Source organism: Solea solea, chromosome 7 (genome assembly GCF_958295425.1).
Source record: "Solea solea chromosome 7, fSolSol10.1, whole genome shotgun sequence".
Lineage (NCBI taxonomy): Eukaryota > Metazoa > Chordata > Actinopteri > Pleuronectiformes > Soleidae > Solea > Solea solea.
Genome location: NC_081140.1, coordinates 29,141,147 through 29,388,187, shown reverse-complemented (window position 1 = coordinate 29,388,187; position 247,041 = coordinate 29,141,147). Strand labels below are relative to the sequence as shown.

Genomic DNA, 247,041 nt, shown 5'->3' with positions numbered 1-247,041 from the left:
ATCCTCTTTATTTACCTCTGTTTGATCAAATGATTCGGCTTCAGATACGAAATTAACCTCACACTTAAAAACAAAACTTTAATATAATAGAAAAAGTCACAAGTAAAAGTTTACAGCCACTGTGACAACGTCACCTTCACACAAACTCTTTACATGTTTATTACGAGAAGAAGAGTGATCATGAGATCATCTGTGACCTTGAACCCTGTTACAGGGGTTCAGGGTCACAGATGCTGGGAATTCAACTCAAAAATTTAAAGATGAAACCTAAATAAAACATATAAGAAAATACTTTTATCTGCTACAAATACAGACTAACCACCTTGATTTACCTAAACCCAAGACCTGACATCAATGCAACATTTGACAAGGCCCAAAGCTACCATTAGCAGGCTAACATGTCATTAAAATGGCAAACTGCTAACATTAGCAGGCTAACATGTTAATAAAATAACAAACTGCTAACATGTCAATAGAATAGTAAACTACTAACATTAGCAGGCTAACATGTCAATAAAATAGCAAACTGTTAACATTAGCAGGCTAACATGTCAATACAATAGTAAACAGCTAACATTAGCAGGCTAACACGTCAATAAAATAGTAAACTATACTTACATTAGCAGGCTGACATATCAATAAAATTGTAAACTATACTAACATTAGCAGGCAAACATGTCAATACAATAGTAAACTACTAACATTAACAGGCTAACATGTCAATAAAATAGCAAACTGTTAACATTAGCAGGCTAACATGTCAATACAATAGTAAACAGCTAACATGAGCAGGCTATCAAGTCAATAAAATAGTAAACAGCTAACATTAGCAGGCTAACAAGTCAATAAAATAGTAAATAGCTAAAATTAGCAGGCTAACTAAACAGACTTGTTTTGTTTTTTAGTTTTTCCTGTTTTTATCTTTTATATTGCTGATATTTTAAGTAATGTTTATGTTATAGACTGTTATGCACAGTATGTATGTACTATACGTATATTGAATGGAATAGATATTTGTGAATTGGTACAAAGACCTTTTTGTTTGTAATGAATAAATATATGTATGTATATCACATCATACATATATCATGTCATAATGTCATATTATATCATGTGACTGATATCACATCCGTGTGTAAACACAGTTTTATTCTAAATCAATAAGTTTCTCTGTCTTTCACTTCAAAGTTATTTATTGTCCAGAAAAAGTCGCTGCTCAAACCTGTGAGACGTTACAGAGGTCACACTGAATTCCACTGACAGTGAAGTCCACACTGTTGACACCTGACCCCGCCCACCACCGTCCTCATGTCCCACTGCAGCCGTGGACTCTGTCCCTCTGTCTCCACGCTCCTCTGCTCATCCCTAAAATTAATTCATCCGCACATCTCTGTCCTCGCAGCAGCACATTAACCCCGAGCACAGGAGGCATCCTGCCGGAAAAGAAAGGAACTCATCAGTTTGACCTTTTCCACCTCAGACCTTCTCTCTGCTGCTTTCCCACCCTCACACGTTCATCTCCTCACTCTCTCACTCCTGCTCCGTCCACACACTGTAACACAGACCATGTGTTCATACACAACTCAGTCATCTGCACTGAAACCAGCTCGCAGCACAGGAGATTAAGAGATTATAAGATTATTTTAGAGTGTCAGGGTGATCTTATTTATTCATTCTTCTGTACGGGATCATTATAGTTTCATTTCTTCCCGACATTATTCTTAACGCTGGTGGAAAATAATTTTTATTAAAAGTCTTTATTGAATTTGATGAGTTTCAGGTCATTTTGACCTCATTTAAGTCACAGAGTCACGACTTCTTCTGTTTCTACAGTCGATGAAAAGACAAAATAAATGTTCAATGGAAACAATCTCAGCTCAGTTCATTTGTGAGCGGGACTCATTTCACAGGGTCAGAGGTCAGGAGGTCACGCCACACTGGCTGCTCTCTGGACGACACACACACACACACACTGTAATTGAAGCCATTATCTGTTCCCAAAGAGCAGTCACTCATGAAGGGACAGTTTGTAGATGGAGACATGGACACTGCACAGTTCATGACCACCACGTCCACCACGTCCACCTAAACCACCACGTCCACCTAATCCACCACGTCCACCACGTCCACCTAAACCACCACGTCCACCTAATCCACCACGTCCACCACGTCCCATATCCGTGTCCCCTACCTGCTGAACGAATTCCTCAGCCTGGACATGACCCCTGTCTCTGTCTCTGTCTCTCACACACACACACACACACACACACAGTGCTGACCTCTGTCTTGTCTTCAAACAAACCTTGAGTGAGACTCAGAGACAAACATCCAAACAAAAAGAGTCACTTTTATAACAGCTTTAAATTTTTGTCAAGATAATCGGAACCTCACTCACCTGTGTGTGTGTGTGTGTCTTTGAGGATAAGAGAGAAAAAACATCTTTAAAGGTTTAAATGATTTTACGTTTTTCAATGACAATGATTTATATCAATAAAGTGTTGGTTTCTTAAAGGTCTTTTGTGTCCACAGTGACCTCTAATGGTGAGACTGCAGATTGCAACAAACAGACCAGAAAATATCAACAAAAGTCATCAAGTTGTTCGTCAGCTGACGACGTGACAGAAAGGTTTGTTTCTTTCTTTAAACGTGTTTTTATTTCACTGAAGGAGATGGAAAATGAAACAAGTGTAATGGAAACTGCTGCAATAATAGATAAGTTTGAACGTACTCTCATCAGACCGTGAATAAAATACATAAATGCACATTTTCTTTGACCAAATCTTACAACACATTTCATTTATTATCTATTTGCAGATGCACATGTTTAAAAGTTTTAAATGACTGTGTTATAAACCCTTAAATAATACATGTACTAATACCTTAATTAACCCTGAATTACATGATTAAATGTGTAGTTAACATTAATCAACAGTTAGAAAACGCTTATTACAGCGTGAACTAACTGTTGATTAGCTGAATTCAGATGAATGAATGAATAAAATTAAATTTTAACACTTTGTTAAGATTTAGAAAATGAAACAAAGTAACTCATAATGTTGATAAATGTTGTGTTTTTGTATTTTTTATCTATTTGTGTCAGTGCTTATTAGTATTTTGTATTAAACTCACTTCTCAAATCATTATTATTACAAATAAGGGTCATTAATAATAATTATACTTAAGTAATTCTTATTCAGTAACAGTTAACAGTTATTAATTAACACAGATTAAACACTTAACATTTAATCTGTGTTCATCTATACAAGTGTGTGTGTGTTGCTGCAGTCTCTCTCTCTGTCTCTCTCTCTGTCTCTGTCTCTCTGTCTCTCTCTCAGTCTCTCTCTCTGTCTCTCTCTGTCTCTCTCTCTGTCTCTCTCTCTGTCTCTCTCTCTGTCTCTCTCTCAGTCTCTCTCTCTGTCTCTGTCTCTCTGTCTCTCTCTCAGTCTCTCTCTCTGTCTCTCTCTCTGTCTCTCTCTCTGTCTCTCTCTCTGTCTCTCTCTCTGTCTCTCTCTCTCTGTCTCTCTCTCTCTGTCTCTCTGTCTCTCTCTCGGTCTCTCTCTCTCTCTCTGTCTCTCTGTCTCTCTCTCAGTCTCTCTCTCTGTCTCTCTGTCTCTCTCTCTGTCTCTCAGTCTCTCTCTCAGTCTCTCTCTCTCTCTCTGTCTCTCTGTCTGTCTCTCTGTCTCTCTCTCTGTCTCTCTGTCTGTCTCTCTGTCTGTCTCTCTCTGTCTCTCTCTCAGTCTCTCTCTCTGTCTCTCTCTCTCTGTCTCACTGTCTCTTGTAAAGCCTGGTCCTCTGCGTGTTTATAACTGTGTTGCTCAACATGTCCCCATCACATGTCTGCAGAGCCGGGATGTGACGACAGATAAGAGCAGACTTTTCATTCAGGTCCACGAGGCCACAGACGGACATGAGCAACGTCGTTAATCCCAATAATCTGCTCATTTAGAGACTCGCGCTTGTGCCTCATCGTGTTTCGGTGAGAGACAGAGAGACGACAGTCGTCCGTCCGTCCGTCTCTGGACCATGTCCTCGTTTTCAAACAGCTTTTATGAATCAAGTGTTTATGATGAGCTGATTACCTTATCCTTGACAGCAGCAACGCCGCCGCCGTAAAGCTGCGGGATTATGAGGTGACGACCGTAAAGGGTTCGGCTCAGATAAGGTTCTCTGTGGGACGGAGGGACACAAAGCGAGACACAGAGAGACACAGAGAGACACAGAGAGACAGGGTTTGATCATCAGATTAAACAGGAAACACATTCTCGCGTTCTCTCACTTTACTTTGATTTCAACGTTAAATCGTAGAGGAAAAGAAAACCGTTGTGTTTCCATGAGATCGTAAAAATATCGTAGCCCATGAAAGGCGGCAGCTCCGACCTTTGACCTGCTCCCGCTTTAGTCATGCAGGATGTTTGCTGAGACTGAACGTTACGTACTTTGTTGTGAGTGAGAATGTTGTTTTTATCGCAGCAGGAAGAATCACTGATGCCTCTCTGTCAGGAAGCTAAATGGAACTCAGCCGCCGCCAGTGATTTTCCTACAGTGACCTGACAAGATGGCCGCATTCAAAATGAAACAGAAATCAGTCAGACTACGACACTGTGTCACCTGACATGTTTACATTCTGTAATCTGGATCAGATCCACATGAAACCTAGTCTGATAGTAGAGTCTGGTCCTGTACACACAGTCACATGAGTATTTTTTACACTTTTGCCCATTTTAAGTGAGCGGGATGTGACCGGACATGTGTGTGTGTGTGAGTGTGTGACTCTTTCACTCTTTCACTCACTTCCTGGTGACTTGAGTCATTCAGGTGAAACCATCAGAACAAACTGCTCTCAGGTTCAGCAGAGCTGAGCTGAGTCCATCACTGGATCAGCCCGCCCACTCATTAATAACCCCGCCCACTCATTAATGACCCCAGTCACCTGCCAATGTCCTGCCACAACAAGGACACACACACACACACACACACACATAAATCAGCTGATTTTTTCATCTCAGGTTCAGTTTCATCACTAACTAGTGACTAATAATACTAATGAGGTTTAAACTTTGTTTCCATGGCAACAGGTCCACAGTAATATGAAGCCAACCTAACCCAGGTCATTCACTCAACGAAAACTTTAGTTTTGAGCAAAAAAGAACATACATACATGTACACACACACGCACACACGCACACACACACACACACACAGATCTACAAATGTTACAAACAAACAAACAGCTGAGATGAATGAACTGTGTCAGAGTTTTGGTAAATGTGGTGCTGGCGCCTCCATGTGGCTTGTGTATGCACAAACAGCAATTTACAAAACGATGACAATTATATGAATACAATTTCAAGGAGGAATAAAATAAATAAATAAATAAAATGGTTAAATCAAACTTTAAAAGTGAGTCCTCACTGGACTTTGTAACAAATGTTGTAACTGTAACGTTTTAGTATTTTAATTTAGGAGAGCATTTTAAATACATACATAAAATAATAATATTTTTTTTTAATTTTAATTTTTAAAACTGAACTGATTTTGTTTTTAGAATATTTAGTTTTTCAGTTTATAACATCAATGTTTCCATGAGAGACTTCACAAAGGCAAAAGTCTCCCTCTAGTGGTTAAAATGTGAAAATGTAGTAAATAATAAGCACAAGTCACAAGACAGACCAACGCATTTACTGTTCCCTGTCTGCTGTTCTCATACATACATACTAACCTATGACCTTTTTTGTCAAAATTTGGACAACATACTCAAGTATTACTTTTTTGTAAAAACTTGGACTAGATACTAAAGTATGACTTTTTTGTCACAATTTGGACTACATACTTTAGTATGACTTTTTGTCAAAATTTGGACCACATACTTTAGTATGACTTTTTGTCAAAATTTTGACCACATACTTTAGTATGACTTTTTGTCAAAATTTGGACCACATGCTTTAGTATGACTTTTTGTCAAAATTTTGACCACATACTTTAGTATGACTTTTTGTCAAAATTTGGACCACATGCTTTAGTATGACTTTTTGTCAAAATTTGGACCACATACTAACCTATGACTTTTTTGTAAAAATTTGGACCACATACTTTAGTATGACTTTTTTGTAAAAATTTGGACCACATACTTTAGTATGACTTTTTGTCAAAATTTGGACCACATGCTTTAGTATGACTTTTTGTCAAAATTTGGACCACATACTAACCTATGACTTTTTTGTAAAAATTTGGACCCCATACTTTAGTATGACTTTTTTGTAAAAATTTGGACCACATACTTTAGTATGACTTTTTGTCAAAATTTGGACCACATACTTTAGTATGACTTTTTGTCAAAATTTGGACCACATACTTAAGTATGACTTTTTGTAAAAAATGTGGACCAAATACTAACCTATGACTTTTTTTGTCAAAATTTGGACCACATCTTTAGTATGACTTGTTGTAAAAATTTGGACCACATACTTTAGTATGACTTTTTGTAAAAAATTTGGACCACTGTTACGACTGTCGTCGTTATGTTGCTGTCGAAGTGCTGTGTGTGTGCTTTGTGTGTGCCCTGTGTTTTTTCTGTCAATCTCCTAGGAAAATTGCTGTGTGTCCTAGCCGTGCCAGGATTGGTGGACTGGTTTTGGGCCCTGCCGCTTGATTGGCTGCACTTGATTACCACCTGGTACATAAGGAGCCAAGATGGTGGACGACGAGGGGGCAAAAGAGCAGCATGGCAGATGGCAGCACACACACTTCCTCATCCTCCTCTTCTCCCAACCGGCCACACTTCCACCATAGTTTTGTCTTTTTGTATAGTTTAGTAGTTTTGCAAACAGTAGGGGTGGACTGCCATTTTTGTTAAAGCGTTTTCTCCTGTTTAAGTAGGTAGGGAGGTAAGTTCCTGTCATTTGGTTTGGTTCGGGTTGCTTAGGTAAGATTTATTGTTTTCTAGACAGGGACCTTTTTGTTTGTTATTTTGGCCTTAGTCCACCCTGAAGCCTAGACCTCAGTTCAACCATTTTGTAGTAATTTATCCTACTTTTGTAAATAAATCATTCTTTTTGTGAATACAACGCTAAAAATCGTTTGTGGTCACTTGGGACTTGGGGAAGATGAGGCCTTATCATGTTATGTCCCAGGCCCCCTAGACTGGGGCATAACACCACATACTAAAGTATGAATTTTTGTCAAAATTTGGACCACATACTAACCTATGACTTTTTTGTCAAAATTTGAACGACATACTAACCTTTGACTTTTTTGTCAAAATTTGGACCACATACTAAAGTATGACTTTTTGTCAAAATTTGGACCACATACTAACTGATGACTTTTTGGTCAAAATTTGGACGACATACTAAAGTATGACTTTTTTGTAAAAATTTGGAACATATACTAAAGTATGACTTTTTTGTCACAATTTGGAGCACCTACTAAAGTATTACTTTTTGTCAAAATTTGGACCACATACTAACCTATGACTTTTTTGTAAAAATTTGGACCACATACTAACCTATGACTTTTTTGTCAAAATTTGGACCACATACTAAAGTATGACTTTTTTTGTCACAATTTGGACCACATACTTTAGTATGACTTTGTTAAAATTTGGACCAAATACTTTAGTATGACATTTTGTCAAAATTTGGACCACATACTAAAGTATGACTTTTTGTCAAAATTTGGACCACATACTAACTGATGACTTTTTGGTCAAAATTTGGACGACATACTAAAGTATGACTTTTTTGTAAAAATTTGGAACATATACTAAAGTATGACTTTTTGTCACAATTTGGAGCACATACTAAAGTATTACTTTTTGTCAAAATTTGGACCACATACTAACCTATGACTTTTTTGTAAAAATTTGGACCACATACTAACCTATGACTTTTTTGTCAAAATTTGGACCACATACTAAAGTATGACTTTTTTTGTCACAATTTGGACCACATACTTTAGTATGACTTTGTTAAAATTTGGACCAAATACTTTAGTATGACATTTTGTCAAAATTTGGACCACATACTAAAGTATGACTTTTTGTCAAAATTTGGAGCACATACTAAAGTATGACTTTTTGTCACAATTTGGACCACATACAGTACTTTAGTATGACTTTTGTCAAAATTTGGAGCACATACTAAAGTATGACTTTTTGTCAAAATTTGGACCACATACCAAAGTATGACTTTTTTGTCAAAATGTGGAACACATACTAAAATATGACTTTATTGTCACAATTTGGACCACATACTTTAGTATGACTTTTTGTCAAAATTTGGAGCACATACTAACCTATGACTTTTTTGTCAAAACTTGGACCACATACTAACTATTACTTTTGTCAAAATTTGGACCACATACTAAAGTATGAATTTTTGTCAAAATTTGGACCACATACTAACCTATGACTTTTTTGTCAAAAGTTGGACCACATACTAAAGTATGACTTTCTTGTCAAAATTTGGACCACATACTTACCTATGACTTTTTTTGTCAAAATTTAGACCACATACTTTAGTATGACTTTTGTTAAAATTTGGAGCACATACTAAAGTATGACTTTTTTGTCAAAATTTGGACCACATAAGTATGACTTTTTTGTCAAAATTTGGACCACATACTTGAGTATGACTTTTGTCAAAATTTGGACGACATACTATACTATGACTTTTTTGTCACATTTTGGACAACATACTAAAGTATGAGTTTTTTTTGTCACATTTTGGACGACATACCATACTATGACTTTTTTATCACATTTTGGACGACATACTATACTATGACTTTTTTGTCATATATCGTGTTTTATAACAAAAAAATAATTGAAAGTTACGTTTTCTAGTTGGCCGAGTGGTCTATGACACTACCTTTTGGGTGCTAGCCTCCCCAAAGGGACACCGGTTCGAATCCCACCCCTGACTGTAACTAATATATTTTTAGGTGATTTTGGACGACATACTATACTATGACTTTTTTGTCACATTTTGGACAACATAATATACTATGATGATTTCGTCAAATTTTGGACAACATACTATATACTATGACTTTTTCGTCAACTTTTGGACGACATACTATACTATGACTTTTTTGTCAAATTTTGGACGACATACTATACTATGACTTTTATCACATTTTGGACGACATACTTTACTAGGATGTTTTCGTCAAATTTTGGACGACACTATTATATGACTTTTTCGTCAAATTTTGGACGACATACTATACTATGACTTTTTTATCACATTTTGGACGACATACTATACTATGACTTTTTTGTCACATTTTGGACAACATACTAAAGTATGAGTTTTTGTCACATTTTGGACGACATACTATACTATGACTTTTTTGTCAAATTTTGGACGACATACTATACTATGACTTTTTTTGTCAAATTTTGGACGACATACTATACTATGACTTTTTTGTCACATTTTGGAAGACATACATTACTATGACTTTTTTTTCAAATTTTAGACGACATACTATATTATGACTTTTTTGTCAAATTTTGGTCGACATACTATACTATGACTTTTTTATCACATTTTGGACGACATACTATACTATGACTTTTTTGTGAAATTTTGGACGACATACTATACTATGAGTTTTTTGTCACATTTTGGACAACATACTAAAGTATGAGTTTTTTGTCACATTTTGGACGACAAACTATACTATGACTTTTTTGTCAAATTTTGGATGACATACTACTATGACTTTTTTGTCAAATTTTGGACGACATACTATACTATGACTTTTTTATCACGTTTTGGACGACATACTATACTATGATGATTTCGTTAAATTTTGGACGACATACTACTTACTATGACTTTTTCGTCAACTTTTGGACGACATACTATACTATGACTTTTGTCAAATTTTGGACAACATACTGTACTATGACTTTTTTATCACGTTTTGGACGACATACATTACTATGACTTTTTTGTCACATTTTGGACGACATACTATACTATGACTTTTTTGTCACATTTTGGACAACATACTAAAGTATTAGTTTTTTGTCACATTTTGGACGACATACTATACTATGACTTTTTTGTCACATTTTGGACCACATACTAAAGTATGAGTTTTTTGTCACATTTTGGACAACATACTATAAACTATGACTTTTTTGTCAAATTTTGGACGACATACTATACTATGACTTTTTTGTCAAATTTTGGAAGACATACTATGACTTTTTTGTCAAATTTTGGACGACATACTATACTATGACTTTTTTATCACATTTTGGACGACATACTATACTATGATGATTTCGTCAAAATTTGGACGACATACTATACTATGACTTTTTTGTCAAATTTTGGACTACATATTATACTATGAGTTTTTTGTCACATTTTGGACGACATACTATACTATGACTTTTTTATCACATTTTGGACGACATACTATACTAGGGTGTTTTCGTCAAATTTTGGACGACATACTATTATATGACTTTTTCGTCAACTTTTGGACGACATACTATACTATGACTTTTTTATCACATTTTGGACGACATACTATACTATGACTTTTTTATCACATTTTGGACGACATACTATACTATGACTATTTTGTCACATTTTGGACGACTTACTATACTATGACTTTTTTGTCACATTTTGGACGACATACTATACTATGACTTTTTTGTCAAATTTTGGACGACATACTATACTATGACTTTTTTATCACATTTTGGACGACATACTATACTAGGATGTTTTCGTCAAATTTTGGACGACATACTATTATATGACTTTTTCGTCAAATTTTGGACGACATACTATACTATGACTTTTTTGTCACATTTTGGACGACATACTATACTATGACTTTTTTGTCACATTTTGGACAACATACTAAAGTATGAGTTTTTTGTCACATTTTGGACGACATACTATACTATGATGATTTCGTCAAATTTTTGACGACATACTATATACTATGACTTTTTCGTCAACTTTTGGACGACATACTATATTATGACTTTTTTGTCACATTTTGGACGACATACTATACTATGACTTTTTTGTCAACTTTTGGACGACATACTATACTATGACTTTTTTGTCACATTTTGTACGACATACTATACTATGACTTTTTTGTCAAATTTTGGACGACATACTATACTATGACTTTTTTGTCACATTTTGGACCACATACTATACTATGACTTTTTTGTCAAATTTTGGACGACATACTATACTATGACTTTTTTATCACATTTTGGACGACATACTATACTAGGATGTTTTCGTCAAATTTTGGACGACATACTTTTATGACTTTTTCGTCAACTTTTGGACGACATACTATACTATGACTTTTTTGTCACATTTTGGACGACATACTATACCATGAGTTTTTTGTCACATTTTGGACGACATACTATACTATGACTTTTTTGTCAAATTTTGGACGACATACTATACTATGACTTTTTTATCACATTTTGGACGACATACTATACTAGGATGTTTTCGTCAAATTTTGGACGACATACTATACTATGACTTTTTTATCACATTTTGGACGACATACTATACTATGACTTTTTTGTCAAATTTTGGACGACATAATATACTATGACTTTTTTGTCAAATTTTGGACGACATACTATACTATGACTTTTTTTGTCAAATTTTGGACGACATACTATACTATGACTTTTTTGTCACATTTTGGACAACATACTGAAGTATGAGTTTTTTGTCACATTTTGGACAACATACTGAAGTATGAGTTTTTTGTCACATTTTGGACGACATACTATACTATGATGATTTCGTCAAATTTTTGACGACATACTATATACTATGACTTTTTCGTCAACTTTTGGACGACATACTATATTATGACTTTTTTGTCACATTTTGGACGACATACTATACTATGACTTTTTTGTCAAATTTTGGACGACATACTATACTATGACTTTTTTGTCAAATTTTGGACGACATACTATACTATGACTTTTTTGTCACATTTTGGACCACATACTATACTATGACTTTTTTGTCACATTTTGGACCACATACTATACTATGACTTTTTTATCACATTTTGGACGACATACTATACTATGACTTTTTTGTCAAATTTTGGACGACATACTATACTATGACTTTTTTGTCAAATTTTGGACGACATACTATACTATGACTTTTTTGTCACATTTTGGACCACATACTATACTATGACTTTTTTGTCAAATTTTGGACCACATACTATACTATGACTTTTTTATCACATTTTGGACGACATACTATACTAGGATGTTTTCGTCAAATTTTGGACGACATACTATTATATGACTTTTTCGTCAACTTTTGGACGACATACTATACTATGACTTTTTTGTCAAATTTTGGACGACATACTATACTATGACTTTTTTGTCACATTTTGGACGACATACTATACTATGACTTTTTTGTCAAATTTTGGACGACATACTATACTATGACTTTTTTATCACATTTTGGACGACATACTATACTAGGATGTTTTCGTCAAATTTTGGACGACATACTATTATATGACTTTTTCGTCAAATTTTGGACGACATACTATACTATGACTTTTTTATCACATTTTGGACGACATACTATACTAGGATGTTTTCGTCAAATTTTGGACGACATACTATTATATGACTTTTTCGTCAAATTTTGGACGACATACTATACTATGACTTTTTTATCACATTTTGGACGACATACTATACTTTGACTTTTTTGTCAAATTTTGGACGACATACTGTACTATGACTTTTTTATCACATTTTGGACGACTTACTATACTATGACTTTTTTATCACATTTTGGACGACATACTATACTATGACTTTTTTGTCATATATCGTGTTTCTAACAAAAAAATAATTGAAACTTACTTTTTCTAGTTGGCCGAGTGGTTTATGACACTACCCTTTGGGTGCTACTCTCCCCAAAGGGACACCGGTTCGAATCCCACCCCTGACTGTAACTAATATATTTTTAGGTGTTTTCGGACGACATACTATACTATGACTTTTTTGTCACATTTTGGACGACATACATTACTATTACTTTTTTATCAGATTTTGGACAACATACTATATACTATGACTTTTTCGTCAACTTTTGGACGACATACTATACTATGACTTTTTTTGTCAAATTTTGGACGACATACTGTACTATGACTTTTTTATCACATTTTGGACGACATACTATACTATGACTTTTTTGTCACATTTTGGACGACTTACTATACTATGACTTTTTTATCACATTTTGGACGACATACTATACTATGACTTTTTTGTCATATATCGTGTTTCTAACAAAAAAATAATTGAAACTTACTTTTTCTAGTTGGCCGAGTGGTCTATGACACTACCCTTTGGGTGCTATTCTCCCCAAAGGGACACCGGTTCGAATCCCACCCCTGACTGTAACTAATATATTTTTAGGTGTTTTCGGACGACATACTATACTATGACTTTTTTGTCACATTTTGGACGACATACTTTACTATGACTTTTTTTTATCAGATTTTGGACGACATACTATACTATGACTTTTTTGTCACATTTTGGACGACATACATTACTATTACTTTTTTATCAGATTTTGGACGACATACTAAACTATGAGTTTTTTGTCAAATTTTTTGACGACATACTAAACTATGAGTTTTTTGTCATATTTTGGACGACATACTTTTTTGTCAAATTTTGGATGACATACTATACTATGACTTTTTCGTCAACTTTTGGACAACATACTTTACTATGACTTTTTTGTCAACTTTTGGACGACATACTATACTATGACTTTTTTGTCACATTTTGGACGACATACATTACTATGACTTTTTTATCAGATTTTGGACAACATACTCAAGTATGAGTTTTTCGTCAACTTTTGGACGACTTACTATACTATGACTTTTTTATCACATTTTGGACGACATACTATACTATGACTTTTTTATCACATTTTGGACGACATACTATACTATGACTTTTTTGTGAAATTTTGGACGACATACTATACTATGACTTTTTTGTCACATTTTGGACGACATACTATACTATGACTTTTTTATCACATTTTGGACGACATACTATACTATGGCTTTTTTGTCACATTTTGGACGACATACTATATTATGACTTTTTTGTCACATTTTGGACAACATACTAAAGTATTAGTTTTTTGTCACATTTTGGACAACATACTAAAGTATGAGTTTTTTGTCACATTTTGGACGACATACTATACTATGAGTTTTTTGTCAAATTTTGGATGACATACTACTATGACTTTTTTGTCAAATTTTGGACGACATACTATACTATGACTTTTTTATCACGTTTTGGACGACATACTATACTATGATGATTTCGTCAAATTTTGGACGACATACTACTTACTATGACTTTTTCGTCAACTTTTGGACGACATACTATATTATGACTTTTTTGTCACATTTTGGACCACATACTAAAGTATGACTTTTATGTCAAATTTGGACGACATACTGTACTATGACTTTTTTGTCACATTTTGGACGACATACATTACTATGACTTTTTTGTCACATTTTGGATGACATACTATACTATGATGTTTTCGTCAAATTTTGGACGACATACTATACTATGACTTTTTTGTCACATTTTTGACGACATGCTATACTATGACTTTTTTGTCACATTTTGGACAACATACTAAATTATTACTTTTTTGTCACATTTTGGACGACATACTATACTATGACTTTTTTGTCACATTTTGGACCACATACTAAAAGTATGAGTTTTTTGTCACATTTTGGACGACATACTATACAATGACTTTTTTGTCAAATTTTGGACGACATACTGTACTATGACTTTTTTGTCAAATTTTGGACGACATACTATACTATGACTTTTTTGTCAAATTTTGGACGACATAATATACTATGACTTTTTTGTCACATTTTGGACGACATACTATACTATGATGATTTCGTCAAATTTTGGATGACATACTATATTATGACTTTTTTATCACATTTTGGACGACATACTATACTATGATGATTTCGTCAAATTTTGGACGACATACTATATACTATGACTTTTTCGTCAACTTTTGGACGACATACTATACTATGACTTTTTTGTCACATTTTGGACGACATACTATACTATGACTTTTTTGTCAAATTTTGGACGACATACTATACTATGACTTTTTTGTCAAATTTTGGACTACATACTACACTATGACTTTTTTGTCACATTTTGGACGACATACTATACTATGACTTTTTTGTCAAATTTTGGACGACATACTATACTATGACTTTTTTATCACATTTTGGACGACATACTATACTAGGATGTCTTCGTCAAATTTTGGACGACATACTATACTATGACTTTTTTATCACATTTTGGACGACATACTATACTATGACTTTTTTGTCAAGTTTTGGACGACATACTATACTATGACTTTTTTATCACATTTTGGACGACATACTATACTATGACTTTTTTTAGTCACATTTTGGACGACATACTATACTATGACTTTTTTGTCAAATTTTGGACGACTTACTATACTATGACTTTTTTATCACATTTTGGACGACATACTACACTATGATGATTTCGTCAACTTTTGGACGACATACTATACTATGACTTTTTTATCACATTTTGGACGACATACTATACTATGACTTTTTTGTCACATTTTGAACAACATACTAAAGTATGAGTTTTTTGTCACATTTTGGACGACATACTATACTATGACTTTTTTGTCAAATTTTGGACGACATACTATACTATGACTTTTTTATCACATTTTGGACGACATACTACACTATGACTTTTTCGTCAACTTTTGGACGACATACTATACTATGACTTTTTTATCACATTTTGGACGACATACTATACTAGGATGTTTTCGTCAAATTTTGGACAACATATTATTATATGACTTTTTCGTCAAATTTTGGACGACATACTATACTATGACTTTTTTGTCACATTTTGGACGACTTACTATACTATGACTTTTTTGTCACATTTTGGACGACATACTATACTATGACTTTTTTATCAAATTTTGGACGACATACTATACTATGACTTTTTTGTCACATTTTGGACGACATACTATACTATGACTTTTTTGTCATATATCGTGTTTCTAACAAAAATATAATTGGAAGTTACTTTTTCTAGTTGGCCGAGTGGTCTATGACACTACCTTTTGGGTGCTAGCCTCCCCAAAGGGACACCGGTTCGAATCCCACCCCTGACTGTAACTAATATATTTTTAGGTGATTTTGGACGACATACTATACCATGACTTTTTTGTCACATTTTGGACGACATACTATACCATGACTTTTTTGTCACATTTTGGACGACATACTTTACTATGACTTTTTTATCAAATTTTGGACGACATACTATACTATGACTTTTTTGTCACATTTTGGACGACATACTATACTATGATGTTTTCGTCAAATTTTGGACGACATACTGTACTATGACTTTTTTATCACATTTTGGACGACATACTATACTATGATGATTTCGTCAAATTTTGGAAGACATACTATACTATGACTTTTTTATCACATTTTGGACGACATACTATACTATGACTTTTTTATCACATTTTGGACGACATACTATACTATGACTTTTTTGTCACATTTTGGACGACATACTATACTATGACTTTTTTGTCACATTTTGGACGACATACATTACTATGACTTTTTTATCAGATTTTGGATGACATACTATATTATGACTTTTTTGTCAAAATTTGGACCACACACTAAAGTATGACTTTTTTGTCAAAATTTGGACCACATACTAACCTATGACTTTTTTGTAAAAATTTGGACCACATACTTTAGTATGACTGTTTTGTCAAAATTTGGACCACATACTAAAGTATGACTTTTTTGTCACAATTTGGACCACATACTTTAGTATGACTTTTTGTCATAATTTGGACCACATACTTTAGCATGACATTTTTGTCAAAATTTGGACCACATACTAACCTATGACTTTTTTGTCAAAATTTGGACCACATACTAAAATTTGACTTTTTTAATCAAAATTTGGACCACATACTAACCTATGACGTTTTTGTCAAAATTTGGACCACATACTAAAGTTTGACTTTTTTGTCAAAATTTGGAGCACATACTAAAGTATGACTTTTTGTCACAATTTGGACCACATACTTTAGTATGACTTTTTGTCAAAATTTGGAGCACATACTAAAGTATGACTTTTTTAATCAAAATTTGGACCACATACTTAAGTATGACGTTTTTGTCAAAATTTGGACCACATACTAAAGTATGACTTTTTTGTCAAAATTTGGACCACATTCTAAAGTATGACTTTTTTTGTCACAATTTGGACCACATACTTTAGTATGACTTTTTGTCAAAATTTGGACCACATACTTTAGTATGACTTTTTGTCAAAATTTGGAGCACATACTAAAGTATGACTTTTTTAATCAAAATTTGGACCACATACTAAAGTATGACTTTTTGTCACATTTTGGACGACATACTATACTATGACTTTTTTGTCATATATCGTGTTTCTAAAAAAAAAATAATTGGAAGTTACTTTTTCTAGTTTGCCGAGTGGTCTATGACACTACCTTTTGGGTGCTAGCCTCCCCAAAGGGACACCGGTTCGAATCCCACCCCTGACTGTAACTAATATATTTTTAGGTGATTTTGGACGACATACTATACCATGACTTTTTTGTCACATTTTGGACGACATACTATACCATGACTTTTTTGTCACATTTTGGACGACATACTTTACTATGACTTTTTTATCAAATTTTGGACGACATACTATACTATGACTTTTTTGTCACATTTTGGACGACATACTTTACTATGACTTTTTTATCACATTTTGGACGACATACTATACTATGATGATTTCGTCAAATTTTGGAAGACATACTATACTATGACTTTTTTATCACATTTTGGACGACATACTATACTATGACTTTTTTGTCACATTTTGGACGACATACTATACTATGACTTTTTTGTCACATTTTGGACGACATACATTACTATGACTTTTTTATCAGATTTTGGATGACATACTATATTATGACTTTTTTGTCAAAATTTGGACCACACACTAAAGTATGACTTTTTTGTCAAAATTTGGACCACATACTCAAGTATGACTGTTTTGTCAAAATTTGGACCACATACTAAAGTATGACTTTTTTGTCACAATTTGGACCACATACTTTAGTATGACTTTTTGTCAAAATTTGGACCACATACTAACCTATGACTTTTTTGTCAAAATTTGGACCACATACTAAAATTTGACTTTTTTAATCAAAATTTGGACCACATACTAACCTATGACATTTTGGTCAAAATTTGGACCACATACTTAAGTATGACTTTTTTGTCAAAATTTGGAGCACATACTAAAGTATGACTTTTTGTCACAATTTGGACCACATACTTTAGTATGACTTTTTGTCACAATTTGGACCACATACTTTAGTATGACTTTTTGTCAAAATTTGGAGCACATACTAAAGTATGACTTTTTTAATCAAAATTTGGACCACATACTTAAGTATGACGTTTTTGTCAAAATTTGGACCACATTCTAAAGTATGACTTTTTTTGTCACAATTTGGACCACATACTTTAGTATGACTTTTTGTCAAAATTTGGAGCACATACTAAAGTATGACTTTTTTAATCAAAATTTGGACCACATACTAAAGTATGACTTTTTGTCACATTTTGGACGACATACTATACTATGACTTTTTTGTCATATATCGTGTTTCTAACAAAAAAATAATTGGAAGTTACTTTTTCTAGTTGGCCGAGTGGTCTATGACACTACCTTTTGGGTGCTAGCCTCCCCAAAGGGACACCGGTTCGAATCCCACCCCTGACTGTAACTAATATATTTTTAGGTGATTTTGGACGACATACTATACCATGACTTTTTTGTCACATTTTGGACGACATACTATACCATGACTTTTTTGTCACATTTTGGACGACATACTTTACTATGACTTTTTTATCAAATTTTGGACGACATACTATACTATGACTTTTTTGTCACATTTTGGACGACATACTATACTATGATGTTTTCGTCAAATTTTGGACGACGGGTTAACGACTAAAAAAGTCATAGTATAGTAAGTCGTCCAAAATGTGACAAAAAAAAAGTCATAGTAAAGTATGTCGTCCAAAATGTGACAAAAAAGTCATAGTATAGTATGTCGTCCAAAATTTGACAAAAAAGTCATGGTATAGTATGTCGTCCAAAGTGTAACAAAAAAGTCATTGTATAGTATGTCGTCCAAAGTGTGACAAAAAACTCATAGTATAGTATGTCGTCCAAAGTGTAACAAAAAAGTCATAGTATAGTATGTCGTCCAAAGTGTAACAAAAAAGTCATTGTATAGTATGTCGTCCAAAGTGTGACAAAAAAGTCATAGTATAGTATGTCGTCCAAAGTGTAACAAAAAAGTCATAGTATAGTATGTCATCCAAAATGTGACAAAAAAGTCATAGTATAGTTTGTCGTCCAATATGTGACAAAAAAATCATAGTATAGTATGTCGTCCAAAGTGTAACAAAAAGTCATAGTATAGTATGTCATCCAAAATGTGACAAAAAAGTCATAGTATAGTTTGTCGTCCAATATGTGACAAAAAAGTCATAGTATAGTATGTCGTCCAAAGTGTGACAAAAAAGTCATAGTATAGTATGTCGTCCAAAGTGTGACAATAAAGTCATAGTATAGTTTGTTGTCCAAAATTTGACAAAAAAGTCATAGTATAGTATGTCGTCCAAAATGTGACAAAAAAGTCATAGTATAGTAAGTCGTCCAAAATGTGACAAAAAAGTCATAGTATAGTATGTCGTCCAAAATGAGACAAAAAAGTCATAGTATAGTATGTCGTCCAAAATGAGACAAAAAAGTCATAGTATAGTTTGTCGTCCAATATGTGACAAAAAAGTCATAGTATAGTATGTCGTCCAAAGTGTAACAAAAAGTCATAGTATAGTATGTCATCCAAAATGTGACAAAAAAGTCATAGTATAGTTTGTCGTCCAATATGTGACAAAAAAGTCATAGTATAGTATGTCGTCCAAAGTGTGACAAAAAAGTCATAGTATAGTATGTCGTCCAAAGTGTGACAAAAAAGTCATAGTATAGTATGTCGTCCAAAATGAGACAAAAAAGTCATAGTATAGTATGTCGTCCAAAATGAGACAAAAAAGTCATAGTATAGTATGTCGTCCAAAAGTTGATAAAAAAGTCATAGTATAGTATGTCGTCCAAAAGTTGACGAAAAAGTCATAGTATAGTATGTCGTCCAAAATGAGACAAAAAAGTCATAGTATAGTATGTCGTCCAAAAGTTGATAAAAAAGTCATAGTATAGTATGTCGTCCAATATGTGACAAAAGTCATAGTATAGTATGTCGACCAATATGTGACAAAAAAGTCATAGTATAGTATGTCGTCCAAAATGAGACAAAAAAGTCATAGTATAGTATGTCGTCCAAAATGAGACAAAAAAGTCATAGTATAGTATGTCGTCCAAAAGTTGATAAAAAAGTCATAGTATAGTATGTCGTCCAAAAGTTGATAAAAAAGTCATAGTATAGTATGTCGTCCAAAAGTTGACGAAAAAGTCATAGTATAGTATGTCGTCCAAAATGAGACAAAAAAGTCATAGTATAGTATGTTGTCCAAAAGTTGATAAAAAAGTCATAGTATAGTATGTCGTCCAATATGTGACAAAAGTCATAGTATAGTATGTCGACCAATATGTGGACCACATACCATAAATGTTACTTTTCTGTTTCCCTCAGATAATAACAGCTGTGTATTTGCTGTGTTTGGATCAAGTGCGATTTCCTGTGAATATCTGAAGAATTCAGCTCTGGTCTTTGGTTCTGGTTCTGTCGGTGAAACATCTACTTCAGTCACAGCCAGTGAGATGTTTGTCCACCTCTTGGTCAGGACATCCTGCAGTTGACCTCTGACCTTTGCCACAGCCGCTGTCACGTCCTCAAAGCGCTCAGAGGTCTCTGACTCGTCTCACCTCGGTTTCCTGCTTGGATCTGATCTTCTGCGTCACTTGAGAGCTTCTTCTCTGCAGGAGACGCATCATCTCAGTGTCAGTGTCCTTCACGGCTTTATCAGCAGAGAGAGTGAGCGTCTTCCTCTCCTGTTGAAGCACCTTCACGTCTCTGTCTCTGTCCTGGAGTCTCTACTGGACTTCTTCTGGACTCAGACCCAGCTCCATCTGCTGCAGCCGAGACCGCGTCGTGGTCTTTATGTTTGTCCACTCACCTCAGTCTGTCTCCACAGTTTATTCATTCATTCATTCGTCCTTTAAACATTTTTACTTTCTCAGTCTGGTGTTTCTGATGATTTCAGGAGAAAGAGGTGAGATATTTATGAGAAAAACTATATATACATTTACAATATATAAAATAATGACCGGTCTCAGATTTATGATTTCTTTAAAAACTCAAAATGATGACTTTTAATCTTAATATAGTGATTTATGCCAAAGAAAAGTTTGAGATAAATCATTAAATCATAGTTTTCCCAGAGAAAATGCAGCGACAAAAATAAAAAATAAGTCAACAATGAATCTTTTTTATTATTATTATTATTATTGTTATTTGATGGAGTTGATGTGATTTTGGTTGTGCAGCGTCTGTTTTTCTAATGAAGTGCAATTACAGTTGAGAGCAACGACAGGCACATGTTTAAATGTGCAAGAGCAGGAAAACAGCAGGAAAATAAGCAGAAAAACAGCAGAAAGTCAGCAGATAAATCAGCAGGAAAACAGCAGAAAAATCAGCAGAAATACAGCAGAAAAATCAGCAGAAAATAAGCAGGAAAAACAGCAGAAAAATCAGCAGGAAATCAGCAGAAAAACAGCAAGAAAATAAGCACAAAATCAGCAGGCAAACAGCAGAAAAATCAGCAGGAAAAACAGCAGAAAATTGCAGGAAAATCAGAAGGAAAACAGTAGAGAAATCAGCAGGAAAAACAGCAGAGAAATTGCAAGAAAATCTACATGTTCATGTTCATGCCAGAGGAAAATATAAACTACTGTAATAACTCAAGTCTCACTGATGATGAAGATGATGATGATGATGTTACTCAATAAAAAAACAACAACAACAAAGCAGTCTGAAATAAACAATGTAAAAAATTACAGCACGTTAATTAACGCTGTTATAAGCTTTTACTCACAGTTAATGAAGCATTTATTAACGTTGTTCAGGTTAGTTAACTTTAATTATTCTGTAAAGCTGCTGTTATTGTCGGTAAATAACTCTTAATTAACGGTTACTTAAGGCTTAAGTAACTGTTAACTAACATTTATTAAAGGTTTCTGTGTCTGTAAAGAACAACACTTTCAGTTTCAGTGACAACTTAACTAAAATCATTACTTAAGCATAATTTACCCTTTATTACTGCTCCTCGTGACGCTGTTTGTAAAGTGTAAAACGTAAATCCCTTAACTGTGAGTAATAAGCACAACTTAACCGTTATTGTGATCCTTGTAAACAAATTTGGAACATTAATAAAGGTTAGTTAGTGGTTATTATTGGTTAACTGTGCTCATGTAAGGCTTATTTAAGGGAATTATTTTGTATTTGTGAAACAAAACATGACTCACTTTACAATAAGGGCAACAAAGGAGCATTAATAAAGGTTAATAAATGTTAAACGTATAAACCGTAAGTTGAATAACGTATGAATGAATGACCTTAATAACATGATTAAATGTTGAGTTAAAACATGAATTGACAGTTAGTTAACGCTTATTACTGCGTGAACTAACAGTTAATTACTGTATTTAAGTGACACTTAATGTATAATAGACACAAAATAATCTTTACTTCACTATAATGAAGCATTTATTAGACTTAATCGTGACCCTTGTGAACACATTATTAGTATCTGTGTTGTTGGAACATTAACAAAGGCTTTTAAATGGTTAATTATGCTCATGTAAGGATTATTTAGCACAAACTCTATTGTATTTGTGAAACAATGCATGACTCACTTTACAATAACAGTCACTAAGGAGCATTAATAAAGGTTAATAAATGCTTCATTATAGTTAAGTAACACTTATTCAGTGACAATAAACAGTTATTACTGGGTTAACTTAGGTTATCAGTAGCTTTATTAATGTTTAAAAGTTGATTATTTCCTTTAATAACCTGATTAAATGTTATTTAAGAGTTAAAACATTCATTAACAGTAAGTAAATGCTTATTACAGCATTAACTAACAGTTAGTTAACAGTTAGTTAACGTAGCCGTTGCTAAAGACTGATGATGTTTCTACGACGCTGTTTCACGACAAACAGATTCAAATTAAATCAAAGATGATTTTCCTGCGCGATGACACAGATTATTTTGAATTAAAACCTCCGTTCTCTTTATTTGCTTTGTTTTCCTTCGTCACAGTGAAAATTTAAAGCGCTGGGAAAATGTCGCCGTGCGTCGCCGTGACAACGTTTTCTGGAAGCGGCCGCTGAAAAAATTCACGTCCGTTTGGGGAATGAATTCCGTTAAAGTCGCACAACGTCAACGATTAAGTGAATCAAGCGTTTGTCTTCAGTGTGATTCTACACGTCCACCAGCAGGTGGAGCCTCTCCTTTCATCTCTACAATCACGAGCCTCGTTTTTAATCTTTAACAGCATCGATAACAAAAGTCAAAGTGAAATAAATGAAGGAGTTGAGTCAAACTTAGGTCACAGAGAGAATAATAAACAGAGTAAAGTCCATGCAGCTGAGCTCGGCTCCGCGTGCATCGTTATGTTTGTCGTTATTAGAGAATGATTGACGTCGGCCACCGCTGCGTTTCACCGCTCGCACTCAGCGAGGAAACTAAAGAACTCTCGTCAGCGACCAATCACGGCGCTCTCAGCCAGACTTGAAGAGCAGGATGGCCACCTGACCCAGGTAGAAGTAAATAAAGTGCTTGGTCTCATGAGTGACGTAGCTGCCAAAGTTCCTGCCCACGATGCAGTGCCAGGTGGGATTATACTTCTTATCAAACTCCTGAAGAAAGAGAGAAGAAAAGAGAGGAAAATCAGTGTCAAGTGGGATTATACCTCTGAAGAAAGAGAGAGAAAATCAGTGTCAAGTGGGATTATACTTCTGAAGAAAGAGAGAGAAAATCAGTGTCAAGTGGGATTATACATCTGAAGAAAGAGAGGGAAAATCAGTGTCGAGTGGGATTATACATCTGAAGAAAGAGAGGGAAAATCAGTGTCGAGTGGGATTATACATCTGAAGAAAGAGAGAGAAAGTCAGTGTCAAGTGGGATTATACATCTGAAGAAAGAGAGGGAAAATCAGTGTCAAGTGGGATTATACATCTGAAGAAAGAGAGAGAAAGTCAGTGTCAAGTGGGATTATACTTCTGAAGAAAGAGAGGGAAAATCAGGGTCAAGTGGGATTATACTTCTGAAGAAAGAGAGGGAAAATCAGTGTCAAGTGGGATTATACTTCTGAAGAAAGAGAGGGAAAATCAGGGTCAAGTGGGATTATACATCTGAAGAAAGAGAAAGTCAGTGTCAAGTGGGATTATACTTCTGAAGAAAGAGAGGGAAAATCAGTGTCAAGTGGGATTATACATCTGAAGAAAGAGAGGGAAAATCAGTGTCAAGTGGGATTAAACATCTGAAGAAAGAGAGAGAAAATCAGTGTCAAGAGGGATTATACTTCTTATCAAACTCCTGAAAAAAGAGAGAAGAAGAGAGGGAAAATCATCCATTCATAGATTAACATGAGTGAATGTCTGAGTGGGTGAGTTTAAGATGTTTTTTTAAAAGTGGAGAAATATTAGATTTTTCCTTTCAGAAAAATTATTTCTCAAAAACAAACAAACAAAATTCAGAGAGAAAAAAAATATTTTGTAAAACACCTTTAAAAGTTTTAGTAAATGTTTTTGTTTTTTTCTTCATTAAATATCAAATTTCCAAAATTCCCTGAACTAAAGTTTCTGGAAATATTCTTGGAATTTTCTGCATCTTTGCAACTTTAATTGATTCTGATTGAAAGTCTGTTATTTTCTTCTGTGTCATTCTGAGGACGAATGAGAGACAAAGACAGAGACAGAGACACGCGTGTCCTCGTCTGCTCCTCTCACCTTCTTGATGTACGCTGCGATGTCCTTCTCGATGTTGTATTTCTCCATGGCCTGTGTGGCACAGTCCACGGCGTCCTGCTGCATGTCCTCAGACATGTCTGCGTTCTTGATCACGGCTTTCCTGTCCGTCATGGTTCAGGAGGACGAAGACGAGGATGAAGAGGAGAAAGAGGAGGAGGACACCTGCTGAGGAAGAGTGACAAATGTTTACTCATAACATTCTGCACTGAAAATAAATGCTGACCAACGTTTTCACAACTTTCTGTGAGAGGACAAACCTGGTGATGAATCGTCGAGAAATCAATATGTCAATATGTTTTAATATTTAATAAATAACAGCAGAGATTGTGATGATAATAATAAAATAATAATAATAACAACAATAATAAGAGATACATGAGTGTAAATCTACACCGACCACATGATGACTTCTGTCTGTGAAACTCAATACAGCTGGAGTTCAATTACTTTCTAATAAAAGAAGCTGCAGCTTCAGCAGAAGAAAGAAAAGAAAGAAGAAGAAGAAGAAGAAGAAGAAAGAGAAGAAGAAGAAGAAGAAGACATGATCATCATCACAATGTTCATGTGTAAGAAGAGATTAAAATAAATGAAGACAAACAGTAAAAAAATCCTCTCAGAACGATGCTGATCATCAAATTCATCGTGGTGAGTTTTCATGAACTTAAACACACACACAGGCCTAGTGATTTTCCTCGAGGAGCCACAAGGGGGAGCTGTGTCTTTCCAGAGTCATTCGAGAACGTCGTGATTGTTTTGTACGTTTATGTTTTCACTCAAACTCTTTGTAACATTAGTCATGTTATTATGTATAACAACAAATCATTTTATAACATTATAAAACAACATTATTGTAACTAAACACATTTAGTTCAGACATTTATGGAACATTACATCGCTTTCCTGTCGTATTAGTAACATGTTTAAGTAACATTACAATAAATAAAAGTTTGTGCCACGATAAAACGTCACATTATTTTATAATTCTCAGGTTTCAAAGCTTCATTTTTAATAATGTTAGAAACATGTTTTGTTACATAATAACATTTGGTAACGTATAGTAAGTTTATTATTAACTCTTAAGTTTGTTTGTAGCATCAGACGTGTTTTTGTGACATTTATGTAAACAAATCAGTTTTTATAACATTTTAATGTTTTCTTTCAGTATTTTTTTATGTTAGCAACATGTTTACTAATGTTATAATTTTCTGTAACATATTTTCATATCTCTTGTAACGTAACTAACATGGTTTTTGGAACGTTGTCATTTTGTGAAATCTAGTTTAAAAAAAAGTTTAACACATTTTATTAAGAAAGAAATGTTTTTGTAACATGTTTTAACGTTTAATAAAGTCAAGTTTTCTGTAACATTAATAAATTCTTTAATTTATAGTCTCGTCAGTAACAGTTTTGACGCATTAAAAACACATTTTTATAACATTTGAATATTTTTGTTGAGATTAACGAAGTAAACATTTTTGTTTACTAATGTCATGACGTTCTGTAACAGTTTAGTATTTCCTGTAACATAAGTGACGGGTTTTTTGTAACATTACATAACTCAGTCACATGAGTTATGTTTGTGTAACATTGTTACTAACAAATACCAACAGATTAATGTAGATTACAGCCTAATCTGTGTCTGTTGTTTAAAAGCAGCTGTGTGTGTGTGTGTGTGTGTGTGTGTGTGGTCCAGTCCTCGCGATAACACCGTGGATCGCAGTGATGATAGTGACATGACACATTTGTATCGTCCCGTGTGTTTTTTCATGTGTGACTCACCGCGGTTTGTCTCGAGCCTGACGATGGTTCAGATGTTTCCTCTGAGGATGAAGAGGATGGTGATGAAGGTGATGAAGAAGAAGGTTTGTCTCTGATCTTCTGCTGAGAAGAAGATGAAGATCTTCAGTGTCTCTCTGCTGCCTGTGTGTGTGTGTGTGTGTGTGTGTGTGCGTGGATGATGATGCTCGCTCTCTCTCTCTCTCTCTCTCTCTCTCTCCGCCTCTCTCTCCTCATCATTGGTTGATCTTCAGCCTCCTCCTGCTTTTTCTCCTGCTTCTGTCTGCCTGCATCTTATTTCATCCCATAATGCATCAGTCTCACACACACACACACACACACAGAATCATTATGATGTTTATTTTCTATTTAAAGCGCTTTATCTTCTCATTATTGTTGATTTTATTTTATGACTTTTTATTCATTAATTAAAACCTGAGGTTGGAGTTTTGCACAAACTTTAAATATTTTGACCCAAATCACAATGTAAACATTGTGATGTCATCACATTTTGTGACATTTTTAATAACATTTCTGTGATATTTTTAATGGGTAAACCAGACATTTAATGTTTGATTAATTAATTAAAAAATATCTTCAACGACCCTTCGGTCTCTTGTGATAACTGATTTATTTACCATTGACATGTTTTTTATCAGTTTGTTTTAAATCACAATAAATACATGAAGCAACAATGACGTGAAGTGACTGCAAACTATTAATTATTTACCTCATTAATAGGAAATTATGTTCCATCAATCCATCAATTTTCTGTTTGATGCATAAATCATTTTTGGTAAAATGCATTTCCTAAACCTCAGTGAAGTCCTCAAATGTTTTACTTCAAATATTCAGCATATAAATCTAGATTATCATCCGAGGACAGAATAAAAAGAACCATTTTTCAATTGAAGACGAAAAATCTGAACTAAAAACAAGTTGAGTTCAACATCGAGATCAATATCTGACAAGAATGAGTTAAATCTTCTGTTAATTTCTTGTTTATTTCCTCAAATCTGCAACTTTTTGGTCCATAAAAAGTCACATTTCATACAGAACGTGAATAATTTAGAGATAGATCAACTTTTCAGAAGGTTAAAAGAAAACAAACTTCAGTGTCTTTGTTTTACATTTGTTTTATTGAAAATGCTAAAAGAAAAAAAGGAGATTAAGCAAAATAGAAACATACAAACTACTTCCCAAATCAAACCCGCATTAATTTAATTCATTCCTTCATACCAGGCATCTACGACTCCATCCTGTGATCCAACTTCCTGGTCCTGAGTTTCCTCTTTCTTGTAAAATAAAAGTATAAATCACTGAAAAACGTTAAAGTGAGGCAGGGGGAGGGGCCTAATAGAGAGGAAAAAAAAAATATGTTGCTCTGGGACTCCGCCTTATTTAGTTCTGAAATCAATGCTCATTTTGATCCTGGAAAACTGATCCCGTTCCGAGCTTCCATCCTTGCCTAATCCCTTCCCTAATCGATCCACTCATCCAGCTCCAGGATTGGGATCCACTGAGACACTCCTCCAATCAAAACCTTGAAATACCAGGAAGAAAATCAGAGGCAGACCGTTAGAATAAAATGTCAAAATGTTTGGGCCTAATTGCTATTTTTCCAATTTGAGCAAAAAAAAGAAAAAGAGAGAAAGATAAGAAGCCACAGAAACTCATGAGAAAGTCATCGACCCCTTTTACCACAAAGTCATTTTTCTTTTCTTTCTTTTTTTGGTTACATTTACTCTTACATCACAACGCTGCCGAGTCGCAGGTTTAACACTTTCATACACACGTGTGACAGTTCATTATGACATGCATGAATATGGCAACCAATCAAAACGTTGAATTTATGATGGAATATGAAGCGTACCATTGCCTCTGACTGATTGATCCTCAATTAGATGTCCTATCCTGACCATACAAATGAAATGTGCTCCACAATGGTTTTATTCCAAATCACTTTAATCCTTCTCTTCAGATGTCTAAAGGAAGACACAAGGGTAAAATACAGTTAAGCATCCAGCTTCCCATCCAGACTGATCCACCCCACATTATCCAACCAACCAACCAACAACAGACGAGTGTTTTTAAAAAAGAAAACAAAAAAAACAACAAAAGTCATTTTCATACTCAAAAGCACAGAGTTTCACAAACTCGGCGTTTTTGACGGTCGGCGCAGCGAGAATCTCTACCGCTGCAAAAGGTGGGAGGAAACAGGAAGGAGGAGACAAGAGGACGAAGCGGCTACAGAGAGGGTGAGGAGAGAGGATACATCTACATACCAAGATCGTCCACAACGACATCGGGACATGAAATGGAAAAAAAAAATTAAAAATCAACATCTGGACAAACTCATAAGGAGGTAAAAACAGGGAGGAGGGGGGGAGGAGGAGGAGGAGGAGGAGGAACACATCAAAACATGGGTCAGGAAGTTTTAGGATCGGGAGCGAGAGCGGCTGTGACGAGGCGAGTAGCGTGGCGATCCTCTGCCGCGGCCTCGGGAATTGCTGCGGCTGCGGCTGGCGCTGCGACTCCGGCTCCTGCTCCGGCTGCCACGGCTGCGGGAGCGTGATCGTCCGTAACTCGGGCTGCGGGGACCGTCTAATTTCACACGAATGTAAGCAGTCTCTCCCTGGCGGACACAACAAGAGAACTTGACATTCAAAAGACAACATCCCGGCTTCTTTTCCGTGGTTCAAATATCGTAAAAAGAAAAAAAAAATGAACGGATGGAGGAGATGAGGGCCAGGTGTGCTGGGAGGACATGTGACCTGTGACCTGTGACCTGTACTCACCTGGACACAGCAAAGACACATTATCCCTGAGACTACATCACATCAGTAACACATACCTCGTGCGAGCGGAATTTGGTGTTGTCCAGCTTTCGAACGGCATAGGTCATGTCTTCTTTGCGCACAAATTCTACAACCCCGGTTCCGTCTCTGAAAACGTCGGCGTAGCACACGTCACCTGCCTCACGCATGTGGTCCTTCAGGTCCTGCCAGCTGCCGCTCTGAGGAAGACCTGACACACACACACACACAGTGACAGACAGACAGACAGAGAGACAGACACACAGACAGAGAGAGAGAGAGACACACACAAACACAGACAGACAGACAAATACTTAATTATACTAAACACACCTCGTCTTTAAGAGTAAAATTACTATTACAGATTAATATCACTGCAACAATTATCAAGTTTGGCAAATGCTGGTGAAAATTCTTCATCTTCAGGACCAGAGGAAATTACTCAAGTAAAAGTACTGTTACTTTAAGATAATAATTACTTTGAGCACATCTTTACATACTCAAAAACACAGGTTTACACACACACACACACACACACTCATTCTTTAGGTCACTGAGCTTTGATCCTTCACAATAAATAAAAATGAATATTAAACTGTGAACGTCAGACCATTTAAATGTATTAAATTCATGTGTTCATACACTCATGATGCAAAAACAGGAGAGAACACAGAGATCTACAGCTGCACGTACAGTTTAACTTAGAGAAGCTGCCGTCGTGATTGATTGACACGTATCACACGTCAATAAATGATGGACCACGACCTGGATTCAGGAGCCATAACTGAGTAATGATTGACAGATGTGAACATTGGGATGAGTTTGAATGAGGAGCAGAAACACAGAGGACGACGACCAGGCTGATAAACAGAGAACATGTGTGTCAGTGTGAAACCGAAATATCTGACCAATGCTGATTATTACAATCATCTGATCAACCAACAACCACAAACCTGGTTTGCAGGAGTGGAATTCCTCCTGCAAGTTTAAGTGTTTCCTTAAACTTTTTAATGAGACTTATATTTAAGTGAAAGCAAATCTGTGCATAACATTTCTAACTCTAATTACAGCTGATCAATGAATCCCAACAAACGTCCTCTGTGTCCTCGTCTTAGAGAAGGACTGCTCCATGTGAACGTCTCTGAATCTCAACCAAACACTGTTGTTTGACAGCTGGACTGAACTGAATCACCATGACTGACTTTTTATCAGCTTCTGATCAACATTAGTGACAAAGTAACACTCGTTTCTTCTTCATCTGCTTCATCACTCATCTTCTGCTCGTTAGTCTGTAATGTTTGTGATTCATGTAAAATATACACACAAACACTGTCACTGAGCTCCACTGTTCATTTGTTTATGATGCATTTGTCATCTCACCAAATATAAATGCAGTAATGATTTATGTGTTAAACACATTCTACGGTCAGGGCTACAGATCCCAGCTGATCTTCTGTCCCCCATTCTTTCCTTTCACCCCAACCTGTCGAGGCAGATGCTGTTTTGTTGTTGTGATTGTTGCTGTTGCTCAGAGGGACAATTGAGGTGTGTTTGTTTACAACATTGCTTCTCACAGCACCCTCTGCTGGACAACCTGTTTATCACTTTAAAATGTCTGTTGGCAATTGTAGGCTGGATATTTTAAACTCACTCACAACTGTGGTGTAGAGTGACACGGTGTGGTTATATTAAATAAAAAGTACATCATATAGATCAATTCTACATGTAAACAACATTTTTAATGTTGCAGAGAGATTCTAATTTAATACAATTTGCAGTATTTTTCTGTGAAAATCTCCTTCATAACCAAACAAACTGAAAGACCTCAAAATGAATCAACATCTCCTAGAAAGTGATCACATCAGGACCATGGGAATGAGAATAAGTTCACTTTCACTAAGTCCTGGACCAGTTTCAATGAGGAAGACTCAGGTAAACCTCTTCAAAATCAAAGCAAACAATCCTAACTTACATTATAAAACAAACAGCAGCAGCAGCAGCAGCAGCAGCGGTAGTGAAGTTCAGTCTCCAGCAGTAAGAAATCCTTTCACCTACCTGACACAATGACCCTGTACTCGGAGCGTCTGGACGGGGGACCGTATCTCCCTCTGGGGGCTCCACCGATCCCTCCATACCCGCCGCCGCCTCTGGAGCCTCTGCCGCTGCGAGGGAACTCCACCCGCAGCCTGTATCCATCATAGTCGTAACCGTCCCGTCCATAGACCGCATCATCTGCGTCCCTGTTCCACAAACACAGCGGCTTCGTCATTAACCGGCCCGGGCTTCACTAAGCGACACAGACGCTGATGTTAGTCTCCATCTCCGTTACTGCAAACACGTTATTACACGTTATTACACTTCATTACACGGAACAATGCAACCCCAAGCTGTGAGCACGAGAATCCCACACGCGCAGACTGAACACTGCATTGATTACAGATGACGGTTGTGAGCGTTCACGAAACGCTCCTCACCTTCACCACAGAAACAAAGCCAGGACCGAGCAACGTGCTCGTTTATTACACTGAAGACGAGCTTTTAAACAAAACAACACAAATAAAACCCTGTTTATAAATGTTTAGTTTGTGTAATAAACATTTAAAACACAGAATATAAATGAAGACAGTGCTGCACAGACTCCAGGACTTAGTCCGAACCCGCTCGCCGGGGACAGTGTTAGCACGCGCTGGACGTTAGCTTTAACCATAGCTCCACACACACACACACACACACACACAACAATAGCGCTGCTAGCGGCCCGAGAAGCTAACGGTTAACCCCGCGTTTGGCTCCAGTACCTCGGGTCCTCGAACTCGATGAAGGCGAAGGGCGGCCCTCCTCTCCGGTTCTTCAGGTCGATGTCCCGGATCGTTCCGTACTTGTAGAACACGTCCTCCACGTCTTTCGTGCGGATATCAGGCGGGAGGTTCCCCACGTAGATGCGGCAGTCGTTGTTCCCAGCGGGGCCTCGCACTACACCCGACATTTCTGTTAAAAAACGGTTCCGAACGGTTACGCGCTGCGGTCACACCGAGACTGAGAGCGGCCGGAAACTAACGCACCAACGTGATCGCTTAACGTGATGCGTGTTTCTGTGGAACTGTGGAAATTATCTGAGTGTACACACAGATATTCTGACGGAAGGTGTCACGGCGGTGGGGTCGGCGCGGGACGCGTTTGTCGCTCGTGTTTTTCGGGAACCGCGCTTCTTCTTCACCGAGGTTCATGAAAACCGGAAACACCGCGGCCGCTGCGACACATCCGCGGCGCGAACTAGACCCGCAGTTTATCACAGAGCGACGGTTTTCTTTGAAGATTTCAGCAAATGTGTGTTTGAATAGTGCGTTTTTAACTCTATATGTTCAGTTTTATATATTTGAATTACTGTCATATTTAATGCTTGAATCCATACATAATCGCAGAAGTGAATACAATATAAAACAGAATTCAACAAAATAAAACCAAAATAAGTTAAAATTATAATACTTTGAAGGTCATAATAATGAATAAAAATATATTTACCTAGAAGATTTTATACAGAAAATGCAGAAAGCTCTTAATAATACAACATAGAAGAAGACGAATTATGAAATTATGACAATACTTTTTAGGATTTACATCAGGGGTCAGCAGTGAGCCAAACATGTTAACATGTTAACATGTTAAAATAAAAAAAAATAAAACATCTTGACTTTGCCACAGACCCTGAATTCTGCATGACTTTGTTTTTGTAAAGTAAGTAAAGCAAACAAAGATCAGTTTCACGTCACAGAGCAAACAAAGTCATAGACTGAAGTTCAAGGCTTATGTTTCCTCTGCTCTGTGTTCTCTACACACACACACACACGTTATCTTCATCATCAGCATCAGCATCAGCATCATTCTATAGTTTAACTAAAACACATCTGTATTTTATCTGTTTGTCATGTAACACATTACGAGGATTAATAACTGTGATCAGGCAGGTTTTCAGTTTAGTTTCTGCTCTGAGAGTCGTCTGAAAACTAAACAAATAAAAGAGATAATTTTTTCCCTCAGAATTAAAGTCACACAACTGTAACATATATATATATATATATATATATATACACTGTGTATATATATATAATATATATACACACATATATAATATATATATGTTATTACACATGTTATATATATGTATATATACCATTGACATCAGTGATTGAAGTGGGTCAGTACTGTCTAGTAAATGTCCACATCTTAACTTTATTATTCGGTATTATAAAGTTTTTATATTTATTGTTAAACAAGAACATTAACCTCTGGGAAGAGTTGTGGGGAAAAAAAACTCACTAATGTTTAGTTTTATTCACTGATTTATTTCCATGTTTGTGTCGTGAAGGAACAACATAACCACAGAACCAAGTTTTTAGTTATTTTAATATGGAATAAATATTTAAATGAATCTTCTGGTATGTTTTATTGACTGAAAATGTTCATAATTTAGTGTTGAATGATTTAGTAAAACTGACAGACTTACATACGCCTCATACAGGTAAGAGATTAACACAGATTAACATCATAAAACACAAAACACAACATCATCTTCTTCAGACTCTGCATGAACGCTGTTTTATTGTGTGAAAACACACACACACACACACACACACACACACAGCTGTATTACATTGTTGTTGCTTTACATTTGTTTTTCTGCCTGAGGATAAATACCATAAATATTATAACACATAAATATGAGCCTGAAGTCAATTCTGTTGCTTTCATTCTAATTAAATGTGAGGTCAATGTTAAATAAACAGTTAAACAAAAACACTCTCAAATCCAGAGAAACGGAGCGAGATTCTAACGTTATCATTATTATTATTATTATTATTATTATTATTATTATGATGTCATTATAATCATGAACACAAACTAGTGTTGCTGTTATATTTATCCTGCTGTTATAAATGTACTTATAGTATGTGGGAATATTAGTATTTGTGATAGTGAGAATTAAACGCAGGATTTTAAAGCTTTATTTGTGACATTACTGAAATACATGCATTAATAATAAGCCTAAAATATTCTGAAGAAAAGACACTCATGTCACATATACATCACTGTGAGTGTTCACTATTCTAAAATACTGCGTATTAATATCTAAAGTAAAGTGTGACGTTTTTTAATTTAGTGTTAATGTAAATGTAATTCAGTAAGTATGATAGGATCCATAGATTCTCGGGTTAGTTTCTCCACAGTTGTCAGCGCCCGAGTATTTACCCTGACAGGCCAGACTGTTCACCTGAGGACAGCAAACAAACAAACAAACAAACAAACGAACAAAGATTAGTAAAGAAACTGTTGTTAAACTGTCGTGTCATTAAAAAACTAATTTTTTTTTAAGAAAACCTGATTTTTCTTTTTGTTTTGCATTTTAATCCATAATGCTATTTTTTGGCTTTTACATAATATTTACCATTAAAAAACATTTTATTACATTATTTCAGCTATATAAAACTACACTCTCAGCACCATAATTGCAAAAAATGTCCTCTACCTTAAACTGTGATTAAACTCTAAATTAACATTTTTTTATTTTATTTTATTTAAGCAACATCAAAAATGTATTTTTAGCATTTTAATCCTTCCAATGATACATCATTACGTTACATCATTTTTAATGTTTCATAAAACACAAAATATGCAACAATTTCCATCTAAAAAAACAGCATGATGAGGTTTCCTTTAAAGTGATAACATAACTGGTATGTCACTGTTTACAACCAACATTGATTATTTATTTTTTGCATTATTTTTTACGTGTCACGAAAAAAAGCTACACTCTCAGCACCTTAGGTGCAAAAATGTCCCATCTGTAAAAACTGCAAATAAACAACTTTTATTTTTCCTTTTCATTTAATTAAATCATTGGCACCATTTTCAATAAAGGCCTCCATTTGCCATGAAATACTGTCACCTGCTGGATTACCAGCAGAATTTAATTTATCTCAAACTAAGAAAAATTGGTCAATTAGATGTTGAATGGAAAAAAAAAATATACATACATATGTGTATATATATATGTATATGTATATGTATGTATTTTTTATTTTCCATTTAACATCTAATTGACCAATTGTTTTATGTATATGTATGTATGTATATGTATATATATGTGTACAATTTTATAATGTGTTTCACTGGGTGCATCTTATGTACTTAAGGTAAAGAATGGAACAATTTCTTTGAGCAACAGAAGTAAAAAAAATTAAATATCCCAAAAATCCAAGCAAATTGAATACCACAGTCGAAATGACCCCAAAATAAAATATGACAAAGTGTAAACAGTGAGAGTTCAGGTAAAAGTTGACGTAAATTTACACTCACCTCCGCTCTCTTGATAAACTGCTCAGTGGCACTTTTCTCGTTCTCCTTGTGTCCTCTCCACGCTCGCAGCGCCGACGCCTGCAGCGCTCGACCGAACGAGAAGCTGAGGATCCAGGGTTTGGACAGAGGGCAGTTGTTGATGGCGTTGAGGTGAACGGTGGCTTCTTCTTCACTCTGACCTCCAGAGAGAAAGGTCACGCCTGCAGAGAGAAGACACACTCATATATTACTCCATTCCTGGTGTGTGGTTTTCTTCTCTCACCTGTGACAGCAGGGGGAACAGTGCGGCGCAGGGCGGTGACAGTCGCCATAGCGACCTCCTCTGGGCTGTACTTGGTGGAGCAGCTGTGTCCTGGTGTCACCATGTTAGGTTTGAGGAGAGTTCCCTCCAGGTAGACGTGGTGGTCCGACATGGCCTTGTAGACTGCAGCCAGAACCTGTGATCCAGAAGCAGAACCTGTGAGTTCCCACACACACACACACACACACACACACACACAAACACACTCTAAAAACAAAGAGAAGAACCTTCTCAGTGATGTACTGGCAGCGTCTCAGGTCATGATCTCCGTCAGGAAGAATCTCCGGCTCGATGATGGGAACTATTCCATGCTGATGGAGACAGAACAAACAGGAGAGTTTGAACGTGGGATGATTAAACTGCTCAGATTCTGAATCCAGATCAACAAACTCTGTTCACTGAGCCACAAATTATACATCCAACATGTTTTATCGTCTATTTTCCTCTAAATGTGAACATTACTTACAAAAGTGACATCACGTTCTGTTGAAGAAGAGCTGAAACTAGTGATCGAGATCATTTAACTCCTCAGGAAATCACTGTAAAAGCAGCCTTACTAGAAAAAAGACAAATATTCTTACACCGATTTACAATTCTTCAAACTAGCTCGTAAATCTCTACTTTTCTAACAACCGTAATATTATTTAAAACATTTTAACTTTGTGTTAAATTCACAACAAGTAAAAATGTGTGCGTGCAAATATAAGAAATCCTCGGGTATAAAGTCTTAAATTAAGCTTCATCAGGACTCAACAAACAACCTTGTGGTGACCTCTGACCTGCTGACAGGTGTTTATGTTAGAGGTGTGGTGACCTCTGACCTGCTGACAGGTGTTTATGTTCGAGGTGTGGTGACCTCTGACCTGCTGACAGGTGTTTATGTTAGAGGTGTGGTGACCTCTGACCTGCTGACAGGTGTTTATGTTAGAGGTGTGGTGACCTCTGACCTGCTGACAGGTGTTTATGTTAGAGGGGTGGTGACCTCTGACCTGCTGACAGATGCTGCAGTATCGTGCGAGGACGTTGGCGTTTTCGTTGATGGCCAGTTTAGACGGATTAGTGTCACTGATTCTCAGAACACAACGCCACTTAGCAAACGACGCTCCGTCTTTTCTGTACTGAACACAGCGCTCGGATAATCCATCCAGACCTGCAACACAACAACAACCACTGTCATTGTTCATGTGTATAAATGTAGATTTCATGTGTATAAATGTATATTTCCTGTGTATAAATGTATATTTCCTGTGTATAAATGTAGATTTCATGCGTATAAATGTAGATTTCCTGTGTATAAATGTAGATTTCATGTGTATAAATGTATATTTCCTGTGTATAAATGTAGATTTCATGCGTATAAATGTAGATTTCATGTGTATAAATGTAGATTTCATGTGTATAAATGTAGATTTCCTATGTATAAATGTAGATTTCCTGTGTATAAATGTAGATTTCCTGTGTATAAATGTAAATTTCCTGTGTATAAATGTAATTTCCTGTGTATAAATGTAGATTTCATGTGTATAAATGTAATTTCCTGTGTATAAATGTAGATTTCCTGTGTATAAATGTAGATTTCCTGTGTATAAATGTAGATTTCATGTGTATAAAACACGTAAACAAAGCGTTTTCGTTCCTGATGTTTTTGTGCTTTAGAGAAAGTGGATGAGTTTAAATGACTGACTGCCAAATAATGAGCTGTTATCTATGTCCACCAATATATTGACTGCCAAATAATGAGCCATTCTGTACATCCACCAATATACTGACTGCCAAATAATTACCTGTTATCTACATCCACCAACAGACCAACTGCCAAATAATGAGCTGTTCTGTACATCCACCAATACACTGACTGCCAAATAATGAGCTGTTATCTACAGCCACCAACGATGTGATGTTTTCTCGTCTTATGTAAAGTAAATATTATGACTTCATGAATTTAGAGGATCCACACGTGTCCGACTGATGTGGTTTGGTTTGTTTTTGTCACTTTCTGTCCCAGATTAAACAGAGACGGTTCATAACAGAACGCTGTAGTTTAGTTCTGACCTTGTGTGGTTGATTCTCCACAGGTTCCCGGCAGAGGAACCACACCTTTATCAACCTGAAACATCACAGACGTGAACAGTGTTAACTCATCATCTACAGCAGGCCGGTGGTGTCTGACTCGGTCTGAAGCAGCCGCACCTTCACTCCCACCAGAATCCCCTTGTCCCGGATCATCTTGACGAAGGGAACGCCGTGATCCGTGTGCTGGTACAGAGTCTCGTGGAAGAAGATGACGCCGCCGATGCAGCTGTTGATGCGATCATCGGCGCTGAAGAGAATCTGACGGAACTGTCGGCGGTTCTCCTCCGAGTTCTCCACCCCGACCTGGGCCAGACGCTTGGCCATGCTGCCTGCGCCGCAGACAAGGTCAAAGGTCAACAGACGGAGTTATAAAAACAAAGAAGTAAATTATGGAGAAAGTCTTTTCATTTCTGTGTAATCTGATCATTTGGAGGATTAAGAGAATATTTATGAAGAGAAACGGACCGACAGACTCGTCTGCAGCGAGGATTCCTCTCCCCGGAGAAACGATACGCAGAGCAGTTTCATGCAAATCTCTCTTCTGCGTCTCGGAGAGCGCGGGAAACTGCTGCGACATCTTCACTCTGACACAAAACAACACAAAACAACACAAACAAACACATGAAGTGGTTCCCAAACACTGGGTCCAGACCCACACATGGATTGTGGGGAATTTTTTTATTTGAGAATTTTATTTATTAATAGATTAATTTTACATCATAAATATGTTTAGAATGTAAACTACTCATCGTTCATTATCAAAACAAACACTTTTACTTTGAAATGATGTGAATTATCATCATAAACTTTATTATTTCCATGTCTTTTTCTCAAAAAGTTGGACCTTTTTTTCCACTTGAGCGCCCCCTACTGGCCAAACCAGACACTCAGATTGAGTCCAATCAACAATGGGGGTTTGGGACCACAGCCCAACCCTCTGATTACAAGCCCGATTCCCTTCCACTAATCCATAGGTGTGCACTAAGATGTGGTTGTATAGTCGTAATAAATATAGTCTTTTTTTAATACTGAGATGACTTTTAAATAGATAACATAAAGTGAATGAAAGGGTGAAAACAGATAAATGAGTCATGTAAAAACTTAAAATGGACTGAACAGACAGCTGTTACTATGGCGACAGACGTGATGCAGATGTGACTGATGAAAGAGATTTTCTTCTTACCTGAATCACAAACGTCTCGTCTCGTCTGACGTGATGAAGTGACTGAGACTCGTTGTCTCATCAGCTCTGGTTTGTAGTCATGTGTCCACGCCTGTGGGCGGAGCTTCCACCATTCCACGCCTACATCTGCCCTAAATCACAAAATCTTGATGAGTCATTGTTCTAATTTTAAAATATAGTTCGTGATTGTTGATCTTGATGTTTTTGTCTTTTTTTTTTACACAAATGAAGGGTTTGTTTTTTTGCCCTAATTCTTCCAGAGACTTTTCACCTCAACAATAATCTCAATCTCAATAATAACATTATTTAATATAATTATAAGATTTGATCATTTAAGAAAGAAATAAGATAACAAGAGATATGATATAAAAGTTAAGATATGCAAATCAACACAATATAAAAGTATATGTACGTTTGTTTAAGATACTATAAAAACATTAAGATATAAGAGAAAAAAAGATAAATACTTTCAACTTTCAGACAAAATACAAAGTTCACAAAGACCAAGAAAATGAATGAACTCTTATATAATGATTATTATTATTATTTAAACTATTACCACTGAATTCATTTAAACAGGTTTCATGTGTTTTTAACCCTTAAGGAGTTTAATTTAACTTAAACTGGTTTAATTCTAATCTGAATTATTGTCCCATGAACTCTTTCAGTGTAACTTTACATTCAGTATAAATGTGAAGGTGATTATTGACATAAACACAGTGGTGAACAGTTTACAGAGAAAATTCATCTGATAAATAATAAATGTTTCCAACAGAAAAACCTTTCTTTTCTTTTTTTTAACCAACCTGGTTTTAGCTTTAAAATAAAATCCTATTTTTATTCTAATTAGTAAAGAACGAGCCCTGAGGAAAGTTTCCAGTCTCCTGAGAATTTTCCTCTTCAGCCGTGAATTCTCCCGAGTCTTTGAGTCTCGGAGCAGTTTTTAATCAGAATAATCTCACAAACACAGATTATTCTGATGATATATCATCAGAATAATCTCTCATCTATAACACAGATTATTTCTCATGTTCTGGTTTTAAAAGTGATCATTTTCACTTAAAAATAAACAAAACATTTATGTCAGGGTTTCCTGAACCTTTGATTTCCATCAATTCTTCCTTAAATATAAAACTTAAAAACTTAAATGTGAAATAAGAGATAAAAGATATAAGAGATAAAGTAAGATCATAATAAAAAAAGATAGTAATAATAAAAATAAAAAAAGGTGATGATTTAAGATATTTAGGTATATTTAAGATAAAAAGATAAGAGATAATATCATATTTTAAGATAAAATTTTAAATATAAGAGATTTAGGAGAGAATTTGAGATACAAGACAAAATATAAGTTAAGACTAGATATGATCATTTAAGATAAGATATATAAATATGACAATAAAGGGATAATTTGCATTTTTAAAACATTTTCTCGTATCTCCTTTTTCATCTGTTTTCCAGACATTTAATTCACACTTTGTGCATGAATTCATCCTTAAAATGAACACTTAAAAACCCGAGTAGTTGTTTAAAGAAAAACAGATGAAAATCAGTTTTACTTTTTGTCGTCATGTTCAGACTGAGAGAGGACGCTGGTGTTTGAGGACATTCCTGTCGTCTCTATTGTGGGTCAGTATGTCTCTGAGACGAGATGTGGGTCACTGGACTGTCTGTCTCACACACACACACACACACACACACACAGACGGTGGACCTGCTGAAGACAAAGGCCTGAGCAGGAATTCAGTGTCAGGACGACGACGATGACGATGATGAAGATGACGATTAAGAGCTGTCTCAGCAGGGACACGTGTTTGGTGTCCACCGAGACGTCGTCTCCTCATTAAAAACACTTAATGAAGAGACTGTGTGGTCTATTAAAGTCAGTCCTCGGTGGTTTGTCCTGGTGGATGTGGGTCAAAGTCAGAGAGGATTTAAAGCTGCAGTACGTAACTCCTGAAAACAGAGCGTTTGTGTGTATACAGCAGCAGAGCAGAGGCGGGCGGAGACAGTCACAAACTTCATTTCTCTTTTATTTGTGAATTTGTAAACGTGCAGACACAGAAATGACTTAAACATTTAAGAGTTTAGTGTTTGTGTATAATCATTTTAAAATCTAATTTATTTAGTTTTCATATCACGTGTGTGCATACACACATTTACTCACAGGATTACATCTGATAAATGTAAATACTAATATCTAAATAATCCTGTTAGATTAACTGTCCTCATGTCCTCCTTCAGAACATCCATCAACTTTATTAAGTCTTACTAAAATAAAGTCCTAATATTACGAGAATAAAGTTGATATATTACTGATATAAAGTCTTAATATTATGAGAATGAAGTCTTAATATTATTAAAATAAAGTCCTAATATTACGAGAAAAAAAAAGATGAAATATTACTGATATTAAGTCTTAATATTATGAGAATGAAGTTGAAATATTACTGATATAAAGTCTTAATATTATGAGAATGAAGTCGTTTATTACTAAAACAAAGTGGTAATTTTATGACCCTGAACACTCACTTCAATAATCTTGAAACCCTGAATCTCTTCACTTTATCTTCAATTTAATCTCAGGTTAATAATCTACCTGTGGTCTACTCCTGCCCCGCCCCCCACGACAACAACAAGAACTAAACAAATGTTGTGTTAAAAACGTTGACAGTGTTTCCATACGTGATAAACAGACCTCTGCTGCCTCCTTCTCACTGATTCATGCTTTCATATCATCTGGCCTGGATTATTGCAAGTCTGTAGGTTGGATTAGGCCAATCGGCTGTTCAATGACTCCGGCTCATCCACAACTCTGCTGCTGCTGCTGCTGCTCACCTTTTAACAGGAAACAGAACAGAGAGCACATCACAGCTGTGTTAATCCTCCCTTTACGGACTTAAAAATTTTATTTTGACCTCTGTGAACTCCTTCGTCTTCTTCACCCTTCATCCTGAGCTCTTTAACCATTGAAATTAAATTTGTTTATCATGTTTTTATCATTATTTCACAGTTGTACTTACCCTGGCTGCTGACTTGATTTGAGGAAAAAAAAGACAAACAAACGCTCCTGTGTGAGAGACTTAAAGACTTTTATTGACAGATAGAACAGAGCCACACACACACACACACACACACACACACAGTGAAATGTTTTTAAACCCGTGAGTGAAATAAGACACGTTAGCAACGCAGTCGTAGCAGAAATCCAACGAAAAAAAACACCAACAACAACCGCGTTTACAAAAATATCAAAATACTTTGCATAAAAAGTGCTTCAGTGTTAAAATTACAAAACACACACACACACACACAGGATCTACGATGAAGCGGCGACACTCGTTTGTTTTCACACAGTTTTTCTGCTGCTGTTTATCGATATTAACTGTCTATTAATGGTTTATTATCATTTATTATCATTTATTGCACTGACACAAGTGTTCAAAAGACGCAGACAGACAAATATGACGCGTCCTTTCAAAATAAAGGCCTTCCTGTCTGAGACAGTCATACAGCCTCAAACCAAAGCTTCACTGGATAAAACATACAAGTATATATTCATTAATAGAATTTCAAAATCTCGTCTTATTTTACTTATTTATGTATTTTTTTTTTTACAGCTGATAAGGTTAAAGGTGCAATTTGTGTGTTTCTACTGTGGCGGCAGTCGTTATTGTTGTTGTTGTTCCTGGTCCAGCAGGAAACAGTTGCCCTCAATTTGCTTCACTCTGACAGAAGCAGGTTACTTCCTGTTAATCCTAATCTTCTTCATTCAGAGCAGCCTGAGTTTGAAATGATTTTTAATGGCACACAAATAATAAGAGAAGATAAAAATAATGGTGGATTTGGTCAAAATGGCACCACGGTGATTCTGGTGCTATAAAAAAAAACAAAAACTCAAACACCAGGAGACAAAAATAAAAATAAAAAACCTCCGTGATGTTTGTTTAAATTCAGCAGGTTCAACGATTTATAATCTTCATTTTCTCTCTTTTCACTTTCAGTTCAGTGATTTTCTGTACGGGAAAGTACGGAAAAGGATTAGGGCCACATGTGGAAAAAAAATAAATAAACAGCATGAATTCTGAGATTAAAGTCAAAGTAAGTAGAATTCTGAGATTAAAATCAGTCAGAAATTTGAGATTTAAATCAGAATTCTGAGATTAAAGTCAGAAATTTGGACTTCTGAGATTAAAGTCGGAATCCTGAAATTAAAGTCAGAAAATTGGTGTTCTGAGATTAAAGTGAAAAAGTCAGAATTCCGAGATTAAGGTCACAAAATTGTAATCCTGAGATTAAAGTCAGAATTCTGAGATTAAAGTGAGAAAGTAAATAGAATTCTGAGATTACAGTCACAAAGTCAGAAATTTACCATTAAAGTCAGAAAATCGGAATTCTGATATTAAAGTCAGAATTCTGACTTTAATCTCAGAATTCATGCAGATTTTCACATGTGGCTCTAATCCTCTTGCGTAGAACAGTATTTAGTGAAAAAAGAAAAATAACTCAGTATCACTTTAATTACATGAAAAATTTCATGTAATAAAAAGATGGTTTTTTTGTTTTTTTTTTACCTTATAACAAGATATTTGTGAACAATTTAAACAGAAACTGTTTGTTATCACTGCTGAGATTCTATTTAAAAAAGACTGTGGTCTCAACAGCTGGACTTCACAAAAGCACGGTCACATGATCTGCATCACCATGATTACACGTCTATGTGGTGTATTACAGTAAAGACGTGTGTTTTTTTCAAGCCAGGTAAACAAACAATAACAATATTTAGACAGTTTTAATTATTAGTTTTTATCTTACTTATATTTAATCAGAATCTCAGCAGTAAGATTTCCTCTAAAACAACTGAGCTCATTATAATGGGAAATATTTCACCTTATTTTACAATAATTTTGTTTCTTTTTCGATTGTGATACATTTGTATATCAAGACCTGTTATAACGTGAAATATTTCACGTTATTATGACATTTATCACATAACATGAACATTTTTAATGTTATGAGATAATTTGTAGTTGCTCACGAAACGTGAAAAACATTTCGTTATAGAGTCGAAAAAATGATTTACATTACCAGAAGTCTGTTTGTCAAATGAATGTGTCAATATCTCGTTAAAGGGTGAAAAACATTTCGTTTTTATATGAAACCTTTCATGTTTTGATCATTTACAGTTTCCTTTAATAAAGGTTCGTAATAATCATAATAATAATAATGTAGAAATACAAAAACTATGAGATTTATGAGATGATTTTGTTTGTTATAACATGACGACTGTGTATGTCATTAATGTGTTAATATCTCATTATAAGGTGAAAAACATCTTGTTTTAACGTGAAACTTTCACGTCATGAGATCCTTTAAAGTTCCCTTTGGTAAAGGTTTGTTGTTTTAAGGTGAAACTTCAGTAAGGGTCCAGTTTGTGAAGTGTGCAGTGAGAGTTTTGTGGTTTCACTTGCGTCGACTGAAGATACTTTTCTTGCTGGAGCTCTTGTCTGAGCTGCTCAGGCCGATGAGGAGTCGAGCTTTCTCGTCTTCCTCCTGCTGCTGCAGACCGTTGTCCGACTTCCCCTCGGACACTTTGCCCCGGACGTCGGAGCCTGCGGCCGGCTTCAGACGCAGCTTCTCTTTAATCATCTGAGCGACGGCGAGCAGAAGAAAGACAAAAGTCCTCAGTAAATAAAGTAAATGACTTGAGAGCTTGTTTTTAGAAGTTTAAAAGAGTGTGTACCTGTGCTACCAGTGCTTTCCTGCTGTCTCTTTTCACCGCCATGGCAAAGTCCAGCCAAGTCCACGTGTTGTTATGATACTCCAGACACGGCAGCACCAGGTTCAGGTCTTTCCAGTCCACACTGCTCTTTTCTCCCTGAAAGAAAAACACTCTCATATTTAATTCAGACACAAAGTTAATTTAAGCTTAAATGATATCAGATTAATCACTGCTGCAATAACTACCACACTTACTTCTTCAGCTACGCACTTAGCATGGGTGGTGCAGCAGTGAAAGCGGTCCCCACTCAAACACGGCTCGGTGTAGAGTTAATTAAGTGTTTATTAAGTGTTAATTAACTGACCTTATAGCTGACGCACAGCGGCACCTGAGGGATCTTGATGTAGATGAAGGAGTTGTTCATCGCTGCTCTTTCCTTCATCTTATCAATGTCATCAACAGGATGCTGGTGGGAACAGAATGACATGGTTTTATTTTGAAGAAAGAATACAAAATAAAAGCCCTAATCTACAATAGCTAGGACATCATTGAAATGTTCTTATTTACTAGTGATTTACTTATGACAAGAAACTAATGTGTGATAAGACAAGTGAACAGTGGGTTTATCGATAAAAAAAATTATAATTGTAACTCTGTAAACTGTCAAACTGATTCAGAGATTATTAAAATAGTTGGACATTAGTTTAGTAAGCGATTCATAATCTATTAATTCATTAATTGTTTCATCCAGAGCATGGATCCCTGGGTCGAAACTAAACTTAAAATATGTTGAATTCAAATGGTGTTTTTAAATGACTTGGACATATAATGAGTAAAAATAAGTGATAAATAATAAAAGTAAATGACCTTGTGTTTGTGTTTACACAGAGCAGTTCCAGCCTCCTGTGTTACTGTCAGATCAGATTCAGTTTAATTCTCTCGGGGCAGAAAAATGCGGGCCGAGCCACTCTCTAGTTTCAGCCCTACTCTGTCATGTCAAGCATCTCTAACCTGGATCCAGATTTAAGATTATTTTAAAACCTTCATTAACCTTTTAAACCTTTAACACATGAGTGTAATGACACTGTGGGCGACCCAGAGACTTCGGTGGAGGAACTACTAAAGTGCATTTTGCTACTAAAACAATACAGTTATGTGTAAACTACCTCCGGAGGTTTCCTGAACGACCTCCTGACCCCGGCGGTGCGGTTCAGTCCCTGGGTGACACCTTTGCTGGGGCCCATGGCGCCGATGGTGTCCTCTGACGACTGCCGAGGCTTGACAGGAATACCTACGACACAGATCGCAGCAGCAGCAGCAGCAGCAGCATTAACTTCAGCATCATCACTGTGGCCTCAGAGTGACTCTGCACCTGACACCTCACACTCCCTCTGAGTCTCTCATTAACCCAGGTCACAGTGATGAGAGAGAGAGGACACAATACTGTATAATTTAACACACACACTCTCACTTATATATACACTTCTATTTGAAAGTGACACGGCAGTATGAAGATGACTCAGCATAAATTCAGTCTCCTCTGGTCTGCTTCTGTTTTCCTCTTATGTTTTATTCTTCTTCTATTATTTCTGGGTCAAAGGTCAGGAGGGGGAACATGTGCAGAGTGTTTAAACAAAATGTGAAACCATATCAACACTATCTAAGAGTGTGAGACATAGATTGAGTCAGACTAATAGAGTTAGTTAGTTATTTATCACCATCATATAAACACACTGGCTCTCATTAACTCACCAGTGGTGACTAATCTGAACTTGTCCTCTTCATCAGTGACCTCCTCCTCCTCAACGTTTCTTCCAGGGAAGAAAAATCCCATCATCCTTTTGAAGAACTGATACATGAGCTGGATGGTGAGAGGAACCACGTTCACCTGAGGATTCAAACAAACAAACAAACAAACAAACAGAGCTCTTTTGTTATTTAAATCATCTAAAAATCACGTTCAAGTGTCAAATTCCTCACCTCAAAGTGTTCCTTCACAGAGATTCCACCCACTGGGGGGCGCACTTTACTGAAGATTCTCAGAGCAAACTGACGTCCAGACTGACATATTCTCTGAGGACGGAGAACGACCTGTAAAAAAAACCCACAAAACTTTATTTAAACTTCAGAAACATCACAGCTCCAGCTCAAGACCAGTGATTCCAAAAGTTTGAACTGGGACACCCTAGTGGCTCCTGGAGGTACTGCAGGTGGATCATTGAAAATTCATAGATCAAATATTTTTGTGTAATTAAGTTTCACATAATCAAAATTAAATTATGATCAATTTTAGAAGTTATTTTAAAGTTATTTTTTCCAAATAGCTACATTCATGGACAATTTATGAAAAAGTAATTCATGTAATTTTGTTCCCTGATTTAAAATGAAAATGTTATTTTCTCTCTGTGAAATAAATGATGTGTATAGAAATACGGCATCTCCACTGAAGAGGATTAGAGCCACAGGTTAAATCAAGTAAAGAAAATAAATATAAAAGTCATAATTCTGGCTTATTTCTCTAAAACATTACTGAGATTTAAGTCAGAATTAAGAATTTTTCCCTCTGAATTCTGTCTGTTCTTTTCTTAAAATTTCAAGATTAAAGTCAGAATTTAGTTGTTTTTTTTTCTCAGAAATTTTAATTGGAATCTTTGAATTCTGACCTTAATCTTGAAATTTTAAAAGAAAAAAGTTAGAACTTTGACTAATCGCTAAATTATGTTTCCATAAAAATGTGGTCCTAATCCTCTTCCGTAGGATCCACCAGTCTTTATGTTGATGAAAAGTATAAAAGGAATTTAAATGTTGAATGTCTGTGGGGTTTGGGAACTCAACAGTCAACGCATGAGTGACGTATGAACAGAAGGGAAGTGAAATACAGTGAAGTTGTGAGTGGATTTTCTCGTAAATCCTCATTTTTCATGTACATCATTGAATCGTTGAGTCTTCATGCAACAGTGAACATGAAACTCTGATCATCAGGACGAACAAGATGAGGTCAAAACACACACACACACGTCACAGCTGTGTTTTATTGTATCAACAGTGTTTACATACCCTCACACGCTGCAGAGGAAACCAGAGTCATAAATATGAGTAATTCACACACACACACACACACACACACACACACACACACACACACACAGACACTCTGCCAATAAATCTATATAATTATTTTCAGTTTTTTCTACTGGCAGAGGGTCGGTTCTTTAATATAACACACATTTGTCAAAAAATCATGGATGTGTGTGTTGTTTGCTTTAATGAAAGCTCAGTCACCACATGTGAATGATGTGAGGGGGTCAGTGTTTACCTTGTAGGCAGCGTTGGGCAGCAGGTTGTTCATGGAGAACCAGCCGAGCTCTAAAAGATGCTCGGCCGTGTCGTCAGACTTGTTCAGCTGCAGAGACACAGAGTTCACAGAGAGAGTTCACAGAGTCATTTATAACATCCACTCAACAATAACGTCACCGTGTCTAAAGTTGTCCGTTTTCCCTCAAACTGTTCTTGAAATAGAAAACGCCAGAAAAGCCGAGAGAAACAGATTCATTCTGAAAGACGACAGAGAAACCAACTGAGACCCAGGTACAATTGTGCTGTGTTTCCATCATCATGGTACAGCAAGGTTTGGATCAGTAAAGTCCTGGTTCAGGCTTGTGTTTCACCTCAGAACAGAACCTTTACTTTAAGAAGTTTGAAAACAAATAAACAGAAAGATTCTGAGTCAAACCGTTGATCCCTAACCTCCAGCGTGACTCCGCAGCCTCACGTGTGTGCACTCACTTTGCTGTACATGAACCTCTGCAGCTCCAGCTCAGCGATGCCCAGCTGTCCATCCTCTTCAGTCAAACACCAGCGAGCCTGAGCAAAGTAGATCTCTGTCCTCCTCGCCACACTCACGTCCTCCGGGGGTTTACGCAGCTCCAGCTTGTTTGCTCGCTGCAGCTGGAAGTCTTTGAAACACCTGAAGAAGAAGAAGAACATATGTTACTGTTAATACCTGGCTGTGTATGAGACCTGTGTGTGTGTGTGTAAGTGAGACCTGATGAGGATGTTGAGCTCTTCACTCTTCATCTGCATGTCATTCTTCTCCTGGTTCAGCTGGTTCTGTAGTTGTGTGTTGATCTCCACCAGTTCATCACCGCTCAGTTCCTCAGGCTGTGCCTGAAGACAAAGACAAGTTCATTTCACTGATTGTTATCTCTGCTAAGGAGGTTGTGATTCTAACACAGTTACTCAAAACATTAACTCATTTGGATGAAATGTTCTAAGGGTGTGGTTTGTGGTCCAAGGAAGACATGATGTCAGTTCAGTGGCGATTCAAATGACAGCAGTGACTTAGGGGGTTAAATATTCAGTGTTCTGTGTGGCTCACCCTGATGTTGGAGTAAATCTGCTTCTCGAGGCGTCTAATCTGAGCGAGGTGCTGCCTCACCGCCTCCTGCAGATGCAGAATGCTGCTGCGCTGCTCCTCTGGGTTACTGGAAATCTCCAGCTGGAAACGCACTCGCTGTTTTTTCTCACTGTGCTCCTGGACACCACAAAAAAACAACAACAACACATACACACAATAAGCAAAGATGGAGCCTGACTCAGGACGTGGAGATCTTGTGTAAAATGAGCTCCGGCCTACTTTGCGTCTGGGCTCCACGTGTAACAGCAGGTTGTTGACGATGTCCAGGATCATCTCGTACTGAACAGGGTTTGTGGAAATCTCCAGGTCATAGTGAATGAGGGTGAAAGTGTCCACAGCCCCTGCAGAGGAAAAAGAACACAAGAATGTTCATGAGTAGCAACCAAGTGGAGATTAAAATCCTAATCCCCTGTGCAATATTGCATTCTCATTAAAGTTTTCCCTTTGACAAATAACAGACACTCTTTCTTGACTTAGAGCAGATTTCAGACATACAGTATCGTCTGTAGGGAAGCCAGTTTTTCATAAAAAGTGCCCTTAAGTTCTATAATGAGTCATACCAGCCTGCTTCTTCAGCAGGTCTTCTTTCTCGTGGTTATTCCTCAGCTCTGGTGGTTTGATCTGTGTGGCCAGCTCCGGGTTAATGTCGTGACTGTAACTGATGTAGTGCATCTTGCAGCTACAGCGGGAGATGATTCGCTGGACCTGCTGAGTCTCGTTCACTTGAGCTGGCTGGTTCCAGTCTGCGGTGAAGGGAGGAAAAATGAATCAAAGCGCAGATTAGTGCTGAAATATATACATTTTGATGATACTTCACGTATTTATCAACATTTATCAGTGAACCACACCTGTGGTGGTGCTAACCATCCCTCCCACAGCCTGGCCGCTCTCCATCAGCTCCAGCACTGAGTCCAGGTTACGCTGACGGTGTTCCTCGATGTTTTTCACCTAAAGATAAAATAATATACAATTAGGAGCAGATTTAAAGAAGTAACAGCAAGACAGAAAAATTATAAGTGACTTACTATCATCAAGCAGATGCTAACAAACTATTCTTCATTTGAAATTGATTGTTATTGTATCTTTACTCAATGATATATATAATTGTGATTTTCTGTGACGAGTAAAAGTAGCGAAAGTGGACATCCGCCATGAGCTATTATTTTCATCTACCAAGAGACTGACTGCCAAATAATGAGCTATTCTATACATCCACCAAGAGACTGATTGCCAAATAATGAGCTATTCTATACATCTACCAACAGACTGATTGCCAAATAATGAGCTATTCTATACATCCACCAAGAGACTGATTGCCAAATAATGAGCTATTCTATACATCCACCAAGAGACTGATTGCCAAATAATGAGCTATTCTATACATCCACCAAGAGATTACCTGTCAAATAATGAGATGTTCTCTATATCCACCAACAGACTGAACACCAGATGGTGGGATACTCTATACATCTGCGAAGACACTGACTGACTGCTAACAAACACCAACTGACTACCTGCCAAATAATGAGCTATTTTATATATCAATCAATGGACTGACTGCCAAATAATGAACTGTTCCATACATCCACCAAGAGCCTGACTGCAAAATAATGAGCTGTTATCTATATCCCCCAAAGACTGTTTCACACATCCGCATCCAACAGAATGAACGTGGAACGGAGAGCTTTTCTATGCATCCATGAAGAGACTGACTGCCAAATAATGAGCTATTCCATACATCCACCAACAGACAAAGTTGTTCTTTAAATCCAGCATCAGACTGACTGCCAAATAATGAACTGTTACCTCAGGTGTGTAAAGTCACACTGACACCAGGTGAAGAAGTGAACAAACCTCCAGCCACAGCTGTCTGTCCTCCTGCTCAGACGGGTTGGGCTCCATGGTGGCAAAGTACTGCATGCCGTCCAGCAGACAGGTCCAGGTGGTCTTCTGCTTCAGGGTGTCGTTGTACCAGGCGGGGTGGTGCTCACACTGCAGCAGCTGAGCCTTCGCTGCGGACACCAACACACAGCCTGCCGTCTCTGTGCCGCGCAGCATCATCTGAGTCAGACAACAGGAGGGAAACATTTTATTTACAAGGAGAAAAAATAGTTTTTGATAAAAATAGGTTTCATCAACCTAATCTTGAGACTGTGTCATAAATGTGAATTTCACAGTAGCAGAACATGTGATGATAATAACAATAATAATACTAATACTAATACTAATAATAATAATAATAATAATAATAATAATAATAATGTTAAAAAAAGGGAGGGTTAAGGAAATATGAAGACAAACAAAATAACAAGACAAGAAACAAAGGGGAAAAAAAGGTTTAAATAAAGGGTCATAATCGAGGATTAAATAAATAAAAATAAATTAAAAGGTCACATGATTGCCAGTGTATAAAAATTTAATTTTAAAAGAAGTGATAACTTCATTTTAGTATGGGCTAGAAAGTTTGTGTACTTGTACTTTGACTTTTTTGTAACTTGCTTAGAGAGTATGGAGGTAAATTGGCATTCTTGATGTAAGCTACATGTTTACAAGAGGAAACAAATGGCTTTGTGACAAACATTCAACTGTGGAAACTACAGGCTAAAGATAGCGTTGTTGTCATTCGAAGGCAGTGTCGATTGCTCTAAGGCAGCAAGCTCAGCTTCATCTCAAATGTCAGTGGTTTCAATCTGTTGCTTGTCTTTCCATCTTCTTCTGCTCACTGTGAGCATGTCTCATAGCAGTGATTCACCTCCACCATCTCTCTGGATCTGTGGGGATCTGGTGAAATGTTCTCCTGTTAGCCTCCTACTAACAGTCTCCCACTGTTTTGACACAATATCTATCCACGGTCTTCACTTTTATGATGAAAACAGCCAAATAAGACACGAGTTGTCTGACATATTGTCTGATTTATGTGTTGTCTAGTATATAAACATCTATAGAGGTGAACAGCGTCACTTCCTGCTCTGCTGCATAATACTGGATCACCATGGGATGAGTGAGGTCACGTGGTGAACATGTTGTGTTCCGAGCAAATAAACCAATAAAAAGAACACCGACCTGACAGTTGACTAACTCGATAAACCAGTTGCGGTTGTAGACGTCGTCAGTCTGACAGGCTGCGATGCCACACAGCTGATCACTGACACCATAGTCTTCCTCTGAAAACACCACAAACTTGTCTGTTTCCTCGATGAGTTTCTGGAGCATCGATGTTCCTACAGAATAAAAAAATAAAAGGTTAGTTAACGACTCGGCTGTTGCCTCAGTCATAAAAAGCTTCTTCCTCACCTTCACTGTGACTCTTTTCTGCTCGATTAACGGTGGGCGTCACAGGTGTGGTGGGAGCCGTGGTGGGAGAGTAGTTGGAGGGAGAGCGTTTGATCTTCTTGGTCTGCAGCTGCGTGTCGATCTTCAGACCCTTCAGAGCTTCAGTGGACAGATTTCTCTTCAGCACCGAGGCCTTTTTGTAACCGTCGTACAGCCCAAAGGCTATGTTCCTGTTGGTGGTCGTCCACGAAGCCCGCAGGTCCACCAGCCGCAGTTTGTGAGTGTACGAGGCGTTACACTCGTCCTTCAGATTCACCTCCTGTCAGGAGAATCTTTATTATTAATAAATGCACACAGAGAAGAGAGCGGGTTTAATCATGAGGGAGCCATCTTTGTTCTTTTACCTCCTCCGTGCGGTTGCTCTGACGCTGGTAGCTCAGAGACGACAGGCTGAGCAGGTGAGTCTTCTTCACCTGAGCGTTGATCTGGTGGTCGGCCGTCTCATCCCAGGTGGAGGCCATGAGGTGGACGGTCACCCGTGAGAGCTCGCTGATCATCTGAGTCACATTCCATTCAGAGATCAACCTCCTCATCACAGTGCCAGCTGAGAACACACACACACACACACACACACACACACACACACAGACAAATCTCTGTTTCAGTCTAATCTGAGACTTCTGTAAATGTTGATATGTTGCTTTTGCTGAATCGTCTCGTGCTTCACCTTGAGGAATAAGTCTCTGGGCCCCTCGAGTGAACACATTGCCTTTGTTGCATTCCACCTGGATCCCTCTCTGCTGAGCAAAGGAGGCCCAATAATGCACCTGAAAGACACGCAATAAATACAAAGGTTTCAAAATCAGTGGGAAACTAGGGCAGCGCCTAAATTTTATTTTTGTAATCGAGTAACCTGTTGATTATTTTGGTCTATAAAATGTCAGAAAATGTTGAAAATCTTCACATTTAATAAGCTAAAAAATTGGGGAAAGCTGGTTTAATAATAATAATAATAAAAAAAACAGTTGAACCAATTAAGCAATGAATAAAATAAGTCAAACAAAGACAAATCAATTCATTGTTGAAGAACCTATTGTTAATAACTGAGGAAAGTATTCACATTTAAGAAGCTGAAAAATCTGAAGACTTGTTTAAGTTAGTTAAAGAAATACTCAAACTGATTAATCAATTATAAAATTAGTTGACAATTAATTCAGTAATAAATTAATAACTGATTATTCATTGCAGCCCTGAGAGGACAGTAAACTCACAACAGTAGACCACACAACGCAAAAAGTTAGCCTGGAGCCCTGATACTGTATACATATATAAGTGACAGCAAATGCTGGTTCTATGGTAAACACATGAGGCTGCAGTTCAGTGTTCTACTGGAGAAGGAAGTCTACAGAGACACTTGCCTGTAGTTGAGGGAAAGCGGCCGTGTACGACATCTGTTTGTAGTGCTGACTCAGCTTCCTTCGCACCGGCTTCAGGCTGTGGAAGAGCTTTCCTCTGCAGATCGGACGCGACACGCTCGTCCACGTGGCCCAGAAGTTCTGCATCCAGCGCAGAGTGCTGCTGTACAGCAGGATTCTGGGCTGACACGGTTCTGCAGCGATACAACACACAACTCTCTTATTCTCAAACAGAGAGGGCATTTGACAAAGACGTACAGTATCTAACTAGCTAATAAAACTGTAGTTTTTCAGGTTAAATTGAAGCTTAAGACTTTAAAATGATCTACTACTTTAGAGTAAGACATGTACCCATTTAAATGTTATAAACTCAGAATGCCTGTGAATGTACTTCCATTCTGAGGTCCAGGCCTTAAATTCATACTTTTAATTTCTCAACATTTTACTGACAAATTTTCCAATTCAATTTGGCATGGATGCAGTTTTCCTAATAATCCAGCAGGGGGCAGTGTTGTATTGTAAACGGCCAATAGAAGCCTGTACTGACTCTAATGATCGGGTTTAAAATATGAATTTACTGAAAGTGAAAAATGTATAGTTTATAGAGATGGGACATTTTTGCACTTAAGTTGCAGAGTGTGTAGTTTTTCTTTAATAAAATACCATTAAAAAAACAACATAAAAACATTAAAAAAAACATTTTTCTCTAAATCAGTGACACATCCCAGGCCGTGTTATTCCTCCAAATATATTATATGAAAAATATTGTATATTTTGCATTTTAAACACCAAAAACTGTGGAATTATATTTAAAAATTTTAATTTTAATTTTAAGGGTTAAAATTCCAAAAATGAAGATTGATTATCATTGTGTTGTGTAGCTGTTTTACAGGGGGTACATTTCTTTGCAGTTGGTTATTTTAAAAGTTGCATAAAGGTTTATGAAATTGATTTTACTTTTGTCCTCGCATAATGTTCAACAACTGAACAAAAAAGCCTTGTATTATTTCTTATATATAAAACCTTCATGAACGTACCTATGCCAGGGTGCTGGTTCAGGTCCATGGTGATGGAGAGGTTCAGGTTCTCCGAGCGAAAGGCTCTGTAGGAGTCGTGAGCTTGTCCTGAAGTCACGTCTGCGACGTTGTCTGCAGAGCAGACCATGACTGCGTGGTGGTCATGGGGGTTGCCATGGCAAAGCCACTGGAGGTCAAGGGTCATGCACAGGTTGGGCAGACGCAGGAAACAGATATCATCATATCTGGTATGGAAAACAAAGGGATTTTATCACCGGCCAGTTCTCTATTAAAAAAGAATGAAATGTGATTTAATAATCAGTTTCCTCCTCTTACTTTGATGCTGTCCTGACGTTAACGTCCAGGTCTCCTTTAAAAACAAAGTGTCCAGGGTTCCAGTTAAAGTTCAGCTTACTCCACTCCCAGTGCAGGTTCTCTGTTGTGTTGTAAGGGTCCTGCAAAAAAGGTGTCGTAAACAATCTGCAAAAAATCAACTGGAGGTTAAGAGGAAGGTCAGGGTTTCACCTCTGTGGCTAGTTGATGAAGGTTGGCCTGATCGATGTCCATCTCCCAGTGTCCGTGCAGCAGAAGACGACTCTTGTCCCACCAAGCTAGAAGTGGAGAGGGATCAGCGGTGGGTTTGGTCAGGAGGTCGACGGACTGACCGATCAGAGTCCAGGCGGGGTCCCAACATGGCCCCCACACGATGGTGTAGAGAGAGATGTTAGCTGGAAAAAGCATTAAACAACAACAATGATGTGCAGAAAACAAACACTAAACTATTAACACCTTTGGTTTTCCTACTCTGACAATACATTGAATTGAATAAAACTGAAAATACTCTAATGGATGTTCCAGAACTTTCCAAGTTCCAGCTCCAACATGTATCATTTCAAAACTAGATACATATATACACTAGTTTAGGAGTTGAGTTACTAAACACACACAAACCTCATATCCACACAGGACGGTGGCGAACTGGAGCAAATGTTGCGGCTATAACTCACATTTGAAATCATAGTAGAACTTGAGTGGTGGTATATTCCTGAGGACTGTCACGTCTCCCCACGGTGGACCGAGTGGGACGATCTCCTTCCGCAGAGCTCTCGTCTGTCCGTCCTGCTCTGTCCCGATCAGACGCCCGGACAGCTCCCAGTCCCGGATCTCAAACAGGTAGCGAGGGTAGTCTCGAATTCTCACTGACACAGACAAACGACAGTGACACGGTTTTAATATTAATCAATTCTTCAACCTTTAACATGAAATTTGAATAAAAACGCTCTTCTCTTGTTATTTATCTGGACATTTGGTAACAGATTCTAAATCAGCAGTAAAAGACTTCACGTTGTCGTCAGCTCTCATTGAAATGAAATGGAAAAGATGCCAGTGAAGCCACAGAAGTGAACTTTGCAATTACTTAATAATATCGGTGACCATTAAAATGAACTTCAGATAATCTGCTAAATGCCTTATATTAGCCCGCATAGGCCGATAATTGGTTGAGCCCTACTATAAGATCTTAAACTTACCCAAAAATGCAGCCAGTTTAAACTTGACTGCACGGCACCACTGGACCACCAGGGGGAGTCCTTCTCTGGGGAAGGGACTGATCTCGTCAATGTCCCTCAGTTGCTCTCTCACCCTGTCAGGTCCATGCAGAGACTCATCGGCCAGAGCGACGAGCTCCAGGTCCGACACCGTCCAGGTGAGCAGAGACTTCCTCATGGGCGTGTTGGCGTAGAGGCGGCGCGAGCGCTGGATGTAGATCTCGATGTGCTTCTTCTCCAGTGAACTGTACAGCTCCTCGATCTTCCTGGCGGGCAGGAGTTCCCCGTGCTGCTTGCGCAGGTCTGCCACCTTCTTGTCCAGAAGCAGCAGACGCTTGGCGCTCTCCTTGTTCTCGTCCTTCATCAGCTCGTAGTTGTCGCGCAGCTTGATCTCAAAGACGTCGTCCAGGAAGACGAAGGAGAACTGGCTGATTTTGAAGACCACGTCTGGAGGGAGGCGCTGGACTGTGGGTGTGTGGCTCGGAGAGCGATGGAGTGTCTTCAGCCACTTCTGCACACTGATGGCCTTGTCAAAGGTGTTGGAGAAGTTGTACTGGTAGGGGAACTCGACAGACATGGAGGGACAGGTGAGAATCCAGACGTGGTTGTGAGGAGCGGTGAGGAAAGGGAAAGCGTCTCTGTGCAGCTGCATCTCAGCCAGATCAGCGTGAGCCTCCACATCCAGACTCTTAAAGGTGACGATGTCGTTGCCGTCAAAGTTGAAGACCAGCGACGGGGAGCGTATGTGCATGGAACCAGCATGCTTGGAGACGGAGAGGCCTTCCGTGTGCAGGAGAATAAAGTTCTGCTCGCTGACGTGGGCGGTCAGGCGAGTGGAGCCCAGTTCGACGCGCACACACAGAACGCGACTCTGACCCGTCACACCTTCACTCTGCACGGCTCCGACTGGACTGTCCGCTCCTCCGTCTCCACGGAGCATCTGCCAACACGCCTGAGCTTCACTCATGTGCTGATACAGCACCATGTGGTCTGGAGGCGTCCATTCGACGATCAGCTTGTCTTCACTTTGAACCTGAACCAAACATGGAAACACAAAACAGGATTATTGACACAGCAATTACTGAATGATTCAACAAACAAACCAAACACAGAGGTTAGAGACGTGGTTACCTGTAAGGTGTGAGTGGTGAGGTGGTAAGAGAAGGCTATGTTGGTGAGTTTGAGCACAGGGTTGGGTGTTTGCGAGGCAGGGCAGCATGTTTCCATGTTGTCTGCGAGAACTTTGACCACAGACAAACTCAAACCCTGCAGAGACACAGAGGAGCTCTCTGCAGAGCTCATCACTCCCACAGTGTCCATCCTCAAAGACACAGCGCCTACAAATCATCAAATAAATCAAATTAATATTTCTGTAAGTCTGAGCGATATGTCTTATAAATAATCTGTGTTTTTGTTGAGTCTATATCCTGATATAGGAGATATATGTGGATATAGAGCTGCACACAGGCTGTTTCTCTGGACTCATCAAGAGTGACAATACAAATACACTCATTTAATATAATCTACTGTTGATGGTCTGTATTACATGATGTTAAAATACACACCTTTCATTTTAGAGAATACCTGCTTTATTTCTTAAATGCTTTTTAATGTTAAGTAAGTAAAATAAATTAGGTTTGTTCCTCCTTTACTCCTTCAGAAGTAAAATAAGGAATAAAAACACAATATTAGCAGCAGATAAAACATATACCTTAACATGAAATATAAACATGACGTAGTATGTGCTGATTAAGTGATACTATGACAAAAATATGAGTGAAATATAATGGAATAATAAATACAACGTAAAGTATGTACAGAAAAACAGTTAAAGTGACTGTTTCAATGTAATTCAGCTGTCAAAGCCATTTACCCAAGCAATGAGGGTAATTATGTGTGTACGTAAATAATCATTTGCTGTAAGTCTGAAACTGTAAATCCACAAGGTCAATTGAGAAAATGTGTGTGAAAACAGTGTAAATAGGATCAATCCAACACTGTCTCACCTGCCAGATTAGAGAGTGTGAACACGTTAACCTCCTCCAGACAACAGTCCACTTTAAACAGCAGGTGAGGCTGTGACGACGGGATGTTCTGTGCGCTGTCATCAGCAGTGGGAGTCACTGCTGCTACGTGTGACTGCTGTGGTTCAGTCGGTCCAGGGACACAGAGGAGGGACAGCAGACGAGACAGACACAGAGAACATGTCTCTGAAAGCTCCACCTGAAGCCCCTTCAGACGCGACTCCACACTCAGACTGGGAGGGTGGCCACTGAACTCCAGGCGAGGTCGGTTGAAACTACCCTGCAGGGGGGAGAGGAGAAACGAGGTCAGTTTTCTTTTACTAATTTGGGGTAAGAAAGTGTATGAAAATCAAAGCAAATTGAAATATACAGAAAACAAAAGTGATGTGTAGCTCTGCAGATAAATATATGTATTTCTGTCACGTTTATCCTGAACAAAACAATTCAATTTATTATTGCAATTATTGTAAAAAAATACACCTTAAAAGAGCATTTTTCCTTTCAGTAGAAGTGCACAAATACAGACATTTTCTGAATGCTTACACACACACACACACAGAGGAATACATTTTGTAATGTAGAATGAAATATGTCATTAGGCTCAGAATTATTTAACTTCCCATGATCAACATAACCACCTTTTTGTATTGCAAAGTACTGAATAATCGTACATTGTCCCTCATTTATACGTAAGTAAAGATGTAGATTTGAAGAGCCTGGTTCCTCATAGTTCTTTGTTTCTTACCTGAAGAGTGAGAGTGTCTAAGATGAGAGCTTCTCCCCACACATGTTTTCCAGGAGGGTGTGGAGCTTGTTGGATGTGAGAGCCTTGACCGACTCTCCACCAGAAGTTGTCCAGGCACAGCGACGCACGCTGGTGGACGTTCTGGGACTCTGGACTCTCTGCTTCATCCTTGATGTCGGGGAGATGCTGCAGTTCTACAGACATGGACGGACAAGGATGTTCATCCATTCAGAATAAAAGTCATCAGTGGAAAACTGGCAGTAAGTTAAGTAACACTATGACTTTCAAATGATGGTGATGTTTAGATCCGTGTGCCGCTTCAGGTTCCGTGAGATTGATTACATTCTAAATCACAAGATCCCAATTTGATTTGATTCAGTATGATTCATTTATGTTTCAGTTTCAAAACCAATTTTGCCTGGTTATGAAAACAAAGTCAGCTAATTGTACAGACTTTGTATCTCTCTCGGTCACATCAGTGTTTAGTAAACGCAGCAGCAGGACACTGTGAGCAGGGAAAACAAAGGAACCTTCTGAAAATTCACAATAAACCTAATAAAAAAAGGTCAGAACAGAGGAAAAGAAACTCAATAAGAAAAAACAAATTCATATAGAAAGGTTTCTTTTACAGTGTGAGAGACGCGCAGTACCTGCACTGGCAGACAGGAAGCCCAGAGCGAACGGCGTCGTGTCTCCCAGCTGGACGGACACGTTGACGTTGGACACAGAGGACGTGATCATGACAGGAGCGTCCAGGTGAGGGAGGCGCCTGAGGAAGAGGAGGGTGGGCAAATAATCTAATGGACTACCACCAACAACACAAGATTATGGAAAAACAAATAATACAGAATGAGGGATTAGGACACACACACACAAATGGATTAGAAAGATGAGGAAGCAGAAAAGATGTTACAATGTTAGTTACTTTGCAGAGAGAGATTAAAGCAAAGTGGTGACAAAGTACCAGGAATGATAGATGTCCTGATCACAAACTTGATTATCTGCTGATAAATTCATTTTAGCTGGAACTAACGATTATATTCTCAATTGATTCATTTCTCTTGTTTGGTCCATAAAATGTCAATCAGTGTTTGTGAAACCTGGAAATAATGATGTTCTCAAATGTCTTGTTTTGTCTACAAACCAAAATGATTCAGTTTGAATGATTTCTTTGTTTTATGGAGCAAAGAAACAAGAAAACATTCACATTTAAGAAGCTGAAAAATGACAGAAACACTCAAAGTGAATACCAAAATAATTGATAATTAATTTAATAATCAATTAATCATTATAGCCCTAAATAAATCAATCTTAACCTTTGAGTTGTGCGTTTGCAACTTGCCTCTTTTTATGTGCTGCCTTCCTGTGGATGAGCTGTTCCCATGGAAATAGATTCAGCCAATGAGAGAACTCCTGGTGGCGGTAGTGGATGATGCAAGTGCTGACTGTGAATGACCCTGCAATGTCAATCGATGTCACCTGAATTTAAAAATAAGGACACATAGGTCAAACATTAGCAGTCCCGGAGTCAGAGACAGTGTTGGTGTGGAGCGTCTCCACCACCTGCAGTGACGTCTTCAGACTGTTCACACACAGGATTCTTTGTCTACTCTGAGACAGAAGAAGTCCATCTGTCAGTTAGAGGAAAAACAAACAGACAAGAACATGTTAATGACATCGTTTTCCTGCGTCCATCTCTCTCTGAATCTGTGAAGTCTGATGTCCACTGACCCTCTAAACGTAGCTCCAGGCTGCTCTGAGGAAAACTCAGCTGAGGAGTGAAGTTCTTCAGATGAAGCTGCTCGTCGCCACGTCCATAAGAGACCCTCAGAGACTTCAGAGTCCAGTTCAGGTGTCTGCACAGACACAGATAAAAGGTTTAACGCCATGTGTCATTACAGAAGGCAAACAGGTGGTAAAACGCTGACTCACCTTTTCTGGCTGTGCATGGACAGGATTACATTAGTGTTATCAAATTCCACACTGATGTTGTGGGGAATGAGCTGATGAAAGCGTTCCACAGCCTCAGTCTGGATGAACTCAGTTCTTTCATTGTCTGAAAGAAAACAGCATAGATCTCTGATATCTGATATCTGCACTATGACTCTTACTTTAGCTCCACACCGTTCATCCTGAGCTGTCCCTCCAATAATCCTGATATAATCTAGTATCTTGGTGGATGTCAAGAATAAGTCATTATTTGGCAGTCAGTCCGTAGGTGGATATAGAGAATAGCTTGTTATTTGGCGGTCAGTATGTCGGTGGATAAAGATAACAGATCATTATTTGGCAGTCAGTCTGTAGGTGGATATAGAGAATAGCTCGTTATCTGGCAGTCAGTCCGTAGTTGGATATAGAGAATAGCTCGTTATTTGGCGGTCAATATGTCGGTGGATAAAGATAACAGATCATTATTTGGCAGTCAGTCTGTAGGTGGATATAGAGAATAGCTCGTTATCTGGCAGTCAGTCTGTTGGTGGATCTAGAGAATGGCCCAATATTTGGCAGTCAGTCTGCTGGTGGATACAGATAACAGTTCATTATTTGGCAGTCAGTCTGTTGGTGGATACAGATAACAGTTCATTATTTGGCAGTCAGTCTGATGGTGAATACAGATAACAGATTATTATTTGGCTGTGAGTCCATTGGTGGATGTAGAGAATGGCTCATTATTTGGCAGTCAGTCTGTTGGTGGATACAGACGACAGATCACTATTTTGCAAGCAGTCCACCCTGCCTGCAATCTCTTCTTCATCTATCTTGTGCACTGTCTTTGCTGTGGATGGTTGACTCCAGGTAATGTGACAATTACGAGTAAAAGGGAACTAATAATAATTCAATAATCCTTAGACAAATCACAGATTATGCCCTGCTTTTGCTCACCACTTGCTTCGTGATCAGTCTTTGATGGAGAAGCAGGAAGCAGCACGTTGCTGAGGAAGAGGCCTTCGTGCAGCTCTGCGATCAGCGTCCTCACACTCAGGGACAGAGAACCTGGTTGCATGTCAGGCAGACTCACGTCTCCAGACAGCAGCAGACTCAGGGCCACTTCAGCCAAACAGATGTCCTACAGCAAAGAACGTGTTAGTCACACACCTTCGACCACAACCTTCTAATGTCAGTGGCAACAACAGAACTCACCATCTGGCTGTTTTTGAGAACTTTACTGCTCAGCTGCCCCACAGAGAAGTCCCACGCTAACCTGCAAAAAATGTTATTCAGGAACTGTGAAGCCATGTTCCCTTTTCTGATAAATATCTCAAAATTAAAATAAGTCAGTCAGGAAAATGTATTTAGATGCATTTACCTTTTGCCCTGGTGGTCGAGTAACAGGGTGATGCCTGCGATAGTCATGTGCCATAGAGACTCCGACAGAGCCAGGTTCACCACCATTACGTTGATGGAACTGATGTGAAAGGACAGCATCTGAGGACACAAAGACAGAACATTTACATGCCGCCTATAAAGGAGCTGGACAACACGCTGACCTACAGCGGAGCTCCTTACTTGTGATAGAAAGCGTAACTTGGTGGGGCTGATTGAAATCTTCCACGGCTTTTTCTCATGGCTCTTCTTCACCAGAGGGCTCAGTGGTGCCTGCAGGTCAAACCTGACTCTGGTTTCACCCACACATAACGCCAAGTATCTCCTGAAAAACACAAAACACACAAGGAATTATGCTAAAAACCTGCATTTATAGCTTGTTTTGCTGCAGGATTTTATCCAAAAACCATAAACCAGAGCAAACTCCCATTTTGAACAGTCATGATTTGTGATTTAACCAGCACTGCATAGCCAGACTTCTAGAATCAGGCTCCTACTGGATGATACCAGCTGTCAATCACACTGTGTCTTTTCATATCGTCCATTTTCCTTAAAATGTGAACATAATTTACAAAACAGACATCATGTTCTAATCAAGAAGAGCTGATACTCTAGTGATTCTTAGATTCCTAGTCTTCTAAGAAAAATGTTTAAATCAAATGATTTAAGGATTCACTCTATGTCCATATTTATATGCAGTTAATGTCACAAAAACAACACAACTTACGGCAGATCCTGGTTCAGAAGTTTACTTGAAATCCATATTCTGTCAATTTCCTGTCATTAAGAGAGCTACAGTTATAATTCACATAGAAAATGTTACAGATGAATTTATGAATTTATAATGACCTGTTACTTGTTTATTAACATTACTTTATTAACAATATTCATAATTGTTACGATATTGACCACGCTGCTAGTGTTTTCACTAATCAGTAAAGTAACAGGAACAAACAGAAGATCTGTTTCAAGATGCATTCAAGAAACCTCAAAACTTTCAACAATTCTTTTGTTTTGTAGCCTTTTAAAATATAATGAATAGTCAAAGTAACTGGTGGACTTAAATAAAAAAAAAAACTAAAAATAAATAAATAAATAATAGTAATCAAATACTCATATCCATCCTTAAGTTTTAGTAGTTAGCCTAAAATAAATACATGTACAGACACTGACTGTAGAACATCTCTGCATTGTTGACTGACAGTTTATGGGAGATTATCAGGCTGGATTCATGAAAACCAGAAAGTGACCGTGCATATTGTGAATTATAGTTTGAACTTGAACTTTATGTCCCTCGTTAGAAATAATATCTCATTTCAAATAAAGAAGTGACAGCCCTTGCCCTCATGCATGAGCTCAGGATATAAAAGTCGTGTAAACACGGTGTCTCTTACCAGAGTATGCTGTGGGTGAAACTGGATACTAACTCCTTGGACAGAAAACAAGCCCACTGATTTGATCTTTAGATCAGCGTTCAGTGCAGTGTGGAAGAAGCGCACAGCCAGCGTGCATATGAGCCACCTGACAAGACCGGGACAAATGGACACATCTTAGATTTTTCACAAAGTTCAGATCAGGTTAAAACAAACTCACAACCACGCAACACACAAAACTCTCACCTGAAAATGAGACATAACAACACAATCCCAAGTAGCAGGATGAGAAGGAAGGAAAACAGCAGGAGAGACATTGTGTCCCAAGGTGTTCACGACCAAATCCTGGACATGGATCTGGCTGCTCCGTGATCAGCTGCTGTCAAAACAGGAAGAGATGCAACGGTTCTGTTTTAATTCTGTCCTGAACAAAAACAACCAAATGATATACACACAAACAAGACTTCTAACATCGTTTAAAGAGGGAATTAAAATTAATAATGAATGCCAGAGAACAGGAAAAAAAAACTGCATAAAAACATCAAACATACTTCACACATTCATTGTTTAACTTTTTTCTTTTCTCTTGAGGACGTTGTGGAAATGTGCTGCTCCATTTCTTTCATTGAAACAAAAAGCTGGGATTTGTTTGTTTGTTAGTTTCTGGAATTTGGCAAAACAAACATAATCCGATTCACAATAAAAGGAAATATCATCTGAGGATATTATCCTATAATCCTATAGTCCATTATAGGATTACAGGACATCAAGATGGATTATCCTCCTATAATCCTTCCTATAGTTCTATAATCATAACAGCTGCATGTAATATTATTTATGTATTGGTGGTCAGGTGAAATACTGTTAACAGTAAACTGATTTGCACCTTTCCACAGATTACATTTATTTATTTATTTATTGAGAATTGTTGTTATCAATATTATTTTATAATAATTAGCCCAATAAAATGCTGCTGTAAGGAGCAAAAATGACATTTGCACATATGTACATATTGTGAATATTCTAACTGCTATTTTATGTCTATCGAGTTTTAATGATATTTTTCTTCATTACTCATTATTGTACAGTAAGAGATTTACTTTGAATGTATGCTGCTTTAATCTTTATAGATCCCGAGCCTTTTAAACGTTTTATTTCTTGTTTCCAATGTTTGTTGTGCATCAAAACACCAAAGCAGATTCCTTGGATGTAACTGATTCAGGACAGTTCTAATAATAACTTAGTAACATGTTAAGAGCAGAAGTGACATCAACAACTAGTGAGAATTCAACTTCTGCTTTCAGAGATGAGATTTGTGGAGCCGTTCATTTCAAAGAGCCGTTCAAAAGACTGGCTGATTTTTATATTTATTTTTTTAATTTATTTATTTTTAAGCGCTCATGTTACCCGGGAAATAATCACTGGGAGGAATGATAGGGTAAGAATTGGATCAGAATCATGTATTCTGAATTAATCAACCACTCATGTAAACAACTACATGAGCAGTAATACGTTGGTGGCTCCAAGCACAGCAAACATGAAAGATAGAGACGAAAGTGCGCAGATGTGACCTGCGTGGTTCCAGTACGTTAAATAAATGTTTAAACCCAGGGTTTTACACCTGGGTAAAGTCACATGTCTGATGCAGTAAACACGTCAGTACCTCTAGTTATCACTTTAGCGCTAGTTGAATTTTGAGTATGTTTTCGCTTCAAATGAGGACAGAAGAGTTGTCTGAGTTAACAGAGTTGTTTTCGTAGTTACGTCTATGTCCTTATGATGCATGTGGAGACGTCCTGTGCTTTGCTATATGCTCATAACATAGTTTACACACTCCCACAGCAGGGTGGGGTCGAGTTCTGGTGATGTGTTGCCCAATTCAGCAGTTGCCGTGGTTACCATTAGTTAGCAGCAGTGACACACCAACTAACATTGTTGTATTTGATATGGCGACACACAGGATGTAACGCTGTAGTCTGTGGCTGGAAATGTTTGCAGAAGTAAAGGGAGGTGATGTATAAAGGGGATGACTTTGATCTGAACTTTCATTGGATCTTGATGTGGAAACACATGTTAATACCAGGTGTTAAAAGGAATTCCAACACCAGGTGTAAAGGGGGCCTGTGTGAAACAGAAAATAAAAAATAGCTCACAATTGCGACTCGATTCACATGTTCATGTTAAAGAGTCGGTCAATAGATTCGGTTCGTCCGTGAACGTCTCTCCCGCACACACACACACACACTTCACACTCAGGTGCTTCTGCCTACGTGTCCTCATTAACTCACCATTAACAACTAACTACTATCGCTGTAACTAAACGAGGCAACATTAGCAAAACAAACTCCTGTTGTGTCTGTGTGAATGACAGCAGCTAGCCCCACACAGCTAATGATGCTAATTAAGTACAGAGTAGCAACAACATAGACAGGAAACAACACGTAGCTCAACTTTGTTCCTCCACAGCGTACAAACACTTTTAAATAAACCAGCACACCATTCACTAACCCGTGACTAGTTCAAACGAGTTGCTAACGTTACACCAAACTAACCACACGCGAAACGGTTAAAAGTGCCGCCGCGTCACTCGTACGAACACACAAATCCGTGCTAGCACTGTCTCATGCTAACGCTACAGCTAACGGGTCGTTGACAGCCAGAACCATAGCATGCTAACTTAGCCGCTTATTTTCCCACGGGCTGTAGTGTAGCATGCTAACACTGTAAAAAACACACTTAGCTGTTATTTTTGGTGGCAGCAGCTTATTCAGACACGGTTACTGTCAAAGACGCTTACCCGGACATGTCCCCACTTTTACGGCAATGAGTTTTCGCTGCTCGGCATCTTTGCAGACTCTGCTGGGGCAGCTGCTGCAGACAGGTATCCTGTTAGCCTGCTAGCCTGTTAGCTCGTTAGCTCCCTCTCTCTCCTCCTCAGCTGCTCCCTCTCTCACACACACACTCCCTGAAATGACAGAGCGAAGTTGGAACTCTTCCAGGAAGAAAAACACACTTAAAACATTAATTTTTAACTTTGCTTTCAAACATGAGAGAAGTTCAAACATTTGGACGCAATCACGAGGTTTTTCCAACTCATTATGACCAGACCAGAGTAGAGGAAAAATAACCTTTTGAGTCAATTAGTGAGTTACATTTATAATTAAAATGAGCTGTCAAAGAGTAAAACTCGTTATTAAGATCCTCAATAAAGGAATTTGGACATAATGATAGATTACACTGCACTGTCTGTGGTGATATTGACTTGATAAAATATAAAATAATTTGAAACAAAAGATCTACAGATGTAGAAAATAACACACCTGTGTGTATTTTAACACTTGGAATTTATTGTCATATATTGTCGTTATACAGGTACAACAACATTTAGACTGCTCTCTTTTCAAAGATAATCACAAATTATTGTAGTGGTTTCACCTTTTCCTCAGTAATAGATTATTATTATTATTACTATTGTCTGTATTATTATTATTATTATTACTACTGTGTATTTATTTTGAAGATATAAGTTTAATATAGGATAGAACAAGATAAGCTTCTGCAGCATCCTCGTCAGCTCAGATAGAATTGCCACTGTGTATTAGAAATGTACTCATTAAGTATTTTTATAATTATGTTACATTGTTGTTTTGTTAATTTCGGTTTTCTTTTTCCTGCCCAATTAACTTATTTTTTAATATAGCTTTTATTCTTGTTCGAAATTAAGGATGAACCTTAAACCATTATCACTTATTTTAATATTCAGAGCTGTGGACGGCACATAATGTTGTGTATTAAATACATTTGAATAAAATGGAATCATAAAAGACATTACGTTGTTTTAGGAACAGGTAAAAACACAAAACTATGCAATCATCAGAGAAAATATTCCAGTTTTATTTCAAACAGAGGAGTGACATTCAAGTGTTTTTCACTTACATGACTGAAGTATTGCAGCTGCATGAAAGTCTTAGACCCTTAAACACTACAGATACACAGTTAGTATCAATGTTACAGTCAAGACATTTATTATATTAGTTTAAATAGAGCATTTTTGTTAAGAATTGTTTTTAAATCACATTCAAACTGAACTACCTGGTCAGTGCAACAACAGCAGTTAAATACTGTATTGTTTTTTGATTGAGGGAATGTTTATTTTACCAAAGTGAAAAATGCAGTTAATGCAACAGAATCTCATGGATCTCACTCTTTGAGTCTGAGGACACTGAAGCTGACAATGACATGAACAGAAGAGCCTTGTGACGCAGCATCATCTTCATCATCATCATCATCATCATCGTAATATGAGCCAGCGAGACGAGAGAGAAAGTGACGAAGCATCATCATCTCATGCAGCAGCTTTCTGTCTGTTGTGTTTGGCAAACCACTCATCACTTTTATCTTCAGCCATAGCCTGAAGAAAAAAACAAGAATAAAAGCACAAGGTGGAATATTCCTCTTCACACGTTATTTATGTTCGAAAATGGTGTCTAAAAAGGAGGAGGAGTAAAGAATTATGGAGTCCATAATTCTGTCTTTGGTTTGTGAACTCACTCACAGACGTCTTTGTCCTGAAAATGATGTGAAAACACACAGAAAAACTCTGATACTTTATTTAAAATTCATCCTAAAGATGAAGAAATAAAGAAGAGCGGACTCCAGCTGTGAGGCTGCAGTACCACTGACAGACACAGAGGGAGACAGAGAGCAGGACAGTTTTTGTTGTTAACTTGACACCTAAAATATGTGGAAATGTCTGGTGTTTTGATACCAGAGTTAATATTCTGTACAAACACAGATGAACAGAGACATTCATGGACTAAAGTTTATAAAGACAGAAGACAAACCTTGTCCAGTAAGTCATTTCCTTTAGGGTCCACCACAGACAGCTGTCCAAACGCTTCATCTCCCACAAAACAAATCTCATGATCGTCCTAAAAACAACATTAGACATTTGTATTCAAACTCCCTTCACAGCAGCAGAAGCATTTTCTTATTTTTTAATTAATAAGCTTACTTATTAATAAATAATAATAATAATAATAATAATAAAAAACTTACTGGATCAGCTAAGATAACCACCTCTACAGTGGCTTTTCCAGGTGTGTCCAGGCTGACTAATGGAGTGAGGATTTTCTGATTTTCTTTTTTCATCAAGGCTTCGATGTCAGGCAGCTGAGGAAGGTAAAGAACATACGGGATATTTATGGTAGAGATTATAATATAAGAATCACACGATGAGTGAGGAAAGTGCAGTTAGATTACTGCGTGAGGAAGGAGCTCATACATCTGTGTGTGTGTGTGTCCAGGTATTACTAATGTTATACCCCACTAGTTGTGGGGACCTAAAGTGGGGACTTTTCCTCTTCCTTAAGGGAACAAAAAGCAAAGTTTTCATTTTAAATTTTAAGGTGAGTGTTTTTCTTAATAATTAAAACAAGTTCCTGTGATTTTTCAGCTTCTTAAATGTGAATATTTTCAGGTTTTTTTTTAAAATGACAGTAACAGAATCAGAAACCTCATCATGTATCATCTGCATAAAAACTGACCTTTCAATAATATCCTGCCCCAAAATACAACACATAAACCTGCACATAGTTAATTTAACTGTTTTGATTACAGATTAACCTTTTTTTATTAATTAAAACAGATTTGTGTTATTTTTCAGCTTCTTAAATGTGAATATTTTCTAGTTTCACAAACGAAGAAATCATTCAAACTGAATCATTTGTCTGAAACAAGACATTTGAGAACATCATTATTTCCAGGTTTGACAAACACTGATCGATATTTTCTGACATTTTGTGAAGAAAAACATGAATACATTATTGGAAAAAGTAACTGACAGGTTAATCAATACTGAAAACAATCATTAGTTGCAGTGATTTGTTTTAATTACTTGCTCTCGTGGGCATGAAAATGCGATTCTTCCAAACGCTGTTCCATGATCCACTGTTCCACCGATGTCTTGAAGCTCCAGTTTACACTGCACAAATATTTAAAAATGTAAACACATGAAGAAAATGAACACATGAACATCAACTATAATGAACATATTAACCGATTGTTTAGTGAACAAACTAAAAACGAAGCAGGAAGTGACGCAGCTTTGATCGCGGACTCACTTGAGTGTCGGTGAAAGCCATGAGGACCGTTTTCTTCTCCTCGTTCTTCTTCATCACCTTCATTCCCAGAAGTGTTGTCCAGTAACGTGTTGACCTCTGAAGATCTGACACTCCCAGACAAACCTTCTGCACAGGGTCTGCAAACACATCATCAATCATTACTATTGTTACATTTACACTAAAGCTGCAAACAGGGATGATGAAACTGAACATATGACATAAATAAAGCATTAAGCAAAGAGTTAAATGTCCATCTGAAGGTTATTGACAATAAATGTGAGCATATTATTTATACGTCCATAATTAGGTGCCCATATAAATAACGCTGCATACTGTACAGTTATATAAATAAATGAATGCAAAGGCAGGACACAAACAACAAAGTGTAAATCTAAACCTCACTCAACAACTCTTCAATTATTTTGATTATATTTGTACAATTATATGATTAAATAAAGTGTGAATTCCACATGACTTCACATTTTCATTTCCTCGACACTTGACGACTCTTAAAATGCAAGAAATAAATGAAGATATAAGAGAAAAATACAAAGCGTGTAAACAGTTAAATACATTAAATAAGAAACTCTGCTAATTCTCTGTCAGATTGTAATTTTCACCAAACACCAAGATGATGATGATATAAATAAATAATCAGAGTGGACACAGACACCAGTCAGTGCTCAGGACCTAATAATATTGTCATATATACTACTGTATAGTGTGTATGAATTATAGAGCAGCCGTGCTGAGCCCTGCTCACCGTGTGTTGGCTGCTCTTTGTCGATGAGGTAGAAGTCGTAACCTCCTGGAGCTTTGGTCACATACAGAGCTTCTGCCACTTCAGTGAGCGGCCATCCCAGTCGTTTAGCGTTGCTGACGGCTGCACTGGACTGCAGAGTGAGGCCCTGCAGCAGACACACGGACACAATATCAGACTTTTTACTGACATCTGATTCATCAGGAGAGCTCGAGTCGATTCACTGATACCTGCAGAGGTCATTTTGGTCTCTTCTGTCGTGAATTCAACATCATATTTTTCAAACTCCTGTCGCAGCAGAGATATATTTTCTTCACTCACCAAAAAATAATAGCAGTAGGTGGCGCCAGCATGGAAGTCAAGGAATCATCTTGTTCAGCTACTGTTTTAATCATTATTCATATCATATTGTTGTTTTCTGATAATATATTACTATAGTGCATCATTATCCACTTTATCTGTTTTCAAGTCTCATGTCACATTATTGTTACCTCACCCCACAAAGTGGCTCTGTGTGTCTGTCTGTATGTGTTTCCGCACTTGCACTTGCCAATATGACCAACAGAGGGCGACAGCTTGTTGCGTGAATGGGGTGAAGTCTGCCATCTCTGATTGCCTTGTTGCTGTTGATGTTGATAACCTACTGTGTGTGTAGTTCAGAGCTGCAACTAACTGTTGATTATTTTCTCAATTACATAAAATGTTGAAAACTGTGTTTGTGATGTCGGGCTATGTAAATAAAATGGTTCAAGGTTTGTCAAACCTGGAAATGATGATGTTCTCAAATGTCTTGTTTTTGTCCACAGTTTTAATCATTTCTATGTTTTATGAGCAAAGAAACCAGAAAATGTTCATATTTAAGAAACTGAAAAATCACACAAACTGAGTTTTTTGGTTGGTTTTACAGACAATAGTAAGTTTCGGCGTGTATATTCCATTTAATCAGAAGACATAATGAACTTCATACATACATATATATATATATATATATGTATATATATATATATATATATATATATATATATATATATATAATATTATATATATATATATATATATATTTTTTTTTTTAAACACCCAAAATAATTGATAATTAATTAAAAAATTGATTCATTGTCGCAGCTCTGAAGAACATCAGATCAATTGCACTACAAAAGACACTAAACAAGAACAATATATATATGTCAGTATCGGTTATCAGCCCAAGGATTTATCAACATATCGACAAAGTCTCCAGTATCATGCAAACCTATACTATTGCTTTGTATTTATGATTTATTACATATTATTTGCCAAAAAAAAAAAATCAAATATAGTAGCTTTAACTCACCAAAAAGTCGTTGCCGAGCTGATATTCTCCAACTCCATAATTGTAGGTGAGTTCAGCAACAAAATGATCTTCTTCTGCTCCAAATCCAACCATGGTTTTACTCCACCTGCCATCGTAAGGTCTGTGTGTGGAGACACGAGCAGATGATCAGTGGTCACAACATTCAAAACATCTGTGACCAAAGTCCACGCGCTCTCATATTCACCCGTTACACGTCGCTTTACAGCCTTCTTCAAACTCTTCATGACGTAAAATCTACACAAAACACAGACGGAAAACATCACACGGACATTTAAAGTAGTTTGTCTCACACGAATCGTGATAAATGTTCAGTTAAAACTGTCAAAGTCATTCAAAATAAGAGCAGAGAAAAACACCTTCATGCCCAGAACGTCTCTGTAAAAGCGCGCTGTTTTGTTTCTGTCGCCAACTTTGAAAACAAAATGCAGAGCTCGTCTGGAACTCATTTTATTTACAATATTATTAATATTTATCGAAATATTACGAAGACAAACACACACGGATCAAATGCAGCGTGCGATTGAGCGTCCTGCCTGATCGGCTTTTCTGTCGTCGATTGGTGAAGAAGTAAAATACCAATGACGCCTTTACAAATGTACTGCTCTTTACTTCGTTGCGCTGAAAACGTAACCTGTAAAAATCAGAACAAAAACTATTAAAGTGTCTTTATATCGAAACGTATAAGCGAAACGACTTAATTAAAGATATAAAGTAAAAGAAAAACGAAGCTCTACACCCCTGGTCATTGAGAACAATGGTACCGTCCGAACTACACTTTTTGAATAAAACTTTGTTTGATTGTACACCCGTGACAAAACAAGGGAGAACACTCAGAAACAGACACAAGACAAATTAATACACAAACAAAATAAATCTAAAGACAAACAAATAAATAAAAAAATAAGGTATAATGGGATAGAAACATGCTCTTGTGTAGTAAACTGATTTTTCTGCCAGATGTCCTCCAGTCCTATAGGTGGCAGTAATGCGTCTTTTCCAAACGCAGCAGCAGCAACAACAACAGCGGACGTAGAAGAGGAAAGTGAAGCGGACAGATGGCGGCGCACATGAGGAGCGTGTTTTGTCTCTTGTCCAGAGGACACGGTGGTTTTGTCTCGCGGAGCTGCAGGACAGTGACGGTGACACCGAGCAGGTTTGTCCGAGGTCTGAGGCGGAAACCGGTCAAAGTTCTGTTTCCTGACGAGGAGCTGGACACGAAGAAGAACAAGAAAACACCACCACCATCATCATCATCATCATCATCAGGAGGAGGACATCAATTTAAAGTTCACTCAGAACATGTCTCAGTGAAGGACATGAAGGACAAACTTGCTCACGTCTCTGTCTCTCAGGACCCGCTCAATGGACTTCACTTTGAGACATCTTCTCCTGGAGACAAACGATTGGCGTAAGTGACAGTGACGTCACAGCTGACGTCATATCAAAACAACCTTAAATATCATTCTAGTCTCTGTCAGCAACATTTGAGTTATTTTTCCTTCGTGTGTTTGCAGAAGTGATGACATTTACGAGGTTTGAAGCTAACACACTGTAGGTCAAGGGTGTCAAACTCATGGCTTGTGGACCACATGTGGCCACTTCATATCACCGAGTTATGAGTTATTTCTGTATGTTTCACTTTGTTATTGTGAACTATAAATTATTCCATGTAAAAAAAACACAAATATCTGTTACCATGATATCATGATAGACTCTTTTTTTTTTTTCATGACTGCCCCCTGCTGACCACACTACATGCTCAGTGTCCCCTCGGGTCTTTTTATTTTGCCGTAGACCTCCTAAAGGTGATGAAATGTACAAGGTTTGTTGAATGCATCTTGTAGCTGCTCCTGTAGCTCAACACTGTATTATTTTCATTCATGTTGTGGAGTTTAGAATATTTGAATCTTCAAACAATAACAATCCTGTCCAACTACGACCAACTCTGCCGTCTCTGTCCCCCCGCGTGTCCTCTTGCAGGAGGTTAGCGAGCGTGGCTCGTTCAAGGACGTTCCGTGAGCAGCAGAATAAAATCCTCCTGGAAGGTCGACGTTTGATCTGCGACGCTCTGGACGCCGGCGCAAACCCACAGATGATCTTCTTCAGCTCGGTGGATCGACTCAGAGAGCTGCCCGTGGACAAGCTGAGGAGAGCCACGCTGGTCAAAGTCAAGTTTGAGGACATCAAGATCTGGTCTGACCTCGTGACCCCACAGGGAGTGATCGGTGAGAGGCATAGGTTTTTGTTTCTGGTTGATGAAGAAGAGGCGGGAAAAAAATTCTCTGCGTTACTGACTTCTCTTTTTCCTTTGCAGCCATATTCTCTCGTCCAGATCCGTCGCGGTTAAAGTTCGTAAATACAGGTCACTCTGTGCCGCTGACCCTGATCTGTGACAATGTCCGAGACCCAGGAAACCTGGGGACGATGCTGCGATGTGCTGCTGCTGCTGGATGTCACGATGTCCTGCTCAGTAAAGGTGAGAGACCGTAGAAATGTTTTTTTATAAAATTAGTAACGGTATCCGTTTTCTTGTAAAACCTTAACCTGAATTTTAAAGTAATTAAGCATATTTGCTAATATATCGTTATTTGTTATTATTCTGTTCAGGATAATCATGATATGAAATTTCCTTATCGTTTTTAACAAAATGCAACCGATATGTCCCGCCCATTTTAGTCACTCCTCAGTTCAAAGCTCCGCCCCCAAAAATAGTTTTTGTAAAGTTTTTTTGTCAGGTAAATGTTTTTTGAAACATTCATAACACTACCTACCTCAAATGTACTTATGTTTATGTTAATAAATCAACTAATTGACCGCATATTCTTTCACTACTGTGGAATATTTTGGTCAATATAATCAGAAATGTTCGTCTACTCCTCACTCTGACATAATTCTGATGCTTTTTCTGCTTCTAACGTCTTTATTTTTCCAGGCTGCGTCGACGCGTGGGAGCCTAAAGTTCTTCGCGCAGCGATGGGAGCTCATTTCCGTCTTCCCATCTACACGAGCCTGGACTGGACCAACATAGAAGATCACCTCCCTAAACCTGTGAGTGTCCACGTGGCGGACAGCAGCTGTGTCCCTGACACACGCAGACAGACACACGAGCCACAGGTTCACGTGTCTCACAAACCCAAAGCAGGAGACCACGGCTGGGTGAGCACGAGGCGGAGTCTCAGAGACGTGAGCTACGAAGAACACGACTCTGACTCTGACTCTGAGGACGAAGGACTGTCTCTGCCCAGACTGGACACCAGGCTGTACCATGAGACCTGGGCTCAGAGAGCCACTGCTCTGGTGATCGGTGGTGAGACACACGGTCTCAGCGTGGAATCTGTCCAGCTGGCAAAGGAGACGGGCGGTCACAGACTCTTTATTCCTGTCGTCCCTGGCGTGGACAGCTTGAATTCGGCCATGGCAGCCAGTGTCCTGTTGTTCGAGGGCAGGAAGCAGCTATTGAAACTCAGGCAAACATCTGGAAGAGAGTGGAAATCTAAAGCTGAGGCAAAGTCTCGGTGATGTTTCCTCTCAGTGTCACTTTGATTCCTCCTGGTCTTCATTTGTCTGTGAAACAAACTCAATAAAATACACATCAAAATCATTTTCTTATAAATGATGTTATTTTATGTCTCACAGAGGACGACTGATGGAGACACAGATCTTTAATGAAACTCTCACTGAATAATAATACATCACTTTATGTCTTTCAATGACATTAAAAAGTCACTTTTACGTGATTTTGAATAAATTTATACTGACCTTATTCCTTATTCTATTTAAAGCTACAGTGGATTTTCTTACATTTGTATTTTCTTACATTATTGTAGTACTTAATATTTTCTTCTGTTTTATTAGCTGATTGTGCTAGCTAAGCATCTATGTATCTATCCTAGCAAACTAGCATATATTTATCTATGCTAGCAAACTAACATCTATTTATCTATTCTAGCAAACTAGCATCTATTTATATATCCTAGCAAACTAGCATATATTTATCTATCCTAGCAAACTAGCATATATTTATTTATTCTAGCAAACTAGCATCTATTTATCTATTCTAGCAAGCTAGCATCTATTAATCTATCCTAGCAAAATAGCATCTATTTATCTATTCTAGCAAACTAGCATCTATTTATCTATTCTAGCAAACTAGCATCTATTTATATATCCTAGCAAACTAGCAAATATTTATCTATCCTAGCAAACTAGCATATATTTATCTATTCTAGCAAACTAGCATCTATTAATCTATCCTAGCAAAATAGCATCTATTTATCTATCCTAGCAAACTAGCATATATTTATTTATTCTAGCAAACTAGCATCTATTTATCTATTCTAGCAAACTAGCATATATTTATCTATCCTAGCAAACTAGCATATATTTATCTATTCTAGCAAACTAGCATCTATTAATCTATCCTAGCAAAATAGCATCTATTTATCTATCCTAGCAAACTAGCATATATTTATTTATTCTAGCAAACTAGCATCTATTTATCTATTCTAGCAAACTAGCATCTATTTATATATCCTAGCAAACTAGCATATATTTATCTATCCTAGCAAACTAGCATATATTTATCTATCCTAGCAAACTAGCATATATTTATCTATTCTAGCAAACTAGTCTCTATTTATCTATGCAAGCAAACTAGCATATATTTATCTATGCTAGCAAACTAGCATCTATTAATCTATCCTAGCAAAATAGCATCTATTTATCTATTCTAGCAAACTAGCATCTATTTATCTATGCTAGCTAGTAAACTAGCCTCTATATATCAACTAGCTAACCAACAGGCTATGTATCTATGCTAGCTAGCAAACTAGCATCTATATATTTCTCTACTGTATGTGTAAGCTATATATATGCTAACTAGTAATTATCTATGCTGACTACCATAACATCTATCTCTGATAGCTAACTAAATTATCTGTCTATCAGCTAACTAGTTAACTATTTAACCTAGTAAGCTAACTATCTAGTCTGTCTTAGAGTTGCTGATTTCCCGATAAGAAAATAAGGAACATAAATAAATAAAATCCCATTCTGTCCTCAGACTGTTTTACACACATTAAAGTGGATTTTTTTTCAATCACAAATAACATTAAAGTGGTGGAGGTGAGGTCAGGAGTTCAGACAACGTTAAAGTTTATTTTTAAACGCCTAGAATACACGGTCAAATCAGTAAGAGGTGAAATAAAGTGAGGATCAGCCGCTCAGCAGAGTAAGTTAAGTTTCCCTTTAACTTTCTGCTCTCTGTTGTTACTTAAATGAATTCATGATCATAAACATTAGAAAACAGAATTCATCAGCAGAAGTTCTTTGACATTTGTTCAGAATAAAGACTCTGAATTGTGTGTGAACTTGTTCACCACTGCTCCACCTCTAAACACTTCTGATGAATGTGTTCATTAAATCCTTATGTTGTGTTTATTTGACACAGGAGGAAACTTTATTGACACAAGTTGACAGGAACAGAAGTTTGTGCTCACCAGTGAATTTTTAATTGGATGTGAGAAGAAACAGAACAAAAGGATTTTTACATTCAACACTTTCTCGACGCCATCGTCTGTTTGTTTGTGTGTTTGTGTGTTTGTGTCCTCGCGAGAAAAAAACACCAAAAACAACAACGATCTTTTCATCAGAGGACGTTCACAGAAAATCCTCCTGATGATTCTTGAGATGAGAAGCACCGAGAACGAGTGGCGACACACACTCACACACACACACACACACACACACACGTTCTGTTAAAGAGAATAAAACGTGATCTTTGCTCTGGTTCGTGAACCTTTAACACTTTTAATTAACTCTGTTTTTAACGGCTAACGGCTACATGTGACCGAGGTTCAGCACGTGTGCACTAACGTTTACGCGTGAATTACAGCTTTAAAAAAAACAAAAGAAACAAAACACAAAGAAAAAGAAAGAAAAACGACGAGGATCTCGCAGACGAAACACGCAGAGAAAAAGAAGCCGATGACGGTGTGAAGGATAGGTCCAAGGTGTCATTAAAAATGCTATCGAGTGAAAACAAAAGCAGAATCTTCATATAATATATATATTAATTACTGTCGGGACTGAAGTCAATGCAAGGCACCACAGGAGAGAGAGAGAGAGAGAGAAACGCTAAAATGTCTGTAAAAAGTCTCTCTGAGAGGGAGGAGACAGAGAGACGGCAAGGTGGGCGGAGCAAAGGGGGCGTGACAGTGACGACGAGGATGATGATGATGATGGTGGAGTCCCAGGTTTAAACATGTCCCGTGTCTTTAAATGGGCTCTGGTTTGAGCTTCTCGGCCAGGAAGTCGTTGACGAACAGCTCCACCACGGCCGGCGTGATCTCCTCCACGTCGCGGACGTACTTAGCTCGCGCCGACATGTCGAGGATGGTGAGCAGAGGAGCCGCCTCGGGGAGGTTCGTGTAGTCGCGCAGCGAGTCGCTCATGTCGTCCTGTCACGTGACAAAAACACAACACACACATGGTCACATGGTTCACAGGAGGAAACGGCACTAATGGAGGGGTTTTTTGTATTTACAACTCCAAGTAACGCTGCGTTCCATTAACATCGGAACTTGTACGGCGGAGCTGGGAGTGATGTCACCTCCACGTTTGTGATGTTTTCTGAGCTGCTGTTAGCAACATCAGTCCAGAACAACGTTTATGTGCAACTTTGTTTTATTATTTAAACATTTACACACACACACACACACACACAGCAACACATCTGTGGGTCCCGACCCAGTGTTTGGGAACCGCTGCTCTGAATGACACGTGTGTTTCTCTTCAGCTCAGATTTAGTTTAGTTTACTTTAGATTAGTTTACTTAGGTTTATTTTACTTAAGTTGAATTTAGTTTATTTTAGCTTAGTTTAGATTAGATGAGTTTATTTTAGCTTAGTTTAGATTAGATTAGTTTATTTTAGCTTAGCTTAGATTAGTTTAGTTGAAGAATGAGGACAACGCCCTTCACTTGATGGAATGAGCTCATGAATGCAGAAGATTTAATAATGTGCAGCTTTTTAAAGAGAAAACTCTGAACACACACATACACACACACACACACACACACACACACGGACAGACAGAGAGTCAGGGAGCAGAGAAACTGGAGTGTAGTGACACATCCTGCTGTGTGTAAAGACGGGGAGGAAACAGGTGGAAGGTCCAACATCATCATCTTCTGTGTGTGTGTGTGTGTGTGTGTGTGTGTGTGTGTGTGTGTGTGTGTGTGTGTGTGTGTGTGTCAGAGACAGAGTTCACAGGAGTTAAAAATAGTTTCGCTGACGTTCTTCACACGTGTGAAACTTTCACTCCGTTTAAAACTCCAGTTAAAAACATTTACATTTAAACGTGACTGTAATTTAGATTATATTGACGTCACTGCATTTTCCACAGTTTTCTGTAAATCTGGTGATAAGAAACTTACATTTACACCATTTATTTATTTATTTAAATTCAGCATCAACAACTTTACATACGTGACATATAATCTGCTGTTGTGTTGTTTTATAGATTATTTACTGAAAACATGACGATGACAGAAAAGCAGAAAAATACCAAACACTCAATCTGTGTTTTATGATTTAGTGTTGGATTATAATTTATAATTATGACATTTTTTGCTTCAGGCCAGAATGTTTTTGTTGTACAAACTGTGTGTGTGTGTGTGTGTGTGTCTGAATTCTTCTCCTCACAAACACACAGTTATTTTCTCTTTTTCTTGAAGCCAAACAGATTAAACGTATTTTTATTGTTGATTATTAAACGTGTTCAGTTTCCATCGTGACCTGATTTGCCCTCACAGCTCTGCTCCTCCTCCTCTACTCCTCCTCTGCTCCTCTGCTCCTCTCGCTCAGAGACTGAACAACACTTTCATATGGAAGAGATTATTCTGACGAGAAATGGCCAGAGGGGGGCGCTGCAACAAAGAGTGGCTGGGAATTATGTTAGTGACTGATTTGTGAGCCAGTGAGACTTTTGTCAGCTCCAGGTTTATTCCTGTAATCTGGAAATAATCTGCTGAGATTATAACCTGTTTAAGAATAAGCAGCTCTGCCTCCGTGGTGTCTTTTGTGTGTAATAACGTGAGACTTTTGCTGGTTTCTGCTTTTACATGATAAAAAAAAACTTTACATTTAAAGTTCAAATCTATGAAAAGTGAAGTGAATCAAAGCAGCGGCTGTTTCCTACATGAAGTCCGTGACCTCTGACCTCTGACCTCTGTGTTAAAGCGGATGAGTTGTTGCAGAGAACGAGTGAAACGCTGCTGGATTCTGAGGATGATCCTGGATCATCACAGACGATAACAACTGACCTCTCCAGCCACAAAGAACAGCAGCGGCGTCTCCTCCTCCTTGGCTTTGTACTTGGCCATGAGCTTCTCTGCTATTGGCTGAATCAGCTCCTTGGCCGGGTCCAGTTCTCTCTCCTCTTCAGCATCTGGACATGTTTAAATGATGAGAAGACACCTGTTAGACAGACTGAAGCTTGTGAACCACTCACACTCTCCCACACCAAACCCCATAGAGAAAAGCAGTGATTTTAGCTGGCGGGGACACAGGAGCTGCTGGTCCTCTGCTGGTCTTCTGCTGCCTCGTGTGGTCACTTTGTGTCACTGAGGTCAATCTGAGCAAAGGATTTTTAATGCCGAATTCACCAAAATAAGACATTTGAACTGAGTGATGGAGGCAGCAGTGGATCAACAACTCCTGTGTGCTGTGATGTTAAAATCACTCCTTTTCTCTATGGGCTTTGGTGTGGGAGAGTGAGTGCTTTACAAACTTCAGTTAACAGTGAGATAAAGACGTGAACGTGTCCTTAAGACATCGTAGACTTAAACTGATGTAGATTTTATAAGCTGAGTCTTTTGTTAAGTGACTAAAGTCCTCGTGTCCTCGCTGACAGACTTGTTTTCATCTCCTGAATTCACATGTAAACAATAAACATGCTGTAAACAAAGAGCTGAGGAGGAATGTTTCCCTGGAGTCTGACATTAAACCCACAAATGCCGCCTCAGCACGTCCACTCACCCACAAACAGGACCAGGCAGGGCCCCTCGTGCAGCTGCGCGGCGTTGGACTCGCTCAGCTCCAGCACGGGTCGAGGATGCCAGGGGAAGAGCAGGCACTCCGGGTCGTTCAGGACCTCCACGCGACCCTGCCGGGTGATCACGTGACCCTCCGCGTCCAGCAGGATCAGTGTGGGGATACCTGGGGGAGGACGGTGAGAGAGGAAGACAAAGGGAGGAGGGGTGAGGAAACGGGGAACAGTGTGGGAGGTGGGTGAGGTCATTTCCCTTCATTATGACGCACACTCTTCACTCTCCCACTGAGATTCTCTTTGTTTCACGGACGATTCTCTGCTCTGTCGGCTCCTCCTGCTCATTCACACGTGACCTTTGACCCCCTTTGTTTTACATTATAGAGCAGGTTTTTAAAAAGGCTGCTGGTTATCAAGTGTGCCGTCATTCCCATGAACCAGTCTGAGACCCAGACACGTGTCCATCAGCGAGGACTGAAGGAAAAACAGAGTTTAAACACTTCACAAAAGACTCGTCTGATAAAATCTACGTCAGTTTAAGTCTACGATGTCTACGTCACATGATCCCGACTTTATCTCACTGTCAGACAGACTTTTCCAACAGGAAACTCAAGTTTGTGAACCACTCACTCTCCCACACCAAACCCCGTAGAGAAAATCAGTGATTTTAGCTGGTGGGGACACAGGAGCTGCTGGTCCTCTGCTGCCTCGTGTGGTCACTTTGTGTCACTGAGGTCAATCCGAACAAAGGATTTTTTATGCCGAATTCACCAAAATAAGACATTTGAACTTAGTGATGGAGGCAGCAGTAGATCAACAACTCCTGTGTGCTGTGATGTTAAAATCCCTGGTTTTCTCTATGGGCTTTGGTGTGGGAGAGTGAGTGCTTTACAGACTTCAGTTAACACAAGGAAAAGTCTGTGTAACAGTGAGATAAAGACGTGAACGTGTGTTTAAAACATCGTAGACTCAAACTGACCTAGATTATTTTTTTTTGACCGTGATGTCATCGTTGCTCGACTTCAGGCATGTGTGAAAAGAAAACACAGGCTTCACAAATAGACACTGGGGAAGATGAAAGTCCAAGAAAAAGACATGAAATGAAATGTCGTCTCACTCTGAAGGTTTTTGTTTGCACTGCAGAGACATAAAAAACCATGGAGGAGCAAACACATGAGCTCATGACTCACTGTGAGGTGAAGTCATTTACTCTGCAGGAGGAGGAGGAGGAGGAGGAGAAGAGGACGAGGAGGAAGAGAGGAGGAGAGGACAAGGAGGAGGAGGAGGAGGGTGAGTGTTGACTCGTACTCTGTGCATTCCTCACATTCTTTGCAGGAAGAGGCCGAGAGCCAGCGCTCACTGACTTCATCATCTGCACACACACACACACACATGCGCGTGCGCAAGCATACACACACACACACACACACACACAGAGACAGGGTCAGTAATCAGAGGGACAGATGGACAGATGGACAGAGGGACAGAGGGACTGGGCGTCAGTAAACGTGATAATTGTCCCACATTCTTCAGTGTTTCTGTTCTGCTCGACTCAGACTTATTATAATGTACTTTTATCTATCATTTGATATGAATAAATATCAGGATGTAAATCAAATGAATATTTCTGTAAGTCTGTGTGATTTATCTTTATAAATAATCTGTGTATATTATATGACAATACACTGTAAAATATACTGTAAAACACACTGTAAATATACTGTAAAATACACTGTCATTACACGTAAATATATTTGTAAATATACACTGTAATTACACTGTAAAAACCTTGTAAAATACACTGTAAACATACTGTAAAATACACTGTAAATACATTAAATTAAAGGACGTGACTTTGATTTTAATATTTAGACATGTTGCTGCTCTGTATGTGTGAGTAAAACAGCAGGCAGGTCAGGGGTCAGCAAGTAAATCTGGTCAAGGTTAATAACAATATATAAAATGTTATCTTCAACAGGCAAATATTGTACAAATTTAAGACATGTATTGGTTTAAAACATGTTTTTGCTTGGGTCGTAAACTGCTCTTTGACTCAGTCCATCGTCTTTCAGAATAAAAGCCTCTGAATTCTGCACAACGTTGTCATTTTTGTGAAGAAAAGCAAATAATTTAAACAATAAATCATATTTTTGGATTTGTCTACTGGGCCAGATATTAATGCTGGCGGGCCAGTTTTGGTCCACAAGCCTCCAGTTGGTGACCGCTGTTGTGCTAGCCACGTTTGTGTCCATGGTTTTATTCCGTTTTACCCGGGCGTGGGCGTCGCTCCCAGCATTAGTCTCCTCCCTCATCACCCTCTTGTCCAATCAGAGCAAGTTTCACTGTCACAGACCCCTCCCCCTTTTATAAAAACTGCAGCTGTCTCTTTTTGTCGTCTCCTGACACTCAGTGAGCGACTGAAAGTCTCGTCTCACTGAGAAACTCAGTGTCACATGTCAACTACCAGGCCACGCCCCCACGTCTCTGTCTCTCTGCCCACTTCTTTGGCATTTTTCAAAAATCAAGCACTGAGCAGAGTTTAGGTCAGAGGAGGAGGTTTAGTGAGAAACAGCGTGAACATAGAGAGACTGTGACGTACCTTGAATCCCGTAGAGTCTGTTGAGTCGTGACCTGCGAGCTTCGTCTGAATATGGGATGGCCAACCACGGCATCTCACTGAAATACTGCTGAAACGACTCCTCTGACCTGCAGATACCACACATGATTCTCTGTTACGGCTGTCATTAACTGACAACTTTAAAGTCCTTTTAGGGGCCTAAGACCTTGTTTTAGGGTTAGGTTAAGTGTATGTGTGTGTGTGTGTGTGTGTGTGTGTGTCAGTAAATCTCACCTGTCAGCGCTGACGAACACAATCTCAAATTTATGACCCGACTCTTTGATGATTCGATATGATTCCACCAAGACCCGAGTGAGACTGCGACACGGAGGACACTGAGGGGGGAGACAGAGAGAGAGAGACAGAGAGACAGAGAGAGACCAGTAAAGACAATTAAATGTTATTTCATGATTTCTTCATTCATATAAAAACACATGAGTAAATGTGTGTTTGCAGTTTCCGTAGATGAGCCGGCGGTCCACGGGCCAATCACAGCCCTCGGGCAGATTTGAACCGTTAACTTCAGGAGCTCGGTGTGGACGAGAGTCCAGTGTCAGGACAAGAAGGTAAAAACATGAAGACGTCTCAGAGTTTGTCCTCGCTGTCGTCCACACTCACCCAGTGAGCAGAGAAATACACTCCCACATAGTGTCCATCCAGAGAACTGCTGTCTGTCGTCTGTCTGTTGTTCCTGAGCAGCGGCCCCGACACAACCTCTGCAAACGGCTTTGGACCCCAGGGAAACTCCAGACCTGTCCACAGAGGACAGACAGAGGACACACAGGGGACACAGACAGATGTATTTAGAGCAGATGTTTCCTCCCAACGTCCTTTGATGATTTATGATCATTGTTGATATTTGGATTTGAGACAATTTAAAACATGTCTGAGTAAAAAAAGTCTTGTATTGTCTGCGTCTCTGGTCTGAAGCTGGACATCATCAGCCTGAGTGAGTGAAAACATCACGAGACGCATCGTGTCCTCATTACTGACGTCTTTTTGGTTTTAATCCAAGTGTCAGAAATCCTCTCCTTCACTTCTTTCACTCTCGTTCTTTTCTCTTCTCATCATCACAGTTCAGTTCTACAGTAACATTAACGCATTTGAATGAAAAAAGATCAGTTTTATCATAAATTACATGTTTTAATGACGTGTGTGTGTGTGTGTGTGTGAACACTGTTGAGTCACATCTTTGCTGCAGACGTTAAAGTTCACTTTAACTTTAACTGTTTTGTAAAAACTGTCTACACTAACAAACCGTCCACACTAAGAAACTGTCTACACTAACAAACCGTCCACACTAAGAAACTGTCCACACTAACAAACTGTCTACACTAAGAAACTGTCCACACTAACAAACCGTCCACACTAAGAAACTGTCTACACTAACAAACCGTCCACACTAAGAAACTGTCTACACTAACAAACCGTCCACACTAAGAAACTGTCTACACTAACAAACTGTCCACACTAACAAACCGTCCACACTAAGAAACTGTCTACACTAACAAACCGTCCACACTAAGAAACTGTCCACACTAACAAACTGTCTACACTAAGAAACTGTCCACACCAACAAACCGTCCACACTAAGAAACTGTCCACACTAACAAACTGTCTACACTAACAAACCGTCCACACTAAGAAACTGTCCACACAAACAAACTGTCCACACTAACAAACTGTCTACACTAGCAAACTGTCCACACTAACAAACTGTCTACACTAACAAACTGTCCACACTAACAAACTGTCTACACTAACAAACTGTCCACACTAACAAACTGTCCACACTAAAAAACTGTCCGCACTAAGAAACTGTCCGCACTAAGAAACTGTCCACACTAAGAAACTGTCCACACTAACAAACGTCCACACTAAGAAACTGTCTACACTAACAAACCATCCACACTAACAAACTGTCCACACTAAAAAACTGTCTACACCAACAAACTGTCCACACTAACAAACTGTCCACACTAAAAAACTGTCTACACTAACAAACTGTCTACACTAACAAACCGTCCACACTAAGAAACTGTCCACACTAACAAACTGTCTACACTAACAAACCGTCCACACTAAGAAACTGTCCACACAAACAAACTGTCTACACTAGCAAACCGTCCACACTAACAAACTGTCCACACTAACAAACTGTCTACACTAACAAACTGTCCACATTAACAAACTGTCTACACTAACAAACTGTCCACACTAACAAACTGTCCACACTAAAAAACTGTCCGCACTAAGAAACTGTCTGCACTAAGAAACTGTCCACACTAAGAAAGTGTCTACACTAACAAACTGTCCACACTAACAAACGTCCACACTAAGAAACTGTCTACACTAAAAAACCATCCACACTAACAAACTGTCCACACTAAAAAACTGTCTACACTAACAAACTGTCCACACTAACAAACTGTCCACACTAAAAAACTGTCTACACTAACAAACTGTCTACACTAACAAACGGTCTACACTAACAAACCATCCACACTAACAAACTGTCCACACTAAAAAACTGTCTACACTAACAAACTGTCCACACTAACAAACTGTCCACACTAAAAAACTGTCTACACTAACAAACTGTCCACACTAACAAACTGTCTACACTAACAAACCGTCCACACTAACAAACCGTCCGCACTAACAAACAAAAATATAAACTATTTTTCTTTCCTCTTCATCTTCACATGAACAACAACATGTTTCCCCCAAAAATGACTATCGTGAGTATAAAGACGTGAAAGAAGAAATGAAAGCGTTTTCAGCTGCAGAGAAATGAAACATGTTGATTCTTGTTGATTCTGCGTCTTCACTTCAAAGAGCAGAAATGACAGGTTTTTACACATGAAACTCAGACATGTGATGATAATTATAGCAACAAACACCAAATAAAGTCAGTCCAAATAGTTTTGGTCACATGATGATGATGATATTTCAGTGAAGTAATGATAAATCACTGCGTGAGCAGCTGTAAACACTGATATTTAACACTAAGCTTATTTGAACTCATTCTACTGTTTTATATTAAACTAATGCAGATTTACAGTCTGCTTAACCAGGACTGTAATCCTAGACCTGGTTTTCTTTATCTTCTGGTCCCTTTGTTCTGTTCTGGTTCCTTAAACCCTGGTTCTATCTGTTGTGGTTCAGGATTAGGGTCAGGGTACGACCTCTCACCTTTGGGATCATCTCTGACCACCAGCAGACCGTTTCGACAAACCACCTTCCCTGTAGCCGCGTCCACAAACACCAGAGATGGAATACTGGTGATCTTGTACTTGTTCCACAGCTTCATCTGCAGAGACAAGAAGAAGAAGAAGAAGAAGAAGAAGAAGATTTAAAATCAAAACCACAGACTTCAGAGCTGACGTTACTGTCGAGGCGAGGGTTAATACGCCAAAAGAGAACAAACGTCTGAATCCTTCACTGCTGCTGAACACGATGGATGGAGAGGTTTTTGGATTTATGGTTTCAGGTTTTCATGGGTTTCTTAAAATGACTTTTAAACACCTGAATGACAACAATAAAAAATACAGCTCTGTAAAGTCAGAGAAGTCCCTTTACAGCCATGAACTCAGGTGATTTATGGAGAGAAGTTCTTCACAACAGTGAGAAGATCAAACTGTTACAGCCGCTTTTTATCCAACACCAGAGGAAACACACGAGTCTTATAAAGAGCAGCCATCAAATCTAATCCTGTTCCAGAAACTCAGCAGCAGAAGAAGAAGGAGGAGGAGGAGGAGGAGGAGGAGGAGGAGGAGGAGGAGGAGGAGGAGAATCTCTCATGAAACCATGTTGGAAAATTCATGAGTAGAGGAAATGTGAGAAAGTCACTGACGCCAAACTAAATCTTTTATATTCATGAAGCCATAAATGACTTTGCAGGGAGTTGTGCATTAAAAAAAGAGATAAATAATGTACACGTTCACTCTGCTCTCACATGAATCCATGAATACATGAATCCCTGCAGTACAAAGACAAACACTCCAGCACCAGTGAAACATAATATCTACGACTGTTGAGTCAAAGAAAGTCAACAGTGTTTGCTTTTCACTGGAAAAACCTTTGCTGCACCTGAACTAAGTCTCACTCTGTCACTCTGTCACTCTGTCACAATGTGACTCTGTTACTGTTTTAAAAGTTGAAATAATAGAATAACAACAGTTTGGAATGAGAGAAAACATTGAGGAGTAAAAACATGATGAAAAAATATTTTAAATGAATGTATTTCCATATTTTCTTTGACTAATGTTCAAACGACCTGCATAGCGACGCATCTGTGACCACAAGGTGGCAGCGTCTCTCCCTTATTCTGACTGAACACTGGTTTTAATGAACCAAACGTGGATTTTTGCATTTTTGTGATTTCCAAATGGAAAAGAAAACCACGAAAAATTCGCAAAAACATAAAAAAATGACAAAAAAATGCTTCCTTAAAACAAAAAAAAGACGAATATAAAAACAAATAAATGTATTTGCATACTTGTCTAATGCTCTTATTAGTTAATTCTTATTAACTTAATTCTCTATTAGTAATACATCTGTTACCACCAGGGGGCAGTAGGTTGCATGTATGTTTGCAGAAGTGCTGAAATTTACAAGGTTCATTGAAAGCATCTCACGTGTACTGGAGTGTGTGTTCATGTTGAATTTCCCTCTGATAAAATGATATCTGATGTGTGTGTGTGTGTGTGTCCAGGCATTACTAATGTTGTGGGGACCTAAACCTGTTCACAATCAAGTCCCCATAACGTAAATTACTACATTTTAATGTGAAGATATGTTTTAAGGTTAGGGTTAGGATTAGGATTAGGCCAGTAGTAATTGTGGTTAAGGTAAGAGTAAGTCTACAGGAAATGAATGTAAGTCAATGCAATGTCCCCTCAAGTCATGAACGTCGAACATGTGTGTGTGCGTGGGAGTGTGTGAGTGAGTGAGTGTGTGTGTGTGTGAGTGTGTGTGTGTGTGTGTGATCCTGCAGCTTTAAAAAAAGACGACGATGTTAGGAGGAGACAGTTGGAGACAAAACAGATGTTATTTGATATGATTTCACATGTGTGGTGTAAAAGTTCACGTTCCTGCTGTGATGCAGTAGCTGTGATTGACCACAGAGGGCAGTAGATACACTGACTGAGAGAGAGAGAGAGAATAAATGAGTGCGAAAGAGAGAGAGAATAAAAGAGAGAGAGAGAGAGAGAGAATAAATGAGTGAGAAAGAGAGAGAGAATAAAAGAGTGAGAGAGAGAGAGAGAGAGGGGGGGAGGTGTGAGTGTGGGTGTGTTCCCTCCTCCAGTCTTGTGTAGAGACACAAAAGCAGCTGCAAGAGTGAATGAATGAATGAATGAACGAATGAATGCAGACTCTAAATCCAGACGTGGACGCAGACACAAGTTTTTATGTCGTAAAGAAAACAACGTAAAACAGCAGGGGGGGCTATAACACACTCGCTGCCCCGAAGTCTACACTCACAGAGGTCAGAGGTCAGGACAGCAGGGGGTGCAGCCTTCATTCCTGGAGGTGTTTATATATCTGTGTGTGTGTGTGTGTGTGTGTGTGTGTGTGTGTGTGTGTGTCTGTGTGTGTATTCTGAATCAGTTGTTGTTTATTTCTGTTTTTTCAGCTTCTTAAATGTGAATATTTTCAGATTTCTTCTTTGCTCCATAAAAACAAAGAAATCATTCAAACTCAATCATGTTGGTTTGTGGACTGATGGATGGATGGTGGATGGATGGATGGATGGATGGATGGATGGATTAACTGAGTAAATAAGCATCAGCTGTAATCTGGCAGCATGACTTCACTGAGTGATAATGGTTTAATCTGCTGATTTATGATCACAGATGATTTCACAGGTCGCTGTAACTCACACCTACAACTATCACTGTCTGTGTTTCATCAAGTTAGGACATGCAGAGACACAGAGACACAGAGAGACAGACAGAGAGAGAGACACAGAGACACAGAGAGACAGAGAGAGAGAGAGAGAGACAGCAGCATTAGCATTAGCATTAGCACGAGCAGCAGTTTTGTGGTTGACCTCAGCGTGACCTTCCACAGGCATCTGAACAGTGATGAAGACAAACACACGACTTGGAAAGACTGGAGCATTTTTGCAGTTCAGCGTGTGAGTGAGAGCCAAGGGTTTGTCTTCAGGTCGTCACACGTTCACAAACATCAACGTTATTATTATTATTATTTACATTTTTCCTCCTCTGTGGATTTAAACATGACCTTTGTTTGACCCCGCACTGAACTCCTCCTCCTCCTCCTCCTCCTCCTCTTCCACTCAACACATTCATATTTATGAAAGTTCACCACTTCATTCACTGAAGCCTGAGTGTGTTTATGGAAAAACAGAAAAATGTCTGTTCAGTGACAGAAATATGAAAAAATAAGTCACATAATTAAAAATTTTCCTTAAATTAAAGAAGTTTTGCTCCTGAGTTGAAGGAAACATTTCTCAGTTCTATACATAGTGAACTAAGGTCCTCTTGGTCTCCCATGATGCCGCGCTGCTTCCTAAAGTCACCAAACTTGGACCTCGTTGCGTTGGTTTGTTTTTATGAAGTCTCGGCCTCGGAGGTCAGCGTGATCTTCAGATTGAGATTATATGCGAGTCTGAATGAGTCACTGCTGCCGTCAACGAGAGGAGATTCAGGGATTAAACAGAGGATGAGGCAAGAAGTGAAGTTACAGCAGAGAGGAGGAGGAACAAGAGGAGTCCAGATGTTCAGTCCTGGTCCAAACAGATGTGACTTTGAAAGAACACGCGACAGAAGGAAACAGGTTAAAGACTGGATTAAAAGTGAAATGTGGAGACGGAGAAAAGGACAAATCCACTGACACAGACTGTGACTGGGTTTCACATAAATAGATACATGTGCGTATAATGTGGATATTTTACAGTCATAAAGTATCTGGAGTTTTATGAGTCAGATTTAGACGGATTTATTCCCTTTAATGCACAAAAGCACGTTTTAAAACGTTCCTGTTCAATCTGAGGTTTGATCGGAATAGTTAACAACATACGTATGTAATAATCCACACACAGAGAGAACTTTAGGTTAAGGAATGAACCCTGGTTCTCCGAAACAGCGGTGAGATGGGGTTGAAATGTGGACCTGGAGTAAATCTGTGGGGGTCAGAGGTTACATACTGGAGCTTTAAATGCAGATTAAAAGCTTGGGGACATTTATGTGCGACACTGTGTTTATAACTGAAGAACACAGAGTCTCACGAGACAGAACTAAAAACAGAGAAATCAGAGAAGAAGATTAAAGAGGACGGAGAAATAAAAGTCATAAAAAAACACTCTGGTCTTAAATATGCCACTGATGTGTTTTTAAAAACTCACAAACTGAACCAAGTCAAATCCATCATTTACTGGATGTTTTGTTCAAAAGTAGAAACTGCAAAAGCAAACAAAGTGACAATAAATGATGGACAGTCCCTGATGGACAGTATATTATGTTACAGTTATTTTCTTGTTACTGTTGCTGAAACAACAACAACATCCATGACTCGTCTGTTATTTCGGTCGTTGGTTCGTCAGTTTTCTATGATGTGGAATATTTTCTGCTTTCTTTGCTCCACAAAAACAAAGAAATCATTCAAACTCAATCATTTTGTGTTTGTGGACAAAACAAGACGTTTGAAAACATCATCATTTCCAGAGTTTGATCAACATTTTCTGACCAAACGACGAAGTGAGTGTAAGTATAAATTGACAGATTAACAGATTATGAATATAATTAGTTGCAGTGATTCTCAAAGGATGGGTGTCTAAAAAAGTGGTAAAAAACCTGATATAAAGGAAATGTTGATATATGTTTCTTCTTTTAGTCTCTATGACACTGTACACTGTTATATATTTGTATTTATAGAGGAACTAAAGAATTCTAACTGGAGAGCAGTAAATCTTTTTTTTATATAAAAAACTAAAGTAATAAAAGTAAAAAAGAAAGATGTTTGTTTCGTGGATTTTATTCTAATCTCCTCAGCAGACGGACTGGGCTCAGTGAACATCACATCATATTCCTACTTTTCTCTTTAAGAGTTTGAGATGTTTCAAAGTTCCTTTGTAATCTTTGGAAAAACAAAAAAAAAAGGACCTCACGCTCCATTTAGAATCTGTCCCGAGGAATTTGATCACATGATGTTCAGCAAACGCAGCGAGTGAATTCTGGAGCTCGACCAGCGTTTGTGTTTGAAAATGAAAACCAAATGTCAGAGACAGAGAGAAGGAAATGTGTTTGGTCGCTTTCTTACACAACAAGCATTAAATCACAGTTGGGGAGCGAGTTGTCCCTGAACGCACCACGACACAGAGCCCGCTCTGAACTCAGAGAACACGGGCGATGAAACGCTGATAAGTGACAGACTGTGAGTCTTTAACAGGCTTCAGATAAGAAATCTGTCTCAAAACACCAGCTTTCTTCTCCAAACTGTCTCCATGACGACTCGTACGACACAAAAACACCACAAGAGCTCATTTAGTCAACAATGTAGCCACTGTCAGAGACTGCGATCCCGCACTCACTTCATTATGGATTGATTAGTACATTTTTGGTCGTGTCTGTAAAGCTCCAGACGTCACATGACCGCCATATCTGAACGCCCCCTGGTGGAGAGGACATTAGCCCGAAGTATCCTGACATTAACTTCTCTTCATCTTTACTCCAGACTCACTGACAGATTAAAGAGTCTGGAGAGAAACAAGGTGCAGACGAGCTCTTGGTTAATCTAGACCCGAGTCCATGATCAGAATCCGGTGCCTGTGTTTGTTCCCATCGCTCCGTCTTCTTCTACTGTTAGCCCGTTAGCTTGTCTCCAACAACATCTGTCAAACTGTTTCCCGGGAATCAAACCCACAACCTTCGTTGAAGGACGACTCGCTCTACCACTGAGCTGCTGTCGCCATCATTAAAAGGTTGGGAAAATTCTGCAAAGTTGTTTGGGGACCCAAAAAAAAACTACTGTGACCCATCTGTGGGTCCCAAAACCAGACTTTGGGAACCACTTTTTTAGAGAACTGTCACTAGAAAAATGTAGATAAATAAACTGCTAAACCAGCAGTGGTCGTTGACAGCACGTCACGTAGAAGTGGCGCTAACATAGTAGTCCCTGTAATCTCTTAATCCCGAGTGTTGACTGATAATCCCAGTCAATAAACCAGGAGTTATTGTATGACAGGAGTCACTTTACACGGAGAGGCTGATACAGTTTAGAAAAGCACACGTGAAACTCAAGGAAACGTCCACAAGGACAAGAAGTGGGTTAGCGTCATGTGACAGGAGGCTAATTTTAGCACAGAGGAGTTCTTCAGTGTCGTTTGATGATTCATAAAGTGGTGAAACAAGGAAACACAAGAGGACACACCAGAGGACACACCAGAGGAAACACCAGAGGAAACAAACAGGAACGTGACAGGTGAGCGAGCAGAGAGAGAGTCAGTGTTTGTTTTCAGGGTCACTTCAGTAGAGCTCAGGGTCAAAGTTCAATCCTTTAACAGCTCAGCTGGAACAGCGTGACCTTCACGTCAACCGTTCAAACATAAACTCAGCCATGAAACAATATGTCATCACCGTTAAAAGAACATTTTTTTAGATTCAACATAAATAGACAGATTATTTAGTCCTAAAATACAAACATAATGAAAACGTCTTATTGTGATGGATTAAAATATGCTGGAACTTCCCGTCCCTCCACACACCCTCGCACTCCTCCTGACACAAGTGTTTGAGTTTTAAACAGAAACAACATATTAATACAAAGATCCTCAGTAGTTTCCTGTCTCACTGACCTGAGGGCTTTTTATCACTGGGACTTTGTTTGAAACACATCTGTAAAGTCTCTCAGAGGAGAAACAGCCAGATGTGAAGCTGGAAACAGGGATTTAAACCTGAGCCAGGAAAGAAATCATTAGACTCTGGTGCAGAGCTGGATCAGGGCAACGCTTTCGCCAGTTTCTCAGGACGTCATTTAATTTGGTGAAAGAAAATGTCGTTGGCAGCGGTTTTCGCCTTCCTCTGAAAGTGATTTCCATTCATTGAGGTTAAAGAGGAGACATGAAGCTTCTCATGCTTCAGCAGGATCACAGACGCAGAGTGTTCACCAGCTCGCTCTGTAATCCTGCTCCACCAGATCTGAGACCTCCTGCAGATCCACACCACGTCTCAGCTGCGCTCTGGTTTCAGCAGATCGTGACAGGATGATGTAACGCTCCGACACCCAACACGTGTGTGTTATTATCACGCGCCGTAGCTTTTTACCGCTGAAATGTTTGAGTGGTCGTAGAGAGACAAACTGAAAGACCTTTTTCTTGCTGGAAATATGATTCACACATGAAGTGAGAGTTATTGTCAGTTCTAAAAGTCTGTAATTGAATTAGGGGGAAAAAAAGTGTCTCATTCTTCCTGGAACAAACTACAGCATTGTCTGAAAGTGAAACATCTGCTTTTAAAATGTTTTTAAATGAATTGGAGGCAAAAACATGATATCATTTATCACACTCTGTATATTTTCAGTAGTGTGCTGTTCATGCTTGAGTGTTTAAATTCTATGAACTGCTGTCTGGTTATTATAATAATAATAATAATGATAGTAATACTAATAGCCACAGTTTGAACTTTCAGTCACAGACAATAAACTTTAATAATTAGTGGTGTAGCAGGTGTCAGAGGTTCACCTTTTGTCTGTAAAATAAAGTATAAAAGTGACATGATTTTTAGAAAGTGTCCCGGCTTTTTTGGACATGGAGTTTGTAACTCAGTAGTTTTTAGGACAAACATAAAGCAAATGACCACTAATGAGGAAACGTGAATACAACATCATCCTGGGCTGGTTTATAAAACACTGTCCAGGGAAAAGTGATGAATGTTTTCCATAAACACAGAGGACGACGAGGACGAGGAGGACGACAAGGACGAGGAAGACATTTGGAGAGAGAGAGAAGCAGAGCTGCAGATTTTAAATGCAGTCGAGTTCAGTATGAAAACATTAAACTGAAGAATTCATTACTTCAATAAAAACAAAGCTTTCATTAATGTGTCATGACTGAGCACAAGCAGAGGTTATTAAAGTGCTAAAGCTAATTATATAATAATACATTAACAAACAATGACAAAGAGGAAAATCTAATAATATTTTTATTTAAATAAACTGCAAATTGTAACATGAACTGCAATATAATCATGTTTAAATCAAGTTTAGATAGACATATGCTAGTTAGCATCGATATGTAGATAGTTAGGTGTCAGTTAGCATAGATATGTAGCTAGTTAGGTGCTAGTTAGCTTGGATATGTAGATAGTTAGGTGGGAGATAGCCTAGATATATAGATAGTTAAGCGGTAGTTAGCTTAGATATGTAGATAGTTAGGTGGGAGTTAGCTTAGATATATAGATAGTTAAGTGGTAGTTAGCTTAGATATGTAGATAGTCAGGTGTTAATTAGCTTAGATATGTTGATAGTTAGCTTAGATATGTAGCTAGTTAGGTGTTAATTAGCTTAGATATGTAAATAGTTAGGTGATAGTTAGCTTAGATATGTAGCTAGTTAGGTGTTAATTAGCTTAGATATGTAAATAGTTAGGGGATAGTTAGCTTAGATATGTAGCTAGTTAGGTGTTAATTAGCTTAGATATGTAAATAGTTAGGCGATAGTTAGCTTAGATATGTAGATAGTTAGGTGTTAATTAGCTTAGATATGTAAATAGTTAGGGGATAGTTAGCTTAGATATGTAGATAGTTAGGTGTTAATTAGCTTAGATATGTAGATAGTTAAGTGTTAATTAGCTTAGATATGTAAATAGTTAGGTGATAGTTAGCTTAGATATGTAGCTAGTTAGGTGTTAATTAGCTTAGATATGTAAATAGTTAGGCGATAGTTAGCTTAGATATGTAGATAGTTAGGTGTTAATTAGCTTAGATATGTAAATAGTTAGGGGATAGTTAGCTTAGATATGTAGATAGTTAGGTGTTAATTAGCTTAGATATGTAGATAGTTAAGTGTTAATTATCTTAGATATGTAAATAGTTAGGTGATAGTTAGCTTAGATATGTAGCTAGTTAGGTGTTAATTAGCTTAGATATGTAAATAGTTAGGTGATAGTTAGCTTAGATATGTAGATAGTTAGGTGTTAATTAGCTTAGATATGTAAATAGTTAGGGGATAGTTAGCTTAGATATGTAGATAGTTAGGTGTTAATTAGCTTAGATATGTAAATAGTTAGGGGATAGTTAGCTTAGATATGTAGATAGTTAGGTGTTAATTAGCTTAGATATATAGATAGTTAAGTGGTAGTTAGCTTAGATATGTAGATAGTTAGGTGTTAGTTAGCTTAGATATTTAGATAGATATATAATAGATAGATTCTAGTTAGCTTAGAAATGCAAATATATCTATAATAGATAGATGCTAGTTAGCTTAGAAATGCAAATATATCTATAATAGATAGATGCTAGTTAGCTTAGATATGTAAATATATATAGATAGATGCTAGTTAGCTTAGATATGTAAACAGACTGGTTTGAATTGATTGATTATCTTCATGTGGACTCAAAGACAATCAAAGACACTGATCCTCTGAAGCAGACGTGAACAGCACTGAAAGAGAAAGATCACGCGTGATCCTGACGGCTCGGCTCAGCCGGGCTCGAGCTTCACGTGGAGACAAAGAGGACACACATGGTCGAGCTTCAGCTCCGTCTCCGTCTGTGGTCGACTGGAATGTTCACTGGGTTTATAAATAACAGGCAGAAACAAAAGACGCTGCTGTTCTTTCACACACACACACACACGTATATATGAGAGCTGGTGACTGCCACAGTCTCACCACGGCCATTAACACCAGCACCACACACACTCTGTCCCTCTCTCTGTGTGTGTGTGTGTATTATTGTATTAGTTTGACCTTTTCTGTCATAAACACTGACCTTGTCAGGACCAGTCATCCTCATGGAGACCAAAACCTGGTCCCAATGAGGCAGAACCTCATTTCTGAGGAACTGGCTGAGTGAGTATAGGACTAAGATTTGAATTGTTGTTAGGTTAAGTTTAGGGTTAGTTATTAACTGGTTAAGGTTTTGTTTAGTCTGTGTTAATGAATGTAAGTCAATGCAGAGTCCTGAGAAGAACAGCTACACAAACCGGTGTGTATGTGTCTTGCCCAAGGACACTTTGGCATGTAGACTAGCAGAGCTGGGAATCAAACCCTCACTCTTCCAGTTAAAAGTCAACTAGCTCTACCGCTGAGCTACTGTCGCACCTCAATGCAGATAAGTAGATAGATGGAAAAGAAAGATGCTAGTTATCTTAGAGCGGTACAAAGAAAGATGCTTAACAGACTAAACAGATTTTAATTTCATTGAACAGTTTCTTTATATTCAGACAAACAGGTTTGACGTCTCTGCTCTGATTACAGGTGTATGTTTTAAATCTACGTGTTTAAACACGCGTTTCCACCGACCAACAGGTAGCTGTGAAATCACACATTCAGGTACAAATATCCAGCATCGCTCACTATCAGCTCAAACTTGTGTGTGTGTGTGTGTGTGTAAAGCATATAAAGGTGTTTTCTTTGTGTCTGCGTGCAGCACAAGTGTTCACCGTCTGCTCCACAGCTGATAGAGAATCACTTCACGCTGTGACAGCCTTCATCTCTGCTCTGCTGGCTCTGCCGTCTCTGCTGGCTGCCGTGCAGCAGGAGGCGGCGGCTGCTGCTGCTGCTGCTGCTGCTGCTGCTGCTGCTGCTGCTGCCGCCTAAGCTTCATCCGGATAAAAATCAGGCTCAGGTTTTTATCTCCCGCTCCCCTCGTCACCTCATCACTCCTCCATCCCTCCCTCTGTTCTCTAAATGAAGCCAGTGTGACGACATGTGCTGAGAGGCAGACGGTGAAAAGGTGATTCAGCCTCACGTTAAGCAGTCACTGTGTTTCAAGCGCTGCAACCTCGATCATCCTCAACTATTATGAGAGAGGATTCATCAGTTTGAGTGTTTTTAAAATAATTAAAAGACGTTTCTCTGATTTTCCGACAAAACAATGACTCAGTTAATCGAGAAAATAATCGATAGTTACTGCGTTTAAATGCACAGTATGTGATTTCTGTTTGAATGATTTCTCTGAGCAAAGAAACCAGAAAATATTCACATTTAAGAAGCTGAAAAAATCACAGAAACTGGTTTTAATGATACAAAAAACAATGAATCTAATGATAAAATGAGTTAACAATGGATTCATAATCGCACTCATTAACGTAACCCTCAACATTTTAATTAATACCTAATAATCAGATGATTATTAATTATTCACCTATATTTACACATTTTGTGTCCTAGTTAAGTTTAGTTAAGTTTAAGACCTGATTTATGTATTAAATATTAGAGGTGGAAAATATAGATTTCTGTTTAAACTCATGTACGTGCACAACTGAGTGTCGTCATGTTTACACATGTGACTGCGGAAATGTTACATACTGTGTCTTTAAAGGCGTCTCTCTGACACACAGTAGAGACGGAAAAGTGAGGGCTGGACAAACACGTGATGTCCTCTGTCCTCTGGAAAATGAGAGTGAAGTTTCTGATTCTCGTCTCCACAGTGATTCATCAGTGACGCAGTTTTCTCTCAAAAATACCACAAAAGAAAAACACATCATGTGAAATGTCTGTTTTCTCTGGACATGAAACAAGGTTACACACACACACACACACACACACACACACACACAGTGAAGTCACCATGCTGATGTTTTATTTCTCCATGACAATGAGAGTCGAGATCCGAGCATTTATTATTATATATCTATAAAAACATCTGTTAAATAATCACTCTATGATCTTTTTACCATATCATGCAGCTGAAATGTGAACGTTCAACCACATTAAACAAAAGTGACACTGGAAGAGTTTCTCTTTTCTGTCAATATCGTTACGATGAATTCATTCATTCATTGTCTACCACTCTATCCACCACGTGAGGGTCACAGGTCACTGCAGTCAATCCCAGCTGACACAGGGTGAGAGGCGGGGACACAGGGTGAGAGGTGGGGACACAGGGTGAGAGGTGGGGACACAGAGACACTTCACGTCCAATTAACCTGTGCATGTTTCTGGACTGACGGAGGAAACTGGAGAACCTTGTTCTGACCGGGTCACCAGTGCCGGCCCAAGACTTTACAGGGTCCTAAGCTGAATTTGATTCACCACCTCAGAGTAACCAGTGATTAACTATAAATGATACAACTGTAACACAATAAATTGAAATAATCATAGTTGTGTTATTTATGTTTATGTCAGACTACGACAATAATTCACTTTTCTCAGTTAGTCTGACTAAAATGGAGCTCATCGTCATGACCTCAGTCAATATTCTGTTGTGGGTTTATAATGAAATGATCTTGTCTCTGTAACTATTTGAACTGTCTGTGCTGCTGTCTGGACCAGGACCAGGACTGCCTGGAAGAAGAGATCTGGTATCTCAATGGGATCTTCCTGGATAAATAAATAAATAAAAAAAGATTTCTTTAATGTGTTAAAAGTTCTGTTTTTTTTCCACTCTCATGTCTAATTTACCTGATCAGCTCAGATCTCTTAAGTCTGCAGGTCACTTACTCAGGTCTTTTTGCTACAAGGCAACAGCATTGTTCGCTGCTGCCTCCTTTAAAAAGAACGTTTTACACAACTTTTCAAAGCACTTGTTGCTTTAACACACACACACACACACACACACACACACACACACACACACAGACACAGACCGGATCTAATTAATACTGTTCCACATTAACAGGATTGAATGAAGCGACAGATTCTCCTGCTGCTGCAGCCTCTGACTGACACTCGGTGAAATGCATACGAACAGGAAGTGGACAGAGTGAATACACACACACACACGTCCTGGACACACACACACGTCCTGGACACACACACACGTCCTGTCGGACACAAGCGAAACCGACGTCAAGCTTTGTGTTTGTGCCTCTGGGCGGAGAAACATGCCGTTACAGTCTCACAATAAAGAGAGGAAAGGAAATAAGAGGGGAGGAGAGGAGAGAAGCTCTGGGTCTTTCTGTGGCCTGAGGCAGAACCTGTAGTGTCAGTGTAATTACAGGTTTTGATCCACTTCACTCATCTGGATTGAGATTAATATTCTCGGTGTTTGCCTGCAGCCATTTTGTTGTCTCCAGGATCAGTGCAAACTAGTGCAGCTCATATTTCTGCTGCTTCTGCTGCCAAAGACCAGAGCACGAAGCTGTGGTTCTGTCAAACATACAGAAGGACGTGTGAAGACCTACAGAGACGACTGTAGGACGTGTGAAGACCTACAGAGACGACTGTAGGACGTGTGAAGACGACTGTAGGACGTGTGAAGACCTACAGAGACGACTGTAGGACGTGTGAAGACCTACAGAGACGACTGTAGGACGTGTGAAGACGACTGTAGGACGTGTGAAGACCTACAGAGACGACTGTAGGACGTGTGAAAACGACTGTAGGACGTGTGAAGACCTACAGAGACGACTGTAGGACGTGTGAAGACCTACAGAGACGACTGTAGGACGTGTGAAGACCTACAGAGACGACTGTAGGACGTGTGAAGACGACTGTAGGACGTGTGAAGACCTACAGAGACGACTGTAGGACGTGTCAAGACCTACAGAGACGACTGTAGGACGTGTGAAGACCTACAGAGACGACTGTAGGACGTGTGAAGACCTACAGAGACGACTGTAGGACGTGTGAAGACGACTGTAGGACGTGTGAAGACCTACAGAGATGACTGTGAGGATCTGTGAAGACGACTGTAGGACGTGTGAAGACCTACAGAGACGACTGTGAGGATCTGTGAAGACCTACAGAGACGACTGTAGGACGTGTGAAGACGACTGTAGGACGTGTGAAGACCTACAGAGACGACTGTAGGACGTGTGAAGACCTACAGAGACGACTGTAGGACGTGTGAAGACCTACAGAGACGACTGTAGGACGTGTGAAGACGATTGTAGGACGTGTGAAGACCTACAGAGACGACTGTGAGGATCTGTGAAGACCTACAGAGACGACTGTAGGATGTGTGAAGACGACTGTAGGACGTGTGAAGACTGTAGGACGTGTGAAGACGACTGTAGGACGTGTGAAGACGACTGTAGGACGTGTGAAGACCTACAGAGACGACTGTAGGACGTGTGAAGACTGTAGGACGTGTGAAGACCTACAGAGGTGACTGTAGGACGTGTGAAGACTGTAGGACGTGTGAAGACCTACAGAGGTGACTGTAGGACGTGTGAAGACCTAGCTCCACTAGTCTACATGCTGATGTGTCCTAGGGCGAGACACCTAACCCCACGTTGCTCCTGATGGATGTGTGAGTGAACGGCTGTGAATGGGTGAATGGTCATCAACACTATATTAATACAAACCATTGAAATTGGTCTATTGTGATTCTGTGATTCCATCGATTTAAAAGTGATTCATTGTTTAATTGTGAGAACCTGAATTCAGCATGAAATCATTTGTGTTTTATTTTGAAAAGATCTGAAGAGTCTGAAGACACTCGACGTGAGAGTGAAGAGACACGAGGACTTCATACAAACACAGAGTTCATGTGTTCATCTGCTCGCTCTCTCTCTCTCTGTGTGTTTATGTGCTCGCTCACTTTTGTTGAGACAACAGAACAAACGGTGAAGACGCCAGCGTCCATGACTCTGACCGCAGTCACCAGCTCAGATAATATTTATAATCTGTGACAGATTATTCTTTTACACACACACACACACACACACACTCTGCTCTGAGCCGCTGCACGTCAGTGAGGTTTACGGCCCTGAAACTTTCCCCCTGTTGTTTCATTGACTTCTCTATACATCACAGCACACGCTGTAAAACAGCTGGACTCCAAACCACTGCTGCTGCTGCTGTTACTGCTGCTGCTGCTGCTGTTACTGCTGCTGCTGCTGTTACTGCTGCCATTACTGCTGCTGCTGCTGCTGCTGCTGCTACGACAACAACAACAACAAGGACGAGACACATGAAGGAGACAAGTAACCAGGTCCTGACTTTAAAAACCTGCATGAATCCACTCAAAAACAAACACATTCATATAATTTTTTTAATAAATTAATAAATATTAACATTCATTTATTGTCTATCATTGTCTTTATCCTCCACACGAGGGTCGCTGGTGCTAATCCCAGCAGACATAGGGCGATCGGCCGGGTCACAGGTCACCAGTCCATCACAGGGACAAACAACCATTCACTCTCATCTCTAATTTACCTAATCCTAATCCCCAAATCTGCATGTTTTTGGACTGTGGAGGAAACTGGAGAACCTGGAGTAAACACACACACACACACACACACACACACACACACACACACACACACACCGTGTGCGCCGTTCTAATGTGGCTTTGTCGAAGTTTGTGAACAAACTGAGGCAGAAATAATCTGCTTCATTTAAGTTTAATCTGCAGCAGACAGAGACGACGTGGAGCAGCTACAGTTTGTCTCTTTGTTTCTGATCTGAAAAGAAAAAGCTGCTCATTTCCCAGTCGACTACAATGTGTCCACTTGTGTCGTCTGGGTGGTCCAGTCCAGTCCAGTCCAGTGCAGTGCGGTCCACTCCAGTTAGTCCAGTTAGTCCAGAGAGCGGCCTGGACCGGTTCTGTCCTCTCTCTTGCTGACAATGCCATCATTTCCTTTTCTCTATTTTTAATGAGCTCACAAACAAACACGGTGAACTGCTTTAGTGTTTCCATGAGGAGATGAAGTCAGCCGTTTTCAAACATCATCATCATCACAACAACACACACACACACACACACATACACACACACTGGACTGAACCCAGCGGAGCAGAACCCTCAGCTCGGTCCATAATAATCAGAATAACAGGGAACAGAATCAGAACTCGCACTTCACTTATACTCGACTGCAGCTGCAGACATGTGAGCGGTGATTCACTGATTCACATCTTAATGACTGGCTGAAGTAATTGTCCAAGATTGTTCCATTAGAAGCCACAGGGCTGGTTCCCGTGGCAACGCAGATCTGCAGCCTCCGAGTCAAACGGAGGACTTTCAGCAGATTTAAAGAAATGATTAGACCACGCAGATCAGAGGGTTCTCAACAGGGGGTCACCTACTGCAGACCCCCCCCCCTGAACTAACTACTTAAATGTCTTTAAATACACATTAACATGAATCCAACATTCATTCACTCATCTTCTAACGCTGAGATAGACAGAGAGGTGTGGTCACACCGTGCGTCCACTGTCTCACTGTCTCATCCCCAGATCTGCATGTTTTTGGACACACACACATGCGCACACACACACACACACACACACACAAAAAAGCCAGATTTGATCATATGAAGATTCCCGGAGGTCAAAGGTCACTTCAGACCTTATTTTTACAGTAAACTTTACATACAAATGTTTCATCATCATTTATTTTCATTGTCAGAATTATCATTTTTAAATGAGAATGAAACCAAATCTAAGAAAAAACATTTGAATGAATCGATGATCAAAATAGTTGACGATTCATTTAGTGATTGATGAATTATCGATTCATCCAGTAATTGTTTCCACTCTAAAAGAATGGATGGATGAATGATGAGGATGTTATGGTTCTTCTTTCTGTGACCACTTGACTTTATAGTTAATGTCAAATAAAATAAATAATAAATGGCCCGTCACTCTTATATATTTACACATTTAGCTTTAAAATACATTCAGCTTGTATGAATAGATCATGTTAACTTTAAAATGAAAACATGAATACATGAACCTGTCTAATGAACGCGTCATAACATAAAAACTATTTTATATAATAAACTGTAAATAACCTGAAGAACGTTGAAGAAAATATATTTAAAAATCACATTTAAATACGAGTAGAAAATAATGATCAGTGTTTGAATGATTTCTTTGTTTTTATGGAGCAAAGAAAGCAGAAAATATTCACATTTAAGCTGAAGCTGAAAAATCAAACAAACTGGGTTTAATTATTTAAAAAAAACACTCAAACTGATAATAAAAATAGTTCAGTTTCTCGATTCATGGATTATTATTTATTTCAGCTCAACTTTAAGAGCTCTGGAAGATAAATGTTTAACCTTTGACCTCGTCTGAGAGTTTGTACACAGGAGAAGAGACGTCTGTCTAACACGTCATAGATCAGTGAAAACACAAAAACATCTGTGTCTCCTTTCCTTCCTTCCTTCCCTCCCTCCTCCTTCCTCAGGGAAATCCTGACATCTCTCTTCGAGGAGAAGGATTTGATTTGATTCATTCCAAACAGCTGCTTCATCGCCGCAGCGACGAGGACGAGGACGAGGACGAGGACAGAGCTGAGCTTCAGAGCGGAGGACATGTGTCCTCTGAAGAGTGGGCGGAGCAGTGATTACAGATCTGTGGTTCAGCTCCACTACACACCAGTGTTTCACCGAGGTTTGCTTTGTGTGTTTTTGTGTTTCCATCAGGATTTGTCCCCAAATAACCGGAGTAATGGTACGGTCCAGGTGGAGCCGCAGCCACGCCCACAGTCTGTCCTCATACAGACACAAACTGACGTCGACGTCGTGTATATCTAACGATTATTAGATTATTAATCTGTTTCTTATAATAAGAACAAAATTATCTGATGTTTCAGCTTCTTAAATGTGAATATTTTCTCTTTTCTTTTGCTTCATAAAAACAAAGAAACTCAATGATTTTGTGTTTGTGGACAAAAACATTTACAGGGTTGAAAAACACTGATCAACATTATAGGATTACTGGGTTAAACTGACAGATTCATTGATGTTGGAAATAATCACAACTTTCAGTTTCTGAGATTTTAAATTCATCTGACCTTGACCTTAATGACTCACTTCATTAATGACTCATTTCATTAATGACTCACTTCATTAATGACTCACTTCATTAATGACTCACTTCATGAATGACTCAATTCATTAATGACTCATTTCATTAATGACTCACTTCATTAATGACTCACTTCTACAACAAAAGCAGCTTAAAAGCCTGTTAGCGTCGCAGATTAACGCGCTGTAACTGTGATTAACCGCTAGTTATCTGACGTTTGAAGAGGTTTGTGTGTGTGTGTGTGTGTGTGTGTGTGTGTGTCCAACAGTTGGCACAGGACACAGAACAAGAGCTGTGGTCGACTTCAGAAGCGAGCGGTGGATCAGTGGTGCACAGCGGCCGCTGCCAAAGCCTGAAACTGAACGCCAGACTATCCCCCCCTCACCCCCTCACCCTCTCACCCTCCCCCTCTCTCCCGCTGCCACCGCCACCCGAGCTGCGCTGCTCCCCAGCGCCACGGCCTTGATCTACAATTACCTCTGTCACTTTGGGTTCCACTGAAGAGAAGAGGCCGTTTAATGCTTGAAGAGGATGAATGAGTGAATAATTACATTCTAAATCAGGCTGAAATAATGTACTCAACAACACACACACACACACACACACACTGTCAAAGTTAACGTGATAATCACACGTTACAGAAAACTCCTTTTAAAGCCTCTAATTGTTTCTGATGCAAATTAACGCACACACACATACACACACACACACATATACACAGTGCCCTTCTGTGAAGTTAGTTTCAAGTTGGATATTGCACACTGACACAGACTCAGATAAAGCAGCATCTGCTTTTGTCAAACTAACTTCACCAAACTTCTATGTAAACACAGAATTCTGTCAGAGAAAAAATTCTCTGAAGAAAGAAAACAAACACAAACTGAGACAAAGGAGAACAAATAACAACAACGTCAACACAAATAAACATAAACAGAGAGAGACACACACAGGAGCAGCTACAGGATGCATTCATGGACCCTTGTAAACGTCACTATTTATGAAAGGTACAGAGCAAGATGAGTTTAGAAGAAGCAGCTTAATGACGCATTCAAGGACCCTCGTAAATCCCATCACTTCTGCAAACACACTTGCTGCTGCCACCTTGTGGTACGAGAAAAACTACCAATTAATTAGGTCACTGCAGAACTTTGAAAATCTACTTTTTTATCGTATAAAATAATTTAGTTTAGCATGTTTTTGTTTTGGTCTCTCTCCATTTCAAGAGAGAATTTGGATTATTTAATGTCACATTTAGGTCAGTGTGTTTATATGTTTACCATTTTATATTTTCAGCACATTTATTTTTAGCGTGCAGAGACCGATATATTTTCAAATGTAGCCATTTTATGAAACATATTTGCAAATTTCGCCCCCGTTGACGGACAAATGAAGGATTATCTTATCTTATAAAACATACTTGTTCAGTCCCACGTTGATAAGAATATTAACAACATTTAGAATTGAAAAAACTAACTGAAGTTTATTCTTCTGATGTCTTTTAGTGATTTTACTGTATATTACTTTTCTATTTATCCATCTACTTGTTTATTTGTGTGTCTGTTTTTTATATGTGTTCTATAAATAAAGAGGATTGTTTAGGATAAAGAGTAAGAAGATGAATGTTTGATCTGTGGTGAACGATGATGAATGTATGAACAACGACCTGTCTTTAGCGTTAAAAACCAGCAGAAACAAATCAAATCGTTTGATATAGAATATTAATGTCGACACTGTGTGATCCACCGTTTGACTTCCTGTGAGCAGCAGCTTTGCAGTTTAAACGCGCAGCAGGTGACGACATGAGTGGCTGGTGTTGAAACGCAGTGAGAGGATGAACGAGGGGCGGGCGCTCGATCCGCGGCGACAGGAAATGAGCAGGAGGCGAGGGTTAGAGAGGATTATGAAGAGGCCGCTGACGAGGGGCCGCTTTTGTTCACGCCTGAGAAAAGAGTGAGTGCAGGAACACACACACACACACACACACACAGAGAGAGAGACATGAATGAGGGGAAACTGTGAGGTTTTAATGAACTCTCTTCTGTCATAAACGGTGAAATGAGTGAATGTGCGGAGCTTAAAAACGAGGCTCATGTTTGAGGGAAACTGACTGTTTAACATTTTGACCAGAGCGGTTTCTCGTTGGAGACTTTCCAGAGTTTGAGTTTGAGTTGAGACTGAGGATGTTCCACTGAAGTTACACACAAACCACCGCTTCTGTAAATGCAATTATATGGAAACAAATAATATGAGCTGCTATTAAAGCTGAAGAGAAGCATCTCTGTTATTATTACACCATGACTGCGTTTCCCTCCACAGGTTTACATCTTTGGTGGCGATGGATCAGACACGATGAGTCGTGGCGTGAGGTCGCGCGCGGTCCTCGTCTTTTGTCTTATGCTAAAAAACAGAGGCGTGAAACGCGCGGTAGATGCCGTCTTTTAAAGTCTCCAGAAGCACAATTGTGTCATCTGACGAAAACAATCTTATCTTTCAACTCAAAGGTTGTGGGTTTGATTCCCCGGCTCCGCTCGTCTACATGCTGATGTGTCTCTGCTCGAGTTTATCTCTGCATTCACACGCTCTGTGTGTCAAAATAAAGAGAATTAAGTTTCACTGTCACTGTGTCAGAGTACATGCAGAAGGAACCCTGTATAAAAAAGCTTTTTTTCCTAAATAAGTCCAGTTAATTTACTTTATTTATTTATTTATTTAATATACTTAAAATCTTTAAAAATATATAAAAACTGAAGGCTAGAGTATAGAGTTTATAGTCTGTCTATAAGTTAAAGGAAAAAAGGATAAAAGAAATAAAAGACGCTCTGTACGATATTTACTGTAAGTTTTACCACAGTCATGTTCTCAGAGTTGACAGATATTAAGTGAGGAATAAGAATCTTCTCCTGCTAAATGTAAGTTGACAGTAGCTTTTAAGGCTCAAACATTTATGTAACAGCAGAATAAAACATGACCTACATGTGAAAGAGCTGTTTGTGCTTCTGCTGCTCAAAGAAAGAACAACAACTCCAGCGAATGGAGAAAAAGCCCTGAAGAGACTTTGATCAGGACGAAGAAGTGGAAGGAAACCTGACCCAGATTCTCTTTTGTCAGGGTGGGAAGAGGACACTGCTGCGCGGGGCGGAGCCTATCATAAACACGGGGGGAACGTCCAAACACCCTCAGGTCCACCATAAATCCTCAGAGTGGGTCCTGTCCACACTCGAGTGTCAGGTCCCGCTCTGTGTCACAGCCACGGACCAATAAAGTTTGAACACTATTTACTTTTCAAGACGACGACACAGTCCAGAAAAATCACCGCCGGCTGTTTCTACGCCTCCGCGCGCTGAGGAAGACGATTCCTGAAGCTGCTTCACGTTCCTTTGAAACACTGTGAACGGCAGAGGAAACAGCTGCAGCGTGTGTGTGTGTCTGTGTGTGTCTGTGTGTGTGTGTCTCTGTGTGTGCTGCAGTCATTATTTCAGTCCTCGTGTCTGGTTCCTCCCACAGCTGCTCACACTTCACTGCTGGCAAACACACGGGCAGGAGCTGCGTCTGCAATCTCATCTGTGACGAGGGAATAAATAATCCTGTCCACGCACACGTTCTCAAAGACGTCCACGTTCTCAAAGATGTCCACGTTTTCACAGACATCCACATTCTCTCAAAGACGTCCACATTCTCAAAGACGTCCACGTTTTCACAGACATCCACATTCTCTCAAAGACGTCCACGTTCTCAAAGACATCCACTTTCTCACAGACATCCATATTCTTATAGATGTCCACGTTTTCACAGACATCCACATTCTCTCAAAGACGTCCACGTTCTTAAAGACGTCCACGTTCTCAAAGACGTCCACATTCTTAAAGATGTCCACGTTTTCACAGACATCCACATTCTCTCAAAGACGTCCACGTTCTCAAAGACGTCCACGTTTTCACAGACATCCATATTCTTATAGATGTCCACGTTTTCACAGACATCCACATTCTCTCAAAGACGTCCACATTCTCAAAGACGTCCATGTTTTCACAGACATCCATATTCTTAAAGATGTCCACGTTTTCACAGACATCCACATTCTCTCAAAGACGTCCATGTTCTCAAAGACGTTCACGTTCTCACAGACGTCCACATTCTCAAAGACGTCCACGTTCTCACAGACATCCATGTTCTTAAAGATGTCCACGTTCTCTCAAAGACGTCCACGTTCTTAAAGACGTCCATGTCCACGTTCTTAAAGACGTCCACATTCTCAAAGACGTCCACATTCTCAAAGACGTCAGCGTTCTTAAAGACGTCCATGTCCACGTTCAGATTAAGATAAGTGGATATGAGACATGTTTGAGCTGTTTATTTCTTTGTTGAAGGAGAAGAATATTTGTCTGAGAATTATGTCTTAGAAATAACTTGAAATGACTTGGTTAAAAATGATTGTATTGGACTGATATCAGTATCAGTATCGGTCCAAATGAATGGATCAGATATCGGTCAGATAACAATGTTAAAATCAACTGTAACATAGTTAATGAAACTTTTGTCTCCTTTAATGGGTCAAGTTGATTTTATTTTGTTTTCCAAAATGTTTGTAACTTTAGAGACCAAACCCACAGTGTATGTCTGTGTGTGTGTCTGTGTGTCTGTGTGTGTGTGTGTGTGTGTGAGTGAAAAAGCTTTTGTTTTCTAAAATATCTCTTAATTTAACCCCAAAAACCAGCAGCATATTTTCCTGCCGCACCAAAGTAAACAAAGTAAAAGACAAATAAAGAGTGTTCTGTTGTGTGTGTGTGTGTGTGTGTGTGTGTGTGTGTGTGTGTGTGTGTGTGTCTTCATGACGACAGCGCAAGGAAATCAAAGCAGCCGAGGAAATAATGTGAGGAATTTCACATTGGAAAATCGTGACATGAATCAAACGTCTGACGTAGATCACTGAAAAACAACCGAAAGAAAGAAAGAAAGAAAGAAACAAAGAAAGAAACTGCGTGCAGCTTTATATCCACATATATCTCCTATAACACCCAGATTTATATTAATCTGTGGATTATTTTCTTGATTGATCAGTTACTTTAGTGATTATAACGATTTGCTTTATATTGTGATGTGAATCAATATCAAAGATTGCAATAAAATGTGTTTCCATATCTCACAGCCCATAAAAGTGACGGTAAAGAGGAAAAACGTGTGTGTGTGTTTTTCTAATTCAAACTTTCTTTAAATATCTTTAGCAGCACGGGATCTTCATTTTAAAGACTTGGACTACAGAAGATTCTCTGGTCACGCTCCAGAAATCCTAACATATAATTATCTCATAATCTGGAGCAAAGTGTGATTACTGAGGCGAAACAAAAAACCTGGAAACGCACGGACCACAAACGACAGATCTGTTATCTCCATTCATGAACTCTCACAAACCACTGGGCTCTGATTTCCAACGGAAACATTCAGAGCTCTGAGGCCACGTCACAGACTGGACTCGGCTCCACTTTCACTTTCTGATGATTGGATCGAGGAAAAACATGAATAAGCAGCAGCAGCAGCAGAAGCAGAAAGATCGCACTGGTTATTTCTCCTCTGAGTCTTCTCTTCTAACGTGTGGAAAAAAGCTGCTGGATATTAAACCATTCCGCTCTCATGCAGTAATTACAGCAGTAATTACAGTATACATGACTGACATGACTCCGCCCCTCTGACAGCTCTCCACTCCTCTGACATGACCCCGCCCCTCTGACATGTCTCCGCCCCTCTGACAGGTCAGGACCCGCCTCTGTTCCCTCAGGTTCACATGATTGTTCACAAACAGAAGCTTCTTCTTCTTTTATGAAAACACGTGTGAGAGTTGAATAACTCATGTGAACTGTGAACACCTGGAGAACCAGAGATGAAGTGATGATGAAGGGGTGAAGCTCCTCTTCACAGGAAGCTCTTATCATAGTCTTCACACTTCAAATATTCACCACCATAATCTCAGGAAGTCCATGATCAGCTGATTTTAGCTTTAAAATATTAAATCATTGCATATCGACAAACTCACCTGATACGACTAAAAACAGTCGCTGAATAAACTGCGACCTGCTTGACTTTGATGATAGCGCCCTCTACAGCTAATATTAGCATAGCAATAGCAACAAAAGTAAATATTTTGAGCCCAGTTCTTAGAAATAAAAAGACTTTTAATCACATGGGAAAATGAGCAGCACCTGTGTAACCAATAATAATCTGTGGTGTAAATGCTAACCAGCTGAAAACCACATTAATATTTATAATCCAGTCTAACTAACAGAACAACAGCATACATCAATATGTGAGCAACACTGCAGCTCCATCATGATCGTTATTATTATTATTATTATTATCATCATCATCTCACCCACAGGTGACCTTCAGTTATAACACACAAATGTATTCCACAGAGTCATGTGACCACACACGCACACAAGCACACACACGGGTTTGTGCAGCCTTCATAGTGAGGACAGTCAAAACCAGGTCTTAATCCTAAAAACCTTTTAAAGAAGCGAAGACCAGACAAACGTCCTCACTCCCTTACGTTTAGAAGTTATTTGGTCCTCACAAAGATAACCATACAAGAACACACATACACACACACACAAACAGGTTTGTGCTGCTGTACTTCTCAGGACTCTGCACAAAGCCTTATCACTAACCTTAACCATAACCAGTTAATGACTAACCCTAATCTTAACCTTAACCAATAACCACAATTCAACTCTTACTCCTAAACTTTACTTAGTTCAACAGAAACAAAAGGTTCTGCCTCATTAGGACCAGGTTTTGGTCTCCATGAGGATGACTGGTCCTGACAAGGTCAGTGTTTATGACTAAAGAGGGAACATAATCCTTAATCTAACCACACAACTTAATGTCTTTGCATTATGAGGACATGATTTTTGTCTCCATAATGAGGTCCTCACGACATGAGGAATACCTGAAACACAGATTATCCATATAATTATGAATGATCAGATTAATAATCAAAAACAGAAACCTTAACCTCCCTGGAACCTGAACCTGGAGAATATTCCATGTGACTTTTCAGGATATTAGAACACAACATTTTTAAATCAGATACAGAATCCTGAGAATCCACACACACACAGACACGCACACGAAAAAGAAGAGATTTGTGGTTCAAGTGTGACCTCTGACCTCTGATCTTATTAGACACCTGATATCTGCTAAACTGCCTCGTTATACTCAGATTAACAGTTTAGCACAGACTGTAAAAGCAAAAGTAAGGATTGACTTTCACTAATCTGGATTAAATGAGGTCAGCAAACTCAAAACACCACCCGGAAAATATTTTATACAACAATAAATTTTGTCTTTAAACAAAAGAGAAAAAAAGATTATTATTAATTATTATTATTATTATTATTATTATTATTATTGTTATTATTATTATTAATAATTAATCAGCCAATTGGTATAAATTCAAATATAAATTTTTTGTGATATATAGTGATGTGATACTGTACTGATTCTTTGATAAACAGTATTAGAAAAAGATCAGCCTCAGGTATTTGGCCAGTTTATTCTCTCGCCTCCTCCTTCCACCTCTTCTCACTCCAGATGACGCCGATATTTTTATGATACGATCTGTTAAAAAGACTTAAAAATCCTGAAAACATGCATGAATCTCCAACATTCAGCAAAGGAAATGTCTAAAATGTCAATGTTTAACAGAGGAGTCTATTTAGAGACAAATATAACTTTTGCTAAAAATGATAATGTCACAATATTTTAGTCACGATATTTAAGTCACGACATTGTCACGATATTTAAGTCACGATATTATCACAATGTGTAAGTCACGACATTATCACGATACTTAAGCCTCGATACGATATTATCACGATATATAAGTCACATATTATCACGATATTTAAGTCTCAATACGATATAATCAAGATATTTAAGTCACAATACGATATTATCACGATATTTATGTCACAGTATCCATGTCATGCTACGATATGAATCAACTGATTCTCATGATTCAGTTTCACTAGTTTGTGTTTGTGTCGCGGAGAAAACCACGACATGGCAGTTTCGCGCAGCCGTGATGTGATGACTCCTCCCACATTGAGGAGGAGCTATGAAGTCATGGAAAACAACATGACTGACTGATACCAAAACTGTATAATGGAAAAGCAGCATGAGATAAAACCCTGATCTGCACATGTATAAGTGAGTGAGTGAGTGAGTGAGTGAGTGAGTGAGTGAGTGAGTGAGTGAGTGAGTGAATGAGTGAGTGAATGAGTGAGTGAGCAGGTCAGTAGAGCTGCTGGTGACCGACTTCACGCTGTGACACGAGTCTCTTTGTACGGTGAGATTCCTCTCAGACAGAAGCAAACGCTGCAGGAGCATTCACACTTGGATGAGCATCCATCCGCTCCTGGGCGTTGGTCAGGGAGGGAGAGGTTATTGTCCGGTGGGAAACTCCGGCGAGAAATGCTCATAATGCGATGAATAAATTTACATCAAATCAGCACAAACAGGGATAAAGGTTTCCACGGCAGTGTCAGCTCTAACAATGAGAGCGTGGAACTGTGAGTGGGGACGGGGCCAAAGCTCACATCCATCATTATCTTTTTCATTTAGCTGAGGAAATATAATCAGGGGCGATGATGAGGGGGGAAAACTGAGCAATCACAAAAAGCCAACATTCAATCTCAGCCAGATAACAAAGGGAAGACGAGAGCCGGCTCTGGATGACAGGATGCCCTCGGGGCGGTTCTGCTGATATTATGTTGGAGAGGAGAGGAGAGGAGAGCTGCTGCTGCGTGTGTGTGTGTGTGTGTGTGCGGCAATTACACACCGGAGGATGGACTGGGGGGAGGAGGGAGAGGAGGGAGGGGGAGGAGGGGGGGGGGAGGGTCCAGGCACAACAACCCGACCTTGACGAGAAAAGTAGGAACAGGAGGCTCGAGCAGCAACAGCAAGAAAACTGGAGGCAGACTGATTTATCATATTTAGCCGATGAATCTCTGATAAGACATTGAAACCATGTTTAAAACATGTTTCTGCTGAGTGGAACGGTTAGGATTATTATTATTATTATTATTATTACGTATTATTGTGTGTAATAGAATAGAACCAAATAACCAGTATAATAATCTTTGGCGTCGTTCCTTTAAGGGTAAAATGCTACGGTCCACGACAGAAAAGTGATGGATGGAGGCTGTGATTCCGGTCCGGTACAGTCATTGTAGAGCATTTATGAACATGTAAAGCTTTATACTTTATAATTATGCCAAGCCATTTCAAAGACATCATTCTCCAACTGTGTCACAAATAGAAAATATTCACACGTAAGAAGGAGGAAGATCCATTTAGTAATGGATTAATAGTTGATTAATCAATTCTTATTCCACGTGTTCTTCTCTTTTCCATTTCTGGTGTCTTTTTTATTAAGGCAGTGAGAGGAAGGAGGTGATCGAGTGATTCTGCTTTGTTCATTCTTCGAACTAACGTTATTCTATCATCCACCATCGATCAACCAATCCCAAACCATGGAGGATTTAAGGAATAACAACCGTGTTCCTATTTTCCGAGGAAAAGAAACTTGGCCTTAGCTGTTTTTTTCCCCCTCCGTCATCAACTGAATGGAGGCGAAACTCTGGGACAATTTGACGGATAAGTATGTGACAATCTGGGGCTGGTCTGGGAAAACTGTACGTAAGGCGAATAAATCATCTGCTGTTCCCATTCTGAGCTGCTGCTGCTGCTGCTGCTGCTGCTGCTGCTGACACTGTGGTGAACACATTATCCGCGTCCATTATCTTTAACGTCACTCCGCTTTGGAAAGTCCTGATTAAAAAAACCACAGAGGTTCCGTGCGTGAGCTGGAGAACATGACGAGGACAAAGAGGGAAAAGTCAAATCCCAGAGAGTGCTTTCACACACACACACACACACACACAGCCTTTGTATGTTGTCGTTTCACAGGTAGATAACGGAAGTTTAAGGAGATTAAATGTTGCGAGAAACATTACACGACTGTTTCCCCAGCGCTCACTTGGGGAAACTTAAGCCTCTGAACTTCACCTTCATTGTCGTCACTCTTAATATAACAAATCTCCTTGTGAAGAGGACACAATGTGTCGTGAGTGAAGACAGTAACACAAGCCCGGTGGTGTGAGATGGAGCAGTTGGCAGTGCCCGCACACACACACACACACACACACCCTGTGGCCCTGAACAGCTTCAGAGGAGCAGGTGTCTCACACATTCTTTATATAAGCTCTTGTCAAACACGGTGGAGAGCAACAAGGCCTCACAGCTGCAGGACAATGGAGTCACTGCAGCGCTCGTTTGAATGAACTGAATAAAAGCGTCACTGACACTAAAACCTGACTTTTAGAACACAAGGAAACATGTGAGTGCAACTAAAACACCCAGATAACACGAGTGGAAGTCGAATAACGAGGATCATTTTCTCGTTAACTTCCTCTGGGGCTTCCGTAGTTCAGATAAGATCCCGGGAGTTGGGACATTGGACGTAAGTTCCTGAAGTTATACTTTTGCTGTTATTTACAACAACAAGGTCAGCCATCTTATTTATATTCTTGATTTTTATCCTGTAAGAGGGAGTTTTGTTCAAATCCCACAAAATCAAAAAGCAAATGTTTGGGGTTTTTTTAAAAAAAGAAATAAAAATGCATCAAATTGTAAATCGAGTTTGGTTTTGAGTTTTGAGAAATAAAAATGGAAATAGAAGTATTTTGATTCATACAATAGTGTTGGTCAGTAACTGGTTACTGAATTTTTTTCCTTTATTGTATAATTTATTATTAATTTATATTTTATCCGACCAGAAACAAATTGGCTTAAGTGATCAGTCATCAGCTGGCCGGATTTCTAAAAAGCTCATATCGGTCATTTCATGTACAGTAAGCTTAAAAAAATGTCATATTGGTAAGTTCAGAGATGACATGAAAGAGTTGGAATGTTACGTGCTACCATTAAAGGTTTAGCACAATCACAAACACTCCATTCAATAAATCACTTCATTTAATTGGACAACTCTTTCTTGTCCACGCTTGTTTCTACGAGCGTCAAGCTTCAAAAATGTAGATCAGTGTTTCGCAAACATCAACATGATGATGTTCTCAAATGTTTTTATTTTTTAATGAAGAAAAGCAGAAAATATTAACAACTAAGAAGCTGGAATTCGCTTTAAAACAATCAAACCATTAAACGACAGTCAAAGACGTTGGGGATTCATTAAGTAAAAGATCCACTGCTGTTGATGGTGTTGGACCACACTGTGTGAGTGAACACAGCAAAGAAGAAAAATGACACAGAGCCACAGAAACCGACCACTGACAGATGAAGAGGAGAGAGGTTAAATATTTCAGCCACTTTTCAAGACACTTGTGTTGTCACGGAGTGAAGACGCACAGAGTGGCCCTCACTTTTCAGCAGATCACTGACACGTCGATGAAAGGCCTCTTTAGTTCCTCTCTGAAGCTGAAGCTCCTCTCTGCTCTCGTACCCTCTGGCTGTGAGCCGACTGAGCGGCCGCCCTGCCTCTGGAGAACAGCTACACGACACGACTGCCAACCGCCAACAGTCAGGACGCTGATTTAATCCTAACTATCTGACAGACCCTGGTTATTAAAGCAGAACCGTGCAGGATTTTCATTTAACTCTCGTGTGCCCGACCTCGTCACTGACAGGATTTGTCATGTGTTCGTCTCATTACCGTAACTCCTACACGGTTTGTGATAACTACAAATCTCAAAAACTATGGACTGGTGATCTGTCCAGGGTGTCACCCGCCTTTGTTAAAATATCAGATCTGCCTGCAGTCTGATCATAGTCCGATCATAGTCTGATTATAGTCTGATCATAGTCTGACCATAGTCTGATCATAGTCTTATTATAGTCTGATTATAGTCTGATCATAGTCTGAATATAGTCTGATCGTAGTCTGATCATAGTCCGATCATAGTCTTATTATAGTCTGATCATAGTCTGATCTTCCGATCATAGTCTGATCATAGTCTGATTATAGTCCGATCATAGTCCGATTATAGTCTGATCATAGTCCGATTATAGTCTGATTATAGTCTGATCATAGTCTGATCATAGTCTTATTATAGTCTGATTATAGTCTGATCATAGTCTGATCATAGTCCGATCATAGTCCGATCAGAGTCCGATCAGAGTCCGATCATAGTCTTATTATAGTCTGATTATAGTCTGATCATAGTCCAATCGTCCGATCGTCCGATCATAGTCTGATTATAGTCTGATCATAGTCCGATCATAGTCTGATCATAGTCTGATCATAGTCTGATTATAGTCTGATCTAACATAAACTGTCAGGGAGTTCCAGCAGACAGCTGGTCATTCCTGAAATGACTGAACATGAGCTGTATGTGCAAGAATCCCTGACTAAACACAACAGAGGATAATTAGATTTTGTTTTATGTTCTGACTTCTGGGTTTTTAGAAGCCTAACAGAAGACAAAGCCAAGAAAAATAATTAGAGACTGCTGACAGTTTTTAAAAACTGTAAAAACAGAAAGCATTTATGCGCCTGTTACAGGCACACGTGTCACTATTATATAGTAACAAATAAAAAAAATGACAAACTACAGCACAGGAAATATCTAGGTCAGGGTCATTGGCACAAAGATGTAAGGCCCAATTATGCTTCTTATTCTTTGTACGAGCGATTTCACCTTTTTATCTGTATTTAATCAAAGACTTTTTCCCCTTCTTGAACCAACAACAACATTTCCTGCAACAGGAAGTCCTGGTTAGAAAAGACAAAGAGGACAGAGAGATAACCGAGACAGAGGAGGACAGAGCAGGACAGAGCAGGACGTCCTGAGGTGGGCGGGCCCTCAGGCTCTGAAAGACACGATTCAAGGAAAATTGCATCTTTCATCAGAAGACGAGCTGTTCAAAAAGATCTGGAGAGGAGTTAAGACGGTCGGACACTGGGTTTCCACAGACACGCGTCAATATCAGATCCCTCTTTATTCTGTCTTCATAAATCTGGATCAGGACCCACACATGGATCAGACGAGGGTTTATTGGGGTCAGCAAATATATGAGCAGAATTCTTTCCAGCCTTTTATATGTGATTTATATCTACAGTTCACCTCTGAGCCACATGAGGGGGCACATTCATTTCCCTCCACAGTCACAGTTTCTGCCACGATAAGTCTTCAGTGAGACACGAGACATGAACCGACCCCTGCTTTTATAATGAAACCGTACATTTGATGCTAAAGAACAGACTGCAGTTAAAGTTAGAGTAACTATCACCTGTGAACTCAGCTAGCACGAGGACGGACGTGAACCAACCGCTGCTTTTGTTAATAAAACACAAAACGTAAAAGTTACAGAACATACGGCAGCTCTACGTAGCCCAGCTAGCATTTAGGAGCAATATTAGCATGAGGATGGAAGTGAACTGACCCCTGGTTTTTTTCATGAAAATCAAAAAATAAAAGTTACCAAAAAAAGCAGCTCAAGTTAGCCAAAGCACATAAGCTAGCATGAGGATAGGCATGAAATAATCCCGACTTGTTCATAAAACAAAACATTTTGACGGACTGCCAATTAACTTAAACTTAACTTAAACTACCACCTGGGATTTAAGCTAGAACGAGGACAGACTTGAACCGACTCCAAATTTATTATAAAAACACTAACATTAAAGAACGGACTGCAGCTAAATTTAGCCAAACCTGTGTTACACCTGTGACATAAACTAGGTAAAGGATGGACATAAACCAAACCCCTGCTTTAGAACCGACCCCTGAAAACACTAAAGTCAAAACAATCTGCAGCTAAAATTAGACAAAAAGTAAGTCCTTTTAAAAGTATGATAAACATGAGTTTTAATGTCAACTGTAGATCAAAGTTAAAAAGACTTAAAAATCCTGAAAACATGTGTTCATCTCCAACATTTAGCAAAGCAAATGTGTAAAATATCAATATTGAACAGAGGACTCCGGTGGATTTAGAGACAGCTCTGCTGAAAGCCGACCGTCGTGACCACGTTCACTGGTATTTCATTCTGACAACTCATCTGAACTAATGATTCACATTCACCCAAAACAACTGATTTACAAGTCACTCGTGTTTGTGTCGCAGAGAAAACCACGACACGTCAGCGATATGACTCCGCCTACTTTGAGGAGGAGCTATGAAGTCATGGAAAAATCGACTGAATTGACTGAACCCAACAATCACTAAATCCTCCTGAATAAACATTATTCTCTCCTCCTCTGTTACTCAGATCCAATTTTAGCAGCAGCTGAATTCACACTTCCTGCTCAATTAGAGTCACATGACACATGTCATCATTAGCAAAAAAAATGGAAAATTGTGTATATTTGTAACTGCATTGTGTTTCACTAAGAATCATAAATCCCCAGACAATGAGCAAGCAATTAAAGCAACAATACACAAACTGTGAATTTAAAATGATGGTTAACAATGTGAGGCAGGACACTTTATATCCACTTCTCTGGAGATAATCATGTGGACACGAGACAGAGAGGCTGCCGCGTGAATGAATGAATGAATGAATGTACAGGTCATGACTGTACCACTGTAATAACATCCATAAATCAGGACTTAATTAGTGGTTGATGAGGGTTTTCCCACATGGATCCATAATCCAGTGTCTGTGGCTGCACCACAGCTGCTCACACACACACACACACACACACACACACACCGATTGTTATGGCTTCGTTATAATGGTGTGAGAGAACAGGTCAAAGGTCGACGTCTGCCGAGCGCAGACACGCGACTGCGTTCGCTCTCTGCAGAAAACAGACAACACGCGAGTGATGAGACGCTGACGCCGGTTATTTTCCACAAGCGGTCAGAAGACAATGATGCTGCACCATGTGTGTGTGTGTGTGTGTGTGTGCCGACTCAGACAACAACAGAACCCCCCCCCACACACTCAAACACACATTCTCCTGAAACCCCGAGCATTGATTCACAGTCACGCCTGGACCTCATTATGAGCTGGAACACAAATCATCGCTGGCAATCGAAGAGAATTTACAAGGAAATGAATGAGTCCATGAAGCCTCAGCGACACAGAAGAGAAGTTATGAAGCACAACTAATAAATAATAACCGACAAATACAGACGTGGTAAATATAAAACCACGAAAAACATTTTAAAATCTCATTTTCCACATGAACAAGACGTAAAATTTATTAATTTTCTTATCTTATTAAAATATCTTTCTAAATAATCACAACATAATTTTTTAACCACGTGCCCCATCTGTGGGCTGGGACCCACAGATGGGTCACGGGGGAGATTTTTAGGGTCCCGAAACAAATTTGGATCATTTTTTACAACCTTTTATAACAGATTTGTGTTTATTTTATTTATTGTTTATATAAAATGCATAGGATGAAGTTTTTATATAATTTACCAAAACATATCCAGGAAATGATTTGTTATTAGTTGATATATTATCCATAATATAAAGATTGTATTTGCCACAGAATATTCTGTTAATACATTAGTTTTAGTTTATCACATAAAATCATTTATCCACATGATGAGATGTATTTCTGTATGAGTCAGACTGAGTTCAGGAGTAAAAGGAAAATTCAAACATTTATTTTAAATCCTAACTTATCAATATAACAAAAAATAAAAAATACATAGGACATTAAATGTCAGTCTTAAAAGTTTATGCAACTTACAAATTAAATCTTGTGTTCCTTAATTTAAGAATAATGGGCTAATAAATAAAGATATTTAAAATAAAGATGAATGAACAAGGATCAGGGTGAGATTCAGGCTACACATGAAATAATATGGATAGAACATACTAAAATATTATTATCATCATTATTATTATTACGAACCAAAGCAGTCAGTGGAACGCGAGCGTGCAAAAACAAGAGTTTATCTTTAACACAGCTGAGTGTGTTTTTGTTTGTTTTGGTCGATGTGGGAGTTTTTGTGTCGCCGGTCTAAACAATCTAAATAAAATCTTATGAAATATTTAAAAAATAAAGACACGAGTGTCATCCTGATTTACAGCAGGTTCTCACACACACACACACACAACCTCTGCAGAGACAAATATTTCATTCATGAATGAACTGTTGTTTAAAGGCAAAAAATATAAAAACATTTAAAAACCTCAAAATACTGACATCCACAAAACCACAGATATTCAGTGAAATGTCAGTGGAACAAAGAAACCAGGAGAACGAGCTGGTGTGATCTTTTACAAACCAGTTCAATGACTGTCAAATTAGTAGCTGACTAAGATAAGATCAACTTAATTGTCCCAAAGGAAATTTAGTATTTGATAACTGACCAACAAATCGTGACCCTTAAAATAATTTGATTTAAATCTCATCACCAGCATTGTTTCCTTATTTAAAAAAAGGTCCAGTGAATGAAATGTAAGTGAAATTATTTTCATTATACAGGAAGTGAAAATAAAAAATATTTTTGTAAGTTTATAATCCCATGAACGTATAATTTGTTGTTTTTCATGAATCTTTTACATTTATGTTAGTTGCATGTACAGCTGAACTATTTTAAACACAAATGGTATTTTTTACGTCATTATTTTCATTTTCATTTGAGAAACATTTAAATGACGACTGTGTGATATTTGTGCAGATCTCTTCAGTCTGTAGATCAAGACAATAACTCACTAAAATCAGATTTTTGACCGTAACATTTGTTGCGTCTCCTACGATTTGAAAATCGAGATTTCAGCAGCAGGGTCAGCTCTACAGAGGCGGCCATTTTGGACCTCCATGTTTTTACAGTAGCCCACAGTGGACAAACTAAACGTGTACGTTTTGAAGCTAACTCAAGGCTAAGTTCAACAACTCTTGGACGAGAAGAGTGAGGTTCAACTTCAACATTAAAGTTTACACACTGTCCCTTTAATATGTGTGTGTTTGTTGTTTTCTGTCCTACATTTCACTCCGCGATAATTATCGATATCGACTGACGTGAAACTTTTTTTTTTTTTTTTTTTTTTTTTTAACCGCACTAACGGTTTCCTCAAATCAGAGGCACCAAATCCAAACCCGTCAAAGAAGGCACCACGGAGGCTAGGAGCGGCCCTGCTTAACAAGAAAATGTCATGTATTTACTGTTAAAGCATATGGAGTCATGTTTAACACTGTTGGGGCCCCTGTGTGGCCCCCGAGCAGCCGCTTCTGTGTGGGATTACAGGACTAATGAGGGGATAAACACATCTTCATCATCATCAGCCTCTTACCTTTTTGTGTCTGTCTTTGAAAGGTAACGCGGGCCACGGCATCTCGTGCAGAAAGTCCTGCCAGTGTTTCTGGTCCTGGTCTGAGGACACGAAGACGATCTCCAGCTTGTCCTTGTGCTCGGAGCTCTTCTTGAACCTGCTGTAGAACTCACACAGGCTGCCGTTGAACTGCTTACACGGCGCGTTCAGGCTGCAGCCGAAGAACAGCCCGACCAGCGACAGCCTGGCGCCCAGAGACTGCACGTCCACCTCGGCTTTCTCGCTGTCGACGAGCCGCTCCCCGAGCAGAGTCTCCAGAAAGTCCGACATGGCAGCGACGAGAGGACGACGCGACGCGACGACTCACCGACACGACACCGAGCGACAGAGCGACGAAGCTGAGCGACTCACCGCTCCCTTCACTTCCTCCACCTCCACCGCGAAGACCTCGCTCAACTACAGCCGTGGAGTGTGTGTGTGTGAGCGGAGGCTTTCACCGCCGTGTACCTCCTCCTCCTCCTCCTCCTCCTCCTCCCTGTGTGTGTATGTGTGTGTGTGTGTGTGCAGGAATGTTGGCAGCATGGACGTCATGTAAAACTGCGGCCGTTAGCGGTCGAAACGGGCACTGCAGTCCAAATTTAAATCAGAGCTGTCAACGATTGCAGATGGAAGTCCGAATACCCAAGTTCCTACTTAAACAGGAATGCCCCCTCAAGTCGTATTTTTTTCAACTTGGAAAAACTTCACTGACTCATAAATAGCTTTCCAAGATGGCCGACACTAGCATCACAAGTAAAAAACGCTTGTTTATTATGTTATGGTTAATTTCACGTCAGTCTTTACCTTAAGTTTGTGAACATGTTGCTACATTGTTTGTGTTTGCAAAATAACATGTAAAACATCGTTATTGACTGCTATTGCTAACATATGTTTGCTTGCTGTTTTTTTCAATCTTTTCCAACTTTTCAGCTGTTTTAGTTTTTCCATGTTGCTATGCATGTTTATATTGACTGCTATTGCTAACATAGGCTAACTCGGGCTAGCCTGAGATACGTTTTTATATGTTATTTTTTGCAATGTTTTCTTTCAACTTCTTAACTATTTTAGGGTTTTTTGTGAACATGTTGCTAAGCTATTTGCTTCCGCAAAATACCGTGTAGAGCATTTTTATTGCACAACATTGGCTAACTAGGGCTAGTTTGAGGTATGTTTAAGTGTTGTTGTTTTGTCTCGTTTTCCGACTTCTCAACTGTTTGAGGTTTTCTTGTGAAAGTATGAACGTGTTGCTACACTGGTCATACTGTTGTTCGTGCTAACATTGGCTAGCCCCAAGTTTGCCAACTTCTCAAAAGAAGCGCGGTAAACTCGGCGGTATCGTCACTCCCAGTTGCAACGTAAATGGAACTCACAATTATTTGTTTCACAGTATATCAGTCGTACGTCACAGTGCTGTTTTATTTTTGTTGCTACAATGTTTGTGGCTAACAGTGGCTAAATACAATCGTGAAAAAAAAAGTCACGCATAAAAATAAATTCATTTAGAAAATATCTATAGTCGATGGCCACGGCTGCCTCTACAGACGCGTCGATTAAGCGCTACTTCAGAACCAGCTATAATAATAAGGACATTCTCTCTCTTTTGGCTCATAAACAGGGTGTGGTGATAAGTTTTAGGACACTGAAGAGACTGTGTCGGAAACTTGGTTTGTTCAGGAGGATAAACCATACAAACTTGTTGGAGGTGGCCGCATTTATACAAAATGAAATAGCTGGAGGCAGGTGCAGGGGCATCTGCGTGCGATACAGAGAGGGTATGTTGTATCACACGATACAATAAAGGCAACTGATCAATGTTTAATAAGCTTTATTATAAAACCAACATTTCAAAAGATAAAGCTGGGTGTAAAAAAAAAAAAAAAACACTGTTCTTATGAATGTGCTGCCACCTAGTGTCCACAGGAGGAAAGTAAATCTGCTGCAACTGTAGTTCATAGTAATCCAAAAGTTACTTGCACATTTACTACTTTAAACACACTTTCAGGTATTTATAATGAACTTGTTAGTGTTTATTTGATATTTGTACTTTACTACAGTACAGAAAAAATTCATTTTACAACTTAAACTATAAATGACTGGGATAATAAACAAGTGTTTTTCACTGTGTTGTTCTTTGTTCCGTTTGCTTGTGTTGAATAAAAATAAATCACAAAATGTAATAAATTCAGAAGAAAACAAACATCACTTTGAGGAAACAACACAGTAATAAATAAGTATTTTCTGATTTTTGTTTCTGCTGCATAAACAACTTTTTCTACTTTAACAGCAGCATTTATAGCAAAGGTTTCATCATTTCAATTATTAAACAAACAGTTCAACATCAAAGGTCACTTTTATTCATTTATAGAGCGAAACATGACAAAAACAATATATAGTTGTTGTGTTTAACGTGAGGCGACATGTTCATGAACTTATGAATTTATCTGCACACAAACGACAGAAAACGACAGAAATCTGCTAATTAAATCCGTGAATCAACAGCTCATTCTTTTCATTTGATGCTCATTCTTTTCCGTTGCACTTTCTATGGCCGTTTATTGTTTGTTATATGATACGTTATTGTTATTATGATATTGTTGGGATGAAAAGTGTGGATTTTTCTGACCTAAGTAAAGTCAACAATCAGCTGCAACCTGGTTTTCTTGGAAACAAGTGTCAAAGACAGGGGCCGTCAACAACAGGAGATTTATGAAGGTGTGCTGGCATTTCAGAGACACTACACTGTTATTATGGTAAATATATTAACAAATATTCTGAATAAAAATCAAAGAAAGTATGGAAAAACCAAGTATTTCCTTGGTAACTGCCAAAGGTTATCAAAAAGTTTATTTTTTTCTAAATACATGTTGTAGTATAATCTACAGGAGACTAATGTGAAGCCATTTCAGAGACACTACACTGTTATTATGGTGACTATATGAACTAATATTCTGAATAAAATTATGAAGAACTATGTTTTGTTCCACATAGATGTTAAAGTATAACCTACAGGAGATAAATGCAGTCTATAGGGATTTTATAGACTCTACAGTAGTGACGATATTAGCAAATATCCTGAATAAAAGCAGACAAAAAGTACAAAGAAGGATGTTTTTGTCCTCGAATATATGTTGTGGCATAACCTACAGGAGATAAATATGTCTATGGTCATTCTAGTGGCACTACACTGAATTATGGTGATGACATTGACTAATATTCTGAATAAAAAAACGCAGAAAGATGTGAAAAAACTAAATAAATGATATATTTATGGTATATAATCTACAGGATGATAATTAAAGAGGTTGTAGTTGATTGTTTGACTTTACTTAAAATCCACCACATGTGTCACAAACAATAACAATAACCCAGGTTATTGATTCATGATCACATGATTGTTTTATTTAATAATCATGAGTGGCTCTGAGTTACAGTGGGAGAGATGAAGGTGGTGAATGCTTATGAAGTGGTTACTGTTAAACAGAGGAGAAATGACGATGATGATGATGATGATGATGATGATGATGATGAAGGGTTAGGGTTAGCAGCAGGAGACTTCAGTCCTCAGTGAACATCATCTTCACCAGGTCTGGTTTGAGACATTCGTCCTCCACCAACTTCTGAGGCTGAAACAGAGACAACTCATCATCATCATCATCATCATCATCATCATAACTGCAGCATAAAATAATATTCACCATTAAATAATTAAATATTGCCTCTGTATTTCATCTCATCTAATTCCAAATAATATAATATATCATATAATATTCTGCTATTCTTTTCAGCTTGTTCTACTTTACAGTAAATATATATATATATATATATATATATTGTGTCCGGTAATATTTTACAATACAGAACATATATCTGCTAAATATAAGATTTATAGCATGTCATATTAACTGTTATTTTGATAAACAGGTTTTTCTGTTAATACCATATTATAATATGGTATTTTTATTATAATAAAAAAAAATTTTTTTTATTATAATACCATATATTAAATATAATATACTATAGTTTATACATAGAATATAATGAACAATAATAATAATAATAATGTCTCTGTTATAATGCTAATAACATAATAGATCTACTGTTTGCTGTTATTTCTTATTTTATTTCTTATGTTTTATATGTTTATGTATTATATTATATTATATAATATCATATTATATTTTATATGCTGCCATGGGGAACCTTGTGGGGGATTAATAAAGTTCTAATGTAATAGAATCTAATGTAATCTGATGTAATCTGATGTGATCTTCTTACAGTGCCGTATCTCAGGAGCGTGGGGACACCGCTCAACTTCAGATTCTTCTTAAAGTCGTTGCTTGGATTTTTCCAACTGAAACAACAACAACAAGACGACACAATGAAGCAGCTGAATATTTGATACAATAAAAGCTAAATAAATTAAAAACACAGAGAATCGTCTGTCAGTCACGTCTGTGCATAAATCATCAGCTCAAATGTGAAGAATCCTGATCTTTATGTGATCTTGAATGATTCTTCTCATAATCTGTCGATTCTTTTTATACATTTGATGCAGAAGAGGTTGTCGTGAGTGAGTAGAAACAAGTGTTGCAGCAACAACGTGACACACACACACACGTTCTCTGAGAAAACACTGCAGTAAAGACGAGTAAATCACTGACTAAGCTCTTTCTCCCACTTGACAGTAGATGAAGACGGAACCTTCAGGGAGATGAGCCATTTCTGCTCGAACCACTGGTTCAGCTGAGAGAGGAAAACAACACAGGCACAGGTCAAGATGTAAATAACAATAATAATGATAGTACTACATACATGTATTTATTATGCACTTTACATTCAAATAAATGTCAAAGTGCTACAGGAATAAAAAGTCACGTTAAAAAAGGCTATAAAACCAGGTTTAAAAAAATAAAATGACAAAAACATACAAAATCATGCATGTGTCACGAGCCACATTTTAAAAATCAGAAATTTACCATAAACCGGCATAATCGTACATATTAAAGAATAAATAACAATTTTTTCATTTATGTCCCTTTACATTTTACATGTAAATAGTAAAAGAACTAAAAATCTGAGGTAAAAATATAAAAAGATTAAGTTCATTGTGTCTTTCACACACATGAAAACTAAAAAAGTATAATAATATAAATACATTATGACAGAGACGACTTAGTCTCATCTTAAAGTGTATTTAACAGAATATTAACTATCAGTGTTATTAAACCTCCTTTATAATAAAATAAAACAGACAAAGTGAATAGATAGAAAATAATTGATTGATTAATTGATTATTGACAATAATTATTATGTTGTACCTCTTATATTTAGAAACTGATGTCATTCTTTAGTTTTTATTAGTATTAGCTAAATTAATATAGTTGAGTTTGCTATTAGTATTTTATCATTTATTCTATTTATCATGACATTCGTATGTTTATTAGTATTTAGTTTAGTTAATACAGTTTTATTAGAAATTTATTTTTATTTCTTCAGTCATTGAAATATGAATTACTATCCAATTGAGTTGGTGTAGTTCTAGTAGTTATTATTGGTTAATGCATGAATCTTTGCAGTATTTACAAGTACTATGCTGTTTATACATATACATATACATATTCAAGGAATCGTGATAAAATCTGAGCAGAATCTGAACTTAATACACAAATTATGAAATTTAAAAAAATCAAAACCATATTAGCACAGAGATAGTTCAACTAGGTGACACATGAACACGTTTTATTTAAACAACACTAAGAATTTAAATAGAAACATGTAAAAGACATCTATAATCTTATGTAATAATAACAATATTTATTATAATAATAATAATGATGATGAGTGCTGTACCTTTGACACAGTCCGGACACCAGCTCTTTCCTTCGGCGTCTTTATCACCAGAGAAATAAACAAAAACATCTTTTCCTTTCCTTTCAGACACAGCGCGGCAGAATTCATCGTAGCCGCGAACGTTCACTTGTTCATAATGCGTCATGTTTTCAACACAGTTCACGAGAAGAAGGCGTTAAAGTCAAAGAAAAGGCAGAGAGTGTTAGTGTTTAAAGAGTCAGAGAGATGAGTCAACTGAACCTGGTAGAAATACTCCACACTCACCGCGTGCACTTCCGGTCTGAGCAAAGGTTCTTAAAGCGACAGTACACCCGCCTTTAACGCTCCAAAACTGTCACGACAAAGTACTTCATAAAAATCAAAACATGACACAAAAGAATATTTATATTCAGTGGTACACATTAATACAACACTAGTTTTAGACTTCGCACTTTTGAATACGTTTGAACTCTTCGTCTTTCCGACCGTGCTGCGTTCAAGCGGTGGTGGTAGAGTGGGAAACGAACGGTAAAAAAAAGTACACGGACCCCCGAGTATCAACTTGAGTTGAGAAGCTGGATCAACGTGTTTTAAATTAAAATCAATTAAAAAAATCAATGTCTTTATTTTAAGTCGGATCGGTCATGTCAGAGAGTTAATATTCTAACATTATAGTTTATTTTCCGCTCGTAGTTTAAGTTTTAACAAGGTCACGTGAACGCATCCGGTAAACTACTTCCGATGGGTTCCGGTTGTTGTTGTCATGGCGGTTGTTCAAATTATCGTCAGTTAAACTCGAACATTTCTTTTTAAAAATTGACATTTTGGGACATTTTAAAACAACGTTAACAACACTAAGTTAAACTTTGAAGCGTAATTAAACCAGGAAATGTCGTTTAAAGTTGGGGAGGAAACGGTGGGACGTTTATTTGGATCAACTTGATGTTTGTATACTTAAAGCCCGGCTAGCTTGTGCTAATTGCTAAGTTCAGTCAGTCTGAGAGAAAGTGGTGTTTATTTTATTGAATTGTTTACTCGCTTCTTACATGTAAATATCGCGCTTTCCACAAGTCAACTATTTTCTTCTTTCCATTGAAAGTGAATGGAGAGCGCACATCAAAGACTGGAACATATTATTTCTCTTATCAAAGACAACGGTGGGAGAAGTGACTGCAATTGTCCGACGAAAATACACATGTTATAGTTGTATATGTTGTAATTATCAGGAGGAGATAAGTTAGTGTTTGTTTTTATAGCGTAATGTGCGCAAAGGTCAAAAGTCCTACGATTTACTCAAATCAACAGAGTCAAAGGAAAGACTGGTTTGTTTTAGAACCCAAACACAATGAGGTCATCACCGGAAACTACCACTACAATAAGGTAAACAATGTTTCTATCCCTCTTCTTCTTCTTGCAAGTTTTTCTTCCCAAAATCAACATTTATTGGTCTGTGTCACCAACCACTGCTGTGGACGAAAATGTTATAAATATTGTTAATATTAGATATTCAAATTTAAAACATGTATGTAAACGTTTGGATGATATAGCAATGTCTTAGTGTGTTTAGCAGCATTTATTTATCAACATCATTAATCATTTTCCTAAAGCATAAATAATAATAATAGCCCACGCTCAATATATAGAAATGTCAAAAATTTAAACTCACCTAGATTAGTGAGCCACACCGATTCATCTGTCCACCTCTACATTTGATTGTTGACAACATCAGGGTATTTAGGGCTCATTTATTCAGCCTGAAAATGATCTAAAAGTCTATTCAATGTGTCTTTAAAGATTTAAACCAAAAGTTATTAAGCATAAGTATCTATGCTATTAATGTCATGAGTTGTAAAAGTCACACATGATAGGTTATATATAGGGCTGCAACTAATGATTATATTCATAATCAATGAAGGTGAGAGTTTTGATTTTGGTTCATAAAATGTATAAAAGTATTGATCAGTGTTTCTTGTGGAAATGATGATGTTCTCAAATGTCCTGTTTTTGTCCAGAAACCAAAATGTTTTAATGATTTCTTTGTTTATATGGAGCAAAGAAAGCAGAAAATATTCACATTTAAGAAGCTGGAAAATCACAGAAACATTTATTAAACGAGTTGATGATTAATCTACTAACAGCTCTATTGTCTTCATGACTGTTCCGCTGGTGTCCTCACTCAGCTGTTGTTCAGTGACTCCATGCCTCCGTGCGTCATCAACCGTGCCACCCGTGTCCACCCACCGGTGCCCATCATGATCGAGAAGCTGCTGCCGCTGTCGGAGGAGCGTGACAACGTGGCCAGCAGGAGGAGCTCCATCAGTTTTACCGCTCTCTCTGAAGAGTCGCTGCAGGCAGCCATTTTCCTCGCCAAGAGAGATGTGAGACGGAGACACAAGGAGTCGCTGGTCAGATCACCCGCTAAACCCTCTGACGACGCCTCTGTGTGTGGAACAAGTGATGCAGAGCTGCTGGAGGTAAATAACCTTCATATCCAGCGAGGTATCGCCTCATGGTTTTTTTTAGTCTCTGACCCAGATTTGGACTGTTTCTTTCTGCAGGAGCTCGCAGCCACTCCGAGCAAAGCAAAGTTAAAGACGTCCAGTCCGAAAGAGAAAACATCCCGTCCTGCAAAGCAAGCACCACAGAGGCGTCCCCTGCATCCAACGCCAAGGTTCAGACAGTCCCCTCCATGCAAAGACACAGGTCCATGTCCACTGGACAGAGACCACCAGACTCCTCTGAACCAGGAAATCTACAAACTCCAGTTTGAGCTACAACGTTATATTCAGAAAGTGGAAGAGATGACCAACAGAGGTGAGGTTATACGCTTGTTTTACTGTGGTTCATGTGTTAAAGCTGCAGCATGTTACATTTGTTGATTGTTGTTGTTATTCTCTGCCTATGTTTGTGAAGAGAAACATTGTTTATTTGCTGCGGCTTTCATTTAAACTATCAGATCCAAGTGGTAACCAGGTCCCACAAAAATCCAAACTCCTGTTTTGAAGCCTCCAGATTTGGACAAATGTCAACACAGCAGCATCATTGGACTTTACCAGCTGTCAATCACACTGCTGTCCACTTGTGTGTCCTACTTTATTGTCTGTTTTCCCACGTGACAACTGTCCCCAAAATCACAGCTACATATAATTTAATATAAATAAGTGGCCGGTGCAGTGCAGACCCAGTGATTTACAAGACGACGATGCGTGAATAGATGAAATAGAAGCATGGTGAATGCTGAAGGTGCGGTCTTGGTTTAACAGTCCGATCGATGGTCACAGGGATTTAAAGTGTTTCATGTTTGTGGGTGGAGCTAAGAAAAACTCCGACCTGAAGGCGATATTTTACCATGTGATGTCAATGATACTTTTGACCACATGCTCTTTTTTTTACTGGACTTTAATAGTTTTGGTTTTGTTTTATGTCTTTTTAAGCTCTTTCTGTGCTTTATTGTTTTCTTTTGCTAAACAATGTTTATTGCTATGTTTTGTGTGATTGTTTTTGTGAACCACGGGAAGCTTGAATTTCCTCAAGGAGATGAACAAAGTATCTAGCTGTCTGTCTGTCTCTCAACAGTCGGGGAAACGGAGGAGCTGCTGGATCCACAAGAAGAAAAAAAGTTGGAGTTGCGACGAGAAAAGCAGACGGCTCGTTCTGCACGAATGATCTACGTTCTCCAACAACAGGTTTTTAAATCTCAGGCATCATTTCAAAGTGACTTTATTGTATAAAGCACCTTTCATACAAATCAGTGCAACTCAAAGTGCTATTTAAAGTGGTTATATTTGACACGCCGTATATACACAGTATTGTTGTAGTGCACATGTGTCAAACTGGTGGGCCGGGGGCCACATGTGGCCCTCCAATCAATTACATGCGGCCTGCCCACCACTGTGCAAGGTGATGGAATAGAGACAGAATATAAGACTAAATGTATTTAATAAATGTATTATAATAAGACATTCGGTTGTAATCATGATTACAACCGAATGTCTTAAAATTCTTTGCCGGCAAATACCTTTAGTCTTATGTCTCTATCACATTTATTAAATGTATTACACTCAACATGAAATTACATTTATTTAAGCTGTTTTAATCACAATTATCCTCGTCATTATTTGCTAAATTTTCAATTTAATTCTCCGTTTTTGTGCATCATAAATATGTTTTTATTGTGAATCATTTTATATCAAAACAAGCACTTTTACTTTGCAATTCTGTCTAATATCATAATGAATATCTTATATTAACCACCGGCTACTAAATAGTTGTTTTTTCCACTTTTTTTCCTCTATGTCGGCCCCCGCTTGACCAGACTAGATGGTCATTGGCCCCCAGGTCATTTGAGTTTGACACCCCTGTATGTAGTGTGTATAAACACGGTCCTGTGGTCTTGTCATTGAAAAGGTGAAGGAGATACAAGAAGAGATGGAGAAGCTAAGAGGAAAAACATGGCACACCAAAAAGGTCAGCATTTAGCAGCCGGTCTGACTCTACTGCTCTACTGTTAGTTTTATAAACCTCTGTGATAACACTGTTTCACCCTGAAGTCTTTGTCTCAGTCCACTGCAGTGAACAGACTGGCAGCCGCTCACCGGGGGACACTCCGAGTCCTTCAAGATCTCATCCAGCAGCTTTCAGATCCGTCTCTCAGGAAGATGCCTCCTCACCACAAAGAGCTGAACCAGCTGATTCACCAGCTGTGTTTGTGCTCAGCGAAGGTGGACGTGGCCGAAGGTTCGGCCGTGCCCGAGACGACCGTCGACATCCTGCAGAAGCTACAGGTGAATATGAGACCACTGTATTTATCAAAGCAGTAATACTTACAATATCATTACTCTTTAGATACATAAAATGGATGGATAGATAGATAGATAGATAGATAGATCCCCAACGGGGTTTCTTTAGTAAAAGATTTTGCATCTTAAATACATTTTCATTGTGAACTATATGTCGTTCCATATCAAAACAGACGATGGAATAACGTGATATGATTGAATAGTTGCTTTCTTTCACTGACCAGACTGGAGGCTCAGTCACCTCTGCTGTAGGATTATTTTTTTTAGCAATAAGAGCAGGGCTGAAAAGGTTTGGCTTGTGATACATTTTTACTCACACGATCCACCATATGTATCTTATCTTCAACATTTCAGTTACTTTAAAGTTCCATTTTAAACATGAACCAGGGATGAAGAATTTGTTTGGTTACTCAAAGAAGACAAAGTTTAAATTTAGGCGGCAGTTCAGAAGTGAAGTAAAGACGTCGACCTCTAATCCCGACATCCACTGTATTCGTGTTTTTTTCATGAATATCAATATTATTTTTAATCAAATGTAATTTGTAATCTAAGTGTCTTCTCGCTCTTTGCTCTCTTCTTCTTCTTCATCTCAGACTCTGGGTTCTGCTCTGCGTAAACAAGAGACTCGTGAACGAGTGCAGGCTCAAACGTGCCCTCCACACAGGAAGTCTCCTCATCGCAGCGTGTCGCCCACTAGTGTCCTCAAGGGTCCCAGCGCCTCTAATGTTCGAGGACCTCGGAAGCCTGTAAACCCCAGGAGAGGTGTCCGTGGTGAGTGGATCAGTGAGCAGGTCTTTAAAAAAAGTGCTTTTATCTTTTGGTTTTATTGGAAAGATGAACATCTATTAAAACTGGCTCATCTATGTAGTAGAAATGTGAAATAATATTTGAAGCAAGTGCAGAAAAATGTAATTTAGGCTCATGTAGATGAACGACAACAACTCCCAGCATGCACTGCGCTCGCTGCCCCGTGAGAGAGTCTGGCTGTCTCAAGCTTCGAAGCAGACAGCGCGAGTTGTGTAAACAAACAAACAAACAAATCCCCGCGAGGAATTAAATATATAAAAAATATAAAAACACAAAACAAAAGTGCTCTCCGCCGCTTCTAGTTTTCACCTAAATGAAAACTAGCCTAAACCCTAAAACTAACCCTAACCCTCGCAGCCATATCAGTTTGAAAATTACATTCGATCATTATCTGGGAATGAAGTCTCGTCCCCCTATGGGTGAGTCTAAGAAGTGCGGAACTGCTATTCTAACAATACAAAGCCACATGCAAATCGGTGAAGTACCCCTTTAAGTCTTAAATGAATTTCATTTACATTTCTGGACGTAGCCTGAACCGTGTGGATGCTTTTTGATGACACTTGGTCTCCATAGTTGACGGTAAATCACTCCTCCTGTGTGGTTTGTGTGGTTTGTGGCCTCCCACTGTGTTTAAATGGCTGCTCTCAGGCTGAAATCTGATAAAGAACAAGTGATAAAAAAACAACAACACAGGAAGTGAAGTGTGTGAGTGCGGCCTTCACTCTCCTGCTGTGTTGACTCCCGCTGGCTGTGATTGGCCTGAGAGGCGTCCTCCTGTGGAAGAGCTGACACAGACCCCCTCGAGGAGCGCACGTCACCGTGGTAACGGGCATCCTTTGTTGTATGTACTCCAAAGCCCGAGCCTCTTGCGCTCCAGTCAGCGGGGATTCAAGTGGCTAACAAGAGCGTCGGCTAATTAGAGGTGTTATGTTAATGTGCCGCGTTTGAACTCAACAGCGTTTAATTAGAGTGAAACGTGTTAATGCTGCTATTTTTTTAATTTATTGCCAACTATTTTGTATCTCATGCTTTTATTTATTTATTTACACAATGACTCACGTTTATGCACTGATTCACTTATCTGTTTAATTTGATCTGCCGCTGTTTATGTTTTTTTAATTTTCTTTCACCTCCTGTTTTTAGAATAATTAGTACATTCGTGTTTTTCCCTCCCGGCTGTTTGTGAGTTCCATGATCGCGTTTCCTCACTTCCTTCTCTTCCTCACTTATATCGTAATACACAATAGCAGCCGTAAGTCGTGTGAGTTTATGGTTATAGCACTTATAGTTGTATTACCTTGTATGATAAGTGCTTTATAATTAAATATAATTGCTTGGTTATCAAAAGTCAATCAATAACTGTGACTATTGGTAATATATTAAAAAGACACAAGGTGGCAGCAGCAGCAAGCACTTAATCAGTGGACTTTATGTGAGTGTTTGCAGAAGTGATGAAATTGACGAGGTTTCTTGAATGCATCTTGAAGCTGCCACTCTTAACCTGAACACGCTGCACAGTCATTCCTAAACAGATTTGTAAAGTGAACGTTATCTTTGGAAAAAGAAAGAAGAAAGAAAAACTCACTCATTGAACATTTTCTGACAATTCTACAGCCATAAAATCTTAAATACATAAATCCTGGCGACCTGAACGTCATGATGGTCATAAGAGGGTTAAATGAAAGGTTCTGTGTGTTGTGTGTCAGTAGGAAGGAGAATGACCTCACAGAAAACTAAAGCCGCTCCTCAGCAGCTCATGAACAGAAGAGAAGTGCTGAGGTGTGGTGTGGAGAAGCTGGTCCACCAGAGAGGACGACCTCAGACTAACACCACGTCCAGAAGAGGACCTCACTCTGACAGAGCGAGGGACGACGTCATCACAAAGGTCAGCTCTCACTTAAATATGTTCAAAGTTCCAGTGCGTAGAGTTTAGATTGGATCTTTGAGCAGAAAATGACACTTTCATTCATTCATTCATTCATTGTCATTAGAGACGGCTTGATTCACCTTTTCATGTTCAGTGTCACAGCCTTGACTGTCACGTCATCTGTTCATCTGTCTGAACTTTACTTTACTGTAATCGCACAAGAATATGCAACAAAAGTATTCAACGTCATCTCTCACACAATCGAAATCTTAAAAAACAAACTCGGAGAAACAAACGGCTTTGCACTAAAAAGGACATTTCAACTGCTCTTATTTCATTCATTCATTCATTCATTCATTCATTCATTCATCTATTCAGTCATTTCCGCTTGAAATGAACACTTTTTATTTCAAACAAAGCCTTCTCTCTTATTAGATGTAAAAGTTTTAAACATGGTCAGTGAACGTTCTTTAATGTGACCTGTGAAAATGTGTGAGGTGAGAACTGTGATGATGAACTTTGAACTGCAGAGGGCAGCGTTGCACCTCTGAGTTTGCAGCCAAAAACAAAACAAGAGGGAAAAAGTGATGATCTTGAATTTGACCTTGTCAAAGACACACGAACCATGCAACTGAATCAAGAGGTTAATAGATTATTATAGATATAGAGATTATATGATAACTGGCAATTTTAAATAATTGGCATTGGCAAATTATTAGTAATTAATCAACCAATTATGCATTTTTGTTCTGAGAAACTTGATAAATGTTGCTCACTCACTAAAACTTTAATTTTTTCATCCAAAATGACCTGTTTTGTGTATTTAATATCTAGTTTATACATGTACTGTATACAGTGTCAGACATCACATGAAGATTGGAGACAAGTTGTTGAAGTAAAGTTGTAAAGTTATATTTTTTGTATTATTTATTACCACTGAGCAGTTATATTTTTATCAGATGGAGGAAAGAACGAAAATCAGCATCAACTGTCGGCCAAAGACGATGATTTAAGGTTTAAACTACATTTGTGTCAGAGGTGAAAGACCACTGAACATGTATTCTGTGGCGTGTCATCACAGCGCAGCGGTCAGGCAGGAGGTGCAGGTTTCCAGCAGCCGACCGTGTCGTCTCAGCTCCGAGTGAACGAACCTCCACAAAAAGAGAACCCGGTGCCGTGGATCCCGACGTCTCCTCACTCTCCTCCTGCACAGAGGTGAGTCGTCTCTCTGTCTCTGTACGACACATTTTTACTGTTTACTCGTCGTAATTATCATGTCATTCTATAAATCGCTCAGGAAAATTGTCAAGATAAAACATGTTTCTAAATCAGTCGATAAATCATGATAAATATCATGATAACATTCAGATGATTTGACTGATTTCTGCTCTGGAGTGAAAGGTGAAGAAACGGCCTGTATGGTTGACTCTGTTTTGTCAGGAGGTCTCCACAGAGACACAGACCAGAGCCCCGGTGTCTCTTCTCTCCAGTGAAGCCCTCAGAGAACACGGCGAAGACCAAAGAGCCACTGCTGAGCTCAGAGAAGGAGAAACAAGCCCAGAACGAAGCAGTCAGGTACAACCACACCTCACACACACAGGCTTTTATCTGCTTCTATATTTAACACGAGCAGGGCTGTTGTCCTGGAAATGCCTCTCGTTCACTCAAATGAATTGCTCACAACTGGTCAGAGCCCACCGTCGTGTGATTCTGAAGAAAGAACTACATTCTTTCTCTGTCTTTTTCCCCCAAATATGAGATTATCTTTTTTTGCAAATGAACAAAACTCTAAAAAGGAAAATAAATGACCATTGTAATCACTGCTAACCTCTGTGTTAGACCCCACTCACTGTGAGAGCTACAGGCCATATTCTGATTAACACTAATTCTAACGTAAAAAATGAAACTATGTGCCGGCTCGAGAGAAGTCATTTCTCTTTCATGAGTGATTAATATTTTCTGTTTTCACTGATTATCTCGGCACCTAGTTAAGTATTCCACTCACATCTGTGTTTAATCAAATCTTAATGACTACAATTGTACTTTCCACTTAATCAGCGGCAGACAGCTTGACTTTAGAGATGAGGATTTAGTTTCATCATTTGTGTGAAATCTTTTAACCCGGCTTATGTTTTGTTTTTTGTTTGATGATCACTGGCTCGGTGCAGGAACGCCTGGCTGGACAAGATGACGATGCAGAGACTGAAGGATCTCAACCAGCTGAGTAAAGAAGAGGCAGAACGCATACACAGATTAAGGTACCGTTATCAAAGAATGTTTCTGCTTTACATTCACACACACATTTCAAACTAATCCCCACAAAACTGACAAATTCAGGACGGACCGGGAGATTTAAGATTTAAGTGATTTGATCACACAGGATAAATAGTTGTGTGTGTAAACCGGTGTTCCATACATCCACCTGCAAAATAATGAGCTGTTCTGAACATTATCAAACAGACATCAAAGAGACTGCCTGCAAAATAATGAGCTGTTCTGAACATTACCAAACAGACATCAAAGAGACTGCCTGCAAAATAATGAGCTGTTCTGAACATTACCAAACAGACATCAAAGAGACTGCCTGCAAAATAATGAGCTGTTCTTTAAATCCTGCATCAGGTTGACTGTCAAATAATGAGCTGTTCTGAACATTACCAAACAGACATCAAAGAGACTGCCTGCAAAATAATGAGCTGTTCTGAACATTACCAAACAGACATCAAAGAGACTGCCTGCAAAATAATGAGCTGTTCTTTAAATCCTGCATCAGGTTGACTGCCAAATAATGAGCTGTTCTGAACATTACCAAACAGACATCAAAGAGACCGCCTGCAAAATAATGAGCTGTTCTGAACATTACCAAACAGACATCCAAGTGACTGCTTGCAAAATAATGAGCTGTTCTGAACATTACCAAACAGACATCAAAGAGACTGCCTGCAAAATAATGAGCTGTTCTTTAAATCCTGCATCAGGTTGACTGCCAAATAATGAGCTGTTCTCTATATCCACCAACAGACTGACTGCCATACAATCGGTTTTTCTATACATTCACAGACTGCTAAATTATGAGCTATTCCATACACCCACCAAGACACTGCCTGCAAAATAATGAACTGTTATTTAAATCCACCAACATACTGCCAAATAATGAGCTGTTATCTATGACCACCAACAGACTGACTGCCAAATAGTGAAGTCGTTTTTTTTTTTAGTTTTTTTTAACATAAACACATAAACCATAACAAACTGTTTGTGAAAATGCAGCATTTGTTTAGGGACCCCAAAAAAGTCTGTGGGAGCCATCTGTGGGTCCCGACCCAGGGTTTAGGAATCACCATTTAAAGAAAACGGACTCTTAGCCTTTTTCTTTGGTCTTCAGTTGCAAACATGTGACTATGTTTATCATATCATTTCGCGTGTTTTTTGAGTCACATTTGGCCTGAAAATGATCATGTTGTGATTATTAATCATCAAACAAGTGTCTAAGCAGCAAAAAACCTATTATAGATTAAGCTACATTCAAATCCATGCGTGTCACTCAGAGTGCAAGTTTTTTCAGTGCATTTCTTAATAACACGGAGTGTAAAAATGTCATTTATTTTGTGATTTAAATTGGACGTGTCAGCCTCAGACTGTCTCCTGAGACAGTGTGTGATGTGGGTGTGTTTTGATTCGACAGGTCTGAAGCGATTTCGCCAACTCAGTGGGCTGAGAGAGCCGAGCAGGAGGCCAGAGACAGGATTCAGCCTCTTCTGGACCAAGCTCAGGTGAATAAAAATCACCCAAAGACCGAAAACCAAACATGACACACATGCTGCCAGAGTTTCTTTTGGAGGAAGTGGGAGTGAAGGATGATTGCTTTGGTTGAATGAATTTGTTTTTGTCTGTAAACGTCAGCAGATTGGCCAGAACAGGATCAGCTCCTCACTGAGACATCGTCACACGGTCAGACAATTATTCTCTGCACAAAACTTTACTCTTTTCTGTTGAATAAAGTTTGATTTTCATAACATTAAAGGTCCAGCGTGGAACATTCAGGCGGGTTCATTGGCATACATATGTAGTCACTTTAATGTTGTCGTCACACAGACCACAGAGCAGCTCAGTGAGGACCAGAGTGAGGACAGAGCTCAGGCAGCGTGGGCAGCAGACACACGCCTGCAAGCTCCTCCCACCCTGGAGACCATGCTGCTTCGTATGGAGCAGATCCAGGTGAGAGCTGCCGCACACACACACACACACACACACACTAACTAAAGGTCACTGTGGAGCTGCAAAGGTCACCAGAGATGGCTTTGGTATTTATAGAGAGCTGTTATGACAGCAGCGAGTTTGGTGTTGCTTCCTGATGTTGTTCAATATTGACAGGTGGGAAATGTGTTTATAAAAGCTGTGTGTTTGTGTGTGTGCGTGTGTGTGTGTGTGTGTGTGTGTGTGTGTGTGTGTGCAGAGGGATCAGGAGGAAGTGAGGAGACGCTTTGCTTCCATCACGTACTCAGACCCTCTTTACTGGGACCAACCAGGAGGAGGAGCAGGTAAAACTACTAAACTAAACCAGATCACTCAGAGAGCACAGACCTGCATCAAGACTTAACCCTCTTATGAGCATAGAGATATTTATTTAAGATTTTATGGCTGTAGAATTGTCAAAAAAAATCTTCAATGAGGGAGTTCTTCTTTCCATATCTGGCCGTTATTCAAGCGTTTAGGAATCACAGGCTGGTGAATCTCCTCTGTGATTGAACGCTCTTTCTGCTAATCTCAGCTGACACAGGGCGAAGGGCAGGGTTTTGAATTTTCTAGATATCACAGACAGTCCAGGAGTTACGGTAATGAGAAGTATGGCGACGACACAGCGGTCACAGAAGCGTTAAAAGTGCTAAACATTTTCTTTCATACAAAAAGCTTATTGGCTTAGTGACTATAATAAAACATGCTTTTGGTTGTTTATAGCAAGTGAAATAGTTTACCACAGCTGCAAGGTGTAGATGTAAAACATTAAAAAATAACCTTAAAGGTGCTTGAATTTGACCCTGGAAAAGGCGTCTGAAGCTTTGTGCTGCAGCAGACATTTAGACATTCATCTCCTGTAGATGGAGACATTGTCACAGCTGATAAGACCAGGTGAACACTTGTCATTCTGAACGTGTGCTCTTCTCTCTTTATTCCATCCGTCTGTCCATCTGTCCCCTCTGTCCTCCACACACACACTCACTGCTCTTCTCAGGAGACCAGCGTCGAGCTGTGAGCTCCACTCCAGCGTCGCCTCAGCCCATCAGACTGACCAGGCCTGTGCTGACGCAAAGCTCTGCTGCTGAGATTGTCCTGGAGAAGCCAGTGGAGACTGGGTGGGTCACTTTTACTCCTTTAACTCTCACATCATTCCTCTGAAGACTCGGTCAGGGTTTGATGTTTCCAGCCGTCACCTCCTCACACTGAAGTCCTGATTAACACACCACTCTTCCCTCTCCTGTCAAACACCTTTAGAAGTTTCTAATGTCGTGGTCAGTGTCATATTTTGTCGCGATCGGTCGCCACAGTTTATCAACAACTTCATCAAATCCGTTCATGAGCATAACAAAGTAAAAGCACGTCAATCGTTCATACAGAGCAACACAACTAAAACACCATCACCCATCCCAACCAGCACATAAACATGAAGAAATGTGAAACATGAAACACAAATGAAGGGGTGAGGTAACAGTCAGCCACGAGGGAATACAAGACATGTAAAAGAAAAAGGAATATGTGAATATCACAGATAGAAAATGAAGTAGATGAACGAATAGCGGTGATACTGTGAACAAAAGAATGGATAAATGAAGAAAATAAAGTTAAAAACAAACAAAAAGTAACTTTAGACTGTTTGAGAGCAGTGGTCAGAACACGAGCAGCTGAGTTCTGCTCTGATCTTCTTAGTGAAGACGTGAGTCGTCTGACGTACTGTCTGGTTTTATATGCAGTATTTTTAAGTCTTTTTATCTTTGAGCCCACGGTTCGGTTTTTCTTTTTTGTACATTTAGGCAAAGAAAAACATTTGAAATGTTCACAGTGTGGTTGTATTTTGTATAAAAAAATACTTCCAGTGTGAATACATCTTTCACGATACACTGTACATTCTGTCTTTAGTGGCTTTACTTGAACTGTGTATGAAATTGAAACTCTGCTAATCTCCTCGAATCCTCGGCTCTGCACAGCTTTAGTTATTTCTTTGTCTGAGTCACAGAAAAGTCTGGGTGACGTTCATGTCAGACGTGTTACTGTGAGCAGACCCGTGTTAAACACTGTTTACAGAGGATCTGAGTTTTATTGACGAGCGTCGCTCCCTCGCCGACGCGGCCGGCGCTAATGGAGCCACACAGTGGATTTAAAAGATGACGACGCAGCCTCCAACGTTTGACTTCCTCCTCCACTGACACTGACGCTGTATTGTTTGGCTTCCGTTTCGTTTCAGTGGCCCCCCCCCCTAACGTTGTGTGACAGCGAGTGCTGCGTTCATGAACGTGGGGAAAAAAAGATGTCCGTAAAAACACAGTTCTGCACACAATCCAATCCGTGCAGAATCCATATAAACACATTTAATGTACCGAAAAAATGCGGTTTACGCCCCAAACTGAGCCGTGGCTTGTGTATTGAAGGGTTTGGGTTTGCTCCCCAACCAAGTACTGTCCCTGATGGAAAAGCTAAACAAGTGGAGCTGGTTGTGTAATGTCTGCCTGTGGTTTTTCAGTGGAACTGAGATCAAAAACATCAGAATCCACAGGAGGTCATTTACTCATGACCATAACAACCACAGATCCAGCCGCAGTTAGAATATTCTCCCCGTCGATTGCACACTTTCTGTTTTCCTTCTGCGTGACGCACCGCTGGCCTGAAATCGCTCTTTAGGCATATTCCGTCCGACACCGCTCACTCTGTGGTTACTGTTCCCAGGGCAGAGTCTATTTCTGACTCTGGCGTCAGAACCGCCACAGAGAGTAAAGTCTTGTGCTGCCCAGAAGCTTTGGCTGCAGCTGCTTTACGGCTTCAAGTAATGAGCGTCGCGGAAGGAGGAGAAATCAGAGCGGAAGGACTGGAGAGACACGACAGCAGGACGCTGCTCCTGACAGACTCACGCAGTCTCCATTAGCAAATTAAAATCACTCGCCTCAGGTCCACTTATTTCTTTCCCAGTGGTGTCCAAACGTGCGTCGTCTTAATATTGGCAGTCATTTGCTCCTCTGACACTTCCGGAATCAAAGGAGGATGAAACTATACAAGTTTCTCCTCTTTACACGTTATATATGTTAGGAAATAGTGACTGAAAACGTGAGAAAGGAAAAGGAGAAACAGTAAGAAAATGGTTTCTCTCCCGTTCAGGATCTTTTATTTGTGTCTAAAAATATGACTCAGTGGAGTCATAGTAATCATAACTCCTCCTCGAACGCTGTAACCACATAAAAATCCTCGGTTACTGTTCACGGTTCACCTGCTCCTTCACCCCTGTCTTTGGTTTGTGATGATGTAAAAACACACAGAAACACTCTGTATTTAAACAAATTCATCCTAAAGATGAAGAAATACAGTCGAGAAATGAGAGCAGAGTCCTGCTGTGAGGCTGCACTACCACTGACAGACACAGAGGGAGACAGAGAGCAGGACTGTAGCCAATTTTACATGATTTTAAACCAATTTTTTAAAACGTTTATCAACCTTTTTTTTAAATCATTTAAATTTGTCAACTTTAATCCCAATGACTTGCTTCTCAAAAGAGTCTTTTATTTATGTATTATTCATTGTAGGAGCACATGTAGCAGCACCTTTCAAAATAAAGTTACATCGTGATGTGCAAGAAACACTGAGAGGGAAACAAGCAAAGAGTTTAAAAAGTTTAAAGTTGCAACTCATCTGTATTCATTAACGGTGCCTTCCATTTACAGTTTAAGTCAGCAGTTTCATGTCCCAAAAAAAAGGAAAAAACATGGACGCAAACGTATGAAATGTGAATATTTCTTTGCTCCGTAAACAAAGAAATAATTCAAACTGAATCATTTTGTTCTTGTGGACAAAAACAAGACATTTGAGAATGTCAACATTTCCAGAGTTTGACAAACACCGATCAATATTTTCTGTCATTTTACAAACCAAACAAGTGAATCAACGAATTGAGAAAATAATCGGCAGATGAATCGAAGATGAAAATACTCGTTAGTTACAGCCCTACCGTCGATAACAACAATATTGCTCACACAAACAGCGTAGCAACATGAACAGGGATAAAAATGTAACAGATTTACTGTGAAACAAATGAGACAAAAATGCAAGTAGAGTATTTTTACTGTTCCGACATTCCAGTTTAAACTTTCAACTAATACTGGAGCGCAGCATAATTATTAATGTAGAACACACGGTTATACAGTATGTGTGTGGAACTGTTGAATAATCTGTTTGAGACAAAGTCTGCGTCTGAAGAAGCGGTCGATGTTTGTCAGAGACTTGGAGCCACAGTCCCAGTAATGACTGTTAGTTTGTATGTTTGTTGATAAAGTGAGCAGCAGGGACAGTGAGAGAGTGGGAGGCTTCGCTGTCTGTCTGACTGTCTGACTGTCTGACTCACACACGCTCTCTGTTTCCCACCACATGCTATAAAAAGACAGATTGTTAAAAAAGATTGTCAGAGCACCAACTTTGTTTCTATTCATGACACGGTTACGTATTTAAAAAAAAAAAAAAAACACCCGTAAAAGTTTTACTGTACACACACTGTCATTATATAATGTTGATGTAATTAATTAATTGTCCTTTTTTTTTTAGATAATTTGATGAAGAAACATTGATTGTGGAACTAACAATTATTTTCATAACTGACGAATCTAGGGCTGATATTATTATAATTAGGTCAATATAAGATCGATGTGGTGACACGAGACAGGAAATGAATGGTCTTAGATTTTGGATATCGTCATGATAAAGTATCTGTGATGACGGCTCATTATTTGGCATTAAGTCTGTTGGTGGATATGTAGAATAGCTCATTATTTGGCAGTATGTCTGTCCATGTGTAAAGAGATTAGCCCATTATTTGGCAGACAGTCTGCTGGTGGATTTGTAGAATAACTCATTATTTGGCAGTATGTCTGTCCATTGATAAAGAGAGCAGCTCATTATTTGGCAGTCAGTTTGCTGGTGGATATAGAGAATGGCTCATTATTTTGCAGTGTAAAACACACCAGTCTTTAGAGGAGATGCAACATAACTGAGAATTATGTAACAGCTGATCAAAGTGGCATCAGTTTCTCTGTTGTGGAGGTAAAAGAAGCTCATGATGTAGTTTGTGTTTGCGTTGCTGTGTTAATCCTCGGTGAAGGGGGATGTGGAAGACGAAGAAGAGCTCATCGTGTGTGTTGTTTCTGTGCTGATTAGTTGTTTACGACCTACATTTTCCAGCCCACAGAGACACATCAGTCTGTGTCATCAAGAGAGCACACACACACCTACACATGAAAACACACTTGATGAAAACAGTGCGACAGTGCAACAAATTACAGAGGCAGATATTTGTCCTATAAATAAAGTAGCTCTTGTTTTATTGCCTGCAGCTGTTCAGGCTGTTGTTTTCTCTGTCTGCACTTTCCTTTTGTACGGTGACTTAAAAAAACCCCAAAAAAAACAGGACAACAAGGGTATTTGCTGTTGTTGTAAATTATTACCGTGGTCTGTCCTGTTTCCAAAACATCCTCTGTCATTATTTACCTTGTCCGTCTCTGTGTCTGAGCTCGTGTCAAACCAGCTCCGACACAAAAGAGCGACAGATTTCAATCTGTGGACAAACTCAGCTGAGCAGCAGATATGATTTATGTTTCCATGGTGAGGAGGCCAAACGCAGAGCCCGCCCCCCCCTGCACTGACAAACCCACCTCAGCTCCATCAAGCAAATCAATGTTGAAAAAAAGTTAATAAAGATGAAAGCCCACTCAAAGCCACTTCTTCACAATCTCCCCGCTGTACTGTGACACTCAGGACCATTTTTAAAACAAGCTGAGACCTGAGATGCTCAGGCAAATCCACACTGCTGACGTTTCCTTCTTCTTCTGTGGACTTCTCCCTTCTCCCTTTAGGGGGCGCCACAGCGGTTCATCTGCCTCCATCATGTCCTCTTCTGTTACACCAACTGTCCTCATGTCCTCCTTTATGACATCCATGGACTCGCTCTTTGGTTTCCTCCTGCCCAGCCCCTCCAACTTAAATATCTCATTATTTGGTAGGCAATCCGTTGGCGGATATAGAGAACAATTTATTATTTGGCTGTCAGTTTGCCAAATAGTGAGCTGTTTTAAAGATTCAAAGTGTATTTTAGTTAGTCTGGTGGTGGATGTCTATAGCTAATAGCTCATTGTTTAGCAGGTAGTCTCTTAGTGGGTGTATAGAATAGCTCTTTATTTGGCGGCTAGTCTGGTGGTGGATGTCTCTAATAGCCCATTATTTGGCAGTCAATTGGTATTGTTATTCATTGAATAGCTCATTATTCAGCAGTCAATCTGTTTGGTTATGTCTATTTTTTGCAGGATTGTGGTTGTCTAGAACAGCTCACTATGTGGCAGTCAGTTTGTTTGTGAATGTTTAAAAGGGCTCACTATGTGGCAGTCAGTTTGTTAAAAGGACTCGGATTAAAGTTTCACCTCTCATCCAAGAGGCTTCTTCCCTTCATGTTGCAGAATGAACCATAGATTTTTCTTATTGTGGTAGAAATGACACGCTGTGCATTTAAACATCAGTATAGAAGGGTTCCATGTGAACACAACAGGAGTTGTTTCTTGTGTTAAAGTGTTTGATGAAGGATTTTGTGGCAGTTTTATCACATATTCTTTCTTCAAAGATAAAAATGCAAGATTATTGTTGCCCTCTGAGAACATCCATTGTGGTAAAATGTCAGAAATGAAAGGTTTGTGCTGAGAAAAGAGGGCCTCTGTGCGTTTGTGCAGGTGTTATTCTAAATATAAATAGGTGATTACCACAATGCTTTGTTGTTGCCTTTGCGACATTTGCCCCGCGCTGCCCATCAGAGAGCCAATCGACCCACTTTGAAGTGGCGGCAGAGAGGACTGTGCTGGTACGTCGATATTTATGGAAACCCCACGGTTTTGCTGCTGCCACAGTCCAAACAAAGACGGGTTCAGCCGAGGCCGGGGAGCACAATAAGAGAGGCTCTTTAGGAAGTGGTCAACACTAAATATAGCACCGACGGCGCGACTGCATGAGCCGGGCTGATTTCTCTGAGCCAGAGAGGATTGTAAATCCTGACCACGGCAGTGCCCAGCTGAGCCCCGAATCAATCTGAGCAAAGGGCCGCCAGGTCTCGGAGCACTGCTCCGAGACCTCTTCTTCTAAATTCATATTTCAATAGCCGGCACAGCGCTGCACTCTTTTCAAGCCCCTTAATCAATGAACAGCTTTCTTTTCCTCTTGTCCACAGCTGCAGCCTTCAGTGGCACTTTAGTCTCTTCACACTGTGCTGCTCAACTCACCTGAACAATCCAACCTTCATTTCAAATTACAAACAAAGCATTAGTTATGTTTGTTTCTGAATAACTGTGTTTTCATTCATAACAGTCTGCACAATCTATCGATCTATCTATCGATCTATCTATCTATCTATCTATCTATCTATCTATGCTCACAAATTAGTGTCTATCTATGCTAACAAGAAAACTAGCATCTATCTGTCTTCCCATCTATTTATCAATGCTAGCTATGCTAACAAATTAGCATCTAACTGTCTAATTATCTGTGTTAGCTAGGAAACTAGCATCTGTTAGTCAATGCTAGCTAGCACTGACTTTGTTAGTGTTTGAGTATAAGGAGGAAATGTTAAGTTGTTTTTAAATGTCTTGGTTAATATTTTGATGTCGTGTCTTAATCCTCATCATTGTTCATGAACGAAACAGAATCCTGACTTTTATTTAAATTGTCGTGTATAGTACACAGTGTATGTCTGAAAAATGGCAATTAAGAGATTTGTTTGTGTTTGTGTTGAAACAGTTTTGTGTGTGAGGACAGTCAGACTGAAGCTGGTGACGAGCATCTTCATCATCTTCATCATCAGAGGAACACTGCAGTGTTTCCAGGTCCAGTGCAGAGAAACAGACAGACCGTCTTATCAGTGCCAGGCGGCATGCTGGGAAATATCCTGAAATACAGACGCGAGTATGACGCCTACCTGCACGTCGTCGCTCACGAGGATGTCGGCAGCTTCAACCCCTGGACCACAGCGAACAGGTAAAAACACCCAGTGTCCACACTTTTATAAACCACTGAGTTTGTCCAGTCAGAAGGTCAGCTTCTTAAATGTGAATATTTTCTACTTTCTGTCATTTTCAGCTTCTTAAATGTGAATATTTTCTACTTTCTGTCATTTTTCAGCTTCTAAAATGTGAATATTTTCTACTTTCTGTCATTGTTCAGCTTCTTAAATGTGAATATTTTCTGGTTTCTGTCATTTTTCAGCTTCTTAAATGTGAATATTTTCTGGTTTCTGTCATTTTTCAGCTTCTTAAATGTGAATATTTTCTGGTTTCTGTCATTTTTCAGCTTCTTAAATGTGAATATTTTCTAGTTTCTGTCATTTTTCAGCTTCTTAAATGTGAATATTTTCTACTTTCTGTCATTTTTCAACTTCTTAATGTGAATATTTTCTGGTTTCTGTAATTTTTCAGCTTCTTAAATGTGAATATTTTCTGGTTTCTGTCATTTTTCAGCTTCTTAAATGTGAATATTTTCTGGTTTCTTTGCTCCATAAAAACAAAGAAATGATTCAAACTGAATCATTTTGTGTTAGTGTAGAAACCCAGTTAAATGTTGTGTCGTTGTGATTGTTGTGTCGTTGTGATTAAACCCCTGTACGATGTTTTTCGCTCTCATGTCGTCACAGTCTGGCTGAGGATTTCCTCTCTGAGGCTCTGGACGACGTCGCAGCAGAGTTCCAGGACGTGGTGGAGGATTACGCCGAGGCCGTCTTCACCTCCGAGTTCCTCCAGCCGACGCAGTCTCGTCCTCATCCTGCTGCTGCAGCTGCTGTGTTCAGCCACTAGGGGACAGACTTTATTACAGTTTTATTTATTATTTTATTTATTTCAGTATTATCTTTCAGTTTTTTCTTTGATCACAGGAGCGTCCGTCTGTGAATCAGGTCGTTCATCTTGATTTACACACAGAAAACTCCAGGGAAGAACATACAGAACATGCAGAAGATCAGGTGCATTTAAAAGCACCACAACAGAATAAAAGGTTTAATATTCACAGAATGAGCCCATGTCAAACATGACAGTGACAACAACTGCTCGTGAGTTTGTTGTAAAGTTTGTTTAATTTTACGTTACTTTAGTTCAAGGGCCTACTGGTCAGGTGACTTCTGCTGCGCTCACACGGCTCAGAAGCAGCGACAAACAAACAAAGTCAACGCTCAGACGTGAGCACGCGTGGATTTCATGTTTGTCAGGCGCTGAGAATATTTCAAATATCGCGTTGTGTTTTTTTTTTTGCATCATTTGCTCGAGTTGAACATTTTTAACTTCACATGACGTGATCTCAGTGTCCGGTCACGATGATCCCCGTGATTTATCTACAGGAATAACATCAGTGTACGACGTTCTCCACGTGAAACATGCGCTTTCACGGTTTGACCACAGTGTGAAGAACAAGAGGAAAGAAAAGACGAACGTGACGATGTATGAACGCAGAATCACTTTAAGACAAAAGTCGTTTGCACACGGACGTAAAAATACAGACAAAAGTGCGGAGAATTCTGCTGTAAATTATGATTTTCTCCAACAGTCCAACAAACAGAAGAGTTTTTAGGGTTTTTTTTAACAGACGTGACCACGTGACCGTCGTCTGGATGAGAAATGATTTATCACTGAACGAGTCGCTTCATGTGACATGATGTTTAAAATCAACTCAAACCTGACTTTATTTCATTTGACTGTAAATCATTTTTACAGTTTGTTTTTTAATGTTGTGTTAAATGAAGCATCAGTCACACACACACACACACTCTTATATATATATATATATATGTGTGTGTGTGTGTGTGTGTGTTATTGAGATTCCTGTGGGAATATTGTTGTCGTTTTAGATAAAAACCATCACCACGTCATCACAGAGGATTATCAGATTACTGCTCTGCCTCCAGCTCGCTGTAAATCTCTGAGGATTATTTACACTTTGTGTTTTCACGCTGGAATATGGAATTAAATGAATTTCATACGCTCGCTCTCTCCCTCTCCCTCTCTCTGTCTGTCTCTGTGTCGCTGTCTCTCTCTCTCTGTGTCTGTCTCTCTGTGAGCAGCAATGGAAATCCTTCAGGCTCAGATCACGACTTTAATCGATTGTGTTTTTATTGATGTAAATAAAAGTGTGTGAACACAGAAACTCTTTAATGTAGTTTATTATCATGTGATCAGAAAGAATCAAACACATTCATTCATTCATTCATTCATTAATTCATTCATTCACCTTCCCACTTCAGGTTCATAAAAGGTAATAATTGGAGTCTCTTTTTTAAACTGAATCATGAGTGACCTGCAGCTGCTGCACATCCACAGTTTCCTCACCAGCGCCCTCTATTGACAAATCTCATTAATCTACTTCAGTTTCCCATGACAGTCCTGGCTCCACTCGACTCCATCAGTGATCAGTGAACCTGTTTTTTTATTTTTTTTTACTTCCTGCTCTGACGACATTCAGCTGATACTAAACTGTGACATCATCAGTCTGCCGGCCTCTGATTGGTCAGAGAGTGTCGTCACCGAAGAGTCATGACAGGGTGTTTCAAAAAGTATTAAAAGTTGATCAATCAATTTTGGGAAAATGAAGGTAAAAAAGATAAACTTAAAAAGTCTTAATCGCTATTTCATCACGTCGTCTTGGGGCCGCGCGTCCATGTGACGTTACGTATGTCACGTTGTGACAGTGAACAAGCTCCTCCTCCTGTCGCGAAATAATATCCGAAAACGCACGAAATAAGCTCCAAGATCGTCAGACATGGGAAAATGTAAGTTTTCTGCGGCGACTGAAACATGCTGCTAAGAACAAGCGCGAGGCTTTTTGTATATATTGCAGAAAGCGTAGCCTCGATGGGCCTCAGCGCTGTTCGAGCTTTGTTCCTTGTATTGTTGTGTTCTACAGATTTAATTGCAAACTAAAACGGTTTTGTTGCTGATTACAGCTTGAAGTGGCGAAATGGTCTGAAAATGTTTCGAGAAGCTCTTGAAAAAGTCTTAAAAAGGTCTTGAAATGAACTTCAGGATTCCTGCATGAGCGTGACGTCACAGGCAACAATGTCCAGCTGAAGATCAAAGTGAAAAAGACTTAAAAAAAATCCTGGAAACATTAACGTTCATGTGCAGCATTGATCAAACGTGTTTTCACAGAAGAGTGAACTGATGATTCACTTTCACCCAAAACAACTGCTTTACAAGTCACTCGTTTGTGTTTGTGTCGCGGAGAAAACCACAGTGATATGATGACTCCGCCCACTTTGATGGAGGAGGAGCTATGAAGTCACAGAAAACAAACTAAATTGTGTAGAGTCGAGTCGAGCCGGGACTGTGTCGTGGAAAAGCGCTCTCACACACGAGGCCCCGTCAAGACATCAGGGGTGGATGACGTCGCCTTTAAAGACATCCCATAATAACCGGTGATATTTGAAGGACCCGTGTTAAAATCACTGTTTGTCTTTGTTTATGTTTGTTTTTGTTTTTGAGTTTGAGAAAAAAAAAAACGTCCCTGCAAAGTTAAAGTTAAATCTGCGTCAAAGAAGGAGAAGAAGAAGAACGTCAGGCTGAGGAATCGTAGAATAAATCATCCTATTTTTCAGCTGAATGAAGTTTAATTTCCTCTCTCACGAGTCACTGAATCATTTTCTCAGACAAAACACAAACACAAACACACACCTGAGGTCCTTCTGTGAGTTTTCTTTTATTTCCACTCTGCGACTTTAACGACTCCCACACACCTCACAGACTCCCACAGACCTCACAGACTCCCACAGACCTCACAGACTCCCACATACCTCACAGACTCCCACACACCTCACAGACTCCCACAGACCTCACAGACTCCCACAGACCTCACACACCTCACAGACTCCCACAGACCTCACAGACTCCCACAGACCTCACAGACTCTCACAGACCTCACAGACTCCCACAGACCTCACAGACTCCCACAGACCTCACAGACTCCCACAGACCTCACAGACCTCACAGACCTCACAGACCTCACAGACTCCCACAGACCTCACAGACTCTCACAGACCTCACAGACTCCCACAGACCTCACAGACCTCACAGACCTCACAGACTCCCACAGACCTCACAGACCTCACAGACCTCACAGACTCCCACAGACCTCACAGACCTCACAGACTCCCACAGACCTTACAGACCTCACAGACCTCAGCTCACTCAAACTCAAACTCACTGAGAAAAAGTGGGATAAAAACCAGTTTAATTCTGACTCAGTTTAACTTCACAGAGGATTAAAAAAGTCTGGATTTGTTTTTAAAGAATCTTCATATCTTGTAAACATGAGATAAAGTGACTGTGTTTAAATAATTCATATGTTTTATTAAAGTCAGTTTACAGGAATTTACCATAAAAGTGAAGAATATATGGAACACATTTATTTACTGAGTTAATAAAAGTAACGAGCAGCTTAGAAACTGTGTTTTTTTCATTGTGAATAATTTTCAGAGTTTAAGTTTTGAATGTAGGAACTCCTCAAACTGCTTAAGAGAGAATTTTATTTTTCATTTGTTCTTTTATTCCTGCAAAGAAAAAAGAAAAGAAGTTATTTCTGATGTTAAAGGTTTGTTTTGATTCCTGTGTTTGACCGTGGTGACACCTGCTGCTGCTGCTGCTGCTGCTGAAGTGATGAATGCATGACGGGATGAGAGCTTTCACCTCTTCACCCTTTCATTTACTGTCCCTCACCTCATCTTTTGCTCATCCTCTCTGAAACAACAGAGACACATTTAAAAACAACAAGTTCTGGATTAAATGACCTTTATTTTTTTACGATGGATTCGTTTTGTTTCATAAAAATTGTTTCTTTTATTCTGTTTATTTATATTTGTGTCACAATACAAACACGTGTGTCTTTGTGTTGAAGAAGTTATTTTATTGTGTTTGATTTGAAATCAACTGAAACAGCAGATTCATAAAACTATTAAGTGGAATATTTACTCACTGGTGATATTTCTGCAGCATATATATATATGTTATAATTTCCTCACAGCTAATCTGGATTATTTGTCCTGGACACATAACGGCAGTCATGTCACTTTTAAAGTGTTAAAACTAAAGCGTGTGTGCGACTTATTATCTTGCACGTGCGCTTTAGTAAAGCGCTTTAATGTATTATTTAAAATCACTCATCATTTTACAGTGTTGTTAAGTGTAAATAGTTTATTTCCAGTGAATCTCATCAATGAAACTGACATTTCTGTCACATTAATGTCATCATGTTCCACATCTGGACCTTTAAACCACTCAGTGACATCATCATGATGAAGAAGTTTAAATATATATATATATATTATTAATGGGAGTTGGGTACCTTGCTCAGGGGTGCCCCAGCCCTTTCGACCTGGTTGGGACTTGAACCGGCAACCTTCCGGTTACAAGCCGAGTTCCCTTTCCACTTGGCCACGGGCTGTCCCAAAACCACATGAGGGCTCGTCCGGGATTTGAACCCGGGACCTCTCGCACCCTAAGCGAGAATCATACCCCTAGACCAACGAGCCACATACAAAACCATGACTCTTCTTCTTCTTGATTCATTGTGCAAAGTCAGGAAACACAGAGAAGAAGGAGGAGGAGGAGAAGAGGAGAGGAGGAGGAGGAGCAGTGAAGCCGCGGACGCGCACCGCTGGAGGCAGTCGAGCTGCAGAGCACCGGTGTCTGTGGAGAGGAAGCGTGGCTGCGGCTGCAGCACAGAGAGAGGACACAAGACAGGGGACACGAGCAAGAGACACAGCTGCTGCTGCATGTGTGTGTGTGCGAGACAAGTCTGCACACACACACACACACACACGCGCGCGCGCGCAACAAAGTATGTTGACGGCGGCAGAGGAGGAGGCGAGTCCACGCACCACTGAACCTGACACAGGTGACTGAGAGGGAGAGACAGTGACTCTGCACCTTCATCATCATCATCTTCTTCATCATCATCGTCCACTGTTACCGCGCAGAAACAACGTGCAGCTTCACTGAGACACGCGCGCGCGCGCAGGACAGAGGACACTATGTCAAAGGACACGCGAGGGAGAGGTAAGAAGACACACACACACACACACACACACACGCACACACACACACACTCTGCGGGTTAACAGGTAGAAAACCTGCGTGGACTGTCACGCTGCTGCTGCTGCTGCTGCTGCGGTTGTTGTTGGCACGCGCGCGCGCGCACAGCCGTGGATGGATGCAGGAATGCGCGACGGTCCAAACGGACCCGCGTGCACTTCCACTGTCCGGTCCAGTCCGGGTGAGTCCAAGTGTGTCGGTCCTTCCACGCGCTTCTTGTCTGTGTGCAGGTGACAGATGAGAGACATGTCCTTTAATCTGTGAGACACATTTGTCCAAATGAACGAGAAACACTGAGATTATTGTGACACAGAGACATTTGACCAACATTTAAAAAAAAAAAGGCATTTTTGTTTCCATGATTTTGTTTCCTGGATAAAAACTGACTGAAGGAAATGATCATTTTCTCTCATTGTTGTTCAAAGAGCCGACAATGGAAGAGGATTCATTATTAATTAGAGCCAAATTTGACTTTGAAAGAACGTAAAAAAAGAGAAAGATTAAAGTCAGAATTCACAAACAGGTTCTCACAGGTCCTTGAGAGCCTTGAAAGATTGTGAAAATCACCTTAAACAGACAAGGGTCATTGAAAGTGTTTTGAATTGTGTCCAATGTTTGCTTATTTGTTACAACGCCACCTGCTGTTTGATGTATGTAGACGAACGTGTGGACATCACTGTCCACTGTCTCTCTGTCCGCTGCTGATGTGAGAGTCTGTGCAGAACAATGAGCGAGTAAAGTTAGAGCTGGGGCGAGATTACAGGGCGAGATTACAGGGCGAGATTACAGGACGAGATTACAGGTGTGTATCCACTGAGTGGAACACTTTGGTACGTATGTCTTTTGCGTTTCATTTGTGCCATTTTACAGAACCGTCTCTTGGATTACCAGAGTAGCGGTACAGTGTGGGTGGAGCCAGACCCACGTCTGTCATCTGATTGGGCGACAGAAAAGTGTCACTCCCTTGCAACGTCTGTCCTCATACAAAGTTTGACTTTGTCTTGTTGAGACAAACAGACAAAACGTTTGTTGTCGTTGTTCGTTGTCGTTGCACCGGTACAGCGTCACGTTACCAGTCTCGCTGACGCGCCCACGCCCCGCCCACGCCCCACCCACGCCCCGCCCACCAGGAAACACAAGCCTGACTCAGGACTTTACTGAACTATGATTTTATTGAGTCGATTCTGGGTGAAATGTGTTAGTGTGCGATGATTACTGACCCAACCGTAAACACATGCTGCCAACGACCAATGAAAAAGAGTAGGCGTGACACAGGAAGTAGCAGGAATAGCAAAAACAAGGATGATGATGATGATGATGATGAAAGTGTCGACGGCTTTGTTTGAGAAATCCTGTCGTCTGTGATCGGTGGTTAAATGTTTGATCCAAGTCTTTTCAGTCATCGGTAACGACTGTGAACGTTGTGTCCAAATGTAAAGACCGGCGTCTGTGTATGTGTCCTGCGATGGACTGGATCTGTCCAGGGTCCTCTCGTCCTCTGTCCGCTGAGTTTAGCACCAGTGTGGACGATAAAGCACTAGAAGATAAGTGAGTGAGTGACTTTGACAAAGATCCAAGGACAATCACTTACTGCAAATCAATAAAAGTGGACGCCATCGGAGAATCAGTCGTTACACGTTGTCCTCGCGTCTCAGTCTGCGTCAGCACGTTCAGTCCTTGAATTTGAAGAAATCGGTTGTGGAAAGTCCTTGAAAGGTCCTTGAATTTGTGTGGACAAAATGTGTGACAGTGCAGACACAAGTGTGGTTTGTTTGGTCTCTCCGTCCTCAGCTCATTAAATGAGAATATTCTCTGATTTCTTTGCTCCACCTAACAAAGAAATCAAAAGGATTTTTTCATAGTTGAGTGTTTGATTTAAGCAAAACTAATATTGGAAAATGAGAATCACTGTGAACTGTTATCACTCTCATGAAAAACAGCACAAATATGAATAAAGGGAAAAAAAGACGTTTTCAAATATCTGGGTCAGAGTGTGAATGGAATTAAAAATGTGTTTGGATGAGATGAACACAGATTTGATGTGAATCAAACTTCAATTTAAAAGAAAGTCCCAGTGAGTTTGTTCCACGTCCACCTGTTTTTTAGCAGAAAACACAATTCTTTTCTTTTCTTAATCACGTTAATTTGAGCCCGAGCCGTAGAATTCCCTCACAGCTGCAGACGTGACGTTGTTTCAGCAGCTGCTGAAGACGGCCGGCGTGTTTGACCTGGATTCACGGAGGAACCTGTGAGGTGGAGTGCTTCTTCTTCTTCTTCTTCTTCTTCTTCTTCTTCTTCTTCTAACCCAGAGTCGAGATTTTAATTCCATGACTCTTACTCCTCTACGCAGATTTTATCTTTGTCGTTTTCAATTATATTTGAGCTGCAGGGAATTCCACACTCCTTCATTCTAATTCAAATCTTCTCCCTTTACTCACTCGAGAGCAAGAATTTGCATAATTATCTCGACTGTGAGCTGAGAAATAAAAAGCAGAGGATAATATACAGTAGGTGTACGTACAAATATACACAGTATTTAGTCTCAGCTCCACTGTTTGCTGTGTCTTTATTTAGCGACAGAAGAAACATGAGCTCGTTCCCAGATTCATTACCTGTCTGTCACTTTGTAATTATTATTATAAATATTGAAAATAATTGGAGCGTAAGCTTAATAAGGATTTGGGAATTATGAGATTAGTGCTGACTCGAGTTTTGCTGCTAAAATGAAGCTGGAATGGAAAAGAATAAATGAAAGAATATTAATGGGTCTTTCTCATCTGTCATTTGGTTGATTCATGAAATATTTTCTCAGGTTTACTTTATTTTATCTTGACACACATGAGCACATTTGTTCGCTACCTAGTTTTCCCGCCACATTTAGCGCCTTCGAAAGTTTTCCACTGTTAGTTTTCAAATGAAGCATCAAATAACTATTAAATATTAGCAAAAATAAAAATAAGACAGATAGCTACCACGTTAGAAAGCTAGCTAGCTTAGATAGAGATAGCTAGTGAGTCTAGACAGACAAGCAGACATATGGATGTATAGTTGCTAGTTAGCTTAGCTAGTAAGCTTAAATAGAGATGTTAGCTAGCGCACATAGATAGCTACCAAGTTAGAAAACTAACTTGGATCGATAGCTAATTAGCTAGCTAGTGAGACAAGACATAAAAATAGATAGATGGATTGTTTTTAGCGCCACCGTGACGATGAGTGTTTGTGTTTTTTCGTGAAATCATTTGATAAACATTCTTTTGGTTCAGATGATGTTTGTCGTTCGCTGAAAACACAGAAGGTGTCAAAGTGATTTCTTCTTCAAGCGCCTCCGTGCTTGAAAATCCACCGAAAACTGCTTGTCAACAGGATTTGATGGAATATTTCACACATGTTCACTGCTGTCTACAGGATTAGTATAACCTGGGGTCGCTGTAATCTTTACTGACATCGTCCGCTCACGACTAAAATCACTGAGAAGCTCTGGTAATAATTACTTTACCTTCACCTCTCCATGTAAAACTTATCCCGTCTGAATGGGGCTATTATTGAAGATTATTTTTAATCTGAAGTCACTGTTTTCAAATGGAAACACAGTCGTACTCTGTTGTATTCCAGTTGAGGCTGTTTGGCAGTTTTTTGGTGTTGGTGTGGTTAGGACTCTTTTAATCTGGGTTTGTGACTCGGTCTGAACAAGGAGCGTTTTGGGATTAGGCAAATTGGACAGTCTAGATTGTGAATGTGAGTGTGAATGGTTGTTTGTCTCTGTGATGGACAGGTGACCTGTCCACAATGTGACTCCGCCTTCCCCCCGACAGTATGTCTGCTGGGATTGGGACCAGCGCCCCCTGTGGCCGTCATGTGGAGGTAGAAGATGAAAAAATAGCATAATAACGACAGATGCCCACGTCTTCTTCTTCTTCTTCTCTTAATCTTAGAGATGCAGATGCAAAGCTTCCGCTCACAGCTCGTTTCTTTATCCTCAGCTCCCTTCATCTCTTCAGTCCAGATTTTACTTTGTTTTTTTTTGTCTGGGACTTTTTACATGTTGGCTAATCTACAAACATCTCAGGAGTCTTCATATAGCGTGACCATGTTTTAATTCGACCATCTGGCACAAGCTTTCACACCATAAACTCTTTAGTTCCACACCAGCGTCTCCGTCCCTCAGGACATTCCCTGCAACTCGCTCCGTCCTAACCCTCCATGAGCTGTGGCCTGAAGCCACCAGAGTATTATTCTGCCCAATCTGCTCAAGAACGTCGTCTTTTTTTCTAACCACCCGCGGCCATCTTCATCACCATCTCCTCACCCTCACTGCACCTGGTCCTTGATCCCTGTCCTGAGATTTCAGGGACCTCGGTGTGAAGTCTCTGCCACCTCTCAGCTCTTATTTGATGGAATTGGATCAGTCTGAATGGGTTTTTTCCTTCTTCTTCATTTCATGTCCAAATAAAATAAATGGTTTCAGCCTCCCTGCTGTTTTGCTGAGATTCAGCGTCGGGCTAAAAATAGAGCTGAAGGATGTTGATGAGCAAGTCTCTCTTCCTTTCTCTCGGCTTTCTTCTCACTCTGTGAGGTGAAAAACAATTGTTTTCATGGTCCATTATGTTTTCGAGTAGACTCCACTAACTCATTTACGCACCTTGGCTTAGTTCTACCACGATAAAGAACAGAAGAGAAAGAGTGATTATTCAAAATAATTGACATTTATTCTTATTTATAACTGCTGTGTTTTATGAGCAGTGGAATCCACTGCTGACACATGAGTGATGTTTCTTTGTGTTTTCAATCAAACTCCAACCTGTTTGCAGTCGTTTCACTTCACTATTGTCTCCGTCTACAAACCACTTCCTGTGTGCAGCACAGGAATGTCACCGGGCGACACGAGATCTAAACACTGTTATTCTGAGAAACGCAGGGAGTCGCGTGGAGACGATAGACTTAGTGTCGACTCACGTGACAACGGTTTCAATGGAACGTATCTAAAGGTTACGTACTACAGCTTTAAATCGCAACCATTTGGTTTCCTGTCAAAGAGAGAAACTTGGTCTAAGCTTTTTGTTCATGTTTACAGTTACATTTAAAACACTCCTAAAATCAAATACGAACACATGAAAAAAGAAAACTCACAAAATATGAATGAAAATGAGCTGAAAGAACAATAATCTCATATTATTTGCCTTTAATTAACAAACACAGCCTCTCACATCTAACTCAGACACATTCACATTATTTTACATTAAATAATTTACGCGTAATAATTAACGAGAGTCATCATATTTTCTTAAATGTTGGCTTAAATTATGTTTTTGAATATGTTCAGAATCTGGGGATTTTAAAAGTCTTTATCTTTTTTCAAACCTTTTCTGAATTCTGGCAGGGAAAATATACTCGACACTATAATCTACTAATTCATAAACGTTTAACAGCTTTAACTGTGAATAAATTATGGGTTGGATGAATGTTTTTTTGTCGAATGAAAATAGAAAGAGTTTGTTTTTTAAGTACGTCCCCATACTTCAGTACAGTCGGTCATAAACGGCACAATCAGTGTGTATAATGCAGATGGTTGTTTGATTTGTTGGATTTTATAATGAGTTTTCCAAGCCCAGTTGTTACCATCGTGTTTTCGAGCCTTAACACAGCACGCCATGTTTTCTGTCACACTAACTAATTCTCCGTAGACTCAACATGCAGCACCACAGTTATCCCTCAGAGACATGTGCTAATGCGTTTGGCCTGTGACCTCTGTTGTTATATTTGATCATACAAAACGGTGGTAATTCAAATTTAATAGCCGTTTGTCACAGACGCTGGGTCTGTGTCGGGGAGCAGCTGCTGTGTGAGGTCAAAGACAAGGTGGAAGCAGGAGAACGACTCACCTGAAGCCTTGTTTTCTCACTGAGAAAAACCTTTAACAACCTCATGCTGGTGTCTGAATCAAGAAAAGACAGATTTATGACCACAAATAAGCTCATAAACAACTAGACGGAGACATTTTGAAGTCATAATTATCCAACGACGATGATTTGACTTTGAGAAAACATCGTTAACACCCTAATTAGCGGTTATATGCAGGTTTTTTAAATGTGTAGCTCTGTTTTTCTTCACCGCTCTGCTGAGTCATGCTCCAGATCATGAGCAAAACAAGCGAGTGTTTGGAGCAGAAGCACAAAACACAACAAGAGAAAGCACCATGTCGAGCCGTGACATTATACAGAGGTTACACTTTTAAATCTGTCACTTCAATCCCTCTTTTAAAGTGACAGCACTTTTTCAATTAAACATCAAATCACTGACAAATATTAATGATTGTTAGGAAGAAAACAAAGCCGTGTGATTTGAAATAAGATAGAAAGAAAGCTCGCTAGATAGCTAACTTAGATATAGATAATTAGCTATGTAGCTTTGATGGATAGTTAGCTAGTGAGCATAGATAGATGATAGCTAAATAGAAAGCTAGCTGAAAATAATTGACAATGCGGATATGAATAATTTTCAGCCTAAGCGAGCTAAAGATTTATTTACAATTTACATGTAAGGTAGTTAATTAGCTAGCTATCTTAGAGATTAGCTAGTGAGCTTATGAAAAGCTAGCCAGCTAACTTAGATATATTTAGTTAATTAGCAAGCTAATTGAGATAGAGAGATATTTAGCTAGTGAGCAAAGAAAAATAGGTACAAATATAGTAAGCTAACTGCTGCTAACTTAGATAAGGAAAGTTTATTAACTAGCTAGCTTAAATAAGGAGATAGTTATAGCTAGTGAGCATAGCCAGAGAGAAAGCTAGCTAGCTACAATAAAGCTATATTAGATAAAGATTAGATAAATAGCTTAGTTATAGCGATAGTTAGCTAGTGAGCATTGAGCTGATAGATCAAAAGCTAGTTGACAGCTAGCTTAGATAGATAGTTTTGTCATTGCTAATAAGACAGCAAGACTTTGTCTACCATTCAAAATTGTCGCATTTAGTAATTTAAAAGTGTGTAAATATGGATTTATAAATAAAATATAGTAATAAAAGTCAGTCATTTATAAAACAATATATAAAATCTTTTATGGTTTTAAAAGTTAGTCCACAGCTCTTAGAAAGATGCTGTTTTTTAGTCATTTTGTTTTTTTTTTCCTAAATTTCTTCATGAGCTCACTCACACATTATTATCATATTTTCAGGACTTACAGAAAATATCAGTGACGCACACGTATCCCGTATGGCCGGGACTGTTTTTATGTTTCAGCCTTCAGTTTATCTGTTCTGGCATATTTCACAGATTTTTGTTTTATTTATATTAATGTTTTTCAAGTGTTAATTGAATTGAGTGCATGTTGTTCTCATTGTAAGCCATGTAAACAACAACATTAGGAATGCATGTCTGTGTGATGCATTTAAGAAACACTGATGCAGACACAAGACATAAACAATCGTAAACAGTGAGTATGAAGAAGACCTAAAATGTATATAAAAAAACTAATTTGCTGGAAATTAAGTAATTCAATTCAAATAATTACAGTCTTGTCTTTATTTTATTCTCATTAGTTACATTATTTTTTAATTATAATAACTGTTTACTATCCTGCTAGAAAAAGACAAAACAAAAACTTGATAATATTAAGAATTTTCCATGTTTTTGCGGAACACGTGTCACATGTTTGGTGACACTGGTGAGGATGATAAAAACTTTATGGATCGTGAGAGCGAACATGATTCACACAGCTTCACTATGTAGAGCAACAACATGAAACACAGTCTACACAATTAAAGGGAAACCGTGGAACACGATCCTTTTCCCCAAAGACTAAACTGCACGTTCCTGAGCCGTCGTGTACAAATATTCTGATACAGTACAAACCAGCAGATGGTGTTTTTTTCCGTGAACATGTAGCTGCAGATAAACGACTTCCTTCTCACCTCGGTGCAAATCCATTTGTGGTTTTGTCGACGGTGATACGTCTCAGCGGCTTCGTGTGATTTTTATCTTTACTGGGGCATGTTGCAGTGAGTGAGTGATGGAGGTGTTTCTCATTTCCTCCCCTTTTTTCATGCACAGACAAAAAAAAACATTATTGGATTTCCTCTTCACGCGGCAGATATCATTCTGTCTCTGCCCTGGCTTTGTGTTTGCAGCATCATCATCATCATCATCAGAGAGTGATGGAGAGAAAGAGTCCTCCTGTCCTGCTTATCTGCATGACGGCAGCTGGTGGCAGGTCACCTGACCCCCGTTCCCTCTATCCAGTTCCGTTGATATTAAAATGCCGCTAATTACAAAATGAGGAGATTGACGCTCGTGTTTCTTAAAGACCATCTGGGTTGGAGGCGTTTCCTGTGAAAGGGAAACTCCTGAAGGATTTTAGCAGCTGATCAAAAGCAGATTAACTCTCTGATGAAGAGGAATTCCTCCTATGGGGTCGCCCTCAACGCTGAGGGCTCGCTCGTTATTCTCAAAAACCCAGAGCGCTTTATGGAGAACCTTATTCAGCTCATGTTGAAGCAGCTTCACGTTCACAACTGTGAAAATTTCATCTTGCATACATTCATATTTCATGTCGACTGAAATAACCTCCTGGCAGAGGAGCCGTGTGGGAAAGAGAAGACAGAAATGAATCTTTGGGTCTTTACGGCAAACGGGGTTGTGTTTAAAGGCAGAGTAGGTGATCTGTTCCAGGAGCTTGTTTGGCGGACCTCTTCACATCCTCAACATCCTAATGGCAATGAATAAACACATAGAGCTGTGAGAAAATGAAAAGAGTCCATCATCTGGTGAAGCCAAGAGTCATCTGAAAGGTTTTAGACATAATTCAACTATATGTATATATATATATATATTATATACAGTATTTATAATTCATTCATTTATCTAATTCCTTTATTTTCTATGAGCAATTTCATGTGAAAAATGCTTTATCTGTGATTCTCATGTTCAAAATTAATTTTATTTCATATATAATTCTTATCCTCTCTTTTATATGCTCTCAGTAAACTAATGTCAGGTTTTTTTCTATTCCTGTTTGCAGCAGCTGTAATGAAAGCAATTTGCTCTCAGGGATCAAGATGAAGTATTTTTGTAACTCAGATTCTGATAATTGTGGCGGCTCGTATAGAAATAACTTTACAACAACAATTATTTATTGATATCGCATTGAGCAATCAGCAGGAATAGCTGCATGTCTTTAGCTAAATTTAGAATAAAAACTTAAAAGTGAAACCTGAATGACTTAAGGATTTATGCAGAAACGTTGTATTTCAAACAGCATTGGTTTAATAGCAGCAGAACAAAAGTATTTACATGTATATCTTTAAAAACATATATCCTGATCTGTTGCGATACCAATTTCCTCTTTTTCATCTCGAATATAAGTCAGTTTTGTAAGTCGAGAGCTACAACTAACAATTATTTTCATAATTAGTTAATCTTTCATTTACTTTTGTCAATTATTCATTTATTTGTTTGATTCATAAAATGTCAGAAAAAGTTGAAAAATGGTGATCAATGTTTGTCAAAACTGGAAATGATGAGTCCACAATCCAAAATGATTCAGTTTTAATGATTTCTTTGTTTTATGGAGCAAAGAAACCAGAAAATATTCACATTTAAGAAGCTGAAAAATCCGAAGTTACTAAAGCTTAGACCTCTGAAATGTTTAAAACACGATATAACTGGTGTTTTTATTGATGTCCAAAAAACCTTTGATACCGTTGATCATTCAATTATTTTAAAATGCTTGAATGTTGTACTAACTCACAACGTTGAAGTTGTGAGTTAGTAAAGGTGTTCCTCAAGGATCCATTCTTGGGCCGCTTTTATTGACAATTTGTTTTAATTAATAATTAAGTAGTAGATGTGTAGTAGTGCTGTGTGGTATACTAGTTTGGTATTTATTTCTTTTAGAATATGAATTTTTATATACTGCAATCCAGTATATGAAAAATGGAACGTGGTAATGCTAATGGATTAGCTGAAGAAGAAACTCTGGTTGTAATAGCAGGTGTTGAGAGGTTGGACTCTAAAGGTTCAGAAACGGAAACATTAGAACGGGAAATGTTTTATTTCGACCAAAAAAGAGGAGGCGTGTCTGTGGTTATTTAGGTTTTTTGGGTTTAAAAAGTCTGACGTGGACTGAACAACGATTTACTGCAAATGTCGGGCTGAAGTTGTTGCTGGAGGCGACAACGTGAGTCATTTAAATCAGCAGGTGAGCAGAAAACAGCGATAAAAATGTATGCAGAGACATTTTCTAGTGTTTATGCAGAAATAAAATACTGTTGTAACCTGTGAATCTGTGATAATGTTGAAAAACGCTGTGATATGAATTTTAGGAATTTTACGATATTGAGTGTCACTCTCTCCGTGTGTTTGCTGGCTTCTCTTTGTGTTACTGAATTTCCTCCTGACTCTGCTGCTTGTGTTGGTTTAGTCCAGTTTGTTTTGGAGCGGTTGGATCTGCTGTGATGTCTATAAACTCTGCCGTGTTTGTCACTGGTTGTTTGTAGTTGTGATTAATTTCTCCGTCTCTCTCTCTCTTTGCTTTTATACTTTATATTTTAAAATCCTCGTACAGAGCTTTAAATGTACTTTAGAAATGTCATTTATGGGCAAAATTCAACGTAAACATTTTCTCTGTCACTCTGTTTACGAGATACAAGCACGATTCTGGAGTTTTGTTGGAAAATGATGAAAACAGTGTCCTTGTGTGAAAATGATTGATAAATCAATACGGAAGCACATTGCATTCACGTAAAAAAAAAATGTTTGGTTTGTTTTCAGAGTAATTTTTTTATTTCTGTTTTTCAGAGTAATTTTTTTATTTCTGTTTTTCAGAGTAATTTTTTTATTTCTGTTTTTCAGAGTAATTTTTTTATTTCTGTTTTTCAGAGTAATTTTTTTCTGATTTACGGAATAATTTTTTTTCTGCGTTTAGAGCGCATTTGAAACAATAAACTTTACTTTGATCTGGGTTTAATACACTGGGACATGGATGGTATTACCATTAGTTTGTCGACTTTACGCAGACACCTGAGGAAAGCTCATTCAGATCTGTTAGACATAGCAATGGTTGTCCAGGATCAGTTTCACAGATATGACATGCTCCATGGATACAAGATGATGCATTTGAAATGCATTCAGGCTACGCGGTGACTCAAGAGACGATCAGGAGACTGCTGAAAATATGGGAGTCACTTGCAGGTTGGAGGCTCTTGTGAGAGTTCTCGATAATTCAGGAAAGAAATTACTCTGAAAAACACAAAAATTGAACAAATTGAACAAAAATATTCAAAAAAACAAACCAAAAAATTAATTACTTACTCTACTCTTATTTTTTTTTTTTTCAAATGAATGCAATGTGCTTCCTTAAATCCGTCCATGGTCACACAGGTTTACAAAACCACAAACCCATTAATAAGCTTATGAAACATGGTTTTTTTCTATTATTGCTTTTGCGTAATTCAGAAATGTAGCATTTGAGTTTGTTTGAGATTAATTTCCATCTCGTTCTGTGTGAGGAGGAGGAGGAGGAGGAGGAGGAGGAGAGGCAGAGATGTGGCAGATGGAAAGATGAATGATTTCAATTATACATTTCTCAGGAGCTGCTCTCGTGTTATCTGTTACTTCTCACATCCAGAAAATGTCAGCCTCTACACTTAAATGCTCCACCTTCATACAGTATTACAATCTATTTCACTCACTCCTGGTGTGACTGTGTCCAGTGTGCACACACACACACACACACACACAAACACACGTATGTATATACTGTAAATAGTCTTCTGAAATGTTTAGATAATGTTATAATGCATATTTCTATTGATATATCCAAAGTTTTTATCACCATTTACCATTACATTTTAAAATTTTACACATGATTTTTCTTGTAATGAGTTAGTGAAGGCGTTCCTCAAGGTTCCGTTCTTGGGCCACTTTTATTCAAAAATTTTTATTATTAATGATTTAGTTGTGGATTTCAGTGAATACATATGTATGCTGATGATACAAGATGTTGTCCATCATCTCAAATTCATCAAAATCTGTGTTAAGCACTAACACTGATGTTGACTGGTTTGGAAATGATCTTACTAGTAGATCACAAGTTGTGAGTTAGCGAAGTCGTCCCTCAAGGATCCACTGGGTCAATTTTTACCTGTTGGGAAAATTCTTGGGTGATCATGTATTCATCACAAAAAATTCAGATTGATTCGTCAAAAAGTGTGGAGTTACGCCGATGATAAACCCACGCCCATGAAATCAGCACCTGCTTCTGAGCTAATTAAAGAATGTGCAGGAAGATTTTCGCTGAGCTGTGTCAAGGTTCATATTTAACATCATTCCTTGTGTCTCCATGAGTTGGTCCAGTGACTTTAATGAGCTCCCTGCTCTCCCTGCGATGATGATGATGATGATGATGATGATGCAGCTGTAAATGAAGCACATGTTGTTCCGCTGACCCCGGGTCAAGGCTTCAGGCTTCATCTCTCCCACAGTCTCACGCCTCCACCGACTCTCTCGTCACATTCCAGCAAAGACGTGACGACAATTCGTCAAAAACACTCGACCGAGAAACGTCGGTGAAAATTGATACGCGTTACGTTTTCTGTCGTATAAATCACAGGGAAACATTTCACGCTTAATAAACGTCTGCAAATGATGACACCATTCAGTTCCACTCAGTGTTTCTGCGAGTGAGGGAAAATAAACCAAGCACATCTGAAATATTATATATACAATATCTATTTATGCTGATATGAGACAAGATCTGCGCTTAGATTTTATAATCTTTTTATTTATTATGTGTGTGTATATACATATTATATAATATTATAAATATTGATAAAAAATACATGGAATTAACAAAATTATATTTTAAAAAAAAGTGACTCAATAACACATTTTTTATTTTAAGCCTAATTATTTGTGTCATAGCAGAATTTGACCATATTTATAGTCAATGTTATTGTTTGTAACAGAATCACAATGTAAAAACATTCTGGATTATACATCACAACAGAACATGTGAAGAGCACCAAATGGATAATTGGCATCATAAATACTCCACTCCCTTAATGATGAAGCCTCTGTGAGAGGGTGAGAGGGTGAATGATGGATGTTCACTCGGTTTCTGCTCACATGTGGAATAAAACAAAACAAAACAAAACACTCTAATCAGTTAATCATCATCATCTCCAGGTTTGGGAAACATGGATCAGCACATTTTCAACATTTCTTAAATTTTTTTGGACCAAATTACAAATCGATGAATGAAGAAAATAATCAACAGATTAAGCGATTATGAAAAATAATTGTGAATTCTCACCCTAAATTTAATATTTATGCCCATTCCTAATCTCTAACAGCCTAAAAATATCTGGATATTGGATTTATAGTGTGATATATATCAATATTAATATCAAATGATATAAAATCCTATATTGTGATACATTTTCCCCATATTTATTGTTTTACATATAATATGTCCACATTTTTTTATTTCCATTTACCATTAAGTGCTTTTAAATTGTGACAAATTGATCTTTCTGGTTAGTGAAGGTGTTCCCCAAGGATCCGTCCTTGGCCCGTTTTTATTTACAGTTTTTATTATTAATCATTAAATTGTGGATTTCTGTAACCATATCTATTCATATCTATGCTGATGCAGGTATGTAATTATTTACACAGACTGTAGCGGGGGAAACAAGTTGCCTCGTGGGAGATGAAACAGTTTCCAGCCGTGGTTTTCTGCAGAGTTATCACATGATAACACTGTCACTGTGAAACTGTGAAACACAGTGTGTGTTGTTGTTTCTCTCCGACCGTGAAACAACAGGGAATAATATTCAAAGAGGGAAAACGTCCATTTTCCTTGTTGTGCCGCTGTAACGACAGCGTAACATCTGCCACGCAGGTTGTTACAGTGCTGGAAAAACATCTGAAAACTGTAGAAAGTGTTCTGATAATCAGCAGCTTCATGGAAGCATTGTATTTGAAGTTTGGAGTGTTTTTGAAGCGGCTGCACCTGTTCTAGCGTGTGTTTAAATTATCAGGAAAGGTCAACGAGAAAAAAAACAATCTGTGTTTTATAAATGAGTTTCAGTGATTCTCGTTAATTAGAAGTGTTTAAGTCAGTGTTCAAACAGAAGCACCTGTGTTTAATCAGCAACGTTCAGCAATCACTAAGTCAATAAGTAAATAAATAAAACTGAACTGAACAACTTCAGACAGACAGACAGACAGAGAGACACAGACAGAGAGACAGACAGAGAGAGAGACACAGACAGAGAGAGAGACACAGACAGACAGAGATGAGAGGAAGTGGGCTCTTCAGTGATTTTCAGAGTTGAGAGTAAATGAAATGAAAGGCTTCACTTCAGAGAAAACACAAAAAACAGAAGGTTTGTGTTGATTCATCTCATCCTTTCATCTGTTCATCCATTCACTGTAAAACCAGCATTAAAACATCAACCTTAACCTCTGACCTTAACCATCACTACTAAATCACTTAACCTTAACCATCACTACTAAATAACTTAACTTAACCTTAACCATCACTACTAAATGACTCAACCCTTAAACCAAGTCCTAACCTAAACATACATTTTAATGTGAGACGGAACCTGAGGTTTAACCAGTTCCTTACAAATGAGGTTCTGCCTCATTAGGACCACGTTTTGGTCTCCACAAGGACTACTGGTCCTGACAAGGTCAGTGTTTATGACAGAGAACACGCACACACACAGTTTTATTGACTTTTTCATTAAATGACTGAATCAAATGTATTATTGATTTGAAAAACCCTTAAGTATCAGTTTGTTAGAAATGAGTGTGATTTGTTTTCAGTGAGTCTGAAGATTTACTTTAAATCAATACTTTACTTTATACCAGAGACACGTGTTAAATATAGATACATAAAAACATCATAAAATACACATGCTGCTCACTCATTCACTCACTCACTCACAGTAAAATCCACTTTAGTGTTTTAATGAGTTCTGTAAAATATTGCAAACTCAGAAAAGTTGGTGACATAATTTATTTTTACAGCGTGTTTAATTTTCACTGAAGCAGAGACAGAAGTGAATGAATGAGTTTTACATGAAAATCCAGATTACATTACATTACATGTCATTTAGCAGATGCTTTTATCCAAAACTTACAATGGAATTGACTACAATCAGCCAGATGAACGTGTTATATTACAAGTTTAAACTGAGCAGCGATTATAGCGCCTGTAAATATGTTTTAATATAAATCTGTGTTTTAAAAGTTAAAAACAATTCAATTCCAAACATTTAAAACATTAAAACAAGACGATTATGAGTCGGACATTTTCACAGCATTTGATAAAAAAATCACATTTTAAACCAACACTAACTTTTATTTTCTTGATTAAGTTTGTCAACCATCTTATTTTTACAGTGTTCTTTTTTTTTTTTAAATTTTCACTCCAGTTTTTCTGAGCTGTCAATAAAAAAAAGTCCATTCACTCGATGAATTTGTCTTTTTCTTGTCTCTGACATAACACTTTTTTTTTTTCTGTTTCTCTTTAACGCTGCAGGTTCATCACGTAAACACAGCGCCACCCACTGGTGTCTGCAGAACATCGCACAGGAGTCTGTGGACAGTTCTGATGAAGAGTTCTTTGATGCCAGAGGTGAGTGAGATGTCTGTGTGTCCCTGCAGACGTCTGTGTCTCTGCAGGATTAGGATTTTCACTAAACTGATGAACTTCTGCTAATCTAAAGTTAGTACTAACTTATGCGCACGTTCAAACGACAAAGTGCTGTGACACAGGACACACGCTGTGTTTTTATACTATAATAATACGGTATTATTTCATCGTGATATGAACATGAAGATGAACACGTGAAACGGAACGAGTTCTGCTCCATTTCCACTTTTAATCCTCAGAGGAAATTTAAAGTAGGTTAGTGAAGGTTTTTTTTGTCTTTTGTTTGTCAAGGTTTCATGGAAACTTCTTTCTTTCTTTTCCTATTTGATGATTTCCTCTCTCTCTTCTCTCCGTCTGTCAGTGATTCTGCTGCTCTGAGGAAAAACTGTCAAGTTTTTGTTCAGTTTGTGTTGAAACTGTTTGACTGAAGAGTTTGAAGAAGGAGAATCTCATAAAAAATCTATAGAAATAAGAAAGAAGTGATGTAAAGCTGGACTCAAAGCACACGTAAATGTGTTAGTCTGACTAAAGCTGGACTTAAAGCACACGTAAATGTGTTAGTCTGACTAAAGCTGGACTCAAAGCACACATAAACGTATTAGTCTGACTAAAGCTGGACTCGAAGCACACGTAAATGTGTTAGTCTGACTAAAGCTGGACTCAAAGCACACATAAACGCATTAGTCTGACTAAAGCCGGACTCAAAGCACACGTAAATGTGTTAGTCTGATTAAAGATAGACTCAAAGCACACGTAAACGTGTTAGTCTGTCTAAAGCTGGACTCAAAGCACACGTAAACACGTTAGACTGTCTAAAGCTGGACTCAAAGCACACATAAACGCATTAGTCTGACTAAAGCTGGACTCAAAGCACACATAAACGCATTAGTCTGACCAAAGCTGGACTCAAAGCACACGTAAACGCATTAGTCTGACTAAAGCTGGACTCAAAGCACACATAAACGCATTAGTCTGACCAAAGCTGGACTCAAAGCACACGTAAACGCGTTAGTCTGACTAAAGCTGGACTCAAAGCACACAATAACGCATTAGTCTGACTAAAGCTGGACTCAAAGCACACGTAAACGCATTAGTCTGACTAAAGCTGGACTCAAAGCACACGTAAACGCGTTAGTCTGACTAAAGCTGGACTCAAAGCACACGTAAACGCATTAGTCTGACTAAAGCTGGACTCAAAGCACACATAAACGCGCTAGTCCGACTAAAATCGAGCTAGTCAGACTAACATACCTGGATCATGTGATTCATAGTCTGATTACTCCTGCATGTATACACTTAGTCAGACTGGAGTCAGACTTATTGTTCTGCACACGCACCAAAAAGTAGAAGAGGTTTCGTTTTTCTCTCACCTAAACTGACACACACTAGCGCCACCTACAGGGGTGGAGTCACACGTTCTCCTTTGCATGTAAACTCATTAATGTGAAAAACAATCCTGACGTCACTGACAAGGGTTACAAAATGTAATTTTAATCACCATAAATATTACAAAACATTGTAATAGTATAAAAATGTATTTTTATTTATTTCATTTTTACCTCATCTTTCATCTCTTTAGTCACTTTTTAAACGATTATATGTGTCTGTGCATCTTCATCATCTTCATCATCGTCGTCATCCTTGTGTCAGATTCAACACTCAGTTATGAAATATGTTCACTGAGTGTGAAGAGACAGACTGAAGTGTTGTTCATGATATAACACATGAAGGGTGAACACCATCTGTATTATTGTGTTTATTATATATAATATATTGATACATAATAACCACCGTGAACCTTTGAATTGTAGAAAAATGTGAAGCAACATAACAACACTTTACTGTAAAATGAGGATTTATTCTATGTTCTTCCTCTGTGTCAGGAAATGTAGCTGTTTTTCTGTGTCATGGTTAATATTTGGATCGTAGATGAACACATGAATAATCAGCTGGAGCTCAAATCTGATCTTTATTATATTTCAGCTGTAAATTGGTCAAACAAAATTGTTGTAGCTGCATCACATCAACAATGAGAAAATGCTCAGTTTCAGCTGTAACAAGGTAACAAGGTAACAAGGTAACAAGGTAACAATGATTGTGTCCTTGTATCCACAGCAGGAAACCGGTTTATGATTATGATTAGGATTTTAGATACACGCTCAGGTTTTGTTCCCGTCTCTAATTTCAGGTCATTCGCTCTCTCCCTCTTTGTCATGAGATTATTATTTGGTTTATTTTTCACTCATTCACTACAGAAGCGTGTTGCTGCCACACATACAAAGAAAAGAGAAACAATTACGTTATTTCCAGATAAGATGTTTTCACGTTATAACGTGATTTATAATATTAAACGAGGCGTGAGGCCAGAATAATGGCTCCTTTACACAATTTGGTTAAATTCTACTTCAGGCTTGTTTTTTTTAGACATGGCAGATGCTCCACTTATCGAGCACAGTGGATGACATTGTTATCAGTATGTGAATCAAAGACACATTTCACCAATGCAGAAAAAAACACTCGGACCCAAATTTCTCGCCGTATTCACGTCATATTCTCGTCATATTCTCGCCGTATTCTCGTTGTATTCTCGTTGTATTCTCGTTGTATTCTCGTTGTATTCACGTGATATTCTCGCCGTATTCTCGCCGTATTGACGTCGTGCCTCGTATTGTTTGTCTTTAATATTAAAATCACGTTATAACGTGAAAACATCTTATCTCGAAATAACGTCATCGTTTCTTGTCAAAAGTAACGCGCCACTTGTGTCAATAATCCCAGATTATCCTTAATATAATAATTATAATTATTGTTATTATTATTATTATAATAATCTCAGCAGATGTCAGTAATCTGTTTAGATTATCTGTGCAATTCATGATTATGAATCCAGAATAATCATTTCTCAGGCTGTGACATTATTTTCCCGTCGTCGCTCGTTTTTGGACCAAATATCACAATCTTGAAATCCTACAGATGCAGAAACAGATATTTGACCTTTTATTAAACAGATTAACGCAAATCAAAATAATCCAAAATGTAATAGACTTTTGCAGCTCCCAGTCACTTCCTGGTCACCTGACACTGGTGTTGGACACAGTGTTCTGAGTTTGTTGTGTTCTCCATCAGTTTGCTCTGATCTGACCTCGTAGTTTCAGTTGTTTCATGATAATAAAGATCGTTTCCTGTCTAGGGAAACTTCATATTCAGGGTTTACTGGATTATATTATATTATATCATTATATTCAGTGTTGATAATCTCGTGTGAGCACAGTGTGGAGTGTAGGAGCTGCTGGTCATGTGACAGGACACCAGGTGTTTTCACTCGTTATCTCTTCTTCTCTGCTTAAATGTGAGTTGGTGAGTGAAATCAGCTGCTTCAGTGTTGGATGATCGTCACCTGTCTGTCGTCTCCTGGCGCTAACACGATAACGTCTGTGAGAGAATAAACGATAAAAAAACACCCAGCAGTGCTCGTTAAACGTTATTTTAAACAATGTAAAGTAACAGGAAACGTTTGTGAAGTTATAGAAGGAAATAAAACGAGTCATAAAGATTTTATCTCTTCTGGAAGTAAATAAATCAGGACACACACACACACACACACACCATTAGAATGACATGAATAATTATAAACATGTAAGAAATAAGCAGCAGTTATGAAAACTAAGGTCACTGCTGAGATATTACCTTGTTTTCTTTTTTAAAACCACTGAGTCTTTGAGTCTTTGATACTTTTACGTTTCTCAGACGTGATATTTTGTTGAACAGATGTTGGAAACATCAGGTGATCAGGTGTAAACACTAACTGACCTGATGGTCACAGAAGGTCAGAGGTCAGTGTGACGTAAAATGCAAAATTATAATTTGAATAACCTCACAACCTCAGAGCAGACAAAGCTCTGCGCACCCCGTGTGATCTCTGGCGCCCCGCTGAGGGGGCTTGGACCCCAGGTTGGGAAGCAGTGGTTTACAGAATATCTTCTGCATAAATATGTTTCAGATGATCTATTTTAACCCCGTGTTTGTGACAATATTTAACATTTAAAGCGCAATAATTCATATATGTGAGTGTTTTTTAACGTGAAATATCAACATTCTTCTCATTTAATCACAGTTTATTAGTGTAAAACACTAATTTAATTTTTTTTTTTTATCTAATAGAAGTTGATTCTCCACAAAGATGTAAATTTGCCTTTGGCTCACAACCACAATATCATCTAAACTACACACAGACACAGAAACTAGAGGCAAATGTAAAAAAACAAAGAAAGAGGGAAAATAAATGTATAACAAACCAATAAAATTGACACAGGCGGGATTACATCAGATTAAAATGAGTGCTCTGAGCTGTGGATTAAAAGTTTAGTGGAGTAAAGAAAAACATATTGTGTTTATTCATCTGTCTCATTCTTCTCAGAACGTCACACCAAAGTTCAATGATGAAATGTAGAGGTGAAGAAGCAGATTGTAGTGTTGGAGGTCATCTGAGGTCATCTGAGGTCACTTGAGGTCATGTGAGGTCACCTCAGGTCACCTCACGTCGTCTGAGGTCACCTGAGGTCACATGAGGTCGTCTGTAGGTAGGTAGATACATAGAGAGGTAGGTAGGTCATCTGAGGTGGTCTGAGGTGGTCTAAGGTGGTCTGAGGTCCTGGTCTGAGGTGGTCTGAGGTGGTCTAAGGTGGTCTGAGGTCCTGGTCTGAGGTTGTCTGAGGTCCTGGTCTGAGGTGGTCTGAGGTCCTGGTCTAAGGTGGTCTGAGGTCCTGGTCTGAGGTCATGGTCTTCAGGTGGTTTGAGGTCCTGGTCTGGGGTGGTCTGAGGTCCTGGTCTGAGGTCCTGGTCTGAGGTGGTCCGAGGTCCTGGTCTGAGGTGGTCTGAGGTGGTCTGAGGTCCTGGTCTGAGGTGGTCTGAGGTGGTCTGAGGTCCTGGTCTGGTGTCTGCAGTGTGGGTTGAAGGATGTTTCTAAAGCTCCTCTCCTTCTCCCTCAGGACTTCTGTTCTTCAGACTTTCTCTCTTTTCTTATTTATTCCACACAAAGAGCAGGAGATGTTGCCGCTTTAATCACAGCCTCATTATTTGTGATTTTTATTTGTCGGTGCTGCCACTTTTATCCTTTGGATTACTGTGTTTTCACTGGGCTCAGACACATTCTGCCCGTCAGAGAGGAGCTTATGTTTCTGTCTCTAAGTGTCTGTGCAGTTTCAGGCTCTGATTTCAATTCTTCCCCCTGTCCAAACACACGTTTGTTTACATCCTGAAACACTTTCACTCTCTCTCTGTAAGTCTGTGTCTCTCTCCTCTTTTTATTCCTGCTGGTCTTTGTATCATTAAGTCTGTGTAGGTAGGTAAGTAGGTAGATAGATAGCTACCACAAGGTGGCAGCAGCAACGGATAAGAAATATCCGAAATAAGTTTCGATTAATAGTTGTGGACATTTACGAGGTTCACTGAATGCACCTTTAAACTCAACACAGCGTCCATGACAGGCGTCAGAGTAGGTTAGATTATTTACCTGGACCTGTTCTTCAGTCGACCGCTGAAACTGAAGTGAAGTGGATTTTCTTAGACAAACTGTGACAAACAGGAGACTTTGTTGCTGCTGTTTGATCCCAACACTTGTGTCCTGCCTTCTTTCAGTGTGTGTTTGTGTGTGTCAGCTGTTTTTTTCTTCTTCCTGCATGACTCATCCTGGCTTAGATGACAGTGTGTGACGGTCATGCTGAAGCACGCTGAGCTGCAGAATGACCCCAGAGCTTCTCTTTGATTGTGTCACTGTGAGAGTTCATGTCCTCGCGGATGTTTTGTTTCTCTCTGACGGTTTAAACCTCGTTTCCAGCTCATTCTGCACAAACTGGAGCGACTCTGTCACTGAATTCACTCCACAGTTCAGAGCTAGGATTGATTTTAAAATTGGTCGCACTGCGGTTAAAAGACTGGTTGCAGGCCCTCAGGTTGGTGCAGTGGACGACATTGTTGGCTGGTCTTTGTGTGTGGAGTTTGCATGTTCACACTGTGTGTGTGTGTGTGTGGGTGGGTTTTCACTAAAAACATGCAGAGGTCAGTTGTTGCCTCTAATTTGACCATAGGTGTGAATGTGTGAGTGAATGGTTGTTTGACCTCTGATGGACCGGTGACCCGTCCAGGGTGTGACCCTGCCTTTTACCGTATGTCTAGTAGGGGTGTGAATCACAGGTGACCTCACGATATGATACGATATACGATACATGGTCCACGATAGCAATAATATCACAATACAACGATTCTGTGACATTCAATACGGATGTGAGTATTGGCCGATACCGATATCGATCCGATACGATATCAGCATGAGTCATACATACTTTAATGACTTGTAGTGTGGAATGTTAGAATAGGCTTGATTAAGTGATATTACTTAAACAGAGAACAATAGTCAGCAACAGTAGGCATGAGAAAAACTGACATCAATTTTAACCTTCAACATAAGAATATTGGATTTTTTGCCATGTTAATTTCATACAGTCTATGGTTAATTTCATCAGGAGGAAAGTACCAAGTGCGAATGGGGGTGTTTTCAGAGCACCCGTGTTTCACAGGTAACAGTGTGTCTTCAGAGAACACCCCCCCCCCCCCCCCCCTTGTTTTCACTATTTTGGATTCCTCAGGATGAGCTAGCATGGTGCTAACGGCTAGCTCACGCTCGCTGTGCAGCTTCGTAGCCTCTGATTTCAGAGGTTAAAGAAAAATGTTTAACCTCTGAAATAGCAGTAGCACACACACGCTGTTGTTGTGATCATATCTGAGATTTTAGAGGCAGTCCGATATAATCCGATACTCGTTTTTTGTCTGATATCAATATCGGATCTCTGTTGTAGCTTACTTGTAGAATAACGTCAGTGTGCACAAAGACTTTAACTGTATCAGGGATTGTCTCAGGATACACGAGGAGGATAAAGTGTTGTGTGATTGAGTAGAGTGTGTATGAACCTCAGGTGTAGGAAAAGTGTTAGCCACGCCCCCATGGTTATAATATAAACATGGAGAGAACAGAGAAGCACAGCCATGTCTCTGTTGTTGCTGCTGTTGTTGTTTACCTGGTCTGTGAGTCATGTTCACCTTCCGTCACCAAACTAACACCTGAGACGAGGTCACATCTGCCATAACAGATCAAAACTGCTGAAGTTTAGGTGTGAAGAGACTTCAGTCTGAGCTCAAAAAAACACAGAGAAACACACTTACTGACAGAAGTGCTTTTATTCTTCTTTTCTTTGTGTGTGTGTGTGTGTGTGTCAGCAGACGTGATGGAGGGGAAGAGTGCCATGCTGCTGGGTATGAGTCAGTGGAACTCAAATGACCTGGTGGAGCAGATCGAAACGCTGGGACACATGGAGGACCAGTCACATGGTACAACACACACACACACACACACATAATGGCTCTCAGCCGTCCATAATAAAGGTGTAAATTATTGGTAATGATAGTGAGAATTATCCAGCTGATAATGATGATGGTGAGTCGACAGTAAATAGACTGAAGCGTGTGTTTAAATCCACCATTACTCAGAGTGAGTTTCTCTCCCTGTGACCACGATGTTACACAAATGAATGCTAACTGTATGTATATGTGTGTGTGTAAGGCTGTTACATTGATAATCATCATATTTATTATACTAAATACATTTGTGAAATACACTAAATATTATATTTGTTGATATAGAAGAGTTCATTATTTGGAAGCCAGTCTCTTGGTGGATGTATAGAATAGCTCATTATTTGGCAGGCAGTCTCTTGTTAGATGTATAGAACAGCTCATTATTTGGCAGCCAGTCCCTAGGTGGATGTTTAGAATTGCTCATTATTTGGCAGGCAGTCTCTTGTTAGATGAATAGAATAGCACATTATTTGGCAGCCAGTCTCTTGGTGGATGTATAGAATAGCACATTATTTGGCAGGCAGTCTCTTGTTAGATGAATAGAATAGCACATTATTTGGAAGCCAGTCTCTTGGTGGATGTATAGAATAGCTCATTATTTGGCAGGCAGTCTCTTGTTAGATGTATAGAATAGCTCATTATTTGGCAGCCAGTCCCTAGGTGGATGTTTAGAATTGCTCATTATTTGGCAGGCAGTCTCTTGTTAGATGAATAGAATAGCACATTATTTGGCAGTCAGTCTCTTGGTGGATGTATAGAATAGCACATTATTTGGCAGGCAGTCTCTTGTTAAATGTATAGAATAGCTCATTTTTGACTTGAGCTATGACCTTGCGCAGTGTCGCAAACGATGATTGGTAGAGGTCATACTTGTAGTCTTGTCCGACCCCCAAAAAAAAAGACACAGCAATAATCCACTGGGATTATTAATCTGACATGGAGACCGTCGTGAAAGACAGAAATATGGTGTTGTCCGATCCAGACATTAGCTGTTTCTGTGAGATATTTTTCTTCCTATTTATTTTGTATTTATGTTGTTGTTTCTCTGCTGAGGTGAAGTTTATTTATATCTTTAATATTCTCTGTCTCACAGGACGTAAACACACAGTAAAGGTGCAGAGTCTCAGCAGCACATTTGTATTCAGCTCCTGTTTGTAACCGTTTCTATTTTGGGTTAATTTCACTCAGTGAGAGAGAGAGGGTCATACAGTCATGTGTGAAGCATAAATCCCGCCTCTGTTATTTCCCTCTCCGGCTCTTGGAGTGCAGCAGATAATAGTCTGATCCAGAGTCTCAGGTTCACGAAGGTTCATGTCGTCATAAAGGTTCATGTCGTCACGTGTTGTGATTGAAATGGAAAGCAGCTTCTGCAGGAGATGAAAACACTGCTGTTGTTTATGTTTGAGGACGGACGTGGACGCTGTGCCGTCCCTCTGTGCTTCATCAACAACACCTCGCTTTAAATATGAAAATATGAAAGATTACTGTTGTAAAACAGACTGTGTGACAAATACTGGAGTTTATTTCATCAAATGGACATTAATGCTGTTCATACTTCAATATAAGAGTGATAAATGTCACACTTTATGATAAAATCTGGGGTAGGAAACATATTCTGTCAATACTGAATGATAATTCCTCATATTTTATGCCCATAGGTCTTTTATGTAGAGCTATAGCTGTCTAATTACTGTCAATATAGATTCATCTGTTGATTATTTACTCGATTCATCAATTCGATTGGTTCAGAAAATGTCAAGAAAAACCTGGAAATGATATACGGAGCAAAGAAAACAGAAAACAGAAAATATTCACATTTAAGAAGCTGAGAAATCACACAAGCTGTTTTTTAAATATTAAAGATACAGTGATTAAACGATAAATAAGTTAATTTTAATAAATTGTTTTAAAAATTCACTCTCACAGATTGGTGTGTGTGCAAACTTAATTTAAGGTCTAAATTCTAAAGGTATCATAAAAGGAAAACTAGTTTTAGTTTTGTATAGAGCAAAGAAACCAGAAAATATATATTACATAAAAATCTATTTAAACTGATTAATTATCAAATAACTGTTACTTTTCCCCCAGTTTATATTGTACAGCTCTATCATCCTTGCTGTTTTCTATTTAATGATCAAAACAAATTATGAGATAAGAGGTGCATTCAGTGAACCTCGTAAAAAGGTGAATTAGCTTTGCGGCTCCTGGCATGAATTTGTGCGAGGAACCTATTGTTTCTCTTCAGAATATTATTATTATTATGATTATTATGGATCTGTTGACTGATGGTCAGCTGAAGAATTCACATGAGCCCGGACTCTTTGCTTGTGAACAAATATCAAATAAACATCTTCAATCTTTAGCTGCGCGTTTATTAAAAATAAAAGCTGAGTGTGTGGATGAAGAGGAGGAGGAGGAGGAGAATGATGATCAGGAGAGATGGTTGGAACCTGAACTGTGTCTCATCCATAAATCTCTCCTGGTTCCAGGAAAGCGTCTGTGCTTCATAACTGCGTCTCCCTCAGCTCTTCATTATCCCTTCCTTGTCTCCTCAGCTCCTCTAAACGTCCATTTCCCGCTGGCCTCTCTGCTCCTTCCCCGTCAAATCCCCTCGCTCACGTCCTAGTCACATTTCCTCTGCTCCAGCTCTTCACTCCACTGTCATTACCTCAAATACCAGAGGGCTGTAAACACCTTCTGCTGCAGCTCACGACTCACACCGATGGAAACATCACAGACAAAGACTGAGCCTTATTTTCCACTTGACTCTTCCCTTATCGCTCTGATCCAACACCAGTTTCTGTCTCTTCTCCATGTTTACACTCATGTTAAGTGTTAGGACGATACCCTACAATTTCATTGAATTATACTAATTATTGTTTCCATCAAAGCCATAAAAATGAGGTGATTCAGTCGTCAGGTTTAAAACTATTTCCCTTAAACTGATAAATATAGAATATAATCAGATGAACTTGACTGAACGATTAATAAAACTATTAAATAAGAGAGTCCAGCAGAGATGATAAAGAGATAAACACACACACTGTAAAAACAGCTGACTAGAGATGAGATAAATATCCTAAAAACTGACAATAAAAAATAATCTGTAAGTCAATTTTGCTGAGCTTGAATTCATAAAACTCTTTTAAATCGGGCCAATTTAATACTTGACCAGTGTTAGTGGCCAGAATTCAGCAAAATTGTTCTGATCACAAGTAAATGAATCCTCTCACATGACAGACTGTGACACAAGTGTAACAAGAGCTTGATGTAAACTGTCTTTTTTCTTATTGTTAGAAAACTAATTTGGTTTTAATTGACTGGAATTCTATTAAATCGAGACAATTTAAGACTTTAATGTTCCTAAAAACAAGGAAAAACCGACCAGAATTAAACAAGTAAATAAATCCTGTCACATGACAGAAATGTGACAGGATTGGTAAATGAAAGGTTGATGTAAACTCACTGCAAATACAGTCCTTTTAGAAATGAGACACATATTCTTATATTGATAAAAATGTTCTTATTTCAACAAAATAATCTGCCACTGACGTTAAGTAAATTTGGTTAAAGTAGCTTTTCAATGTAGCCAATTTAAAACTGTAACGTTCCTTAAAACAGAGAAAAAATGGCAAAAAATTCTATAAATTATACTTTTTTACATTTGCACGCACTCCAATCTGAGATCATTTTACAATAATCTGCATTGGCTGATTCTTCTTCTTCTTTCTTATTATTATTATTATTATGAACTTTTAAATACAAACAAATGTCAGTTACGTTCAAACCAAATGAGTTCACACAAAGCTGATGAAGTGAATAATTTCCACTCATTAGAAACAGAATGTTACAAAATTTCTGTCCAAACAGAGACAGAAAAACCTGGAGAAGCAACAAAGACAGAGAAACTGTATCAAGTCTCTTTTATTTGTATCTTTCTTTGACCCTGGAGAGAAGTCAGTGTTTGTTTCTGTGACGCTCGAGTGTCACAGTCGTCCTCAGGCTACATTTCCCTCAGTGACACTCACACACTTCTCTACCATCAATAACAAGTGCAGGTTTATTTATATTTAAGCAAAAAACAGCAGAGTTTAAATAAAATAATTGAAATAGAAATGTGACAAAGATAAAAAAAAAAACTCAAAACAGAACAAGTTTTAAACCAACTTATTTCCATTAAATATCTATTTATTTTCTGTTATTTACACGTGCATGTCCATTCTGTGTGACGTCCAGTGAACTTCTGTCCCTCTGAGGACAAAGATAACATGTTTCTCTGCTTGTGTCGTCAGTGGGGTCAGGGGTCAGGGGTCAGACAAACAGTAAAACTCCCCTCAGACAAAACGTGTGACCTCGACTTTTATGAATCTGTTTCCTTTCAACTGAAGTGATCCGACTTTTGTTATATGACGAGTTTTTACGACGTGACTCGGATTTGTGGCTATTTATACAAAATCTATTTCTAATTAAATTAACCATAGACTGTATGAAATTAACATGGTAAAAAATCCTATATTCTTATGTTGAAGGTTAAAATTGATGGTTAATAATAAATGGGTCAGTTTTATTCTCTCTTACCTGCTGTTGCTGACTATTCTTCTCTGTTTAAGTAATATCACTCGTCATAACCCGTCTATTCTAACATTCCACACTACAAAATAAGTCATTAAAGTATGTATGATTCGTGCTGATATCGTATCGGATTGATATCGTTATCGGCCAATACTCAAGGCTGCAATATCGGTATTGTATCGTAAGTGAAAAACTTATATCGGGACATCCCGAGTTGAGACATGATGATTTGTGCAGTAATTAGTAACTAATGTTTGTGTCGCCTCCATGTTTAATTGGCTGAAACGTTAAGTGGGTCTGACCTCTACGTTGTGAATGGCTGAATATAAAATCGGTGTGTGTGTTTTCTTGTATAGACTAGGAGCAGCAGCAGCAGCAGCAGCAGATTGTCAGAGCATGTGTCTGAATGCATAGTGAGCGTCAGCAGGTTTGTGATGCAGAGGAGCCGGCGTCGTCTCCCGAGAGCACGGTCTCTGCAGCAGTGAACAGATGGATGAACGTGTTAGTGTGCGTGTTCTGTGCCAGAGGTCACAGACGAACCGTTCACCAGGTCACGGCACAACATTCGTCCAAATGAGCGCTGGAAACATGTGTGACAACACTGTGGAGTCACAGAGTCTGTCCATACACATGTAAGCTGCAGCATCACTGCAGAAACAGCTCGTAGAAAAACTAGATTACACTTATTTCACTAATTCATAACCATCTTGTAAATCTGCAGCTCCTCTTAGACTGCGATATTTGTTAAAAACAAGGAAAAACTGGACAAAATTTTAACTTCTATTCTCTGGAATATTAAATAATATCTTGTAAATCTGCAGCTCCTCTCAGACTGGGATGTTCACAAAAATGACTACTAACAGTAAAATGAACGATCACAGTGTGAGAAGAACAACTTTCTTACATTTTGTCCAGTTTTGTCTCGTTCTAAGGAACAATTCCGTCTGAAAGTTTTACAAGCTACTTTTAACCCACTGAGAATATTTGGGGTTTCCTTGTGGGGATATTTTTGCTGGGTGAAGATTGCACTGTAAAAACAATCATACTAGAAATAAAGTAAATATACTTGAATTGATTTAAATGTTCTTCTTTTATGATGCTGCATACGAATATTTTGCTTGACTAGAATTCTTAAATGTAACTTGTAAAACTGCAGCCACTTTCAGACTGAAATGTTCTTTAAAACGAGACAAAACAAAGAAATTCTGCCTCCCTTTACTTAATCAAAGTCACTTTGCAGTTGTGATTTTATATAAACCCTAGTTTTATCTTGTTTCTGATCATTAAAACTTAAAGTAAACTATAAAATCTGTTAAAATATTTTTTGTCTTGTTGAAAACCTGTTTGTCAAGTTTATTTATCAGTTTAGTCAAAAAAAAGAAAAATGTCCTTTTTTTTTCTTCCACATTAAAGAACAAAAGCAGCTTTTTTTTGGTGAGAATTGTCCGTGTGTTTGAGTCTTTTCCGTCCTCTGATAAGAGTCTGGAGGACAAACTGATAAAAATGTTGAGGAAGAAGCAGCAACAACAGAAGAACACAGACTCAGCACACTGGACACAAACACCCTAACATTTTAAATCATAAATCATCACACTGACAGAACGAGGCGCGAGACGGATCCGCACATGAATCAATAAATCAATATTTCATTGTCAAAGCCTTTTTTAATCTCCCAGCCTCGTTTGTCAGGTAATTTTTCTCTTCCTCTGTCCTGTAAGAGAAGAAATATCTACACATTAAATATCACTGAACTGCAGTGGTGAGGTTTTATCAGCTCAGGCTCAGGCTCAGGCTCAGGCTCAGGCTGCCGTCAGGGTCGGCCTCATTTGTGAGGAGAGAATGAGCCGGACTGTGTGAGAGAGTCGTTAAAGTCCACTAAGCTCAGTGAAGCGCGTATCGACCCGGTTCAGACGTGTGAGGGGAAGCGAGAGTGAGATGAAAAGAGAAAAATCAGATGAACTGTGGGAATCTGGTGTCAACAACACAAATCTGCTGCAGGAGGGGAAGAAAAATAGAGAAGAGAGATAAACAGAGTGTTGGGAAAAACCACAGGAAGCTGTTTTCGCTGAGCTGAACTCACAGAAATATGATTTTACTCCAATATCAGACAAACGTGTCTCCTCTCAGTGTGAGCTGCTGTTCACACAAATCACTTTTCCTACAGTCTGATTCACACTGGTCATCATTTCTAATCCGCTGTGTGTGTGTGTGTGCGCATTGACTGTGTTTGAGTGATCGTGTTGTTGTAATATTGTGTTATATTATATACATATGTAGTCATGCGCGCAGGGAACATCATTTTACCAAGGCGTGTAAGGGAGATTTACAAACAGATTAGAAGGCGATCGACAAATTAACGCCGTGTCATTCAAGTTAAAAGTCTGATTTTAGTCAGACTAAGACAATAATTCAGTTGTAAACATGTTAGTCTGACTAAAATCCAGCTAGTCTTAGTCAGACTAAGACAATAATTCAGTTGTAAACATGTTAGTCTGACTAAAATCCAGCTAGTCTTAGTCAGACTAAGACAATAATTCAGTTGTAAACATGTTAGTCTGACTAAAATCCAGCTAGTCTTAGTCAGACTAAGACAATAATTCAGTTGTAAACATGTTAGTCTGACTAAAATTCAGCTATCTTAGTCAGACTAAGACAATCATTCAGTTGTAAACATGTTAGTCTGACTAAAATCCAGCTAGTCTTAGTCAGACTAAGACAATCATTCAGTTGTAAACATGTCAGTCTAACTAAAATGGAGCTAGTTTTAGTCGGACTAAGACAATAATTCTGTTTTCTTAATGTAATATAAACACGTTAGTCAGATTAAAATCCAGCTAGTCTTAATCAGACTAACATACCTGGATAATGTGATTCATAGTCTGATTACTCCTGAATGTTTACATTTAGTCAGACTGGAGTCAGACTTTTGTTTTTCTGTCACGTAAAGTCATTCAATACACACTCTAGCTTATAGAGATACAGCGCCACCTACAGGGGTGGAGTCACACATACAAGGACAATAAATCTGTTTTGTCCTGCACATGTAAACTCAGTCTGTCTTAGTCTGACTATGACCTTAGTCTGATTAAACTGTGATTGTGGTTTATCTGTATGTAAATAAAACAGTTTATTTTACACCACAGATCAGGACAATAACAGCCTGAGTTTCATTCTCGCTGTCACATCACACCGTGTTTTCCTCGCCATCTGTCAGTTCACGCTTCACACACGCTGAAATACTGTACGGGGTTTTTCTGGACCGGAGACTTTTCTCCCACGGCTCCGTCTTTCAGAAAAATAAAAACCTCCCTCCATTGATTTCCTGTTGCTTTGGGACCAAAATAGAGCCGCGCTCCGAGTCCCTCGTGAATTTACACGCTGTTCCAGACAAGTAGGGTGTGTGTGTGTGTGTGTGTGTGTGTGTGTGTGCGTGTGTGTGTGTTTGCCATGACAGCAGGTCTCAGACGAGGAAGACAAATAAACAAAGAGCGAGAGAGCAAAGCACACACACACACACACACAGAGGGCACGGGAATAAGACTGTACAAGGTACAGAGGCTTCTGCAGAGGATAATGAGTTTGGCCGATTTCCCATGACTCTGCTGCACTGAGAGAGAGAGAGAGAGACAGACAGCGAGAGAGAGAGAGAGACAGAGAGAGAGAGAGAGAGACAGAGAGAGAGACAGCTGTTAGAGCTGACTCACTCATAATGTGGTGAAGATGCTGCTTAGATTCAGCTTTATTATGATTGTACAGAAATTGTGCAAAGAAATGATGTTTAGTGTCCACTCCAAAGTGCAAATGAAGGTATATACTGTACAAGTGAATGAATGAATGAATGAATGAATAAGGTTCATGAGCAGCAGATAAGTGCTAGTATATAAATATTTACACAGTGATTCATGAAATATAAAATGAATGTACAGCAGTTTTGTTGTTTACAGTTCATTTAAATAAAACATGTCTTTGTCTTTTATCTGTAAGAGAGACTGAATCCATAAATAAACCAGTTCCATGTGTGTTTAGATGCTGCAGAGGAGAAATAACCACTTTATCCTTTTTTTCCAGACAGACAGAACCATGATGAAGAGACATGAAATGATACCAATCATCAATATTCCTTTATTCTTGTGTTAAATGTCTCCCACAGTGACCCTCTCTCCTCTTCTCTGTCACAGAGGGACTGTACCAGCTGAGCGGCCCACGCTGTGCTCCTCAGAGCAGCATCGATGGTCTGGAGGACGCGGAGGTAAAAACATGTTTTTGACGGCGCTGCTGATGTCTGCTGTCCTTTTCATCTCAGTTTGAACTCTTTATTTCTTTCTTCTCTTTCAGCCCAAGTGTAAAACCCACGTGCTGCTGCTGGTGGTTCACGGCGGGAACATCCTGGACACGGCGGGCGGAGACCCCAGCTCTAAGGCGGCCGACGTGGCCACGCTGGCGTCGGTGCTGGAGAAGGTGACGCGGGCTCATTTCCAGGCGGCTGCAGAACACGTGATGATCAAACTGGTGCCGTGTCCGGCCGTGTGCGCCGAGGCCTTTTCCCTGGTGTCCAAGTGAGTCGTGTTTTTATTCAAACGTGCTGTGGTTCCTCACGACGCTTCTGCGTGATACAGTTCTACAGTCGCAGTGGTGACTTCTAAAAGTCAAATATGTTCTCGTAGCAGCCTCAGAAAAATATGACACATAATAACCTGTGCTATTTGGAATGCAGAGGCTTGGGCTTTAAGGGCCCCTGAGTCCTTGACCCCCTGAGTCCTTGGCCCCCTGAGTCCTTGGCCCCCTGAGTCCTTGGTCCTTGGCCCCCTGAGTCCTGTTCATTAAATCCATCCCAGTACATGTTGTGTTTTTGTGGGCGTGGCTTGTATCAAAGCACTCATCCTCCATATTCTCACATTTCTTGTTATTTACAGTAGTTGCCGAGCAACGACTGCATCTGATCTAATTATTCTTTTTTTCGCCCTCTTTTTCTCTCAATGACTCTTTGCGTTTGAGGGCCTTTCCCCACACACACACACACACACACACACACACATCAGGACCTGCGAGGACTGGGATCTGACCCAGTTTTAGGGAACAATCTGGAATTGAGTGATGGAAATGAACAGATAAACACTGAGTTAGAGTAAAATATCTGAAACTGCAGAGGGTCAGAGGACATGTTGCGAGGAGGCGGAGTCTGTCATGCGTCCTGAGGACAGGCCATGTGTCCTCAGACCACGTCCAGATGTGTTTTTTGTGACCGGGTCTGTAGACGCGTGAACATGTGTTTTCAGATGTTAAAAACCTGCAGATCTGGACTGTTTGTGAATGCACTTGATGCTGTTTATTTACTCTGTGAGCGGTGAAGTGAGATGTAACCTTGGTTTGTGTTGGTCAGCTCCACGAATTCACAACAAAGTCATTCAGAAAACTGCTGTGACACAACCGTAATCCTCTCATCTCACATTTCTTCTTCTTTGGGTTCATTTGGCAGATGAGGCGCCATTTGTTGCTTTCTGCCTCAAAGATAACTTTCACTTTCCATATCTGGCAGTTATTCTACCCTTCAGGAATTAAAGTACTGAGAAGCTGACGTCAGTTTGTTAGTTAGCCTTCTAAGATAGATTATCTTAGAAGGCTAACTAACAAACTAAGTTATCTAGCATTAAGCTAAGTTGGCTAACTAGATTGGCCATCTATCTGCTACGGCTAACTAGCCGTCTATCTACATTGACTATCTAGCTAAATTGGCTAACTAGCCGTCAACTGTCTATCTATCTATCTATCTATCTATCTATCTATCTATCTATCTATCTATCTATCTATCTATCTATCTATCTATCTATATGCTAACAAATTAGCATCTGTCTGTCTGTCTATGCTGAATCTAAAGTGTATTAACGCTAAAATGTAAATTTTGTCATCACAGACATCATTTGGTGAACTTTACTCTGTTTTTTGACGTTAAAATCTTCTTGTCAGGTTGATTTCGAGCCTGTTGCTTCTTATTTTTGACATTTTCAGAGCAAATATTCCACAGGTTCACTTCTTCTCTGACTGATCTTTGGATCTTTAAAAGATAATAATGTTGGAGTCTTTCAGTTTCAGCGTGTTGGGTACAAAGTGGATTTCTCGGCTCGCTGTGGGTGTTCATGCTTATACTGTAATGCGACTGGTTTTCTTTCAGAAACACTGATTGAAAGTCTACAGTTTCGTGAGGTTATAAAATAATGTGGTAAACAGTGGTTAACACAGCTCCGTGTCCTGCGTCACATAGTATACTGTAGATAATGAGTGGGAAGTGTGGAAATCACTGGTGGACACGCACCTTAAGCTGCTGATGAACAAGTGACTCTGGGGAGAAGAGTAAAGGCCTCATGTTCTTGTTCTTTACATCTTTAACATCTGCTGAGTTAAGCCACAGACGCGTCTCTCGCGTGTAAATCATCTGATGTTTGACGGAGACTCTGCCTGGAAACTAAATCCACTCTGACAAACGCACGAACATGAACATCAAATCCTATTTAAATCCACAAAAGCTCAACACATGGTGGAGGTGAAGGAGGAGGTGGAGGAGACGAGAGCCGGCGTTGTCATGTCAGGGTGAAAGAAACATCTCAGCAGAGGAACAGTGTCACGTCTGATCAAATATAAACCTTCATGAATTTAAATAGAGTGGTCACACGGTCGCTGTAGTGGTTCACGAGCCGCTCAGAACGTGGATCCTTCTGCAGGAGTTCACGTGGTCTCCCTGTATGTGTGTGTGTGTGTGTGTGTGTGCAGATTTGGGGATTGGACAAAATAACTGTAGGTGTGAGAGTAGATGGTTGATTGTCTCTTGTCCCTGTGATGAACTGGGTCCAGGGTCCAGGGTCCAGGATCCAGGATGTGACCCCACCTTTCTCCCTATGTCATCTATTTTGATAATCGATTAATCAGTGTGAGCTGTGGAGCCGTGGTTTACCTCCCCAGATATCTGGGACCCTGTTGTACTCGCCCGTCAAGGTCCCACTTCACCATCGGGTGGCGGTACAAGTCTGTTCCTACTGAAGAAGAAGAGAAAGATGCTACACTGAGGGAACTGAGTCGGGTTGTCAGTCGGTTCGAGGCTCGGATGACTATCCTTGGCGACTTCTTCTGTTGTCGAAATGGTTTTTCTGCTTGGTGGGCGGAGCTTAATACTCCACCTAAAGGTGGGATGGAAATTCAATTTGCGCATGCGCTGTCCACACGCACCCAACACGGCTCCAAACTCGGAATCTGTGCGTTGTTGATGTGATTCGCGACTTTAGTCAAACAGCCTCGACCGAGAGAGCATTTGTGTGTATACAGCAGCAGAGCAGGGGTGGGCGGAGTCAAACTGCTGAACAGGCGGGTCTTTTTCTGAGCCGTAGAATTCCCTTCTGGAACTTTTCCTTCTTCTTTTGTGTTTTCAGTCAAACTCTGACCTGGTTTGCAGTCGTCTCACTTTAACAGATCACTTCCTGTGTGCAGCGCGGGAATGTCACCGGGTGACACGAGATCTGAACACTCTTATACCGAGAAACACAGAGAGAGTCGTGTGGAGCTGATAGACTTTATTAAAACATTGATTTTGAATGTAACAGACATTTATTTCTCTTTTAAAGTTACATACTACAGCTTTAAATCTTCAGAAATGTGGTTTTCGATGACTCAGTTTTTTAAAATCACGTCACAGTCGGTTGCTTTGTATTCAGGTCTCGTTGGTGACATTAATTGTAGATAAAGTGAAACTTCAGAGCTGATATTGTGGCAGTTTTTACACTGTGGTAAATGTTCTGGTATTAAAGCTAATAAAATAAAAAGTGCGGTTGTAAATAACGATGTCTTTGGCTGGAGGATCTTTTTTTTTTTCCCCTTCTGTTTTTGAAGTGAGCTGCTCGAGCGGAACTAATGACTTCACGTCACATTGAATGTCAAACGTGCAGTTGGTCTTTTTATCTCTGACAGCGTCACTTACCTGTCACTGCTCTTTAATTATAAACCCAGGACATTTCTGTTTGAGTCGTCGCTCAGAGAATGTGTTTGGCAGGCGGCGGCGTTTCACTGAGTGGCGTTTAGTGTCAGTGAAGCAGCCACGAGTGCAAATAGCTTTTTTCTTTCTTTTTATTTTCTTTATTTGAGTCGTGGCAGCTTTGACGTCTGATTGGCTTTAAATCCAGAGATAAAATACTAAACATGACGTCCTCGCTGAGGACACATGCACATGCATGATTTACTGTGAGGTATGAGAAGAAGGAAATATAACTCTGGTTAATAAACAAACATGTGCAGCGGCGTCTTTGCATTAAGGGCCGGTGCCTCACCAGAGGGCGCTGCTGTGCAGGGGAGGATTATAAGCTTTTATCAAAAATGTCGTGGAGCACAAGTTAATAATAAATTCAACGTTGTCCCCAATGAAACGTCCGCGGTTTTCATTTGATGAAAGCAATTTCCTCTGTAGACACATGGTGTAGTTGTATGTGAATGCAGACGCACTTGATGGATTAGAAGAAGCTCACGGCGTGAGTAAAGCAAACAGAGCTTCATACACAAGCACTGTCACTGCCATTAAATGATTCTCCTCTCTAAACTGATAACTTTATATATCTGCTCCTGTCTCTCTCCTCTGTCCCATTTTTCCTTTCACCACAACCTGTCTAGGCAGATACCGCACATGAGTCTGGTTCAGTCAGAGATTTCTTCCTATTAAAAGGGCATTTTTTATTATATTATATATTATTTTTGCCCCTCTATGTACAGAGCCTTGAGATAATGTATGTTGTGATTTGGTGATATGCAAATAACTTGAATTGAAATTGAATTGGAAAAACCAAGAAGCTCACGTGGAAACCTAAAAATAACCCGTGACACAAATTCTCTCAAACCTCATCGTCCGGCACTGAAAACACGTGATCCACCAACAGAACACAAGGTCACGCCCCCTTTTTAAATGTGGTAGAAAACAGACAGCCACAATAACACCAACATAATAATGTAAAACCAACATATAAATAAGACAAATGTATTCATGCACATATGTGTTTACATACCTGCATGTATTAAAATAAAACAGAAACATAAGTGTATATATGTACACACCACATAATATAATGTATCTACACATAATATCTGTGATAGTGTCTGATCAGGAAGGAAAAACACACATTTTTGGATTCTTCGTCGTCTCTTATTTAAAATGTTTGCTTCACTAACTGAAGTCAATACTTTAAAAGACACATAAACAACAAATAATGTCCTGAAGTTCCGTAGAAATACAAACAAGCTGATGTTGTGTTGCTTGTTTTTAAGTTGCTAAATAATTCTCCACCACATCAGACATACATTTATTTTAACGTTTGCACTTCTCATCTTATCTAACGCGTTGTTTCCATTTTATTTGGTAACTTTTCTTATTGTATTTTATTATTTCCTGTAACTCAACAAACTCAACAAACTGATTAAGAAGGCCGGCTCCATCATCGGCTGCAAACAGGACACCGTGGAAACGGTGGTGGAGAGGAGGATGCTGAATAAACTATTTTCCATCATGGATAACACCGATCATCCTCTCCACCACATCCTCCAGGCCCAGGAGAGCACTTTCTCCAATAGATTCAGACAGCTCCGCTGTCACAAGGACAGATTCAGGAAGTCATTCCTGCCATCAGCCATCAAAACTTACAATAACTCTCTGTAATAGTACAAAACAAAAAAAAAAAAAAAAATACTGCTCATTTGCACAATGCACATTTTCTACAGTATGACATTGCACTCCATTATGCCACTCCTTTATTATTGCACTTTTTTTCTTTTCTTACTGTTGCACATTTTACATTTTATGTTTATAATATTGTTTGTATTGCTGCTTTGTTAAAACAATTTCCCCTTGGGGATGAATAAAGTATTTCTATTCTATTCTATTCACTTTGGAGGTTGTTTTTAAGTGTCTTAAGAACTCACTTTGTTATTATTTATTATTGATGACACTTGGTTTCCTCTCTCATTGTTTTCAAAACAAAGAAATAACAGCAGACGTAAAACGTGCTGAAAATGTAGAAAGAATTTGCTAAAGGAAAATTTCCACCAGAACATTTGTCCCTGAAAACGTGAGGAAACGCTGATTATGTAAAAAAACATTTTGGTTTTTTTAGAATCAAAAACGAGGAAAAAACAACGAGGAGTGGATTTGTGTTTTCTTCTCTTTATAATTAGACAAAGACAGATGACTCTCACAGAACGCACACACACACACACACACACACACACACACACACACACACACACACACACCAACAACAACAACAACAACGACGGCAGTGTCAGACTGTGGGAGTGTGAAGAGTCATTTATTTGTATGCAAACAAACAGAGAGGAGAGCGATTCTGCTGCTGCTGTTACTGTCACTGCTGCTGATGCTGCTGCTGCTGTCGCTGCTGCTGCTGTCACTGCTGCTGCTGTCACTGATGCTGCTGTCACTGCTGCTGCAGCTGTTACTGTCACTGCTGCTGTCACTGCTGCTGCCTTTACTTTTACTGCTGTTGCTGCTGCTGCTGCTGTTACTGTCACTGCTGCTGCCTTTACTTTTACTGCTGCTGCTGTCACTGCTGCTGCTGTCGCTGATGCTGCTGCTGTTACTGTTACTGCTGCTGTCATTGCTGCTGCTGCTGTTACTGTTACTGCTGTCACTGCTGCTGCTGCTGTTGCTGTCACTGCTGCTGTTACTGCTGCTGCTGCAGTCACTGCTGCTGCTGCAGTCACTGCTGCTGCTGCTGTCACTGCTGCTGTCACTGCTGCTGCTGTCACTGCTGCTGCTGTCACTGCTGCTGCTGCTGCGGTCACTGCTGCGGTCACTGCTGCTGCTGTCACTTCTGCTGCTGCTGCTGCTGCTGCTGCTGCTGCTCGTTACTCTCACTGTGAGCAGCAGCAGCTTGGCTGAAGATCACACCTCCGAGTGAAGGTGGTGAAGCCTCTTAGTGTCTCAGTTTTCACGTAAACAAACCAGCGCCAGAGAATCTGTGAAGACAGACGAACAGATTCTGTTGTTTCACAGAGTAAAATATGATGAATCACGTTATAATTTTAGCTACGTTCACAATTTACCACACAGAAAATCCTTTCATCAGCGTTCATGTAAAAGCTTTGTATCCTTCGTTCTTTGACAATCAAAAAGAGATCGGAAAATAAAGAACTATGTTATTTCTTTATCTGTTTTACAATCTCACTGGTTGTTTTTCGTACTTTTGGTTTTGTGCTCACGTCAAATTTAGCGAATGAAAAACACGTATTGGTCTGAACCTGATGTGGTTATTTCATTTCTTCCACTTGAACCAGACGTTGTTTATCGACGTCTTCTTTGTGTGATTTATTCAAAACGGCAGTCTTTGTTGTTTTGTGTCTCAGAGCGGACGTTTTTTTTACTTTTTTCGTCCCGATTACAGAACATTTCTTCTGTACGAACGTCATAAACAAGCCAGTCAATCCACCCCTTTGTGTTCAAACGTCGTCTTTTTCTTTCTTTCTTTTTCTTGTCTTCATCATTCTGGGCTTTAAAAAAGTGGGACTTGCTTGTTGAGTTAAAACAAACACACGTAGCAGAGACAGTTTCACCTGCTCATCGTAGCATTCACCCTCATGTGTGGTCAGGAGTTAACTTCATGCCCTGAGTATGAGTCTTATATTCTGTCTTTATTCTTTCACCTCACTGGCAGCTCAGCCTCACACACACACACAAGGAAGAAGAGTATGATTTATTCATGATAACATGATATTAGGAGGTGATCGGGGAGAAAACACACACACACACACACACACACACACACACACACACATGAGGAGAACATGCTACCTCCACACAGAAACACTGTAACGTCATTTAAAAATCTACGGCAGTGTCTCTGCAGAGGATGAGTGTGTGTTTGTCGCTGTCCTCGTCTCCCCCTGTGTGTGTGTGTGTGTGTGTGTGTGTGTCTGTGTGTGTGTGTGTGTGTGTGCACAAACCTCTCCAAACACATTATTAGCTCTGACTGCTAATGAATGTACCTGATAGTGCTGGTGTCAGGAGTGAGGTGCCAACACACATGCACACACACACACACACACACACACACACACACACAGTTGGGGAAACATCAGTTGGACGTGTGTTACTGTTCTCAAATTGATTTCCTGTGGCAGCGTCTGTCGCCGTGTGAAGAGGAAAGAAGGAGGAAAAACATTCTGAAGAATCCAAACTCATGTGAGCAGCAGCAGTAGCAGCAGCAGCTTCAGCAGCAGCAGCAGCAGCAGCACAGAGAAAGTAGAATGGATTTAATAGATTCACTGCAGCATTAAATATGACTAATTTACCTACAGGGAAAGAGCAGAGGAGGAGGAGGAGGAGGAGACCACCTATGTCCTCAGCTCTTACAGAGCCACAGAATGAGTCTGTAGCTCCGCAGAAACAGAAACAGCAGCAGTAGCAGCAGAAACAACAGCAGTAGCAGCAGCAGCAACAGCAGAAACAGCAGCAGTAACAGCAACAGCAGCAGCAACAACAACAGCAGAAACAGCAGCAGCAACAGCAGCAGCAACATCATCAGCAGAAACAGCAGCAGAAACAGCAGCAGCAACAGCATCAGCAGAAACAGCAACAGCAACAGCAGCAGAAACAGCAGCAGCAGCAGCAGAAACAGTAGCAGCAGCAGAAACAGCAGCAATAGAAACAGCAGCAGTAACAGCAACAGCAGAAACAGCAGCAGCAGCAGAAACAACAGCAGTAACAGCAACAGCAGAAACAGCAGCAGCAGCAGAAACAGCAGCAACAGCAGCAGTACAGCAACAGCAGAAACAGCAGCAGCAGAAACAACAGCAGCTGAAACAGCAGCAACAGCAGGAGCAGAAACAACAGCAGTAACAGCAGCAGCAGAAACCGCAGCAGCAGCAGAAACCGCAGCAACAGCAGTAGCAGCAGAAACAGCAGCAGTACAGCAACAGCAGAAACAGCAGCAGCAGCAGAAACAGCAGCAACGGCAGAAACAGCAGCAGCAGAAACAACAGCAGTAACAGCAGCAGCAGAAACAGCAGCAACAGCAGCAGCAGAAACAGCAGCAGTAACAGCAACAGCAGAAACAGCAGCAGCAGCAGAAACAGCATCAGCAGAGTCTGGTCTCAGCAGAGTCTGGTCTCAGTAGAGTCTGGTCTCAGCAGAGTCTGGTCTCAACAGAGTCTGGTCTCAGCAGAGTCTGGCAGCAGCAACAGCATCAGCAGAAACAGTGCAGTAACAGCAGCAGCAACAGCATCAGCAGAAACAGCAGCAGAAACAGCAGCAGCAGCAGCAGAAACAGTAGCAGCAGCAGAAACAGCAGCAATGGAAACAGCAGCAGTAACAGCAACAGCAGAAACAGCAGCAGTAACAGCAACAGCAGAAACAACAGCAGCAGCAGCGGAAACAACAGCAGTAACAGCAGCAGTACAGCAACAGCAGAAACAGCAGCAGCAGCAGAAACAGCAGCAACGGCAGAAACAGCAGCAGCAGAAACAACAGCAGCAGAAACAGCAGCAACAGCAGCAGCAGAAACAACAGCAACAGAAACAGCAGCAACAGCAGTAGCAGCAGAAACAGCAGCAGCAGAAACAGCAGTAGCAGCAGAAACAGCAGCAGCAGCAGAAACAGCAGCAGCAGAAACAGCAGCAGCAGCAGAAACAGCATCAGCAGAGTCTGGTCTCAGCAGAGTCTGGTCTCAGCAGTCTGGTCTCAGCAGAGTCTGGTCTCAGCAGTCTGGTCTCAGCAGAGTCTGGTCTCAACAGAGTCTGGTCTCAACAGAGTCTGGTCTCAGCAGTCTGGTCTCAGCAGTCTGGTCTCAGCAGAGTCTGGTCTCAACAGAGTCTGGTCTCAGCAGAGTCTGGTCTCAGCAGAGTCTGGTCTCAGCAGTCTGGTCTCAGCAGAGTCTGGTCTCAACAGAGTCTGGTCTCAGCAGAGTCTGGTCTCAACAGAGTCTGGTCTCAGCAGAGTCTGGTCTCAGCAGTCTGGTCTCAACAGAGTCTGGTCTCAACAGAGTCTGGTCTCAGCAGAGTCTGGTCTCAGCAGAGTCTGGTCTCAACAGAGTCTGGTCTCAACAGAGTCTGGTCTCAGCAGTCTGATCTCAGCAGAGTCTGGTCTCAGCAGAGTCTGGTCTCAGCAGAGTCTGGTCTCAACAGAGTCTGGTCTCAACAGAGTCTGGTCTCAGCAGTCTGATCTCAGCAGAGTCTGGTCTCAGCAGTCTGATCTCAGCAGAGTCTGGTCTCAGCAGTCTGGTCTCAGCCGAGTCTGGTCTCAACAGAGTCTGATCTCAACAGAGTCTGGTCTCAACAGAGTCTGGTCTCAGCAGTCTGATCTCAGCAGAGTCTGGTCTCAGCAGTCTGGTCTCAGCCGAGTCTGGTCTCAACAGAGTCTGGTCTCAGCAGTCTGGTCTCAACAGAGTCTGGTCTCAGCAGTCTGGTCTCAACAGAGTCTGGTCTCAGCAGAGTCTGGTCTCAGCAGAGTCTGGTCTCAGCAGTCTGGTCTCAGCAGAGTCTGGTCTCAACAGAGTCTGGTCTCAGCAGTCTGGTCTCAACAGAGTCTGGTCTCAGCAGTCTGGTCTCAGCAGAGTCTGGTCTCAACAGAGTCTGGTCTCAGCAGTCTGGTCTCAGCAGAGTCTGGTCTCAACAGAGTCTGGTCTCAGCAGTCTGGTCTCAACAGAGTCTGGTCTCAGCAGTCTGGTCTCAGCAGAGTCTGGTCTCAGTAGAGTCTGGTCTCAGCAGTCTGGTCTCAGCAGAGTCTGGTCTCAGTAGAGTCTGGTCTCAGCAGTCTGGTCTCAGCAGAGTCTGGTCTCAGCAGTCTGGTCTCAGCAGAGTCTGGTCTCAGCAGTCTGGTCTCAGCAGTGTCTGGTCTCAACAGAGTCTGGTCTCAGCAGTCTGGTCTCAGCAGAGTCTGGTCTCAACAGAGTCTGGTCTCAGCAGTCTGGTCTCAACAGAGTCTGGTCTCAGCAGTCTGGTCTCAGCAGAGTCTGGTCTCAGTAGAGTCTGGTCTCAGCAGTCTGGTCTCAGCCGAGTCTGGTCTCAGTAGAGTCTGGTCTCAGCAGTCTGGTCTCAGCAGAGTCTGGTCTCAGCAGTCTGGTCTCAACAGAGTCTGGTCTCAGCAGAGTCTGGTCTCAGCAGAGTCTGGTCTCAGCAGAGTCTGGTCTCAGAGTCTCATGGACTCGCTGGTGTCTGTCAGTGTGTCCTCGTCCGTCACTGCTGCTCAAACACTGGGGCGAGGACATGTTTTTTTATGGTCCTTAAACAGATCATTTAGTCAAGATTTATGTGCAGATTATTAGATTAGATTAGACTTTATAGAGGGTAATCTTGATGGGAAAGAAGATGGAGGCAGATGATCTGCTGTGGTGAAGGGAGAAGCTGAAAGAGAAGATTAGATTTGACTTTATTGATCTATATAAAAATTACACAAATCCCCAAAAATCTGCAGTGTTAAGTGTTTATAAATATCACATGTTTAAAATGCTGTTGTAATCTGGTTACTAGGAAACACTCGCCCTAATCCAAACAATTCTTTTTCTGGGAAGTTGTTTTAATTTTTTGCTCTAAAGAAAAATAATCTTAATTTTACTGACTTTGTTTCATTAAGATTTAACAGAGACCATGAAGCTGACTTCATTGATTTCATTTGAGGTTTGTTTAGATTAGAGTGAATTTAGAGATTAACCCTTTTTATGAGCATCATGATAATCTGGATTTATTTCGATGTTACGAGGATTGTCACAGAAAATGTTCAGTGAGTGATTTTTAACTTTCACTGTCATTGTCAGTCATTCAGACGTGTGACGGTGAATCTCGTCTGTGATTGGACGCTCGTTCCTCGTTACCTAGGGGAGGCGGAGTCACAGCCTGCACAGATCACAGTCCACAGTTCACACACAGCGTCTCTTTATCACAGACATCATTTGCTGAACTTTAACCCGCAGACGTGCTGCGGACCCACAGATGTGCTGCGGACCCACAGACCTCTCTCTCACCCTCTCACTCACCCTCTCACTCCGTCACAATGAAGCCACAGACGCCGCGTCATTCACCAGCAGTTTAAAGGAAATTAGACTGAGAGATTATTGAGATGACGGTTTTGTTTGTTTTGTGTTTGTAGAAAAATGAACAAACCTCTAAAAACTGCAAGCTTCCCTTCAAATAATCACACGCAGATAAATGAATCATCTTTTTATGTAAAACAGGGCTCGGTGTTAATAAGACTAACAAGCGCTTGCATAATCGAGTCATTATGGGATGCAGACAAAGAGTCTCACCTGACGTGTCAAACCTTTGCTCGCAGGCAAAGCTGCGTTTGGAATAAGAATCAGAGTTTTGTCTTATTTTGACACTTCACACTGACAGAGTGTGTGTGTGTGTGTGTGTGTGTGTGTGTGTGTGTACACCTGGTATTCCTCATGTTGTGGGGACAGAAATCAAGTCCTCATGATGTAATGACTACATTTTAAGGTGAAGCTGTGTTTTAAAGTTAGGGTCAGAGTAAGTCTCCAGGAAATGATTATAAAGTAATGTCCTCTGAAACCATGGAAACCTGTGTGTGTGTGTGTGTGTGTGTGTGTGTGTGTGTGTGTGTGTGTGACCAACAAACAGCTTCATTAATTTTTAATGAGTTTTACATCTGGTCACTTTTTTTTTCATCTACAGAGCTCCCCCTACAGTTTGGGAGTACATATTTATATACATATATATATATATATATATATATATATATATACATATGTGTGTATACGTATATATATGTATATATATATATATAGATATATATATATACATATATATGTATATATATATATATATACATATATACAGTATATACATATATGTATATAATGTGTATATATACACATATGTATATACTGTATATATGTATATATATATATATATACATATATATGTATATATATATATCTATATATATATGACCTACTGCCTTTTTCAAATCGCATGAGGCGTAACATTTGTTATGGTAAAATATCATTTTACTGTCTTGCCTCATACACACACACCTTCTGTCCTTATCTCTGCCCCAGGACAGACAGATGGTCACAATAACAGTAAAATCGACTCATATTAATATTAATACCATCATTAGTGCTGTCAAACGATTAAAATGTTTAATTGCAATTAATCGCATTAATGTCATAGTTAACTCGCGATTAATCGCACATTTGTATCTATTCTAAATGTCCCTTGATTTCTTTGTGTCTCATTATTTTTTCACATTTTAATGCTCTTATCATCATAGATCTGCTTGCTTTATACAGATGTTTTTTTTATTGAGACAAATTTGACTTATTCCTCTTATTGTGACGTAAACACAAAGCTGTGGCTGCTGTTGTCATGCAGAAATATAAATTATTCTGTTTTCTTTTAAATGCACCCGGGGGCAGAGAGAGAGTCTGAAGAAGCCGAGTTCATACACGACACAGACGACGCTGCGTCTGCAGAGAGTTCACGTCGCCGCGCACACACTCGCTCTGCTGCCTCACACACATTTAATCACACTTTCATTTCAGCGTCGCTTCGCCGAGTCCAGGTCTCTGCAGATGTGTCTCACCTGCTTTCATACTCTGACAATACAGCATCACACCAGCTTATTTTATGTTTCTGCAAACAGATTCACTGCAAAGACGACAGATATTCTGATTTTATTAACAAATGAAGGCGCTCGAAAGTAAACAGTCACTCCTCAAATGAATGACTGAAGAAGAAGAGGGAGTTTACAGCGGGATAATGGTGGAGAAAACTACGCTAGTGGTCTTTGTGACCTTTGACCTTACTCTATGTTGTGAAAAATCCTTTAAACTTTTCACGTTTGTTTTCTTCACTTAGACAGAAATCGTCACGTATCGCTGTTTGATTGTCTCGCGATATATTGATTATCACAGAATCGTTGTATCGTGATATTATCGCTATCGTGGACCACGTATCGTGTATCGTACGTGACGTAACATTCACAGCCATATTCTAAAGAGTGTTCTAAAGACTCTAAGTGACTCAAAGTTGGACTGATTAATCACTGCTCAGAGGCGGGTCAAAGAGAGCGTTCACATCCTCGCGTCATCGACATCAGGAAGTCGCCGAGTGGGAAGAGAAATGTGGCCTCGGGTCTCAGGAACAGAAGGATTAGTGAATCAGTTTTGTGTGTGCATGACTCTGTTTGCTGTAATTGTTTAGACTTAAAGTGTTTGAATTGAACTGGGGGTCAAAGGTGAACGCCATGAGCCATCAGTGGTGGAACTAAGCCAAACTGTATGTAATAAGGCATAAGTATTATGTTTTTCTCTCTCTGTTGTGGAAACGTCTGCAGAGAAGAAACCGTTGTCTCGTGTGGTGACTAAACTAAACTACTATATAAACTAAATGAAATTTCACAACAAAAATAGTTTACAAAACTATCACAGATAGAAATGACTAAAACGTGACTAAAACTATCACATATAGAAATGACTAAAACGTGACTAAAACTATCACATATAGAAATGACTAAAACGTGACTAAAACTATCACATATAGAAATTACTAAAACGTGACTAAAACTATCACATATACAAATGACTAAAACGTGACTAAAACTATCACATATAGAAATTACTAAAACGTGACTAAAACTATCACATATAGAAATTACTAAAACGTGACTAAAACTATCACATATACAAATGACTAAAACGTGACTAAAACTATCACATATAGAAATTACTAAAACGTGACTAAAACTATCACATATACAAATGACTAAAACGTGACTAAAACTATCACATATAGAAATTACTAAAACGTGACTAAAACTATCACATATAGAAATTACTAAAACGTGACTAAAACTATCACATATACAAATGACTAAAACGTGACTAAAACTATCACATATAGAAATTACTAAAACGTGACTAAAACTATCACATATAGAAATGACTAAAACGTGACTAAAACTATCACATATACAAATGACTAAAACGTGACTAAAACTATCACATATAGAAATTACTAAAACATGACTAAAACTATCACGTATAGAAATGACTAAAACGTGACTAAAACTACCACATATAGAAATGACTAAAACGTGACTAAAACTACCACATATAGAAATTACTAAAACTACCACATATAGAAATGACTAAAACGTGACTAAAACTATCACATATAGAAATGACTAAAACGTGACTAAAACTACCACATATAGAAATTACTAAAACTACCACATATAGAAATGACTAAAACGTGACTAAAACTACCACATATAGAAATGACTAAAACGTGACTAAAACTACCACATATAGAAATTACTAAAACTACCACATATAGAAATGACTAAAACGTGACTAAAACTACCACATATAGAAATGACTAAAACGTGACTAAAACTACCACATATAGAAATGACTAAAATGTGACTAAAACTACCACATATAGAAATGACTAAAATGTGACTAAAACTACCACATATAGAAATGACTAAAACGTGACTAAAACTACCACATATAGAAATGACTAAAACGTGACTAAAACTACCACATATAGAAATGACTAAAATGTGACTAAAACTACCACATATAGAAATGACTAAAACGTGACTAAAACTATCACATATAGAAATGACTAAAACGTGACTAAAACTATCACATATAGAAATGACTAAAACGTGACTAAAACTATCACATATACAAATGACTAAAACGTGACTAAAACTATCACATATAGAAATTACTAAAACGTGACTAAAACTATCACGTATAGAAATGACTAAAACGTGACTAAAACTACCACATATAGAAATGACTAAAACGTGACTAAAACTACCACATATAGAAATGACTAAAACGTGACTAAAACTACCACATATAGAAATTACTAAAACTACCACATATAGAAATGACTAAAACGTGACTAAAACTATCACATATAGAAATGACTAAAACGTGACTAAAACTACCACATATAGAAATTACTAAAACTACCACATATAGAAATGACTAAAACGTGACTAAAACTACCACATATAGAAATGACTAAAACGTGACTAAAACTACCACATATAGAAATGACTAAAATGTGACTAAAACTACCACATATAGAAATGACTAAAATGTGACTAAAACTACCACATATAGAAATGACTAAAACGTGACTAAAACTACCACATATAGAAATGACTAAAACGTGACTAAAACTACCACATATAGAAATGACTAAAATGTGACTAAAACTACCACATATAGAAATGACTAAAACGTGACTAAAACTGTCACATATAGAAATGACTAAAACGTGACTAAAACTACCACATATAGAAATGACTAAAACGTGACTAAAACTACCACATATAGAAATGACTAAAACGTGACTAAAACTACCACATATAGAAATGACTAAAACGCTCTCAGGGAGCTCGGGCTCAAAGTCCAGTGGCTCCGCCCCTGAAAAGTGTCAAAATCTTGAGATGACGGTTTCTTCTCTGCAGATAAAGTCGTTCAGCTCCGAGCGTCTACACACAACAATAATAAGTTTCCTCGAGCGGAGTCTGGACGCCGGCGAGTATGCAACGTCATCCGGAGAATCTCAGCGTCGTCGCGTCTGTGCATTGACTTGAACACAGAATCACACACTGGACCTTTAAGGAAAACTAAGTGTGTATTTTTCTCTCCTCAGTCTGAATCCTTACAGCTACGATGAGAGCTGCGTCTCCAGCAGCGTGGACCACCTCCCGCTCGCCGCCCTCCCCCTCCTCGCCATCGTCTCTCCGCGTTACCAGGACGCCGTGGCAACCGTCATCGCCCGAGCCAACCAGGTGTACCGCAGCTTCCTGCAGTCGGAGGACGGACAGGGCTTCAGCGGTCAGGTCAGTGGTGTTTCCTTCAGGAGAGGTCAGAGGTCAGAGGTGAAGTGTGTGCAGTGTGTGTGTGAGTGGGCTGTGTTCAGCTCAGAGGCTGCTGTTAGAACTAATGAGGTAATAAAGACCCCGCCTTTGCGCTGCTGCTCGTCACAAACCTCAAGTGTCCGACGTGTAATTGAAATAATAATGTGTTCTTAGCGGAGCCGTCGTCGTATTATTGACTTTTTTTTTTTTTTCTTACGGCAGAAACTGAAACCACAATAAACTTAAATTTATGAGCTGGAAAAATCCATAAACAGTTTTTTTTAATCCTCACAGAGCTGCTTTTTAGGAGCCATGAAACGCTATATTTAGAAAACCAGTTCTCGACTCAAAACACCTCTAAACACCACTCCTGTGTTTTCAGCTGGAGACGACAACATATTCACATATTTGGGGAAATGATGACGTCACAGCCTCAACTCTGACAATCTGAGCTTCAGCTGTGGCAAAGCAAGATATTGTGACCCTGATTACAAAATAAATGTTGACATAATCTTGTAACTAATGTACATCTGTTATCTGTTATCTTATATTATTATTATTTACAAGAAATAATACATGACTACATAAAACATAGACTCATTCATCTGAAGCAAAAGTTTGGGAAAATGTTGCAAATTTGTTTTTTTATGACCCAAAAATCGTCTCCTGTGACCATCTGTAGGCCCCGGGCCAGCATTTGAGAACCACTGTTGACATTTTTCTTTAAAGTGCGTTTAAAGGGTTTGTCTCTGTGTTGGACGTGAGGAGACGTTGTTAGTTCTGACCAAAGACATTAAAAAGAGACAGAAATGTGTGTTTATAATCATAATCATCATCATCCGATTGTTTTATTTATGATATTTGTTCAAATCTGTGGACGTTTTTATTTCATCAGGTTTTTGTTCCATGATGAGTCGACTTTTGTCTTTATTACGTTTATTGTAACGATAACAACGATAATGTCTCTATTTTCCCCTGCAGCTCGTCTCATAATAACTTTTTAATAGTTTTCCGCCTGATGATGATGGAAACATTAAAGCTGCTGCTGCTTATCACAAAAAAAGGATCTTTGCTGCGGATTCATTTGAAGCAAGAGTTTTTCCCACAATGCACTGCGTCCCTCTGGTGATGTTGTATTTTTCTGACCCAGAAAAACTAACGCAGCTGGTAAATACTTCATGAATAAACAGGAGAACACAGCAGCTGCTTCATGTGTCAAAATAAAACTATTTTCTAAATAATAAAAATGCTCAGGTTCAGTGAACTTTGAAATTTACTTTCTTTGTGTTCACTCATGATTCAGTGCATTTAAAAATAAAACATTTAAATATAACGTCATTATTTAGCATCAAATACAATCATTTCCTCGCTATTTCAGCTGCTTAGAGGCCGATAATTAGAACATGAGCGATAAGTTTAACGCAGCACTCGTTAAAAGGTTTGAGATCAAACACAAAGTCTAAAAAGGATGAAATATTATAGCTGTATATAAATAAATAAATGAAAAAAGACGATAGACTGAGTCCGTGTTGATAAATGTGTGATTTTTAACACGTCCAGGAAAATTAAAATAATCACCAAACACCGTGACGACCGATCTGTTTGTTTACACTGTTAAAAATACTCAACAGTGAAGTAAACAAAACACAGACGACTAAATAACGTGTTTCCTGTGCAGGTGTGTCTGATGGGCGACTGTGTGGGCGGAGTCCTGTGCTTCGACGCTCTGTGCTTCAGTAACCAGCAGAGATGTGGCAGCAGGAACGACAGCACCGAGAGCCTCAAGGTAACAAGAGGATGAAGGTGATGATGGTGGTGGTGATGAAGATGTGCGGGGCTGGTAACGTCTGTGGAAAGGACATTTCATGTTCACTGGTGATACATGAGATTGAGAATAATCCAGATTATATGTCTGCTTCTATTATCTGTCACTACAATTCACACACAACAGTTCACACCATAAACAAACACTAGGGGTCAGTGGAGAGAAAAATCTCTGACAGAAACAGACTGTGCAGCATCTGCCGAGACGGGTTGTGGTGAAAGGAAAAACAGACAAACAATTATATCAAGTTATAATATTATATTAAATTATTTTTTCAGCACAACCTGTAGACAATGACGTCTAATGACGTGATTTTTTTTTTTCATTTTCACCAACTATATAATCACCTTTTTATAAAAAAATTAAATAAAAACGTCTATTTTTGTGACTTCTGCACAATTATCACAACTCCCCTTTCTTAGACAAACTAACACATTTTGTAAAGTCTGAAGATGTGACTCGGAAATCGGACTTTAATCTCAGAATTATGTCGGAATGTCAATATTCTGTGTTTAAACTTGTTTTCTTAGAGAAAAAAATGTTATATTCTGGGATTCAAGGGACAAATCTGAGAGAATTATGAGGGGAAAATGGAAATATTTTAAGTAATTTTAAAGTCAAAATTTTGAGAAAAAGCTAACTTTCGTTTGCTGTCCGAAAAACTAAATACATAATAATATTCTGATTTTAAATTCTAAATTTCCTCACAGTTTTATTGGTAAAAAGGGGATTTTTTTTCCTGAGTTTTAAATTGGAATTTTGAGAAAATCGTCTGAGTGTCAGTCTTTATTTATTCCTCTCAGGAAAACTCGGAGGGTCTGAACAGAGACTCCAGTCCTGGTCTAAGCTCCAGTAAAAGACTGAGCAAGAGCAACATCGACGTCTCTGCACCGAACGAAGGTCACGGTCAGACGGAGCCGCCGCTGAGTCGCAAACAGAGCGACTCGTATGACGGAGACACTTCGTCCACCGGACAACACGGATTCTTCTCCAGGTCTCACACACACACACACACACACACACACACGCACACACACACACACACACACACACACGTATGAATGTTTGATGTTCACTTTAGAGCCTGACTTATTAATTATTAAACTTAAAAATGGCCTGAACTGGAAAACAAATATGACGAGGACTTTCTTTTCAAAGAGTCGTTCAAAAGACTCGACTCATTGTTTCAAACAAACTCATTTAATAGAAAATAATCACTTATGAGGTAAGATGTGGATCAGAATGATTCAAACTTTCACATCCCAACAACATATACTTGACTGCTGTAAGTTATTCTGAAATGTTGTTTATATACAGTATATAAGACATGAAGAACAGGATGAAAAAACTGAAAAGTTAAAGTCTGTGACATTAAAATGGACGAAGACAAACGATTTTAATCAACTAATGAACTAATGGAGACACTGGAGAGAGGAGACGAGACGAGAGGAGACGAGAGGAGACGCACAAGTGCGAGCAGAGAGTGAGTCAGAAAAAGGAGCTAATAATTGAAAAGAGACGATTTAATATAACGAGACAAATGTCAAATCTCAGCCAGTGAAACATTCTGTCTCGAGTAACTTCATCAGAACAATGAGACACAATTCACTGCTGACTCAACAGAGACTTCATCAGGTTCTTAAACGTCAACAGTCAACAGTCTGTTCGAACAAACAACAACAAATAAAGAATGTACTTACTGCCTTTTATCTTCTGCACTAAAGACGTTCTCCTGTCAAAGTGCGATATAACGGCACAGTTTATGTGACAGGAGTTTTGAAAGCTGAAGGTTTAAATGGATGAATAATAAGTCATTTACAGGTCGTCAGGGTCAGTGTGTTACTGTGAAAGCCTGTGGTGTCAGCAAGCTGTCAGTGGGCGGGGCCTCTGTGCTGATCCCGCCCCTGCCTGCTGACCTTATGACAGTTTTGCATTTGTCTTCCTCTGTGTCCGTACACTGTCTGATTTCTGTGTTATATACATATATACATATATACATATATACATTATATACACATATACATTTATACATTATATACATATATACATTATATACACGTATACATTTATACATTATATACATATATACATTATATACACACATACATTATATACATATATACATACGTACATTATATACATATATACATTATATACACATACATTATTTACATATATACATATATACTGTACATCATATACATAATATACATATATACATTATATACATACGTACATTATATACATATATATTATACTTTATATACATATATACATTATATACACATATACATTTATACATTATATACACACATACATTATATACATATATACATACGTACATTATATACATATATACACATACATTATATACACATACATTATATACATATATACTGTACATCATATACATAATATACATATATACATTATATACACATACATTATATACATATATACATTATATACACATACATTATATACGTATATACTGTACATCATATACATTATATACATATATTATATACTTTATATACATATATACATTATATACATATATACATCATATACATAATATACATATATACATTATATACACACATACATTATATACACATTATATACATTATATACATAAATTCATAGGCTGAGGTGTGTGTTATGGTTTGTGTATAAAAATGATCAAAGGCGATTTTCACCTGCTCAGCTTGCAACAAAGAAACATCAGATGTTCAGATTGTTATTGATGTCTTTGTCGTTCATGTAATCATCCAGATGTTGCACATCGGCACTGGTCCAGTTTGTCCTGGAATGTGTCTCTGTGTGTGTGTGTGTGTGTGTGTGTGTGTGTGTGTGTCTCTCTGCTGCTGCTGCGTCTCCTCTTCATCAGTATGTGCAGCTCGACTGCTCGGCCTCTGCTCGTCTATAAATAGCCTGTTTGTGCCACTGAGTCTGTGCTGCGGGTACATTTAGCTTGGTCACGGAACCTGCAGGGGCTTTTGCTGCCATGTTGACTCAATTCATGTAACCAGTGTTCCCATTCTCCATCACACACACACACACACACACACACACACACACACACACAGAGAGACACTTCACAGTTCCACCAGTCTGTGTTCATGGCACCTCAGCCGTCGCCTTTCACTTCTTGTTTCACTCCTGATTAAGCTGCAGTCTGCGTTCATGTGGAGGGAAGCCCCCACTCTGTTCTCTCTGCTCGTCCCCGTGGATTTTCCCACTCACCAGTGGAGCTTATTAAAACTGCCTTTCACCCACATTATCCCCCCCGATTCCACCTGTGGTTCACTGACTCTCCTCCTGCTTTGGACCTGACTGAGAATCACATATGAGGCACTCGCAGCTTTTCAGTAATCCACTCAGACTCTTTCCAAAGATGCACAGATGTTCTAGATGTTCATCTAAAGCAGAACGATGCAGGATTTTTACCCTCGTTTATCATCTTCAGAGTGAAGATAAAGAAAGATTTTAAACCTAACAATGTATGTGTGGTTTAACCTTAATGACCTTGAGTTTAACACGTAAACATAGATAAACCAAGTCATTCATATGAGTGGAAGATTCGACGCATGCTGTATGAGAGTCTGGGGAAAAAAAGAACAGAACGAGAGATTAAAAATAGAAAGAAGTGAACGACGCGGTGCATGGAAAAGAGAGAGAAGTCACTAATTAAAAAATGGAAGCAAAAATACAAACAAAGCAGCGCTGATTTAGCTGGAGACAGTTGGCTAATGTCTTTGTCCCCGCGCAGGATTAATGAGGAAATCCCGTCTCACTGGAGAACAGATGAGGCAGAGACGAGTCTGTTCAAACAGCTGTGAGAAGATGAGCGAAGACGACTCTGAGAAACAGCCACGATGTCGGAGAACGACAGAGTCCAAACAAAGTGTCGTTCAGATAAATCAACTGTGAAAGGAATAATTCAGATGGTTTAGTTTTAATCACCTGAGGCCGCAGCTAATGGACTTTATTTCAGTCTGTATTGTCTTTTTTGTATCAACAGAACAATAGAACTGATTAATAATAGGTTCCTTTTCACATGTTAGGTTAAACAATTTATTGGTTAAACCAATAAATCCTCCACATCAACTCCCTGTACTCCAAAAAGTAAAGTAAAATTATTATAATATAACAGAACTAAGAGAGAAGTGTATCAGTTTGAATATATATCAAATCTGAAAATCTAAATCTAAAAAAAGTGGCACAAACTTTGTATTTTTGATATAATTTTAAATTTTCACTTCTCTTCATTTGACGCTATGTAAAACGAATAGTTACGTTCCTCGCCTTAAGTACATAAATGTACCAATTGAAACTCAATATAAAGTAATTTCTCTCATCATGGAAAATAAATCATGCATTCCTCACTTTTATACTTGTATTCAGAGGTTTTGGCCTCAGATTTATATTTTTAATGATTCCTCTTCAAACTGACCCAGTTTCCCAGTTAGTACTGTTTTTCAGTGGACTGATGATGGCTGAAAATGTATTTCAATTCAATTCTATTCAATTGTATTTATATATTATCCCTAATTCATAAGGTATTTTACATGGTAAAGGTCACGACCTTACCATTATTACAGAGAACAGAACACAATGAGCGAGCACTTGAAACAGGAGAGAGAGAAAACTCCCTGACCATGACCACATGGACGCACGCGGGTTTAAAACGTCATTTAATGAAAGTAAAGCATTACTAATATTTAGTTGTAATTGGACTTTTTTGGACTTAAGGTGCTGAGAGTGCAGTTTGTGTTATTACACACACACACACACACACACAAAAAGAGCAAAAATGCTAATAGTTGTTCATAAACTATGTTGTTGTCAGACTGTGTTACCCAAGGAAATCTCATGATTATGTAGAAAATTTATTGTACTTTTTTTTTTACGGTTTGTGCTATCTAAAAAATTCTGAGAGGAGAGAGTTGGAAAAAAATGGCTGTTCTTGGACATTGAGACAAAAACTCAAACAAATGTTATTTTAAATATGTTTTGTGCTGTTCAAATTTAATAACATGTACAACATGTACTTTCAGTTTTTCTTCATTTTAAATTGATTATACACTATTTTAACATGCAGTAAAATGTAAATGACTGCCAGATATTTAAAGTTATTCTGGAAAAATGGGCAAAAATCCCTTTGTCACAGGACATTTTCTAGTTAAAATGAGACGAACATTTGAGGCTCAGGTGTAATAGGGTTAATGATCAGGTTTGATGTTGAACAGCAGTTTAAAGGTGGACTTATGTTTTATATGTAAGGTGAAGACATTTTCACTTTCAAGGTTTAAAGAAACTCAGTTTTTCTTGTCTGTATCATAAATGTCGTCTCATTAAATGCTTTGTGCGACCGACCTTTGCTAAAACCTGCCGCTGGGCTCACAGCAGCCGTCCTCACGTGACATGACAGTTTTATCTGATTCTCCATCTACAGGAAAACTAATGTTAGATATTATGTTTTTTTATTGTGTTTGTGTGACTCTGCAGTTTAATGAAAGAGAACACAGAGCTGCGCGGCGGCGGCAGCAGCAGCACCAGCGCCACCTGTCTGCTGCTGAACCCGGGGCGGTTTGATTTCGAGGTGTCCGACTGTTTCCTGCTGGGATGTCCGCTCGGACTCGTGCTGGCCATGAGACGCACCGTTCTCCCGGCTGTCCACGGTGAGAACCACACACACACACACCTTCTTATATCTGTTACAATAGTTACATAAACATGACACAATTCATCCTGATCTGTTCAGATGTTGCTGAGATATACACATGTGAACATGTGAACATGTGGACTAAACCATGTTACATTTAAATTGACGCCAAATCTGTAATCTGGATCAGATCTTGATGAAACTCGGTGTGGTCGTGGAGAGTCTGATTCTAACATTCCAAATTTTGTTAAGTTAAGTTTTGACAAGAGAAATTTTTATTTTATTAGACAGTATTTCCCCATTATACAAAAAGTAGGGATTTCTTGAAATTTGATCAGTTTTTGTGACGTCACCTGTGAGTAGATTCTCACCAAAATTGAAAAGAAACATAGTCGGGTGATGACCTACACATGAAAGATCACATCACATTGCTCCGTCAAAAACTGTAGGCAGGAAGTTGCTAAGAGAGGGTCAAAAGTATGCAGATGATAACAGAACGGAGAATAGAAAAGAATAGTATGATCAAAAAATGTCTAATCATGCAACACGTACATAACATACAGTATAGTTCTAGTTTAGTGGGGTGGTGTTTTGATGACGACACCATTACATTTATATTTAGTACACTAGTAAATTTTCTCCTCCAATGTTTTACATGTAAAATCTGCATGAATTACACTATAAAAGTAACCAGATTGTAGTAGAATGGTCTCAATATCACCATTTTTTATTATATTTTGACTGATTTTCTGTAAAAAAAATATGTCAAAATGAAAAAAGAAAACGTTCAAATGAGTATAAAGTCTTTGTTGTGTTTCCTGTTCCATGGTTAAAAAAGACTCGACTAATTTCATTATTATTCACACGGCTCAGTTTCCAGTGATAGAAAGTTTTATTTGGTTGAATCTCTCATGGTAAAATTCTGTCTTCTTTCCGTGACCGTCAGTGAATCACCTCCACCCGGCCTGCGCTCAGGTTTTTAACCTCTTCTACCCGTCGGATCCGTCCGCCTCCAGACTGGAGCCTCTGTTGCAGCCGCGCTTCCACAAGCTGCCGCCGTTCGCCGTCCCTCGCTACCAGCGCTACCCGCTGGGCGACGGACGCTCACTGCTCATCGGTAAGACAGCTGAAATCAATCTCTAACACGAGACTCGCTCCTCGTGAATATTTCATCGGCCGCTCTGTCTCTTTGCTCTCATTGTGTTCTCTTATTATTAATAACCTCCAGGAATTTGCATTTTAAAGCTGACGATGAATCCTTTTCAGGTCAGAGCCGAGCAGCAGTGTGTGTGTAAAGTACCTTAATGACGTGATACTTGAGTAAATTCACATGCTGCATCATGGGCTTAAGTGTCTTTGCTCAAAGACACATGTAGACGAGCAGAGCCGGGAATTGAACCCACAACCTTCCACAGTTGAAAGACAACTGGCCCTACCACTGACCCACCGTGGCTCAATCCTAACTCCTCTCTTTTTTAATACTTTAACTTAACCTAAACTTAAGTACATTTTATACCAGAAAATTACTTAAGTTGATACTTAAGTAAAGTAAAAGTCTTAAACTGAAGACTTTTAGTCATTTACTGCTCACACACATGTACTTTTTTAAGATACTTTTACTCTTTAAGTATCACATTAAGATACTTTTACTCTTTAAGTATCACTTTAAGATACTTTTACTCTTTAAGTATCACTTTAAAGTACTTTTACTCTTTAAGTATCACTTTAAAGTACTTTATACAGAAACTGCTTCTTAACATATTGAATAAATCAGCTGATTAATCAGACTCATATTTGACTGTAAACATCATATCTGTTTAAACTCTGTGTCTGTGATTTATTAATGTAATCATGTTCAGCCTGTCACAGAGCGGGAAAGTGGAGCTGATAAAGGTGATGAAGTGATGAATTGTGTCACCACAGACACACACACACACACACACACACAGCTACACCAGGTTTTAATGAGGGATCTGTGACCCTGATCCACTGACGCTGTGCTGTCAGATTCTGAGACGAGACGAACACACACAAACACGCCGAGGACACAGGGGGCGCCACACATCAGCCACTTCCTGCTCTGTAATATGGTAATTAGTTGTTATGAAGGCAACAAGAGCCAATCAAATCAGACTCCTGTGGGTTTACGTCGGTGACATTTGCTCCCAACAGAGAGTGCAGCTTTTATTATGATGAATGTGGCTAATAAACACACCGAGAGCTCTGCTCCTATTGATTTTCAGCTGCAGTCCAGAGGGAAATATGATCAGCGAGGACAGAGGGTCTTATATCACTTTTATCAGTATTGATCATGTGAAGATAATGGTGTGATTTTTATTATTATTATTTTACTCACCTTGACATTATTGGTTAATATGCTGCTGGTGCATGTGACTGCACACATTCACACTCTGGATTTTTCTCTTTTCAAAGACGTTTCAAGGCCACAGTGAAAATGTCTGCGTGTCCTTCTTTCTTAACTCTGTCATCAGCTGTTTCTCTCTCACACTCTCTGCTCTGCCTCGTTATGAAGTCATGCTTTTATTTTCACTTACACAATAAATCTGATAATGAGTCATTAATTAACTGATGAGCTATTCTACACAAGAAAGACACAGCCACTCATGCCTGCCAAATAATGAGATGTTTATATATCCACCTACAAACTGACTGCCAAATAATGACCTGTTCCACACATCCACCAATGCCTACCAAATAATGAGCTATTTAATACATCCACCAACAGACTGCTTGCCAAATAATGAGCTATTCTATACATCTACCAAGATATATGTACTCTCTTAAAAAACAAGCTGTTCTAAACATCCATCAACAGACTACTTGCCAAATAGTGAGCTGCCCCATATCTTCACCAACACATTGAGCGCCACGCAATGAGCAGTTCTCCATATCCATCAAATGAATGACAGCCAAATAATGAGCTATTTTATACATCCACCAACAGGCTGCGTGCCAAATAATGAGCTATTCGATACATCTACCAAGAAACTCTTTTAAAATACGAGCTGTTCTAAACATCCATCAACAGAGCTTGCCAAATAATGAGCTGCCTAATTTCTTCATCAACACATTGAGCGCCATGCAATGAGCAGTTCTCCATATCCATCAAGTGATTGACAGCCAAATAGTGAGCTATTTTATACGTCTACCCAAAGACTGTCTGCATACTAGTGAGCTGTTCTAAACTTAACCAAACAGACTGCCAAATAATGAACTGGTCCATACATCCACCAAGAGATTGACTGCCATATAATGAGCTGTTCTAGACATCCACCAAGAGACTTCCTGCAAAATAATGAGCTGTTCTAAACTTAACCACACAGACTGGGTGACAAATAGTGAACTGGTCCATGCATCCACCAAGAGATTGACTGCCAAATAATGAGCTATTCTGTACATCTACCAAGACATTACCTGCAAAATAGTGAGCTGTTCTAAACTTAACCGAATGGAATGACTGCCAAATAATGAGCTCCATATCCACCAGCAGACTGACTAAGTTAATCACCTCTCTGTAAATTACAGGTTTAATTTCAATGGGAAAGAGATGTTTGGATTTTCCTGCTCAGCTGTGAGTGTTCATCAACCTGTTTCATCTCTCTGTGTTCATCTTTGATACAATGTAGCCACTTCTTTGTGCCTCTGTTCCTGCACATCTGCGAAATGTATGCATCACTCACTCACTGTCTCTCTCTCTCTCCCCCCCTCCCCCCTCTTTCTGTCTCTCTCTCTGCGCTGAGACAGAGACAGATTCATGCTCATGTTCCAGAGACTGAAGCAGAATAAAGCTCCTCTCAGAGGTTCAGGCCTGGCCTCACTAATGAAAACAGATGGTTTGTCTGCGTGTGTGTGCGTGTGCGTGTGTGCGTGCGTGTGTGTGTGTGTGTGTGTGTGCGTGCGTGTGTGTGTGTTTCTTAAATAACCTCACAGCACAGCAGGTACAGTCACTGTAATCACTGCAGTGTAGAGAGCGGCTCTGTTTGATTCTGTTTGTGTCGTGACTCAAGACTCTTTATTGTCATGCACTAAGTAACAACACAGCAACTGTTACCTGTAATGAAAGTCTTTATATATATATATAGCACCATGGTTCTCAAACTGTGGTACACAAGCTTCCTCTGGTGGAAAATCAGAAACACTGTTCTACTGTAAATAAACCAGAGTGAGTAGAAAATAAAACAAATAATAATAATAATAATTAGAGTGACTTTATCTCTGGCTCCATTTTAATCTAATGTCACTCTACCAGTGAAGTATATGTGAGGAAGAGGAGGATGATGAGAGGATAAATAAAAAGTTTCAGACACTGTAAACCAACCAAAGTTGGACTAAAATGCTTTACAGTATAAAAAAAGAAAAACATACTAACACACTAAGATAAACAGTGTTGCTAAAGTAACAAAGTACAAACACTTTGTTACTGTACTTCAGTACAACACTCACGTATCTGTACTTTACTTTGTTATTTATATTTCTAGTTTAACTTTTACTCCACTGCATTTCCTCTAACTCTCTTTGTTACTTTTTACTCCCAAATAAAATCAGAAGAAGAAGAAGAGTTGGTATTTTATATTAGAAAACAACTTAAGTTGATACTTAAGTAAAGTAAATGTCATAAACTTTAAGACTTTTACTTCAGTCATTTTATAAAAAAGTGACTTCAACTTCTACCAAAGTCATTTTCTGCTCACACACTTTTACTTTTACTCAAGTATCACTTTAAGGTACTTTACTCCTTAAGTGTAACTTTAAAGTACTTTATACAGAACCTGGACATAAGTACAAATACAACAAATCAATATAAATTGAAATAAATTTGGTATGTGTATGAAGGATTAGATCCAGATTACAGATTTGACGTCAGATTAAATGTAACATGGTGCAGTCAGGATGATTTTTGTCATATTTATATAATGAAACAGGTAAAGTTGTGGATCCAGGTGTTTAGGTCTGTGCTCTGAGTCTTCTTGTGTTACAGAAGCGTCTTCTTTGCTGCGATTTATTAGAAAGCTCAGCGCGTGTGTGTGTGTGTGTGTGAGCGAATTTAATGTTGAGTCTGGAAACAGCGACACGTCCGCAGTAAAGGTCAGATTCTATCGTCCTCATCATCCCCACCATTCAGAACCCTGATTGATCTTTGTCTTAATGGCGGGGGAATTTATTAACCGCGCTGGATTCTCCCTCACGTCTGTTAATCTGTATTCCGCGGCCGACGCCGATCCTTCACAGACAGAACCGCTGCGCCATGCGTCTGCATCTGATGCTTTATTTATAACCATTCCAGCAGAGGAAGCAGGAGAAGAAGAGGTTAACCTGACAATAACGCGCTGCTTTGTGAAGAAAACCCACAATCCTGGGTGATCAACGTGACTCACACACACACACACACACACACACACACACACACACACACAGTCATGTTTGTTTTTGATGTCATGTCAACACAGAAATGTGTGTCAGATGAAGCCGTGAGTAGAATGTGGTGTCTCCACAGACGCTGCAGCTTTTACTAAACTCTGCATGTGTTTAACCTTCGTGTGTTTACTGTGAATCCATCACATACAAACACACCCCCGTGGATTAATACGCATTATTACCTGCAGACAGGTGAGAGGAAATGACATGAGATACTGTATAAGAGCACTTAATCACACTTTAATGAACACATTTACAGGCTTCCTCCAGGTTGTTTTTCAAACATACGCACAGAAAATAACATACATTAAAATACATTTTGTTTACCTGATCCAAACCACATTTGAAAGTGGTTTAAAATTAGATTCAAATCAGATTTTTTTACATATGCTCTGAAAGACGAGAGTGCTTTTACTCTGACACGAAAACAGGAAGTTTTGTGTTTGTGAAATATGAGACAGATATAGGAACTGAAACTGTGAAAGAATCGACGATAAAACTCTAGACTTCTGTTGTGACGCTCTGGATGTTTGTCCAGAACATCCAGAACATCACAACAAACATCCAGAACATCGTGACAAACGTCCAGAATGTTGCGAAAAACGTTGCGAACAAACACGATGTTCTGGACGTTTGTTGCGACGTTCTGGACATTTGTTGTGATGCTTTGGATGTTTGTCACGATGTTCTGGACTTTGTTGTGACGTTCTGGACATTTGTCGCTATGTTCTGGATGTTTGTTTTGCGATGTTCTGGAAGTTTTTCATGACATTCTGGACGTTAGTCGCGATGTTCTGGACGTTTGTTGCGACATTCTGGACGTTTGTTGCGACGTTCTGGATGTTTGTTGTGATGTTCTGGACGTTTGTCGCGACATTCTGGACGTTTGTCGCGACGTTCTGAACGTTTGTCGCGATGTTCTGGATGTTTGTCACGATGTTCTGGTTGATTGTTGTGATGTTCTGGACGTTTGTCGTGGCGTTCTGGACGTTTGTTGCGATGTTCTGGACGTTTGTCGCGACGTTCTCGATGTTTGTCGCGATGTTCTGGAAGTTTGTTGCGACGTTCTCGATGTTTGTTGCGATGTTATGGATGTTTGTTGCGATGTTCTGGATGTTTGTTGCGATGTTCTGGACGTTTGTCGCGACGTTCTCGATGTTTGTCGCGATGTTCTGGAAGTTTGTTGCGATGTTATGGATGTTTGTTGCGATGTTCTGGATGTTTGTTGCGATGTTCTGGAGGCTTGTCGCTATGTTCTGGACGTTTGTTGTGATGTTCTGGATGTTTGTCGCGACGTTCTGGACGTTTGTCTTTAAAGCCTTGAGATTCACAAATTCACCAACAAAATGTCAGTATTCTAACCAAAGTTCACAGATCAGATCTCTATTCTATTTTTTTTAATCCTAATAGTCGATATCTTCTATATTTTACATTGACAGATGTGTAAATGCATGTTTATTATGGTCTGTGCTGCTGTGACACAGTTAATCCTCTCCATTGTTGGACAAATAAAGAATTATCTTCAGGCTCAAATGAGCTGTAAATTAAATTGGTGACTCATTAACAGTCATATCTGTAAAAAGATGATTTTAAATTGGTAAACACATAATTTCCAATAAATATTTTGTAAATAAATCACAGCTTGTTCAAAAGGTTAACTAGTAACTAAGTAACATTTATTTATATAGCAGCTTTCACAGATTTAAAATCACAAAGTGCTTCACAATAAAATTAAAACAATAAATATTAAACTAGACTTAAAAATACAATGGATAAAAACACAGATTCACAGATTGAGTTTACTCCCCCATGAGGAGTGGTACGCCCCGTTCCTGCAGTGGAATGACCCACTTCAGGAGCTCACCTGTTGTTCGTTAGTGTCAGAGAATCAGAGTGAAGTTTGTTTGAGCTGCAGTGAATTTCTCTTTCTTCCTCTTTGTTTGCTGTGAGTTCATTTAACGTAAGTAACAAACACACAGTGTGTTCTAGTTTATTCACATCAGTGGAAAACTGTCAAAGCCTTGTTTTTGCATAATCACATTTTCACAATTATCTGCCATGAATCACTTCCTTAAACTGTTACAGTATTGCATTTGGCTTTAAATTTCATTTCTTTGGAAATTCATTTTCAAGTGTTTTTTATAAAGGGTCTTGAAAGTCTTACATTTGATTTGGAGAAGTCTGGAAGTTTCCTGATGAAGGAAACAAGGTTTTACCCCCAACTATTGATGATAATTGTCCTGGAAATGATGCAAAAAAACATTGTCTGTCTGTTAATCACATGTTTTTTTGATGTGCTTGATTGGCTTCAAACTAACCAGCGTGTGCAGTGCAAATGCAACTTATGAATGAAATATTTCAGCTGAAAACCTTTAATAATATTAAATAATAACAAAAGAATGTGAGTAGAAACCAAAACTACCAACCTGTTTAGTGCTGGATTCAAAATGACTGATATTTATTTTATTTATAACGGCAAAAATAAGCCTCTTTTTAAAAGAAGTAGATTTTGTAGCTGTTGTACAGGTTCAAAGGTCACGAGGGAAATCGGAGCAGATCCATAGCAACAGAGCTAACAGGATAATCAGTGACACAGGTGGTGATGATGGGGTTGAGCTTTTCATTTTGTCTGCACGAGATGAACATGAACGTGTTATTGATGTGAGCTCCTGCGTCTCAGGGAATTCACCACGTTCCATGAAGTCTGATGGAAGCTGGTCTCCGGGGGAAAAGAGTCGTTTTTCTCTCATTTTGACAGGAAGTGATGGCGTTTACGTCTTGAGACAAACATAAACAGCAGCATTTAAACTACACTCTGCGATCATTTAATTTCCAAACTTAAAATTCACTTGCTCCTCAAGTGAGGAGGATGTTGAACGTCCTCCTGACCAAAGCTAATCTTTAGGTGGTGTTCCTGTTTGTTGTGATATGATAAAGACACTCAACAGAGAAAAACAGCGTATGATAAGAACCATTTGTTATTTATTATTTAACTTTTTATTTTAGTTGATTGTTGTAAATTAAGTTTTCCCTTAAAAATCTTAAATCTGAGTTTCTCTAGAGCAGAATGAGGGAAAGTTGATCTGAAGGTGGCAGAATCCTGAGTAAAGTGTTCTACCGTCCATCTTCATCCTCCACATGAGGGTCGTGAAAGGCGGAGTCACACCCTGGAGAGATCACCAGTCCATAGTTTTTGAAATTTTCGAGATATCACAACGAGTTACAGAAATAAGAAGAACACGTGACAAAATCCTGTCTGACAGGAAACTTGTTTGTATTTCCTGCCAACATGGCGGAGTAAACAAACTGAAGTCGCGTAACGTCCAGCGCTTTATTCTCCTCGAGACTTCCACGGCCAAACTCTATTGGATTGAGCCTCACAAAGAATGAAGTGATCCTCTGTTAATGTACAGTTACTTAGCTCCTCTGTGTGCACTTTAATCAATAAAACATAAAACAGGTCGATTCACGGCAGGAGGTTATCGTATTAGACAAAACAACAGCATTGATTTCACCACATGAGTTAAGTCAATTGTTGTGTGAACAAAGAATTTCTTTCCTCTTTCTTCTGTCCCTGTTTGCCCTTGTCTTTTATCTCCCTCCTCCTCCTCCTCCTCCTCCTCCTCTCTTTATAGTGGAGAACATCCAAAGCCATGCAAGTGTGTTTTTGGAAGGTGAGCAAACTCAAGGAGGTTCACAGCAGTCGTCAGGGAGCAGCACTGAAGGAGGAGGTGGAGAGGGAGGTCGCAGAGCCAGTGTGACCAGCGTGGAGAGTGAGACGTCCATTTGCTCCGTGGGTCAGCTGGGAAACACCATCGCTAACAGTGAGTGGGAGGACGGACATTAACGTCTCAGTTATTCAATTATCTGGTGAGGTTTCACCGGTGATGGAACAACAACACAGATCCTTCACTGAAAGGTGCAGATGAATTTCTATCACCTCACCTTTGCTTTTAAAACGTCAAAACTCAAAGACGTCTTTAGTTTGTCCATTTAAAATAAATGGTGGTTCAACAAAATTGCCGCCTCTATTGTGAAGACTCGCTCCTGATGTAAATATAAAGTCTCATTCTTTGCTAATGAATACAAAAAAAATATATATTCAGGTTATTAATAACTCAAAATAAATAAATAGGATAGTTTTTTTACTCAATTTCTGCCAAATGGTAATAATTTCACCTAAATCTGAGACACTGTATATTCTTAAATTGATTTAAATGTTCTTGTTTTAGAAAAGAAAGACTAGTTTGTAAATATGCAGCCAATTTAAGACTGAAATTTGCCTTAAAACTAGAACAAACAGACCAGAATCAAAGAAATCAATGTAAGAAATGTTGACTTTAATTAATTTTTCCTTTACAAAATTACTTAACTAAACACATGTCTTATATTTGCTTACACACACCAATCTGTGATAATTGAACCCAAAAAAAACCCAAATATTCTTAAATACATTTAAAATTGTCTTGTTTTTAGAAAAAAGGATCTGCCAATGCAAACTTTCCTTCCTAAAATACTTAAAATTAAGTTGTAAATCAACAGCCAATTTAAGACTTTAAGACTTAAGAATTTAATTCTGTCAAACTTTATTAGGCTTAACTTGATAAATGCACACACATACATGTAGCAGCCAGTCAGTGCCAAATATTCTTACATTTATTTATATTTTCTTGTGGGGTGAGCAACTTTGTTTGGCTGGAAGTTGTAAAATTTGACTGCAATTTGCCTTAAAATGAGGAAAAATAACAAGTACTAAAAAACAAAAAAACTTCCATAAACATGAGAAATGTTCTAAAATGATTCTTCCTGGTGTTCACTCAGGGAGAGAGTGGGGGGCGTGGTCTGTTGGTGTCACATGTTTAAAAACAGCGAATCATCATTTTAGATTTTACAGTTTGACGGCTGTAAATTTCAACATAAATTATAAATAGTTACTGTACAGTGTTAATTTTAGTTTTTTTGTGTGTGTGTGTCGTGTGTTCCAGTCTCCAGCAGCTGGTGGGGTTCTAAAAGGCTGGACTACGCCCTCTACTGTCCCGACGTACTCACTGCGTTCCCCACTGTGGCTCTTCCTCACCTCTTTCACGCCTCCTACTGGGAATCCACTGACGTTGCAGCCTTTGTTCTGCGGCAGGTAAACCACCTCACAGTTTTCACTCCGCGAGCTGCAAATAAAAAAAGAAAACTACAAGTTAAATAAATATTTAGTGCGTAAATAATGGAACCCTTGAGATTCCCTCTAATTTATAACAGTAGTTTTTATGTCTTTATAAAGAGCTGGTAACTGTGTAAAGTTTGTTTTCTAGGGTTCAAACACAGAGAAAAGTCTTAAATACAATGAGTGACTTATCGTCTGAGGCTAATGCTAGCACTAACAAAAGCTAACAGGAGTGCGAGCAAATGTTCATAACGTCAAACATAAAAATGTGAAATAAAGATGTTTTATCGATGGATACATAAGAATAGAATGAGTCTTACAGTCTTTACTGATCACACTAAGAACAAGACCTAAAACCACAATAACAACAACATTAAAATCATTTAAATAAAAGTAAAACATGAACAGCTAGCTTAGGTGGGTAGACGCTAGTTAGCAAGCTAGCATATGTAGATTTACTGTATGATCCTAAAACTAAGATATGATTGTACGATTGTGAAAAAAATCTTAATATAAAAATTAGAAGATATGAGATTATATGAGGAAAATATTACAATAAAATATGACCATAAAGTGTTTAAAGAGTTAAGAGCTAACATCACAGCTATACTGGATATAAGGAAGTATAATATTTGAACAGGTAAACAAACCAAATAATTTTTTATTATTAATATTAATGTTATTTTGTAGTATATAACGGATGGATGGAGGTTTAATGCAGGTGTGTGTGTGTGTGTGAAAACCTGTATCACACAGTTCATTTACATATGAATGTCTACTATTATGCAAACTTTAAATTATGCATTGAACACACAAACAATCAGCCCATTTTTAATGTGAACACTGAAGATGCAGCTTCTCTCTGTCAGTGAATAAAAACATGAATCACACTGAGGAGGAGGAGGAGGAGGAGGAAGAGGAGGAATTGTTGGTTTGTTGGTGTTTTTCCTGCAGAATCTCGTTGTTGCTCATTATCGGCGGCGCAAACACCATCATTCTTCACCTCTGTGCCGCTCAGTTCAACCTCTGCGTTTAACTCTTCCATTCTTTTGTGCCACACATTCAACACTCAGAGAGAAACAGAGAGAGAGACATGGAGGAGGAGGAGGAGGAGGAAGGTGAAGATAGAAGCCAACATGCTGTTGTTGTTGTTGAGGAAGCTTCAAATACTGAAGCAGCAGAGACTGATCCACTCACAAAATACTGGAGCTCTTGTGTCATTTCAACACAAATCTTACTTTATCATAAGGGTTTATGGACAGAAGTTAAATATGAATACTATTAACGGTAGTTTCTTTGATGTCGTTTATGAGTGGAATCATTAACGACCATCAGTTCATCTTTATTAACTCTTGTTAAACTCTAACCACTGATAACTATGACATCATCCAGCCATGGTGATTTATTTTGAGTTGTTGTTGTGGAGGAAAAGGTCAAGTTATATTTTATAATACAAAAATAAAAAATGAAAGAATTGACAAGGTTATGTTTGTGTTTCCGACCTCAGCTGGAACGCGGTGAACTCAGGACGTTCCAATGTCAACAGAACGTAGTATAATACATCTTTGAATCAGCTGTGACCTTAATATTCTTTCAAATCCTATTTTCATTTATTAGTGTATTTATGTCATTTATAGTTTTTACAGTGGTAAAGTAACCTCAACCTGAAACATTTGTAGTTCATAGGAGCTTTAAAGGTGACATTGAGATGTTTTATCTCAATTTTAATGTAATTAAATCACATGGTCACAAATGAAAAGAATGCATTTAAAGTGTGTGTGTGTGTATATATATATATATATATGTGTGTGTGTGTGTATATATATACATATACATAGATAGATAGATAGATAGATAGATAGATAAATAGATAGATATGTATACACATGTATATATTTATATATATATACATGTGTGTATATATATATCTATATATATATACTGTATATAGATATATATATATATTTCGGTGTGAGTTTGTAGTGAGTGCTGTTTGTGTGATATCCTGCAGCTCTTGTGAGCGCGTCAGTAAACGTACGTATGGACACGTTCAGTCATTTTCTTTGTAGTGTTTGTGAAATCGTCCTCAAACCTTTCATCTGCATCCGTGTTGCTCTACGCCACAGTTTTACATTTAAATTGTCTTTTATAATTAGAAGAAAAAAGAAACTGGCTGCAGATTTAATTCCAAGGCGTCAGGTTGTGAATTGTTTCTATTATTATTATTATTCTTATTGTCTATTTTTTTACCACTTGAAGCAGATACAGTCGTGTGTGTGTGTTCATGTTTCTGCTCTCACACATATTTTCATATATATATCTATTTATTCATGTATTCATCTGTGTTTTTGGACAGCTCATGCGCTGCGACTGTGTGAAGACACAGGAGGCGGATCGTTTGGACTCGGCTCCGTTTTCTCCGTCCAGCCCGCGAGAGAAGTGGCTCAGGAGGAGGACACACGTCAAACTGAGGGTGAGACATGAGTCACTGCTTTGGTTCACACTCACACACATCGTCGCTGTGAGTCGGGCGTTAGACTTGGTCATCCACTCACCAGAAGGTTGTTGGTTCAATGCTTGGCGTTTCCACCCAGAAGGACGGTTCAGTTTGGTTATTACATATTTACATGTACATATTATATATACATATTTATTTGCGTTTCACTTCAAAATGGAACCAAAATAACCAGCTCCAACCGTTCTATTCTTTGGCACCGTTCTCTTGAAGTACCAGAGTAACATGGTACCGGCTCCGCCCACAGCGGTGTCCACGGTCTGACTTTGTCTTGTTGAGACAAACAGAAAGAGCTGCTGGACGTCCTCCTTTGTTGTCTTCACACCGGTATCACGTCACTTTGTACTGTTCTCAGTGGAGATGCAACCCTGCGCCAGGTCTTTACCGTTCCAAACTCACCTGTACCGCGATGGAAACAGACTCGTGGAGCTGTGTGAATGTGTGCAGATAAAGAATAAAATTAAAAATAAAACCTTTTGTGTTTAAAAACACTCCCACACACTCACCTTGACGCAGTGAAGCAGGCAGACGCGGAGCGACTCGGTGTTTCTGAGTCGTGCAGCAGCAGAACAATCAAGGTCACTGTTTCCAAAGAGGAGAATTTAGTGAGTGCTTTGCTTTTCACCAGGCTATAAATAGACCTGCATAACCACACTGCCATGGAAACATATCTATCTTTGAGTCGACTGAAGGTTTCCTTGTTGCCAGTGTCATCGTGTTCTTGCTCTCACTTTGGCCGAGTGAAGCGTGTCTGATGTTAAGTGCTGAAAAGAAATGGATTTGACAGTTTGCCTCCGTCCTGGACGCAGTTTTTATTGTTCAGAGATTTAGAGCCGGCGCTGCTGCTGCTGCCGCCGCTGCTGCTGTTACTGCTGCTGCCGCTGCTGCTGTTATTCAATGTTCGGCCACCGCTGCAGAGAGAGAGATGATTGTGAGAGGCTTGGCATCTATTTCCGCTGGGTTAGAGGTCTTTGTCGCAGCAGGAGAGCGAGTCACTGGTGTGATGGTTGCTCTCTGTGTCTGTGCTGCTCTTTTCACCGACATGAACGCCTGAATCTGCTCCACACTTTTATCTGCTGTGACAGAGGCTCGAGCCGCTGACCCGTTCTCACTGAACAAGAACACCTGCAGGTCTCAGGCCTCGAGTATCCACCTTAACCCTCTCCCCCATGACACCTTCTGGTTTGTGGACTTCTGGCGCGTTCTCTCGCTGAAGCAGAACCAGTGTTTTCCACGGTAACTTGTTCTGATCAGAATTGGTGTTTGTTTGACACTTTTAGCCGATACTGAACTGTGACGTCAATAGACTGAAGGTCTCTGTGAGTCACTGAAGAGTCACAAGCGCGACGTCAAAGGCAACAATGTCCAGCTGTAGTTCAAAGTGAAAAAGACTCAAAAAGGCTGAAAACATTTAGCAGATGTGTTTTCACAGACGACACCTTCGTCACCACGATTTCACTTCAGTGACCGAAGGACTGAAAAAACCCCACTTCACCACAGTCTCATGCAGATGTGACATGATGACTCCGCCCACGCTGAGGAGGAGTTATAGTAATGAAAAACCATGAAGAAGCTCGTTGTGTCGAGTTGTGAGAGGAAAAGCTCCGGTGGTGTCGCCTCTCGTGGAAATGACTCAACACGATGAGCGCGTTATTAAAAATGCCGTCCAGCTTCTCTCGTGGTTTCAGCCGAGTCTGCAGATTCTAAATGAGCTCGTCGTACGTTATTAAAATGCAACTCTGTCTCCCAGGATGAACAGATTCAGGATTAGTGCGTCTCCGCTGGCTCACTTGGAGGTTCTCACCGAGCGGTGAAATCCGGAGAAAAGAACACGACAGGGAAAGTTAATAGAGTTAACGCTCTTTTCTCTGTGGATGCTTCAGATGCTTCAGTAACGCATCCAAGTGTCAAAGCAGAGCAAAGTTTCTCACACACACACACACACACACACTTTTCATGCTCATTCCACACACTGTTTAAACAAATTATTCCTTTACATGGTGACAAAATGAGAAAAATAAAGTGGTTCAGCCTGTGGTCTCGTGGAAAGGGAACGTGAGACGACCTCTGTACACGAAGAAGCCAAAAAAAACAAGTTTTCAAGGTCAAAACAAGGTCATCTTGTAAATTTAATCTGGATTATTTGATGAATAACTGTAAATGTGTAGCTGTTGAGTGTTTTGTGTATTCGCTGCTGCCTAACGTGTTCCAGGACCCTTCTAAAAGAGGTTCTTAATCTCAAGAGGATTTTCTGGGTTAAATTAAGGTAAAATTAAAATGATAAAAGGACTAGACTTTACAGTATATACATGACTTCACCAGAGTGTATGGAGAATGGGCTTAATAATAATTACACCATCTATAAACCAGGATGACATGTGAAATGAGTCTTTATTGTAAAGTAAAAGATGAAAACATTGTTAATGAATCATTTAAAGCTCCGCACTGCAATTTTTTTTTTCCATAATATCTCATCACATATAAAACAAAAATCATCTAAAGAGTAAGATTTAAGTGAGATAAAGGAGCTTGTATTTAGACGGTGAATCTTGAATGTCTTAAGTGGAAAACAGTCTTGAAAACATCTTGTTTTGAGTCATAATCTCAGATGAAACAAGAATTTTTTGTGGCTATTTGAACAATAACTTCAAGGCATTTTGTCTCAAAATTTCTAACCTAATTTCAAGTAGGTGTTGGACTTAAATCTAGAACAGTGTCAATATATTAGAATATTATAGAACAAAAAAATACTATATTTGAGCATCACAAGCTTATTATAAGACACATCACAAGACTCATAAAATACAGCTAAAAAAAGAGTTTCCCAGGTCATTTCAAGATCACTCTTATCTTGTAAGGCTTAAATATAATGTTTTATTTCAAGAAATCTTACCAAGAGAATTTTAACTTTTTTTTTGCTTATTACAAGCAAAAAATATCTTCTATAAATCTTTTTGTGGCCTTTTTTCACTGCTCCTCTTCTTCTGCCACAGAACGTCACGGCCAACCACAGAGTGAACGACATCATCGCGACCGAGGACGGACCTCAGACTCTGGTGGGACGCTTCATGTACGGCCCTCTGGACATGGTCACTCTGACCGGGGAGAAGGTGAGAGTCGCTCACGTGACTCATCAACGATCCAATAACCCATCTGATGACTTTTAACAAGAGACTTTTCCTGTCCTCTTCATGTCAGGTGGACGTCCTGCTCATGACTCAGCCTCAGTCTGGACGCTGGGTGCACTTTGACACCGAGGTGACCAACAGCAGCGGCAGAGTCACGTACACCATTCCCAAGAGCAAGAAGCTCGGCCTGGGAGTCTATCCCATCAAGATGGTCGTCAAGTGAGTGTTTACTGACGGAGAAACCAGAGCGTGATTGAGTCAAGGTTGTTGTCCGTGAATGATGTCGTTGTTTCCTCCTCAGGGGAGACCAGACGAGTGCAGAGGCCTATCTGACCGTGTTACCGCGCTGCATGGAGTGCGTCGTCTTCAGCATCGACGGCTCGTTCGCCGCCAGCGTGTCCATCATGGGCAGTGACCCCAAGGTCCGTCCGGGAGCTGTGGACGTCGTCAGGTAACCTGTGTGTGTGTGGCAGCTGAAGGACACACCTCAGGAATCTGCACCAGCTGTGTCTCAACTCATCGTCTGGATCCTGACAATGATAAATAATGAGAGGCTGTAAAAATAGGAGAATCTAAGGTCGCACCATCGTCGAGCAGCTTTTTTTAAAGACACTTTAAGTACAAACGTACTTGAGTGTAGTCATTTCTTACTATGAGTGACACACTGGACCTTTAAAACTACTTGAAGCTTCTCCTCACTTCTAAGAAAAGTGAAAACAAGCTTATAATTGTTACATGACGTGAGATTTTTCATGTGCTTTTTTTTTTTTTTCCTCGTTAAAGTAATAAAAATATGACTTCACATAAAGTCAAGTCTGTAAAAATAGTAATTCTATTAAGATGTTATTCAAGAGAATTCACTGGACCTGTGAATCGGAGTGAAGTCGTACTAAAGTCGAGGAGTTAAGGCTTTTAGACACGTGATTTATTTCTGCCTCTTAATCATTCTAAATGTTTCCCACTGGACATTTAAAACTGCTTCAAGAAATTAGGAAATAGCTTTAATTCTCACATGATAATGTTGTGCTTTTGATTATTTTTCCCCTTTAAAATTAAGGAATAATCAAAGTGTGATAGCAAGACGTTATTTAAGAGAATTCAGTGAAACGGTGAAAACCTTGGATCGTACCAAGGTCAAAGAACCCTTCAAAGATTTTATACAAAGATATTTTATTATTCCTGAATGTTCCCCTCTGGACCTTTAACAGACGGAGATACCTGAGTTCTGAACACACTGGTTTAGAAAAGCTGATGTGTGTTATTTGTGTATTTGTGTGCAGGCACTGGCAGGACCTGGGTTACCTGATCATCTACATCACAGGTCGTCCTGACATGCAGAAGCAGCGCGTGGTTTCTTGGCTCTCGCAGCACAATTTCCCCCATGGCATGATCTTCTTCTCTGAAGGCCTGGTCCATGATCCGCTGCGACAGAAGACCATCTTCCTCCGAAACCTGGTCCAGGAGGTGACGAGAACATCATTCATGTCACTGTCTGCGCCGTTAATCTGCCTCGTGTGACGTCTCCATCGCTGACTGCTCTTTTCCTCTCTGTCGCTCTCACCAGTGTCATATAAAGATCAACTCTGCTTACGGCTCCATGAAGGACATCTCTGTTTACAACATGCTCGGCCTCAGCCCGGCACAGATTTATATTGTTGGTCGACCTTCGAAGAAATACCAAAATCAGTGCCAGGTAGTTCTGCGTCCATTTCTCTCTCTGAGCTTTTTTTTCATGCTCTTTCTACTCGAGATGAGAGCTTTTATTAATCCTCTTACTGCTGCTGCTTCTTTCTCTCTGTGTGTGTGTGTGTGTGTGTGCGCAGTTCCTGAGTGAGGGTTATGCCGCTCACCTCTCCACTCTGCAGTTTGGACACAGAGCCAGACCCAAGAAATCCTCCTCAGTCCGCATGGTCCTGAGAAAAGGTTCATTCGGTCTCTCGGCTAAGCCGGACTTCCTGTGCAAACGCACCCACCTGCGCAGGACCATGTCTGTGCAGCAGCCCGACCCGCCGTGCACGCCCAACCCCAAACCTGAGCGAGCACAGAGCCAGCCCGAGTCTGACAAAGACCCCGGAGGAGGAGGAGGAGGAGGAGGAGGAAGAGGAGGAGGTGCTGGAGGACAAGGTCCATGGGGACGATCCACCATACATCGTGGAGACACGACTCCCTGACGTCAAAAACAGAGAGGGATGGATTACAGCGAGGCTGAAGAAGAGGAGAACAAAGAGGTTTAAGTGTCCAGGGCCAAGGTGAGAGATATGTGTGAGTATGAATTTAAAGTAGCTCTGTGTCTGATTCACTGATTCATCACGAGCAGGAAACACAAGATACAATAAGGTTATTGTGACGCGCACGGTGAATAAAAACTGTGGTTTAGACGAGTCTCCTGGAACAGGAAGATACCACAGAGGACGAACTCAGAGTTCTGTGATTAAAAGTCAGAATTCTGACTTTAATATCTGAGATCTGGGAAAAAAATTAATTAAATTTAAAAAAAAAAATCAATTGGAATTCGGACTCTTTTTTCCCTCCAATTCTGAGGGGGAAAAAAATCCTCTTTCGTACAGAAACAAAAATTAAAGCAAGCAGGAAAACTGTTCTTTTAAATAATTGATGGAATCAAAAAATGAGGAATAATTAGTGTCTAATCTGGTAGAGAGTTTATTGTTTTCACAATTTGAAACAAAGCAACTAGCAAATTGCAAAGACTGCAATTGAATAGTTTTATATTTCATTGTCGTGTGTGTGCAGTTGTATCTCATGTGTTAATGCTCCAGCTTGTTTTTAAGTTATAAAACATAGATTGTTCTGAAGCTTGACTTAAAAATAAATATTAAAAGACTCAAATAATCACAATTCAATGTTGTGCAAAAGGCTCAAAATACCTCGCAATTACACGATTAAAAATTCAAAAGGTTAATGGAAATATGTAATATCTCGTATTGGCACAACAACAACAACACAGTATTGCTTTGCTTGTTGCCATAGCCTTGTTTTTGATAATTACAGTGTTGCTAGGTGAGAGGTATACATGAAAACCAACTTTTTATCTTCAGCCTGAGGAACTGAAGACAGAAAGAAAACTAGAAAAACCTCCATATGGTTTAAGCTTCAAAATGACAATAGGGGACATTTTTCCTTGTGCACCATGAAGCCGTCTGTCATTAAAATCTCCCCGAGCAAAGCAATTTTGTTAAAATCCGACCACTTTGGTCTCCTGATGAAAAGCCTGGGACTAATATAGGACTGAAAATAGCCTGAGAGGAACATTCATCTTTGAAAAAGCCAGAGATCAGCCGGGGTGATGTGGGATAGTATTTGTGAAGAGGAACAGCATGAAAAAAAACCTAATGAGAATATTGTGACCTCGTAATAAACTATTATAAATGTGAGCAAATGGAAATATGTGGTAACTTAACGACATAAATGTGAACATAATGTTTCTTTTGTTGTTGTCATGGCCATGTTTCTGTGGAAATGGTGATTTTGTGTTGGAGTAAATGAGCTTTAGCTTCTTTTCAGTTTATTTTTAAGTTCTTTTTGTCCTTTATTCATTTATTTAGTCCATGGAAACCAAAATAAATAAACATCTTCTCTTCTTAGGTCAATTTATAGGACGATAAGTAGCTTATTAGCAATCAATCAGACAGCTAATTCATCAGCTAGCTTGCATATATGGAAAGTTAGCTAGTTCACATAGATTATTAGCTAGCTCAGGTAGATAATCATAATAAAAGAATAGTAGCTAGTTAGCTAGTATAGATAGATGATAACCAACAAGCTACTGTAGATGGATGGATGGATAGATAGATACTATAGACAGGTAGCTAGTTAGCTATTATAGACAGATAGTAGCTAGGTATCTACTATTGATAGGTAGTAGCTAGTTAGCTACTATTGACAGGTAGTAGCTAGTTAGCAACTATAAACAAATAGCAGCTAGTTAGCTATGGAAAGTTAGTAGCTAGTTAGCTACTATTGACAGGTAGTAGCTAGTTAGCAACTATAAACAAATAGCAGCTAGTTAGCTATGGACAGTTAGTAGCTAGGTAGCTACTATAGACAACAGATAGCAGCTAGTTAGCTACTACAGACAGATAAGTAGTCTGTATTTATAGAGCACCTTTCTCGTCTCAACCACTCAAAGCTACTTTACACTAAAGATCTATGTGCAGCACATTTTTATCTCTCATTTTTCATACACATTAACACGAGTTAACCCGGAGCAACCTGGGGTTAAATGTCTTGCTCAAGGAGGACACATTAACATATAGTCTAGTGGAGCTGGGAATCAAACCCACAACCCCCAGGCGACTTGCTCTACCACTGAGCTACTGTCGCTATAGATAAATAAATAATAGATGGTGTTACAGTACAAATCCATGAAGTTGTGGAACTTGGACAAAAATGGTCAAAATGAAGCGAGCGAAGCTTAGAAGAAGAGAATCGTTTTAATTCTTCTTGATTCCAGCTCCAAAAAAATAGATCAGTGTTCTAATGTAAGTCAATAGCGTGCGTCATTAAAATCCCCTGACGAGAGCAATTCAGTTCAAATCCAGATGAAAAGCCTGCGACAGAAATAGAACATAGATGTGCAGACATGAAATGAAGTGGTGATGTTTGATTTGTGTCTCCTGTCACATGATTATCTTCACTGACTCACAGAGGTCGTCGTGTTTGTCATTCAAAACAGACGACCTCTGACCTCTGATCAGATCCTACACGAGAACGTTCAGAGTGACGTCCTCTGAAAGCTCCTCTGAACGTCTGATTTATGAACACATGAACATTTATTGTTATTCTACTGTCTGAGAGTACGGAGGCCAGACACCGACGACTGTTCTGTGACATTCTGAATATTAACAGCGACACAAATAAGTCACGATAATAATGATTATTTATATCAAATATGACAGGATTATGTGAAAGAGTTATTACGACCAGAAAAGTTCTGTTCTGTCAAAAGAACCAAACGCCTTCAGATTATTAATCTATACTTCACTTCAGACCAGTAACTGTCTCTGTTTTGAATTTTATTTAATGTCACATCATCAATAAGACACTTTGTTAAGACACCACGTTAAAAAGACACAAGGAAGTGGAAAAAGTGAAGACAATTCGTGAAAGCACTTAAAGTAATTATTATTATAATATTATTATAACCTGATATTTTGAGCGACAAAACATAGAATTGTGAAAATGAAAATTGAAAATGCTGCTGGCTCTGTTTACGTTTGAAAACACTGTCACACTATTCTCTTCAGCTGTTGAACGAAATGCTTAAACGTGTTAAATCTGTACTGTAGTGGGTAACGTTTGTTGATTATTGTCTTTATTATTATTATTGTTATTATTATTATTATGCTGCTTCTGTTTGTCGTTTATGAAACGGAAACAATTTAACATGGACGTGTTTTCCTGCACGTTTCATTTGAAAACACTCATTTGTCATTTGGGGGCGGAGACCACGGAGGGCACCGCCCTCTTATGATTGGTCACATTCACTGTGATCACAACAAGGACCCTCTTGTATCTGATTGACAGCTGTCACGGAGAATTTGCAATGTTCATAAAAACAAAATTTATATTTGATGTTTTATTCATTTTTACATTTAAAGCAAGGGTTTAAACTTTCATAAACTACGAGAATCAACTTCCTGTTTGCACCAGTGAACCTAAAAGGTCACGTGACACAGTGTGGACGCAGATCTCTGACATGGAGCTGAAATAAAGTCTCGTCTGTACAGAGATTGTTTTACTTCAGTGGAAACATCGTGGTGTAGATTTAATCTGAGATGAGTTTTCATTAACTGTCGCGTGAATAAGAATTTCCCTCTGATTGTTATCACATGAGGACTAATGTTCTCCACCTGCACCGTCCTGCTTCTGTACAATGGTGGAGATTGGGTTTATTTTGTAGGAACAAACGTCCACAAACATGAGCGTCACGTCTAATCACCGTCTCTTGTTTCACAGTGTCTCCTCTCCTCCTCTCTCCTCTCCTCTCCTCTCTGCTGGTATTTTCCTCTCCTCTCAGCTCCTGCTTCCTCCTCCTTGGCCCTCGACACTTTCTGTCGCCTGTTCTGTTTCTTCTTCCTGACCTGATGTGGAGAACGTCTTTGTGCCTGACAGTTCAAGGAGACGCAGGAGCAATAGATGCCAAGTGTTTGTGGGTTTTTTTTTTTTTTACTGTGAAATCAGAGGAATTTGCTTGTTGGTGAAGAGTCTGGCACGTGTGGTGGATTATGGATTATCAGCAGATTATGAGACGTCGCAGCGTCCACACTGCTGTGTCGGCAGCTGCTCGTGTAAATACTCGACACTCGTCTGGACACAGAAGCTCCGACTGTGGAGGTTTAACTCGCACACGAGCTCAGACCCCGTCGTTTGTGACGTTTTCCTCTCACTGAGCCAGCGACTCCGGCCCTTTTTACGCTTCCTTGTTTTGGAGCAGTCGGGCAGAACACACGCCGTCTGACAGCTGGTCCGGTGTCACTGGAGCGCGGCGGCGTTCGTGCTCGACTCGGCTCTGCCCCGGGTTTTTTGCATTTGCACTATGGAAGCAGGGACACCTCATTCCTCAGTAAACCTACTGTGATTCTAAGACTTGTATTTACGTTGTTCTTGTAACAACTGGAGGATTCAAACAAAAATGAAAAGTGGTGATTTGAACATAAAAATGTTTACAGATTGAAGAAATCTGGGGCCTCATTTATAAAAGTCACCTGGCGAAACATGCGTCTGCAACTCTTACCACACACAGTGGGATTGATAAAGAAATCCACGTGGAAAACATTTACTGTGACGCAGTGAGATCATGAAATAAAAATCTCCTCACTTATGATATCAAATGAGCTTCAGCAGCAGCCCTATCCTTAACCCTTGAATAATCCCTTAAGACTGTGAGTACCTGACGAAATCCAGGCCATCTATATTTGTGAAGCTCGTTAAATCAACCGCACTGGACCAAAGTGCTGCACAGAAGAATAAATGAAAGATTTATAACCTCCCACAAACCAATAAAATACGTGTAAAGACTTAAAAACAACTAAAAACTAAAAGTAAATGGAATGTTAACAACGTTAATATTAGGCGTGAGGGGAAAAATCCATATAGTGAAATTTTGTACTGGTTACAAATAGAATTTGTGCTTTTAGTTTATCGCATTATGGGATTTCGCAAATACTCCGTTTATCGCAATGTCATAATATCGTATTGCAAAGTCTCTGGTGATTCTCACCCTGATTAAATGTCAAAGGCCGAGGAGAAGGGATTTAAAAACAACTTTGAATGTCAGTATAAATTTTCCGACGAGCAAATGTTTGCTAATTTACTGTTATATCTGTAAAACTTAACATTTTGATTGGTAAATGAATAATTTCCACAAGATCTTTGTTGAAGTAAAATTTATGCAAATCCACTCTTAAAAGAAAAGTTTTTAGAAAATTCTGAAAAATTTTGTTCGAGCACCCAAAATAATTCTCCTATGACCCATCTGAGGGTCTCGATCCAGTCTTTGGGAAACAGTGCTGTCAGTGTGTTGTCTCTCAATCTACATTATGTACATTAAATAAATGGATAAACTGTACATGTAAAATACTAAATTCATGAAACAGACGTTTAAAAAAAAAAAAACGTAGGTTTTCAAGTTCCAGTTTATTAAAAAGATTATTTTTACTTTTCTCACACACTTATTTCACATTCCTGTTGTGCTTTTTAAAAAATTATATTACGCACACAAAATCTTAACTAAAGAAAGTTTTTTTGGGGGGGCCCAGAAAATATGTCCCGTGACACATCTGTGGGTCCCCGACCCAGCGTTTGGGAACCTCTATTCTACACAACTCCACTCCAATTGCTTTTCATTGGTTAGAAAATTCTGCTGCTGCCGAGGCTCCAAAAAGTTTAATTTTAAATGATTCCTGATACTCTGACATCAGGAATTTGACATTTTATTTCTGGCGCTCTTCTCCGTTCTTTCCCGCGTCGATGATCCATTAATTTGGTCTGGATATTCTTTTAGTACAAACGATGATTGGACGATTGTTGTAAGACACTGAGAACAGAACACTGCAGGTTCTTTGCAGGTGTTTGTTTATTTTGTGCCACGACATTTTCTGAATGTGAATATTTTCCTTGATTTCGTGATTTCCAGTGTTCGCCAGGTTTTCGTACAGATGATTCTACGCCGACTTTTAAAAATGAGGCTCCCGGAGTTTGTTTACATGACGACAGTTTGACATATTTACAGTAATAAGTGTAAATGTAATTCTTGGTAACGTTAGTTTAGTGGCTCGCTCGCAGGATTCTGTGTCATAGACGGAATCCGTTTATTACGACAGCGATAGATTTGTGATGAGATCTGACGCCGTGTCTCGTGTAGAATAAATAAATAACAGTGTGACCATGTTTTAAAAACTCTGTGCAAGTCAAACTTATTTTTCTATGAGGAAATAACTGTAAATAGACCTATTTTCATCGTCTATGTTTTGGAACCTTTTACTTGTTGAACGGTTGATTTTTGCCTTAAACTGGATTTGATGTGTTTGTGTTTGTTAGATAAACAAAAAAAACAATGATTATTTTACTTCTTTGACCAAAGTATTGAGTTTTGCTCACAGACATAGACTGTATATAAAAAGTGGGCGTGGTTTTCTAGTTTGTCGTCACACAATGCAAATATTCATAACACGGTGCGTATGAGGCGAATGTCGTGAATTAAGCTCATTTTTGTGCTCTTCTTGTGTTCGACTTTCTCACTGAGTTTATTCCAAGCTTGTTCTCTCTATATATTTTTAAAAGCCGTCTGTAGATAAAACTCAAGTTTTTCTTGTTGGACGTCGAACACAGACGTCTGTCGCAGAATCGTTCGCCAAATTGTTGTTTTTTTGCCAAAATTTTAATTTTTTCCAATTTGAGTTTACGTAAAAATGCAAACATGCCACAGTATTCTTGAAATGCGCCATGCCTGTGCGTTAACTTTCTTTGTGAGACTGCGCAAATATCGCCCTACGTGACTAATGACTAAGTAGACTTAATACGATGCTACCTCCTTGACTTTTATTTTGGCGCCCCTACAACAGTTTTTTGTTTCAATAGCCACCAGGGGGCGACTCTGCTGGTTGCAAAAATAACTCAGAAAAGAACAGCAAAAATTAGCTTGAATGTCTGTAAATGTTCAATATTATCGGCAACATATCGGTATTGGACATTTTAGCTTGAAAGTGTTTTATCAGATATTACTGAACACGTAACAAGATCCCCCAAAACAATGAATGACAAACACTCACTGAATATTAGAGGTGGGGGAACAAATGCAGGTGAAATATTGCGATATTTTACGTGGTGATATTTGTATCGCTTTGTAAACACCAAGTATCGAATTTGTGTATTTTTTTGCATGTATGTTTTTTAACTGGCGTGACAAACGTTGAATTTTAAAAGTGTTTAAGAGCTGTTGTGTGAATATATCGCAATATGTACGTAACTTCTTGACTTCTATGCTAGCGTCATCCAACGCTTTTTATTTGCACAATGAAGAAAATGTACGTGAGTACGAAAAACATGACATGATTTTCACTACAGAAGAAACTAAATAACCTTTTTGTTTTGATTATCGGCCAAAAGGCAATATTGTGCGTCCCTACATATGAGTGGACACCAGTGTGATTGACAGCTGGTATCGTCCAATAGGAGCCAAATTTTTTAAACCTTGTGGCTTCAAAACGTTTTGCAAGACTCCGCCCATTTTTATATACAGTCTGTTTTGTTACATCACATCTGTCAAAGTGCTTTTTTATCGGCTGACATTTTGTTTTAAAGCTTGTGTATATATGTGTGTGTGTGTGTGTGTGTAAGTTGAGTTGTGGTGGAACTGTAGTAACAGTGTGTGTGTTTGCATACCTGCATGTTCTCATTGCAGTACAGTGTGTATTTTTACAGGTGTGTGTGTGTGTGTGTGTAGTTTTGAGTGGAGCGTGCGAGCCACAGGGAGGCGCTGCTGTATCTATGACTTGTTTTCTTTTACCTCCTGAACTATAATCCAGTAGGTGGTGCAGTAATTATCTCTGATTACCACTCAGTGTGTGTGTGTGTGTGTGTGGCTCCCTGTAGTGACGCCTCTGTAATCGTAGAAACACCAATTAAGTCTGTGATTGTATGATATTGTAGAAACACTGAAATACTCTGTAAAAGTATAAACACTATTATTACACAAGCCCGTGAATGTACACAACGAACCAGTGACTGTGTCAGTCTGTGTCACGCACACACACGTGAGGATATTTTTCTGTCATGGTTTTAAACCAGAGCAGTGAAATATTCAAGCATTTTAGCAAAGCAACGTTTAGAAAATGGCAAATTATGATCCACTGGTGATTCTTCTCCTCATGTTCGTTATCGGCAGTTGTTTCCGACCGTCGCGCCTCCCTCACAGTTGTCATTTGTGAATAAGCGAGGACTAATTATTTATGAACACATTATTAACACGCTTACATTTGTGAGAAATAATTGTAACTGAGGCAAAGCGCAGATGATAATGTTCCCTCCTTATACTTTCACTCATTTAGTGAAATGAATGGAAACTGAAACAGACTTTTATGGAATAAGATCAAGACCATTTTGTGGTAATTGTTTAATTTGTCTTTTATAAGAAATGTTCTTCCTGAAAATTAAATTTAATTAATTGTGTACTTAGAAGTAAGTACACAACAATTTGCCAGTTCTCGTGTCCAAGTGATTTTTCAGCTTCTTAAATTTGAATATTTTCTAGTTTCTTTGCGTCATAAAAACAAAGTTAAAAACTGAATCATGACTCATCGATAAATGATAATTCAATTGTGAAAAGAGTATTAAAGATAAATAGCAGAGAATCACTGAAATATAAATCAACAAAACTACTGATATTTAAACCGTAAAATGTCGAGTGTTGGTCAAGTACAGCACAGCAGACTGATACAAAATAAATGAAAAATCACCTTCATGAATTCTTAGGGTTCTTTTATGCTTGGTCATCTTTTATTTTGATAATCTGACCGACTGTGCTTGAAAATTGACAGAGAGAAGTATATTTGTGTGATATTTTGAAATGTAGTCGTCTGTTTTTTTGGCATCATGTCTAAAATACACCGTGTAAAGCAATTTGTTACATTCATCACCTTAAGTACAAAAATGGTCATCAGATTATAAAATGCATTTTATGTACATTGTTGTACATTTTGAATTCCTTGCCTCAGATTTGTGTATTATTGTTTTATTATTGAGCATCATACTTTACCCTTATTTCCTCATTTGGTATGGATGTAATTTTACTTGTAGAGCAGCATGTGACCATGACTGATACTGAAAGTATTGAACATTAATATTGTTTTGTTTCTAATGATCAGGATTGATGTTGGTTTAAAAAAAAAATTGATGTTTATTGAAAGTTGAAAATTAAAAGTTTAATAGCAGTTAATGTGGATGGGACAATTTTGGACTTATGGTGCTGTGAGTGTAGTTCTTTTTAAAAAGTGACACAACACGAAAAAAAAATAATCTAAGTTCATGTAGAAAAACATTAATGCTGTAATGAATTACCTTATCTTAATGAAACATCACAGGTTTAAATACATTATAAATGATCCATAATTTGGTTTTGATGACAATTTTCTGTTGAATATTGTCTAAACAAATACGCAACAAGCGTTAATTTAAGTTTAAATCTCGTCACTGTTCAGGTTAAAGGTCACCAGTGACTCCCAGTGTCCTGTCAATGTGGATCCAGTAAAATAACCCCAACAGAAAAACACAGATCCAGTAAACGTTCCCTCAAACATCCAGGCGCGACCCTTTCGTCAAAAACCAGACCGACCTGAACCTGACCACTGAACCCTCACGTGTGCGTTCATGCGTGGAATTAAAGGTTTTGCTCTGTAACGTCACAGAAATATTCTCCAATTTCAACTGCATGCAGTCTGATCTCATTCTGCTTTACTTTATCAAGTCCTTTATGACGGAGAAGTTAAAGGGGGTCAGCGTTAATCCAAGTCCAGAACAAACCTGAGAATTTGTATTTTGATAATCTGATTGGCTGTGTTAATGTACATGGCTTTAAAATTGAAAAAGGTTAGTGTTTTTATGTGATCTTTTCAAATGTTGACTTCTGTTTCTGTGGCATTTTTTGTTGCATTCATCAGCTTAAGTACAAAAACGTCCCCCTTCAAACCGTTTCAAACTAAGTTCATTTTAAATGAAATATTTTGAGATTATTAACTGACATCTTTGTGCATGTCCTTTTTCCATTTGTCCTCAAATATTCATAATTTACCAGTGACTAAGTACGAATTTGTGTTGTCAAAGAGTCTAATTTGCCATTTATTAACCATTTGTAGGTCTTTAAAAAGTAGAAGTTTTTTTTTTTAGGTAACACTTTACAATGAGGGTACATCAATTAGCGTTAGTCAATACTGTTATTAGCATTTACTATCAGTTAGGCTTTAACTTTTACAATTTATTCATGTTATTCAGTTTAATTAACTTATTTATTCATATAATATTCAAAGGTCTATAAGCTATCGTTGCTTGACTATAATTAAGCATTTATTAACCAGTAATTAACCGTTATTAATGCTCCTTGTGACTGTTATTGTAAAAAGGGAAACATGTTACACAAATGTGTTAGTATGTAGAGAAGTGGAGCATTAATAACGGTTAATTAATGGTTAATAAATGCTTATTTATAGTTAAGTAACATTACCACTATGAACCCTTGAATAATGTATGAATTAATACCTTAACTAACGTTAGTAAATGCTTATTATAGCATGAACTAATGTATATTATAAAGTCTTACTGTTTATTTTCACTTTATTTACGAGTAGCTGACTGTGGCCTTTTTATTTAACTGTGGGGAAAAAACTGTTTTTTTTTTGTTCCGCTGTGATAATGAACATAATTGTTGTGGTTATTGACTTCACTTCTTATCGCTGTATAAATAAAGATACTACACACTTGGATAATTTTGGTTCTTTCTCCGGGAGCGATCTTTTATTTCTTCTTCTACGTGATCGCTAAATATATAATACAAAAAAAAAAAAAGAGCACCTTTCTTTTCTCCACCTCTTTGTTTTTCCTCTAAGTCTTCAGCCGATCAATATTTTGAATCCAGGTAATTTTCCCCTGAGAGTCTTTAGTGAGTGTTGTCGCTCGTTCACAAACCACTGACGCGCGAGTGCATCACTGCTCGTCTATTTGAAGCAAGAGGACTTGATTTAACTGCAGTGTTTTTGTGGAAAAATGGAAAAAGACAAACGACAGAAAACCAAATGAAAAAAGCAAAGAAAGGAAAGAAGAAAATCCTCAAAGGAAGGTTTTCAATGTCGTCTGCTTCTCCCCTGATTGTTGTTTTTCGGAGTCTCGTTAGGAAGCGGAACCCGACTCTGGCTCAAGGTGGATGGACTTGATTTGTGAAGCAGCTCATGCTTTATGTTCCGGGAAGTTTTCCTTATTTAAAAGCACGACTCGGGATTATATATTTATAAGTTTCGGCAGTGATGCAGCCGCGGGACGCAAAGTACTGAGCTGCATTTATATGAGGAATTTTCTGAGGAATCACTGATGAGGAAGACAGATTTATTTATGAGGCGACTCTTACACACCGGGGCTTTTAGAACCCACACACAGAGAGCACGAGAAGAAATTAATGCACAGTCTACAGTATACACGCCATACATCACAGATTATTTAAGATTAAGAGAAACAAGTATGTCAGCAATGATGTGATGAATTGTTGGGAGGGCATAAACCCAGAGAAATATAGCAAGAGATGACTGTAATTATGATGAAAGTAGAATAAAAATGCTTATATTAGCAAAAATGATAATGAATTAATAATAAAGGAAACAGAGCGGAGTTGGAAAAGCTGAGAGAAAAGGAGTAAAGTAAGGAGATTTTCAAAAAGTAAAATAAGCAAAAGTAAGCGTTATAGTGGATTTAAAACTAAAGATAAAGTACTGTGATACATGTATCACAACTGCAAGTGATGAGTGATTCATTGTTTGGTTCATAAAATATTGATCAGTGTTTGTCCAAACCTCTGAAATGATGTTTTCAAACGTCTTGTTTTGTTCACAAACTAAAAATTGTGAATTTTTAATGATTTCTTTGTTTTATGGAGCAAAGAAACCAGGAAATATTCACATTTAAGAAGCTGATTATTTGTTGTAGCCCAAAGAAACGTCTCCTGGTTTTCTCACAGAGTCTGACATAATATTCATAAAGCGACGTCATCCTTGTGTAAGAGAGCGACGGCGTCATCCTTTCATGCTCGCTAACAGAACATGAGTCAGTGTTGGCAGTGACCTCAGGCTCAGTGTGACGTCCAGCAGCAGCAGTGAATCAGTGAATCAGTGATTCATCCTCGTTGTTATTCAAACACAGCAGTCGTCGTCTTCTACGTTGTTCTGTGACGCTGCTGCTGAATCCTGGACGCACGGACGAGCAGCGTTTAGGAATTCATTCAAATCTGAAGTGATAAACACTTGAGGATGACGACGCTGCGCACACACACACACACACACACACACACGCACCTTTGTCACCTGAACGTTCCCTGCTGCTGCCATCTGACATAAACATGACCATTCATTCATTCAATGTCTTACTAATTTCGTTTTAAATTGAATACACTTTCTTTTAAGTTTTTATTTAAAAATGTATATAAATCCTGAGATTATAAATTGACTAATACATATTCTGTACGTCCTAATCTGGATTTTACTCTGTAACCAATGCGGATGCGTCTGCTCACTTATTCCATTGTTTCTTTAATTTTGTCTGTAAAATACACGACTTATTCATAATTTGCCAATGACTAAGTATGAATTTGTGTTGTCAAAGAGTCTAATTTGCCATTTATTAACAATTTGTAGGTCAGGTCACATCAATTGACATTTGTTAATGCTGTTATAAGCATTTACTAACTGTTATTCAGTTTAATGAACAGTTCATTAAAGCATAATGACTTATAATAGCATTAAATCACCATTACCTAACTATAATTAAGCATTTATTAACCATTAATTAACTGTTATTAATGCTGCTTGTGACCATTATTGTGAAAAGGGAAACATGTTAAACATATGTGTTGGTATGCAGTTGTAGGAGAATTAATAACGGTTAATTAATGGTTAATTGTTGCTTATTTAACATGCTTATATATTTGTGAAGACCCACTTTACAATAAGGCTAATGATGAGCAATTTGTAGGCGTTCAAAAGTAGAAGTAAAATTCCACCTGATCTGTTCAGATGTCGCTGAGATAAACACACATGAACGTGTTCAATGGGACTGAACCAAATCCATAATCTGGATCAGATCTGGATGAAACTTAGTCTGACGGTAGAGTCTGATTCTGCATTCCATCACACGCTCCGACTGCGTAATTACACGACTGTTAAAGGTCAGCGTGCATTAACGCATTAACCTCTCTGTTGTCAGATACCGGAGGTGAGAGGTCGTCGTGGTCTTTGCATGTTAAATCACACGCGCGCTCATTAAAGTGTTTGAGGAAATGAAACGTTAACGTGTCACATGGTTCAGCAGAGGTTAATCAGTCACTGCTCACACACACATGAAGATGCAGCTCTCTGCTGCCATCACACAGGAAACCAGAACTACATGTGTCACACATGGAAACTGTCACGTGGATCAATTGTTGTGTATTTATTGCCCCGCAAAGTTCCCTGCTTCAGGTTCCCTGCAGCACTTTCAGATAGGTGACAATCTCCACATCATGTAAAATCTCCTCATATCAATGATCCACTTGTTCACATTGAACCAGAACCCTTTCAGTTCCTTGAAAGGTTTCCTAGTACTTACAGTTCCGTAAACATGTTTCTGGTTTTGATTTTGTGACACTTCAAAAAGTGCTTGTAGAGATTTTATGCTCAAATAGTTGAGGAACCTCTGGGTGAAACTGTGGCTCACCGTTTAATATCCCCACAGCATCGCATAAAAATCACCTTTGAGTTCAGTTCCCGGTATCTAAAGTTCCTGCCTGGAGCTATACATTGGAGACATGGTTTCTGGTTCGGGGACAGTCATTTTAGATAGTTAAGGAACCTGGGTGGAACTTGTTAAATGTGCCTGAGAAATTCATATCAGCTAATCTATAGTTGAGGAACCTTCTGGGTGGAACTTGTTAGTTGTACCTCACTGTTTCCCCTTACAGTAAATATCCACATTGAACCAGGACTGTCTCAGTTCCTTGAAAAGGGTTCCTGGTACTTAAAGGTCCTGCATGGATTGATGAGGTGGAAACCTCATCTGTACTGCCCCCTTCTTGAAGGGGCAGTACACCTTCTGGGTAGAACTTGTTCATTGTGCCTCAGTTTTTAACCCAATCAATCCACAACATTGTGTACAATCTCCTCATATTAAAGAACCAATAGTTTGCATTGAACCAGGAACCTGTCAGTTCCTTGAAAAGGATTCTTGGTACTTAAAAGTTCCTGCATTGATCTATGCAGTGGACACATGGCTTATGTTTCTGGTAGATTCTATGGCCCAAAAAAGTTCCTTGGGGGCGTAGTACTTTAGCGTAGTAGCAGAATACATCTTCTTCGAGTACATATCCAACAGTTCATATTGAATCACAAATCTTTCAGTTCCTTGAAAAGGGTTCCTGGTACCTAAAGTTCCTGCCTGGAACTATATTTAACTGGTTTATGGAGAAATGTGAAGAAATGGCTTATGTTCCTGCTTGGGGGCGTAGTACTTTCAGATTGTTGAGGAACCTTCTGGGTGGAACTTGTTAGTTGTGCCTTAGTTTTTTTTCATATCAGCCAATCCCTACAACATCGCATAAATTCTCCTGATATTAAAGATCCTATAGTTCACATTGAACCAAGAACTGTTCAGTTCCTTGAAAAGGGTTCTTGATACTTAAGGTTCCTGCCTATAACTATACAGTGGAGACATGGCTTGGGGGAATAGTACTTTCAGATTGTTGAGGAACCTTCTGGGTGGAACTTGTTAGTTGTGCCTCAGTTTTTCATATTGTGTAAAATCTCCTCATATCATAGTTCACATTGAACCAGGAACCTTTCAGCTCCTTTAAAAATAGGAGTGTCTGCTACTCAAATGTATTAAATGTGTTTGTTTTCTCTCTGCAGCAAAAAGAAATAATGATTCTGCAAAGACGTGACGACATGCATGAAATCAAGCTGAGACAGTAACACAATTTAAATGCAAAAGAGGAGGAGCTTCTGTTCTTTTCTTTTCTCTTTAACAAGGCAGATTTATTATTCCCAGATAGAAGCAGACGAGAAACCTCTCGTTAGACCTGCACATGTTTTCTTCTGACGGTCAAATATTGCATTTCTCTTCATCCTCGTCGAGGTTTTCAGTTTGTGTTGGAGACAGAATGAGCCTCCCACTGTGTGACAACCCAAAGCCCCGTGGACATGATTCTGCCTAAATCAATCAGACTGCTGGAATGAGTGCCACCGACACCATGTGCCACAGCTCCGCTGATCTGTATCTGTCACTTGTTATTTTCCTGAACGCAGCTCTGCTCTTTGTGTTTGCTGAGTCGCTCGTTCCTTTTCACTCCATCTGGTTTTGTATCGTAATCTTTCCTCATCTGCCGCCTCATCCTGTTTCTGTCCATTCAGACGTTTTATTGTCTGAAAGAAAAACCTGTTCTCTGTCGATAAGTTGTACATTCGAGGCATTATTGTGTTTTTTTATGACATATTCTCAGTGTCAGACATTTTACTCAGCTTCATTAGTTACAAATACACTGTAAAAAAAATTGATAGGTGGTTATTTAAGCATATTTTCTTATTCATATTCAGTTATGCTGACATTTTAGACTCAAACACACCTGACAGTCGTCTTTATGTATTCATTTATTAAGTTAGGCATAGATTACACATATCCAACATAAGGCCTTGGGGCCAGATACGGCCCGCAAACCAGTTTTACCCGGCCCATGACGTTTTTAGGTTACTGTAAATACAAACACCTCACTTTCATATTATTAGCATTTAGCCGGCGAAACACATATCAAAATAATCACATTTTGGATGTATTCTTTCATATTTTACTTTTAAAATGTAAATACTATCTATGCATGTTACATATAAAGATTTAGGTTTAATGATTATTATTTCTTTAAAACCTGCCCTGGTGGCGATCATTTCAAAATAAAAGTCTCTCTGACTGGAACAATCATCTTTCTCGTTTACAGTTTTAACTATAGTTAAAAAAAAATACTATATATATAACAGAGGATAAAAGGAAATCAAACTTCAAATTATTAAATCTTAAAAAAAAAAACTGAATGTGTCCAAGAATAAACATCTATGTGCACAAAGGATGTTCTGTTAACTGCTGAAATCCTTGAAAATGAGAGGCAACATCTCAGGGGGCGATGCTCCTACTACAAATTCAAAAATATTCTAATTTATTTATTTTCATTCATATTCTTTATCATATTCATATTCCTGTAACCTTTCCTTGACTCAGAAAGCCTCGTTGAGATTAAACAGCTCATTTTCCAGTGTCACAGACAAATAATAACTTATATACGTGTGCTGATTTACAGTCTCAGTAAAATAGACGCTTCCCAAATTCTATAACTGATTTAAAAATGACTGGTGTGAGTTTATGACCTTGTCTTGTCTGAGTCACAGTTTCTCTTTCACTCTCGACACTCATCGCTTCACATGAAAATGAGATCAAGGAGGCCAACGTTTCTCCAATAACTTCTTCCTCTGATGATGCACATTCACCATGAATCACAGGAGACAAACTGTGGACGCGTTAGATAACTCTGATGTAACAACAATTCGCCGTTACTGCATTTCACAGCTCAGCGTACGTTTGAATCTGTTAATAGACGACGCATGAGACAACAGAGGTTAAATAAACAACGTCTGCGTTTACAGAGTTAACCATCGATGAAGTCTGAAAGGGGGCGCACACACGCACAAAGCCTTATCACTAACTGACCTGTTAATGCCTAACCACTTGGTGGCGCTCTTGTTTTGGTCAAAGGAGACAAGGTGAAAGACGGTAACCATGGAAACATTCACTGAATCACTGAAGGGAGGGGGCGGGGTTACAAGGAGGGCGGAACTGTAAGTAGGTGAACCTCAAGCTGTCAAATCACATGTAGCTCCGACAACTTAAAGTCACGACTCTCCTCACGTGGAAGGCTAGTTAGCCTGATGTTGAAGGCTAGTTAACCTGAAATGGAATGCTAGTTAGCCTGATAACGTAGAAGGCTAGTTAGCCTAACGTAGAAGGCTAGTTAGCCTGACGTGGAATACTAGTTAGCCTGATGTTGAAGGCTAGTTAGCCTGACGTGGAATACTAGTAAGCCTGATGTTGAAGCCTAGTTAGCCTGATGTGGAATACTAGTTAGCCTGATATTGAAGGCCAGTTAGCCTGACATGGAATGCTAGTTAGCCTAATGTTGATGGCTAGTGAGCCTGATGTGGAATACTAGTTAGCCTGACGTGGAAGGCTAGTTAACCTGATGTTGAAGGCTAGTTAGCCTGACAAGGAAGGCTAGTTAGCCTGATGTGAGAGGCTAGCCCAATGTGGGAGGCTAGTTAGCCGGTCGTGGAAGGCTAGTTGGCCTGTTGTGAGAGGCTAGCCTGACGTGTACCCTCGTGAAAGTATGAACAGAACCATGGTAATGTACACAAATGCGAAAATGCTAAGTGGTTCCAGTTGAATGTGGAAGTGTGACTTCAGCTCTTAGCATGTAGCATGTGTTCAGTGTGAGTGTGAGTTAAATAACTGAACATGAACAGAAATAACGTCATCTCTGCCTGTGAACCTGAATCTCAGTCACACAAACGTCTGTGGTTCATAACGACAGTGAAGTATTTGAGTTGTGCAGTGAAGCGTCGCAGGTCTGTCATAAATCAGCTGCTTCTGTGTGAGCGCTGATATGTGGCTACAGCAGCTGACCTTCTCTCTGCGCCTGCTTTGTAGGTAATTACTTTCTCGGAGCAATTTCATTTCATTTTATTTCCTCCCTTACAATTATTCTTTCCAAATTATTTCCAATTATATTTACCTCCATCAAGAAGGTTCTATTTTCATGGGCATGGGTTTATCTGTACATTTGTTCTTCTTTTAGCAACTTCCTGTCTGCAGTTTTTGACGAATCAATGTGAATTTTTTTGTGATGGGTCCATGAATCTACTTAACGTGGTCGTACCTGGGTTCTTTTCTTAGTTCCTGCTCTTATGAGGTTCAGCTGAGTCGATACTCAAATGTGACATCGTCAGACTGCCGGCCTCTGATTGGTCAGAGAGTGTCATCACTGAAGAGTCATGAGCGAGACGTCCGACGCAAGAATCAAAGGCAACAATGTCCAACT

At 38.9% G+C, this 247,041-nt stretch overlaps 10 protein-coding genes and 1 non-coding gene across 19 annotated transcripts; 3 read left to right on the top strand and 8 right to left on the bottom strand.

The window, feature by feature from the left end:
* Positions 1-21,755: 21,755 nt before the first annotated feature.
* On the bottom strand, positions 21,756-27,270 carry dynll2a (dynein, light chain, LC8-type 2a). Of its 2 annotated transcripts, none has more exons than XM_058634885.1 (3): positions 27,098-27,270; positions 25,298-25,483; positions 21,756-24,205 (listed from the first exon to the last, which is right to left on the bottom strand). In XM_058634885.1, exons 2-3 carry the CDS (start codon positions 25,427-25,429, stop codon positions 24,068-24,070), a joined length of 270 nt encoding a protein of 89 aa, XP_058490868.1. In that variant the 5' UTR covers positions 25,430-25,483; positions 27,098-27,270; the 3' UTR covers positions 21,756-24,067. The 2 variants fall into 2 exon arrangements, with proteins under 2 accessions (XP_058490868.1, XP_058490869.1); XM_058634886.1 differs by having other exon boundaries at positions 25,298-25,480.
* Positions 27,271-29,041: 1,771 nt separating this feature from the next.
* On the bottom strand, positions 29,042-33,007 carry srsf1a (serine and arginine rich splicing factor 1a). 2 transcript variants are annotated; one of them, XR_009240940.1, is made up of 5 exons: positions 32,709-33,007; positions 31,966-32,150; positions 29,949-30,121; positions 29,228-29,729; positions 29,042-29,079 (listed from the first exon to the last, which is right to left on the bottom strand). XR_009240940.1 is itself a non-coding variant. In XM_058634716.1 (4 exons), exons 1-4 carry the CDS (start codon positions 32,894-32,896, stop codon positions 29,532-29,534), a joined length of 744 nt encoding a protein of 247 aa, XP_058490699.1. In that variant the 5' UTR covers positions 32,897-33,007; the 3' UTR covers positions 29,042-29,531. The 2 variants fall into 2 exon arrangements, 1 of the variants encoding a protein (XP_058490699.1); XM_058634716.1 differs by having other exon boundaries at positions 29,042-29,729.
* A 1,471-nt stretch (positions 33,008-34,478) lies between these two features.
* Positions 34,479-40,045, bottom strand: aldoca (aldolase C, fructose-bisphosphate, a). Its single transcript, XM_058633182.1, has 9 exons — positions 39,822-40,045; positions 39,104-39,222; positions 38,756-38,967; positions 38,618-38,672; positions 37,555-37,715; positions 36,793-36,876; positions 36,527-36,701; positions 36,265-36,464; positions 34,479-35,179 (listed from the first exon to the last, which is right to left on the bottom strand). The coding sequence occupies exons 2-9, from the start codon at positions 39,213-39,215 to the stop codon at positions 35,087-35,089; spliced, it is 1,092 nt and encodes a 363-aa protein (XP_058489165.1). The 5' UTR covers positions 39,216-39,222; positions 39,822-40,045; the 3' UTR covers positions 34,479-35,086.
* A 2,849-nt stretch (positions 40,046-42,894) lies between these two features.
* Positions 42,895-67,639, bottom strand: LOC131462480 (bridge-like lipid transfer protein family member 2). 3 transcript variants are annotated; one of them, XM_058633733.1, is made up of 40 exons: positions 67,475-67,639; positions 64,924-65,056; positions 64,699-64,825; positions 64,032-64,081; positions 63,488-63,629; positions 63,288-63,406; positions 63,122-63,182; positions 62,864-63,047; positions 61,913-62,036; positions 61,712-61,836; positions 61,544-61,611; positions 61,323-61,459; positions 60,631-60,785; positions 59,981-60,174; positions 59,218-59,515; positions 58,343-58,548; positions 57,194-58,244; positions 56,672-56,863; positions 56,190-56,392; positions 56,001-56,119; positions 55,686-55,909; positions 54,652-54,842; positions 53,961-54,060; positions 53,638-53,837; positions 53,255-53,552; positions 53,024-53,181; positions 51,815-52,021; positions 50,809-50,908; positions 50,521-50,703; positions 50,180-50,301; positions 49,922-50,077; positions 49,589-49,710; positions 49,330-49,510; positions 48,860-48,946; positions 47,524-47,634; positions 47,296-47,431; positions 46,710-46,834; positions 45,908-46,009; positions 45,565-45,699; positions 42,895-45,470 (listed from the first exon to the last, which is right to left on the bottom strand). In XM_058633733.1, the coding sequence occupies exons 2-40, from the start codon at positions 64,992-64,994 to the stop codon at positions 45,285-45,287; spliced, it is 6,750 nt and encodes a 2,249-aa protein (XP_058489716.1). In that variant the 5' UTR covers positions 64,995-65,056; positions 67,475-67,639; the 3' UTR covers positions 42,895-45,284. The 3 variants fall into 3 exon arrangements, with proteins under 3 accessions (XP_058489716.1, XP_058489719.1, XP_058489717.1); XM_058633736.1 differs by having other exon boundaries at positions 60,631-60,749; XM_058633734.1 differs by having other exon boundaries at positions 64,924-65,053.
* Positions 67,640-68,550: 911 nt separating this feature from the next.
* Positions 68,551-73,765, bottom strand: glod4 (glyoxalase domain containing 4). Its single transcript, XM_058634880.1, has 9 exons — positions 73,267-73,765; positions 73,095-73,144; positions 72,890-73,010; positions 71,563-71,707; positions 70,800-70,936; positions 70,574-70,660; positions 69,736-69,849; positions 69,522-69,608; positions 68,551-69,088 (listed from the first exon to the last, which is right to left on the bottom strand). The coding sequence occupies exons 1-9, from the start codon at positions 73,354-73,356 to the stop codon at positions 69,023-69,025; spliced, it is 897 nt and encodes a 298-aa protein (XP_058490863.1). The 5' UTR covers positions 73,357-73,765; the 3' UTR covers positions 68,551-69,022.
* Positions 73,766-73,863: 98 nt separating this feature from the next.
* On the top strand, positions 73,864-76,511 carry mrm3a (mitochondrial rRNA methyltransferase 3a). Its single transcript, XM_058634879.1, has 4 exons — positions 73,864-74,318; positions 74,891-75,135; positions 75,225-75,386; positions 75,843-76,511. Exons 1-4 carry the CDS (start codon positions 73,966-73,968, stop codon positions 76,427-76,429), a joined length of 1,347 nt encoding a protein of 448 aa, XP_058490862.1. The 5' UTR covers positions 73,864-73,965; the 3' UTR covers positions 76,430-76,511.
* Positions 76,512-78,397: 1,886 nt separating this feature from the next.
* nxn (nucleoredoxin) lies at positions 78,398-123,231 on the bottom strand. Its single transcript, XM_058633498.1, has 8 exons — positions 122,738-123,231; positions 87,771-87,888; positions 85,194-85,327; positions 84,810-84,910; positions 84,558-84,664; positions 81,949-82,128; positions 81,234-81,358; positions 78,398-79,368 (listed from the first exon to the last, which is right to left on the bottom strand). Exons 1-8 carry the CDS (start codon positions 123,044-123,046, stop codon positions 79,186-79,188), a joined length of 1,257 nt encoding a protein of 418 aa, XP_058489481.1. The 5' UTR covers positions 123,047-123,231; the 3' UTR covers positions 78,398-79,185.
* Positions 123,232-125,086: 1,855 nt separating this feature from the next.
* txndc17 (thioredoxin domain containing 17) lies at positions 125,087-128,886 on the bottom strand. Its single transcript, XM_058633499.1, has 4 exons — positions 128,606-128,886; positions 127,417-127,498; positions 127,031-127,106; positions 125,087-126,378 (listed from the first exon to the last, which is right to left on the bottom strand). The coding sequence occupies exons 1-4, from the start codon at positions 128,748-128,750 to the stop codon at positions 126,310-126,312; spliced, it is 372 nt and encodes a 123-aa protein (XP_058489482.1). The 5' UTR covers positions 128,751-128,886; the 3' UTR covers positions 125,087-126,309.
* A 454-nt stretch (positions 128,887-129,340) lies between these two features.
* Positions 129,341-150,469, top strand: kiaa0753 (KIAA0753 ortholog). 5 transcript variants are annotated; one of them, XM_058633497.1, is made up of 19 exons: positions 129,341-129,741; positions 129,890-129,964; positions 130,765-131,058; positions 131,143-131,398; positions 132,161-132,270; positions 132,992-133,051; positions 133,135-133,368; positions 133,977-134,154; positions 135,897-136,075; positions 137,139-137,272; positions 137,498-137,632; positions 138,226-138,315; positions 139,743-139,830; positions 139,961-140,008; positions 140,153-140,275; positions 140,514-140,598; positions 141,291-141,411; positions 148,082-148,318; positions 148,971-150,469. In XM_058633497.1, the coding sequence occupies exons 3-19, from the start codon at positions 130,783-130,785 to the stop codon at positions 149,128-149,130; spliced, it is 2,514 nt and encodes an 837-aa protein (XP_058489480.1). In that variant the 5' UTR covers positions 129,341-129,741; positions 129,890-129,964; positions 130,765-130,782; the 3' UTR covers positions 149,131-150,469. The 5 variants fall into 5 exon arrangements, with proteins under 5 accessions (XP_058489480.1, XP_058489479.1, XP_058489478.1 ...); XM_058633496.1 differs by having other exon boundaries at positions 129,341-129,964; positions 133,147-133,368; XM_058633495.1 differs by having other exon boundaries at positions 129,341-129,964; positions 135,900-136,075.
* Positions 150,470-153,773: 3,304 nt separating this feature from the next.
* trnap-agg (transfer RNA proline (anticodon AGG)) lies at positions 153,774-153,845 on the bottom strand. Its single transcript has one exon. It is a non-coding gene; the product is annotated as a tRNA-Pro (tRNA).
* A 156-nt stretch (positions 153,846-154,001) lies between these two features.
* On the top strand, positions 154,002-239,653 carry pitpnm3 (PITPNM family member 3). The gene is given in 21 exon segments (XM_058634996.1): positions 154,002-154,371; positions 169,952-170,047; positions 177,338-177,448; positions 186,226-186,296; positions 186,383-186,603; positions 202,724-202,913; positions 204,610-204,717; positions 205,560-205,750; positions 210,268-210,440; positions 211,371-211,541; positions 219,496-219,684; positions 220,846-220,994; positions 223,375-223,491; positions 226,527-226,643; positions 226,732-226,880; positions 226,963-227,112; positions 227,942-228,125; positions 228,226-228,354; positions 228,485-228,729; positions 228,731-228,910; positions 232,638-239,653. Coding segments are annotated over 21 exon segments (3,090 nt in total). The 5' UTR covers positions 154,002-154,346; the 3' UTR covers positions 232,762-239,653.
* Positions 239,654-247,041: the final 7,388 nt, after the last annotated feature.

Coding starts and splice junctions, on each gene's coding strand:
- dynll2a (XM_058634885.1), bottom strand. CDS start 25,429: ATGACGGACAGGAAAGCCGTGATCAAGAACGCAGACATGTCTGAGGAC. Junction 24,206..25,297: donor TCGCAGCGTACATCAAGAAG/GTGAGAGGAGCA, acceptor CTCTTTCTTCAG/GAGTTTGATAAGAAGTATAA.
- srsf1a (XM_058634716.1), bottom strand. CDS start 32,896: ATGTCGGGTGTAGTGCGAGGCCCCGCTGGGAACAACGACTGCCGCATC. Junction 32,151..32,708: donor ATCGAGTTCGAGGACCCGAG/GTACTGGAGCCA, acceptor TTTGTGGAACAG/GGACGCAGATGATGCGGTCT. Junction 29,730..29,948: donor CCAAATTCCGCTCGCACGAG/GTATGTGTTACT, acceptor TGTGTCCGCCAG/GGAGAGACTGCTTACATTCG.
- aldoca (XM_058633182.1), bottom strand. CDS start 39,215: ATGTCGCAGCAGTTTCCCGCGCTCTCCGAGACGCAGAAGAGAGATTTG. Junction 37,716..38,617: donor TGGAGAATCAACCACACAAG/GTCAGAACTAAA, acceptor GTTGTGTTGCAG/GTCTGGATGGATTATCCGAG. Junction 36,877..37,554: donor ACTGCAGCATCTGTCAGCAG/GTCAGAGGTCAC, acceptor TGTCTCCATCAG/CATGGAATAGTTCCCATCAT.
- LOC131462480 (XM_058633733.1), bottom strand. CDS start 64,994: ATGTCTCTCCTGCTGTTTTCCTTCCTTCTCATCCTGCTACTTGGGATT. Junction 64,826..64,923: donor TTGTTATGTCTCATTTTCAG/GTGAGAGTTTTG, acceptor CGGTCTTGTCAG/GTGGCTCATATGCACGCTGG. Junction 59,516..59,980: donor TAGACACTCTCACTCTTCAG/GTAAGAAACAAA, acceptor TCCCCCCTGCAG/GGTAGTTTCAACCGACCTCG.
- glod4 (XM_058634880.1), bottom strand. CDS start 73,356: ATGAGTTCCAGACGAGCTCTGCATTTTGTTTTCAAAGTTGGCGACAGA. Junction 71,708..72,889: donor AGCTCGGCAACGACTTTTTG/GTGAGTTAAAGC, acceptor TGTCTGCTGCAG/GGCCTCACTCTGCAGTCCAG. Junction 69,609..69,735: donor TGGTTATCTTAGCTGATCCA/GTAAGTTTTTTA, acceptor TGTTGTTTTTAG/GACGATCATGAGATTTGTTT.
- mrm3a (XM_058634879.1), top strand. CDS start 73,966: ATGGCGGCGCACATGAGGAGCGTGTTTTGTCTCTTGTCCAGAGGACAC. Junction 74,319..74,890: donor CCTGGAGACAAACGATTGGC/GTAAGTGACAGT, acceptor GTCCTCTTGCAG/GAGGTTAGCGAGCGTGGCTC. Junction 75,387..75,842: donor CGATGTCCTGCTCAGTAAAG/GTGAGAGACCGT, acceptor TTATTTTTCCAG/GCTGCGTCGACGCGTGGGAG.
- nxn (XM_058633498.1), bottom strand. CDS start 123,046: ATGTCGGACTTTCTGGAGACTCTGCTCGGGGAGCGGCTCGTCGACAGC. Junction 85,328..87,770: donor GGTCAGAGATGATCCCAAAG/GTGAGAGGTCGT, acceptor CTCTGTGGACAG/GTCTGGAGTTTCCCTGGGGT. Junction 82,129..84,557: donor CAGACTCTACGGGATTCAAG/GTACGTCACAGT, acceptor GTCCTCCCCCAG/GTATCCCCACACTGATCCTG.
- txndc17 (XM_058633499.1), bottom strand. CDS start 128,750: ATGACGCATTATGAACAAGTGAACGTTCGCGGCTACGATGAATTCTGC. Junction 127,499..128,605: donor GTGTCCGGACTGTGTCAAAG/GTACAGCACTCA, acceptor TTCCTCTCTCAG/CTGAACCAGTGGTTCGAGCA. Junction 126,379..127,030: donor CGCTCCTGAGATACGGCACT/GTAAGAAGATCA, acceptor TCTCTGTTTCAG/CCTCAGAAGTTGGTGGAGGA.
- kiaa0753 (XM_058633493.1), top strand. CDS start 129,845: ATGTGCGCAAAGGTCAAAAGTCCTACGATTTACTCAAATCAACAGAGT. Junction 132,271..132,991: donor TCTACGTTCTCCAACAACAG/GTTTTTAAATCT, acceptor GTCATTGAAAAG/GTGAAGGAGATACAAGAAGA. Junction 148,319..148,970: donor CCCTGGACCACAGCGAACAG/GTAAAAACACCC, acceptor ATGTCGTCACAG/TCTGGCTGAGGATTTCCTCT.